Source organism: Emys orbicularis, chromosome 5, assembly GCF_028017835.1.
Source record: "Emys orbicularis isolate rEmyOrb1 chromosome 5, rEmyOrb1.hap1, whole genome shotgun sequence".
In the NCBI taxonomy this organism is placed as follows: domain Eukaryota; kingdom Metazoa; phylum Chordata; order Testudines; family Emydidae; genus Emys; species Emys orbicularis.
The window spans coordinates 33,352,002-33,629,828 of record NC_088687.1 but is presented as its reverse complement, the minus strand read 5'-3'; the positions used below and the strand labels follow the sequence as shown (position 1 = coordinate 33,629,828).

Sequence of the window (277,827 nt, the reverse complement as noted above, 5' to 3'; positions counted from 1 at the left end):
CTCCCCTGCCCACACCCCCTGCTGCCCCAGCTCTGGCTCCCACCTGCACCCCCCTGCTGCCCTAGCCCTGGGCTCTCCCCCCACCCGCATCTCCTGCCGCCCCAGCCCTGGCCCCCACCCGCACCCTGCTGCTGCCCCAGCCCTGGGCTCTCCCCCCACCCGCATCTCCTGCCACCCCAGCCCTGGGCTCTTCTCCCCCCCCTGCACCCACACTCCCTGCCGCCCCAGCTCTGGCCCCCACCTGCACTTCCTGCCGCCCCAGCCTGGGCTCTTCCCCCCCCTGCACCTCCTGCCGCCCCAGCCCTGGGCTCTCCCCCAAAGAAAGAATTGGGTGGACTAAATGGACAGTGCCCCTCTCTATCTGAAGCCTAGCAAGGGAGGTACGTGGATCCCACTAGAATTTAAAATGAAAAGTAAGGGAGGGGAGGCTCTACTAGACTGGGCAGCTTTAGATACAGTACCAGGCACGTAGGAGGATTTACACTTCTGAGCCATGGAAGCAGAAATTGACTTTTCTTTTCTAGATTTAGCTAATATTCAGAAAGGGAATCCAGCACCTGCCTTCCAGATTTGAACACCCTCAAAATTCAGGAGTGCTCAAGCTCAATTTGGGCAGCTGTTACTTCATTTCTCCCAAATCAAATATACTGATCCACTGTAACTTGCTGTAGAAAAAGTAGAATAAATTGAGCACGAAATGCTTCCCAGTGGTTATTAGGACTGGAATTGCTATTTTCAACAGCCATTGCTTTTTTTTTTAATGTTATTATTTTTTTTAAGTTTTAGTTTTATTTGTTTAAAAGGAAGACAGTGATATTGCATTGGCAAATTCCCCATAGAAACAAAGAATGGAACAAAAGAATAATAAAGGCACCTCAACTTTTCCTCATTTATGTAGGACAGTCTTATAATATGCATCCAGATAGCCTTCAATCACACAAGCTGAAAATTGTTCCACTTTACTGCAGTTCTGTAAGCATATGGGAACCAATCCTGTCTGTGTTCTGTGCACATCCAAAATTCCTGCTGAATGACTCGCCCTGGGAGCGAGTTACCAGTGACCCAGGGCTGGGGCGGCAGGAGGGTGCAGTGGGGGAGGAGAGGGGCAGCCAAATTTTTTTTTGCCTGGGGCAGCAAAAAACCTAGAGCCGGCCCTGGTGGTCACCAGCTTTAGAGTTTTGCCCTTTTGGCTTTGACAATCCTGTCATTACCATTCAGAAATTGCAAAGAAATTGCTGCAACAGATTCTGCTGCATCATCCCCTCCAGTCTGTGTCCACTCTCACTGATGCAGTTCTGTAGTGCTTCCTGATGGTCCTCCTGTAACCATCCACCTTGCCCCTCTCCCTGTGTTTTCTCTCGCATACCTTGTCCCCCTCTACATACATACAATACATAACATTTCTGTATGTGTATACTCAGGCAGAGTCTTTATTCAAAGGATGAAAAATAGGCAGTGCAGCTTACCTGGTTGCACAGCCTGTTAACTTGAGTTCTCAGCTCTGAAAAATCCCACAGTCCCCCTGGCTCCTTCAAGGGAAAATAGCTTCATTAATCTCACATAAACATCTGCAATAAAAGTGGCTAAAAAGCAATCAATCCGCCACTGGTCACTTACTTTTAAAGACCTATTTTCTCTACTGGAAGCTCCCCTCTGGCAAGATCAACAGTGGGAGGCAAGGTGACACTCATATGCCAAACACTTCATGGGTTTGGTTTCTTATTACTTTCTCAGTAGCTTTCTCAGTTCATTTGGGAGCTCTTTCAGTGTATGTGTCAAGGTAACTCAGCTTTGAATTGTTCATCATGAAAAAATCAAGAAGCAGACTCCTACTTCCACCCATTTTTGCCACTTTAATCCCAGATCTATCATATTCTTATCTCATGGTTTAGCTGTGGACATACAGTGTATATATATTAACAACTTTTAATGAATAGGTTCCAGTGCTCAAAGTCCTCGCAATCATGTGGTAGTTCTTATCACTATTTACATCTCAACTTTACTCTCCCACGGGTGTTCTAGTACACCTAACATTTTGCATGCCATCAGAGTGATAGCTGATAGAAAAAAGACCATATGTGCAACAATATCTACTTTTACATAGACCAGGGGCTAAAAGAGACATCTGAACTCTTTACTTTCTCTACTTATGGAGCTGGCAGACAAGAAAGTAATTCTTGGGGACGTCATCATTGTAGGTTCTGATTCTCCACCTTCTGCCTGTGTAGACATTTACACCTGTGTGAACTGAGGGCAAAGAAATTTCAAGCAGCAAGTGGAGGGAGTGGCTCTTCACATAGTGTATTGTTTCTCTGTTTCAAACAAGTAGGTCCATGGAGAGAAAAGCAAATGAAGCACCTTCGGGGATTGTTGTGACTACAATCCCATCTAAGGCCTGGTCCACACTGACCCCCCACTTCGAACTAAGGTACGCAAATTCAGCTACGTTAATAACGTAGCTGAATTTGAAGTACCTTAGTTCGAACTTACCGCGGGTCCAGACGCTGCAGGCAGGCTCCCCCCTCGATGCCGCGTACTCCTCTCGCTGAGCTGGAGTACCGGCGTCGACGGCAAGCACTTCCGGGATCGATCCCAGAAGATCGATCGCTTACATCCGGACCAGGAAGTAAGTATAGACGTACCCTAAGATTACACGGAGTGCAAGTAAGCCATGTGCAGAGGGCTAGTGCAAACCTATGCACCTCTAAGGATACATCTACACTTCGAGCTGGAGGTATGATTCCCAGCTTGGGGAGACATACCCATGCTAACTCTCATTGAGCAAGTGCATTAAAAGATAGTGCATAGCTGCTGTGGCGGAAGCTGCAGGACAGGCTAACCACCCCAAGGATGTACCCATTGGAGATCCTAGGCCTACTTGGGGTGGAGCCTGTCCTGCAGCTCACACCATGGCAGCTACACACTATTTTGCACTAGCTCAGTAGTTCTCAAACTTTTGTACAGGTGACCCCTTTCACATAGCAACCCCCTTTATAAATTAAAAATACTTTTAAATATATTTAACACCATTATAAATGCTGGATACAAAGCGGGGTTTGGGGTGGAGGCTGACAGCTCATGACCCCCCATGTAATAACTTTGCAACCCCCTGAGAGGTCCTGACCCCCAGTTTGAGAACCCCTGCACTAGCTCAATCAGAGATAGCATGAGTATGTCTTCTGAAGCTGGGAATCACACCTCCAGATCGAAGTGTAGTCGTACACTTAAACTCTATTTTTTAGTGCATATGCTTTGTGCTAACCCTGTGCACAAGGGTGAATTTCACCCTTACAGAACTGTATGTTGATATCCTGGCTTCACTGAAATTAGTGGCAAAAATTCCATTGATATTGAAGGGACCAAAATGGCCCTTAAACTCTATTTACATTTAAAGAATTAAAAACTGATTAGACAAATTCTGGTCTTAGGCCTTGTTTAACAGAAAAGTTTTTCTGTGTATGTTTTCTCATTATAACTTCACCGAAAGTGAATCCATACCATTTTGCATATGCTGGCTTATGCTACTTCCCTGATGAATCATTGTGTGTCCATGTAACTCTATGCTTTTATTAAATTACTTCACAGCAATCTGGCAGCTATCCAATGGTACAATTGTAACCTGCCCCGTTACACAATGTTCCACCATGATTTTTCTTGCAGCTCATTGTAGGACACTTGCCAGAACCTACAGGAATTCTTAGGGTTGGGGGTCAAATTATCAGGAAGAAATCCTGCGATTTTGTTATTCCATAATTAATATGGTTCTAGTGAGGTAGTACCATTTTCAAACTGCTGTCAGATAGCCTGGAGGAAACACTGCTCAGTGGCATGACTCTGACAATCATTGATACAAACAGGGTGCTCTAGAATGTATTGGCAGTCACACAGCCAGATGGCTTTGGATAAATTGAGACATCCACCAACAGAACTGCTGTGAGGTTCCTGAAAGAGGAGGAGGAGGAAATCAAGCAGTTACTTCTGCATGACATTTTCCTAGAGTGGTTTTACTCGGTGGAGTGCTGCTTCTGGGCTTGCCCAGCTAACACCAACTGGTGGTACAGGATAGTGCTGCAGAATTGAGATAGCCAACACAGGCAGCAAGAACTTCAGGATGTGGAAGGCTATTTGTATCATAGTGCCTGAGGCCTTGGCTACACTCAGGACTTCCCAGCGCTGCCGCGGCAGCGCTGTGAAGCACGAGTGTAGTCGCGCTGCCAGCGCTGCGAGAGCTCTCTCGCAGCGCTGTAAGTACTCCACCTCTCCGAGGGGAATAGCTTGCAGCGCTACGAGCGAGCGTGCAGCGCTGCAGGCTCTGATTACACTGGCGCTTTACAGCGCTGTACTCGCTGCCCTCGAGGGGGGCGTTTTCACACCCCTGAGCGCAGCAAGTTGCAGCGCTGTACAGCGCCAGTGTAGCCAAGGCCTGAGAGTCCCAGGATCAGACTAGGACTACGTGTGCTAGGCATTGTGCAAACACAGAACAAAAAGGCAGCCACTGCTCCAAAGGGTTTACAGTTTAAGTATCCGTGCAGAGCTCACCCTGAAGCTGCAATGGCAGAATACCAATATGAGAGTTCTTCTCATTGCAGAGGAGCATTTGGCTGTTGCTATATGGAAGTTTACCACCCCCAATTGTTACCAGTCTGTAGCTCACCAGTTTGGTGTGCACACCTATTAAGAGGGTGCTGCTGCCCTCGGTCTTACATCTTAGCAATGCTAAGGATGGATGGATTTGCCTGGTTGTGGCTACCGAATAGTATTGAGACTACTGATGGAACCCAAATGCCTATTATTTGCCATTCCACACTAGGCATTCGAGTTCAACAGAAAGGGGTATTTCACTATGGTGATCCTGGACAAATTAAGCCATTGTAACTGTATTAACATTAGTGGCGTCGTCCTGGTGTAATGTAACACAGTTTGTCCCTTAACCTTAATTAGATTAAAATAGTCCATGGTTTAGACAGTCCAATTTCAATAATAAAATTGAAAATGGTGGGCCTGCTTACTACAGCTTTCAACAGGTATAGATTTGTTGAAGTTAAAAAGTGGTAGTTAACCAAGCCCATTATTTTATATAAATGTACAAAAGTCCAAATACATTATTTTCAGTAGTTTAAAAAGAAATATCATGTAACAGCTGTGAGGAGCCACAAAAACAAATAACCGTTTGCTTACTTACTGGCTATCAGAGTCTTGATGGTGCTTTTGGTTCATTTATGGCTCTGGATCCAGATAAAGATTAGCACTGACCACACAACAATAACCTAATACTGTTGCTTGGGAACACAATGCCAATATTTTCCATGTTGAGATCAGCACCTGTTCTGTCTCTTAAATAGCACAATTTATAAATAACTCATATGAATACAAACATCAACTAGATTCCAATTTTCTAAGAATTACATAAAGACAAGGTGTGGGGGGATTAGGCAGATTTCACCTTAATTTAAAAAAAAACACGTGTAATTTGTTTAAACTTTAATATAATCCATTCACTAATTGGTTTTAAGGTTAGAATGGAACAGAAATAATTTCTAGAATTTGAGTTATTTCTTTAGTTATTTCTTTATGCATTGTGTTTAGCAGCTAAGATCAAGTAGTTCACAGAGAGTTATGGTAATGTTTTGTGTAAGTTTTATTGCAAGCCAGATAAAGTACTGTAGAATGAAGGAGAAGAAATAGTTTACAAGGGTGTCTAGTTAAAACCTGGTGTCTTGTTGTTACATACCCCAGGCCTCCATCCTCCAAAATGGGCTATCACACAGGACTTTTGTTTTTACCAAGCACTGGTTGTACCAGTTGTGATGAAGTCCTTTGGCTCATGGTTGGCTGAACCAGGACAATCTACAATGGTTTGTCTGCAGTGTGGGCAGGGAGTCACAATCCCTAACTTCAACCCATAGTGCAACGCCTTTAAGTTGAGAAATTACCTAAAAGCTCATATTTTCAATAACAGTGCTGGACAGCATGCACTTAGAATCATAGAATATCAGGGTTGGAAGGGACCTCAGGAGCTCATCTAGCCCAACCCCCTGCTCAAAGCAGGACCAATCCCCAGACAGATTTTTACCCCAGTTCCCTAAATGGCCCCCTCAAGGATTGAATTTACAACCCTGGGTTTAAGTAGGCCAATACTCAAACCACTGAGCTATTCCTCCCAGGACTTCATGAGTCCTAGAAAGCTGTCTTGTATGTGGGTACTTCAGAAGGGTTCCATCAAAAGTAATGCTGCTGTGTAGATCCTTAAGCCATTGTAAGGACAAATAATGCAGCAAATGGCATCATGCAATCAATGTCCCTGAAACAGCATCCTTGCTAATGGAAGATACTTTTACTCTGGAGAATGATTTTGGGAAGGGGGAGAATATATTTGCATATGGATAGGTTATTTAATGTTAAACTTGGTCGTAACCCTAGGTAGGTTGGGCAGAGCGTCCGATGAAGCCCAGGATGTAATAAAGTTTGTTCCTTAGTTTACTGCCACATCTACCTGCCTACATGGAAAATAGTATCTTCCCCAAAAATTCATTACTTAAAAATATAATAAAACCACATGAAAATGATGGAAGTCATGGGCCCTGACCATAAAGCATCAAATGAAAAGAATTGGCCACTGAGCTCCCCCACCTTAATCTATTGTTCACTGATGAGATCCTTAAGGCTCTGTAATTTATCACACTGCTATCACCACCACATATCTGCTTGCCTTCACACTTTCCTTATCAGTGCATCCAGAGCAGTTGTCACCTTTAAGACACTTGTATTACTTAACATACAGACAAGAGAGGTATTTAGGGCAATTCAAAATGTAAGGGAGATCTCTTATATGTATGCTCTTGGTATACACAAAGTCTTCACAGTAAACCTTTAACTGTTTTATTCTTCTATTAGGTGTTGGGGTGGGCATTTCATGCAGCACTAACAAACTGCTGCATTTAGCATGCTAATTCATTTAATAGTTTTGTAATCCTTTAGTTTCACCACTTGGAAGAAACTAGGAGCTTTAATTAAGAGGTAATGTCAATGGAATAAGAACAATTATCACAGGACAATGGACTCCTGCTGCTTCACAGCCTGAGGCATTTGAGGAAAAATAAATGTTGAAATGAGGCACAAGCACTGCGGCACTGCATCTTTTCTTTTTGCTGTTTCACTGCAGTCCTTCACAATGTCAGCTGCAGTGATAAAACTATAGGCATGGCTACAGTTTATAGTATGGTAGTAGTCACATTACTTATGGACTGTGGGGAGGTGCTCAGATACTACAGTGTTAAATGCAGTATAAGAACCTATGCAGACAGTATAAGATGGGTTCTACAACTCCATCTCTTTGTGAGGATGAGGCCTTAGGCCAGGGCATCAGTGCAGCTACATCCATTGCTTGCCACCAGTGGTGGAGTTGAGTCCCTAGGGTAGGCAAGTTCCTAATGCAGAAGATTTATCAGCTGCTGGTGTTTTTAACTCTGTTGATTAGACCCTCTCAGACAGGTTACATGTCAGTGTTAAAAAGGCCAGGCGCAACTGAAAATAACACTATAATCTCTTACGGGGGCTGACGCAATGGCCACTGAAGTCAGGGCAAGTGGGAGTCTGCCCATACGTATTGAAGCAGGTTTATATCATGGTTTTCATCCAGAGATCTCAAAGTCCAAAGACACCAGGAGGAAATAATTAGGAGTACAGTCCTTTGTGTATATCTTTCCCCTAGTTCCACTATCCCTTCTTCTCTCCCTTTGTGGCACTTATATTTTTCTTGGTCCTTCATCATGTTCCATGTTACTCTTGGCTGCATTAGGGCTTATGTAAATCAGGGATATCTGCAGTGGTGTAACAGTCACCCCTGTGCAATCCCCCACACATAGTCACAGGGTACCAGTGCGAAACATGCCAGTTTCCCTAATCTAGACAAGCCCTCAGGTCCATTCAGTGTCCCACCTCAGGCAACTTTTTCATTACCCATTTGACCCCCCGCCCTCCACACACCCACACACCCTGTTTCCTTTCTAGTTCTAGACCAGTGATTTTCAGGCTTTTTTCATTTGCGGACCCCTAAAATATTTCAAATGGAGGTGTCGACCCCATTGAAAAACTTAGACATATTCTGCGGATCACAGGTTGAAAACCACTGCACTGGAGAGTGTCTCCCCTCTAGTCCCTGGGAGGGAGAAGGGGTTGGGTGGGAGAGGGGGGAGGAATGGGGTCTCCTGTACTGAGCTGTCTGTTCACACTGACAATGGAGAAAGGAAAAGCCATGGAGTTAGAGCGTGACCAGTCCCTGGTGTATTAAGTTACTGCCCCATGGCACAGAGAATGGGAAAGCCTCCGGGGCAGCCATTGTAAACGGATTAACCTCAGTTGTGGTTTGCTCAGGGCCCCCTCCGGCTCCGAATGGATGGGAAACCAGAGCGAGCCGGCTGTGTGTGAGCCTGCCCTGCATAACAGTGTGCACCGGCTTCCCCACGTAACCGGGCAAATCGCTCAGCGGAGACAGACACAGCCCCAGGAGAGGGGGGAGGGGTCTGAGAGACTCTTTCCTGTCACTATCCAAACAGCGATTTTTAAATCCTATTCTGTCCCTGGGGCAAACATCTGTGTTCAGAAGGGGCCCATTGCCCACAAGCATCGGGGTCACCCCTTGTTGTTACCCCGCCGCAGCGCAGCGCAGCCCTTCCATTTGCCCGAGCTTGAGCTGCTGGCCTCTCAGGTAACAGGTGGCAGGTTCCCCAGTCAGGCTCCAAGGGCAGCAGAGGATGACTTCATAGGGGTGGGGCTCTGCGAGGCTGTAGTCGAGGTGGCAGGCAACCTGAGCCAGGGAACAAGTGAACTTGTGAAGTCAAAGACAGGTGAGCTGAGCTGATAGGCAGCTTTTACACTCACCTGGGAAACAAGCACTAAACTCAGCTCCCTAAGAATCGACATTCTCCCAAGGAAGAGGGTTGTCACTGCTGAAAATGGAAACCAAAGAAGCCCCTGGGAAAGAAGGCATGGGAGCCAAGAGGAAGAATTTGACCTTCTTGAAGCACAGACTGTACATGGTGGAGAGAAGGAAGACAGACACTGTTGTTGAGAACAGTGTTTCTGTGGACCAGGGTAACTCTGGCACTTTGAGGAGGAGCCAATCTGACAGGACAGAATACAGCCAGAAGTTACAAGGTAACGGAAAAAAAATTATTTATTATTTGTATTGCAGCCCTATCACAAACCAGGACCCCATTCAAAAAGCTTAAAATCTAAGTGACCATTCCCTCCCCCCCCCCCCCCACTATGGTAACCATTCCTGGCTGGTTTTATATTTATAAATAATGCCACTTGCACAGGATTCCAAATGGGATTCATATGATGCCCAGCTTTTTAAAGCCTATGTACAAAATATACATGGAACTAAAATCCTACTCTACATGTTAGCCATATTATCGACCAGTTCTTCAGTATTTTGAAAATATGTCTCCGCATGAGCTGATAGTATTTTGTGGAATGGGATATACAGTGTCAAACTAATAGAGGTGGGAAGGGATATTTTTGTTTAAGTTAAAGCTTGATTAAATTTAAAAGAAAAATGTGCCTGTTCATCTCTTATCTAGATTGAATGTGTCTGAATTTCAAGTATATCAAATTACATGCCTTTAATAGTTATATGAACTATGTCATCAGAATACCTTTTATGGCAATAATCTTGTATCAGGGGAATAAAACAATAATGTGTTTTAATAAAATATGTATGGTTTTGGTGCATTTAATAAAGGAACAGCATTCCCTCAAACGGAAAATATAATGTACATAGCTACTGAGCTGTTGAAATGCAGTTAACAGGTCTGGTGATGACATTCCCTTTCAGTGACTAAAATGCTACCTATTCAGATGTAGTAAGAAGCATGAAGAGCTTTAGGTTAATTTTTCCTCTCTGCAATACTGACTTTAAGGAGAAATTCACTATTAGTTAATTTGCTGGTGCATAGTGAAAAACAAATCATACTTTGGAATTTGAGTTACTTACAGCTTAATATTTTGAGAAAACAGTAATACTAATATAATTATATCAGTAAAGTGGGAAAAATCTTACTTCATTGTTCTGCCAAAAGAGAAAAGGAACTTAACTATTAGCATATACCAGAATACATGATAGGTGATCTTTATTGAAGGTGCTGCTCCTTCCTTTCACACATATTAGGCTTGAGTCTCTTCTCACTTATATTACTGTAAATCAGGAGTGAGGAAGTCACAGAAGTCTATGGAGTTACAGCAGTGCAAAACAAACAAAGTGAGAGAAGATTAGGGCTACTGGGTTTCAGAACTATAGTCCTCTTCTAGTGAATTCAACGAGAAGTCCTTTGGCACCTTAGAGACTAACAAATTTATTTGGGCATAAGCTTTTGTGGGCTATAACCCACTTCATCAGCCCATGAAAGCTTATCCCCAAGGTGCCACAAGGACTCCTGGTTGTTTTTGCTGATACAGACTAACACGGCTACCCCTCTGAAACCTTCTAGTGAATTGTCATTCTTGATAGCAAAATGAACTGTAACCAATTTGGAAAGGGCCGTGCAAATTTATACTTAGCGGATCTTTAGCAGAGATAATTTAGGGTTTATTTGTGGGGAAGGAAATCTGCAGGGCTGGTCAAACTTGTTAATAAAAATAAGATCTACAGAAGCACTGATCTGACGGTTAACAGTGTCTTATCAAACATTCTCTGAACTAGTGTTTTTTTGGGTGGGGTGCAGGCAGGGTTTAAGAAATTTTAGTTTAAGTAAAAAATGCTAACTTGATAGATCTGGCCACATTCTCTGAATGGATAGAGAAAGGGAGGCAACCCTGCCCTTTCTACAATGTGCCTCAATCCCGTTGAGAAGGCCTCACACATGAAAGGTCTTGTCTACAATGGTATTTAAGTTAAGCCTGTTTATATTAGGAAAATTTGTGAGAGTTTTGGCTGTGCAACACCAGTTGAACCCCCTAATGTAGGTGCACTGTACTGGTGGAAAATAGGGCTCTCTAAAAATACCACCTCCACGAGGGGCATAGCTACCAGTGCTGGGAGCATGTGCACTGTCTATACTGGTACATTACAGCACTGAAACTTGCAGCGCTCAGGGGGGTGTTTTTTCACACCCCTGAGCAAGAAAGTTGCAGCACTGTAAAGTGCCAGTGTAGACAAGCCCTTAGACTGACCTAGCTTTGTCACGATATACCCTGTAGTGTAGACACAGGCTATGTCGATGGAAGGAGTTTTTCCATTGCTGAACGAAAACCATCTCTGAGTGATGGTAGCTATGTCAATAGAAGCTGCACATTCACTGGGGCTTGGCTACACTTAAAAGTTATATCATCCTATGTCCTGAGTTTCATAGTCAGGTTGACCTACCCCCAGCACAGACATGGCTAGATTGACCCAAGAATTCTCTCCACTTCTCGAAGAGGTGGATTAACTACAATTGATGTAGAAACTCCTTCTGTCAATGTAGGAAGCGTCTACACCAGGGGTCAGGAACCTTTCAGAAGTGGTGTGCCTAGTCTTCATTTATTCACTCTGATTTAAGGTTTCGCATGCCAGTAATACATTTTAACGTTTTTAGAAGGTCTCTCTCTCTATAAGTCTATAATATATAACTAAACTATTGTTATATGTAAAGTAAATAAGGTTTTTTAAATGTTTAAGAAGCTTCATTTAAAATTAAATTAAAATGCAGAGCACCCCGGACCGGTGGCCAGGACCCGGGCAGTGTGAGTGCCACTGAAAATCAGCTCGTGTGCTGCCTTTGGCACGTGTGCCATAGGTTGCCTACCCCTGGTCTACACTAAGGTGCTGCAGCAGCTGCACCCTTGCTGTGCTTCTATATCATAGACAGCCTAGATGATGAGAGCAGCTATAATCCATGCTATAATTGTGCTGTTGTCGTCCCAGCCCTTTCACAGGCACTAGAATTTACTTTTAAAAGGTTGTTAGGCACACAGAAAAATGGGTGCAATTTGTATGAATAGAATTACAGACATGAAAAATCCACAATTCTTAAGGATCTAGAGCCTCCCCATGGATTTCCATTAGATTTTGCCATTTTCTACAGAATCTAAACTTTCATCTAAAAAGAGTTACTAGATCTCTGGTTGCAAAGATAACCAGGGGCATTCAGTTAGCTTTGTGAATCGAGATATTGAAACAACAGGATTACAAGAGGTGTGAACTTCCCATTGTAAAGGCTTTTCACTTTAAAACTTAATCACTTAATTAGCAACACAGCTATGGAAATGTTAACTAATGATTATACCAGAAACATCCAGTTAATGCACTTATCTAGTGTGAGTGGTCATTCAACAACTTGATGTTTCATTCCTTTAAAAAATTCCTTTTGAGAAAGGCTGTACATTTTGCATGTCAAAGCATCATTTAATTATTAAATTTCACAATGCATTACAAATGTCAGTCAAGTCTCTCAGTATCTTTTGTAAGGTAGCTAGGTACTATTAGCCCCATTTTACATATGGGTAAACCTAGGCACCTACTGATTGATGTCACAGAGCACCTCAGTCAGTGGCAGAACCAAAATAAAAAGGAAGTTGGTTGGAATTCAGGAGATCTGTGTTTGTTTCCTGGATCTGCCACAGACTCCTTGGCTAAGGCCTTGTCTACACTACGAGAGTACTTCGATTTTAGTTAATTCGACTATGTGGAATCGATATTACAAAGTCGAACGTGTGTGTCCACACTAAGGCCTTGTCTACACTACGAGAGTACTTCGATTTTAGTTAATTCGACTATGTGGAATCGATATTACAAAGTCGAACGTGTGTGTCCACACTAAGGCCTTGTCTACACTACGAGAGTACTTCGATTTTAGTTAATTCGACTATGTGGAATCGATATTACAAAGTCGAACGTGTGTGTCCACACTAAGGACAGTAATTCGACTTTGTGAGACTTGGTGAGTCCACACTAACGGGGCAAGCGTCGATATTGGAAGCGGTGCACTATGGGCAGCTATCCCACAGTTCCCGCAGTCCCCACTGCCCACTGGAATTCTGGGTCGAGCCCCAAATGCCTTCTGGGTAAAAAAATGTGTCGAGGGTGCTTTTGGGCGCCTGTCGTCATCCATCCGTCACTCCCGCCCTCCCTCCCTCCCTCCCTGAAAGCGCCGGCGGGAAATCAGTTCGCGCACTTTTCTGATTACTGACAGCGCGGACGCCACAGCAGTGCGAACATGGATCCCGCTGCGACCATCGCTGCAGTTGTGGCAGTTCTCAACGCCTCGCAGCTTCTCATCCACCTGTACCAGAGGCAGCTGCAGATAAATCATGAGAGGAGGCTACGGCACCACCGTGACGGCATGAAGTCGGACACTAGCTCCGACCTCTCAGAGAACATGAGACCCAGCGCCCAGGACATCTCGCTGTCACTGGGTCTTGTGGATACTGTTGACCGGCGATTCTGGGCCCGTGAAACAAGCACGGAATGGTGGGACCGCATAGTGCTGCAGGTCTGGGATGAATCCCAGTGGCTGCGCAACTTTCGCATGCGGAAGGGGACTTTCCTCGAACTGTGTGAGTTGCTGTCCCCTGCCCTGAAGCGAAAGGACACCCGGATGCGGTCAGCCCTGACTGTCCAGAAGCGAGTTGCCATAGCCCTCTGGAAGCTCGCAACGCCAGACAGCTACCGGTCCGTCGCTAACCACTTTGGTGTGGGCAAGTCTACCGTGGGGGTTGCTGTCATGCAAGTAGCCAAGGCAATCATCAAGCTACTGCTATCTAAGGTAGTGACCCTGGGAAACGTGGAGCTCATCATAGATGGCTTTGCCGAGATGGGATTCCCAAACTGCGGTGGGGCTATAGATGGGACTCACATCCCTATCCTGGGACCGGACCACCAGGCCAGCCAGTACATCAACCGAAAGGGATACTTTTCCATGGTGCTGCAAGCACTGGTGGACCATCGGGGACGTTTTACTAATATCAACGTTGGATGGCCTGGCAAGGTTCATGACGCTCGGGTTTTCAGGAACTCTGGTCTGTTTAGACGGCTGCAGGAAGGTCTTTACTTCCCGGACCACAAAGTAACTGTTGGGGATGTGGAGATACCTACAGTCATCCTCGGGGACCCTGCATACCCGCTAATGCCCTGGCTCATGAAGCCCTACACTGGCGCACTGGACTCAGGGAAAGAACTATTCAACTACCGGCTCAGCAAGTGCAGAATGGTGGTGGAGTGTGCTTTTGGCCGTCTCAAGGGGAGATGGAGAAGCCTACTCACTCGCTGTGATCTCAGCGAGACCAATATCCCCATTGTGATAGCTGCTTGCTGTGTGCTCCACAATTTGTGTGAGAGCAAGGGGGAGACCTTTATGGCGGGGTGGGAGCTTGAGGCAAATAGCCTGGCTTCTGATTACGCCCAGCCAGACAGCCGGGCGATTAGAAGATCCCAGCGGGACGCGCTGTGCATCAGGGAGGCTTTGAAAGCCAGGTTCCTGACTGAGCAGGGTCTCCAGTGACTGTTTACTTTGTGGACACAGATGCTGGACCTGCCCCCGTTTCTTTACCCAGTTACTGTTGACTATCCTTCCAAGTTACATACCCCCTTCCCCACCTTCCCAACAAATAAAATCTGTTCCGTTTTGTTAATGAACAAGGTTCTCTTTCTTACTGTTTTCGCGGGAATGTTTTAAACCGGGGACGCAGACTGTGGCGGGGGGCGGGTTTAGTGTTCTGATGCAAATGATGCTTCTAAACTCCGGGAATGACAGGCTCCGCAGTGCTGGATTGGTTGTTTCAACGCAGCCTGCCAGCAGTCCTGGGCGGGACTGCGTGTATGTGTCGGCCAAGTGACTTTCTGGCAGGGGGCGGAGGGTAACAGACCCCCTGCTGCGTGGCTCTGTGATCCAGGATAAGGACCGCGGCAGAAGATCTCTAACTGCCCTCCCCCGCAAAAAAGTCACAGATCAACCCCCTCGCACCCCAGAACATGAAAACCGCCTCCCAGACTGACCAGGGTAACTGGTGACTGCACTGTGTATGTGTCCTGATGCTGGACCTGCCCCCGCCTCTGTAGCCTGCTACAGGTGACTGTCCTGTCCAAGTAACAAACCCCTTCCCCCCCTTCAGACAGAATCCCCTCTAAAAGTCACTCTCGGAAACAGTACTTAACAGAAACAGATGTTTTATTATGAACCGCACATGAAAAGGGGGGGGGAGGAAACTTGGACGTGGGCTAGTGTGAGATGGGTAGGAAAGGACTTTTCAAACTTTGTGGAATGAGAGCCTTCCAGTGCTGCAGCAGTGTGCAGGGGCCGACTGAAAGTTTTAACGGCCCTTGCCGCCCCTCCTTCTTTGTACTTTTGGTGAGGGGGGTGTGGGACTTGGTGGCGGGGGAGGGCGGTTAGAGATAGACAGCAGCAGGGCTCTGTCCTCCTGCCTCCGGTCTTGCAGAACATCCACTAGGCGCCGGAGCGTCTCCGTTTGCTCCCTCATTAGTCCAAGCAGGGTTTGAGTAGCCTGCTGGTCCTCCTGGCGCCACCTCTCCTCCCGTTCCATGACTGCTCTGTGCATTTGTGACAAGTTCTCCCTCCACTGTGTCGTCTGGGCTGCCTGCTCTCGTGAGCAGTCCATAAAACATGTCTTCACGCGTCCTCCTCTTCCTTCTCCTAATCTGCGCTAGCCTCTGGGAGTGTGATGCCAGGCTGGGTTGGGAGACAGTCGCAGATGTGTCTGTGGGAATGGGAGAAAGGGAGTGAATTCCTGAGACAGATAAATGAAGTTGCTAACAAAGAACATAGTCTTTCTCTGTGAACAACACCATGCACTGGACCTTTCACATGCGCACTCAGGACAAGGTCGAATTTTCGGCCCTCGCCTTCAGTGCCTGGGGTCTTGCAGTTGCGATCAGAGAAGCATTGCAGGACACCTCTACTTCTGTTGCAGGAAAGCATGGTAAGCCGTAGACTTGTGGCAGCTTGAAAATGTAATAGTAGCACTGGGCTCCTTTCGCACTGAATGCAAGGCCACTCTCTGCTGGCAGCAATCAGGGAAGCATGAGCTCTGCCCCTGTCCCACCACCTCGCGGCTGTCCCCGGGAAAGCTCCCTGTATGCTGCCCCTCTGCCGCCTCCACCGCGTGGCTGCAAAGCAGTCCCAATACTAACATTCCCCTCCCTAATTTAAAGCAGGGCGTCATGTGTGATATTACTCTCATGAGGATCTCGGAGGCCGAGAGGGGAAGGATGCTTCGGGAGACCATGCAGAGGCCAGGGCCGTATGCTGCCATGCTGTGCCATGCCATGATCCCGGACTACCTAATGGACTCATGGCGTGGGAACGTGTGTTACCATGGTGGACCGAACAAGATCGCCCTGCCGCGGAACCTGATGCGCATGCTTGAGCGGTACCTCCAGGAGAGCTATGCCGAGCTATCCCAGGAGGACTCTCTGTCCATTCCCGGGCACATTGACCGTCTTTTCCTTTAAGTGCAGCATAAGGGACTACAGAGTGGAGCGTCCTGTGGTGGCCTAATCATGAATATCCGGACATTATTTGATTTTCTATACATAGTTAGGACTAAATAGTTGACTAAGCCAAATAAATCATGAACACCAAATTGCTAATATAGTTAATATTCCTGTTTTGTTATAAATAAAAGTTTCTATGTTTAAATGAGTGAATGAAAAGCCCATTCTTAACAATATAAATATTCCAGTTATGTTAAAATTAAATGTTTAGATGTTTAAAGCACTCACTGCTTGATCCTTCCCCTCATTCGGTGTCCGGAGTAAGGGCTGTGGACGGTTGGTAGGGGATCTCGGTAAGGGTGATGAAGAGCTCCTGGCTGTCGGGGAAATCAGCGGTGCAAGCGCTGTCGACTGCCTCGTCCTCCTCATCTCCTTCCTCATCTTCCCCGTCAGCTAACATTTCCGACGAGGAACCGGCCGTGGACAATATCCCATCCTCGGAGTCCACGGTCACTGGTGGGGTAGTGGTGGCGGCCGCACCTAGGATGGAATGCAGTGCCTCGTAGAAACGTGATGTGTGGGGCTGGGATCCAGAGCGTTGGTTTCCCTCTTTGGTTTTTTGGTAGCCTTGTCTCAGCTCCTTGATTTTCACGCGGCACTGCGTTGCATCCCGGCTGTATCCTCTCTCTGCCATGGCTTTAGAGATCTTCTCGTAGATCTTTGCATTCCTTCTTTTGGAGCGCAGCTCTGAAAGCACGGACTCATCGCCCCACACAGCGATGAGATCCAAGACTTCCCGATCAGTCCATGCTGGGGCCCTCTTTCTATTAGATTGCACGGCCATCTCTGCTGGAGAGCTCTGCATCGTTGCCAGTGCTGCTGAGCTCTCCACGCTGTCCAAACAGAAAATGAGATTCAAACTGCCCAGACAGGAAAAGGAATTCAAATTTTCCCGGGGCTTTTCCTGTGTGGCTGGTCAGAGCAGCCGAGCTCGAAGTGCTGTCCAGAGCGTCAACAGAGTGGTGCACTGTGGGATAGCTCCCGGAGCTATTACCGTCGATTTCCATCCAAAGAGCTCTATGTCGAACTAAATAGCTTCGTGGTGTGGACGGGTGCAGGGTTAATTCGATGTAACGGCGCTAAATTCGATATAAACTTCTAGTGTAGACCAGGCCTAAGTCATTTCTCTATACCACAGTTCTCCCCCTGGTAAAGTGGGGGCAATACGTTACTACTGCACATGGATTTCATGAAGATAATTCATTAATGCTTGTGATTTATTTAGAAACATTGATGGGGATCTTATATGTGCTTAGATGCGTCTTAGGACTTCTGACTCCCAGTCCCTTGAAAATAATGTCAGTTGCTTTTGACTGAATAATTGAGGAAATTAATACTGTCCTTAAAAATCATATAAAAAGTAATGGTAAGTTTGTCAGTTTTTAAAACAAATTGTTGGTCTCCTTACTAGTAAGATTTGGTCTTTCCTATAAAACTTGGACCAACAGCAGTGAAAGTCATTGTTATCTATGTAAACATGTATGTATTGCATCATAGCTGGGCTTGGACTACTCTAAGGCCTCCATCCTGCAAACACTTTTGTACTTGAGTAACTCAAGTTCAGTGAGTGTAGTTACTCACATGCATAAGTGTCTGCAGGATCAGGGCGTAAGCGAAGCCAGGTCTACACTTAAAAATTAGATTGACCTAGCTATGTTGCTCAAGGCTGTGAAAAATTTTGCACCCTGTACAACACAGTTAGGTTGACCTAACTCCCTGTATAGGTGCTGTTAGGTCAATAGAAAAATTCTTCCATTGACCTAGATACCCCCTTTAAGAAAGATGGATTACCTCCATCAGCTACAGTGCTATAGCTGTGCTGCAGTTGTGTAAAAATAGGAGGAACACACAAAATATTTGTAGAGATTACTTATGTTACGTTTGTTTCTTTTAAAACCTAGCTATATAAGAGCTTGGCATATTATTGTCTGAGGGATTATGGAAAAAATGGGTTTCCAGAAAGTATCTGATTTAGGGATTTGCAGTATTTTACTTTAAGGTAATAAATATTTTTGAAAAATCTTCATGTTGGAAGTCTATCTAGTATTAATACCCTTGCTTTTGACTTGTCACTTTAGTGGTGTACTGATCAGCTGTACTGTCAAATTGTTTGCAGTATTCTTGGAGGGTAGCAGCACTATCCTTTGATGTTATAAGAAGTCAGAGAACAGCTCCTCCCCCAGCCTTTTTCTGAACAGCATGCCTCTTCTTCCTGTCAGCTGACTGCTTCTCCAACCCCCTGCTTCTGCATCTCCTCATTGAAAACCCACATATTTCTCCCCTAATTTCCTTATATGCTTTGGACTATATTTAGATTTTAAATATACATAGAGCTAATTTCTTATTGCACTGCAAAATTTGTTGCTCTTTGGAGCAGCTGGTTTCTTGATTGAATTAAAGTCCAATTAGGAGTAAAAGTTTGCATAGCTTACACTAGTGCAGAAGATATGCCTATATAAATATACCCATTGTCTTGAGATCATATAAGGCAACAAGTCCACTTGTCCTTCCAGGTTCAAATTTCTATTCAGTGGGCGTAGGTCTGCTTTTACTTGCCCCAGTGTAAATCTGGAGCAACTCTGCTGAAGTCATTGGAGTTTCACTGATGTATCCTCTTTGGGGAACCATTTTTGTGTTCTATGTTTGTACAGCACCTAACAGAAAGGGGTCCATGACTGAGGCTCCAAAGGGCTACTGAAATAGACATACTCTAAGGGAGTGAAGACTAAGACCCAGTGTTTTTAAAGTGTATAGGAATTCCATCTCCATACACATGGTCAGCCCCACAAATAAACGTTTTATTAATCAAAACTGTTAGATCTTGGTTCAGAGACACCTGACAATCCTTGCAGACGATCCATGCCAAAGCTTGACATGTGCATATCATTGGATGTAGCCCTTCCTCAGGTCTTCTGTTACCAACATTAACCAAGTAGCATAAGACTGATATAAATACACCAGCCCATGACATATTGGAAAGGTTTATTTGCAGGTAATAGCACTAACAGTCAAGGCATTCTTCTGTTACACAGCAATAAGCTTTCTCTTCCAGCACATTCCCATGGGGATCTCTCTAGTCTCCTGTCAGCACACAAAGAATTAACAGTCTAATGTCAAGGAACTGAAGAAAGGAATTTCATATAATATGTGGATTTTTTCTATACCTGATGCAAAACAAATAATGACAGAGTTTGTAATTAGGTAATTCAACCATCTTTGGTCCTGATGTTCTGAGAAATCTCATTGCCCTGGCAACTCATGCAAACTCAAATATACTATAATATTCCTCTTCTTGTGTTCTAAATACTGTATTTTTTCTTCTTCTTACGCACTGCTTACTTTCATAGCTTCTTCAGGCTGGGTGAAATTCCCCTGACTGCAGAGTGTCAGCATAAGGTTTATGCACCACTTAAGTGCCACTTGAGCCCAGGGCCGGCTCCAGGCACCAGCTGAGCAAGCTGGTGCTTGGGGCGGCAGATTGTTGGAGGCAGCATTCTGCCCAATCCTAGGGCGGCACGGCCGCTTTTTTTTTTGGTTCTTGTTCCACTCGGGCCGCCCTGTAGGGGGCGGCAGCGCGGAGAACCAGAGCGCCCTGCAGGGCAGTCCTCTTCCTTCCCTCCCTGCCAACCGGAGCGGAGCCCTCGCGGCAGGCGGCGGCGCAGCGGGAGGGGCCGCATGGCAGTGCCCCTGCTGTAGCCCTGGCCGCCCCCTTCTCTCTCTCTCTCCGCAGGTTTTTTTTTTGCTTTGCCATTCTGGCCGCCCGTTTTTTTTTTTTTTTTTTTTTTTTGCTTGGGGCGGCCAAAAAGCCAGAGCCGGCCCTGCTTGAGCCCTCAAAAATAGGCCATGTACTGACCCTTTGCAGAGAGGGCAATTTCACCCTCTAGGACCACTAGTTTTGTTTTACCATATTATACTCACTGACATATATCCCATCATCAACTCAATTCTCCAACTCTCCTCCAATGAGAATATTGGGTATGTACACAGGAAGTAAAGACAGGGCCCTTGGAGCAAATCCAGCGTCCAACTGGAGTACCTCATCTGGGAACTTAGGAAGAATCCTACTCCCAGGGCTGCCCGCTCTATGAAGTAGAAGGACTGGAGGATGGTGGATCTTCTGGCTCTGGCTTCTCCCAAAACAGGCCCCAACACTTCCTGCAAGTTGCTGTACAGTGAGGGAGCTATTGCAGAGGAGGGATCTATTGTGTATTGCACACAAGGTATATAGCTCCACAAATCCTACCCAGACTCTCCTATTGCACCTGTGGAGGTAAGTGCAGGGATTTGCCTCTTCATGATTATCTTTGAGGGATGTTTTTAGACTGCATATTCGCAAAAGGAACAAGTAAAACACAGGTAGCTCCTTTGACAATGTCAATACTTGGAGAATGTTATGCTCATATAACCTGACATCTCTAAGGACAAAGGGACTGTATTGTACAACAATGGCACTGAGCCGAAGCAATACTTCTTCTTTCTCCTCCCCCAGCCCTCACCAGACTTATACCACTGTTGATGCAGATGCCAGATGGAAAATAAAGTCTGCCTATATTTGAAGTATGTGTTTGCTATAGCTGCATTCCTCAAGCTTTCCCTCTTTCCCTTCTGACCATAGAATGCTATTAATATCCTCAAAGGGCTCACAGATTCATAGATTCTAGGACTGGAAGGGACCTCGAGAGGTCATCGAGTCCAGTCCCCTGCCCTCATGGCAGGATCAAATACTGTCTAGACCATCCCGGATAGACATTTATCTAACCTCCTCTTAAATATCTCCAGAGATGAAGATTCCACAACCTCCCTAGGCAGTTTATTCCAGTGTTTAACCACCCTGACAGTTAGGAACTTTTTCCTAATGTCCAACCTAAACCTCCCTTGCTGCAGTTTAAGCCCATTGCTTCTTGTTCTATCCTTAGAGGCTAAGGTGAACAAGTTTTCTCCCTCCTCCTATGACACCCTTTTAGATACCTGAAAACTGCTATCATGTCCCCTCTCAGTCTTCTCTTTTCCAAACTAAACAAACCCAATTCTTTCACCCTTCCTTAATAGGTCATGTTCTCAAGACCTTTAATCATTCTTGTTGCTCTTCTCTGGACCCTCTCCAATTTCTCCACATCTTTCTTGAAATGTGGTGCCCAGAACTGGACACAATACTCCAGTTGAGGCCTAACCAGCGCAGAGTAGAGTAGAAGAATGACTTCTCGTGTCTTGCTCACAACACACCTGTTAATACATCCCAGAATCATGTTTGCTTTTTTTGCAACAGCATCACACTGTTGACTCATATTTAGCTTGTGGTCAACTATAATCCCTAGATCCCTTTCTGCCGTACTCCTTCCTAGACAGTCTCTTCCCATTCTGTATGTGTGAAACTGATTGTTCCTTCCTAAGTGGAGCACTTTGCATTTGTCTTTGTTAAACTTCATCCTGTTTACCTCAGACCATTTCTCCAATTTGTCCAGATCATTTTGAATTATGACCCTGTCCTCCAAAGCAGTTGCAATCCCTCCCAGTTTGGTATCATCTGCAAACTTAATAAGCGTACTTTCTATGCCAATATCTAAGTCGTTAATGAAGGTATTGAACAGACCCGGTCCCAAAACAGACCCCTGCGGAACCCCACTTGTTATGCCTTTCCAGCAGGATTGGGAACCATTAATAACAACTCTCTGAGTACGGTTATCCAGCCAGTTATGCACCCACCTTATAGTAGCCCCGTCTAAATTGTATTTGCCTAGTTTATCGATAAGAATATCATGCGAGACCGTAACAAATGCCTTACTAAAGTCTAGGTATACCACATTCACAGCTTCTCCCTTATCCACAAGGCTCATTATCCTATCAAAGAAAGCTATCAGATTGGTTTGACACGATTTGTTCTTTACAAATCCATGCTGGCTATTCCCTATCACCTTACCACCTTCCAAGTCTTTGCAGATGATTTCCTTAATTACTTGCTCCATTATCTTCCCTGGCACAGAAGTTAAACTAACTGGTCTGTAGTTTCCTGGGTTGTTTTTATTTCCCTTTTTATAGATGGGCACTATATTTGCCCTTTTCCAGTCTTCTGGAATCTCTCCCGTCTCCCATGATTTTCCAAAGATAATAGCTAGAGGCTCAGATACCTCCTCTATTAGCTCCTTGAGTATTCTAGGATGCATTTCATCAGGCCCTGGTGACTTGCAGGCATCTAACTTTTCTAAGTGATTTTTAACTTGTACTTTTTTTATTTTATCTGCTAAACCTACCCCCTTTCCCATTAGCATTCACTAGGTTAGGCATTCCTTCAGACTTCTCAGTGAAGACCGAAACAAAGAAGTCATTAAGCATCTCTGCCATTTCCAAGTTTCCTGTTACTGTTTCTCCCTCTTCACTGAGCAATGGGCCTACCCTGTCTGTGGTCTTCCTCTTGCTTCTAATGTATTGATAAAAAGTCTTCTTGTTTCCCTTTATTCCCGTAGCTAATTTGAGCTCATTTTGTGCCTTTGCCTTTCTAATCTTGCCCCTGCATTCCTGTGTTGTTTGCCTATATTCATCCTTTGTAATCTGTCCTAGTTTCCATTTTTTATATGACTCCTTTTTATTTTTTAGATCATGCAAGATCTCATGGTTAAGCCAAGGTGGTCTTTTGCCACATTTTCTATCTTTCCTAACCAGCGGAATAGCTTGCTTTTGGGCCCTTAATAGTGTCCCTTTGAAAAACTGCCAACTCTCCTCAATTGTTTTTCCCCTCAGTCTTGATTCCCATGGGACCTTACCTATCAGCTCTCTGAGCTTACCAAAATCCGCCTTCCTGAAATCCATTGTCTCTATTTTGCTGTACTCCCTTCTACCCTTCCTTAGAATTTCAAACTCTATGATTTCATGATCATTTCACCCAAGCTGCCTTCTACTTTCAAATTCTCAATGAGTTCCTCCCTATTTGTTAAAATCAAGTCTAGAACAGCTTCCCCCCAGTAGCTTTTTCAACCTTCTGAAATAAAAAGTTGTCTGCAATGCAGTCCAAGAATTTATTGGATAGTCTGTGCCCCGCTGTGTTATTTTCCCAACATATATTTGGATAGTTGAAGTCCCCCATCACTACCAAATCTTGGGCTTTGGATGATTTTGTTAGTTGTTTAAAAAAAACCTTATCCACCTCTTCCACCTGGTTAGGTGGCCTGTAGTAAACTCCTAGCATGACATCACCCTTGTTTTTTTACCCCTTTTAGCCTAACCCAGAGACTCTCAACACTTCGGTCTCCTATGTCCATCTCCACCTCAGTCCAAGTGTGTACATTTTTAATATATAAGGCAACACCTCCTCCCTTTTCCCCCTGTCTATCCTTCCTGAGCAAGCTGTACCCATCCACACCAACATTCCAATCATGTGTATTATCCCACCAAGTTTCAGTGATGCCAACAATATCATAGTTGTATTTATTTATTAGCACTTCCAGTTCTTCCTGCTTATTACCCATACTTCTCGCATTTGTATATAGGCATCTAAGATACTGGTTCGATCTTGCCTCCCAGTTTTGCCCTGACCCTCCTTTCTCTCTGCCATTATAGCCCACACTCCCTCTTGTTTCCGACCCATCTCCCAGGTCTCCATGTTCCCCACTTACCTGTGGGCTTTGCTCACCTGTCCCCGTCGAACCTAGTTTAAAGCCCTCCTCACTAGGTTAGGGTCTTTCCCCTCCTCGAAAGGTGAACGCCATCTCTGCCTAGCAGTCCTTCCTCGAATAGCATGCCGTGGTCAAGGAAGCCAAAGCCCTCCTGGCGACACCATCTTCGCAGCCAGGCATTCACTTCCATGATGCATTTATCTCTGCCCAGGCCCCTACCTTTAACAGGAAGAATCAAAGAGAATACCACCTGCGCTCCAAACTCCTTCACCCGTACTCCCAGAGCCCTGTAGTCACTCTTGATCCGCTCAGTGTCACACCTCGCAGTATCATTTGTGCCCACATGGATGAGTAGCATGGGGTAGTAGTCAGAGGGCTGGATAATCCTCGACAATGCCTCCGTAACATTTCAGATACGGGCCCCCGGCAGGCAGCATACCTCCCGAGATGAACTGTCAGGGCGACAGATGGGCGCCTCCGTCCCCCTCAGCAGAGAGTCTCCGACCACCACTACCCTAAGTTTCCTATTCGCAGTGGTGGCAGCAGACCTCCCAGCCTTAGGGGTACGAGGCTTCTCCTCCTTTATTGTAGGGGGTGATTCCTTCTCTCCTGTATCAAGAAGAGCATAACGGTTACCTATTACCACCGCGGGAGGGGTCGGAGCAGGGGTGAAGCACTGCCTGCTGCCAGAAGTAACCAGCTGCCAGTGTCCACCCTGAGCCATCTCCTCCTCCACCAGTGGTGTATCAGCAGTCCTGTGTACTGGGACAGCTACCTCAGTTGTCTCCACATGGACACTGTCCAGGAATTGCTCGTGGATTCGGATGCTCCTCAACCTAGCCACCTACTCCTGTAGCTCTCCCACCTGCTGCCTGAGAGATTCCACCAGCAGGCACCTTTCACATTGGATGGTCCCCCCAGCCTGGATATCAGTAAGTGGAAATTGCAAGTTACAGTCTCTGCAAAACCACACCAGGATCTGGGTAGAAGCATCCATGCTCAGGCGCTCTGTCTGGCTACAGGCGCAGGTGGAGGAGACAGAAGCAGTGCTGGCACAGGTGTTGCGGGTCTTCCTAACCATCGTAAGCCTCCCTCTGTCAAACTCCCTCTCAAACTCCCCTGTCTGCAGCCCCCTGTCCACTGAAAGGGTTGTTTAAGCAAGAAGTTTTGAATGTAGTTGGTTTATAGGTTTTAAGGGGAATAAAGGGAAAACAGAACTGGCAAGGGACCCTCGCTCCCTTCCCAACTCCCTGTTAGCAGCCCCTGGTCGCAAAAGCTCCCTGGTCACTTGTGCACTGCTTTATAAAGCCCTGGCCTGTATGAATGCCCCGCCCACTGATTAAGGCTCAGCCAATTACCAGAGGCTTCTAGCTTTCAGACCTTCCTTTGAAGCTCACAGCTTCCAACTGCCAGCCACAGCACACAGTCCTTCAAACAAACAAACAAACAGACTGACAAACACAAGCTCAGCACACAGCAAGTAACCCCCAAACACAAACACACACACACACACACACACTACAGAGAGTCACTTACCCCAAGGGTGCTGTATTGCTCCTCCTTCACCTGGAGAACTCCCTTGCAAAACTCCCTGTTAGCTCAAAAGCAATCAGCTGAACATAAAACCACAAGTTCTGCTATAATCATTGATTCAGTAGCTCCCTTTTGTATTGTATAGAGACAGGCACATCCAAAGTGAAAAAGTAAATATATTTAGCAAAAATGTAAAGTTATATTACAAAAATACAAAGAAAACAAGATTTACTGAAACTTCTCCTAGCTATTTCTTTGTGTTGAGGTTGAGTGTAGTTATTTCCTGGTACCTATATTATGTACCATATATTAAGACTAATAAGTGAGTACTGACAATACAAGGATTGAATTTGATCAAGCAATTTGAATGACAAACCAAAATAATAACTCAAGGGTTACATCTGGAAGCCCAAAATGGGATGCAATAGTTTTATTTTGTTCATTAAAAAAAAAAAATTGTTGTGTAAGATTAGAATGTTTCTCTTCAATAAGTCTGTTAGAAATGTGAATGTAAACAATGTCCTATTAATCCTGATAGCCAGACAGAGTGATACTAGCGAGATTTTCCATGTTGTCTGGTGCTTTATTCACAAGGTAGATAAATTATTTTCACATGCCACCTCAATGGAAATGTTGATTTTTGTGCAGAGATCACTACACATAGAACTTAAATGGATTCAATTCTGCAGTATTTTCAGTGGTTCACTCTGAAGTTTTAAATATAGTTACAAATCAAGATTTCTATAAAAAAAAATGAATGCACTATTGCATAGAAGGAGCAGACGGAAAGCTCTGGCCCTATGTTTTTAGCTGGGAAATGAGAAGTAATTGGAAGGAAGCCATGAAAAGGTACAAATGACCCCTTTGTTCTCCCTTTTACCGGTGTGGGCCAATTGCTAGGTATAGCAACAGCCTGTTCATTTATTCCACTTTGCAGCATCTATGATGAATGGGTATTATAAGTGGATGCAGCTCCACTGAAATCAGTAAAATTGCACCTGCTCACATCAGGGCTGAATTTGGCCTAAAAATCTGGATCAATTGGGCCTGGAGAGGAGAAACCTCCTTTGCCTAGTTTGCCATTTTGATGGCAGTGTTTCAACCTGAAGAAGAAAACATTCACCCCTCCTGATCACCCCTCTTCTATTTGCACATCAAGGCTGAGAAGCTCAATGGTGGAAATAATGATTGCCCAAGAGGAGAAAAAAAAACTTTAAGCAGAAAAGTGCCTAACTGAATAGGTCTACAAATTTATTCAGCCTCACCCTTTGTGTTTGCCTCAATTTTGATATTTTCAAAGAAATGCTCTGATAAAAAAAAAAACCATGGCCACACAGGCTTACTAGTAAGTGTGTCATATAATGAGGGTAAGATTAGCAAAACAACTGCCATTTTTGAAGATCCAGGGTCAGCACTCAGCATAATTATAGAAGATGATGATAACATGTCGGATCAATAACAATTTATGACCCGTGATAATGAACAACTCAGAATATTCCATCTTGCAAGCTTGTTGGTTCTCTCACAAACATTATCCCAAGTATCAGAGACATAGTTCTTCATTGTCTTATGCAGGCATTGCTGGATGTTTATGACTCTTCTCCTGCTAAACAGTTCATTCATAAACTACAGAATGTTAAATACTGGTTATCACCTTGCAAAAATAAAAGATACATCTTGTTATTGGCTCGTTAGACAATAAGGTGTACACAAGATGTTGACACAAATAGCATAAGAGTATGGGCCCAATAGAGGGCTCCAGTGTATTGCCACTCAGCTGTAAGTCTCTCTGCTGTCAAACTGTTATATGAGTATTGCACTGATACTCAGTAATGGTATGTCCATTTTTTTCTGGTTCTATACACCATCTTGTGGCTAGCAGTATCTTAAACACCCTCCAAAGTCTCTCTTCGTATTAAGTGTTTTTTCCTGTGAAAAAGAGGTAGATCTGTGCCTACAGATAAAATACACAACCTGTCTACACAGCTCACACAATATATCTGCCAGATTGGCAAACCAAATGCCTTACGAACCTCTGAAAGGAAGGAACCTCATTACAGACAAATTCTCTTTCTTCTCTACCTGTAACACATATATATGACTCATCAATATCAAAGGAACATTTCCAAATGTCTGGGATAAAAATAGGTATTTTAGGTTTATTATAAGGGAAAATAGTCATGAGTGGCCACATCCCCATATCTCCTGCCCTTTGGATCCTTTGTTACTGGATATCACAGCTGACCTCATTCTCCTAGAATTTCTCAGCAATGTCCAAAGGAACCTATTCAGATAGAATTACAGATTTCATCATCATCATGGACAGATGAATTCGTAGCACAACTTCCTGTATCCCTGAGCCAGAATCTTTTTTAACAGGGCAAAGGTTATTTCAGTGAGGCTCAGTTAAACGCAATCTTCATCTTACATAAGAAGTGACATTTTTCCTGCCCCAAAGAGTTAATCTAGGGCCAAGATTTTATTTCTAAAGGAGTCAAATGCGCAAATGCTAATAATTTTAAATGGGAGATATGTATCTAAGTCGTTCAGCTCTTTCAAAAGTCCCAGCCTAAATTTAAAATAGTAACCTGCCCCAGATGACCACAGCCTTATCCCATAACTGCCACTGGCAGTTATTTCTTCCACCAAAGCAACTGCTACTGGGTACTCAGAGACCGGTTATTTGGACTAAATGGACCACTAGCCTGATCCTGTATAGTAATTCCTATGTAGCTACTCTGCTGAATATACTTCTCCCCTCATTGCCCATGTGGCTGGGGGAGTCTTCAGTGGACACTAGCATTGTTTCTGACCCCATATTCTCCCCCTGCACTAACACAGAGCAAACCCTGGAAGGAGCTATGCACAGTATTCCCACAGTATCAGAGGGGTAGCCGTGTTAGTCTGGATCCACAAAAACAACGAGGAGTCCGGTGGCACCTTAAAGACTAACAGATTTATTTGGGCATACGTTTTCGTGGGTAAACCCCCCCACTTCTTCAGATGCATGGAGTGAAAATTACAGATACAGGCATAAATATATATAAGGTAACTCCCTTCTCTTCATGTGCCAGTATATATATTTATGCCTGTATCTGTAAATTTCACTCCATGCATCTGAAGAAGTGGGGGGTTTTACCCACGAAAGCTTATGCCCAAATAAATCTGTTAGTCTTTAAGGTGCCACAGGATTCCCACAGTGAAGCTCCCCATTCCAGGACAATGAAATGACATGAGTCTGCTGCTTGTTTAGCCTTCTTTGCTTCAGCCAACGAGGCAGGGTTTATCCTTGTCTGAGATACACCAAGCATCTGAAACCAAGCATCTTCGATGACTCTGAATAGACTAAACATGTATCAGTGACTCAAACCAGAGGCATGACAGTGGGAATAAAGGTTCTCACACTACAGTTCTCACAAGTGTTCTGTAATAAATTTTAACAGAAAAGATGGCCCCACAAGCTGGGTCCTTGTCACCCGTCACTTCACTGCAGGAGAAGGAAGAGCAGCTGACCAGGCGAATGATGGCCAAGAGAGTAAAAATCATTGCAGAACTGGTGCAGACAGAGAGAGACTACCTCAATGACCTGGAGCTGTGCATCAGGGAAGTGGTTCAGCCCTTGAGAAACAAGCAGGTAAGAAAGCGTTGGGTTTATTTGTTTTGTTTTTTAGAGGAAAGGCTGATTTGACACAGATCTGTATTTACCACTGCTCGGTCTACAATCAACAATAAACACAAATGTCTGCCAAGGGATATGCAGGAATGGCATGGTGCCAGGTACAATTCTAGGCATGACTTTTTTGAGGGGGTGGGGCTTGCGGCAGGGAGGGCAAGCAGGAATACTTTAAATGCTCAAGGCTTTCAGGGTGAAGTTCATTTCACCTGCATAAAGCTGGAATAAATGGGGCAGAAACAGGACTGCAGCTCAGACCTCCTCACCCTGAACCCCATGCCCATTATTCCAGGCTATGAACTAGAATAGCAGCCGCAACTCCTCCATGCTGCTTGAGCAGCCTGCTGTGTAATCACAGATTACACATCCCCTCCCCTGGCTTTCTCCCATCACCATGGAAGCTCCATTATACAAATTTCCCCAGTAAGGGGCTTGAATGTTATGGTCCTTCACACCGTGGTGAATTTCACCCTTGAAGACAGCTTTTATTCAAACAAACTCATCCTGGTTGCTTGAACAGCTGTTGTGGGAAAATGCTAGGCAAGGCAACCCAGTGAGTCCTGAGGTATTTGCATTTTAGATAGTGAAGCTACATGTAAGCAGGATGACAGGTTTCAGAGTAGCAGCCGTGTTAGTCTGTATCCGCAAAAAGAACAGGAGTACTTGTGGCACCTTAGAGACTAACAAATTTATTAGAGCATAAGCTTTCGTGGGCTACAACCCACTTCTTCGGATGCATATAGAGTGAAACATATATTGAGGAGATATATATACACACACATACAGAGAGCATGAACAGGTGGGAGTTGTCTTACCAACTCTGAGAGGCCAATTAAGTAAGAGAAAAAAAACTTTTGAAGTGATAATCAAGATAGCTCAGTACAGACAGTTTGATAAGAAGCAAGTGTGAAAATACTTACAAGGGGAGATAGATTCAATGTTTGTAATGGCTCAGCCATTCCCAGTCTTTATTTAATCCTGAGTTGATTGTGTCTAGTTTGCATATCAATTCCAGCTCAGCAGTCTCTCCTTGGAGTCTGTTTTTGAAGTTTTTCTGTTTTAAGATAGCCACCCGCAGGTCACGAAAGCTTATGCTCTAATAAATTTGTTAGTCTCTAAGATGTAAGCAGGATGGATCAGATTACAGCTTTCCTGCAGGTCTTGCAGTTCAGATTATACCCATTCTTCTCTTCCACAGAAACTTCAAACTTGCTTGGCTGCTATTCAGAGAGAGCACATTTTCCCCCAAAACCTTTGCAGTTTTGGGCAAACTGTGTGCTGGAGTACCAGCATTCCCTGCAGGCAGGAGCACTCATATGCTGGGTGTGCAACAGGTTCTGGCAGACAAATTTCACAGCCTACCAGGCCAGGCAGCTGGTATATGCTACTAGCACAGCTCAGAATCCACACTAGGTCATTAACCAATTATCTGAACTGTGTATATATGATTCCATATGAAACAGTTTGGCTGCTTAAGTTGGGCCAAACTATTTTTCAACTGCCTTGACTCCACCTCTCCTGGAATCCTACCTATTTTAGGCATGGCAAAGTACATTAGAGGGTTGTGATTTGTGAAACACTCTAACATGTTGCTCTAGAACAGCCTGATGTGGACCCTGCTGGTGTGCTCTATAAGGTAAGGTACTGCGCCAGTAGGGCCTGTAGCACACACATTAGAAGAGTGTGATTTGTAAAGTGCTCTTATGTGCTTTGCTGGCACCATGTAGACAAGCCCTTAGAGACCCTGGCACCTGCTGGTGTTACTGAGAGGACAACATGACTCCTTGTCTCTCTTCCTCTCCTCACTAGCTGCACTCATCAATTACAGTCTTGCCAATGTTGATGTGAGAGCTTTCTCCTCTGCAGCTCCTGGCATTTGGAACCACCTTATGTATCCATTTGCTGCTCTTCATACTGAAAACATTTTCTCCATTGTCTGCTACTTTTAGCAGTTAGGCACATATACCAATTTGGGCCTTTGTCATTATGTGCCCGTGTATTTCTGAATACCACATACACATTGCATTAGGTAAGATTTCAGAGATCCACTGTTAAAAGACAAAAGCTTATAAAAATAAGATCACAACCCTACATTTTTAATTTAATATAATCTGCATTTTTTTAAAGCAGGCTTTAAGAATGTCATATGCTTTTAAGATTATTTTTGGAGGTGAATAACCACATTTGAAAGCTTGTTTTTTATTTATTTGAGGGCAGACTGCTTCAACAGGGAAAAAATAGTGTCTAGAAAATTGAGCTATAGATGAATTTTTCACATTTCCTAATGGATCAAAAATGTTGTTAATCTCTATAATCAGAAATTAACTACACAAGCAATTAAAACATGATGTTGATTCTGTTACTGTAACATGCAATTTGATTCTCCTGGACTCCTTCTGTAAGCTGCTGTGTAAACACACAGTTCTATTACTAATGGATAGGCATGTTCAGAAGAACCAGCATATCTGCCAAAATCAACACTGCCTTTAGTTTTCTGCCTTTCCACATACTGGGTAACTCTAATTGTTCCATAACCTTAATCACTGTCCCTCTGTCCATGGAAGCAAGTTGCCAGTATGAAAAGTATATTTTCAATTTTTTTTTTTTCCTATTTCAAAATAAGCAGTGAGATAATTTTGCCCTATGTATTAAGATTTCCTGCTAGTGTAAGTTGAAGTCAATGAAGTTGTGCCAGTTTGCATCAGCAGAGGGTCTGGCCCACAGATTATGTTAATGACTAAACATAAATCTACATATGCAGTATTGTTGTAGCTATGTTGGTCCCAGGATATTAGAGACAAGGTGGGTGAGGTAATTTTTTATTGGACCAACTTCTGTTGGTGAGAGGGACACGCTTTCAGGTTAGGAAGAGCTCTTGGGCCAGAAGTTGGTCCAATAAAAAGTATTACCACACCCACCTTGTCTCTTTAATAACCATAAATATTCTAGCCAAAATACACTGCCTTGATTTTACTCCTATCACCTCACATAAAATGGCCTCTTCTAGTCCAGAAAGGCTATTTGCCTGATATTTGGCACCTATGTAAACAAACAACCAGGGCTCAGTTTATGTAGTCTTTATGGGTAACATGATAAAGGGATCAGATTCTCTCATAATTGTCACTTTCAGTTGTACTGTCTTTTTTTCTCTATGATGAAATAAGTAAACATTTAAGCCAGCTACAGCTCTTCCTTTAGCTAGCTAATAATATTTACTTCTCTCCAAGACACACATATTCCCTTTAGGAATTGTTCAGAATAAGTTTAAATACACTTGATAAAGTGCCCCTTGTTAACTGCTTTAGCCCAGCTGTATTAATTAAAACACTGCACATGTGTCCTTGAAACTGCAGCAAGGATGTTTACATAGGCTTTTGCAAAAGTGGCATGTCTTGGAGTTTTGAACACTTGAGAGGCTAAACAGGAAAAAACCTGTACTATTCAGTGTCCCTCCTTCTGCTTCTATCAGTTGTTGCTCAATATTTGTGTTCCATCAGATTGTTAGGTTTGACGTGGATGGCTTGTTTAGCAACATTGAATCAGTCCATCAAATATCAGCCAAACTGCTGTCATTGTTGGAAGAAGCCACAGAAGACGTGGACCCACCCATGCAAGTAATTGGTATGTTTACTGTCTTTTTGAGTCCTACAAAATGGTATGAAGGGATACTATAAGAACATTTGTCCATCCCATACCCCCACCAACCTTTGTTCTAAGCTAGTGTCACTCCCATTGGGAGCAGGCCCTTACTAAATCCCCATAATGATTCATAAAAATAAAAAATGTACAGCCTATCTAGTGATGTATTGCATTCATACAGTGTAGCCCTTACTCCATCCTTACTTGATTTCAGTGGGGGAGTAAAAACTGTAAAAGGGAGTCCTGACTAGGATGCCACAGGTACTAACTGCAGGGTCACCCCACCCCACCTTTGGCATTTCCTACTTAGATAATTAGGCAAACTTTCATATTGTACTGTGATAGTAAAGAATTTAAACAAATGATTAGAAAAATAAAAATATCAAAACATCGTTGTACTGATGTTTACTTACAATATATTATTCAGCCAAGAATTATTCGCATTTGAGCATGGCGAATAGACAAATGGTTCTCAAACTTTTTTTTTCGTGGACCACTTGAAAATTGCTGAGGGTCTCGGTGGACCACTTAATGATCTTTCCAAATGTTGTTTGTACCGTTAGCTAACTATTGTAAAGCTCTTTGGATAAAAGTGCTATATAAAAAAAACTTAATAATAATTAATGGGTTTTTTTGTTCTACAAATAAAAGCACACAACTCATTTTAATATCAGTAGTCTTACCTTTCTGATGCGATGGATGTGCCCTCTCTCCCCTGCCGCAGCAGCTCCTGAGCTGGGGCTAGGAAGGAGTGTGGGGGGGGTCGCTCCCTCTCTCCCCCACCGTGGCAGCCCCCTAGATGAGGTTGGGAAGGGGGGAGGGTGTCTCCCTCTCTCCCCCGCTGAGGCTGGGAAGGAGGGCCGTCTCTCCCCAGCAGCCACAGCCCTGGAGCTGGGGAAAGTCGCCTCTTTCTCTGGCCACCACAGCCCTGCATGCCCCAAATTCCCCCCACCCCCTCTTCTCACCCCATTGCCTCCCCACCTAACTCTATTCCCCCAAAGGCCATCACCTCACCTTACATGTGCATCTTCTCCAGGGTCCAGGCACCTAATTAGTGAAGCCACACCTGCATGGCTCCACTAATTAGGTGGGTGGCCCTTCATTCTCTTGTGTTCAGCCGCCCAGGTGCACACCTTAGAAGGAACTATCCACGGACCGCCTGAATGGAGCTCACGGACCACTGGTGGTCCACAGACCACAGTTTGAGAACCTCTGGAATAGAGTTCCAAACAGGGTGTGGCTCATGGTCAACAAGGGAAGGTAAAGCAGAACACAAGCTGTACATTTATGCCTGTAGTTTGCAGTTGTTTTAATCAGATGGACTGATTACATGCATCATGACAATCACCCATTCAAGAGTTCTTGTATGGTTTTAAGGATGTGATAAATCCACTCTTTAGGTTATTAGACGCTACAGGCCAATTATGGCGATGCAAGCCTCTGGAATCCTGGAGTATAGGAAGCACCTACTGTGCTCCCATAGTGGGAGAGAAAGGTGTTTTGCCTCCATAATCAGGGCTGCCTCCAGGTTTTTTCCCGCCCCAAGCAGCGAAGAGAGAAAACAAACAAACAAAAAAGCCGAGATCGGCGGCACTTTGGCAGCTGCTCTACAGTGCCGCTTCATTCTTCGGTGGCAATTTGGCAGCCGGTCCTTCCCTCCGAGAGGGACTGAGGGATCCACTGCCGAATTGCCGCCAAAGATCCGGACGTGCCGCCCCCTTCCATGGGCTGCCCCAAGCACCTGCTTCCTGCGCTGGTGCCGGGAGCCCGCCCTGTCCATAAGGCACAAAACCTCCAAGGGCACTAGGGTAAGTGTGCTCAGCTGTGGCACTTCTAAAAGTGTGGAGGCAGCACTCCCATCAGTGAAAACCTGCTAGTGCTTACTGGTGCATAGGAAGGACAATTCCACACCCTCACCCCCTCTTGGCCAATAAGTGCTTCCTAACGCATTATAGCAGACTCCTACTGCTTGCATTCCTAAGCACAACCAACCACATTATGGCTGTCTCCTGCATAGGTGCACTGCAAGGGACAGAGGGTTTCCTTGTGCTGTCTTCCCCTCACAGCCAGCCATGATTTACTCCTAAATATCTACGCAACAGTTTTATTGGATACAAAATCCAGTTTTGGATAATAAAAATTCTATAAAAATTTTATATACTTGAAGAGAGATTTCACTTTTAAGTCCAATTTATTTTCTACATCACTTACTCGCAGATCTGTGAGGGCTTACCATGAGGTTTACTCAGCATTGGACCCCTCTTTGTGGCAACATCTGAGGATTAGCACTAGTCAGGTCCGATGCCCCCTGCCAACAGTTGTTCACACCACATTCCTCCTCCCTCTCCAGGACTCATGGAGCTCCCTCTTCATGACTCAGCCCTCCAGCCAAGTCACTGTCTAGTCTGCCCCTTCCAGGGTATCAAAGGCCCACTGTATCAGCTGTCCATACGCTGTTTCAGACAGTCTTCTGCTCCAACGCTGGGTCCTATGCCACTTCCCTAGTGGCCGGTAGCCACTCTATGTCTAGCAACTCCTGTTTGCTTGCTCCAAAACCCTGTTACTATTTTCCTAGACTCTTTCCTACTTCCCTCTTTGACTACTTGCCAAACTCTGTAGCCTCAAACACACCTCCCTTCTCCAAGGGAGTGACTGCGGACTATTTCCTCTGCAGCACCCTTCTGCTTCTCATCCTGGTGGCTTTATACAAGTTCAGCCTGCCCCTGCCCCTGCCCCTGCCCAGCTGGGCTTCACAATCAATTAGTGCTTGTTTTTCAAGCCTAAATCTCCTTCCAGGTGCAGTTGACCAACCTATAAAAAATAGGAGTTAGCAGAAGAGAAAACCTTGATTAGTATTAGAACACAGAAAAAGAAGAAACATTTATTATTCTATAGTTTCAGCTTCCAAAATCTGTTAGTGCTTTCCAAGAGTCAAGAGAATGAAACCTGAGCAACAGAAATGGGAAAGAATTCTTAGCCAGACTGTTTAACCATCTTTGTATTTTGTCAACAGCTACTTAACTTCAATGACTAATAAACATTTTGGGGACAATACATTTTTGTTAAATATGCAACACCACTACCCAAGGTATACGATAATACATTATATAGGCTTTGAGACAGCCAGAAGGTTCTCCAATAAAACCAGAGAAGATCAAACTTGGCATTCCTTGGGTTTTGGATTAAGACAGAGGAGATCCTTCTTCTTCTGTCTCAGAACTGCCCCCAGAAGGCAGCACCAGCCCTTTTTACATTGCCTGCTGGGCCTGGCTCGTCTAGCTGCTGGAAGACCAATTCTCATTGGTTCTGCTAGCAGCTGACCCTGCGTGGTCTCTCTAGGCAGCTTCTGGAGGTCTAAACTGACTGCTGTTTTCTCCCAAAAGGTACCTCTTTTGGGTACGGTGTGTCAAGGTGGGAGTGCCTCCAGCAGGGAGGCATCAAATGCCTGGTACACCCCTTCAGACCAAGTTTAATTCAAATACCTTTTGCAGACCCAATTTAATGAAAGCTGTACATGAAGCTTAGCAAATGTGCTCACCTCCCATACTCAGAACTCAATCAAGTCATTACGCACAAAGAGTAGTCAAAGGACAGTTTGGGGTGTTTTGTTTGTTTGTTTTTTCCAAATTAGTCATAAGCCTGAGGCAACATGCTATAGAAAAGCCCCATGTGCTTGCAAGAGAACTGAGAAAAAACTATAATTTGCCACAGATTTTAACGCATATGATGCTTGGCCAAAGTAGTGATCTTAGTAAGTCTGTATCCTGTTTGCCAAGGCAAACAGCTAAATGTAATTTGATGAGACTGTGCTGTTTGATGGTATTTCAATAACTGTGCGTCATGGTGATTCACACACCTAATAAAAAATGTTGCATTCTATCAGGCAGTTGTTTCCTTCACAGCAAAGGGAGTCAGTGTTTCGAGTCCCTACTGTGTCTGGGAGAAAAGACAAACAATTTCATGAATTTATTAGGTTCTATTTAGCTATTTACATGGAAGTAGTATGGACATAAGAGCTATTTATGAAACTATATGTGGGTCTGGTTCAGATGGATGGCTAAACCATATTGTGTCAGTGACTAGAGTGGGCAGGATAGAGCTGGAAAAAAGTGAAAGAGTGATTCCTTCTTGTGCGCTTAGTTTCTGAAAAAGGGTGGTCATATCATTATAGAGGGTTAATTTAGCCTTTGGCATCCCAAAGGGATAACTTGTGAAGATAGCTTTGTTTGTGGGGTTCTAATATTCACTGTGTGGGATGTAAAAACAAGCCCTTGAAAAAACAATTGTCTTGAGGAAAAGGAACAAAAGAGGATCCCAAAAATAATTTCTGACTCTTTAACCCATTCTCCAGTGACTAGGGGCTAAAAAAATATATTTAATGTAGATATTTTCCAATGTACAATCTTTCTCTTGAATCCAATCAGTCAGTGTAACATTGGACTGCGCTGCTAATTCACCAGTCTGACACCAGAAATGAGATAGGTCCTGTCTATATTAGAGAAATTTGCACTGGTGTAATAATATCAATGTAGTTAGTTACACCAGGGTAAATCCCTAACATAGACACACTTACCCAAGAAAATTGCACCAGCATAAGCTCTACCTTATATCAGTGCAGTGTGCTCACTAGGGGTTTGGCCTGGCAAAACTACATCGAAGTTGCATATTTCTCTAATGTAGAAAGGACCATAATGTAGTTGGTTTCCATTTTAACGTCCCCTGGTTCTTGTATTAAGAGAAAAGGCAAATAGGAGCACCTCACTTTACCTTCTCTAATGCTATTCCTTGTTTTGTGTACCTCCATCATGTCCCCTCTTAGTCATCTCCTCTAAACTAACCAGTCCTAGTCCTTGTCTACACTTAAAACACTGCAGCGGAGCAGCTACACCAACCTACGCCAACGGAAGGGCTTCTCCTGTCAGTGTAGGTATTCCACCTCCCTCAGGAAGAATTGTCCCATCAGCCTAGCTTTGTCTACACTGGGAGTTAGGTTGGTTTAACTGTGTCGTTCAGGGGTTTAGTAGTTATATTTACTGAATTTCCTAGTGTAGACCAGGCCCTAGTTTTCTTAGGGCTTGTCTATACTTATCGGGGGATCGATGCTGCAGCGATCGATGCATCAGTGGTCGATTTAGCGGGTCTAATGAAGACCCACTAAGTCGACCGCAGATCACTCTCCCATCAACTCCTGTACTCCACTGGATCAAGAAGAGTAGGGGGAGTCGATGGGAGAGCATCTCCCGTCGACATCGCGTAGTGTGTAAGTAGAGCTAAGCTACGTCGATTTGAGTTACGCTATTCATGTAGCTTAGATCAAATTTCCCTTGTAGTGCAGACAAGGCCTTATTCTCTCTCCATGCCTATGTTTCTTCATGCCTCTAATTATTACTGGTATCTGTCTCTGGACCCTATTTTTTTCCTGTATCTTTTTTTAGACTGGGTGACTAGAACTAAACACAGTATTCCAAGTGAGGAGGTACCATTGATCTACATAATGACTTTATATTATTTTCTGTCACATTCCACACATCATAAAATATTGTTTTCACTTTTGAATATATTGAGCGCAGATTATACACACTTTCCAGTTCTCCTCCTCTTGTATATTTTTTTCTCTCCCCATTCTAGTGACTGGATGTCACAGGAATGTGAAGTTTTAGAAATTTCAGCAAGGTTTCAATTTACCATTTGACCCTTTCTGCCCCCTTCCCTTTGTTGTAGAAACAGGAAGCACCACTTAAAGCTGTGGGGAAAGGTTGTTTCCCTCATTCAAGCCTTTCTGGGGTTTCATCTCCAAGATCAATTTACCAGAGCATTCTAGAATGCAGTACAGGAGAGCAGTCAGCGTTAGATTCCCCAGATTACTCAGAAGACTGAGACTAGAAGTAATACCAGTCCCCAAAGACAGCACAATAGTTTGGACTATATAGAGTATAATGGAAGCTGCCATAATAATTTACCTATGTCTGTGTTGGTTGCTTCAGTTCATATGGTCTGGGATGGAGAAGAACTTTAGACTTAGGAAATACATCTATCTCTATAAAGATCTATCATTTGAGTCAAATCAGTACATAATCACAACATAAACTCCAGTTAATTAATTTGGCATAGTGGCACACTATACTACTACACAGATTTTGTGGAGCTCATTTATTTTGTGGGAGTGAGTAACATTTTTGGTCCTATTTGGGAATCTGCTGAGATGAACTGTGAGCCTGTAGTTGGCATTTGTGGTGCTGAAAACAAAACGGTTGCTCTTATCAGAGACTAATGCACTAAAGCAGGGGTCGGCAACGTTTGGCACGCGGCTCGCCAGGGTAAGCACCCTGGCGGGCCGGGCCAGTTTTATTTACCTGCTGACGCGGCAGGTTCGGCCGATCGCGGCCCCCACTGGCCGCGGTTCACCGTCCCGGGCCAATGGGGGTGGCGAGAAGCGGCGCGGGCGAGCGATGTGCTGGCCGCGGCTTCCCGTCGCCCCCATTGGCCCAGGACGGCGAACCGCGGCCAGTGGGGGCCGCGATCGGCCGAACCTGCCGCGTCAGCAGGTAAATAAAACTGGCCCAGCCCGCCAGGGTCCTTACCCTGGCGAGCCGCGTGCCGAACGTTGCCGACCCCTGCACTAAAGGTTGTGCTGAGCAGTCACAGCTCCTATTGAAATCAGTGGAAACTATGAATAGTCAGCATCTCAGGGCTTGTCTACACTACCGGCCAGATCGACAGGCAGTGATCGATCTAGCGGGGGTCGTTTTATCATGTCTAGTATAGACGCAATAAATTGACCACCGATCGCTCTAGTGTCGATTCCGGTACTCCACCTCAACAAGAAGCGCAAGGGGAATCAACAGGAGAGTGTCTCCCGTCAACACACCGCAGTGAAGACACCGCAGTAAGTAGATCTAAGTATGTCAACTTCAGCTACATTATTCACGTAGCTGAAGTTGCGTAACTTAGATCGATCCCCCCCATAGAATAAACCAGCCCAAATCAAAACTAAGGGAACAGGACCCAGCGAACGTTTGTATTGTTTTCCTTGCATTTTTGGATAATAATGGTCTATATACAGGGTTAATGGGAAAGTTAGTCTGCAATGAAAGTTGCTAGCTGTTGGTATTAGCATTTATCACAGAGGATACAGAACAGAGATGATGTAAGTACCTTTGCCTCCAGGATTCTGGTAGATTTCTTATTTGTTGTCCTACACTAAGTGAAATGAACTTGGTGGTCTTATCTCAGTCATTGTTGTTCCCCTATTCACACCTTAAAACCAACACACATTAGACAGCCCAGTTAACCTTCTCTGCTATGGAAAAAAAACAGAGCTGTTGTTACTGTGGAAACGGAATCACTTTTCACTTCAAGCCAGAGTGGTTCATACAATGTATTATGAGACGGAATGCAACGGTCAGGCTGAAAGGCAACACGTACACTGCACCTGACAGCTCTGTGCTTGACCTGTGAATGGTGCGATGGATCCCAATTAATGTATCATTCTGCTTTTAATTTTAGTCATTATTACTATAACTCCAACGGAACCTTCTTGTTTATAAAAGGAGAAGAATCTGACTGGTTGCCACACAGGTGTAATTTTTCTATAAATGCCCAATACAGTAGCTCACATTATAATTATTATTTATTATGTGCATTCTAAGGTACATCTTGCTGTTGATCCTGGCACCATTACTTAGGGTTAGAAGAACAAAAAATAAAACCACTCAGGAAAACAGATGTACCCAGCTTACTGTCTCTTACTAACAAGGAAACCAAGCTAGGAGGTTTAGGGTGGGGGTGCAGGCTGAGGGAGTTAGGCACACAAATCCAATTTATATTCAATAGGAGATGGAAGCACATTTGAAAATCCCAAATATAATCCTTAAAGGTAAAATGGTGTAGGGTGTGGAGCTGCGGGGAAGGGAATGTAAGCATGTTCCTTTATCCTTTTCCATTTTGGTTGCATATAAGCCTAAATGGTATATAATAATGACTCCAGTCCACAGTATTTCTTTGGTTCTCAGTGATGTGAAGAAAAACTCTATCCTGGGCCTCAACTGTTGTTGCTTCAGTATTCTACAGAACAAATGAAAAGAGAAAAACAAATAGACTAATGGGAGGCTGGAATCGTTATTCCCGTTATGACCCATTTAGGTTTATATGCAGCTGAAAAAGCATCAAAAAGAAAATTAGCATGCTTACGTTCCTTCCCCCTGACGCCCACACACACCACCATTCTTCCTTTAAGAGCTAAACCACCCAGTTTGGTTTCCTTGTAAACTGAGGGGGATTGGGTGCAGGAGTGGGGGAGGAAGAGAGCATTTCATAGCTTTCCCTGAGCGAATTTTTGTTTTTTCAAACTGTTATAATGGTGCCCAGCTATGACAAAGATGAGCAACTGAGAAAGGCATATAGTAAATAATGCACATACACACACAAGGTAGCTTCTAAGGAGAGTAAAGTGGAAACCAGCCTTTTTAGCTCATGACTAATGTTGTGGAAAACGCCTTCTGAGATGCTGTTGCCTGGCTTGACGTGCTTTGTTTTTCTCTTTAACAGGAGAAGTGTTCTTGGAGATTAAAGGCCCACTAGAAGACACATATAAAATCTATTGCTACCACCACGACGATGCGCACACCATGCTCGAATCCTATGAAAAGGATGAAGAACTGAAACAGCATTTAAAACACTGCGTACAGTCCTTAAAGTAAGATCTTTTCAAATGATGATTCCTTCCATAGTCAGCTGCCTGGCAGGAAACATTTTAAATGGATGTAGATGAAAGGTCCCCTGTAAATCCGGAGTTTTATGAGGCTTGCTGGGAGCTCTGGCTTATGCTGCTTTCATGAAAAGATGACAAGCCAGGGGCCATGATTAGATTTCTTTCTCTCTAGGATGGCCAAAAATAGCACAAGGAAGGTTTCTCTTCCCTTAGCTTCAGTGTCCAGACTGGCAAAGAAATGCAGTATCATAAAAGGTGTTGAGAGAACCTTGTCCAAGCCCCCCAAAGACCTGTCACACACGCCCCCCTATCTTCTGTAATTCCGTCAAATGTGTGTGCACAGAATAACGTCACTGGAATTAAAATGTCATGTGATTGTAGCTATTTGCTTTCTCAGACAACATACTCGTGCTTCTGTCTCCCTACAGCTTTCTCAGGCTACAGGGATTAGAAGTGACTGCACTATTAGATACCTTGTGTTGTGGGTGTTAGAATTCACAGTTAAGGCATGCTGTGACTGCCTGAATGGCAAGTGAATTTGCTCAGTTCCACAGCTTCAATTTCCAGTTCTTTAGAGAAGTTCTATTCAGAGTTGGCATGGAACAGGATAATGTGACTTAATCCTAAACCCAGCCATGTGAATCTGAGCACCTCAACCCCAACCCCCAAATTCTCTTTCCATCTCCATTTTGCCATCTAGTCCGATGGCCTATCTCTGATTGTGGCCATTGCAGGATGCTTCTGTGGGAGGAAACCACCATAATGCATCTAATTACTGGATTCCCCCATTCAGAGCTTTATTAAGCTTTTCATAGCTGGAAGTGGCTCTAAAGTACATCACTATGAAGCCTTTTTTTTCTACTCTGTTCTTTCCTGGTTAACCCTTAATCTTTTTTCAGGAACTAATGGGAAAAAATCACTGTGTGTATTGCATTGTGGTTTTTGCTCTCCCCCCCCCCACCCGTTGGTTTTGTTTACAGTGACTAAAGATGACAAGCAGAACATTTATATCCACTTCAGCAAGTGTTAGAAATGTTAGTAAAAAAAAAAGAGTTGAAAGTACTCAATTAAACTGTATAGCTGTATTCATCTAAATCTGTAACTATCCTGTAGAGAGTACGGCTCAAAAGGGGGAATTAACTAGAGTTCCTACTAAAGAAGGCATAGATTCCTTTCCTCCATGAGGCATAACACATTCAGGTGCCCACAACTGTTATTCTTGCAAAATTTCACTTCTTAAAAACAAAGACATTTTTGTTTGGGCAAAGTATTGCCAAATTTAAAAAAAATACTGAAACTGGATCCAAATGATTAAGGGGTGGAGCTGCTGCTTCTCAGCTGAGCTGTATCCTACAGTATTAAAATACTTCCATATTAGGACTGTCGTGAGGTTTGTGCTCTGCACACCTGTGCTGGCACACTGTATTTAATTATCCTGGTCCAGTCTCTTACACCGCATGCTGATTGCTGAGGAGTTCCAACATGCCAGAAATTCCATCCAAATTGTAGGTGATACCTTGGAGATATCAGCATTAGTAAATTCTGTAGAATCTTATAATCCAGTAGTGATATTGTGCATTAGCTTAGCCTATGGAATTCATTTTGTATACATTAAATGTTGCTGGTGATCACCTGCTTTACTTTTAGCCAGAAGCATCTTGGTTACCAAAGAGAGCTCTCCCAAAGCTATCACTGCAGGAACACTACAGCATTACTATATCAGCTTCCTGATGCTCAGTTAGTCAGCTGTAGTTGAGGGGGCTTTGTGCTGGGCAGCCAGATGGCAATGGGTGATGATTTTGGGAGGGAATATTGCTCGGCACTGGGCAACAGAGAAGTCAGGTATGAAGAGATGCTGAATTTCTGATTCTAATGTGTTGTTTCACTAAACATACCATCCTGTCCAATGGCCAAACTTCTTCTGTATGTTAAATCATACCTTTAATAAAATATCCCATGTTAATTTATCTATGTGTGTTTGTTTCCAAAACATTAGCACACATCCCTGCATATTTTTGGTGTATAAATTCATAGTATTTACACATCTGTTGATGGCTTTTGAGAGTTAATCTACAGAAAGAGTCTTTCAGGAAGTAAATATTTTCATTGGGAAAAAAAAAAGGAATCCCAATAAAAATACAAGGGAACTTATATTCAAAAAGACTGAAATACACCGTCCATCTTTCATTCTTTACAATTGTATTTCTATTTAAAGAGAATAGAGTGGACATATATATATAGCCCAAGAATTTACACTCTTTCTTTTATTGATTAGTGATTTTGTAGCTAGGACTTAAACATTAATTACTGCTAGCACAGTACCCTCAACTCCCTCATATAAACTATCTATGAGATGGTTGAGTTTTATCAACAAAGCCTGATTTATTAAAGTCCTTACACATTAAGGGCTGTGTTTTCAAGAAGATGTGGGGCCAAATTCACTGGTACCCACTGGCTGCTTTGTGAAGTACCTAGCTCAACTGGCCAGTTACGACTGCTTTGTGTCACTGAACACATTAGTGAATTTCACCCATAGTCTGTATATATTTTTTCTTAGGAGGAAGCTAACACTTGTTTTGTTTTTCTCCTTTTGCAGAAAGATATATGAGGAAGAGTAAGTATCATGCCAACTTTTTTGTTGTTTTTTAGAAAAAAAAAATCTAAATTATCTCCAGATGTTAAAAATGTTTAAAATTGCATGTATGGAAATGTTCAGAACAAGAGCATCATTTTAGTAAACCAGGTAATCCTGTGCAGCAACAGAAATTAGATTTCTCCTAGACATTCGTGATAAAGTCTTTGACTTTTAATTTTCCCTAATCTATCTGGTTTTCTAATTACTATTGCACCTGCTTTGCAGTATCTTTCAAAACTGGTTTATGAAGCTACTTAATCTGGTTCCCAGTCCTTCCAGCGCCCTTTATTTTATCGCCTCCCTTCAGAACAGGTGTATTTCTGTGATTCTAAAGCATGCTTCTCAAAAAACAACAACAGTGCTGTCCTTTGAAATCCTAGACTAGCACAGCAAGGTCCAAGTGATAGAGATTTGAGCTCTGGATTCAAAACCCCTCTAGACTCTTCTCAGAATAAAATTCTTTCCGAGCTAATGACTGTCTCTCCTGCCTTAAATAAGGCCATAAAGAAGGGTACATTCCTAGACTGTAGTTTTGGGAGACCCACAAGCCCAGGGCCATCAAAATGGAACAAATCTGAAGATATTTTGGGAGAGGAGTGAGAGAAGAAAGTGCTTGAACTGAAAAAAAAATTACAATCCTAGGCAAAAATATTAATTCTGATAGAGAAGAGGTAAGGTTATATTGCTCTCCTAAAATTGCTCTGCTAAATACCTTATGGGGGTGGGGAAGGAACACTTGAAAGCCAGGAAATTCTAAGTTAAGGCTACAGTCATGAAAAAAAAAAAAAAGCAAATAGTTGAAAGTGTGAGTGTTTGTGTTTATAGTGTGAACTGGCCATACTGACTTGCACTGCACTATCAGAAATTAACATGCACTTTTATCCCTCAAAGAATGTCCAGTAGAAACACTAAATTGTGAGTTTCTCACTGAGTTTAAATCGATCAAGGATTCATAAGCAGTTACCTCTTAGATGCCAAATTGTGCCTGGTCCTTGTGTGGTTGTGATTGTGACAGGTGCAAGGAGCCATTCTCCTGAGCGAGGACCAGACATAACCACAGTCCATGTACTCAGGAATGCTAAGGAATATTGTAGTCTGTGCACTGCAAATACCTTCTCCTGAGGTGTTGCAGTGTCATGCCACCCCTTCCTCAGGATTGTGGTTAAAAACCACCACTGAGCCCTTACCTTGTAGCAATTTGAAGGAGGTTCTGTGGCCTGCAATGTGCAAGAGGTCAGACTAGATGATCATGATGGTCCCTTCTGGCCTTAAAATCTGTGAGCCTATAAAAAGAATTGCTTCAATGGGATCCATTGCTTCTTCTTCCATTCCTGCTCTACACAACTGGTTTATCCTGATTTAGAAAGTACACTGGTGTTTACCCCAAGCATCTCTGAGGTCACTGGAACTGTGAGGCTACAGATTGCTTTTCACTGTAGTATAAACGGGGAAACATCGTCTTCAGTGTTAAAGCATGCTACACTTAGCCATCAGTTGGATGGGTTACTCCAGCTGGACAATCAAATATAACCGAATTCTGTGCTTATTTATACCTGTGCAACCTCATTGAGTTCACATAGGTGTAAGTGACAGCAGAATATGGGCCATAGTGATTTATTTGCCCTGTAGATTTTGTGAAACAGTGAATTTGCACACACAAAAATAATAATGTTTAAGTAACATTACAAGTTATGACAAACACACACAGCAATAACTTAATGTGACCCCAATTCCACCTTAACACGTTTTCTGCTAGTGTGTTCCACAATGGAATTATATATTTCATAAAGAGAGCATGCCAGACTTAACATTGAATAGTATATTTTTTCCTAGTTTGCCAGCATTACTATTTAGACGTACGTATCCATAGCCCCACCCATCTGTGGCTTTATTTTGTTGCATGCAGTGCAGAGGGGTGTGCAGTGGAACCTGATGCAGTTAAACCAGCTGTGTTTACATGACTGCAAAGCAACAGCAATGATTTGCAATGAGATTACTGCAGCTACTTATGGCACTAAACTACTTGCTAAATTCAGGATAAGACTGGGTGGCTGCAGTGGCATTACAAATGAATTATCAGCTTAATTTTCTGCACAAAAGATGTCACAAGTCGTTACACATCTGTTTAAATTGTGTGGCAATGCAGTGTTCTGATTGGCTGCAGTGTATTCTAAAGGGGTGTATTAGAAACAGGACTAATCTAGGGAGAGTGGTTATCGTAAAATAATCTTACTGAGTAGAATTAGATGAGTTGAACTTCGTGGCATTTTGTGCCGCAGGGAGTCATCATCTCACAACAAACCTACTATCTTTCAAACCATATTGCTAGACTGTGTCATGCAGATATGTGAACAGAGGGCTGTTTATCACTTGGGCGGCTGTCCAAAGTGCAACTGTATGGAGAGAAGACACTTGAAGATTTCGATTCATGAGGCAGCTTTTAAAAGATTTGCATTCATGGGGCTTTTCAGGGAAAACAATAACAATTTAAGATTATTTTTATTCCTGCTGCCAGAAGCGAAAAGAAGGGAAAACAGCTTTATATTTGATGCAGGATAGATGGGGAGGAGGAAGAGAAAAGAGAAATGATGAAAAGGTTTGGGGACATCAAGAGGCTTTAAAAAGCATTTACTGTTAAAACTCCGTTTTTCATGCAGGACTTTTTATACTGAGTGCCTGCGCGTGAGAGATGGCTTAAATATGCAGATGCCTCTTCTCCAAAGCATCCAAATCATGACTTAATTAGTCAACAGTGCTCCAGTATATTTCTATAAGTGGAAGCCAAAGTTCGTTCTTTCTTTCTTTCTTTCTTTCTTTCTTTCTTTCTTTCTTTCTTTCTTTCTTTCTTTTTCATCAGCTGGGTTTATGGCTGAACACAACAAAAGTTGACAGTTTGCAATATTCAGTGGATATTCCCTCTATGTTCCTTTTATTTTCCATTAACCCAGTCCCTCCCCATGCTCAGACATTCTGGCTCACCTCTCATTAAATCTCACATAGTTAATCTCAGAACTTTTTTCCTTCCAGAAATTCTTTCTTTAGGATGTAATGGAAGCACTGCTCTGTGTTTCTGTCATGAAAAGCTGCATTACAGTCAGGGCTCCTGTCTTCTTCACACTATTATCAATAGCTCCCTTCCTCCTTTAAAGTGCAGACCTACAAGAAGGTCCCCAGCAGTTTATACATGATTGCTACCAACATGGGGTTGTAGCAGAGTTTCCCAGTGTGTCCAGAAATTTCTTTCCTTCTCTTTCTCTCTGGAAACACTGTCACTGTCATGAGTGAAGAGGCAAACAGGCCCTTTTTACCCACGTGCTGCAGAGGAAGCAAATTACCCCAATACCTTTCCATAAAAGAACCTGCAGAAAGAGGTGGGAGCAGGGCTTTAGAATGTTTGCCACTTGGTGGGGATGGATTGTGTGGGAAAGGAGGGAGTCACAGCATGATAGGAGTGGGGTCAAGAGATCCAGATGGCTTGGATAAGCTTGGGGTAAACATCCAAACTGGAGAATCCAGACCAAATTTTGAATCCTTTTCAAATTCACCCATCGCTAGCTGTAATCCACCAATCAGCAACCAAGGCTACTAGTATCGACCCTGTCACTTCTGCAGCAGAAAGCATAACAAAGGACTGTGGTTACAGAGGCAAGCTCAGTGGTGTAAGGTACACAACAGTTAGTGGGTGTAAATAAGGAACTTTGAGCTGATGTCACTTTCACACTGAGGTGCCTAAATGAGGTGTAATACGCATACTTTAATACATTCTTTTTGTTAGTTATTTTTCCTACTGCATCCCTCTCTCCCAGGCTTGGTGTGTAAAGTGTACCATACAGACTCCTTTAGCCTCAGTGGGCCAAATTCAGAGGTCATGTAGAAATTATATGTTAGTAAGTAGATGTGAGTCTAAGAAAGTCTAAGCTGGTGTAACTTTCATACTGAGGGAGCCAGAAAAAGTTTTCAATTTACCCCAACTCAGACTCCCCACTAAATGTGTTTCCTAATTGTTCCATTTAAATGGGAATTGCACCTGTGTAACTGAATGCAAAACAAGGCCCCAGTTTTGACATCTTCAGTAATTAAAAACTCAACTGTAGATTTTAAAAGGTAATAACTTCACTGACTAGATAGGACTAATGCATTTTTTTCTTCAGGGGGTTGCCATTTTACATGACAGTTCTGTTTGTTTGTATAAATAATAGAGGAAAACCGAATTTAATGGACATGGGATCCCTGATGATCAAACCAATACAGCGTGTGATGAAATACCCTTTGTTACTGTGCGAGCTCTTGAATTCGACTCCTGCTTCCCACCCTGACCACAAGGCACTGCAAGATGCCTTTGCTGCTGTGAAAGACATTAATGTGAACATCAATGAACTTAAAAGAAGGAAAGACTTAGGTAGGGAACAGAGATGGTATATTCCTTTCTCCTATTAATTGTATTCATACATTGTAGCTTTTGGCTGGTGATTATGGGAGATGGTTTCAGCTCCAATTATGTTACCAAGGATATTGTTTTCTGGCTTTATCTGGGCTACAAAACCTGCTGGGTTTTGAGATACATAACTGGTGTATAGACTGCATTGTAGTCTCAAATTTAGAAACAAACATCCAGGTTGGATCACTAGGGATGTAAACTTCAAAAATGTGAAAATGAAGATAGTTCAGTATTGCATATAATACATTATACTAATGTCAGTGATGCTCCTGCAAACATTAATAATAATTAATAAATAATATTTTTTTTTTAAAGACCTGCCATCTTTAAGCCTTAACTTTACTACCTCTTTCCAGCATTTTCACACACGATTACAGCAAGGGATATCAAAGTCTCTTGTCTCAAATGGTCTTATATTAGAGTGCAGAGCTGTGTTAGAGCCCTATGAATACAGATTATTAGTGTTGTGAAATTCTCTGTCTGCAGTGTTGAAGTATAAGAAGAACGATGAAGAAGAATCTCTTAAAGAGAAGTTTTCCAGACTGAATATTCACTCCATTAGCAAGAAATCCAAGAGGGTTACTAGCCATCTGAAAATTCTGACGGGGGGAGAGCCTCAAGTACGTAGTCAGCCATTTGCAAATTTGCATTGAGGACTTCATAATGTTACTTGTTTTACGGTATTTATCATGTAATTTTCCGTGTGTCACATCAAAGATGAAAAGATATTATGACCCTAGATTGAAAGGAAAACCTTTCAATGTGTCCTCCATCTTTTCTTTTGGATCTAGCCTTTTCTACAAATCTCTGACCTGCAGCAAAGAGGTACTGGTCAGCAATTCTCAACAAAATGAATATGCAAGTCAACGCTCAATAGATGGGTTGGTAGAAGATATTATAGGTGCAGGATAGCTACAGAGGGCATTTTCTGTGCATTTTATTCAGCATCATTCAGATCCTAGTACACCAGGATCATCAAACAAGACTTATATGCTGATTAGTATGGGCAATGAGTTTTCCCCTACATGCATAAGAACCTTTGACTGTCAAAATGATTAGATGACTACACATTTTTTAAAATAAATCTGCTGCAGTGTGTTGAATGCAAAGAATTAAAACACTACTTTATTGTTCCATTGCCCTAATTAAATAATTATTGGTTTATTGGGAAAAAAATTTCAAAAGCACCTAAGCCATTTGGGAGGCTAAGTCCCATTGACTTTCACTGAGACTTAGGCTCCTAAGTGACTTAGGTGCCTTTGAAAATGTTATCCCAATAAATAATTTAATTAGGGCAATGAAAATATAAAGAAGTGTTTTAATTTTTCACTCAAGCCCCATTTTCAAAAGTATCTTAGGTGCTTCGGACATTGTGTCTCAATGAAAGTCAATGGGACTTAACCTCCTAAATGAGTGAGTTGCTTTTGAACATGTTACCCTGTATACTTTACTATGATTGCTTATCCAAGAACATTTGCCCTTTGAAAGGTTACCTGCAGCCTTGTGCTTTTTTTCTCTGTTTCTTTTTGAGGAGATGTTTCTCCCTCCCCACTCCCTGCACCTCCCCGTTCCCAATTTTTTTTTTTAACATTAGAAATTCAGATTTACTTCTGTTTTTCCTAGAAGGCTCCATGGCAGACTGGGGGATTAATAGGATTATGATATCTGAGATACAGTGGCATCTGACTGAGAGGGGAAATGATTTTTATTCAGTCTGTTAGAACTATTTACTATTTGTTTTTGTTAACACTTTTTGAATTCTAAAAACTTGAGAATCACTTTGGAAAAAAGATGCCTTTGTTAAAGATTCAGCATTCCCTCTCCTATAATTGGAAGCTGAGAAAGCTCATGACGCACATCTCTGAGTCTTTCAATGACTCTGACAGTGAAAGCAGTGAAGACTAGACTTGACATTACTCATATTTCTAAGGTAAAAAGCAAGCAGAAAGGAAAAATTAAAAATAAAAATAAAATTCAGGCTTTCTTTATATACCATAAAGAAGTAAAACAACCCCTTTAGAGATAATGGGACTGTAACATGTACAGGGCCGCACAGTGCTACAGAAATAATAGCAACAAAATTTCTGCACAGGCAGTAGTTGCCCACATCTGCATTAGGGAGCACTGGAGGAAGCACTGCTATGATGTGAAAAGACTTATGTTGTTACCTATCACTTCTTGCCCAAATTGTGTAAACATAAAAAAGGAGGGGTTCATTGATAAACATAGATGTGCCTACAATTAAATAACTTCATGCTACCTTAATGCTCTGCAAAACTCAAAATCTTTATCAGACACATTCCAGTATCCTTGTTTTTTCCTCTCTTTAGACCTGATAATTGTAGGTGGGTTTGGAAGAGTTACTTCAGTACAGTAATCCAGCTTCACAGAGAGGAATTCATGGGCTTTTCTTTAGATTTTTCTAGCAGACCTCTGGCCATTCCTTTCATTAGTTCACTGCTGCCCTAACCATCATGTAAACATCTATTTCAGGTAAAAGACCAGACCTTTAATAAGGAGGAAAAGCTATTTAGAAGTTTAGAAAAGACTGTGAAATTTTGCGTGAAGAATATTTCATTCTCCCTACAACATCTACAGGTGGGTATATCACACACCCACACCTCTATGAGCTATGCACACATAAAACATATATGTGAACAGTTTAACACACACTTTTCACAGTGTCATATAATACCAAATCCTAAATGGCCCTGTACATATGCATACAACCCAAAATGCAGCAGAAATGAACAAAGGTGAATTTCACATTTTCTGAGTAAGCCCTAATGGTGTGGAATAATCTGCTAAATTGAATGGAGATAACCCTGTTCCTTGAGAAATGTACAATAAAACTGGATAAAACACAGGATAATATATCATAGGATACAATCTTGCACTGGTAAGGGATGGACTAGATAACCAAAGAGATGAATATTATTGCAGGGTTTGCATGAACAAGTATACTGTATTACAGCAAATTATCAATCTATTTTAATTTTCCCACCGTATTCCTTTCTAGGATTCCATGCTTCTAGCTGCACAGAATATAACTGAACTACAAGGTATTTTACACCACAAAGATGATGAAGACAATGGCTGTTCAAAAATGCTGAATAACATTGGAAACCCCTGTGAAAGCTTTGTAAGTTCATGAAACATGCCAGTATCACACAGCTATCAGCATGTATGAGCTGTGGGTCATACATACAAATATGAAGGGAAAAGAGCAGAAATAAGCAGGTCTCCATTAAAAATACTGAGAAAAATATAACTTTTCACTTAAGTTTCTGTAGGAAATAAGATACGTTACAAAAATTCGTGTCAGTTTAAGTACAATGTAAGCTGGATCAGGCCTCTGCTTAAACTAGCAGTGTTGCCAACTCACACAATTTTATCATTAGTCTTATGATATCTGGTGTTTACTTAAAGCCCCAGGTCCTGGAATCATATGAATATGTGGGAATTGCAGCTTTTCTTTTCTTTTCTTTTCTATCCCTGGTGGTTGCAGAGAAAAAAGATTGAAAACATGAGCTCTAACGTTTAAAGGCAAATAAAAAAGAACCCAATATATATAATTTTTAAATCTCATGATTTTTGGGGTCTGATTTGTGATTTTTGAACTCCTGGGATTGGCAGTACAAGCTAAGCTTCAGGCTGGAGTACATCTTTCAAGGTAGGGAAAACTTCTGCCTGAACCAGGCTCTCAAGCTAAACTAACATTTTCAAGCAAGGGGCAAATTTTATATCTCCTTACTCTTACACCTCCTAAACTCCAGCCCATCAGTTTCCCTCCACCTAACTCAAAATGGAGTCCCTGTACTAACAGCAAATACTCTCAGTGACAGATCACTCAATCCCAACCAATGAAAGGACTACTAGTTATATTTTTTTACTAAAAGATAAGCTGTTCCATTCCAAAACCAAGCCACCAAAATGGGCTCTGTAACTGCAATTCTACTTCCTTTCTAATTCCACCATTTAAAATAATTGCATCATTTAAAAGTATATTTTAAAAAATAAATAAAATGAATATAGTGAAGAAAGGAACACAGGAATCGCCATTCTGGCTCATCACAATGGTCCACTGAGTGCAGTAGGTTTTGCAATAGTGGCGGGTATGAGATGTTTCTCCTTAGTGGACAATTATGCCATAACCTGTGCATAGGGGAAGTTTCTGCTTAACCTCTGTAGGTTAGAAGTTGGGCTCATGACCTGAAGCATGAACGTCTATATCCCTTCAAAAAAATTTTTATCCCATCTACTATAACTGTAAATCTTTACAATATCCATACAGATATATTTTCCTTCTTTTAATCCTAGTAGGAGTTTGGCAACAAGGATATCTAGAGCTATATGTTCCAGGGATTAATTATGCATTAGGTATGAGTTTGAAACTGCTGCCTTTCAGTTTAAATAGCCCTGTGCTTTTGTATTGTGAGAGTAGGTAAATAGAAGTGCCTGATTTACCTTCTTTATCCCATTCATTATTTTGTATACCTGAATCATGTTCCCTTTTATTCATCTCCTTTGAGAACTAAACAGTCCTAGCCTTTTCAATGTCTCCTTATATGGAAGTTTTTCTATGCCTGTAATAATTTTTGTTGCCTGAACCACTTCTATTACTGTTATATCTATTTTTGAGGTAGTCTGACCAGAACTGAATGCAGTAAACCAAGCAAGGGCATATCACTGATTTATACTCTGGAATTACAATATTTTCAATCCAATTCGTTATACATCCTAACATTTTGTTTGCACTTTTGACCACCATTTCACCAGGAGCACAGATTTTTATTGTGCTGTTTCATGTTTTTTTTCTTGAGTACTTATAGTTGAGAACCCAGCTATGGAGATGAATAATTTAAATTATTTCTTTCCATGTGCATTACCTTGCATTTGTCACTACTGAATCATCTCCCTAGCCCTCTTAGTTAGGGACAAATCAAGAATAGCCTCTCCTTTCCTGTGCTCCAGAACCAACAGTTCCAATAAACAACTGATTAAGGTGCTGAAAAATTGTTTACCTAAGTATTTGTCATAGGTGCCAGCTTTTCACATGAAAATGGAAAGCTTTCTCCACAGAACAATTATATATCAAAGGCAATACCAATGTGAAACTACCACTGTACATCAGTCCTCACCTTGAGGGACCACTCCTGGGGATGATGGACATACAGCCTTTTGCAGCAGTGGTTTTTGTTATGCAGGAGCCTTCTTTCTTGTTAGTGGACTGAGTCTAGCAATTAATTTCTCAAGACTATCCAGCAGCCTTTAGAATCTAGATGGTAATGAGTATCAGTCACTAGCAGTCTGTGTTGGATGTGAACCAATGACCTATAGGTGAAACAATCTTTAAGCCTGATATTAATCTCTTGAGCAATCCAGATACCCATAGGCATGGTTTTTTTTAAAAAAAAATATATTTTATTTAGCCACCAGTACTGTGAATTTGTGACTCACTTTCAGTAAACTAAAGGAAACCTTACAAGAAAGCATACCACATTTTAATCAACTCAAATCTTTCTATCTGTCTGTGTAGACATTTATACTGCATCATCAGGATATTAGACCTATCCTCAGGAAAGTGGTTGTTCCTTTATTTTATTCAGTGGGAAAGACTGCCATTTAATTGAGATTGCACTGCCTCATGCCTCGGATGGTCCTTCCCAGTTTAAAGGTCCCGGTCCCAGTGAAGCTTCACAATATTAATACTGTGGCTAGCACAGGGGACTGGAGGCAGGAATTCCTGCTTTCCGATCCCAGCTCTAACACTCATCCTTTGTGTGCCCATTTAACTTGTCTGTGCCTTAGTTTCCCCATGAGGATAATAATAAAGCCCTGTGCAGTTAGAATTGTTACTAGGCTGTCTGATAGGGGTGCTGTCGGGCTTAATTAGTTACTGTTGGAAAGCCATGTGAGTGCTACAAATGGGTGAATGCAGTATTATTATTTTTGCTTTGTTTTTAACTTTAGAACATAATTGTAAATGCTACAAATGGGAGAATGAAGTATTATTTGTTGGACTGATTTTTTGCTTTGTTTTCCCCTTCCCAGGTGGATCAATTGGAAAAGCTGGTTTTGACCCCACTCTCAGCTCTACAAACCTTGTTTCCAGGCCCCCAGAAACTTATCCAGAAGCGTTATGACAAGTTGCTGGATTACAATGGCTACCTTGAAAGGTCAGCAGGAGATGAACTGAATCTGGCAAAGAAGGACTATGAGGCTCTCAATGCACAGCTCGTGGAGGAACTTCAGGTGTTCAACAGGACAGCTAAGAAGATTGTGATGAACTGTCTGCATTGCTTCATCACTCTCCTCAGGGATATGATGTCCTCAGCATTTCAGTCATATTCGACCATTGTGGTGCCTGTTCCGGTGAGCAGACTGTCTGTGTGCACGTGTATGTATGATATTTGGCCAGAAGTACTTAAAAACCCACTGTCTGTTCTGGTGATCACAGCGGATATTTTTTTCACATTTCATGTCCTTCACCCTTGTCTGCTTTGAGCTTTTTTGTTGTTGCTGTTCCTCCAGTAGTAGCAATGGGAGGAGTCAGCAGTTGCTAGCATTTTAACCCCTGTATTATTTACCGCTGCCCTGAGCAATGTTAGATAACCCACTAGGAAGAATGCCAGCAGCCACTGGAATCCCTTCTACACATGTGCTCCCACCACTAATACTGGTGGAGCCGTGGCGTGTTAGCAATGGTAGGACAATGCTGTTGTCACAAAAGCCTACTGCAGACACCTCCTTCGGAGTAAGGAACAGCTTTCTGGTTTGGCTACAATATCAACACTTTAAATATTTTGAGGTGTATTTAGACAGCGCCTGCCTGAGCTGCATGGAAGTGTATTGGTTTGCATAACATTCTATTCACACACAGCATTAATCATAACTCTAAGATATGGATCCAACACTCCATCTAAATATAATGACTGAGTTAGGGTGAATATCAAACAATGCTAGAGTTTTGTTGTATTTTCCCCCCCAGAGGAAATAAGTCCTCTCCTTGACTCAGGATATGTCTTCACTACCGGCCGGATCGGCGGGCAGTGATCGATCCAGCAGGGATCGATTTATTGCCTCTAGTCTAGACACGATAAATCAATCCCCGAGCGCTCTCCCGTCGACTCTTGTACTCCAGCTCGGCGAGAGGCGCAGGCGGAGTTGACGGGGGAGCGGCAGCAGTCGACTCACCGCAGTGAAGACACCACGTTAAGTCAATCTAAGTACGTGGACTTCAGCTACGTTATTCACATAGCTGAAGTTGCGTAATTTAGATCGATCCCCCCCAGTGTAGACCAGGTCTAAGAGAGTCCGAAGGGTGTCCCCACAGTTCCAACCCCCCACACTCTGAAGAAGCCATGTTCTCCTGGCTGACATCTGGACAAGATTCCACACCACTCCTTAGTAAGCCATAGAGGTTACCTTTGGGTGCTGCACTGCACTCCCTCCAGGGGAGGATCAGGCTATTTCCCAGCCCCTGTCAAGTTAGAAGTGAGAATCCATGCAAGGGTTCAACACAGAGCTTTGCAGTTTAAGGGGAAAGTGAGGAATTTTCTACATGAGGAATTTTCACCAGTATAACTTGAATTAACTTTTACATTGATATAACAAACCAGTGCAAAACACAGTGTGGACACACTTATTTCATTAAAAGAGTGGCTTATTCCATTTAGCTTAAATCAATTAGAAAACAGATTTAATTAAACCAAAATAAGCCTTCCACACCAGGTTAAATACATCAGTATAAATTCACACTTTAAGCTATCCTTGAGCAACTTCCTCCTGTAGACAAGCCCTATATTATTAAAGAAGGCTTTATGTTTTTGGGAAAGCTGCTTATACCAGGCATTGTTTTTAGAGGGGATTTTCCCAGTGTCACTTTTAAGTTCTCCTGTTTACATCATGTTTAAAATTAGGGATGGGCCTGAGCCAAACTCACAGATCCAACACCACAGGGGCAAGTTAAACTGACATGACCAGTTTAAATCGTATCGAGTTAAATAGTCGGGAAGGAATTTTCCTCCAGGGTAGATTGGCAGAGGCCCTGGAGGTTTTTCGCCTTCCTCCACAGCATGGGGCAGGGGTCGCAAGCTGGAGGATTCTCTGCGACTTGAAGTCTTTAAATCACGATCTGGAGACTTCAACAGCTGAGTTAAGGGAAAGTGGGTGGGTCAGCTTTTGTGGCCTGCATCATGCGGGAGGTCAGACTAGATGACCATAATGGTCCCTTCTGACCTTAAAGTCTATGAGTCTATGAGTCTATGAGATACTGGTTTTTAAACTGATTGAAAGTAAACTGATAGCACTTCTGTGTATAGACAAGCCCTAAACAGCAATGATTTTAAGATCATGCCGTCTTTTATATCTGCCTGATGCCTAGCTCCTTGTGGGCACTACCAGAAACCATAATAATAACAACTCAGATTTCATGAGTCCTCGTGCTTGATCCACTAGATTAGAGCTACTGTTCCTTACCTCCCTATCCTATGTAATGTACATGATATCTAATCTTCCTATTTGCAGCTGTCTTCTTCAAGTATCTGTGAAGTACAAAATCAGGTGTTGGAAGGGTTTCACAATCTAAATTTTGTAAAAGAAAACAGCAGTGCAACATTTATTGAGAGAAAACTGAGCTTTGAAAAGAAGAAACCTGCTCCTACTCAGGTGAGTAACATGCCTCTGTCAGTGAAAATTTAACATGTGTCAAATGCATCATATTTTGATTCTCCTGGGGCCTAGGCATTGATTTGCCACACAGAGTTTAGGGCCAGAAGGGACCACCAGATGATCTAGTCTGACCTCCTAAATGGGGATCCAAGCTTGGTCCCTGGCTTTTGGGGCCTGAGCTTAAACCTCCATTCCTGGGATGAGAGTGCTACAGTGACCAGTAACTCGTTGGTGATTTTCTATTGTCTTTTCGTTACCTTTGCTTTTTGTCACGTAATCACCTTGAGACTTTTTCTGATCATCCCATAGCCCTTAGCTATGTATCAAACTATGAGCTAACCCTAAGGGTGTGATGGGTTCAGTCACAGAGATCCCCTTGTGAACTGTCACCGGATAATCTGGATTTACCTCTGAGCCCGTTTTCCCTGCCAGCTTGAGACTCCAGAACCTGAGCCAGACATGCTAGCCTGCTGCAACACGGACCCAGGTCTGGTCCACGCCCCCAAAGCTGAAGACTTTAACAAAAAACTGCTCAGCAGGTCACCTATTGACAGCACCCAGACACCCAGTTCCCAATGGGATCCAAACCCCAAATAAATCTGTTTTACTCTGTATAAAGCTTATACAGGGTAAACTCATAAACTGTCCGCCTCTCTGATAGAGAGATATGCACAGTGTTTGCTCCTCCAGGTATTAATCACTTACTCTGGGTTTACTAATAAACAAAAGTGATTTTATTAAGTACAAAAAGTACTTAAGTGGTTTCAAGTAATAACAGACAGAACAAAGTAAGTCACTAAGCAAAATAAAGCAAAAACATGCAAGTCTAAGCCTAATACATTAAGAATCTGTTTACAGGTAAAATCTCACCCTCAGAGATGTTCCAATAAGCTTCTTTCACAGACTAGACTCCTTCCTAATCTGGGCCCAATCCTTTCCCCGGTACAGTCCTTGTTAGTTCCAGCTCAGGTGGTAACTACGGGTTTTCTCATGACTGGCAGCCCCCTTTGTTCTGTTCCACCCCCTTTTATAGCTTTGGCACAAGGCGGGAATCTTTTGTCTCTCTGGGTCCCCACCCCTACTTCTAAATGGAAAAGCACCAGATTTAAGATGGATTCCAGTATCATGTGACATGGTCACAGGTCACTGTAAGACCTCATTCTTCATTACCCATGGGCTGACCCACATGTCCACAGGAAGGCTTGCAGGTAAATAAACCATCTACAACCAATTGTCCTAGTCAATGGGAGCCATCAAGATTCTAAACCACCATTAATGACCCACACTTTGCATAGTTACAATAGGACCTTAGAGTTATACTTTATATTTCTAGCGTCAGATACAAGAATGATACATGCATACAAATAGGATGAACACACTCAGTATATTATAAGCTTTGTAATGATACCTTACAAGAGACCTTTTGCATAAAGCATATTCCAGTTACATCATATTCACACTTATAAGCATATTTCCATAAAACATATGGAGTGCAACGCCACAAAGAGTATGTCTACACCACAATCACAGGCTCCAACTTCTCAATGTGCCAGGGGTGAATGCTCACGAAATTGGAGGTTGGGGTGCGGGATGGGCTGAGGGCTCCGGCTGGGGGTGCGGGCTCTGGGGTGGGGCCAGAAATGAGGAGTTCAGGGTGTGGGAGGAGGTTCTGGGCTGGGGCAGGGGGTTGGGGTGTGGGTGTGGGGGGTATGGGCTCTGGCTGGGGGTGCAGGCTCTGGGGTGCAGGAGGGTGGGACTAAGGGGTTCGGAGGGCAGGAGGGGGATCAGGGCTGGGGCAAGGGCTTGGGGCCCTGGAGCGCATCAGGGGTGCAGGTTCCGGGTGGCGCTTACCTCAAGCAGCTCCCAGAAGCAGCAGCATGTCCCCCCTCCAGCTCCTACGCATAGGGCAGCCAGAGGGCTCCACATGCTGCCCTGTCCGCAGGTGCCGCCCCTGCAGCTCCCATTGGCCATGATTGCCAGCCAATGGGAGCTGTGGGGGCAGTGCTTGGGGCGGGAGCAGTGTGCAGAGCCCCCTGTCTGCCCTATGCGTAGGAGCTGGAGGGGGGACATGCTGCTGCTTCTGGGAGCCGCGCGGAGCCATGGCACACGTGGAGCGGGGCAAGTCCAGGACCCCGCTCCCTGGCAGGAGCTCGAGGGCCAGATAAAAATGTCTGAGGGCCAGATGCAGCCCCTGGGCCATAGTTTGCCCACCTCTGCACTAGAGGATGTGGGGGGAGCTAATGGAGAGCTGCTGGTGGGTGCTCAGCACCCACCATTTTTTCACTCTGGGTGCTCCAGCCCCGGAGCACCCATGGAGTCAGCGCCTATGACCAAAATCTTAAATCGACCTATGTTAGGTCAACTTACAGCCATTGCAGTAGTTACTGTGGTGGCTGATGTCCACACTAGCCTTCTTCTTCGGTGGTGTGTGTCGTCAACGGGAGCGCTTCCACCAACTGAAGAGGGGCAACATGGAGGGCCAAAAGCCAGGGCTTTCAGCTCCATGCAGCTCCCTACTGGGAGCCCCGCTGTCCCTGGGGGCTTCTCGCACTCTCACTACCAGCTGGGAGTGGGGGGAGGGGAGCCATGTGGGGATTCTCCTCTCCGGCGGGGAGATCTACGCCCAGAGTACCGGGACCTCCGGGGGCAGCAGAGCTCCCAGTGGGGAGCCTGGGTGGCAGCCCAGCTTGGAGGGGAGACCTGGCAACAGCCCAGCTGGGGAGCTGGGAGCCGGCTTTCTTGTCAATTTCAGCTGAGACATGACAAGACAGCCAACAGCCAATGTAAGGAACGCAGTGTCTACACAGACACTGCGTCGCCCTAACTACACCGACGTTAGCCCTATGCCTCTTGTGGAGGTGGAGTTATTATGTTGGAGTAGTAGGGAGGAGCAAGGAGCAAGGCTCCTTACATCAGCAGGAGCAAGGCTGTAGTGTAGTGTCGACACTGACATAGTTAGGTCGACATAAAGCATTTATGCCCAGGCACTAACTCTGTAGTCTAGACCCAGCCTAAGACTGAGCATGCAAGTTATAGTTGTTTCACTTGTTAAATATTCTCACACATACATTAATCTTGCGATGTTTATTTTGTTGAAGTTTTGTGAGTGGGTTTGATGGTTTTATATAGCTAGAGCAGGAGCTGAAAAATCTACCATGGAATTCAGACATACCTAGCACACGGAGTAGTCTAGAAGTGTACAGAACTGCAGGAGCTCCACTTAATATAATAATAATTAATACGTTGCCTTTTATATAGCAATGTCATTTAATATAATATCACAGTCCAGGGCTCCTGACTTGGCTCCTGACTTGTAATGTGTTATATGACCTCAGTACATTATGCCAATTTTTGGGTTACTTCAAAATACTTTCAGTCATTTTACATGGGAATTGTAAGTGCACTGATACAGAGAGACAAGGTGAGTTAGGTGATACCTCTTTTTGGACCAACTTCAGTTGGTGAAAGATAAGCGTTTGAGCTTACACAGAGTTCTTCAGGTCTGTGATCGCTTTGTGAAAGTGTTCACCCACAGGTTTTTGTCTTTTAATAATTTTTCTGTATGAGTTCATTTGAGAGAACAGTGATTGTCTCATTTCACTATGCTCTTAAGTGAACTCACACAGAAAAATGATAAAAGACAAAAACAGTGGGCGAACACTTTTCACATAGTGATCACTCTGTATCTGACCTCTCTGTCTTCAGTCTCAAAGGAAACCCGCACAACACCTTTGAAAGATGAGCCTGGGAGCTTAAATTAATAAATCTGCTAGATACTAAAAATTATGGACAGAATAAAGACTTTGGATTTATGGTTTACAATCTCTAACCCACTTAACCCCCCACCCACCTTTTTTTTCTTTTCCTCCTATGACTTGGAGAGGTGTTAATGGGTCACTTCACCTTGAATGGTCCCTTGAAATATATGTTAACTATTTATACAATCTGTTCCACCTTGTATTTAGCTGTGACACTTTGAGTATATTTCCCAGACCGGAAGAACAGCTCTGTGTAAGCTCAAAGTTTGTCTCCTTCACCTACAGAAGTTGGTCCAATAAAAGAAATAAGGTGGGTACGGTACTATCTCTAAGGCCTGGTCCACACTACCCCCCCACTTCGGACTAAGGTACGCAAATTCAGCTACGTTAATAACGTAGCTGAATTCGAAGTACCTTAGTCCGAACTTACCGCGGGTCCAGACGCTGCAGGCAGGCTCCCCCGTCGATGCCGCGTACTCCTCTCGCTGAGCTGGAGTACCGGCGTCGACGGCGAGCACTTCCGGGATCGATTTATCGCGTCTAGACAAGACGCGATAAATCGATCCCAGAACATTGATTGCCTGCCGTCGGACCCGGAGGTAAGTGTAGACGTACCCTAATATTCTGGGACCAACACAGCTACAACAACACTGCATAAACCAAATACCTGACAGTTCACATCCAGTACATTTTTTTTTATCCTTCAGTGACTATAGTTTCAGCCATTAGTGCAACAGGTGACAACACACACCTACAGTGCACACAAAACTCACAGGTTTGAGGGCACAGTTTAGGAAATTATACTCCTAACTGACAATAGGCACGTAAGTGCATGCTCTGCCTGTTCAAATGTAGATTGCTGCAATCAGACTGGGTGTGCATTAGTTTTATTTGTACACAGCTGTTAATCCAGAAGTCTTAAAATACATTGCTCCCAATTAATGTTGTGTCTCTTTTTTTCCCGTTTTTAGCCTGACTCTCCACGTCAGACAGAGAGCCAGAGATCCAAGCTACTGTCTACATATAGCACAGAATCACTATATCAAGCTAAGCGCAAATGCAATGCCACACAGGAATTTGATATTGATTTATATGAAGGTGAGCTGGTGGCTGTTGTTGAGCAAAAGGATCCCTTTGGAAGTACAAGCAGGTGGCGTGTTGACACAGGAAGTAAGTCCTTTGCACAAACATCCCAATAACAGCTTTCCTTTTGGCTATTGATTTTCTTTTCAGTCTGGGCCCATCTGTTTACCTCTATCAGATCAACAGTTTGTAAAAAACAGGTGACTGAAACATATTTGAAATAATTTTTCTTTTCTTTTTAATCTGATATCTAGTTCATAAAGGGTATGTGTATTCCTCCTTCCTGAAGCCCTACAATCCAGCCAAGGTGCAGAAGGATGTAGCAGAAACCAGTTTCTGTGATGACGATTTCGATAATATCAGCCTTTTTGTCTCTTCACGGCCTACCAATGATAGCAGTGCAAGAAATCTAGGACATAAGAGGAGTGACAGCAGCTCATCTAATAATAGCCTATGTGAAAAACATACAATTAATGGGACAGAGACTGATCACGACATGGATGATCAACATGTAAGCATAATACATGCAGCATATCTATCTATATCTGTTTTTTCTATTCCAAATATAAAAGTTGTGCACTACTGCTTACAATTTAAAGGGGAAACCTTAGTTTATAAAAGGACTGTTCTAATCTATTAGGATGCCATAGGATTTCACACAACATTCTTACCCTCCAGGTCCTCTGATGTAATGTTCCTTGGGTTTTTAATGAACCACACAATGTGTGAAAAGGTAATCAATGCTTATGTGTTAAATTGTGGGATTTAGCCATAACCTTGAATTGAAAGAAGGGTGGAGCTGCAACACCCCATGCAGACCCAATGCCTCTAGCTGCTCCTGGACAGTAAAGCCACCTCCCCGCCCTTACAAAGAGAGCTGGGGTAATCCCTACTAAAGCAGCTAGCTCTGCTTTGTGCTGTTTTCATCTATTTTTACTAAGAAGATCATGACCATTCTTTTCTGATAAGGAACCCTATGCCTTTATCTAGAGCAGGTTGCTGCAATGTGTGCCTTATAGAACATCTGGTGGTTGAGAGAACTGAAGTGCTCAAGTTAACAGCTGCTAGATTTAAATGTGTGGGACCTACCCTAGCTCAGTCTTATTTATTTAGTCTGGTTCTCTTTCAGCAGTGACTTAAAGGGCTGAGTATGGTTTTTCTGGGGATCTACTATGTGCCCCCTTGTGGCCAGAGATGGCCTTGCAGGCATTTTGCTCCTGTTAGCCCTCCACTTGTGCACCCCTTACAAGAACTACACATAGTCTCTGTTGTGGCTCATAGCACCCCACATCTAGGGCTAGTTTAATAACAGAAAATGTGCAAGCAATCCTTAGAGTTCCCAAAATAAAGTCCATAACAATAACATAAAAATTCATACTCAGCCATGGTTCTTCTGCCATACCTATAGCTCTTCCTCTTTCCCAATCTGCACTACCCAAAGCCACCAGTCCCAGCCTTTCGGGCTGGAGCTCAGCCCTCTAACCCTGGCTTCCTTCTTTTTCACTGTCTCCTTTGTTGTTTTTGGTGCAGCAACCTCATTACCTGAGGCCATGGCCACCACTTTTTTCATTCATTATTGGCCACGTTATATATATATTTTAATCTATTCTCTCTCTCAAGTATCCCTAAGGAAACACAGCAAGGCCTTTTTTGCACTATTCCATTTCCCTGACATTCTCACTAGTCCCTTTAGGGAAAAAATCTTTGATTCCAAGCCGACTCCATTTTTCATAAAGAAACGTTCTTTCCATAGAATGTTGCCAACAGTGCCAGAGAACATGATCAACAGTTTCTTTGGTTTTGCACACTTTACACAGCCTGTCTTTATGTCTTTTTAATAAGTTTAACTTACCATTTAAGGCACAATGACCTGTTAACACTTTAAAAATTACTACTTCATTTTTTCCACCATGATTGTGGAGTATAGTATTATCTTTGATTTTTTAGCATACATCATAGAACTTTCATCCTTTTGTTTCCTTAATCCATAGTTCTTGCCACTCCTTTGCAACCTCCTTCATGACCACATTTTTGAATTCTTGTCTATTTAAGGTTATCTTAATATGTACCTCCTCATTTTTTAGAGCATGTTTTGCTGTTCTGTCAGCCATCTCATTTCTAGATATTCTACTATGTACTGGAATCCGTGCTATTGTCATGGGCAGTGGGTGGAGCCCCCCTTTGGGGAGCCTAGCCCCCGGCTCCGCCCCTTCTGCCCACGGCCAGAGCCCCAAGACCTCCTTCCCTCCTGCCCGGAGAAGCCCTGAGCTGGCCGCAGGGCAGCCTGGAGTGTCCCCCTCCCGTTGGCTGGAGGAGCCCTGGGTTGGCCGCAGCCCTAAGCCCCCCCCCCCCCCCCAGCTCTGAGCCCCGGGCTGGCCGAAGCCCCAGGCACCCCACTCCCCTGCCAAGAGGAGCCCTGGGCTGGCCAAAGCCGTGCCGTGCCTCCCCTCCCCTCCCCAGACCCAACCCACCCAGGGAAAAAGCGTCTGTTAGAAGATGCTTTTGATATGCCCCATGCAGGTTCCAGGGTGGCTGAGGAGGGGTATGGGCCTCCTCAGGCGGCCCGGAACCTGCATGGGGCATAATAAAACAAAAACTTTGCCGCCAAACCCCGCAACCGGGGGTCTGGCCTATTATACCCGCCGCCCATGGCTATTGTAATAGAGATATCTGCTTGCATTATTTCCGTAGTTAGGAACATTATTTCATTTATTATGGCATTTTGACTTTCTGAAGTTCCTGTTCTGATTGTCATTATGACTGACAAGGAATCAGATAAAATTACAGCTGCAGCCCATTGCACATCTCTTATCAATGCTCTGTACATCGTCAATACATTCTTATTGGTACCTCATTTGTTTCCAGCTACATTTTAAAGTAAGTTCATCCTACTTTACACTTTTGTATGATATTATCTATGTGACTGTTCCAAGTTAATTTATTATCAAATATTGCTCCAAGAAACATAAACTTTTGAACTACTGACTTTCTCACCATTCTTCCCTAATTTTCTTCCTCGTTAAAAGTATTCTCTTGGTTTTTGCAAGTGAGAATTTAAATCCCCAATTATTTCCCTACTTGGAAATTCTCTGGAGTGCTTCATTTGTCTTTTCCACGGCTACTCTAAGTCTTTTATGTTTAGTCCATATAGCACAGTCGTCTGTGAAAAAGCAAATACCTATTCCCATCTGCATACTTTCCGGGAGGTCATTTATCATAATGGAACACAAAGTAGGGCTGATAACTCTTCCTTGTGGAGTTCCACTTGTAAGCCTGTCCGTTTTTGATAAAGCTGTTCCCATTTTGACGTGTATAGTTCTATCACTTAAAAAGTCCCTTATCCACCACACATTTTCCCTTTTATTTCAATTTTGGCTACAATAGGAAGCCTTTCCTTCCCTCCATATCATGTAATCTGCTTTTCCGCTGTCCAGGCAGATTATCATAAAGTTCTTAGTCCTTATATTTTTTTGTACCTCCGTTTCTAGTCTCAACTGTGCATTTTCCTTTCCTGAAACCATGTTGAACCTCATTTTTCTCTGAGCATTTCACTATCTTATATTTATCATTTTCCCCCTTATTTTCCTCACACATGATGTGAGGGCAATAGGCCTATAAGCATCTGGTCTTGTATGTACCTTGCCTGGTTTACTAACTGGTCTCAGCAAAGCTTGTTTCTATTCTATTGGCAGCACTCCTTTTCCCATATATCATTATATTAACTGCAATAGAATCTTTAGACTCCCTTCTGACCTGTGTTGAAGCATTTCATTACTTACGGTATATTATCTTTACCTGGAGCTGTATTTTTCCTTTTCCTAATGGCTACAATAAGCTCCTGCATACTTAAATTTTTTATGCATCATCAAGTATATTCTCTCCAGCCATTTAATAGTTCACAGTTATCCTCAATAAACCTCTTTTTTTCATGAAACTCATTGCTTTGAATCAGATCAGTACTGACCTTTTGGAATTCTTTTGCTAAAATGTCTGCTTTTCCTAAATTGTAGATCTCAGTTTCATTGTTTACAATAAGAACAGCTATACATTTACTTTTACTTTGAATTCCAGTCATTCGGTGAGTTTGCTTATATTTCTGAAAGATTTGAATCTTTGTCAATTTCCCACAGAAATTTCTCCAACTTTCTTTTTTTATTGTTTTTTTGATAATCCTTTGTGCCACGACCGTACACCTTTTATAATTCATTAAGTCTTTACTATTAATTGTGTGTTTTGCTTGCTTGTATGCCTTATTTTTTTCCTTGATTGCTAATTTGCAATCCTCATTCCACCAGGGAACCGGATTTCTACACTGGGGGCAATTTGATGTTTTGTAGATGGCCAGATCAGCTGCTGCTGTAATTCTTTTTATTATATCATCACAGAATTCTCCTAGGTTGCTACTTGTATACTTACTGCAAAAATATTCATCGCATTTAATTTTGAAAAGGTCCCAGTCAACTTTTTGAAAATTCCAGCTAGGAACTCTTTTTGTGTGTTTGACATTTCCTCAACCTTGGTACTCAATATGCATAGGGAAGTGATAACTTCCTATTTTGTCTTCTTTATAAAATTCCCAGCTGCATTTACTAGCTATGTTATTTGTTGTAGTTCCTGGATCCAAAACAGAAACGGAGCTATTCACGGAATTAAATCTAGAAGGTGCTCCTGCATTCATTAGCAGCAGGTTATGTATATCAATAAATTGTTCTAAGCATAGTTTTCTTACTTTTCCATATTTCATTATGACTATTATAATCGCCACAAATTGTGAGTGGGTTTTTTACATTAATAACTAATTTTTCTAGTTCTAAAATAACTAATTTTTACATGGATTATAAACAAAAATCTATATATGTTTTTGTTCTGCATCGGAATCTCAGTAGCACTATATTAAAAACTTAGTTTCTGCACACCCTTTTGACATTGCTAAGTCTTTTATGAATATACAGATCCCTCACCCCTTCCTCTGGTAGCCACTTGATTCCTCTAAAGTATATCATATCCTGGTAGATTGAACACAAGTTTACTTATTAGCTATGTTTCTTGCACACATATCACATGAGCCTTTTTTCCCATTTCAAAGATGGCTTTCTTAAATTCCTCTCCATACATTATTAAACTATGAGGATTCCAGCTAAGGATCATTAAAACCTTTAATAAGCTGTATTATTTTCTTCATTTAAAATTGGGTGAATGCGGTCTATCAAGAGATTGTCTATTTTTAGATATTTTTCTGCTGCTTTTGCTATGATTTTAATCCTTTCATTTTTTCTCCACGTCTGCAAGGTGCAGTTAATTACTTCTTAATGAATGTTATAAACTTCCCTTTATCTACAAGCAATATATCATCATCTCTCATTCCTCTCATATTCTCCTCCCTGCCCAATATATTTTTCTTTTTCTATTTTCTGCAGTGGCTACCTTTTGGTAGCCTCAACATATGATACTTTTTGAATAATTTTAATTGTTTGTATTTCCCTAGCTCATTCTGATACTGTATATCCTTTATATGCAGCTCTGTGCAACTAGGTTCTGTTTCCTCCACCTCATTGTTCCCTTACAAATGGCTGGTGCATGCCCAAACCTCTAACCATCATAGCGTTTCACAAGGTGGGGGAGAGGAAATATAGAACAATAGATACCACAGTTGGATCCCAGCCAGGATCATCCCTCCATTAAGCATGCCAGGTGGTATAATGCCCATATCTGCGGGGTTGCTACGCAAGAGCCTTACCTGCTGCACCACCAAGTCAGATGAGGGAACTGCAGATAAGGCTACACCCACTGACTCAGCTGGGTCAGGTGACTGGCAGCAGACTTTTGCTTGGACACCACCAGGCATAAAGCTTCCTGCTCCTGTCCCACTCCCTGGCTGAGCAACTAGTTGCTGGGTTTGCTGCTGAACAGACTCCTGAGTCTAAGTTCCTGCTGCTGGTTCCTCACCCTAGTTCCAGTGAGTGACTGCAACTTGACCCTTAGTGTCACTTCTCACTCCAATTCTGGCTTAATCCTTGGCATGGCTATTGATTCTGACCCTAGCATTGACCATCTTGGCATGGCTTCTGACTCTAGCTTTGATCTATGGTGTGACTTCTGAATTGACCCTGATGCTGCCCCCTGGCTCTGACCATTCGGTCAGGCTGCCCTATTCTGACTGACAAAGTGTTATGTGTACAGCTGTAAGTGGCTGGTTTTCTCCCTCTCCCACTAAATAGTCATTTAACAAACAATACTTTCGTTGCCTATTGTCTTTTTTATATCATCCTCGGACAATCCTAGTGGCACTCCATACGTCACCCTCTTGCTTCAGTCAGGAATTTAGCCAGTTGATGAGTAACCTTCATTTTCCCTTAGGTTACATTTTAAAGAAGTTTTTCAGCTTGTCCTTATGTGTACATTTTATCAATAGATCTCCACTCTGCATTCTTTTAGCTTTTTGTACATCACCAACACTTTGTTTTATCCATTCTGCCATTTTCGTTGGGTTAACATCTCCTATTTTCACATCTTGTGTCATTGATTTGACAATTATGAAATGCTGACTTTTATCCTGTTTTTCATTTAATTACTTCTTTAAATCCTGATATATCGAGTCTTTCCCCCCCCTTTCCCCTGATCTAAGACCATTCCTCATCCCCCTACTACTTCTCCTTCATAGTCCAAGGCAACTTTCTCTCTCCCCACATCCTCCATTGTCAGTTTCAATGTTCAACCTCGTTACAACTGGGGGCCAGCCGAAGCAGCTGTAGCTCATCTTTGTTCTGAGGGAGAAGGTAGCCTATAGTCTGCCTCCTCACCAGAAAATTCCTCCTGATAGACTGAAAGAGAGGGGAGCCCTAACCCACACTACAGGGCTCCTGACACCAGGCCCTTAAAGGAACAGTGTCCTGGGATTTTCCTCCCATCCACCTCCTTATTCCCTGGGACCACTTCCCTTCTTCTGCTACCAGGCCATTTTCTGGGCCTTTGTTCATTCCAACTCCCTGGAATGGGGTCTTCTGGCCCCCTCTACTCTTAAAAGGCCAGAATACCCTGTTACAGGGGATTTCGTTGGGTCTTTTTGTCGAAATTATCAGTTTTATTTTGTATTAATTGCCTTTTTATATAAAATGTACCCCTTCTGAGTACATTTTATATATTAAGATAAAATTTAACTATATTATGTCCCATTAATTTATCAGTTCAGGTTTCATTTCTGCTGGTTGTTTCTTTTTTCAGACTTTCTATGCTGTTTATGCATTTCAAGCAAGAAGCCATCAGGAACTTAGTCTTCAGGAGTACCAGCGGGTTCGGATACTCCAGTTTTCTGACCTGAGCGGCAATAAAGAATGGTGGTTAGCAGAAGCCAAAGGACAGAAAGGATATGTACCTGCTAATTACCTTGGGAAGATGACATATGCATAGGAACAGAAAGGATTGTTGGGACTATTTTCTCTGAAATAGAGACTCATAGTCAGAATAATAATCTGTTATAATTTACAGCAAACAGAGTGAACGCACACGTGGTTTATAACCCAGCTATAATATCTGGAGAGGTACATAGGCTACACTGAGAACTCCTACATGCTAAAAACCATTACTTTGTCAAGACCTGAGGAAGAGGAAGTGTTTAACAAGATTCTCTCCTAGTAACATACTTCATAAGTCAGGAGTTAACACACAAATACAAAGCACAGCTAAACTTACACCTTTCTATGGGTGCCTCTCCAACATATTTAGCAAATAATATGTGAACCCAAGAGAATTAACCTTGGAAAAGGATAAATTGTGTCATCAGAATTGCCGTAAAGACTCTCTTGTTCAGAGTGAGATGACTATTCCATCCCAACTCCCTATTAATGCTCAGAACATTACTTTTGGGCTGTGAACATTTACAGGAAGTCCATCGAGCCATTTATTAATTATTAGAGATGAAAAAAGTTGTCTTTTAAGAACATTGTCCTTTTTGGTACTTGATCACTCAAAAAGAGCTGTTTTAAAACTTAAAACCTGGCAAGTACCTAACCTTCACTCAGAGAAGTGCATTTTGCCAGATTTGGAATAAAAAAAGTTGGTTGAGAAATAAGCAAGTTATCTTTTGACAATGACATATATAGCTTGCACAATGCATAATTTTTCATAACTTAAATCTGTACCATATAGATCTAGATATATGCCCCACTAATATGTTTATATTTGGAGACCTGCACATTGCCAAATCCTGATTTTTTGCAGTTATTAGACTTTAAAATAAAATCAAGTGGTGCCTTTATTTGAATGCCTTATTGCAGTAGTTTTCAATCTGAGGCCCCCAGACTATGTCTAAGGGGTCTGCAAAAGGTGACTATGAAAATAAAGTTTTAGATCCCAGAAAAGGCATTCCATTTTTCTGATCAATCAAAAGTATGTGAATACTCCCACCTACAGGTCAAAACCTGGAAGTATTGTCATTACCATAGAAGCCCACAGTTTAACGCCCTTTCTTACATTGCATCAAACGCCATGCTGAGCACATGCAACATTTATAGTTGAATTCTGTTCAGTCAGTTTTCAGTCTAAGACTTCTATGATAGGGTCCATGGACCACAGGTTGAATGTTTAGAGGGGTCCACACGTCCATTTGAAATTTTTTAGTGGACCACAAATAAAAACAGGTTGAAAACCACGGCTTTATTGCTTATGTGACCCCTTTGGGGGTGCAAGTCTAGTCATTGAGAGAACAATGCCTTGAGGAAGTGCATCTAGGTGCCCGGACTCATGGTGTGTCACGGTATCTCCTTCAGATGCTTCTATTACTCTTGGAGTATATGACCATTAGATTGGACAGTGGAAAAAAATTAAAAGTATTTGACTATGCAATAATTAGATTTTCTAGTGTTTGCAGGATTAGGGGCCAACCTTTGTTATCACTAAAATAGCTTTAAATACTCTATCATCAGTGAACACAGAAATACAAAATTATGAGGAAAGATGTGATCACTGCAGTACTGCTCTTATAGGTTCCTATCATTACACAGTGGAAAGACTCCTATGGACTACAGTAGTCATCAGAGAAGACCTGCAGCCCACCTCTGACCTGAAATGGTGACCTACTAACATATAAGCCCTTGTCAGGTATTTTCTGTCCTACAACATCATTGATGACTGACTGTGATAGTGACAATACAATAAAAATTGATTATCAGACTGAATGGTCAACAATACACATAGGCAACAGTCATAGGCAAAGCCACTGACTGCATGTTTCCTGCTCCCCTAGCCCAAATGTACCATTTAAAGATAAAATGAATGAAACCATTTAATAGGATTCAGAAAAAAAAGAGACTACCAGCAAAGGAAGGATGAGAGAGGGTAGATTTGCTCATGAAGTGCAAAGAGGTCTGTCAAAAGAAAAATCTAGCTTTAATTTTTCCAAGAAAGGGAGAGACACTTGTTGAACTCGCAGAAGAGGAGAGGTGTGGCAGGTCATGGAGGAACTTTAGCCCTCTGTACATTGTATGACAGAAAAGGCTTGAGAGTTCACTGGTATGGACATACAGATTTTGGTATTTGAACTTCTGTGATTGATCACAATCCAAATGATAAATAAATAACAATGTGGTTACACTGCCTTATTTGTGATGCACAGGATTGTACCTAGCTGTTGCAATTTCCATGAGTGGAATGTGCCCATCCCTTCAACAAATGTTACCATCTCATTCGATCTGTTCAGAATGCAGTTGATATTGTAAATAATATTGTCTTTATGTCAAGTAAAAATCAAAAAGCTTTGGGGTAGATTGTTATGTCAGCTTGGTGCTGCGCAGCCTTCATTATATTTAATGGGGACTATGGGCTCAAAGCCCTGCGCGTAGAGTTGAATATACTCCAATAACAAATTGCACTAATTTTGCACTACAAACAACAAAAAAGTTTTGTTATTGGAAAGATCCCCCACAAGAAGTTTTTCAGCATGTCTTATATTTCAGAATATCTTAATTAGAGAGGATCTGCTATCTGCAGTAGCTGAAAACTGTTTTAAAGTAGCTGAATTGTGTGTAATAGGCTTAATAAGCTCCTACAAGCACAGTGATGAAGCTTTGTATGCTAGGGACTGTAGTTAAATGAAAGAACTAGGGAGTAAGATATTAAAAAGGGACTAGTGATTTTGGATGCCTCAGTATTTGTGTGCCCAGCCTGACCCATCTTAAAGGTCTCTGATTTTGAGAAAGTGCTGAGTATGCACACTATGAATATCAGCCACTTTTCAAGTGTCTCAGATTGCATCCAAAATCACTACTCACTTTTGAAAATCTTGGCCTAAGTGTCTTGATTTCACAAGGAATGAAGGACTGCGCTCTAGTACAAAAGGATGAGCTTTTCAAAGGAATCTGAGGGAGTTGGACACCTAAGCCCTATTGAATTTCACTGGGATTTGGGAGCCAATTCCCTCAGGCCCTTTTGAAAACTCCAGCCTTAATTGCTGGTGCCCAGAATATATTTTGTATATTTTAGGATAAAAATAATCTATATATCTTGAATTATATCCGCTTTCTTCCATCAACCACAATCACTTTGGAGTCACAAAAAGTTTCATTGTAATGTACTCCGTATTGACTGATGGGATTGGCTTTGATCATTTCTGAAACCTTCTTCAGTTTTAACTATTATAAATGAATGAGAATATATTTATTTTGCCAACTTTTATCTGTTTTTAAAATAAATAAACTCAAGCCAAGAGCATTGCCAAGATGACGATGAGAAGCTGTCTGAATTAATGCCTTGCCTACACTGGAGGAATTTGGCAAAAATTCTAATGGGACCTGCTTAAAGCAGATCTAGTTGAGACAGTGCTTAAAACACTAGAGACCCATCTACATTAGGGTTCCCTACATTGCTAACATCAGTGGAGGCAAACTGGTTTTAGTAAAGGTGTGATGGGGGTGGGGGGGAAGAGGCGCAATTTTTTTCTAATGCAGACATGACTTCAGTGTTTGAAGGGCCTGCTCCTGTTAATCAATGACAAAACTCTCATTGACTTCAATGGAGTAAGGGTGGGCTCCAGTTTAGTAAACCAATAAGGCACCAATCTTGCAAACACTTAAGCATGTGCGCTTTACTTACTTGAAGTCTATGGGATTGTGCACTTGCTTAAGTGTTTGTAGGACTGGGCGCCAACTTTGTCACAGTGTTTCTTCTTCGATAGGATTTTTTTTTAAAGTGATGCCATTGTGCTCTGCACAGTAATTTCAAGCCCAGTAGTTTCCAGAGCCAAACAGTGACACAGGGACTCAAGTTTTATCTTTGGCAACCACCTACTGCACTATTTTCCTTTTTGTTTGCAGTCCCTGTCCTAGACAGGATATCATTCACTTTTTCTGTGAAAACAACTTTGAGAATTATTCCTTCCAATACTTGTTTTTAAATTAATACATTTCAGTGTGTTAGCATCTATGTCTAAACTTCAAGAACACTCCTGCTTTTACTTTATGAAAGCTCAGAAAAAATGCATATAATAGGCCCAGTCCTGCTGTGGGGTTGGGTTTCCTGTATGAGAAAGGGCTGCAGGAATGGACCCAATAATTGCAATAGAAAATATAGCTATGACAATGCTGAGTGAATCCAGATTTTTTTATTGTAAATTCCATTTACAGCAATATTGTTTGCACAGAAATTTTTAAATTCTCCTTTTAAATTATTGTAATAATAAAGATATATTTTTGCACTTTTGTGTTGTCTTCTTTTAAAAACAATACATTTCTGCCTGAAGCACAACAGAACATAGATCCAAGACCTATTTTCCGTTCTGTTATCAACTACAGACCATGCTGTGATCATGATGGTAGCAGAGCAGAGGAAATGAACAGTTGCTTCAAACACTGCACTTGTCTATATTTATCTATCTTATCAATCTATCAGTATTTATAAAGTGCCATTTAGGCACTGAACAAGCTTTAAAAATACATTGAGAAAACTGCTGTGGAGCAGTTAGTTCGGTTCTGTCCTTCCCTAGCTGTAATCTAGGCTACTGATTTGTGAACATTATTAGTTCTCTGTCTTACTCGTGGATCAATCATGAGTTGTAATAGTGAAAAACATGTTTCACTCCTGGCTCTCAGAGAACTTTGTGCCAGATTCTGATACGCTTACTCACAATGAATAGCACTTTGCACCATAAGATTCCCAATTATTTCCAGCAGAACCACTTATAAAGCAGCATTCAGCGAAAGCAAAGTGATCAGAACTTGGCCATTTCTGAAGAATAAGCCTCCCAACACCTCTCAGAGGTAGGAAAATAGTAGACCGCCTATTTACAAGATGGTTAAGCTAAGACCTTGGCCACACTACAAATACTTTGCCAGTATAGCTCTATTGGTATACTTGTACCAGCAGAGCTCCCTATTGCAGACACAGCTTACACAGACAGAAGGAGTTTTACCTGTCAATATAGTAACACCACCTCCCCAAATGACATTAACTATGCCAAAAGCAGCGCTCTTCTGTTGGCATGGCTACATCTACAGTGGGCATTTTGCCAGCATAGCTATGTTGGCTAGAGGGTGAGGTTTTTCCACATCCCGACCACACAGCTATGCTGAGAAACATTTGTAGTAGATCTGGCCAAAGGCAGAGAGATGCTGTTACTTCTAAATCACACAATAATGCAGTCAACCTAGAACAGGGATTGGCAACCTTTGGCACACGGCCTACAGGGTAAGCCCCCTGGCGGGCCGGGCCGGTTTGTTTACCTGCCGCGTCCGCGGGTTCGGCCGATTGCGGCTCCCACTGGCCGCGGTTCGCTGCTCCAGGCCAATGGGGGCAGCGGGAAGCAGCGTGGGCTGAGGGATGTGCTGAACCTGCTCTAATTTTTCAACATCCTTCTTGAAGTGTGGACCCCAGAACTGGACTCAGCATTTCAGGAGTGGTCACAATAGTGCCCAATAGAGAATACAACTTCCTTAAAGGTTTTTCATCAAACTTCCCAAAGTCAGTCACAGACACCAAATAAAGAGAGTTTTGTTCTCAAAGGAGAATTGTTAGAAAAGTTATGAACATGTATAAACAAATGTAACATCGTCTGCATCCTTAATTATAACTAAGGTTAAGATTTTGTCATAGTTATTTTTAGTAAAAGTCATGGACAGGTTGCAGGCAATAATAATAATAAAAAATGCATAGGAGCCGTGACTATCACTAAAAATAATGGGGAGAGGCAGGAAGGAAGAAATGACACCTGGAGCCCTATGGAGGGGACTGACAGCCCCAGCCCCACCGCCACAGGGGCTGAGGCAGAGGCACAGCCCCTGCTCCAGCTGCGGTTCGGGGGCTCCCAGCTCCGCCCCTGCCGTTGACAGCTGAAACCGAAGTCACGGAAATCCAGTAAAGTCATGGAATCCATGACCTCTGTGACTAAATCGTATCCTTAGTTATTACATCACCACTGGCAAATGCTACAATACATTGTCTATGCAAACTTTAAACAAATATGAACAAACGTTTCTTCAAACTTGAGAAAGGGGACATGTTTAGTCCGCTAGATCTGAAGCATACAGTATATTTACAGTCTGTTGTAGATGGAGAAAATACACAGATTTACATTGTTAAGCATATTATAGAAAAAAAAAAAGCCAATCTAGAAATTAGCTGCATGGATATTTATTAAATGAATTATGTTATACTTCACACATATCTTTGTTTTGAAGAAACACAGAAACAAGATTAACAGACAGCTCTATTACTTCTTCAGTTTCTTTTGGGCAGCCTTCTTCTTGACCATTTGTAACCTTTTCATAGCATTGAGCTGTGATTCCTGAGAAGTAGGGCCCTTTAGGGACAGTGACTGATTGCCAGAATCTGCACTTGATTTGCTGGTGCTGCTCCCACTGTTACCTGTTGTGCTACTGCTTCCATTCCCACTATTCACCTGGCTGCTGCTGCCTGGGGCCGTGCTGCTAGGACTAGGAAGACCAACTTTGCTGACATTGTCACTGCTCACTGAACGACTCAGACCTGTTTTCCCCAAGGTCAGAGGTGGAAGAGGTTTTAGTTGAACAGGGTTTGTGTTGTTGTTACTGGAAGCTATTTTTGACCCTAGTCCTGTTTTAGATGTTGTTAACCCTGACAAACCCACAGGTTTCTGGTTATTAGAGGAGGCTGCAGGTTTTCCGCTGGTACTCTGTGCTGTTGATCCCAGTTTGGTGGTTGATGGACCGGTGGAGGAGGTTTTGGCTGCAAAAGCCGCCCATCCAGTAAGGCCACTGGTTGCTGAAGAGGAAACACTGGTACTGGTTGAGTTCCCCGAAATTGCTGCTGTGGTCTAAAATCAATCAATCCTATATTAGTAATGTTTGAACACATAGCAGGAATGGTTATGATCAAACTTCAGTTTCATATTCTTTACACAAAAATAACCATTAGACAATATTCTGATATTTCATCCTGGATTATCTCAGTCAAAAGCAACACAGAGAAAGGAAAGGAGACAGGTGCAGAGCCTTTGTCTTCACTGAAAATGAAGTTAGTATTATCATTTCTTTCCTTTTTCTAACCAGCGAACAGGATACCATATGGCACAATGATCCTTCACTAAACTCTATAAAAAGGCAGTCTATCTGAAGTAATTAAAAAGATCAACACTTGTGAAGTATAAATGAGAAAGGCAGTCCACTAGATTGTGTGTGATTCTGTTATCTTCTTAAAAAGCAGCTCGGGGTAACAGATGGTCTATCACATAATCAGACCGCAGGCAATGAAAATAATGCAGATACCAGAGTCTCTTGATCATTTTATAAAAAACAGTATTTTCCCCCAGCCCTCCTGATTCCTGTCCGCCTGTACCTGCCATGCCCCCACCACATACACACTTAAACTATCCACAAAAGTTACTGGATTTGTTTCCATTTAGTGTTTCTGTTAATGCGCTACAATAAATAATACTCAGCACTTATTATAGTGCTCTTCATCTTCAAATACACCTCTACCCCGATATAACGCTGTCCTTGGGAGCCAAAAAATCTTACTGCGTTATAGGTGAAACCGCGTTGTATTGAACTTGCTTTGATTCCCCGGAGTGCGCAGCCCCGCCCCCCAGGAGCACTGCTTTACCGCATTATATCCGAATTCGTGTTATATCAGGTCGCGTTATATCGGGGTAGAGGTGTAGCTTTAAAACAGTAATTAATCTTCACAACACATCGTGAATAGTTAGCCTTTGTTTACATTTGAGGAAAACTGATACATGGATATTAAATAATTCACACAAAGTTATTCAGTGAGTCTGAGTTAAGGCTTAGGGGTTCTCCGCTCCAATCCTCTGCTCAAACCATATTTCCTCCCATCCCCCCCCCCCCCCCCCCCGTAGCACATCCATGAAGTTTCTAAATGCTGAGAATTATGACTGAAATTAGGCATTGATCTTGCAATTATTTATGCGAGTAACTTTTCAGATGTATAAAGTTATTCACATGAACACTTGTTTGCATCATAGGCATCATATTATCCATATGGGCTCCTGTCATAACTATAAGGGGAAGGGCAACAGCCCTCCTGTGTACAATACTATAAAATCCCTCCTGGCCAGAGACTCCAAAATCCTTTTACCTGTAAAGGGTTAAGAAGCTCAGGTAACCTGGCTGACACCTGACCCAAAGGACCAATAAGGGGACAAGATACTTTCAAATCTTGGTGGGGGGAAGGCTTTTGTTTGTGCTCTTTGTTTTGGTGGGAGTTCGCTCTTGGGACTAAAAGGGACCAGACATCAATCCAGGCTCTCCAAATCTTTCTGAACAAGTCTCTCCTATTTCAAACTTGTAAGTACAGCCAGGCAAGGCGTGTTAACTTTATCTTTGTTTTCTCAACTTGTGAATGTACCTTTTGCTAGGGTGTTTACCTCTGTTTGCTGTAACTTTGAACCTAAGGCTAGAGGGGGGTCCTGTGGGCTCTTTAAGTTTGATTACTCTGTAAAGTTATTTTCCATCCTGATTTTACAGAGATGATTTTTACCTTTTTCTTTAATTAAAAGCCTTCTTTTTAAGAACCTGATTGATTTTTCCTTGTTTTTAGATCCAAGGGGGTTGGATCTTGATCCACCAGGAGTTGGTGGGAGAAAGGAGGGGGGATGGTTAATTTCTCCTTGTTTTAAGATCCGAGGGGTTTGGATCTGTATTCACCAGGGAATTGGTGAAGAGTCTCTCAAGGCTACCCAGGGAAGGGAATTAGCACATTGGGAGTGGTGGCAGCGGACCAGATCTAAGCTGGTAGTTAAGCTTAGAAGTTTTCATGCAGGCCCCCACATCTGTACCCTAAAGTTCAGAGTGGGGAAGGAGCCTTGACAGCTCCCATACATGGAAAGCAGTTAAACATATGAATAACTTTATGCACGTGAATAGTTCTTCTGATTTCAGCATGCTTAGGCTTGGTCTACACCTAATACTTACATCAGCACAACTATGTTAGCCAGGGTGTGAAAAAACCAAGCCCCTACGGAAACAGTTATGCCAATAAAATCCCCCATGTTGACGCAGCTATTCTGACAGAAGAATGCTTCTGTCGACATCGCCAACATCATTCGGAGAGGTAGTATTCGTACACCAGCAGAAAAACTTCTTCTGTCATTGTATGCTGCAACTACACTCGCTATGCTGGCGTAGCCATCCGTAAGGTAGACATTGTGACACTGGCAGACCAGGTGCCAGCTCATGCCAAGGCCACTGGGTCTCAATGAATGCGACAAATGCCTAGCTGGAAACCAGTCTGGCTTGCCTGTGCGTTAGCATTGTTAAAATAGATATCAGAGTTACAAGAATGTGTTTAGACTTCATGAAATGCTTGTAGGATGCTGCATGTATTAATCTTAATTATAACATCTGTATCCCATGTTATAAGGTAATATTTAAGTGTTTGCTTTGGAACTATAAAAATGCTTGCTCAGACTGTAAACCCCACAGTCAACAGACAAGCATTACCAGGTGTGAAATACAAGAGGTGTCATCTCCTCCCCCCAAAAAGAAGGCCTATAGACACCAGTCAAACTATTGTGGAGCATCAATGAACAAAAGACTTTGTTGATTGCTTCCCCCAACACCCATGAAGTGGGTACCCATACAAGCCCTCATCCCACCACAGCTTGAATGCTGGGGGAAGGGAATAAAAATCCCTATTAAAGAGAAACTGTGATCACTATGCTGCTTGAAATTCAGAGAGGGCAAAATTTCTAAGCAAGAGCAAGAGATCCCCAAGCTGATTGGTTTGGATTAGCCTTAAAGGATATATAGAGCTTGCATATTATAACAGCTACTATTATGTTTTGGAACCTAAGACTGTATCTCATTCGTGTGTGTATGTTTACCTACTTTAACCTTGTAAATAACTCTCGTTTCTTTTTGTTAGTTAATACATCCTTAGTTTATTACAGGACTGACTGTTAGCAATGTCTTTGGTAAGAGATCTGAGGTGCAACTGACCTGGGGTAAGTGTCTGGTCCTTTGGGACTGGGAGTAACCTGAATATTGTTTCGACTTTTGGTGTAAAAGATCATCTAACACAAAGGCAGGCTTGCCTGGGTGGCAAGATAGATCAGACTGCCCAAGGGGACAGTCTGTGACTCTGTGGTAAGGCTGTTATAGAGTTTGTGGAGTTCCCATTTGTTACTTGGCTGGTGAAATCTATCTATAGAACATACAGCCAGTCTGAGGTTTTGTGCCCTGCTTCTTGACAGTCTGCCCTGAAGTTGGCACCCATGCTTGTGGGCCACTCCAGACAGCTTGACTGACACAGCCTTACAGTTTCACATGCACTTAAGTGCTTTGCTGGACTGGGGTCACAGTTTGTTAGGCTACTCAAGATATTTATTATACTGTTGCTGTGGCTTCTGGTTTATCTCCTTTTATCACCTCATGACAACCTTTAACACTGAAAAATAACCCAGAGAAGGAGAAACATGAGACAAGGTATAGAAGAGGAAGGGATCTCACAAATTAGATCTTACAGAAGCAACAGGGCTTCTTCAGTATCATAAGAGAAGTCTTGCAATTGCAAATGCATGCATGTTACTTAAGAAAGGATGTGAATTGCTGTCCTTTCTCTGAGCGTGAAGATTTCTTACTTTTATAGAAATGCCATTTAAAAAAACAAACCAGAACAATCTACTTTTTTTCCCTCCTTATAAAATAAAAAAGTCAAGAAACTGAAAATTCACTATGTTACAGCACTACCGAATACAGATAAGGGCCTGTATTTTCATTTGGGGTTTTGATCAAGTGAAAGAGCAAGGTGGGGTTCTGACAAAGGAAAAAAACAGCTGTACAAAATTTAAGCAAGAACATTTCATATATGCAATAAAATAAAAGCACTTAGAGAGAGAGTTTAATGTACAGCACCTTGACTTCTGTCCTCTTGAATGCTAGGAAAGTTGTTGGGGTATCCAGCTTGAGCTTAATTTCAGGTTTCTTTACCAATGGATCTTTCACAGTTGGTGCTACTGAAACTACTGCAGGAGCTGGTTTCTGAGGTGGTTTCTGAGTCTTTTGAGCCTGCATAAATAATAAATTAGTTATGTTTCTGTACTAACGACAAAGATTTAATCAGAGTGACAATAGAAAACATGAATATTATGAGATCTCAACATTAGCCATTAGAATACTATCTTAGATGAGACCTGGAAATTAAGCATTGAGAAAACAGGTCAGGTGGAAACCCAACTTAGATTTGTAGGGAGGTTTCCAGCTGACAGGTAGGTGGGATTGAGTCCCATACCATGGGAAGATTCCAGCAACTGACAGGCATGCTGGGTGGGACCATATATTTGAGTGGGCAAACAAAGGCGGGAGGAGGAGTCAGGAGTTAGGCCTGATGGAGGAGTGTACGGAACTGGTGGATGAAGGGACAGGGAAGGAAAATATTGGGAAAAGTTATGGTTAGAAACCAGCTTCTGGGAAGCAGATTGCAGGGCTCTTTTCAGAGAAAGCAGTAAGGTGGCAGCATTTTTGCTGAGGTAGCAAAAGGAAACTGTAGCCTGCAAAGGGAAAGCTGACGTATGGCAGTTGGACGGGGAGGTGAGTGAGACGCTCTGTACCTCGGGTGAACACACTATGCCCCCATGTTCATCTTTATAAAATAATTGTGTGGTATCCAATGCAAAATTTGTCATGTTGGGTGTCTTCGGAAGGCTCATGATGCACTGAACATGGTTGTTATAGTAATTGTTACAGTAATGTTTTAGTAAGGTTATAAATTATAATTTCATGTATATAGTTATGAGGCTGAAAACGTATCCTCATGGCTTAAAGCAAGCCTAGGCAAAAACTCTCCAAGAGCAGAGAGGCAGTTCACACCTCATCAGGGCATCTATGGGACAAGCCCAGCCCAGCCTCACAGGAACAAAGGATACTGGCCTAGGAAACAACAAAAGGATCTGTTAGACTCTCAAGTGAGTCCCCCCCCCTTCCTTTGGTCAGTTTGGAACTGCGATGAGGTAATGCTCACCTGACTCTGAAAGGAGGGAGGCAAAGCCAAGAGGGAAGAAAGAACATGATAAAAGGGAGAGACGTTTGCCATGCACTCTCTCTTCCACTTACATCTACAGACATCACCACCAAGCGACTGAAGCGCTGATCAAAGGGGAGAGCCTGGTTGAAGAGCAACCAGCCAGCCTGTGGTGAGAAGCATCTAAGTTTGTAAGGGCATTGAAAGTGTTAAGATCAGCGTAGAATGCGTTTTACTTTTATTTCATTTGACCAAATCTGACTTGTTATGCTTTGACTTATAATCACTTAAAATTTATCTTTGTAGTTAATAAATCTGTTTGTTTATTCTATCTGCAGCAGTGTGTTTGGTTTGAAGTGTGTCAGAAACTCCCCTTGGGATAATAAGTCTGGTATATATCAATTTCTTTGTTAAATTGATGAACTGATATAAACTTTCAGCATTCAGCGGGCATAACTGGACACTGCAAGACAGAGGTTCCTAGGGTAGTGTCTGGGACCAGAGATATTGGCTAGTGTCATTCGGTTGCACAATCCAAGGAGCAGCTTACATGCCAAAGGCCATGCGTGAACAGCCCAGGAGTGGGGGTTCTCACAGCAGAGCAGGGTAAGGCTGGCAACCAGAGTCAAGGATTGGAGTTACCTAGCAGACTACCAGTCCAGATAACACCAGAGGGGAACGTCACAGTGAGCGTGAAATATTTATATCGATGGATGAGTACTGCAGTGCAATTTACTGAGCACAAGTAAGAAGTCCTGAGTTCAGAGTACTGAAGATAATCAAAGTAGTAAAACGACTACTGAAATCAATTAATAACTTTCACTGGCTATAGCAAAAACATTTTAAATGAGATTTTCCTAATAGAAAGGTCATTTCAACAGGTAACATTTTGCCGGGTTATCACAAAGTAGCTTCAAAATTTAACAAAATTTCTTCTGTATAACGTCTCAGTTTTAAAAGGTCTCAAAATTCAAGATGAATGAGCTGATGATTTATGTTTTGTGCAAATAAAGATGTTTTCTTATTCCAGTGATAACTTACTTTTATGTTATTTTCAGCTTTTATAAATTGTTTCTAATACCAAAAGACACTTTTTACCTACAGATTTTGACTCGTTATGAAACTCAGAAGTCAACAGCCTGCTTACTAAAGAAATTAGTTAGACGCTATCAGATTTATTTCTTATTTTGGCTTGTGGATCTCTTCTGTGCTAACCCCAGATGCTTTTGTTTGCTTGTAACCTTTAAGCTGAATCCCCAAGAAAGCTATTTTGGGTGCTTGGTTTTTGGAATTGCTCTTTTAAAATCTAGTAAAAGCCTAAGTTCCAGATGTATTTTCTTTCTTTTTGTTTTTAATAAAATTTACCTTTTTTAAGAACAGGATTGGATTTTTAGTGTCCTAAGAGGTTTGTGCATGTTGTTCGATTAGCTGGTAGCCACAGCTAATTTCCTTTGCTTTCTTTCTCAGATGTTCCCCGGAGGGTGTGTGTGTGTGAAAGGGCTTGAGAGTACCCCACAGGGAGGAACTCCCAAGTGCTCCTTCCTGGGTTCAAAGGGAGTTTTTTGCATTTGGGTGGTGACAGCGTTTACCAAGGCCAGAGAGAAGCTGTAACCTTGGGAGTGTAATACAAGCCTGGAGTGGCAAGTATTAATTTTTAAAATCCTTGCAGGCCCCCACTTCCTGCACGTGGAGTGACAGAGTGGGGATTTTAACCCTTTACAGGTAAATCAAGCAGCGAACAGACACCAAGAGGGATTTTACAGCTAACTGGCTGACTGGGTGTCCATAAGGGAGCTCCCCCTGCCCTTCAGTTATCACAGAGCCCAAACGAATTGCTGTCTCCAAATACTACTCATGTTAGACAAAAAGCTGACTCTTACCATTCTCTTCATCTGCCTGGTACAGCGGGCACAATACCACACTAGGCGAGGATCATTGACTTCTTTGTCTGTCACCTGAGGTTTATGACAATCCTGGTGGTAGAGATTATGGCACTCCTGACACTCTACTAACTGATTTCCAGAAGTAACTGTCATTTGCCTGCAAAACAAACAATTGAGAACACGTTACTGATGAAAGCACTTTAAGGTTATCTAGTCATTGTAATCTTTGTAAGGCTTAATATAAAAAATTAGAAATATTCTTATGCTATGGATACACTTTCTATTCTTAGCAAAATGAAAAAGATCCCTTTTCTACTGTATGAGTTCTTCCTAACAACCATCTTTCAAACTTTTTGTTGCTTTGAAGTAGACTCTAAAGAAAAGCTCAGAATTTTAGATTATTATTATAAACACATCTACAAGTCACCTGTAAAGGAAAAAGTCATTTGGTTTGTTCCCTTATGATGTATAAAGCTCTGAAAAATGTTCCATTACTATTACTATTACTATACCATCTGAGTGCCTAGGGAACAATACTGTTGTAAGATGTTGAACTGTATTGCTCAACAAATAGAGTCTCAATGACAACCATTCTTATACTCCTGGGGGAATTCTGTGCCACTGTGCCCGTGCAGAATCCATGTGCCATTCAGAATTCCCCCTCCCCCCCACAGAAAATACATTCTGCCAGAAAGGAGTTGCAATTACTCGTTTTGACCACCAAGGGCTGCTGTGGCACCAGAACAGAGAGCAGCCACTCCCGGGCAGGAGCAGCCCCAGCTGCAGATAGGGAAGAGAAAGAGGCTGCCTTCCTCACAGCAAACTGCCCATGGGGCCGGGTCAGAATATGGGGGGATGGACAGCATGGGGCACGTGGGGCTGCTGGGGTGTGTGTCACAGACTGGTGTTCAGAAGGGATAGTGTGGGGGACAGACTGGGGCAGGGGCTGAGTGGGAGTGGGGGTGCAGGGACACATGTGGACAGGTGGCTGCAGGGACACATGGGGAGAGGGAAGTGGCTGAGTGGGGGTGCAAGGACACCTGGGGATGGGGGGGGGGGTGCAGGGACACACAGGGATGGGGGGGTATAGGGACATATGGGGATGGGGCAGATGTGCCTGACTGAATGAGAAGCTAGGGGTCAGCATGGCAGAGGCTCCCTAACAATCCTTCCCCCCACCCAAAATCTGTTCCATACTTCTCCCACCCACACTCAATAACCCTCCAAGTTTACACCCAGGCTCCTTCCCAGTAATTACTTCCCTCTTGCTCAGCTCCTCTGTTATCCTTGACTCCCCTCCTTCTGAGGGAGGTGGGAAATATGTTTCTGTACAGTAGTTTCAATGAATTATTACTCAGAGTTATGTATTAATATGCCTAGTAAGGAATCTATTTGTCAAAAAACATTTCCTGCATCTTTTTTGTTGTCTGTATTGTTACAGACATAGTTGCTGACAGGTATTTTAAAATAAATTACCAAAATAATTGAAACTGGTGTGATTATACTGTGCTATTTTGACAAATAAAATATGCAGTATTTTAAAATATTGTGTGTGAAATTTTAAATTTTTTGGCACGGAATTCCCCCAGGACTAATTCTTTCAGTTAAAGGAGTCAAAAAACCCAGGATGCAAGTAGTACACTATTCTGTGGAACTTTTAGTAACCATCCTTCGCTCCCCATCACAGACAGACATTAGAAACATAAGATAATGCCAACATCATGAAGAGATGGAACAGAAAGGATTAGCTATGCAGTTCTGCTTTGAAAGAAATATGTAAGCTGGTGATGAGGACTTAGTTTTGTGTGGGCCTCTGCTGAAAAAAATCACATTGTATAAGTGACAAATTAGTGACATACCCAAGACTGGAAGTATGTCTGTGAAATAGTCAAATCACATTTTCCTAATGATTTCGTCTTTCAGATGACAAATCAGGCTATTTAATTGCTAAGCTGCTTTTGCTCATCTCCCTGAGGAGCAGGTACCTAGGTAACCATGGAAACTCTATTTGTGGATGGGTGGGGAAAGGTAGTACCTTTTTTCTTTATATAACAAGGAAATGAAATCAGAAGATGTTGTCGATATAGCTGTAAGAACAATTTCTGAAAAATATCTATTTCTTTTTTAACTAGGCTATTTAAAAAACAAAGAAAGAAATGTTTCAGAAATTCTGGAGCACATTATTTATATTCAGGATATTTCAGAAGCCATTTGATTCTTGAAAAATAGATTGGGTCAGAACAAAGCATCTCTGTTTCAACTGCATGTGACAAGGGAACACACTAATCTCCATATTTTAAAACTATAAAGGACAATTTTGGATGGATTACAAAAAAATAAACTTTTCATGCCAAGAAAAGTCAAAGCCTGACTTACTTTAAGCTAGTCTTTAAATCAAGAGACAGCCTGAATGGGTTTGTATCTTTTAAAAATGGAGACAAAATTAATTTATTCATTACAGTTTAGAAGGCTATTCTTGAAAAGAGAATGCGGATTTTTCCTAAATGCTCTTTCTTTGACAGGATTTCAATGTCAACTGCAAGTCACACACAACATTTTCTTTTGTAATATTTTTGCTTTTGATTCTTTAAGGTTCCCATAACTAGTGACTTGTGTTTTTTCCTTAAACATCTGTAGGCGGAAGGGAGGGCCAGGCATTAGAGCCGGGGGAGGAAGGGGGGTAAACTTTTTGGCCCAAGGGCCACATTTGGGTATGGAAATTGTATGGCGGGCCATGAATGCTCACGAAATTGGGGGTTGGGGTGCAGGAGGGTGTGAGGGCTCCGGCTGGGTGTGTGGGCTCTGGGGTGGGGCTGTGGCTCCCGGGCCATAGTTTGCCCACCTCTGCGTTAGAGGGAGGGGATTTTGTACCACCCTCCCATACTGACATTTAAAAAAAAACAAACAAAAAAAAACAAAACAGAAAAGAAAAGAAAATGGGGGTCACTCTAGCACTGCTACTTGCACTCCTCTAATTTGCAAAGCTGCACTCAGATCTCACTCTACAATAGTGAGAAAAGTGAATAAGCAGTCTCACTGTTAGTGCATGTTTCAGGGAGTTAGAACACTTCCATTCTAATGCTGGCTCTGCAGTGACTTGATATGTGACATTGAGCAAGTCACTTCATCTCTCTGCATTTCAGATTCCCTATGTGTAAAATGGAAATAACACAGATAGCAGTACAGATAAACTGGCAAATGACTGTCTTTTTGTTCTGTGTTTGTACACTTCCTCACACAACAGGGTCCTTGCCAGGACTGGGGTTCCTCAGTGCTATTGCAATGCAAATAAGTTATAATAATAATAATATTTGGGCTCTCCTTTTCTTCTTAATGCAGTTTAGCTAAGTGTTTCACATTTGGATATGAAGTTTTCATTAGCAGTTAGCCAAATATTATGAAGTTTCACTTTCAAAACACTATACGTATTTGCTTTACTTTACAGAAGAATTCAACACCTTATTATTAAAATGTTGTGTTTAACATTGACACTTTTTTGTAGATTTTTAAAAGAGTCTAAACCATATTTGTTTACAGTATTCAGTATTTCTGCTCAGATTAAACAAAAAAGCACCAATATTGAAGCAGGAGTTAATACTGGAAATCCCAGCCCTAACAACTGAAGCCTCACTCAGTAAGCCTTAATTAAAAAAAAACAACAACTTTCTAATTCAAGGCTATAGCAGGACACAAGCATTAGTGTCCTTGAGTAGTACTGAGGAAGCAAGGACAGGTAAATAAAACATTTGACAGAGTAAGAACGCGTCTTACATAGTTGTAATAAATCTAATAAACAGCATCTTATCTGCTGTCTTAAAATGTGGTTGGGATGTTGTGCACAGGCCTGTATTCTAAGTTGCCCCAGGTAACAAAAGTTCAACTCTGACTATTAAATACAATTTTTATAAAGGTAAGCAAAAGTTGAAGATAGAAAGACTGGTCCAAACTGTATTGTTTCAGTTAGAAGAACTGGGATAAAGTTGTGACAAATATGGCAGCTTCCTACAATTTTCTTGAAAAATCTTATTGAATTCAGTTTAAGTATCTTTGGAGTCCATTGTACTAAATGTAAAGTTTAAGTGTTAAGTGGATTTCTTGGGAAATACCTAGAGGAAAGTTAATGTAAATTCCCCATTTCTAGTTATGCAAAAAACCTGATTTTTGAAGTTATGCCCTGAGCAGAGGGCCTCTGTCTGCCAATTCTGTGCCCAGAGACTGGTGACCAAAGGCCGAGGCTATGGCTACTCTACAGAGTTTGCAGCTGTGTCACTATAGCGCTGCTAGTGCAGTAGCCCTAAGCCAACAGGAGAGACCTCTCCTGCTGACATAGCGCTGTCCACACTGGTGCTTAGGTCAGTGTAACTTACATTGCTCAGAGGGGTGGCTTATTCACACCCCGAGTGACATAACTTATATCGACATAAGGTGTAGTGTGTACGTAGCCTGAGCTGTATAAAGAAACAGCTAAAATGGCCAGACTTTGTTCTGGTTCTGAATCTGAGACAATTATAGACTTGTAACTATGGTGAAACCCAGTTGTGGGTTTTGCAGGACTGACACCACTGCCTGAGGTTGGATTCGGGGGTGACTTCTAGTTAGCTCTTTAGCATGCACGGGGGTTCTTTTATTGTTGTAATGCTTTCACCTTAAGAACAATGTGCTTGCTTAGAAAGAGCTGTGTGGTTACTTGTAATCGCTGGCAATTACACTGGGCATAGCCTCCGCAGAGAGAGTTAAGTGCAGCTGGTGGCCTTTTAGGTAGTCTGGCTTGCTGAGGATATCACAGTGTAAATAAGGGAACTCCAGTTTCTGCCAAAGAGAGATTCATAGATTCTAGGACTGGAAGGGACCTCGAGAGGTCATCAAGTCCAATCCCCTGCCCTCCTGGCAGGACCACAGACCAGTGGTTCCCAAACTTTGACAACCTGTGAACCCTTTTCACTAAAATGTCAAGTCTCGTGAACCCCCTCCTAAAAATGAATATTTCCAGGGATTTAATTGAGAAACTTAACTGTAACAAGTCACCGGGACCAGATGGCATTCACCCAAGAGTTCTGAAAGAACTCAAATGTGAAATTGTGGAACTATTAACTAGGGTTTGTAACCTGTCCTTTAAATCGGCTTCTGTAACCAACGACTAATTTAATGCCAATATTTAAAAAGGGCTCTAGAGGTGATCCCGGCAATTACAGACCGGTAAGTCTAACGTCAGTACTGGGCAAATTAGTTGAAACAATAGTAAAGAATAAAATTGTCAGACACATAGAAGAACATAAATTGTTGGGCAAAAGTCAACATGGTTTCTGTAAAGGGAAATCATGCCTTACTAATCTATTAGAGTTCTTTGAAGAGGTCAACAAACATGTGTCTGTACTGTGTACAGATGTGGTCCCCTCACCTCAAAAAAGATCTACTGGCATTAGAAAAGGTTCAGAAAAGGGCAACTAAAATGATTAGGGGTTGGGAACGGGTCCCATATGAGGAGAGATTAAAGAGGCGAGGACTTTTCAGCTTGGAAAAGAGGAGACTAAGGGGGGGGATATGATTGTGGTATATAAAATCATGAGTGGTGTGGAGAAAGTGAATAAGGAAAAGTTATTTACTTGTTCCCATAATACAAGAACTAGGGGCCACCAAATGAAATTAATGGGCAGTCAACCTGTGGAACTCCTTACCTGAGGAAGTTGTGAAGGCTAGGACTATAACAGGGTTTAAAAGAGAACTGGATAAATTCATGGAGGCTAAGTCCATTAATGGCTATTAGCCAGGATGGGTAAGGAATGGTGTCCCTAGCCTCTGTTTGTCAGAGGGTGGAGATGGATGGCAGGAGAGAGATCACTTGATCATTTCTTGTTAGGTTCACTCCGTCTGGGGCACCTGGCATTGGCCATTGTCGGCAGACAGGATACTGGGCTGGATGGACCTTTGGTCTGACCCAGTATGGCCATTCTTATGTTCTTATGTATTACATTATGAAAACAGCAACACTCTTCCAAGATCTCACTTTTGTAGCTTGTATCACTTTGAATAAGCCTGTTATAAGACAAGGCTCCTATGTTTCATCAAGGAGTATCAGATGTGAAACAGCATGAAGGTATTTAAGAAGCCAATCCAAAGAGTTCCTCCTACACAAGCATTCGGGGCTTGAGCAGTCGAGACAAACAATGCACGTTACAACAAAACTTAAACTTCATAATAATTTTAAAAACAATCCTAGCTGCCTATTTAATTTTAAGAACAGCAAAAAATATCCACCTCCCTTTCCATTCCTTATAAGGAGTCTTGAAGTTTAAATCTCCTCAGTGTGATAGATATGCTTGCTTTGATCTGCTTAGCTCTTGGAAGTCCAGGGGCTCCAGGCTGCTGGCCCTGTGCTGCTTGGGGTCCCTAGGGACAGCTCTGTGTGCCATTAGGAATTTTTTCCCGGGAACCCCCTGTAAAATTACCCCAGTTTGGGAACCACTAGTCTAGACCATCCCTGATAGACATTTATCTAACCTACTCTTAAATATCTCCAGAGATGGAGATTCCACAACCCTCCCTAGACAATTTATTCCAGTGCTTAACCACCCTGACAGTTAGGAACTTTTTCCTAATGTCCAACCTAAACCTCCCTTGCTGCAGGGAGTTCCATCTTTTGCAACAGAGCTATAAACCCGTAACCAAAAAGGCTAGCTAAAAGCAATGCCTTAACAAGCCTGACAATGGTAAAAGTTTGCCAAGTCATGGAGTGGCTGAAAAAACATATGCTGGGCTTGTGCTTCTCCAGCAGCAAGACTGCAAGTGTAAATCAGCTCCACAGACAAAAGCTGCATTTTCTTTCTTGGCTGTTCTTTTACCTCTTCTTTTGTGCATGTTTTTTTGTCTTAAAAGAAACTGGATCTGACTTCAAGGACAACAGCAGCAGTAACATCTCAAGACCAGCTAAACTCAAAACCTTTTCCCCTCAAAAGGACAGTTAATACCATTGTTAATACCATCTAAAAAGTCTGTCAAATAGGGGTAAAAGACTCTATTCAGCTAAAAGGGAATAATGTAAATTGTTAAAATGAAAGCTTTACTTAATACTTTGCATTTCAAATGCTTTAACTGTTTTTCCTTCTTTTTCTGTGTCTTTAATAAAAGATTAAAAAGACTTTCTCCCATTTATAACAATCATCATAAAAGTCTGCAATAACTTGACACAAAAATTCAAACCACAATTAACTGTTTGAAGTTGTAACTGCAACAACTTATCCATTGTTGGACCCGAGATACTCCTTAATTAACACAGCAAGAGCCTGAAAAGTAACTGAATAAGTAAGTAAGTAAATAAATAAGATAAATTTTCTTATTCAACAACTTTGATCCGTGTCACAAAATACGTGCTTGCTACTTTTTCCTTCTACTAGCCCTGCAAAGCTTGTACGTCACCAACAGAATTGTCACTTAAGTTACAATTTCAAAGTCATTATTAGTAGTGAAGATGCATAAGTCAGACAAACCCATCTTCACTCATTAATTCCCAGATCAATTTTCAGGGCTGGCCATTCAAAAAAACAAAACAAAAACAAACCATTTTTACTTGTAAACCAATTGAAAATCATTTTGGAAACATGGAAAAACAAACATAGAATGTTATCAATGTCACTTTTAAAACACACTTCAGAATAGAGCCTAACTTGAAGCGCACTGCTCATAGGTAGTGATTAACTGTAAAGTTTGACTACCAATATTTAAAATGAATACTTGTTGTGCAATATTTATATACTGGCTACTTAAGATGTTCAATGATTCTCCCGCTCCACCCAAGATGTGCAGAAGTCTTATCATTAGCAAAACATTGTTATGGTAAATAATTCCTCCAAAGACTTGATATTTGTCTTACTGTGACTTAGAAATTTTTCTTCTTAAAGGCCTCACATTTCAGGAAAGCATCTGTATTCAGGAAGCCACTTAAACATATGATTAATTTGAGGTATGTGCTTAAGTCCCATTGAAGTGCTTTCTACAATCAGGTCTAAGATTATTTATAAAATAAAAAAAACTCTGGTCTAATTTGATATGGAGACACTGAGAGACGACAAATATAGAACTAATTTGTCATTTTCATAGAAGAACTCATTAGAAGGAGTGTGTGTGTCTGACAAAGCATGAGTCACTTACCGGCAAACAACGCAGGCTAAGCCCATTTCCATGGCAAAATCATCAGCACTGGTTTCATCAAAACTAGACAGATCAGGCATGGATAAATCCTTGCTAGTCTGGACTGTGATAGGGGACGAACGAGTCTCTTGCTTCTCTAGCCTGGGTTTCTTTGGAACATCAACTCCTTCACCAATTTCCACTTTCATCTATTAAACACCACACACAGAGATGGTGAAAATGTGAAAAGTTAGTGGTTAGTTGTTATCTAAACAACTAACTGGCATAATTAATTTACAAATACAAGTAGGTAAATTATGCGCTGTGGATCTGCACAATACATCTGGCATGCTTTCCTAGAGATAGAAATACATTCCCACCATAACATTTGTGAACTAAAAGCATAGAAAAGTCATCAGTTGCACAACTCACAATGATTTGTAAAAGATTCAGTGGTCTTATATATATATATATATATATATAAAACAGTTTAGCATATTTTTATTGATTCTTCTCCTCCCCAAAAAAAGTAGTATATAAAGACATTTGGGAAAAGTTATGATAAATCTTCTGTTGTACTGTCGGGTCTGTGCTAACTTATGATCCTATGGAGCGAGAGGTGACATGCTGCAGATGCAACTACAATGAGTCAGAATAGCCAAGTTCTGCATGAACAATTTGATTTTGGATGAATAATAATTTTAAATTCAAGCACAAAAGGAGCTCTTTTAGTCCACTATTATTTCACTATTAGAACCAAAATTGGGCTTACTTTATCAGCAGTCCTCTTCTCTGTTTCTTTTTTCACCTTTTCTGTTGTGATGGGCTTGCCATTATTGTTGCCTGAAGGCAGACTGGACGAAGCTTTAGGCTCCTGCTTACTGGAAATTGGCTTGGTAATAGACACTTTGGGTTGCTCTACTTCCTAAAAAAATGAAAAAAATGCTGATAAACATAACACATAAGACACTTGCTACTTTGCAACTGCTTAGGTCACAAATCTAGGTAAGCATCATATTTTCTATACACTCATTTAAAAAATGGCACAACATTGTATAACCAGTCGTATAACAAGTGTTTCCATTTTTTTTTAATCTTCTCAGAGGTAAATATTACTGGGATCTAGAACAACATTAACCAATCAAATCACATATGTGAATAAGTGTACCTTGGCCCTCTGGAGTGAATTCTACCCCACCTCCATCTCCTCTTACTATTCACCATTTCAGAGAGAAGTTTGTTTATTTTTCTGGATCCCTAAGTGCATCTTCCCTTTGGAACGTTAATATCAAAGGTAAAACTTTCATACTTCCAAAATTCACAGCCACAATGAGCAGATATTTTCAGATAGTTCTGATGACAAAATTCAATTTACGTAACCATATATAAATTGGCTTCTGGTGTCAGTGAACATCAATATCTCATTCCTTCTGGGAGGAAAATATTGATCTTTGCTTAATCTTGGTCAATATTTACCTCTTGGGTCAATAAATCTTGATATGCATCTCAACACAAGTCAATAACTGCTTATTTGTGTCAGTGATGGATAATAATCAGGTCAATTTTGAACATAAGTGATTAAATTAGTCCCAAAAGCCAAAGCAATATGTGTGAAAATCAGAGACTGAGCAAGGTGCCATGACTGAAATTTCAGTTCCTTTGGAAACAAGAAACCACAACTGGGCACTTAATACAGGTTATCCACTTGGCAGTGGAAAACAGTAGTTTATTGGTGAGGTCCCTTTAATATAATATTCTCCATCTTAAACAGTGTTTAGTAATTGTTCGCTTAATGCACTACTGGAAGAAGCTCAGACACTACAGTGATGAGCATGACATAAGAACCTATACAGAATAGAACATGACACACAATTTTTTTTCATTTGTCATGTGTGCTAGTTGTTTTGGTTCTGCAAATCATTTTGACTTTAAAACCTGCCCCTCAACTTTTTTTTTCTTCTTGCTGCATACAAATTAATCAACAGAATGTACAGAAAACTGATGTGGTTTTACCATTATCTGGCTACACCGCTTAAGATTTACACTCATCAACAATAATTAACCTGCATTTTTATGAGCTTTTAGTTCTAATTTTTGATTCAGGATGGATGAGCAACATGGTACAGAAGTAACAGACACACCACCACCAAAGCCAGGATAAAAGTATTCAGAAAGCACCATGTTACAAAGAGCCCCTCCCACCCTAACAGGGAACAGCTCTCTTCCAAGACCAGACACTGTGCCACTGAAGTCAATATGAATTTTTCCTCTAACTTCAATGGCACCAGAATCAAATGCATAAAGGTCAGTGATCAAGTAATAACATAGCTACTCCGCAAGTCTGTTTTCTCCCCCTTTCTGACTCTCATAGTTCTTCAGCTATAAAACTTGAAACAGGAATAGCTGGAGCTTTAATACTGCATATAAAAACGACCTACATGTTCTATTCATGCGAATACCTTTTGTGAAGGACGATAGCTTGAATCAATTCCTCTGGCCAAAGACTCATCAAGCAGAGCTTTTAGCTTTTCAGCAGAATCCTTACTCTTTGAATGCAGGAAGCCCAGGGCTTTCAAAAAGATGGGATCAAGTTCCAGGTTCACTGTAGCAGCCATAGTAGCTTCTTTGAAAGGAAATGAAAAAGAAGTCATTGAACTTTATTCATATGGAGTACAACTCAAATAACACAACAGCTAATAATCTCAAAGACAACTCTTTTCAGGTACAAGAAATGGACACATTATTTATCACATCAGTCTAGGCATAGATATGAATTTAAAAAACAAAACGGATAAACAAAGCCACAAAAGCCAACTACCTTCCACCTCCATTAGGAGACAATGAATTCGCTGCCTTCTAGAAAGACAGAGTAGCAGCATCTTATCCCACAGCTGAAGTAATGTCAGATTCTGAATTTGGCAGCCGCAAAGTCAGAAAATCAAATGTATTGTATTTATGAGAATGCAACCCGTATTTCAGAATATCGTTATTCAGAACATAAGCAAAATTCAAGTGCAATAAATTAAAAGTGAGTGACAGCTTCAAGAAAAGAAACTAATAGGTTGTAGATTTCCTCCTTATATAATAAAATACTAAACTTTCATTGCATGCACACTGCCTTTCATCTGGTTGCTCACTAACACCAACATATATTTGGAAAAACAATTTTCTTTGCGGACACAATTTCACTTTTTGAACTTTTCAGAACAATAGCTTCTCATTATAACACCTAGAACAGTTACTTCACAATTTTTGTTTTAAAAAAAAAAAGATAAAATCTAGTTGTCAATTGCTTAATTTTAACTGACAAAGCAAGGAAATTAAGTATCCAGGCTATTATTTGTCCAAGTCCCTTTGTGATTATTGATTACATTTGATGACAAGTAAAAATTATCTAGGGTTTGAGATGCCACAATATACAATGAGGTGAAGTGAGGGAAAGGGACAGAATTAATCTAAAAACATCTTTTCTTGATAGCAGCAATTTTTTTCCACATCTGAGTTTTCTCCGCTCAGTTAAGCTACATAACTAATTCTTTCTACCTAGATAAGCAAGGAGCTGTCAGTATCAGCAACATAAATTCCAGGAAAGGGCAATTACATAAGAGATCCTCCTTACAAAAGAAGAAATACTCCCAAATCAGCAATATATCTTTATTATTTCAGTTTAAGGAAAGCTACCGCAAATAAAGGCTTCCGGTCTCTTCTAAAAAGCGTGAGATGTAAGTATTCTTAATCCCTTTTATCATCATGCCACATTTATTGGGATTTCTTATTTCCAACCCTATAATTTAGAAAACTCTTTTAAAAGAGCGTTCATGCCACTCTCCTAAAAAGTACAGCTTGGACATGTACTCTGGTTCCAGCTTGCAGAGCCTTGCCTGACTGAATTCTTCTTGATGTTAAGCACAGTGAAAATAGTGAACTTTAACCTCTCTGGACAATCCACCAGCAGTGGCAAGCTGCTCCATCACTGCTTGCCTGGAAGTCTCCAGGAGTCTTTATCTCATGCTGGGCTTTCACAAGACACTAGAGAATCACTCTACCAAGATCATCAAGGAGTTCAGCATATAATAGACTTCATAAGGATTTTATCAATGGACCCAGCAGAGAGCTAAGAATTCTATTCAGAACCTTTTCTCTATTCCTTAATCGTTGCTTCTTGTCAAATCATATCTCAGTGGCCACAGAACTTCTACTAGTATCTCCGAAACACCAGTAACTCTGGTTTTGTACTGAGCAAGCAAAGACTACAGTGTAAGCCCATCTCAGGGCAACTCAGTTTCGCTTTGATGTATATAATAATGGAATTTAACGCACATGGAAAGTGGTTATCCTTCTCTCTCATACATCCACCTATGGTAACTGCTCAGGCCACTCTTGTGATCTGTGGGCTGTATTACCTGCTCTTTTTCTTTGTTCAGTATTTACGGTCTGCGTTTCAGTAGCATAGACTGTATCTCTAGGTCTCTGTTAAATCCCCAAAGATATGAAGTATGTGGGATAACAGAACCCTTATCACAGACATTGGAATAATGTACTGCTTGAGGAACTTGAAGTTCCTTTCTTGTGAGTTTTCCTGTTTACAAGGCTCCATATAACATATTGACATAATCAGAACAGATATTAGTAACCAGCCAAACTCAGGATGTGATTTCTTGAATTAAAAGAACTCTGAGAAAATGACTATAAGCAATGTTGAGTCCAACAGCACAAGGACAATTTTGTTTTCTAACAGGTAACAGTTCATAGATCTAATTCTAACTTCAGCTTTTAAGAACTCTACTGTCAAGGAATTGTTAAAAAAAAGAGCACTGTTTGTGTTCAATCCTTTGATCTGCATACCATGGCTTTCTATCTCTCTTCTGACCTCCAGGTTAATATCATCATAATGCTGCATACCAGTACTGTCACAGTTAAGAATTTGTCTGTCTCTACTATAATCTCTCATTTTCAGGGGGTTTATAAGGCTATTTAAAATATGCAGCAGGCTGAAACTTGGCACACAAGGGCTCAGCATGGAAATGAAATTTCAATTTAAAAAGATCTATTTTGTTGCTTTTTAAGATAAAGAAAGTGGGAAAATTTATTTAGCAGAGTGAGATGCTCATATGCTAACTTAAAAATGGACTTGATCTGCAAAAATAAGGTTGATGATCTGCTCTCCTTACATGCACAGGTCTCTTACTGGAACACAACAAAAAAGGAAGTTTTATACTGGCCCATTGTCTGTCTGATCCAGCATCTTGCCATTTACAGTGGCCAGTACTACAAACATTACAGTAATGAAAGGAAGGATGATCCAGTGGTTAGGTCACTAGACTGGGGCTTGGCAGACTGGGGTTCAATTTCCCCCCGTCACAGTCTGCCTTGAGCCAATCACTTAGTCACTCTGTGCCTCAGTTCCCTATCTGTACAATGGGGATAACAATATTTCCATACTGCACAGTTATGAGGAGGAATAAAGTCAGTGAAGCACTCAAATACTATGGTAATGGAGGTGATATAAGTAGTATCTTCGATAATATGCAAGAAACCCCATAATGGACAATTATGAAATAACCTCCCGCTTATGAAATAACCACCTTTCTTAACTGCTGTCAGTGGTTGGCTGAGTAAGGCCTGAGAGCTTATATTTCTAATTTAAAGAAAAAAAAATACAAAAAACCCTCCACCCCATATAGTGAAACCAAGGATATTCTCATTCATATATATGTCTAATACTCCTCTGAAGCCTATAAACCTCATGGCCTCAATGGTATCTTGTGGCAATGAGTACCACACTAATTATGTACTACCTGCAAAAAGTATTTGCTTTTATCATTTTAAATTTATTCATTTAAATTTCAGTTTAAAGGTCCTCTTGTTCTTATATTATTGAAAAGGATAAATAGAAGCACCAACTTGATTGTTCATATTCTATTCATTATTTTGTATATCCCTTTTATGTCTCTTCTTATTCACCTCCTCTCTCAACTAAATGAACCCAATCTTTTTCATGTCTCTTCATATGCAAGTCTCGCCACTCCACTAACTATTTGCATCACCTGTTTATGAACTCCTTTTTATGTCATATCTTTTTTGAGACAGGGTGCCAGAACTGAACACAATATTCCAAGAAAGGGCACACCACTGATTTATATGACAGTATTATAACAGTGCAGTATAATCAATCCTATTCTTTATAAAACCTAACATTGCTTACTATTTTGACTACTACTAATTATCAAGAAGAGCGTTTTCATTTACAATAACAACCTAGGTTGTCTTCAGAAATAGCTTAGAATCCAGAAATGTGAATTAATAGTTCAAGGTGAAACGTATTGGAAGGAAAATTTTGTAGTTGTCAATACTAAATTTCACTTGTCAACATGCTGACAATTCACCTGTGTTTTTTTGGTTCCACTATTCATCACAGTCTTCTCTGGTTTTGACTAATTAAATAATTTTATGTCTGCAAATTTTGCTTTCTCACTGCACCCCACCCCTTTTTCAGACCACCAATATATTAAATACCCACCCTAGCACACTGCATGTACCCACCACCCAATATAACATACTGCCTGGCTAAAAACTGACCTTTTATTCTTACTCTTTGTTTACAGTTTTAGATCTATGACAGAGCACGGCCTTTCACAGAAAGGCTTTTAGTCTCTCATTAGGGACCTAAAAAGCTTTTTGGAAGTCCAAATATATTATATTAACCAGTTCTCCTTTATCCATTATTTAGTAAATTACAGCAATATAATTTTTAGGGCTGTTGAATAATTGCAGTTAACTCAAAAAAATTAACTGTGATTAAAAAAATTAATCGTGATTAATCGCACTGTTAAACAATAGAATACCAATTGAAATTTATTAAATATTTTTGGATGTTTTTCTACATTTTCAAATATATTGATTTCTATTACAACACAGAATACAAACAGTATAGTGCTCACTTTATATTATTTTTTATTACAGATATTTGCACTGTAAAAATGATAAACAAAAGAAATAGTATTTTTCAATTCACCTTATACAAGTACTGTAGTGCAATCTCTTTATCATGAAAGTGTAACTTACAAATGTAGATTTTGTTGTTGTTACATAACTGCACTCAAAAACAAAACAATGTAAAACTTTAGATCATACAAGTACACTCAGTCCTACTTCTTTTTCAGCCAATTGCTAAGACAAATAAGTTTGTTTACATTTACAGGAGATAATACTGCCCTCGTCATGTTTACAATGTCACCTGACAGTGAGAACAGACGTTTGCATGGCACTTTTGTAGCTAGCGTTGCAAGGTATTTACGTGCCAGATAGGCTAAACATTCATATGCCTCTTCATGCTTCAGCCACCATTCCAGAGGACATCCTTCCATGACGATGATGCTTGTTAAAAATTTGTGACTGAACTCCTTGGAGTAGAATTGTGTCTCCTATTCTGTTTTAGCCACATTCTGTCATATATTTCATGTTATAGCAATCTTGGATGATGACCCAGCACATGTCCATTTTAAGAACACTGTCACAGAAGATTTGACAAAATGCAAAGAAGGTACCAATGTGAGATTTCTAAGGATAGATACAGCACTCGACCCAAGGTTTAAGAATCTGAAGTGCCTTCCAAAATCTGAGAGCGACGAGGTGTGGAGAATACTTTCAGTCTTAAAAGAGCAACTCTACAATGCGGAAACTACAGAACCCAAACCACCAAAAAAGAAAATCAACCTTCGGCTGGTGGCATCTGACTCTGATGGTGAAAATGACCAAAGCGTCGGTCTGCTCTGCTTTGGATCGTTATTGAGCAGAACCTATCATCAGCATGGACGCATGTATTCTGGAATGGTGGTTGAAGTATGAAGAGACATATGAATCTTTAGCGCACCTGGCACATAAATATCTTGTGATGCTGGCTACAACAGTGCCATGCGAACACCTGTTCTCACTTTCAGGTGACATTGTAAACACGACGTGGGAAGCATTACACTGGTCTACAATTTTTGAGAAGTCGTTTGTTTCAGAGATAAAATGTGCTATTTATTATGTATTTTGATGTGCTGAATTCAAATATGACAATTAAAACAACTGATTGGCTACTGTTTCTAAGATATTTAAGTTTTTACATTTTATGTCTAGGTATATTGTGTAGCTAGTAGAGTTTTAATCATAAATTGTAAACCTAGGTCTTTTCATGTGTTTATGGTTGCTTTACATGATAATATTTCACCTGTCCTGTTTATGTAACACTTTAAAAATCAGTAAAAGGGTTATATAAATAAAATTTATTATGAAACAAAAGGCAAAAAACTATTCTGTACATAGTTTAGTCCTATTCAGTGTCTACTCGGCGCTTCTTGGCTTGTCTCTTGTATTCATTAAATGGAGCATCTCTTGTCACTGTCCAGCAATAGTCTGCAAGCATTGATGGGCTCCATTTGCCCTGATAGCGTTTCTCCATTGTTGCAATGTCCTGGTGAAATCGCTCGCCGTGCTCGTTGCTCACTGCTCCGCAGTTCGGTGGAAAAAAAATCTAGATGAGAGTGCAAAAAATGTATCTTTAGTGACATGTTGCAACCAAGGCTTTTGTATGCCTTGAGGAGGTTTTCCACCAACAACCTGTAGTTGTCTGCCTTGCTGTTTCCAAGAAAATTTATTGCCACTAACTGGAAGGCTTTCCATGCCGTCTTTTCCTTGCCACGCAGTGCATGGTCAAATGCATCATCTCGAAGAAGTTCACGAATCTGAGGACCAACAAAGACACCTTCCTTTATCTTAGCTTCACTTAACCTTGGAAATTTTCCACAGAGGTACTTGAAAGCTGCTTGTGTTTTGTCAATAGCCTTGACAAAGTTCTTCATCAGACCCAGCTTGATGTGTAAGGGTGATAACAAAATCTTCCTTGATTCAACAAGTGGTGGATGCTGAACACTTTTCCTCCCAGGCTCCAATGACTGTCGGAGTGGCCAATCTTTCTTGATGTACTGGGAATCTCTTGCACGACTATCCCATTTGCAGAGAAAACAGCAGCACTTTGTGTATCCAGTCTGCAGACCAAGCAAGAGAGCAACAACCTTCAAATCGCCACAAAGCTGCCACTGATGTTGGTCATAGTTTATGCACCTCAAAAGTTGTTTCATGTTGTCATAGGTTTCCTTCCTATGGACTGCATGACCAACTGGAATTGATGGCAAAACATTGCCATTATGCAGTAAAACAGCTTTAAGACTCGTCTTCGATGAATCAATGAACAGTCTCCACTCATCTGGATCGTGAACGATGTTGAGGGCTGCCATCACACCATGGATGTTGTTGCAGGCTACAAGATCACCTTCCATGAAGAAGAATGGGACAAGATCCTTTTGACAGTCACGGAACATGGAAACCCTAACATCACCTGCCGGGAGATTCCACTGCTGTAGTCTGGAGCCCAACTGCTCTGCCTTACTCTTGGGTAGTTCCAAATCCCTGACAAGGTCATTCAGTTCACCTTGTGTTATGAGGTGTGGGAAATTTCTCTCCAAATCATTGGCACTGCAAAAGGCATAGATTTCCTTTTCCTGTTCAACCACTGGCGAAGATTTGTTGCACAAGTGTTGCAGCGTATGTGTGGGGCCCACCTCTTGTCCTGATCTCCAATTTTGCAGCCAAAATAAAGGTGATAGGCTTTCTTAACCATAGTGCTTATACTGCGCTTTTGTGATGCAAAAGTCACTTCACCACAAACAGAGCAGAAGTTATCTGCACTGTTCACACAAGTACAAGGCATCTCTGCTCACTTTGGCTAAACAGAAATGTGTCCCTTTGCAAAATCAAACACTGACAAATAAGAGAGCACGACACTGTATGATTTCTAGAGCTGATACAGGGCAATTTGTTCAGCAGAGTGATGTAAGCTTTCGCAATACCAGCTTCAGATTGCATCATTCATTGTTTTGCCTAAAAAGCAAGTACTGTCCAAACCCAGTCATAGATTTATTCATAGATCCAGTCAAAGATGTATTTTAGTCATTTCTGGTTTAAATTGAGATCCCTTCCCTTTATAACTCACTTATCCTCCGCCATTCCCAAGTCAAGGGTTGTATATACTGACCCAATAGCATATCTTGAAAACTAGAGCCAATCAACAATTTTAAGCATCATTTTCGTTCTCAGTGACCCAGAATTAGTAAAGTTTGACTACATTTATTTCAGAAGCATTTTGGCTGTAGAGCAGTGTTATCTCCTGCAAATTGCAACCAAACTTGTTTGTCTGAGCGATTGGTTGAAGTAGGACTGAGTGGACTTGCAGGCTCTAAAGTTTTACATAGTTTTATTTTTGAATGCAGTTATTTTTTGTCCCTAATTCTACATTTGTAAGTTCAACTTTCATTATAAAGAAATTGCACTACAGTACAGTAACTCCTCACTTAAAGTCGTCCCAGTTAACATTGTTTCATTGTTACGTTGCTGATCAACTAGAGAACATGCTCGTTTAAAGTTGCGCAATGCTCCCTTATAACATTGTTTGGCAGCCGCCTGCTTTGTCCACTGCTTGCAGGAAGAGCGGCCCGTTGCAGCCAGCTGGTGAGGGCTTGGAACCTGGATGGACCGGCAGCCCCCCTATCAGCTCCCCGTTCCCCTAAGTTCCCTGTGCGGCAGCCGCTCAGCAGGCTATCAACTGCCGGCAGTTCAGCTGTCCCTCCCCTCACTGCCATGTGCTGCTCCTGCCCTCTGCCTTGGAGCTGCTCCCTGGAGCCTCCATCTTGCTGTGCGGGGGATACGAGGGGGGAGAATAGGGGGGCTAATGTCAGGGTGTCCCCCTCCCCCTGCTCCCCACTTACACCATCTTCCATAGAGGCGGGGCGGACACACGACTGGGCTCAATGGAGGGAGCTTCCTGGCAGCAGCTGCCGTCTCAGCTTGTTGATCAACTTAAAAAGGCAGTGTACTTAAGAGTGGGGTCAGCATACTTAAAGGAGCAATGCACAACTCTCTCTCACACACAGGGTGTGTCTCTGTCTGCCATGCTGTCTCCCCTCCCTCCATTTGTGCTGCCTTATAGAGTGTGAGGCTACATTAACGAGTTAAACCTTGAGGGCTCAGCCAATTGCTAGTTCATCATTTAGCAGTAAGGCATTCGCTGGGAAATATCCCACCCTCTGACTTTACCACCTCAACCAAGCTTCACAATCATCATTGCTGTGTACCAGTATTAAATTGTTTGTTTAAAACTTATACTGGATGTGTGTGTGCGAGTATGTATATATATATAGTCTTTTGTCTGGTGAAAAAAATTTCCCTGGAACCTAAATCCCCCTATTTACATTAATTCTTATGGGGAAATTGGATTCGCTTAACATCGTTTCGCTTAACGTCGCATTTTTCAGGAACATAACTACATTGTTAAGTGAGGAGTTACTGTACTTGTATTAGGTGAATTGAAATAAACTATTTATTTTGTTTGTTACAGTGCAAATATTTGTAATAAAAATAAATACAAAGTGAGCACTGTATGCTTGGTATTCTGTGTTGTAATTGAAATCAATATATTGGAAAATGTAGAAAACATCCAAAAATATTTAAATAAATGGCATTCTATTATTGTTTAACAGTGCGATTAATCGCAATTAATTTTTTTAATCGTTTGACAGCCCTAATAATTTTCCTTTGCAGAATAAGTGCTGGTTTGTGTTTTATATTCAGTTTTCCTTGTACTGCAGTGCAGTTCATTGGTCTGTAATTACCAGGACCATCCCAGTGCCTTTTTATATGAAAGTTAAATTTGCTACTCTCCAGTCCTCACACAGAGGGAATTATGTTAATTAAACTGAATTTTTTGTTAGCAGCTCAGCCACGTAAGTTCCTTCGGAACTCTGATTTTCACCATTTGGTCCAGTGACTTCTTGTTCTTTATCCGTTTATTCCAGCACCTCCTCTTCTGAAACCAAAGAATACCTCCAGCTTTACTATATGAAAAGTAGGGGTCTAGAGCATGTATCTCCAAAGGTTCCTTTGTGATTAAGAGAGATGCAAAGAATCAGCTGAGCTTTTCCAAAATTGCTCCCTTCTCCCCCTATTTGCCCAGGAAACCCAACAATTCTCTTGGAGGCTACCTGCTTCTAACACAGTGGTTTCCAAACTTTAAAGGCCCGCAAACCCCTTTCACTAAATTGTGAAATCTCGTGAATATTTTCAGGGATTTAAGTTTAAATTTCCTCAGTGTGATGGATGCCCCAACTGCCCGGCCCCGCTCTCCCTGGGGCTCGGGGTGTCTGCCCTGCAACCGGGTCCCACCTGCTGTCTCCAATGCCCGGGGTCCTCTGTCCGCCATTAGTGAAATTTTTCTGGCGAACCCCCTGTAACGTTCTGCGAACCCCCGTTTGGGAACCACTGTTCTAACAATTACATATTTTCATCTTTGTATTAGGTCAGGCTGTATTGCTGTTCAGATTCAGTTTTAGCTCCTATTTTCAAATTTTCTTGCCCCTAGTTCACATGCCATTGTATTGGTCCATCTCTTTCACCAGTGGGCCCTGGAAAAGAAGGGGCATGGTTAAGGGGTTGAGGTGATCCCGCAGTGTCCATCTTGGGGAGATTTTTCTGGAGAGGAGGGTATGTAGACAGACAGCTGAAGGGGAACCTGGATTGAGGGCACACTTTGTTTCTGCATTCATATAACCATGACTTACTGATTGCTGCCTAAAAGCTGCCTCACTTAGGGGAAGTGGCCATAAAGATACTGGATACTGCCTGAGTGCATGTTATTGTTCGTTGATTTAGGTCACTGGTTAATTGTTTCATGGTTTATATCTCAATTGTTTATCCTCCCCACCCATTCCTAATCAACGCACCACCTTGTATAATAAACAATTTGCCTACTGAAGTTCACCAGGTTCTGGAAAGCCCTTAGATGTTGTCTTCATGGAGATTTTCAGGTGAGGATCAAGCTTTGGTTAAAACTGAACTCTGGGACCAATCACAAGGCCACAATTTTAACCTCAGTAATATACCACTTTGGATGTAAGGATTATTTATATTCATAGATTCCAAGGCCAGAAGGGACCATTGTGATTATCTAGCCTGACTTCCTGTATAGCACAGGCCATAGAACTTCCCCATAATTTCTAGAACATCTCTCTTAGAAAAACATTCAATCTTGATTTAAAAATTTCTAGCAATGAAGACTCCACCATGACCCTTGGTAAGTTGTTCCAATTGCTAAAAAATTACACCTTATTTCCAATTTGAATTTGTCTAGCTTTAATTTCTAGCCACTGGATCATGTCATACCTTTCTCTGCTACATTGAAGAGCCCATTATTAAGTATTTGTTCACCAAGTACTCAGACTGTTGCAGTCAAATCACCCCTTAATTCTCTGTTAAAATAAACAGATTGAGAGCTCCTTAAGTCTCTCATTATACAGCATGTTTTCTAATTCTTTATTCATTCTTGTGGTTCTTCTCTGAACCCTTTCCAATGTATCAGTATTGTTCTTGAACTGTGGACACCAGAATTGGACAGAATATACCAGCAGCAGTCATACCAGTGCCAAGTACAGCTTTATATTAGATTCCCTTTAAGAAGGGAGCAGTGATCTCAAGTCTACTAATTCCGTGTCTTGAGAATTTTTTAAATATACAAAATCAAAATATAAAGATAAAAAACTGATTATAGTCTTTCACCACTGCAAATTTTAAACCACAGGCTGACTATGCTACACATGAAGATAAATTATGCCCAAATTACATGTGGTCATTTCTTAACTGAATATTTGTTGATCTACCTGCTGTCTGTCTGGTTTTAGATTGTGAGCTCCTGGGGGCAGGGATTATGCCTTCTTCTCTATATGGAAAGCACTTATCACATGATGGGGTGCTACCACAAATAAAGAATAACTGTCCAGCACCAAATCTTTCAGTTTTATTCCAATGTTAACCATTTAACTAGTTTGCATTTAACTCAGGTGTGAATATATACAGGCTGTGTCTTCAAAGGAAAATGTGTTTTAATTTTGAAAGAGATTTAGTATTCAAGTGAAGTTCAAAAATCATACAACCAGAATTGGAAAAGACCTGACAGAAACAAGTCCCTGCTAGCTGTTTATAACAGCAGCACCCAGGAGCACAGCTAATGAGAACCTTCCATTATCAGTTACTATAGTGACCTAAACTCAGCACTGTCTACAAAAATCAAGTATGCGCATCTGTGTGGCAGGATAGGGAAATTATTCATTGTGTACAGCAAAAAACAAAACTGCACTGAAGATTAAAGCAAAATAAAGTGGCCATTCTTCTACGGGGAAACTTCAGCAGTACAAAGGGAAAGGGCCTCATCACTAGGTCGATAATAAACCATTGGTTTGTACAGTGGTAAGTTTCCTAAAAGACTGAAAACGTAATCGCGTAGTCAGGAAACCAGCAAGCCAAAGGAGGGGGAATTGCTCGGCCCAGTGATCAGCCCCCCTGCACTGCAATAACACGACGCTGCCCCCCTGGTCAGACAGCCTGAGCGCGACTCCCAGCCGGGCCCGGAGGGAAGCCTCGGCTCTGGACCGTGGCAGCTCGCCCAGCCCCGGCACCGGAGGGATTTCTCAGCACATCTGGGGTGTATCCGCGGGCTCCGTCCTTGCCCGGGCTGTGCAGCGCCGAGCTCGGCCCGGCCGCTCGCGGGTTAGGCCCAGCGCGACTGCCGGGCAGGCTGGGGAGCCCGCGGGACTCACGGGGACGGTATGGGGGGCGCAGCCTGTGGCCCGGCCCGGCCCGGCCCCGGACCTACCGCCACCTCACCCGGCTCCTCCCAGGAGCCTCCGCCCGCTCCTTACCCCTCGTCGCTGGCCCGGCTCCGTCCCGCTTGCCGGTCCCCGGCGCCCGGCTAGTGACGCAGCGCGGAGCCCAGGCGGGGGGAAGGACCGGCGGGAGGAGGGACCGCGGCGGCAGCGTGCGGAGGAAGAGGCGGGGCCAGGGAGGAAGCGGCTGAGCGGACTGAGGCGGGGGAACGGGGAATCTGCCGCGTGGGGCCGGGGCTGGGGTAAGCGGGGTTGGGGGCGTGTGAGGCCGCGGAGACGAGCCCTGGGCAGTGAGGGGCTGAGGAGGTTGTGTGAAGCCTCCCCGGGGCAGGTGCTGAGGATGTGGGGTGCACCCCTGGGGCACAGGGACCCCAGGGAGGGGCAGGTGCTGAGGATGTGGGGTGCACCCCTGGGGCACAGGGTCCCCAGGGAGGGGCAGGTGCTGAGGATGTGGGGTGCACCCCTGGGGCATAGGGTCCCCAGGGAGGGGCAGGTGCTGAGGATGTGGGGTGCACCCCTGGGACACAGGGACCCCAGGGAGGGGCAGGTGCTGAGGATGTGGGGTGCACCCCTGGGGCACAGGGACCCCAGGGAGGAGCAGGTGCTGAGGATGTGGGGGGCACCCCTGGGGCACAGGGACCCCAGGGAGGGGCAGGTGCTGAGGATGTGGGGTGCACCCCTGGGGCACAGGGACCCCAGGGAGGAGCAGGTGCTGAGGATGTGGGGGGCACCCCTGGGGCACAGGGACCCCAGGGAGGGGCAGGTGCTGAGGATGTGGGGTGCACCCCTGGGGCACAGGGACCCCAGGGAGGGGTAAGTGCCGTGGATATGGGGTGCACCCCTGGGGCACAGGGACCGTGGTTTGGGGCAGGTGCTGAGGATGTGAGGTGAAGCCTCCCCGGGACACAGGGAGGGGCAGGTGCTGAGGATGTGGGGGGCACCCCTGGGGCACAGGGACCCCAGGGAGGAGCAGATACTGAGGATGTGGGGTGAACCCCTGAGGCACAAGGTCCTTTGTGAGGGACAGGTATTGAGGACATGGGGTGAATTCTCTGTTACGTGGGGTGACCATAGTCATTCATCACAGAGGCTACCCCTCTGATACCCAGTATTTTTAGTCTCTCTACATATAAAAATATTTTCCGTTTATCTGGTCATTATTGTGAGCTGTTTCTGAACTAGGGTTCATTGAAAATTTTGCATGGAAACTGTTTTTGACCAAAAATTGTGTTTTCAATTAAGTGAAAATTTTTACAGAAAGCGTGTGCTTTCTTTGAATTTATTTTTTAAATATTTCATCAGAAAACTAGAAATGTTTAACTTTTCCCCAGAAAGTTAATTCTTTAAGTGTAACACTTTCACTTTTTTCAATCAGCTGTATTGTATACTCTATTTTTGTAACATTCTTTTTGAAATAAGGTGACCAGAACTAAACATGGTATTCCAAGTGAGGACATACCATCGATTTGTGTAGTGTAAATATTTAATGTATTTTTCTATCCATTCTTTGTACACTTAAAATCCTATTCCCTCAAGTACTTAAGGGACTGTTCATGTGAGTAAATTACTCCCACGCTCAAATTCTCTAGGATTGGGGGTCTCACATTATGTCAACTTTTTTGTTTGATTATGGGTTGTTGGTTTTTTGGTGTTATTTTTTGACTGCCATTGCACATGGTTTTGATGTAGAGAAGAGGATTTGTGCCTTAATTTCAGCAGTAATTCTTATACGAAGAGAGACTAAAAATAAGTTTGTCTTTAATTTTTCATGTGTCCCTTATTTTCCTGAAGTGTATGTGGTGACTAGGTAATTTTAGTTATATTAATGTGCCCATCCTAAATTCTATTGTTGTTGTTTTTATAGCAATTTTCATCTGAGATACTCAAAGAACTTCACAAATGATATAAAACCCTCTGAATTTTACCCTATTTATTGATGGAGAAACTGAGGCACAGAGGTTAGGTGACTTCCCCCTGGTCACACAGCAAATTAACGTAAATGGGAATATAAATTATATCTCCTGAGTCTGATGTCTTAAAACCACAGGTACTATTTTTGCTGTGCTACATATTTATTGGAATAACCATTACATTTGTAAATAACTAAATTTATGTGATACATGTTAAATGAAAAGAAACATTGTCAAATGTTGTCCAGAGTTATATTTTTTCCATAATAAAACAAACAAACAAAACCTTTTGCAGAAATTAAGAGCAATAGAAGTGTTTTCATTTTTTGTTTATATTTTCCTGGAAACATGTTTTTAAACAAATACACAGTCCTCTGTAGTGAAACCTAAATTTGTAGCACAGTGAAACAGACTTAGGTGATATTTAGCCCATGTTGGAGACATTTTAAAAAGTAAATAGCATAATTAGTTAAAGTAAATTGGACTTTTAACGTTTTTCGTTCTAACCAACTAAGCTTGTCTTAGTTCCATAGGTAAATAAATTTGTTTACAATATCTGCTCTTTAAGCTATGCAGTATAGCAGATGTTGTTAATTATTTGTATTGCAGCAGCAGCTAGAGGCCATAACTGAGACTGGGGCTCTGTTGTGCCTAGTACTAGTATAGAGTAAATGGCAATCCCTCTCCCAAAGATTTTACACTCTAAGGGTATGTCTATACTGCAATAAAAAGCCTGCAGCACTGGGTCTCAAAGCCTGGGTCAATTGGCTCGGGCTTGCAGGGGTTGGGCTATGGGGCTAAAAATTGCAGTGTAGATATTTGGGCCTGAGCTGGAGCCCAGGCACTATTGTGAGGATGATGGATCTCAGAGCCTGTGCTCCAGCCTGAGCTTCAACGTTATACTGCAACTGTTAGCACCACAGTCCGAGGGCATGGCTATACTTGCAGATGTAGAGCGCTTTGAGTTAAACCGGCCTTCGGAGAGTGCAGTAGGGAAAGCGCTGCAGTCTGTCCACACTGACAGCTGCAAGCGCACTGGCGTGGCCACATTTGCGGCACTTGCAGCGACATTGGGAGCGGTGTATTATGGACTGCTATCCCACAGAGGACCTTTTCCCATTCTGGCGCTGTGGCTTGTGGGAAGGGGGCGGGAGGTGCGGGGCATTCTGGGTTCTGTCCCAATGCCCCGTGATGCATCGGTTTGCATTCCAGCAATCCCTCTGCTTCCGTCCACATTTGGTGCCATCTTTCAATGTCTTTTGTGCTGCGCGCTCTGTCTTCCCTTTCGGTCTGCGGGAATGGAGCCCGAACTGCTGAGGAATATGCTGACGAATGTCGCCAGCGTATCACGTTTGGCAGTCGAGTTACTCCTTAAGATCCAAACTGACAGTGAGGACTCCGACGATGATATCAACTTGAGTAACGCATACGACACGAGATTGCTTGTGGCATTCACGAACATGCTCACCACTGTGGAACGCCGCTTTTGGGCTCAGGAAACAAGCACTGAGTGGTGGGATCACATTGTCATGCGAGTCTGGGATGACAAGCAGTGGCTGCAGAACTTTCGGATGAGAAAAGCCACTTTCATGGGACTGTGTGATGAGTTCGCCCCCACCCTGCAGTGCAAGGACACGAGATTGAGAGCTGCCCTGGCGGTGGAGAAGCAGGTAGCTATTGCAGTCTGGAAACTGGCAACTCCAGACAGCTACCGATTGGTCGCTAACCAGTTTGGAGTGGGAAAGTCTACTGTTGGAATCGTGTTGATGCAAGTTTGCAGGGCCATTAATCGCATCCTGCTCAGAAGAACCGTGACTCTGGGTAACGTGCATGACATTGTGGCTGGCTTTGCACAAATGAGTTTCCCTAACTGTGGAGGGGCGATAGATGGGATGCATATTCCAATTCTGGCATCAGCCCACCTAGCCTCCAAGTATGTTAATTGGAAGGGGTATTTCTCTATGGTTCTCCAGGTGCTTGTGGATCACCATGGACATTTCATTGACATTAACGCAGGCTGGTCCGGAAAGGTGCATGACACATGCATCTTTTGGAACACTGGCCTGTTCAGGAAGCTGCAAGCCGGGACTTTTTTCCCGGACCAGAAGATCACCATAGGGGAAGTCGAAATGCCCATTGTGATCTTTGGAGACCCAGTTTACCCTTTAATGCCGTGGCTCATGAAACCCTACACAGGGACCCTTGACAGCAGCAAGGAGCGGTTCAACAACAGGCTGAGCTGATGCAGAATGACTGTGGAGTGTGCTTTTGGCCATTTAAAGGGCCACTAGCGCTCTCTGTATGGGAAGCTGGACCTGGCCGATGACAGCATCCCTGCGATTATATCCGCGTGCTGTACCCTCCAGAGCATTTGTGAAGGGAAGGGTGAAAACTTCACTCAGGCACGGACCTCGGTGGTTCAACATCTGGAGGCTGAATTTGACCAGCCAGAGAGCAGGGCCATTAGAGGGGCCCAGCCCAGGGCTGCAAGGATTAGGGGTGTCTTGAGGGAGCAATTTGAGGATGAAAACCACCAGTAATGTCTGGTGCCCTGCACAGGAGTGAAGTACAGTGGTTCCAATGTTAGTAGGAATCTGTGTTTGCTACGCTGACTTGCAGTGCCAGTTGCTTTCCTGGGCTAAGGTATCTTTTACTTCATGCAATAATAAAGAATGTTTTCAAAGCCAAAAAATCCATTTATTGAAAAGAAAATTCATTTATTGAAAAGAAACAGAACTGCTTGGGAAACAGAAAGGGTAAGGGGGTGGGGTGGGGAACGGTACAATCACAGATTTGTGTATGTCCTGTTATCATACTCGCCTTTCCTGTCTGAAGTGCTGTGCAATGAGTGCTGCACTTCAGGATGGCTATACTGCATGGTGATGGGGGTTGAGTGCAGTGGGTAAGGGTCGTAGTTTTCAGGGCTGGGTGGTGAAACTACAGGTGTTGGAGGCAGCTGGTGGCGATAAGAAGCCGGATGTTGGGGAAAGTAGGTTGGAGGTGACATGGGGGCACCAGAGAAAGAGTTTTGGGACAAGAACTGTGGGGGGGCGGGCGCGGTAGTGCTCCACCTGCATGGCTACGAGCGCCTGGAGCAAGTCCGCTTGGTGCTCCATGCTGCTTATTAGCCGATCCGTGCTTTGCTGCCGGAGCACCGCGCTTTTGTGCCAGCGATCCGCATTCTGCTGGCGGATCCTCCTTTCACTCTTCCTCCACTCTTGCACTTTTAGATTCTCGTTAAGTGACTGCTGAATTATTTCATGCAGCATGTCTTCCTTGCTTCTACGTGGCCTCTTCCTGAGTCTTTGCAGTCTCTCGGCCGGTGATAACACGGACGGCTGAGATCTCACGGTTGCATCTGTAAAGGCAAAATGCAACACTTAACAGAGGCAGCATTGTTCACACCAGACAGAGCAATGATTCCCCTGTACTTAAGGAGGGCAAACACAGTCTACACAATAGCATAATTTGCCCATCGCAAAGCAAGCGCACATAACCCACGGGAGCCCCAAAATGCTGAGTAAGCACAGGGTCCAGGTGGAATGATTGTTTCATGGCTGTACTGTCCTCTGGGTTTCTGTGCCTTGGGGAGAGCCAACAGCTGCTTTAATGCACTCTAACTCACAAGTGTAGCCATGCCCTGAGTCTCACAAGCCCAACTCAGCTGACCTGGGCCAGTTGCAGCTGTGCCGCTGGTCTTTTATTGTAGTGTAGATGTATCTAAATAGACAAGGGAATGGAGAGAAGGGAGAAGATAATATACAAGCAGAGTGAACAATATAATGGTTTGAAAACATTGTGTTAATTCTGTGATTTTTTTTTTTAATGTTTTGTGTGTGCTTTTATAAGGAGGATTAGCTAAAGGACAAGAGAAAGGAATGGTGGTGGAAGGATATATAGGAGAGATAAGGAAGAAGGGGGACATGGAGTGCAGGTACATAAGGCTGATGTGAATAAACTGTGCAGGAGGAGTTTGATCAAGCAGCCAGTCTGCACAGGGAAGAGAAAGTTAAGCATATGTCTGATGATGTCACTGGTGCCCAAAGGCATGCTGCAGCTGCTTATAAGTTTTAACAGTACTGAGAGAATGATTTCAGCTGGATAATTAAAAGTTTGGCTGACTTGACAGTCAGGATGGCTACAGAGCCCTGTCTCAGTCCTACAGCTGGTTCTGTGAGGAAGGAGTCATTTGCAGGATTGGAGTTCACTTTTCCTTACCTGTGTAATTTAACACGCACTTTTGATTATTAAAACTGAAATAACTTAAAAATTAGGGTTGTCAAGTGATTAAAAAATTAATTATGATTAATCGTGCGATTAAAAATAGTATTCTATTTGAAATCTCTGGATATTTTCTACATTTTCAAATATATTGATTTCAATTACAAAACAGAATACAAAGTGTACAGTGCTCACTTTATATTTATTTTTGATTACAAGTATTTGCACTGTAAAAAAACAAAATAAATAGTATTTTTCAATTCACCTAATACAAGTACTGTAGTGCAATCTCTTTATCATGAAAGTTGAACTTACAAATGTAGAATTATGTTAAAAAACAACAACCCTGCGTTCAAAAATAAAACAATGTAAAATTTTAAAGCCTGCGTGAGTTAACTGCGATTAATCGACAGCCCTATTAAAAATCTAATTTACTTTTCACCATTAATGCTATTTATATTTTGCATTTCGCTTGTCTTGGATTGTGAGAATAGGCACTAATTAGGGCTGTCGATTAATTGCAGTAAACTCACGCAATTAACTAAAAAAAAATTAATGGCGATTAATCTCAGTTTTAATCGCACTGTTAAATGCTAGAATACCAATTGAAATGTATTAAATATTTTGGATGTTTTTCTACATTTTCATATATATTGTATTCTGTGTTGTAATTGAAATCAAAGTGTGTATTATTTTTTATTACAAATATTTGCACTGTAAAAAAACAAAAGAAATAGTATTTTTCAATTCACCTCATACAAGTACTGTAATGCAATCTTTGTCATGAAAGTGCAACTTACAAATGTAGATTTTTTTTGTTACATAACTTCACTCAAAAACAAAACGATGTAAAACTTCAGAGCCTACAAGTCCACTCAGTCCTACCTCCTGTTCAGCCAATTGCAAAGACAAACAAGTTTGTTTACATTTACAGGAGATAATGCTGCCCTCTTCTTATTTACAATGCCACAGAAAGTGAGAACAGGCACTTCTGTTTTGCATAGCACTTCTGTAGCCGGCATTGCAAGGTATTTACATGCCAGATATGCTAAAGATTCATATACCCCTTCATGCTTTGGCCACCATTCCAGAGGACATCCTTCCATGCTGATGAGGCTCGTTAAAAAAATAACACGTTAATTAAATTTGTGAACGAACTCCTTGGGGGAGAATTGTATGTCCCTTGCTCTGTTTTACCCACATTCTGCCATATATTTCATGTTATGGCAGTCTCTGATGATGACCCAGCACATGTTCATTTTAAGAACATTTTCACTGCAGATTTGACAAAATGCAAAGAAGATACCAACATGAGATTTCTAAAAATAGCTACAGCACTCGACCAAAGGTTTAAGAATCTGAAGTGCCTTCCAAAATCTGAGAGGGATGAGGTGTGGAGCATGCTTTCAGAAGTCTTAAAAGAGCAACACTCGGATGCGGAAACTACAGAACCCGAACCACCAAAAAAGAAAATCAACCTTCTGCTGGTGGCATCTGACTCAGATGATGAAAATGAACATGCATCAGTCCGCACTGCTTTGGATTGTTATCGAGCAGAACCTGTCGTCAGCATGGACGCATGTCCTCTGGAATGGCGGTTGAAGCATGAAGGGACGTGAATCTTTAGCACATCTGGCACGTAAATATCTTTCGCAGTCAGCTACAACAGTGCCACGAGAATGCCTGTTCTCACTTTCAGGTGACATTGTAAACAAGAGGCGGGCAGCGTTATCTCCTTCAAATGTAAACAAACTTGTTTGTCTGAGCGATTGACCCAACAAGAAGTAGGATTGAGTGGACTTGCAGGCTCTAAAATTTTACATTGCTTAATTTTTGAATGCAGTTTTTTTGTACATAATTCTACATTTGTAAGTTCCACTTTCATGATAAAGAGATTGCACTACACTATGTAGAAAACATCCATAAATATTTAAATAAATGGTATTCTATTATTGTTTAACAGTGTGATTAATCGCGATTAATTTTTTTAATCACTTGACAGCCCTAGCACTGATTAGTTTCACTTTCTTTCTAGTTAGTGTTTACACTTGGTTCTCATGCACTACTAAGAACACTCAAAATGGGTAGCAAACGCTATAGAGATTTATTCAAAATAATTTTTTCACTGTTTTCTTAAAGACAAGTTCATGGACATATTTTTCATGGTCTCATTTTTTTCAGAAGAGCCCTGAATTTGGCACAACTTGAACTGACTATCTGTTAAAACCTTTTTTATGTTTAATTATTCATTAATGAATGTGATACGCTGGACTACAAAACCCACTAGTCCCATCCATATGTCACCTATTGACACTTAATAAAAATACTTTGCTTCTTTACTGAAACAAGAGCCAAGTATAACTTTATATAATGTTTTTTGAACAGTAATTACAGGCATGTGTGAGAGCCCATCGTGTCCAGAACACTTTAATAATGACTCTGCCATCTCTGTCTTACACACTTTCAAACTTCTTGTGCTAGAGGAAATGTAATGACCAAACCAAGCTGGAAGAAAAAGGTGATCAGCAAAAAATTCCTTCCTCCTCTTAGTTCTCTTCACATTACTACATTCTGATTTTCAAAAGGATGACAACTATTTGAAAGTGTATATCTAATCCCCATAATTATTTCCTGTCCAATTTTGCTTAAATTTATTATTGCTCAACTCTGCTAAGAGACAGAAAAAGGAAATTTAAAGCTGGAAGAAGAAGAGGAAAATGCCAGTGAATGAGCATCTGATTTAGATCACCTTGAGCATGTGGTTTTAATGACATGAGGCAAGGGGTTAGTGCTTCCAGCAGGAGGAGCCAGTGAAACTCACTATGGCCTAGTGTAACCTTGGAAAATTAACTGTTGCTGCAGTGAGTATCAGCAGTATCTGTACATGGTTGAACAGCAAGTATAGACCAGGATAAACAACAGAAACAATGATTTTATTTTCTGAAATGATGCTGAACATGGTTTGTACTGGTCTACATGTGTACTTTTACTGTGTTCAACTGAAGCCGTTGTCAGCAATATGGTAACTTTTCTGGTGTAGGCTTATGTGAACTACTACATTTTTAACCATATTTAATGTGCCCTTGTATAGTTTTCATATACAGTTGTCATTTTTTAAAAATAAGATGAAGGCAGTATCATTAACTATAGAAACTGCAGTTTTAAAGGGAGAGAGAAAAAGCTCCTATTTGAGAGAACAGTTAACTGGGAATAAAAAGCAGGTGCTTTTGAACATAGCAGGTGGGTTTGCATTGATCGCCACCGTCTGTCTGAGGCTGAATAAGAAATTTCCTAGATAAATGTTTGAGGTAATGAATTATCTGTTTCATGACGAAAAGGTTTTTGATGGCTAGGAGAGTGAGAGCAAGAGAAACTTGCTGGATTAATCTAAGCCTTCAGACTTCAAAGATGAATGGAAAATATAACTGAGAGACCAAGCTGAGCATATAATTGTGCAGTTGGTACAGTTGACTGTGGAAGTTAGAGGTCAGAAAATATACTGCCCAATTCTTTGCAAACTGGTTTGTGTAAGCAAGGGAGGAAGGTTTTCCTAGCACTCCTTCTGAAACTGGAATTGTGATAGATTACCTGCTCATAGAAGTTGGAGGTTTGTTAAAGATGACCTTCAAAGGATTTTTTCAACAATTGGCTTTTTGCCTTTTTTGCTTCTTTTATGATATATAAAGAAGGCCTGAAAAGTTTGTTGTTTTGAAGGTTTTTTCCCCTAATTTTTTGTTTTGTTATAAATATCAGGAATGTCTAATGTGCTCTTCTCTGGTTATGCTGGAGGACCCTCTGGGAGGTCTCAGGGATGTTTATTGAGACTTCTGACACCTTAATTGAAAGGGTAAGGAGGTTGAATCTTTAACAGTGCTCACTTTATTTGGGATTTTAGTAACTGAAATTACATAGCTGTAAACATTAAAAACAAAAAGTTTTAAACACTGACTAAAAATCTCTTCCCCTCTCAATTGCTCAGATTTCTCTTGGCTCTTGTGATGTCACCATTTCGGTAGTTTTCCAGTCATCACAGAGTCTTCCAGCCTTGCCATGACCTGAACGTTTTATATGAAAAACAAGAAGAATTAAATTAAATTAACTTAAATTAAACAAACCCCAAGCCCCACTTTCAGACCACCTTTACATATCATAAAGAAACAGAAAGGGCATGAGCACAAATTTCTCTCTTCTTCCCCATTTACTTTATCTTTAAATCTTGTGTGGAGGTTTCTGATGCTCTGTCACTAGAGGCTCTATATAAAAAGCCAAGAAAAAGCCAGAAACAACCCAAACTCTCTGTGGTGACCTATTATATCTCTTTAGAAGTTTATTCTTTTTCTCTAACAAATTGTTTTGATTTAACCTTGTTTGAACTATATTCTGAAAATTAATTCTATATTAAGATATTAAGGACTGGAGTAATTTTTATGGAACAGTATTTTTTCTCTACTGGAAAGACATAGTCTAAAGCATAGATATGAAACGGACAGTGATAATGTACCTAAAAAGGTATGAGGTTTTTTTCCCTCTGTCAAACACTCTGGAGAATTTAAGATTTAATTTAAAAACATTTTCTTAGCCACTCTGGTTGCAAAAATAACTTTCCTAATATGAACCAATATAGTGTTGTCTTCTCTGCAGACAAAGAACTCTGAAACTTTCCAAAAAAGCTCTGAGAAATGTTGTGCAACTGTTCAACTCAAGATAATGTTCTCTCAGAAGCCTAACGATGACACATTAATATCAACATTGTTAATTAGTTCACTGCTGATTATTTTAAGGGAAACATCCAATTATTATGTTTTGTTCATTCCCAACAACATTCAGTAGAAATAGACTAAGAGATGGCTGCCCTCACCCCAGGAGTGTTTTTTAAAGTCTCCTATTGTAAGCAGTGAAGCCCTGTAATAGGTTAGTCCTTCCTCTCCCTGACTCTCAGAACCTGAGTCTACACTCAGTCTGAGCTTCTGTCTGCAGCCAGCAATTGCTTATCATCATCTTTTCTCAGTGCAGTCTCTGATAGCTGTTTCCTACACAGTGTAGTACACTGAGAATCTACAAGAGAGCAGCTGGGGAAAGAGCAATAAGCAAAGGAGGCTCTGTTAAGGAGATTGTAGTGGGAGAGAAGAGGATACATTGTAATAAATCTCCTTTTGATGCAGGCCCAGGGAAGTGGGGAGAAAAAGATCTGGATGATAAAAGATGGTAAGGTGAGGTGTGAAATTCAAAGGGTGGGGGAATTATTATTATATTATTAACTGCTGGCAGGGTATTTAGCACTATATGCATGATAATATTGCAATTCTAACAGTGTTTACATCCTACAAGACAGGCCCAAGTAAGATAAGCGTGAACCAGAAGAGGTGTTCATTGTTGAATATAACTGTTTTTTTGTGTAGTTTGGGGGAGGGGGTGCAGACTAGAGGCCAGCATGGTTAAAATGGCGTAAATGTGTAGAGTTACTTCGCACTGGTATAACTACATTCAGACTCTGACCATAAGAGTTCAAGCTGCTTCAAAACAATTCAAGAAACCTGACATTTTTGGGGGGTTCATTGTGGACAGAGAACAGAATGTAATTTGTTTCACTCCATAGAATGAGTTTTATACTGCTGATCTATCTTAACTATCTCATAAGCTGAATTCAAGAAAACAAAGGAGAGAGACCACTTAGGCTGTGCTTTCATTAGCAATTTTTTAAAAATTGCCCCATCATTATCACTTTTGCAGCTTCACCTTTGTTGCAATAGTGGGAATGCTAGTTATAGACTGGCTGCTTGTGTGTTAACCACTGTGTCATTGAATCTTGTTCAGGGAAGGTCTAAACCAGGGGTCTCAAACATGCAGCCTGCGGAGTTATTTCCTGCGGCCCGCCATAGGCGCCAACTCCGCCAGCAGTCAAGCTGCCCTCCCCCCCGACCACATAAGGAATAGTTACAGGTGTTTATATTTTATTAAAACCCCGCTTCTTACTACAGTTTTAAAAAAGTTAATACATTGACTTTTAATAGCATACTATATTACTCTTCATTTTTTTCATTTTTGACTATACTTTTGTATCATTGTATGAAAAGGTTTCAGTGATGCGGCCCTCAGGCCAATGTACTAGTCCTCATGTGGCCCTCGTGGTGATTTGAGTTTGAGATCCCAGGTCTAAACCAGATAGCAATTAAAATACTGGTGGCCGATCTGTACTAGAGTCTTTATGAACTGAGGGTTTTTTTGTGTGTGTGGTTACACGGATATGGCTGTACCAGTGGAGAAACCTAGTGCAGGTATTCCATACTGGTATAAAAGTGATTTGAACCAGTGCAGCTTCCTGGGGATAACTACACCAGTACAAACCCTCCCCAGCATAGACATGGCCTTCTGTTGTCACCATTAATACCATCAGTGGTGCTGCAACAGTGGAATTTAAGAAAGGTGGTAGATTCCAAAAACAAAAAAAGAGAAATGAAGAATTAAGATTTATAGGGTGAAATCATGGAACCAGTGGAGTCAATGAGGGTTTTGTCATTAACTTCTTTAGGGCCAGGATTTCACTCATATACTCCAGAAGGGACTATTGCGATAATTGAGTTTGACTTCTTGTAAGTTTAAAGATGGTGTATATTTCACCATGGCTGTCAAAGCATCTTTGAAATTTGAACTTGAACTCTGGCATTGAAAACGAAATCTGCCACTAGGCCACCAAGTCAAGATGGACAGAGGAGGAGAGAAGCAGCTGGATGATGGAAGTAGTGGTTTCCTAAATGAGTCCAATGCTATTGTTTTCCTCCCCTGAGTGAAGCTCATCATGACATTTTTGGGAGGTCCACTATTGACAGAGAACAGTATATTGTCCTAAATGGACTCTATTTAGGAATGTAATTTGTTCAACTCCATAGAATGAGTTTTAATTCCTCTGATCTAAATTAACTATCTCAGAAGCTGAAAAGAGAGTGGTTTCTCCCAAAATCACTATAAACCTCAAGTACTTCTAATCTGAGGGAGAAAGTGATTTTGGTGTGGAAAAGACCCTAAGCTGCAAACATGCATGTGAGTTAATTACAAGCCTTAAATATTTGTAAAATTAGTCCCTTAGTTACCTGCTCCAGAGCTCACACCTGTGTTACAATATTATAAAGCAGCAGCACTCCTAAAATAATTTATTTTTCATCAGTTCATAATTTACACGTAGTTTACTTTGGATTGAAACTGCCTAAATGCAATGATTAATGATCATCAACAAAGTTGTTTCAGCCATTTTTTTGTGTACATAAGTCCTAAAATTCCAATGGCTGCCCCTGTTGAAAGCTGTTAATCGTAATATTAACTAATGCCTATGCTTTCAGTTTTTTGTTTTGTTTTTTTCCAGGGGAAGGGAATTAACTTCTCAAACAACTGTCACATGAAGGTGTAAACATTGTTAAATGTAAATGTACTCTTTGAAGACTTACATAAAGGCATTTTATATGAATGGCACATATCCTAAATATGTATGACACTCAAAGGTGTCTTGCTGCACTGGATAATTATGGCTTTAAAAAAATTAGTTGGGATAGCTAGTGGAAAATCCACGGTTTATGTTTTTAAGATCTTTCTTTTACGAGACTTGTAGAGACTTCAAATGATCATTTACCAACAAAAAACCCAACCCAGTTTCTATTGCTACTTGATTGTGGAAACAGCTTTCCTTATGTTTCAGAAAACTCTGTGCAAGCAATAGCAGCAGCATGGGTGAGCATTACGTCTTCATTGAGTAGCTGTTTTCAAAACCTTGTTAGAAATCAACTAAGGATATGCTTCCACTGCAGAGTTAACTTGGTTGATTGGCGACCGGGTATGAGCAGCCATACTGCACAGCGATACTCTTTACAGTGTCCTCCCTAGTGCTGCACTAAGTGTGTGATCAATCACTTTAAAAAAATACCATAATATAACCATCGCAGTAATTTGGATCTTTACTTTAGTCTCAAAGGTGGACTAGAAATTTTTTCATACATAAGTCCTAGAACAACAGTTTTGGCCCAGTTATAGTGATGTTATTAAATAGATATTTTTTTTTTAAAGAATAATATTGGTCCAGAGTCATTTGCTTTCTATACAAAACATTCATAATGGCATCTTTTTGTACTGTTAAGATACCCTTTCTCCGTTGGTGTTATTTGCTTCTACGATTGCTTCAAAAGGCTGCCATCTAGTGTCTAAAGATTGCAATATGAATTGCAATTTATAAGGCAGTAGATGGGAATTTTATTAGGTGGTGGTGCAGAACAATTATTACATCATAATTCTTAAACTGCCTGGGAATAGTGTAAGATTGATAGAGGAAACTGTGACTCTTGAATGAAGTATTAAGGAAATTGAATTTTTTTTTTTCATATGATGACAAGAGTATTAATGTGAGCCATGAGTATTATTTTAATTAAGTCAAACTTCTCTTTAAATGAATTGTGTGTGCTTGAGATGCACACATATAGGATTCTTGAAGTGCATTCAGCTTGTCTGTTTTTTGCTTGCTCATGCCTTCATTGAATGACCTTACAGAAGTTGGATTTCATTTGTAGTATAGAAACTAATGCTGTCTTCTGGTTACATGAATATGTTGTATTGGCCTTATAGTGATCTCAGAAACACAAATCTGTGCCTCATAAAATCAGCTGCTATAGTCATGCACACATGAGCAGTACCAGATTTTTTAAAAATGCATGATAATACTAGGCGAGATCTGACTACTATATATTTATTGACTTTTAGAGCGCTTGTTCCCATAATCGCTAAGTGCTTGCTTACACATTTTTAAGAATACCAAATAGTAAATTGCATAAAACCATTCAAAGGCTCAAGTTTGATTGAGTTAAATCAGTTTGATCAAAGTGATTTAAATTACCGTTTTAATAGGGATTTAAATCAGTGGGCAGGACACCTTGATTTAAATAATTAATGGTAAGGTTGTTTTGCATTTGTACTTTGTAGTTATTTTCCTAAAGAAACATTGATTCTCATTGATTGGTAATCATTAAGGCATATTGATTTGCAACTAGACATAGCCTTTACACTAAATTTGGTACTTCTTTTTGCTAACAAGGATGGTACAGATTGATGGTACAGATGGTACAGATTTTTAAAATATTGAATGAATTAAAGTACACCTCTACTCTGATATAACGTGACCCGATATAATGCGGTAAAGCAGTGCTCTGGGGGAGGGGCGGGGCGGGGCTGCGCACTCCAGCGGATCAAAGCAAGTTCGATATAACGCGGTTTCACCTATAACAATTTTTTTGGCTCCCAAGGACAGCGTTATATCGGGGTAAAGGTGTACTTGTTTTTGGCCACCATGCCCTTCACATTTTTAGAACTAGATTAATCCTCTCTCATATTATTTTTATTCATAGATTGGAAGAAGAAAACAAACTTAGGCCGTAATAGGTTGTTGTAATTTAAGTATAGGTTGTTGTAATTTACAGTTTAATTATAAATAGGTTATTTTGAAAAAGAAAAATGTATGTAATTAAAAATCCATTTTTTATTGTTGTTTTTTTAATTATTGAATTTTTCTGCACTGGGCTTTAAGAAAACCAATGTCCTTTTGTCAGGAATAAACCAAAATGGACCAAGGTTTAATACAAATAAAAATATTTTAATATAATTATATCAAGATCACATGTATGGAGGAAGTAGACTTTGTAATTATAAATTACAGCAAGTTATTTAGTTTTCTAATTTATACTGCTTCGGGGCAGTCTGGATTAAAGGCCTGATGCTGGAGCTCACAAGGATCATCCCCTGACGAAACACAGTCTGCTCTGGATGATGCTGAGCAATAGGTAGCTAGATGTCCACTCGGGCAACGAAGTCAGTTTGCCCCAGTTCCTCATCACCGGACTGCCATAAGGCTCAGTATTTGCGCTGACGGTTTTCAATGTTTACATGAGCGACATGCCTCCAACGAAGTCGTGCACATTTGCATATGCGGATGACCTTCCCTGGCAACTCAAGCTGCCACCGTCAGTGACATCAAGTCCACCTTGAACAGGGACCTAAACACCATAGAGGAATATTTCTGGAAATGGCGGCTCAAGCCAAATCCTCACAAAACAGCAGTCACTGCATTCCATCTTGATAACAGGAATGCTAAGCACACCCTGAAAGTGACCTTCTGCGGCAACAGTGTGTGACATGACCTCACTCCGACCAATCTCAGAGTGAAGCTGGACCACACGCTAACCTCCCACGACCATCTGAAGAATGTAGCCACCAAGACGAAGACAAGGGTCAACCTGGTCCAGAAACCGGCAAGCACAAGCTGGGGAGCATAAGCATCAGTGTTACAGACATCAGCGATGGCTCTTGTGTACTCTGTAGCCAAAGCCTATGCACCGGTACGGACCAGAAGTAACCATACTTGACTTATTGATGTCCAACTAAACACTGCAGTGCGGTGCATCACTGGAACCCTCAACTCGACCCCAACACCTTGGCTGCCAGCGCTGTCGCACATTGTGCCCCCATACATTTGCCATGATGCCACAACCCTTCAGAAATTTCAGAGGATCATGGAAAATGAACATTTTCCCATCCACCAGGACCTTAACAATGTCCTTCACCTCTGCTTGAAGTCACACAAGCTTTTTTTGGACCCACGCATTTAATCATCAACAATGCAACTTCAACCCTGATGAAGCTTACAAAGCTGAATGGAATTCACAAGAAGTCACAAAAAAACACCGCATGAAAGACCCCATGCAGAAGATCTCTGGCTTCAATCTCCCACAAAGGTTATGGGCAGCCTTAAACCGTATCCACACAAACCATGGCAGATGCGGATACTTGCTGCAATAATGGAAAATTAAAGACTCTCCAATGTGTGACTGTAGTCACCCAGAACAGACCCTGGAACTCAATGCCCAATTCACAAATACGAAGGAGGCATCGCCAGCAGTACACTCTGCTACTCCAGATGCAATTATCTAGCTTAACTATCTAAACGTAAAATTATAGTTGCTCTACATTTACCTCAGCCATACGAAGAAGAAGGGGCAGAAGAAATTTGGAAAGGATAGGAGACAATTGGGAAGTCAAAAGAATCTAAACCAGCAGTTCTCAAACTGTGGGGTGGGCCTTCCAAGAGACGTGTGGGAATGTGTCAAGAGAGGCACAAGCTGTGTGTTTTGTTTTGTTTTGTTTTTTAAGTGCTCTGGCTGTCAGCTTCAGGTGGCTGGGGCTTGTGCAGAAGGACCATGCACACTCAGGAGGCGGGGATAAAGGGGACAGCTGGAACCCCACCACCTTGGCTCAGGCTCTCCTCCCCCCTTCCCCCTAATCCCTCACTTGGAGGCAGCGGGGCTCTGTCTGTCAGCCCCTGGGGTGGCAGGAGCAGTACAGAAGTAAGGGTAGCAATGGGGCGCTAAGTCTGCTGTGAAAAGTTATATTGACGAATATCACTTTCCACATTGCTACCATTACTTCTGTGTTGCTTCTGGTGTGGCGCTGCCTTCAGAGCTTGGTGGTGATGTATGTACTTGGGGAGGAGGCGTAAACAAGTACAGACACAAAGAAGGGTCAAATAAGTTTGAGAACCACGTCTAGACCCATTTCTGACAGTTCAGTCATGATCAGTTTGTTTTCTTTCATGACAGATAACTGCTAATATATTCCCTCAAGCTTTTGGTGGTGAGCATCTATTAGCAGAGAATAGATGAGTTTAAATGCAGAATGGGTGGCTTAATACTGTGCCTTTTCCACACTTAGGCCTTGATAGTGCAAATACATACACATGAGTAGACCTGTGTGAATACAGCTAGAGGATTGGGGCCTTAGTCATTGAGTGTGAGTGGGGCTCATTTATGAGGTGTTAAATATATATAAATACACATCTGGATTCACTCATATCTCAGAGGGGACTGCAGTACACTTCTTGTTATTTCAACTGGCAAATATTTAAAAGAACGCTTGTCTCAAGTTAAAATCACCTGTCTCAAACAGGTGCAACGGTCATTATTTCAAGTCTTTAAAAACAAAAACAAAAAAACGTAAATGCTATATTCTTTATAAATATTATTGTTCTGACTTCTATTTCAGGTACTTCAGCTCTGAAGGAAAATGAAAGGCGGGGTTACTGAAGAACATCTGTACCTGGCGTACTCCCATCAATTTGAAGATTGCATCTTTCCTCTCCACACATCAATATCCTTGTTTTTGCTGTCCTACTGTGACTGCAAATTATTCAAAGTTTTCTTAGTGCCTGCTAGTGACAGTACAGATGACCAGTTATTTGGCAAAGCACAGCCTGGTGACCTAGAGGTCCACTTCATCTCAAGGTGTCAACTCCCTTTGGTTGTCCAGAGTTGCTGTTTGCCTGCTATAGTTGAAGAAAATGGCAAATTCTGTCGAGCTGGTCTTTCTGTTGTGTTGAGGCACATAATACAGAAAACATATGAGGTAGATCCATCAAAGAAGTTGGTTTTGGAACTTTTGGGGTTTAAAAAGACGTGCCTAAAAGCCTGTGCTGAAGTGAGTGCATCTTTTTCTGTTACATATTTAAATATAGTTAACACTAAAAATTGGGTTTTAATGTGGATGTCTGCTGGAATATCCAGTTAAGATATTTTATCATACGGTTTCCTATTGTTGGTACAATGGTGGCTGTATTGATTCTGGTGAATGGTAATGATTTAAAAAAAAAAACCACCCTAAATATTTAACAGACTATAAGTAGCCTTAAGATTAAAAATATAGGCCAGATCCTCAGGTGGTATAATGTAGTGTAGTTTCATAGAAATCAATGGAGCTATTCCATTTTAGACCCATTGAAAATCTGCTGCTATCTGTTTTAAAAGAAATTCAGTTTACTTTTTATCTGCCATGCTCAGATTTTAGGATTGTGTGAGAGAGCTGGTGTTATTACTCACCCCTAAATCAAATCAGTGAATTTGTATTCTTTATCACAGGTGTACAGGATGACATCAGTTCTTCTAAGATAAATACAGAATCCTGAACTAAGGGCTTGGAAGGTGTGTAAAAGAGAAGACAATATTTAAATCTAGTTACATAGTAGTGTAGGTCCAGAACCAAGCTTATGGGCTACATGTGCTAGGAAAGGCTTGATAATTTACAACTCGAGTCAGTCTAGTTCTAACATTTAAAAAGTTAAATGTAACAACAAAACCCCTTTGTTTTGTACCATAGAAAGTGAAAGGTGCTGCTGTGCAAAAAAATCCAATAAACGAAAATCCAGTGGTAATGTAGGTAGGGGGCAGAACATGTTCAATGAAGAGCCTACTCCATACATCCCAGAAAGGGAGGTCAAGTACTCTAAGCTGTGAAACTCTTTAATGCCATTTAGAAATTCCATGTACTCGTTTACTTTTTCAATATGAATGTTACTTGTCTACACCATCTTATTTAAAAGCTCTGCTTATTTGTTCACAACTTTAAAAAATAATACCTTCTTAAACTGTTCCTACATATATTCTGTCATAAGGTAACCTTTAGTTCTGGTCTGTCCAGTGACCTGAGCTCATTCAAGTTTAATTGTATAATAACCCTTCGCCATGGCCATATTTACTCTGGACCAAATTCTGTGACATTAATTTGTTCTATCACCATGAAATATCCTTCATTCCTATTCCCCAAAACAACAAATACAACTATTGCTTATGAAAATACTCATTGATGTAAAATTTATTGTTGCTTATTTTCAACCCTGATTATTTTTGAAGATGGGTTTTTCATTATTGTACACTCTCCAGGTGCCCTGGCTCCACGCTCTGCCTTTGGCTCCCATAATGTTGTCCAGATGGTCCAGCACAGATCCTCCTTTTAGTTTTTAGTGGTCTTCAGCAGCTTATCAGGGCCGTGGCTGCTCTGCTATTCTCCAGCTTCCTTGGTCAAGCCTATGCTTCTGTCTCCTCTACTCCCCGGCTACACGCTGGACCAGCCTCCTGCTTGCTGCCTAGGTCCAGGATTCATTGCAGGGAGCATACACTAATCTAATTAATTTCTTCTTGTGAGGAAAACTGCAGGGCAATAGACAGCTGCAGGCAGTTCCCAGTAGCACAGTTTGACAAAAAGTAAACAAAATGTTGGGTTTCTGGCTGCAGCAAAATATTGAATTCCATAGCATCTTGGGAAAATGCCAGATTATGCAGCCACGTAATTGTGGAGTCTTAGCGTTCTGCTTTAGATGGATGGGACAATTCATGTTCAAACTATTATTTCAGATTTTCGGCAGATCCAGAGATAGATGACACTACATTGGTTTACACTTGGTGCACATTTTAGAGGTTTTCTCTACAACCATAAAGACTGGAAACGATATTTCTTTTTAATGAGAATGCAATTCTGCAATAAATTTCATGGCTGTGGAATATGCAGGGCCTTGCCCTGAGAAAGATAAAATACTTCAAGCACATAATCTATTAGGTTCCGATCTCCTGTATACCTTGAACATCCAAAACTCTCTTTGAAGCCAGTAGGTATCAATGAGGCTGTATAAACTGAAGTCAGTACCCATTTTGGGTTTGCAAGGAATGAAGGATCAGATCTTAAATTTATAATCCCAAACCTGGGGATAAAATTATTGAAAATGCCTAAGTCCCATTTACAGAATAGATTTAGGTACTTAGGGTCTTAAATTTCATCAATGGGACGTAGGTTTTTCTAAGTTAGTTAGGTGCTTTTGAAATTTTTCCCCTGGATCTCAATTTTGTTAAACCTTTCCATGGGTAAGCCCCTTCATTCCATTCATTACTACATTTTATCCTCCTTTTACATTGGTATAATTCCTTTGAAATGCCATTATAATTGTGTAAAACTAGAGTAATATAATGGTAAATCAGGCCCGCTAGATGATGCTAAAATATGGTGAGTGGAGGTAGTTAGGGGAGTTGTATCTTTTAAGACTATCCATGTATATAGTTAATAATTTAGGATCTTAGACGTTTTTTGTATTTAACAATAATTTCTGTTAACCTTTAATTTTAATACATTTTAAATTACATACACTCCTAAAATTTGGTATTTTAAGGAATTATGAAATTTAAGCAGTAACCCAAGAGACCAAACAAAAAATAGTTGCCTTGTAGAAAGGGTCCTTAACTAATGATCAAACTAAATTGTACTGGCAAGATTGGGCTACTGTAAACCATTCTAAGAAGTGGAGTTGTCCGCTGGACATAGTACTTGGTGCAGATTTGACTAATAATAAACTTGTACTTCCTAATTATTACTGTTGCTAGTTCAAGAGTATGTACTCTTATCAGTGTTTATATATAAACAAAGGATGTGGAGAGCTTTTTGTTCTGTCATTTGAAGTGTTAAGGGACTTTTTTTTCCCACTTGTAGTACAGATAAGAATTGGATTTCACTGATATAAGATTATTTAGAGATATTTTGGGGGGGAAAAACCAAGGACACAGGTAAAGATCAAATTTTGGCTTGATATATGGTGCGATTCCTAAAAAGGGGCAGCATTTAAGTGTGTAGTTTGCAGATTAATACAAATACATTGGGGCAACAATTTCCATGAAAGTCCATAGCATCCCAGTGAAAAGAGTTTATAATCTGAGATTATGCAACTAATTTTGTGTGTGTGTAGAGAGATGTTGCAATGGTGAAAGAGTGATAGGAGTGAATTAAGAGACTCTGCTAAAGAAGAGTATTTGATGCCATAAATTCTGGATTATTGTACCAGTGAATAAATCAAACAAGAGGAGATGTTTGAGTTTAAAGACAGTTGTAAAAAACTTAAGTAGAAATAATGGAGGAAAGTGGGGAAAGAATTAGAAAAATTGGAATTTTGTTAAGATATCATTACAGTTGGACTCGTATTTCTTAAATTTCTGCCATCACAAGCAGAAAAGCATTCCCAACATTGTGTAAAACATTTCTGAAATCGATTTTCTGTAAAATAAATGGCATTTGTGGGATTCATTGATGGTGCGATATTCCGTTTTTACTGGCACTCATTTGAGATGACCAATGTAATTTAGTCATGGCTTCACCTCTTCTGGATAATACAGCCATCCCAAATTGATGCCGATAAAAGACATTTATACCACACCAGACCACCATTAATTCTTTTTATATATAAAATTTAGTTTCCAGACTTATAATGGAAATTAGTCTATTAAGGGTTTAATGTAAACTAACAAAAGCAAGGAAATTCAGAGAGCTTAAACTTCATGCTGTTCACCTAAAACAATGTAGCATGCATATATATATATATATATATATATATATAAAAAACTTGAATTTCTGACATTGCAAGTACACATGGGAAGGGGTGTGTGTGCGTGGCATGTTAAGGATGGAGTTTCAGCCTTTACATGGAAGCTCTTTACAGGATTTAAATCATGCCCTTAATTTTGAATGTCTGTATTATAATCCAAACAGTTCTAATGAGACTGTGCTTGTTTATGTTTATATGACAGGTTAGTCAGTGGACCAGACTTTGTGAGATCAGCATCCCTCAGGCCGTTGAGAGCTTATTGAATGCATCTCCCGATCAGTGTCAGGCCATTCCACCTGAGGTTTTGCTTCTTGAGAAGAAGCTAGGAGAACCTGTCAGAGTGCACAATGATGACAAAATCCGAAGGCAGAAACTTCAACAGCAAAAGGCAGGTGATAAGACTGCAGCGCCTGCCCTCGCTAAGAGAGCAACAAAAAATCTTAGCCCAGAAGAAGGAACAATAGCGGAAATCAAAGACCAAGAAGAACCTGCAAGTTTGGAACTGAAAGTAGCTTTCTCAAAATTAGTTGTGCAGGAAATACCTGCTACAACCAACAGGGAGCCCTCTCACATCAGGAAAACAAAAACCTCTGATCTCCCACCTCTGGAGCATGTTTTTGCTGAGGGGCTTTATTTCACTCTGGCAGATGTAGTGCTTTTGCCATGCATCCATCAATTCTTGGTAAGAAAACAGCTTCTGTAGTTAATAAATAATGTCCATATCTGTTAGAGTCTGAAAAGTTACACAACTACTTGATATAAGACACAGTCAAGCAAAGTATTTACTATGTAACCCTACACGGCACAAAATAGTTTCCCTTAATTGTTTTGTATGTGTATCACAGGGAATGAAGAGTTTTCGATATCAATACTAAAATGTAAAATATATGAGAGACAGCTGTTGGTAAGGGGCCAGATGAATCCTATATATTTACTATTAGAATGTGCTGAAATATACTTCTGGTGCACAGGATGTTCAAAAAAGTGTTTCTTTTAATACTTATTTCAAGCACTTCCATTTGCCATTTATTTTTGTGCTGTGTGTCTCTTCACAATTGTCTGGGTCTGCTAAAGCATGTCACGTCTGCCATTTGAAACTCGGTTTCACTTGGTGTCTGGCTCCTTTAAGGGGAGATGGGGCCAGCCACACTTATGCCATAATTAATTAGCTGTTTCCCAGACTGAGAGGGTGGGACTAAGGAGGTTTAGGTGATACTTAATGGACACCAGGCCATGTAAGAGGGCTAAGAAAGCTCAACTTGGGAGGAACCACAGAGAGCGGGCAGGCTTCTTCGGAAGGTTCTGAGTGAGGGTCTGCAGTAGACTGAGGGGACTTCAGGGAAGGAGCCTGGGACTCAGGAGTCTATCCCAGAGCCTCACAGAGAGGCTGAGATGGTGCTAGAAACTCCAGGGAAGAAGTCTGAGAGTTAGGGCTCTATCCTAGAGCCAGAGTCTTTAAAGATAACCTGGAAACTGAGCCCGGGACAGGCTAGAAAGGAGCCCAGGTGGGGAAAAAGTACGTTCGTTTGTTGGGACTTAATTTGGACTTCCTACCTCAAAAGAGAATTGAGGTCAGAATGACCCAGCTGAAGGACTGAGCCACATGACCTGCCAGGAGAGAGAGAAAATCCTTGGGAGGAGGAAACTGAGGCAGGGAGTTCCTGCAGAGTCATGGGGCCAGAGATGCTCCATGACACTCAGGTAAAAAGCTGTGACATCCCAGACAGTAGCCTCTTCCATACCTGAAGCAGCATACCGAGGAGAGGGGGAAGCAACAGGCTGGGAATCAGTTGTGATCCAATCAGAGGGGTGTGGCAGGTGAGAGCACTACGTGGAAGATAAAAGGAGTCTAATCTGGGGATCAGGAGAGAGGAAGCTATGTTTATGTGGGAGGCGGGAATCCATCACTGTGTAGCCTGTTGATTCCAGAAGACTTCTGTCAAGAAGCAATTCCTAAATATTTTTTTAAATGTATGTAGATTCCCAAACTAAAAACTTGTTAAACTGGATTTATGTCTGTAAATACCAAATACTTAAAGAATAAAAAACCCTTAAGAGAATACTATACTTTTCTCAGTTACTAATGGTAACTCATAAATTCAAAATTAAAGTTACTCATAAAATCAACCACCATCACTCCATGTGCTCAAATAATCTTAATTTTGCCCCTCACGCTGAGGATACCTCCAAATCAGGAGATACTCCTATTTTCAACAAAACACATCTTTATCTCATCCATTACACCAAACAGTTACCATAAATCTAACTAGATTATTTTATGCTTGTTGATAACTGATTCTACACTGCTGTAACATTTAAACCTAATTTCATCTTTACATTGCTACAGTAAACAATTCCTGTCTTTAAAACCAGACACAATTGACAGAAGGAGACGTGTGTGTATCTTTACTGACAGTAATCAGATTCAGAACAGTCTTATGAGACAATTCCCCAGAAATAGTTAGAATTTCAAAGTGTTTTAGTAGGGTTTGTCTTGCCTAGGAAAAGTGGTCAAGTTTAGGTCTGGCTTAACTAAAATGTGCTAGTTAAACCTGACCTTAAACTCAATCTTTTTCCTACTATAAATGGAAGGTAATACTTTGTAGTTTTAATCAGCTGATTGAGTTGTAGCCTAAGCAGTGTGAATATTTACTAAAGTTGAATGCATCCACTTTATGATAATGGAATCTGTATGCTCTCATTAAGTCCAAAGTATAAATGGGGGGAGAATTATAAAATGAATTATTTAACAAGATGAGAAGCCAAAATCAAGATGTCTTAGGCAGCTTTTTAATGGACATTCTTTTAATGAAAGTGCATTATAATGTGGGTAAAACAAAAGTAAGTAGGAGTGAGATAGTCATAGCTGTAATTTTCCTGCATGCTAATTCTAGCAACAGCATATTGGTGGGGCAAGGCAAAATTTGATTTTGATACAGTTTTGTTGTTTCTCTTGTTTATATGAATGTTACCCTGAATTGAAACATTTTTCAGCTGAAACATGAATCTTTATGAGATCTTTTCAGGATGTGGGTAGACATGTCTAAAAGAAAACGAATGTCTCTTAGAAAAGTGAGAGGGTTTTTTATGGAGAAAGTGAAAGGAAAGGAATGCAGAGGCGACAATGGCATTTTAGTGATATAGCACCTTGTCTTTCCTTTCACACAGCAAAACTTAAGTGTTATTCAAGTATCATCCAATGGCAAACTTCCTCAGAAGTTAGTATTAAAGTTTGACCTCTAGTAGTCTCTAATTTCTTGATTTCCTTGGAGCTAAATTTTCAGATTTTTTTTGTCTTTAAATATTTCCTTTTATAATACCTGATTCATTTTGACTTCTGACAGCCAGATTGTTTGTTCTCCTTTAAAAAAAATGTATACCTAATTTTTCTTTTTTACTATTCTATCATTATTGGGCACTTCCTGGTACATTTCCTGTGAGGCGGAGGAAATATTCCTTTGGCTCTGTTGTGGCGATGCCACTGATTTATTACCTGTCCAAGGTTGGTTTTGCAACAAGTACACTACTGTAGCACTTGTTGCTAAGATGTCCATATATAGGAGGTCCTGAGACAATCATTTTGAGGGGTTAAAACTAAGAGATTGTCTATGCTGGGATTTCTTTGCTTCAGTTTAGCTTTACCATTGAAACCAAGATAAACCATACCTCTGCAAGTCACTTTTTACACTAGTGCAGCACATCCACACTATGGGTTTGTATTGGTGCAGCTATGTTGGTGTAATTATCTGGTGCCAAAACAATCCCATGTAGACAAGATGCAAAGAGGCTTCAGGGTTAACAGCCCATTGAGTTGAATGGAAGCAGCTCTATTATAGACAAATCGTGCCAGCTCCACTGATTGCAGAGATCCCTCTTTCACTGTACATAGTTGAGTAGGGTGGCATGATGGCACAGGGCAGGAGGGCACAGAAAAACATGGGCAGAGTTAAGGAAGTGGACATCTTTGTGCCCAGGGGGGGCACCTTGGATAGTGAGATGTTAGCAGTGTCTTGGGTGCAAGAGGTGAGTGTAGTCCACCACTATTGATCCGTCATATGCCCTCTGTGATTTGGCAGTTGTAGTAGTTGCTCTTCATCAGGAAAATATATTAGGTAATACGCTGACTCTAGACATAAATTTATTCTCTATTTCTTGCACAAAAGGTCTTATATCTTCATTTATTTTTACTCTTTGAGTAATTCTAGCACAGCACTTCCCTGTATTTCATTTTCAGGGAATGCACTCTAATGACAGAGGTGAGGAAATGAGAGAATTGTAGCAGCCCCACACATATAAAATGCACTTGAAAGAACATAGCAATGATATCTGTTTCATTGGTGATGTTCAGTATTTATACTTCAGGAAAGTTTGATATCTGAACTGGTCAATGAATGCCTGTCAGAGTCTGTTGCCAAAAGGAGAGCTGTGTGAGTTTAGGCTTTGTATTTTGCTAATTTTTCTGCTGGTGGTTGAAAACAAAAGCAGTTCTGGGAGAACATACTGTCAATCAGGTTCATAGAAGTAATCTCCAAAATCAAGAAAAGCACTTACTCACATTGGTATGTGCAGTAAAACCTGCTATATAGCTCTTCTTGGTAAAAACATAATCTCCAGATGACTGTGTGCATTGTCACAAGAATTTTCCACCCAAGAGTAGCAGTAACGTTGTTCCTTTGAGTTGTGAAGAAGTTATTTTACAGTAGACTCCAGATTAGAAATACATCAGTGTTTTTTTGTTTTTTGTTTTTGTTTTGCAACCATAGTTAATTGAGGATTATCAATTACCTTTATAAGGATTGTTTCAACCAATAAAAGCTACAAAGCAAAATGTTTTCTTAATATTTTAACAACGATCAGACCTTCCAGCCTCATTCATTTTTCCAAGACTTTTCTAAATAAGCCTAGCATAATTTTTTATGATTGTTTGACTTATTGATGCCATGCCTGGGAAGGATTCTGGATCAGATGCTCTGTGGATTTCAGTAATCCAGTAAAACCTGTCTGAAGAATTACAATATGTATTGCTGGAAGTTATATGTTTATTTGCTGCTTCTGTATGGCCTTGGAGCCTTAACCTTGTGCAGCTTGTGAGTCCTGTGTGAACAGTTGCATTTAATTAAAGGTGCGGCCAGAATTCTTGGCAAAAATAACAAAACAAAACAAAAAACCTCCTCAAACAACCAACCCTAACATAGATATAGTACACCTGCCATAGCAAAACCACCGTTCTCTGAGATGGGCATCTTGTTGCTGCTCCATTTTATATATTGTGCATTTATGTTGCCTTTTTTTAGATCGCACCAAAGATAATGATCTAAAACTGTGTTTTCAGGTGCTTATGATTTAAATAAAAAACTAACTCTGGGGTGGAACATGGTGAGGCTACCTCACTTACCTTCAAAGCGAATGATCACTCAGATGGTTATGCTGTGTCTCCTACTGCTATATCACCCATATTTGATAACTTATAACACAGTTTTGCCCAGCCCTCTATTGTATTGAATCCAGTTGTTACACTATTGTGGACAGAAACAGCAGAGTTCAACATCCATCTTAAAATGCATCTGACCACTTACACTAATAGGGTGACCCAGACCACATTTAGACTATACCTTTTTCAATCATTGATTTTGTAGTTGCTAGTTCTTTACACTTCATCATTATTTTTACCTTTAAATAAAGAGCTTCAGTGGTACATGTTTAAAAAGTACAACATGGCAAATATTAACAAGTCATAACTAATTACCAATATAAACATAATGAGGCTAAAGACTTGTTTTTAATATACTTGTTCCATTTATACTGTTTTCTCAAGTTTAGCCTTATTTAGCAGTTATTCTTTCCATTAATTGTAGCTGTTAAATTTAATAAAAGAAGAATAAAAGTACACCTCTACCCCGATATAACGCGACCCGATATAATACGAATTTGGATATAATGCAGTAAAGCAGTGCTCCGGGGGGGGGGGGAGGGCGGCTGCGCACTCCGGCGGATCAAAGCAAGTTCGATATAACGCGGCTTCACCTATAACGCGGTAAAAATTTTTGGCTCCCGAGGACAGAGTTATATCGGGGTAGAGGTGTATTGTTTTTGATCTGGGAGAGAAACACACATAATTCAACTCTTATTGTCAAGTAGAAAAGCACATGTTGGAATTGCTTTCTAAAGACAATTTCCTCAGCGAAGTAAATCTTTTCCTACACATGTTCTAAATATGTGGACATATTTTAATATTTAATTAAATATCCTGATACTTTTTAGTCTTGTCTTTGCACTCTAGTTATTACTAATTACTTATGATTAATTTGTAAGAACAGTACAAAAAACATAGATAAACTGTATGTTTTTTTGAGCATTTGGTAAGTGTCCTTTACCAATTCCTGCATCCAAAACACACACACACGCTCTATTTCTTGCATGTTATTTCTTTGCTGCTTTTGTTTACAATCATAATTTACGGTCTTCTGTTTTGTAGCATAATCATTTCCATGGCAACAATGCATAGTATCTCACAGGCCAATGACCTCCTAATGTGGCTAATCTAATTTACAAGAAGGGCTATAATGGTAAGACATCTTGTAGAGAGAAAGACCTGGAAAAATAGATTCTTTTAAATATATAAAAACACTGTCAGAGAGGCATTTCCATTGTTACATTTCCATTTTTTTCAACATCTACCAAGTTGTTGATCTAACTCAAATAGCTTGAGAAAAGTTTGTCTACCATTCAACTTCATTTTCTTTAGAACTATTAAATGATTGTACCCTAAAGTTTTACAGAATGAAAGTCATAGCTCAAGGTTTTGTTTTCCTGAACTTTAAAAAAAAAATTTTAAATCGAGGAATATTTTCTGAAGGAAAGCTATTTTACATCTCACTGCTTTAAAAAAAAGCCCAAACATTCTGACATCTCTGTAGATAATGTTGTTTTGGTTAAGCTTATTTTTTTTTAAATATTCTTTGTCTTCTCTGCTATAGTCTCCTTTTTCTCATTGCTGCAGCTGCAAGAAGACAGAAAGTTTGGCAGTAATAGAGCAGACTGGTGGCAGATCCAGAGGAGAAGAGGGTAGAATTGGAGGTGCTGCAGTGGTGGAGTAGAGTAGCAGGATCAAGGGGGAGCAGTTATGGCAGCTCAGTGAGTCATTACTTTTTCCTGGTGGCTGATATTTTGTTCTCTAGAACTTCAATTTTTATGGAGGGGGAGGAAAAAAATCTAGTCCCTTTGTCTGCTCAGGGAAGTAGCAGAAAACAATGAGATGTGGAAGGAAGAAAACTGAGGGGTAAATAAAGTATAAAGACTAGGAGAAAGTGGAAAGGGGGCACAATGTGTCAGTGTGGAGAGAACCAAGGATGGCAGGAGGCAAGAGAAGGATGCGTGACACCAACAAACTGATATAATTGATCTCTCTGCAAAATGGCCAAAATCTCGAAGATTATTGCTTGTACAAAGCATAGATGTTCTGAAATTCACTTTCTGTCTTAATGATGTAGGAATTAATATTAGGGTTGTCAAGCGATTAAAAAAAGTAATCGCACAATTAAAAAATGTAATTGCGCGATTAAACAATAGAATACCATTTATTTAAATATTTTTTGATGTTTTTTACATTTTCAAATATATTTGTTTCAATTATAACACAATACAGTGTACAGTGATCACTTTATATTTATTTATTACAAATATTTGCACTGTAAAAAACAAAAGAAATAGTATTTTTCAATTAACCTAATACAAGTACTGTAGTGCAATCTCTTTATCATGAAAGTTGAACTTACAAATCTAGAATTATGTACAAAAAAAACTGCATTCAAAAATAAAACAATGTAAAACTTTAGAGATCACAAGTCCACTCAGTCCTATTTCTTGTTCAGCCAATTGCTCAGACAAACAAGTTTGTTTACATTTGCACCAGATAATGCTGCCCACTTCTTGTTCACAATGTCACCTGAAAGTGAGAACAGGTGTTCTCATGGCACTGTTGTAACCGGAGTCGCAAGATATTTACATGCCAGATGTGCTAAAGATTCATATGTCCCTCCGTTCTGGCGGATATGCGTCCATGCTGATGACTGGTTCTGCTCCATAACCATCCAAAGCAATGATTTTCTTTTTTGGTGGTTCGGGTTCTGTAGTTTCCGTATATGAGTGTTGCTCTTTTAAGACTTCTGAAAGCATGCTCCACACCTCATTCTTCTAAGATTTTGGAAGGCACTTCAGATTCTTAAATCTTGGGTCGAGTGCTATAGCTATCTTTAGAAATCTCATGTTGGTACCTTTTTTGCGTTTTGTCAAATCTGCAGCGAAAGTGTTCTTAAAATGAACATGTGCTGAGTCATCATCCTAGACTACTATAACATGAAATATATGGCAGAATGTGGGTAAAATAGAGCTGCAGACATACAATTTTCCCCTCAGGAGTTCAGTCACAAATTTAATTAACGCATTATTTTTTTAATGAGCGTCATCAGCATGGAAGCATGTCCTCTGGAATGGTGGCCAAAGCATGAAGGGGCATACAAATGTTTAGCATATCTGGTATGTAAATACTTTGCAATGCCGGCTACAAAAGTCCCATGCGAACGCCTGTTCTCACTTTCTAGTGACATTGTAAATAAGAAGTGAGCAGCATTATCTCCTGTTAATGTAAACAAACTTGTTTGTCTTAGTGATTGGCTGAACGAGAAGTAGGACTGAGTGGACTTGTAGACTCTGAAGTTTTGCATTGTTCTGTTTTAGAGTGCAGTTATGTAACCAAAAAAAAATCTACATTTGTAAGTTGCACTTTCATGATAAAGAGATTGCACTACAGTACTTGTATGAGGTGAATTGAAAAGTACTGTTTCTTTTATCATTTTTACAGTGCAAATATTTGTAATAAAAATAATATAAAGTGATCAGTGTACACTTTGTATTCTGTGTTGTAATTTAAATCAATATATTTGAAAATGTAGAAAAACATCCAAAAATATTAAAGTTTCAATTGATATTCTATTGTTTAACAATGCGATTAAAACTGTGATTAATCGCGATTAATTTTTTTGAGTTAATCGTGTGAGTTAACTGCGATTAATGAACAGTCTTACATAATATTACTTATTTGCATTTCGGTCCCACCAACTGACCTTTGCAAAATCCTAGATCCATTGCTGCCCCATCATTTTAAAATCAATTTAAAATGAACAGATTGTTTCAGTACAGATTATTTGATGATGGTGCAAAATAAAAATTACAAACTAGGATTTAAAAATCCAGATACAGCCAGTTCCAAACACGACAAGGTCTTTTGTCTGATTTTGGCATTAAACCCTTCCTCATTATTTACACTCATAGTAAATTCTCCCAAGAGTTTATTCACTGTGACCTTATCCTATGTAATGTATCCTATGCATTTAATTCCCATTGGTACTATCTGAATCATATGTGTAAGGAGTAGGCTGACCAGATAGCAACTGTGAAAAAACAGGACAGGGGTGGGGTGTAATAGGTGCCTATATAAGAAAAAGTCCCCATAAACGGGACTGTCCCTATAAAAACGGGACATCTGGTCACCCTAGTAAGGAGAGATGTACGCTAATTGGTTCTCATTTTAGGCCATCTATAACCACTGAAAACTAAGACTGAAATAAATTGCCCTATTTCAATTTAAATACTTGCACACCACAACTCCAAGTCAGCAGGAGAGAATGCAAGATTTCCTTTCTACCACACTTAGAAATGGCTCTGTCAAGTAAGCCTTCAGAGTTGAAATATTGTCTGTAAAATGGCTAGCACACATTTTGAGTGCTATATAAATAACAAAACACAACTATATCTATTTTAACTATGTATCTTAGGTATTTTGAAGCCCGTTTTCCTTTCAAGATCAGTTAAAATATGAACCAGAATTAATTATGGTGAACCACACTCAACTTTGTTTCCTCTTCCTTTCTTCTGCTTTTTGGAATAACTAAGTGACTACTTGGTCCAAACAGGTATCATAAGGATTTTGGTTGACCATTCATACTTTACTTTTCACTATTTAATCCTGGATTCTTCTTCTGCACCCTTTTAAAGCAGAAACATCATTACAAACCAAAGTTATAACTGTTATAGTAGGAAGACTCCCAGGGGCCAGACTCATAATTATGATCCAGTATTTGGGCAACACAAAGGTGTTACAGAATCTGTCTGCAAATAGACAGCGAAAAATTCCAGTTTGGGGGGGAAGGGAGGTTTCCAGGTGGTGTGAAGTCAGCTTCTGCCCCATCCATCTGTCCACCAGCATCCATAACATGTTGGGGGAAAGGGAGGAGCAGAGCTTTGCTCTATAGTACAGCTTTTTTCTTCTGTGGATTGAATGCAAAAAATTGCAGTACTAAGTAAGGTTTTTGCTTTATTGTCTAGGTTTTCATCAAGAAGCACAACAAAAAGCTATTAGATTTGCCTCTGATATCCAGTTGGTACCACAGAGTTCAGGAAGTGCCTGGAGTAAAGAGTGCTGCTGCCAAGTGCAATATGCTGTTTCTCCAATTTCCAGATTTGCTGTCTTTCCCAGATGAGCAGCTGAGAGACTTCTCTACAATTCCTGATGACTTAGAGGAAGAACATGAAGACTATCAGTTTATAGGCGGTCCAAGGCCAACCATGACAAAGTTAATGGTAATTCAGCATTTTCATTTATTATTTTCAATAATAATAATAATTAATCATATTATTATAGTTCTGCCTGAATTTAGGATAGTACAGATCTCTAAATAGTAACTAATTAGAAGTGCTTGGAAAACACCTTTGGAAGCCTTCATCAGCTCATTAAGGGCTACCTGTATATTCTGAGTTCTCTCTGAGAACTATTGAGCTATAATTTTTTATTTATATATATTTTTGTTATTTAACTTCTGAATAAAAAATGATAAAGTTTATGACCGGAGGAAACCAGATGTTAAAATTATTAAAGTACACAATGGTATTGGCATATATATATATATATATTATGAAACAAAAAAAAATTAGGCTGTTATAGAACCAAAAATAAAATGCTGCTTTGGTATTTCGTTTTAATATTGTGTCTTCTATGATTTTTTCAGTTGTTTGTTCAGAGCTATGAGTACCTGGAGACCCAAAGAAAATGTAAAAATATCCATTCATTTCTGCATAAAAGATATAGGAAGATGAAAGCCAAAGAAAATATAACTGTATGGTATGGAACAGCAGTAGTCCAACCATGTAGCTAAGGGATCTTAGAGCCTGATCCTGCGCCATTAAAGTCAATGGGAACTTTGCTACTGACTTCAGTGGGCATAGGCTTAAACCATAAGGCCTGTTTGAATCTGTCTTTGAGAGATCAGTTTTTTTTCTTACCCACAGGAAAGCGGTATTGAAGCAAAGTTTTCTCCTCATCCCTGCCCTAGGTGGACCCTAGATTGGAACAGTCTACCAGCAGCAGTCAGTCCTGGAGAAGGTAGGGTCTTTCTTTTTGTATTTTCTTCAAGCTATTCCTATAAAAATATATTTCTTCTAATAAAACTACGTAATGATTTTGGTAGGAACAATGGAAGTGTACAGTACTTTCCTTGAATGTATGTTGTTGTTTTTCCTTTATGTCCAATGTTACATTTTCCACTGCAACTTCGTGATGGCATACTAATCAGTATTGTGAGTATTGTTATGAATTATACACTCCCCCTGAAGCATCAGCAGATTCTAGTCACTTGCAAAAAAAAAATCTTACATTAACTAGACTTGGAAACTTTACACCATTTTTGTCTTGTGTAGGTTTACGATTTCCTCTTCCACTCCTCCAGCACATTAGGTTGTGTTCTCTGACTTCATAGAAGAGTTGGTAGGTTTTGTTGCATGTGTACAGTTCCGTGCACCACTGGGCCCTTTAATTCTTATTCGCCTCTAAATTCCTGTGAGCTCAAATACCTGCATAGTGAATTCTCCTGGGACTCTGAATGTTTTTGTCTTGTCCATGCCTCAGCAGTATTTCAGAAAATGATCTCTTCTCAGAGCCTTGACAAATGTGTTTGGAACCTCTTGAGGCGTCTAGTTACTCAGACTACAAATGTGTTTTCTTCAAGGATTCAGACTTTTTTTCCTTCACAGGAGATAGCTCCTCAGCCTGCCAGCCATGTTGTTTCACAAAAATCATTGCTGTCTATTTTCCTTTTCCTCCTGTGCGCTGTGGCTAAGACAAATTTTCCTCAGATAGATAAGTAATTCTTCACGATTGTTTTACTGTCACTGCTTTAAAAATAAGAAAGTAAAAAGTAAACTGCCAAACTTCCACTGGAGGGGGAGTGGACAGAAGTGTAATTCAGCCTCTCTTAAAGCATTAATCCTAATATTTCCTGGTCCACAAAACGCCCCTGAACTTCTGAGTTTTATCTTGAATTTTAGAAACCTTAATTGCCACATAAAATGGAATAATTTCCAATTGCTTTAAATGCAAGCTATGGACTGGATACAGGGATAGATTGAAAAGATTTATGTTCTCTGATGTCCCTGTGATGTAATCCCAGAGGAAGTTCCCCAGACTCTCAACAGCAGGAAGAATCTGTCAGTTTAAAGTGTTCTGTGTGGTCTCAAGAACTTGCTGTACATCTTCATTAAATGTATAGTTGTGGTGGCTTTCTAGTTAAGTTGGCAAGGCTTCAGTTTTGGGCAAGGCCAGAGAAAACTAGGCAGTGCCAACAGAAAATGCCCACCAAATCTTTAAAAAAAAAAATCAAAAAAATCTAGGTCTTGCTTTCAACCACAAAAAAATGAGCTGCTAGTGTTGGACTAGTGTTTGCTAGAAGGAAAGACTTGTGCTTTTTGGCAACTGGGTCTTTGAATTCAGAACAGGAACATAATTGTCATCCTATCCTTTCTGAGATGTATGATATCATGTCTCCAACTGATACATTATTTTATGTACCTATTTTTTTTTAATCTAGATTGCTTAACCCAGTGGCCAGAAGGATACAATGTGTTTGCAGGAGTGCACTAAAACAGTTTGTAATGTTAGAAGTCATGGTGACATTTTGCAGAACATCTCATATACTATCCACTGTCTTCCAAATGGTTACAAACTTATCATAAACTATTCATAAAGCTGTTGGAATTGCAAGGAATTTTTGTGGGAATCTAGTTCACTTACAGGCTTGCAAGTGATGTCATGGACTTGTTCTATATCAACTGATACAGGTAGCAGGTTCTGTCTGTTCATGTCGGTTAGTAACCTCTGGAATTTTTGTATTCACACCACTACCCTGTTGGCAATGGTTGTTCTTGAGATTCCAGTTTACAGGCTGGTTTCCTGAGCAGACATTTCCAGAACATCTGGATTCTGAATGGGAATTGCATTAGGGTGTCATAAAACAGATGTTGGGACATGCCTATTCCAGATTTACAACTGCAAAATGAAGAAATACATATCCAGATAACAGGGAGTTCTCAGGGAAGGTACTCTAAAAATGATGGCCTAAGGGCATATTAGAATCTTAATGCCAGTGTACTGCTTCTGTTTTTATGTGAGCTTTTCTAAACAGACTGTTGGGATCATGATGATAATTTTGGCCTTTTCCTGACCTTTTACCTTGCTACATAGGTGCTGGAACTCTGGGTGCTGGGAGTGCTGCTGCACCCCTGCCTCGCTAGGACCTTGGCAGTCTGCTGTCCATGGATTCTGTGTAGGCAGAGAGCACTTAAAAACTGGTCACTGGTCCTGAAGTACTTTTGTCCTTTTCATGGGCTGTTTGACTGCTGAGAAGTACAACTTGTATAATAGAGTTTCTCTTAAGTCCTACATATACTGCCAACCTCCATGAAGCTAGTGAAAAGTAACATCTCTCTGCAAAAGTGGGAAAGGTTCGCTTTCTTTTCTGAAAAGCACAAACATCATCTTAGAAACTGGTTGAATGGCCAGCACACTGAAATAACAAAGTCAATCCACTTAAGACCCATAAGGGCGTATACACACACATTTCCTCTTTACATAGAAATAAGATCTCTTGCCATGTAATATTATTTTGTGGTGCCCTTCAGTTCAGAAATTGATGGCACCTGTGTTTGATGTAGGTGCGGTCCTCAAAGTCCTGACAGCCCTTAGCTGCTCCATGAATAGATTTATGGTTTATAATTTAATGTATCTGTCTTCCTAAGACTGACTTTCTGTTTCTGGTTTCCTCCTGAGAAATTCTCTTACTGGAAAGTTACGCAACTGCTTGCATTATTGTTGCCCAGTTTCTTTTAATATTTGAAGGAAAAATAACCTTTTAGATAGGATCTGTCAGCATTACACAATGCTGTTTCAGACTTCTTGTCAGTGGTGGCTAGAGCTCTTGTGTTAAAATAATTTTCTAGTTTGGCTGATAAATTGCATAAAGGTGACAGGTAAAAGTTATATTAAAAGATTCTAACATTTGTGAAAGTCAAATTGATTTTTTTGTTTGCTTCCTGTCTTTGAATATTGGGCTGGCAGTTTCCATTCACACTGTATCTAGGTGGCTGATTCCTTCTTTTGGATAGGAAAATGTCTGAAGAGATGATTCATAAGGGACATTATTTTTTGGAAGTTTCTCTTGTGCTGGATCCAGTTCTCTGGGGGGGAAAAAAAGTCATAATTCACAGGGTATCCTGCCCATCCAGCTAAATCAGGGGTGGGCAAACTTTTTGGCCCAAGGGCCACATCTGAGTATGGAAATTGTATGGCGGGCCATGAATGCTCACAAAATTGGGGGTTGGGGAGCGGGGTGTGTGTGTGAGGGCTCCGGCTGGGGATGAGGGGTTGCGGGTGCTCCGGGCTGGGACCGAGGTGTTCGGCGGGAGGGAGGGGGTTGGGGGTGCAGGCTCCAGGTGGCGCTTACCTCAAGCAGCTCCCAGAAGCAGCGGCATGTCCCCCCTCCGGCTTCTACAAAGAGGCGCGGCCAAGTGGCTCTGCACGCCGCCCTGTCTGTAGGCGCCGTCCGTGCAGCTCCCATGGGCCATGGTTCCCGGCCAATGGGAGCTGTGGGGGTAGCGTGCAGAGCCCCTTGGCTGCACCTATACGTAGGAGCTGGAGGGGGGAGGATATGCCACTGTTTCTGGGAGCTGTGCGGAGCGGGGCAAGCCCCAGACCCCACTCCTGGCTGGAGCGCCGGAGCGGGGCAAGCCCCGGACCCCACTCCCTGCCGGGAGCTTGAGGGCCAGATTTAAAATGTCTGGAGGGCCAGATAGCTAAATGGAGGAAGAGTGGGTTTTTTTGTTTGTTTTTTTTGGAAGCGGATACCTTTTCCTGCTGGCATGCTTGCTGAAATAGTCACAATAATGGCATCTGCACAATGGTTATGAGTGTATTATTCAATCCTAGTTTGCAAAAAAAAAAAAAAAAAAACCCCAACATTTCTAGTTTTGTATCATCTTTGGAAATATTATTTAGGGAAGGCATAGCTAGCTCACCAAGTGTGCCAGCAGTGGGAGGTTTCTGCCTCCCTTCCCTCCCAAAACAACTCTACCCTCTTTAGCAAGTTTGGTGAGGGACCCCATGGATTATGATTTCTGTACAGAACAGTGGAGCCATACTGATGAAAAAAATAGATAGGTTAGAGAACTAGTGTTGCCTTTCAATTAGATTTAGCTACCTGTTCAGCTCTGCTGTTCTGACTGTGACTACATTGTATGTCATCTGCTTTTTTACTGACGGAGACTGATTGGGGCTATATAAATTCTCAGTATTTTATTATTAGACCCTACTTGACATGGTAGGAAAACAAAGTGACTGGATGTGACAAGGTTTTAAATCTGGGTTTGAATAATGCATTTCTATTGTATAAAATGGCTTTCAAACAGATTACTCCTGTAATTTGGTAAATAAAGTTCCTTTTATTAATGTTCATATAAATTAAGAAACGGGAGCAAATATTTCAATTCAGATACACTTTGTTTTTATCCACAGTTAATTTAATTTGCTGCCAAATAGTATTTTCATTTAATAGTATGAAAAATATACTTGGTACTAGCTTTAAACTATCTTAAATGAAACATTAATACTTTGTATTCTGTTGTGAACGTATTGAAGTTCATAAAATACATTTTTCACTACAGAAGTTTAATTGGACCACCTTGCTGTCATAGTTACTTATTACAGGAAAGAGCATTTGATGATGGCAATACTAGCACATTTTATTTAGGTTGAAATGAATTTCATTCAGTGTTTTCTGAATGGGATTATTTACTTTAGCAAAACTAAAGATTGTAGTATTGTGATTTGAATTTCACTCACATTATATATCCAATTGTTAAATAATATTTCTAAAATAAAATTACCGGTAGGTTAATATGTATTAAGCCTTTATCACTCTTAATTGGAATGCAATTTCCAAAAGTGGTACTTTATTAAGAACAAAGTAAAGTAATATTTTAAATTTTGGATCTACTCCTTTTTATTCCTGACGTTATGTGGATTAACTTCACAAAAGCAATTGTAGCAACCTGGCGACATTTATGAATCTTTGACCTCTGCCTTCCTCAATGACAGATTATCACAATATTTGTTCATATTTCATGTACTGTATATCTAACCTTGCTAAGTATTTCCAACTTCATGTAAATAAGGTACTCATCAGATGTATTAGTATGGCACTTGCAGGTGATGTTCATAGTAACACTTTTAGACTTTTATAAGTCTGCCATAAAGATAAAATTTAGCATACAACTTTGTCTGTTGTAAAGTTTTTGTGAATGTTACTATGTATTCCCTGACCTATCATTTATTTAATATTCAGCTTTTCTCCAGTCCACTAATTAAAATGAGGGAGCAACAGTGGAAAAATACTAATAAAATATAACGTTTCCTTTTTCTTTATATGCCATTATAAGCTATTTCTGTTCTCCATTTTTGGAACCTAAAAGCATTGGCCAACATTTTAAAAAATGGGGAGGTTAAGTTGGGTTCTTAAATCCATATTTAGGCTCCTAAGTATGTTTGGTCTGAATTTTGAAAAGTGGAAGCTGACCCCTTGTTTACCATTTCATATTATTTCTTTGTATTAAATATTTATATTACTGTGGTGTCCAGAAACCCCATCGAAGACCAGATACCCTGCTGTGGTAAGTGCTGTACAAAAATAAAAGTAGACATGGTCCATACATTGCACAATTTATAATTTAAATGCTTTTTTGCTCTTCATCCAAACTGTGCCCTTCTTCTGTCTTATTGGTGAGGCAGAGGAAGAAGAGAAGTTAATTAGAGAAATGTGAGCAAACGGACAAGATGAATTAGGCATTCAGGAACCATTGTGCCTGGTTGTGACTCCAGGATCTTTGATGTCAACTGGCAGAAGGGATAGGGGTACAGTGATCCCATGGGTTCACCAGAGCAGTCATGTAAGTTCTCAACTGAAAACCTGTGTCACACTGGTCATAATCATTGAGAGATGTATATATGGAATAAAAGTGAGGAGTAATGTAAGTATACTAAAAACTATGTTTTATAGGTCTGTAGTTACACTAGCTATGAGTGATCTGCTTTTTATCTTGAGACAAACTTCTCCAGACAGGAGATGGGAGATGCTTATATCCATGGTGGACCAGTATGTATTGTATGTCCTACAATAGCAGTCTGTTAGCATTCTAAATCACATGCTAATGAAGAGCTGGAAGGGAATTCAGAAAGAACTTATCAGTAAGAAGTAAACAGTGGGGGGACCTCTATTTTGAGGTGAACATCAGAGGTCTATTCTGGTATGTTTGAGAGTGCAGAGAGATACTCTAGCATCCTTCACCTAGGAAGTAAACTAACAGTGGGTGTTCTTCATGAAAAAGGAATCTCAGCCAAGTTTGGTTGAAAACACTGGAAAGAACTTTGGGGTGAGATAAGCTTCTTTAGACAGGAGCAAAACTTGTTATATTTAAGCTCAAGAATATGTGTTTATGACTTTGTTTTATACGTAACCATTTGTTCCTATCTCTCACTGATATTTATTTGAATCTCTATTCTGTCTTAAATACATTTCCTTTTGTTTTGTAATTGAACGCAAGTGCTGTGTGTGTGATACAGGAACAGTGGTCCAAGGTAAAACTGGTTAAATGTGGCACACTGTTCCTTTGGGTACAAAGGATGTGGGTATCCAGTGATCAGAGGACATTTTGAAGGGACTCGGGGGCTGGGGTGCTTCTGTTGTCAATCTGCAAGGCAAAGACAGGGCTGGAGTAGCCTAGAGGAGAGTGCTTGAATGGCTGACTGTGCTAACAACCAGGTGGCACATGCAAGACTCCCCCTCAGGTGGTAAAGTGACTCAAACCTCTGGGTGCCCTAAGAAGCATCACACTGGGCATTATAGCCCAGTAATTCTGAACAGATTAGAAGGCTAGGATGGTTGGAGGAGAGGAAGTAAGAGGATATAAGAGTTGTAGGGAGCAAAGAGAAGGTGGGAAAACAAGGTGGAGTGAGCACATAAAGATGGAGGTGGTAAAGATGAGAATAGATGATGTATTGCAAAATACATCAGCAAATCATGTAATATATAGAGGAGTAGCAGCAGTGGGAGCACTGTGTTATAAAATAAAACAATACTTAGCTCAATAAGAATGTGAGGTCAGTATTGAGCAAGCTTAAAGTGTCATGTGACAGTGCGTGAAAAATGTCTTCTGACAGGGTGGTGTCTGAAAAGTTAATTTTTGTGAAATGACTGTAGTGTGTGATGATGGTATTCTCTGGAAGATTTAAGATGAGGTAGGAGACTATATTTGAACAGGCTTCCCACCCAGATGGAAGAACTAGTGAACGGCCTTTGTGATTTATAGTCTCTGGTAGGCAGCAGTGCAGGGTTCTCTACCCTCTTAGAATTGTAATTGGTCTTGAGCTGGATCCCTAAGCCTTAATTTGAGTTGTTGTCTGTGCTCCTGGCTCTATTTATTTGTAGAAGTGTTTTTACCTTGAATTTAATTTTTTTATGCCAGACCTTGTCAGTCTCCAAGAGCCAGGGACACAGAGCCACCCTGGAACTAGTATTGGTGATTCCTTTAGATTCACCTGAAGCATGTTGGTAGTATGGGGAGCTTTCACAACAACTGCCCTTGTTCTACAAAGAGATAGGTGATTTGAGTCTCCAAGGCTATCACCTTTCCTAAGCACAAAATTCACTTTGAAAAGAAGAAGGAGAAGGGGAGGGTAAGGAGAGAGAGAGGCTATAATTATTTTTAGAGGGAAAGCTTATTTTTTCAAAACAAACATTTTTCACTTCTCTTTGTTTTTTTAATTCAGTTGTGAAATTCAAAACCAGGCAGTAACTAACTCACAGTCTGCTTGCTTGGGACATGCTTTGCTTGGGTGTAGGACTACAAGCTGTATGTAACATAGAGAAACTGCAGTTAGTAAATTTGTTAATTTGACTTACTGAGAGTCCTACACAGGGTTTGCTTATCTTATATTATCTGTATGTGGCATTGGGTTATTTGTAAGTCATGCTCTGGCCATTAGCATTTAAAGATGTAATAAAGTTTGTTTTTTTTCTGACAAAAGGGAAAATTAATTACAGATATTTGGCTAGCACATGGTCATTCTTGATGTGTATTTTTCAAGGCGCTAGAATGGCATCCATCAGGAATAATAATCTCTACCAAATAAAAGGGCATTTAGTTTTGGAGGGCAAAAAATGCATTTTGAAAGTCAGGCAAACATTGATCTTGGAGGCAGATTTCTCATTCTTTTAAAATACGGTATTGCAAAGCAATTTTTCTTCTCCTCTGAGGTCAGTTCTCAAGGACTGAACTTATTGACCACCTTTAGTGTTTTGTAAATACAGAGCATCATATCAGTTATTTTTCCCCATACACACATGCACATATCCTCACCCTAAGTGCTGATTCCATAGGGAAACTTTATATTCCAACATTTTAGATAAAGTATGTGGAGGTCTCTTATATTAGGAGGTATCTTGAAAATAAAGTAAAATGTTCAGGTGAGGAATGTAATAGGTTTATGTGAGGGCATATGAATATTTGGTTTACTCTTTGTTTAGAGGTAGCCAGTAAAAAAAATAAAATAAATATTAGTAGTCAGATTTCTTTTTTCTAAGATTGTGTTTTAAAAAATTGAATGTAATGCATGTTAAAATTGTCAGATTGACAACTCTGGAGAATGAAGGGCTCTGTTTAACCACAGAACAGATGCAGCAGAAGCAGCAGCCATTCCAGCTTCCCAACACTGCTCTGCCAATGTGCTTCAGGCTGGACCTAGATTAGATAACCCTCTCTGTAGTTCAGTCTCTGGGATATTTTCTGCTGGCATAACTCCATTAGTTATGTCATCAGAGAATTTGGCTTCTATGCAGCCTTTGGTGTTTGCAGAGACTGCCAACAGGGCAAGTAATTGTGGTTTTTATGATTTCTATACTTGTCTACTAGGAAGTGGTCTGATCGAATCAACTGATTGGGTACCGACCACCAAAAACCATCAGATGGCAACAACTTCTTGACCTGGGCTGCATCAGAAATACTAACTTATTTCATTTCTTGAGTGATTTTGTCCCCCTTATGTTCATAGATTCATGAATTTTAAGACTAAAAGGGCCATTGCAATCATCTAGCCCAACCCCCTGCCTAATATGGGCCATAAAATGTTAGTGAGTAATGCTTGTGTCATGGAGTCACCGGTCGATGCTCTGGAACTACTGCATATGAAGCCAGTCAGGACTCTGGGGGAGCCTCCTCTCTCTGAGCATACTGTCGCCAGGGCAAGAAGCTTACAGAGCTTCGACCTTCCTGGGTCTGACCTCGGAGCATTCAGCATCCCCTTCTCACACCGTGTGCTTCCCACAGTGAGTCAGCCTGGGCGGGGCTCCTGGGGAATCCAGAGGGCCCTGCACCCAACTCCACAGTCAGATGTCAGCCAGCCAGTAAAACAGAAGGTTTATTAGTCAACAGGAACACAGTGTAGAACAGAAATTGTTAGCACAGAAATCAGTGACTTTCAGCCAAGTCCATCTTGGGGAGTCCTGGGCCAGAAGCCTTGGACTCCCCCTCTTCCAGTCCCCACAAGCAGATTGCCAGCTTCCAGCGACCCGATCTCAGACACCCCCGTTGCTCCTCCTCCTTGTCTTTGTCTCGCTTCCCGGGCAAAGAGTCACCTGGTCGTCATCTAGTTGCATCCCCCTTCTGGGTCTCAGGTTACGAAGGGGACTTGTCATAGCATATGTGCAGGCATTCCTGTCAGCGTCAGCCGCTTCTGACATGCCTGGCTCCCCAGGCTTTAAGCGCTGCTGCACCTGCAATGATGCCATCCCTCTTTCGGATGGCCATTCAAAATGTATTAAATGTTTGGGGGAGTCCCACATCCCCCCAAAATGTGCCCACTGCAGCAAGCTTAAATCCAGGGCACGTAAGGACAGGGAGCAGCGATTAAAACTGCTCCTCCTTCAGAAATCCTTAGGGTCAGCTTCAGACCTGGGCGCTGACTCAGCTACACGCCGCAGCACCCCCACCTCAAAGAAAGACCCTCTCTCACCCGCAAAGAGAACTTCGTGGGAGAAGACTTCCCCGGGCAGGTCTACAGCCTCCTTCTCAGCGCTTCCCTGGCTGAGCACTTTTGACATGCTGGGCTCCTCCAGCGCCGCGTGAAACCCGCCTGTGGCTGCGGCGGTAGCACAAAGTTCCGGTGCTGAGGCTTCAGGCTTCCAGTTGCCTGCCTCTCTCATGGCATCATTCGGCCATGTCAGCGGTGCCGACACATATTGACATGCCTGACCCCCCCGCAGGCTATTCTTGCTCTCCTGGCACCAGCACCCGCTGAGCTGGCTGGCAGTGAAACAATGCTTTCTGCACAGCAGATTCCTCTTGCACAGCCCTCACCTCACATAGGAGCTCCTGCACCACAATTTACACAGTCAAGGGACCTGCTGGTGTCACCTATCCTGCAGTCACCCATGCTTAATGCCTACTTCTCTCCAAATGCTCAGTCAGGGTCCAGACACCTTTCTCCAGTGATGAGGAAGCAGGACTGCAGGGGGAATTTTGACCATATCAAATATCCCATCCTCAGACCCCAATCAACAGAGATCGTAGAAAAATTACCTCGTCATACTCTCAGGACCCTGCCCCATGGTATGTAACCCCTTGGATGGCACCACCCATGCCCTTCACACCGCAGTGGCAATATTGGGATCCATGAGCACCTTATCCTCGAGATCACACTTGCTATGCCACCACAGCCACACCTGCCCGCCACTGCCAGCTGACGAACCTGCCACTGACGTAAAGCACCAGGCAGCACTGTCACAACTGTAGGATCAGTCATGACCTGCCTCCAACCCAGTGGACCCAGTTGTTACCCCAGATGAAGCCTTATTTCCTCCTCCCCCGACATCTTTGGATGACTTCTCAAAATTTCAAGACCTTTTCAGAAGAGTTGCCAGTGAGTTAAGAATTAACTTGGAGGAGGTTCCTGAACAGCAGCATGAGTTAATGGACATCCTGAAGCCCTCTTCTTCTTCTAGGATTGCATTACCGATCAACGCAGCCCTTTTGGAACCTGCTAAGGCCATCTGGCAGACTCCCACTGCAAGCCTACCTACCTGTAAGTGAGCGGACCGCAAGTACTTCATCCCTTCCAAGGGCTCTGAATTCCTTTTCACTCATCCAGCACCAAACTCGCTGGTAGTAGATGCAGTCAACCTAAAGACCAAACACCAGTTTCCCCACTCCACCCCATCCGGCAAGGACGGTAAGCGATTAGATCTGCTCGGACGTAAAGGATATGCATCTTCCACCTTACAATTTCGCATTGCTAATTATACTACTGTTCTGGCAAAATGTGACCACAAAAACTACAACAAATTCATGGACTTTATTGATGACGTTCTGGAAGAAAAGAAACAATTTATGGCTCTAGTTTCTGAGGGGCAAATCATCTCACGTACCGTTCTTCAAGCGGCCCTTGATGCAGCCAATACTGCAGCAAGATCCACTGCCACAGCACTGGTCATGCTCTGAGGTTCATGGCTCTCCTCCTCTTTCCTTTCCTCGAGAGGTCCAGAGTACCATTGAAGATCTTCCCTTCGGCGGCGGCAAACTCTTTGCCTCCACGACCAACGATGTACTTCATTTAATGAAGAACTCAAGGGCAACTCTCCGATCCCTAGGAATTCAAACCCCTATGACCAGAAGGAGACAATATTGATATCAACCTTACCAGCATCCACACTACCCCACATATACCCAGCAATTGCATAGATCACATGAGCAACAGCAATGCCAGAGACCTAGATACCAGCGTCGCTGTCCAGATTCCTCGGCAGCGTCTCAACCCCCTCCAACAAATAAGCAGATTTGAAGACTTGGTCGAGGGTATAGAAAACAATGTTCCCATTTCAGCACTTACACCGCATGTCCCTGTTTTTGGACACTACCTACGACCATTCTCCCATCAGTGGCAGAACATTACACCAACACTTGTTGGTTATAGAGGTCGTCACAACTGGCTATTCCATCCCTTTCCGATCCTTGCCTCCTACCCACCATCCCTCCCCGCCCCTCTTCAGGGACCCCTCTCATGAGCAACTGCTCCTCCAAGAAGTACAACATTTCCTTCTATTGGGAGCAGTGGAAGTTGTGCCCGAACAACACAGAGGGAAGAGTTTCTATTCCCATTATTTCTTAACAGGAAAGAAAACCGGGGGATGGTGACCAATCCTCGACCTCAGGCAGCTCAACAAATTTATCAAAAAGCAAAAGTTCAAAATGGTTACCCTCACCACTATAATCCCAGCACTGGAGCAGAGCGATTGGTTTTCAGCCCTCGACCTACAGGATGCCTACTTTCATGTGACTATATATCTGGCCCACAGACGTTTCCTTCGTTTTACCCTCGGCTCGACACATTTTCAGTACAGGGTGCTACTCTTTGGCCTATCCACCGCTCCCCGTGTTTTTTCCAAGCTCCTAGCTGTAGTCACTGCCTACCTCAGGAAACAAGGGGTCATAATATTTCCTTACCTCGATGATTGTCTCCTCAAAGCCTCAAACGCTCAACGAAACGCTTCGATGCACGCAGCTCACCGTCGCTTGCTTCCTATCCCTTGGCTTACAAATAAACAAAAACAAATCCACATTATCTCCTACCCAGCACCTGGAGTTCGTAGGAGCACGCCTCGATTCCCGGACGGGAATAGCATCTTTCCCGCCCGACCGCTTCAACACCATAAAACTCCTGGCCACAAAACTTCACAACAGTCCTCATGTCACTGCTTGAGACTGTCTACAACTATTAGGTCACATGGCCTCGTGCACTCGTGGTCAAAAAAAGGCTTGAGGTGCTTGGTTGGCACCTCAAGCGTGGCCAACCAAGCTTGAGGTGCTTCCAAGCTTGGTTGGCCACGGTTTACAGACCGAATGTACACGCTCTAAATAAGCCTTTATCGATACCTTTCAGAGTCCTATGCTGGACAGTTCCCTCCAACCTCTGCTCAGGAGTCCCCTTTTTCCAGGATGCTCCATCCCTCATAATGACTACCGATGTATCTCTCACGGGGGGGGGGGGGGTGTGCACAGATGTCCCACCACACAGCCCAGGGGCTACGGTCTTCAACCGAAACCTCCCTACACATAAACATCCTAAAACTTCGAGCTATACGCAATGCCTGCTGTCACTTCCTCCCATTGATCCGAAACCAACATGTACAGATAATGATCGCCTGCATGTTCTATGTAAACAGGCAGGGAGGAGCTTGCTCTCACTCGCTTTGCACAGAAGCTATGAAGCTCTGGAATTGGTGCCTTGCGAACAACATCCGGATATCAGCCGCCTATCTTCCCAGGGCTATGAATACCACAGCGGACGAATTAAGCAGACGCTTTCCCTGGGATCACAAATGGGAGATAAACGACACGATCATCTGCAACATATTCCGCATTTGGGGCTACCCAACCATAGACCTTTTCGCAACTGCAAAAAACACGACATGTCCCAAATTTTGTTCTAGAGCGGGACTGGGCAAACATTCCCTGGGAGATGCGTTCATGATCTCATGGGACCAGAACTTACTATATGCATTTCCCCCGATACCGGTTCTCCACAGAGTTCTGACAAAGATACGAACAGATCGTGCCATGGTAATTCTGATTGCCCCATCGTGGCCCAGACAACCGTGGTTTCCGTTCCTCACCAGAATGTCAATTCGCCCACCAATTTCATTGCCCCTCACTCCGAACCTCCTATCGCAGCAGCATGGCCAATTTCTTCACCCAACCTGTCCATGCTTCACCTCAAAGCTTGGTTCCTACATGGTTCTCCCAAAACGAACTAGCAGGCTCTGAGGAGATTCAGAGAGTGCACCTACATAGCAGAACACAATCTACTCGCATTACCTAACTCCGAAAGTGGAAGCGATTCACACAATGGTACTCAACTAAACAGCTTCCTCCTATTTCGGCACCTCTTCCACTCATACTTGACTACCTGTTAGACCTTAAGCAATCTGGCCTTTCTTTCAGCTCCATCAAAGTCCACTTAGCTGCTATTACAGCTTTTCATGACAAGATCGACGATACCTCTGTTTATGCTCATCCAATCACCAAGCATTTTCTCAAAGGACTCCAATCCCTATACCCGGACATTAAACCTCCTACCCCTCCGTGGGACCTTCACTTAGTATTATCTTGCTTAACTTAACAACCATTCGAGCCCCTAGCTACTTGCTCCCTTTTACACCTCTCTATGAAAACAGCATTCTTAGTGGCAATCACCTCCGCCAGACGGGCAGGAGAAATAATAGCTCTCATGGCGGACCCACCGTATGCGCTATTTTTTAAGGACAAGGTTACCCTCTGACTACACCCCAAATTTCTTCCAAAGGTGTATTCGTTATTCCACATCAATGAGCCAATACACCTACCAACCTTCTTTCCTAAATCACATGCAAACTCTTTTGAATCCACAATGCATACGTTAGTTGTACGCAGGGCTTTGTCCTTCTATTTGATTAGAACCAAGCCCTTTAGGAACTCTTCTAGACTTTTTGTCTCCATTGCGGAGCGCTCCAAAGGGACATCTGTTTCTACCCAGAGACTTTCAAACTGGATTTCTGAGTGCATCCGACTGTGCTATCAGATAAAGAAAGTTACGCCTCCAGCCAGCATCAGAACTCACTCCACTAGATCTGTGGCTATCTCAGTGGCTTTTCTACGCAATGTTCCTCTGGCTGACATCTGTAAAGCGGCCAATTGGACTTCTGAACACACATTTGTGAAGCATTATGCCCTTACTCAAGGCCCTCTCTCTGATGCACAATTAGGCAGAGCTGCCCCTGGGGAAGATCACAGTCGACTCCGCCATCCCCAGGACAGACAGCCGACTGCGACCTGACATTGTCGTGATTGACACAGAAAAGAAGAAGGTCCTAATGTTAGACGTCACGGTGCCATTTGAAAACAGGTCACCGGCCTTCCACGAGGCCCGAGCATGGAAGGGTGTCGAAGTACACCCTGATGGCTGACACCCTGAGAGCCCAGGGCTATGAGGTCCAGATACACGCCCTGATCATGGGAGCCCTGGGCGTGTGGGACCCCCACAACGAGCCGGTGCTGAGAGCGTGCAGAGTCGGTCGACGCTATGCCTGGCTCATGAGACAGCTCATGGTGTCCGACACCATCAGGTGGTCCAGAGATATCTACACGGAACACATCATGGGACACTGCCAGTACCAGCTCAAGTAACCAAGACCGCTGACTAGGGAAATAACCCACTTCGTTCCCTGACGAACCAAGGAACATACCCCACTCATGTACTTATTTGCTACACTGATACTGACTTGGACTCTTAATACAGTCCATGGGTGGCGTACCCGAGCCCACTTACCACTGACGCTTTAAAAACTTCCGCACCCCAATCTGGGTCTATGCTGGTTATATGATATGTATGTATCTCGTGATCCTTGTAATCGATACCTGTAATCCCTCATAACTAGAGCTTGACCCCAGATGTACAGTACCTTCCCTCTTAACTTGTGTATATTTAATTTTAAACATTAACTTTATTAAAAATTTTAAACCTACTGCATTCCTACCAAATCTGAAGTCCCTACCTCCTTGAGATGCACTGCTTTTCAGTCAGCTGGAGTTGAGCACTCACAGGGACACCTCTCAAAGGAGAAGAGGAGGTTACTCTGTGCAATAACTGACGTTCTTCGAGATGAGTGTCCCTGTGGGTGCTCCACTACCCACCCTCTACTTCGGAGTTGGGGTAGCCTCCATTGTAGAGAAGGAACTGAGGAGACCGGTCGCGCATGTGTACTATTAAGGTACACTCAGAGCGGCGGGAGGGGGGGCAGGCTCTGCGCATTCGTGACAGCTACGAGTACTGCTGTAAAAATCTCTGAGCGAAGGTGCAGGGACGCACCAACACCTGGTGTGGAGCACCCACAGGGTGCTCCTCTTCTGCTTGCAGATTGCTGTACTAACCCTGAGAGTGTTAGAGGGTTGGCTGAAAAAAAACAAAAACAATAATTATTTTTCTGGGCTGTTAAATATAGGTGACTTTTGGATACCTACTGAAGTTGTTTTGTAAGTGTTCACAAAATTGAGTAGCAGCAAACATGTTGTATGTTCACAGTCTCACTGAATTCTCAATAATATTCTGAAGATTTGTGGCATATAGTAATGACAAGACTTCCAAGTTCCTTTTGTGATATATAATAAGAGTTCATGATACGTCACACAGTAACACCATTTTACTTAGTGTCACAGATTAAACTGTTTTATTTTGGCATTATCTTTAGCACAAGTTAGACATGGGAGAGGCTTTCAGGGCACATAATACATGAAGGTATTGATCTTTTATTAAAATTCCTGACAGTCAAGAGAAATATAGCAGGATTGCAGGAGCAGAGTCTAAAATGTGGTGTTTTGCTTTAAAAATCAAGTCTAACAGTGCCCCTAAAATAAGATCCAGGAAGTAATTTATTCTATAAAAAAAGAGTTAAAAGAAACACTTGAAAGTTCTCTATTTCCCTTCCAAGCCTGTCAGAACTTTTGAAGGGCTTTGAAGGTTTACTTTTATAGTTTTACTAGCCTTTCTCCATCTCAGGCATCCTAAAAGCAGGAACTCCATCCTTCTTTTTTAGCTGATTTTTCCATATCAGACAGTTCTTTGCCTGCAAACCACATGGGTAACAATCCAAGTGAAGCTTAAATGAATGAAGAACTGCTTCTCATTAAACTCTCCCTACTGCTGCAGTTCAGTTCCATACTTATTTTAAAAGTCTGAACAACATTTACAGTTGCATTGTATTTTTCCAGTCTGAAGTCTGGAAAACTCAGAGTCTATCACCTTAGAAAAGTTGCATCCATCATGACAGAAATTCTTAATAAGCCCTTTCTGTAACCATACCTCGCAGATATCCATCATTTCAGATCCCCAGGTTACCTGTGGGGAATTCGTTGTCCCCTTATTTTATTACTGAAAATTATTTACATCTGAAATAACTCTATCACCTCAGTTTCATTACACTGGTCTACAATTTTTGAGAAGTCGTCTGCTTCAGAGATAAAATATGCTATTTATTATGTATTTTGATGTGCTGAATTCAAATATGACAATTAAAACAACTGATTGGCTACTGTTTCTAAGATATTTAAGTTTTTACATTTTATGTCTATGTATATTGTGTAGATAGAGTTTTAATCATAAATTGTAAACCTAGGTCTTTTCATGTGTTTATGGTTGCTTTACATGATAATATTTCACCTGTCCTGTTTATGTAACACTTTAAAAATCAGCAAAAGGGTTATATAAATAAAATTTATTATGAAACAAAAGGCAAAAAACTATTCTGTACATAGTTTAGTCCTATTCAGTGTCTACTCGGCGCTTCTTGGCTTGTCTCTTGTATTCATTAAATGGAGCATCTCTTGTCACTGTCCAGCAATAGTCTGCAAGCATTGATGGGCTCCATTTGCCCTGATAGCGTTTCTCCATTGTTGCAATGTCCTGGTGAAATCGCTCGCCGTGCTCGTCGCTCACTGCTCCGCAGTTCGGTGGAAAAAATCTAGATGAGAGTGCAAAAAATGTATCTTTAGTGACATGTTGCAACCAAGGCTTTTGTATGCCTTGAGGAGGTTTTCCACCAACAACCTGTAGTTGTCTGCCTTGTTGTTTCCGAGAAAATTTATTGCCACTAACTGGAAGGCTTTCCTTGCTGTCTTTTTCTTGCCACGCAGTGCATGGTCAAATGCATCATCTCGAAGAAGTTCACGAATCTGAGGACCAACAAAGACACCTTCCTTTATCTTAGCTTCACTTAACCTTGGAAATTTTCCACGGAGGTACTTGAAAGCTGCTTGTGTTTTGTCAATGGCCTTGACAAAGTTCTTCATCAGACCCAGCTTGATGTGTAAGGGTGGTAACAAAATCTTCCTTGATTCAACAAGTGGTGGATGCTGAACACTTTTCCTCCCAGGCTCCAATGACTGTTGGAGTGGCCAATCTTTCTTGATGTAGTGGGAATCTCTTGCACGACTATCCCATTCGCAGAGAAAACAGCAGTACTTTATGTATCCAGTCTGCAGACCAAGCAAGAGAGCAACAACCTTCAAATCGCCACAAAGCTGCCACTGATGTTGGTCATAATTTATGCACCTCAAAAGTTGTTTCATGTTGTCATAGGTTTCCTTCCTATGGACTGCATGACCAACTGGAATAGATGGCAAACCATTGCCATTATGCAGTAAAACAGCTTTAAGACTCGTCTTCGATGAATCAATGAACAGTCTCCACTCATCTGGATCGTGAACGATGTTGAGGGCTGCCATCACACCATGGATGTTGTTGCAGGCTACAAGATCACCTTCCATGAAGAAGAATGGGACAAGATCCTTTTGACGGTCACGGAACATGGAAACCCTAACATCACCTGCCAGGAGATTCCACTGCTGTAGTCTGGAGCCCAACAGCTCTGCCTTACTCTTGGGTAGTTCCAAATCCCTGACAAGGTCATTCAGTTCACCTTGTGTTATGAGGTGTGGTTCAGAGGAGGAGGATGGGAGAAAATGTTGGTCCTGTGACATTGATGGTTCAGGATCAGAAGTTTCATCCTCTTCCTCGTCTGACTCAAGTGAGAATGATTCTGGTGCATCAGGAACTGGCAGTCCTTCTCCGTGGGGTACTGGGCGTATAGCTGATGGAATGTTTGGATAATTCACAGTCCACTTTTTCTTCTTTGACACACCTTTCCCAACTGGAGGCACCATGCAGAAGTAACAACTGCTGGTATGATCAGTTGGCTCTCTCCAAATCATTGGCACTGCAAAAGGCATAGATTTCCTTTTCCTGTTCAACCACTGGCGAAGATTTGTTGCACAAGTGTTGCAGCGTATGTGTGGGGCCCACCTCTTGTCCTGATCTCCAATTTTGCAGCCAAAATAAAGGTGATAGGCTTTCTTAACCATAGTGGTTATACTGTGCTTTTGTGATGCAAAAGTCACTTCACCACAAACAGAGCAGAAGTTATCTGCACTGTTCACACAAGTACGAGGCATCTCTGCTCACTTTGGCTAAACAGAAATGTGTCCCTTTGCAAAATCAAACACTGACAAATAAGAGAGCACGACACTGTATGATTTCTAGAGCTGATATAGGGCAATTTGTTCAGCAGAGTGATGTAAGCTTCGTTATGATTGCATCATCCATGACTTCTAGGAATAACGTGATGCAATTCATATCATGTATGACGCAATACCAGCTTCAGATTGCATCATTCATTGTTTTGCCTAAAAAGCAAGTACGGTCTAAACCCAGTCATAGATTTATTCATAGATCCAGTCAAAGATGTATTTTAGTCATTTCTGGTTAAAATTGAGATCCCTTCCCTTTATAACTCACTTATCCTCCGCCATTCCCAAGTCAAGGGTCGTATATACTGACCCAGTAGCATATCTTGAAAACTAGAACCAATCAACAATTTTAAGCATCATTTTCCTTCTCAGTAAAGACGCAGAATCAATAAAGTTTGACTACAGTTATTTCAAAAGCATTTTGGCTGTAGAGCAGTGTTATTATTTTATTTACTCTTAAGGAATGAGTCCCACAGAATTTTAGTTTTGTGCATGATTTTTTTTTTTTTTAGTCCTTCATTTTGGCACTTTGTTACATCTGGCCTTTGGCAGGGTGAGAGTTCGTTTGTAACTGAGTGCTTGTCTACATGGTGCTGGCAAAGCAGGGGTGTGATTAGTAAAGCGCACTAATGCGCTGTGCTCTACGTGCCCTGTTTAGACGCTGTTGGTGTGCTCTAAAAGGTACCTAGTTCAGATAAATTTAGTCTTAACAATTCTGATGTTAAAGCAAACTAGGTCCCTTTTAGAGGACGCCAGCAGCACACAGCATGTTAGTATGCTTTACAAATTGGACCTTTGTGGCATGCTTTGCTGTGCTGTGTAGACAAGCCCTATCTGATACCTCCTCCTAATTTCACAGATACATACAATATTAACTTTCCTCTAAGCAGTTTAAAGTTATGAATTGCTCATACACCTATGAGTTGTATGCAGCTAGTCTCTTCTAAAATATTCTATTACTACTGCTCTTCGATCCTATCCTCACCCATCCAACTCCTGTTCGTTTTGCCTAACCTGTTTTATCCTTGTCTTTTAGTCTTCAACCTTCTGTAATACAGGGACTGTTGTTTATATTATATTTATGAAGTGCCTAGTACAATGAGACTTCAACCTGTCTGGGACCTCTTGGTGACGCTGCAATATAAAGTAACTCCTCACTTAACGTCCTCCCGCTTAACGTTGTTTCGAAGTTACGTCGCTGCTCCATTAGGGAACATACTCGTTTAAAGTTGTGCAATGCTCCCTTAGAACGTCGTTTGGCTGACTTTACAAGGGAGCATTGCACAAGTTCCTCTTCTCTGCCTCCTCCCCCTCCCTCTGTTTGGCGGCTGCTTCTCTTCAGCCGCTGGCTGTGCAGCAGCCCCTGCTCCTCCTGAGTCCTCTGGCCCGTGCTTGCAGGGCTGCATTCCGAAAGGAACTTTAGAGCTGCAGGCCAGGGCCCCGGGGCCCCCTTAGCCTAGGGCCCTGCAGCCCCTAAAGCCCCTCCATTCCGGGTGGCCCTGCCTGCTGGGGGGGTGGGTGGGGGAGCTCCCAGAATCGCGGCCATGGGGGCGGTGCCGCGCTGTGCAGAGCCACCTGCACACCCCCTGCACCAAACAGGAACTGCCCCAGGTAAGTATTCTGCACCTCCTGCCTGCCCCAGCCCTGAGCTTCCTCCCGCACCCCCACCCTGTGCGCCCTCCTGCACCCTAACTCCCTCCTGACCCCGCACCCCACCCTGAGCTCCCTCCCGCACTTTAACTCCCTTCCAGACCCTGAGCCCCAGGAGGAAAATGGAGAAAAAAAGAATGAAAAATGGGGGGGGGAGAGAGAAGAGAGAATGCTCCCCCCAGGGGGCCCCCCAAAAATGAAGCTGAGCACAGGGCCCCGCTAACTCTAAATCCGCCACTAGTGGGAGGGGGAGGAGCGGGGAAGCGCCGTGTCTCTGCTGCTCCCCCTCCCTCTCAGAAAGTCCTAAGTGCTGCCAAACAGCTGTTTGGCGGCAGGGAAGTGCTGGGAGGAAGGGGGAGGAGGGGGGACACGCCGTGCTCCAGGGAGGAGATGGAGTGGGAGTGGGAAGAGGCGGGCCTGGAGTGGAGCGGGGACGGGAAGAGGCAGGCCTGGAGCATCCCCCGGCAAAGTCATCACTTGTTCTTCTGGGAGGAAGTTGCTGCTGTGCAAGGTGCTTCCTAGCATCCTTGCCTGCCTCATTGTCTGCAGCGGCCTGTGCCTGTGTGGGGTAAGCCAGGGGCACCTCCCCAGTACTGTACAATATATAATGCCTTTTGTCTGCCCCCCCAAAATTTCCTTGGAACCTAGCCCCCCGCATTTACATTAAATCTTATGGGAAAATTGGATTCATTTAACATTGTTTCACTTAAAGTTGCATTTTTCAGGAACATAACTACAATGTTAAGTGAGGAGTTACTGTAAATAATTTATAATAGTAGTTAATTTTGTCTGTTACTAGATATATAGATGGCATCCCTCCATCTCAAAGGACAATGGTGTAAGCACCAAAGCAGTTCAGTTACTAAGTGTCATGCTGCAGTGTTATGAGTGGCTAAAAAGTCCAATTCTTGAGTGGCAGTCCTTGCCACAGATGTGCAGGCATCAGGTGCAGAGCCAGATGATGAAACAGGCACACTACAAGTGCTTGAGGCATTCTGCTCCTTCCTCTTTTCTCTCTTAACTTTTCTCTCTCTCAGCTACCCCTTTTCTGCCTCTGAGTCCCTCCATTGTAGCCTGTTGCTAGCTCTCTCTTCCCAGCTTGCAGTGTCAATGTTGAAAGTTTTCAATTCCTCTTGCAAACATCCTTGATCCTAAGGCTGGATCACCCAGTGGCCTTGGAGCATCCACAAGCTCTGCAGATAGGAGGTCCTATGGAATGCATTCATCCAAACCATGGCCAAGCCAACCAATACATCTGTTTAAGAATACCGAATAAGCTTTTCAAGTACTGCAGTATCAGGAACTTGGGTTTCCCACTTGCTACTTAAAGTATGACAAAGACAGCAGGGATGGAAGGTGGTTAGCCTTCTCTCATGCCTGCTGTAGATGGTCCAGGTCTCGCCACCATACTGCAGCAAGCTCGGGATGCACATCTGGTAAAGCCATATATTGGTGTTCAATGTCAGTTTCCTGTTAGCTCTTATGTTCTTGCTCAGTTGACGAAATGTAGTAGCCGCCTTTCTGATGCAAGAGTTAACCTGGAAACAGGTTTTTCAGTATAGTTGATCCTAAATAGCAGAACTTGTGCACAATTTCTAGTGTAGTGCCAGCTATTAAAACTTCTGGTGCAGTCAATATACTTTGTGCCATAGCCGTTGTCTTTTTTAAACTGATGATTAGTCCAAATTCATCACAAGCTATCGCAAAGCTATTGCAAAGTTTCTGGAGCTCCTCTTCATTATGTGCACTGAGCACTGGATCATGGGTGAAAATAAATTCTCTTGTCAACAGATGTTTAACATTGATTTTTGCTCTTAGATTAAATAGATTTCCATCTGTTCCTGTATGGAGATATGTACCCTCACTGCTAGATGAGAAAGCATGGTGAATGAGCCGAGGGAAAAATATATTGAAGAGCATTGGTGCCAAAACACATCCTTGTTTGACACTGCTGCAGATTTCAAAGCTGTTAGATTGAGTACCATCATACTGGACTGTAGCCTTCATGCCATCATGAAAGTCTTGAACCAAACTACGGAGGATTGGGGGGCAGCCAATTCTCTAGCAATTGAAAAAGGTCCTTTTGCTGACCTAGTCAGAAGTGTTTGGAATATCTATGAAGGTCATAGAGAGAAAATGTGCCGATGTACTGGATGTACATGTTCATCAAGAATTTGGTTTGTTGAGAATGACCTATGCCATGCCAGTAATAATGAGGAGAGAGGTCCTTTTGTTGTTGCAGTCACTCCCATTTCCTTTATTTTTATCTAATTTTATGATGGCATCCTTCATGTCTTGTGGTACACCTCCTTCCGTTCAGCAGGCAATCAAGATGTTATGCAGTTATGTAAGCACAACGTGTCCTCCTTGTTTCAGCTGGAATTCCATCTTTTCCTGTGGCCTTTCCTCCTGCTAGGAAGGTGATTGCCTTTTCAAGCTCATTTATAGGTGGTTCTAGATCAAGCACTTAGATAGTTTGGAGCCTGGGGATCACAGTTGAAGCCTCTTCAGAAACAGTGGTTTCATGTGAATAAAGTTTGTGATAGTGTTCCTCCCAGTGCTGCATCTGTTTGCTTCTGGAAATGATAACTCCATTAAGAGATTTAAGTAGAGGAGTGTTTTTGGCTAAAGGACCTATTGCTTTGTTGATTCCATCACATAACTTCTAGATTTCCATGCTCAAAGGATGCTTGTATCAAACAAGGATGATTGAGCACATTGCCTTACTGTTCATTGCAATATGTTCTTGGCCACTCTGAAATTAACACTTCTCTGGAGAGGGGTTCATGTGGTGGTGGAGGTATACCGTAGAGTGTTTGGCTTCAGTGACTGGGAGCATTTCTTCAGAGTGTGCTGCAAACCAGTCTTTATCTTGTTGATGTTAACGTGTGGACAGCATCTTTGTTTAATACAATGGGATTTCTGCAGTGAAAGCCTTATTTTTCAGGATAGAAGCCCATGGTCTGTGTCACAGTTTGCACTCTGAAAACTGCAACTTTGGAGAACAGTCTGGGGTGTTTTCTATGGGTGATCATTAAATCCAGTTGGTGCCAGTGTCCAGATATGTGGTGTCTTGTCATTGGGACCTTCCAGCAATGACTGCCTTGGAAGTAGGTGTCGGTAATGCATATTCCTTAGTAGGTGCAGAGCTTCAGTAGTTTTTTCCCATTGCCATTCATTTTTCCCACTCAGTGGTGGCCAATGCATAGTGGCCACATCTTGTGAACTGAGCTGACTCTAGCATTGAAGAATCCCAATAGATAGAGTCGCGTGGCCGATGGTAGCTTAGTGATGATGTTATTGAGTTATGATAGAACAAGTGCTTCCCTTCAGAAATGGAGGGAAATGTTGGCGTATATATACTGATGATATTGGCAAAGCCACCTGTGGTACATGTTGTTAGTGATATGATAGTGATGTGGTAAAGGGAGATTCAACTTTGAATGCTAATGAATTTTTGACCGCAAAACCCATGCCATGTTCACAGCAGCTTTGTTTTTTTCCGTGCCAGAAAAAGATGTAATGCATCTCATGTAGAGAAACCTGTGTCAGCTAGTCTGGTTTCACAGAGTGGCCATGTCGATGTCAAACTTCTCCAGCTCTCTGTTGATGATGGCAGACTTTTTAGGGTCATTGACCTCCTCTAAGTTATTTGAGTGCACATTGTCCTTGCATTCCCACAAGCAAAGTTTGAAGAGGGCAACCATCGTACCCGAATCTTTTGTGTGTATGTGTAGGCAATGAATATAAGGAGGCAAATGCTTGTCTAAGGATCAAAGCCCCACTCTTAACATTGCTGACTGGACCCAAAGGCTTGAAGATCAAGACCTTTGGAAGCCAGGACAACTGCAGGAGATGCCAGATGACAGAACTGAGTTACCAACCACCTAATGTTTTCTTCACAGCAGATTGGGTTCAGGGTTTTTTCTAGCCTTTGTTGAACCAAGAGCCAGCTGGAAGGCAGCAGCACAAGATGGAGATTACTCCTTTATTTTCATTCCAGTGGTCTTTCCAGTTGAGTCACTGGGGACACGACTCACACTAGGTTGTACTGGGCTACATGGTACCAGGCATTACATGCCAACCTGATCAGCCCAGAGTCTGTTATTTAAAGGTATGGTGACTAGTGATCTATTAATCATGTTGTTTCACTGGAAATAATCCTTGTTACAAAAGAAAGTAAGTGGATCTACATTACTGGGGATTAAAATTAGTGGTCAAATGAAGATTTGATGCAAATTAAATGGTTCTTATCTACCATTGAAAATATTCATAGTCTCAGTATAATATACAAGTTACAAACATATTGTGTTGAAAACCAAGCTAGAAAGAGTAATAACAAGTTCTAGTGGCCATATTTTGAAGATTTATATGTGTAGACTTAGTGGCAAATTCATTGGTGGTATTTGATCCTAACTGTGAGGTGGGAGGAGGTGGAACAGTGCTGTGATGAGGTTGAATGGTTCACAGTTTGTACATAGGATGACCAGTAATGCTGTGACACATCTGAAAAGAGTTGCGTCTGTTTTAATGGAATGCTTTAGGGAGTAATTTTAAATTCATAGAGGAATGTTGAGGATCAATTCGTCATGTGAATTATGCCATAATGCAGGATTAAATTCTTGATGATCTGAAGTTTGCTAATCCCCACAAGTGAGCATTTACAATTCAAAAGTTGTTTTCACAACTGTGTGAAAAATCATGTTTCCCAGAGGTTTCTTATATATAAGTAATAAGTATATTCCTTCTGGCCTTTGTGCGGTGTTATGCTTGTACAGTGGAGTCGCATCATAGGTGCATTTAACTTACGTGATTTTAACTATACGCGCTTGGCAAAACAAAAAAAAGAGAAAAATAACAATTTAAATACTGTACCTGTAGTGAGGTGATTCCGCCCGCCATTCCACTCAATGAGCATTTGACTATACGCGATTTTCGCCTTATGCGCTGACTTCAGAACCTAACCCCTGCGTAAGATGCGACTCCCCTGTACTGCATATATCTAAGGAATTGGAGTTAATCACTGCCCTTTTTCTGTAAAAGGGAATTCTGATTGGGGAAAATGCCGTACAATAACAGATTTACAAGTGAAAACAATTTCTAGCACTCATCTTTGGAACATATATATGTACATATATATGTACAAAGTAATAAATGCTTGATGCAATCATATTTCATTATTTAATAATTCTGAATACAGTATATTGTGCTTTTTACTCACTATTAGTGCTATTTGGCAAATATACATGCCTAGATGTGAGCACCAGAAAATGCTATTCTTTGTCATACAGAGACAACTACAACACAATAAAATGATTAGCTCTTGGCATAGTGATTGTGAGTTAGTTTTCCTGTCAGAATGAGGATTCTTAAAATTTATATCCCAAGCACAATAGTTATGAAAAAAAAACAAAAAAAAAAAAACCCACGAACTTCCTTCACAATAAATTGTTGATTTTTTTTTTTAGGGGGAGTGGGGATGGTAATAATTGCATTTTCATTTGTAAAAATTTTTTTTAAAATGTTTTCTCACTTTGAAACTTCAGGGTAGATTTTAGAAGCATGTAAAGGACTTAGGAGTCCAAATGCTATTGACTTTGAAGGGGACTTGTGCTCCTAAATTCCTTAGGTGCTTTTGAAAATTTCTCCTTGAATGTTCTCTTTTATCCTGTATCTTTTAGGACACATCTGCCACTGAATAGATGTGTCTGGTTTTCATATTAAAAACAAAGCAAAATAATTGGAAAATATTGTGCAATCAAAAATGCGAATGATGATAAAATAGTAGATCTTGTTTTTCTAAGGGGATAGTAACATCATCACTTGCTTGGAGATACGGCTGGGGAAAGATTGTTGGAGAACTTGGAATGAAGATTTAGGATTATTTTAATGCAATAGGTTTTGTTTATTACAATTCGTTATATATAGAAGATAATTTAGTCTTAAAGTACTGTATTGTAATAACAGTACAGAAATATTTTGTTCTATATGTTTAAAGTGTTAACTTCAGTCCTTAGTAAAATCTGGAACATATTGAAAAGAAATCTGTAAAAATCTAGGGCCTGATTTTCAAAAGCCCTGAGCACTGACAGCTTCGTTTCAATGGGCAGTACTGAGCTTCAGCACCCCTTAAGATTACTCCTGCTATAGGTCATAGGAATTATGAGCAATAAGCAGTATGGGTTTTTAAGAACAAATCATGCTAGACAATCTAATTAAATTATAAATAGTGGACAGAAGGAATGCAGTACGGTGGATGTAATGTATAACATATGCACTTATACAGTAATAGTAACTAGACTTCAGTGAAGTGTGTGATATAATGTCTCATGAAAACTTCCTCACAAAATACATTCAGATGGGCTTGGATATTAAATAATGTCATGTGGGCTGAAAAATGGCTGAAGAATTCTATATAATGGATAATGATAAATGGTAATGGCTTGATTTGAGGAGTTTGGCCAATGTATGACAGACTCAAGACTGAGTTAAGTCAGTTCTTGTTTAAAATTTTTATTAGTGGTGCAGAAGAGGGGTTAACCAACATCTTAATGAAATTCACAGATGCAGACAAACAGTAGTGATGCAAGCACAAGCAAGAAAAGAAAAATCCAGAGCTTTAGAGAAGTTGGAAATATGGACCGTAAATAACAAAATGAGATTTCAGCTTGGGAAAAATGCAGTAGGAACATCTAGAAAAGAATACAGGCCCCCTGTCTTTTTTGTTCTGTTTGTACAGTGCCTAAAACAATGGAATCCTGGCCGTGGGGCCCCTTGGTTTTACTGTAATACAAATAATAATCCAAAATCCAGATAATCAGTGGAAAGGAGATAGGTGGATAGCAATGGTGTCATGCCAAAAAGAGATTAAGGGGTGGTAGTGGATAGTTTGTAATATGAGGTAGCAGTAAAAAGGCTAGTGCTATGGTATCAGTGCTTTTCTGTGTGATGCTGGTAGAAGAGTACCTAGTGAACAGGACATCTGAATGCTGTGTTGAGTTTTGGGCATGTCAGTCTCAAAGATATTCAACATTTTTGTTGCTGTTCTCTGAATTGCCTCCAGTTGGTTAAAGATCTGGAGAGGTTTACTTATGATGAAAGATTAAAAGAGCTAAAAATGAATAGCCTGACTAAACAAAGACATGGGGAATATGATATTCTCCCAAGGAAATCCAGTCATTTGAGACATTTTAAAGTCATAGAGAGCACATATTTTAGGAAATAATCCTGCATAGGTAGGGGTAATTTCATAGCTTTTTCTATGTGAAATTTTATATGGATATGTAATTTTATAATTATATATATACACGTCATGTTATTCTTTCTTTGAATGCTCCAAAAAAGTGGGGTGGGGACTATCCAAAAAGTACTTGATATATCATATATACTAAACTTTATTCAGCAGTAGTTTCTGGGCTGTATCGTGGACATATCTATGCATATGAATAATTTTACTCATATGAGTCATCCCATTGAATAAAATGGAATTTTACTCATGTACCTAAGTGTTTACAATATAAGGTCTTAAGTTTGTTCAATTATTACTTCAATTTAAGTAGCGTTTTCGATGGTTTAGAATGAATATGTTTGTGTTGTAAAGAACCCTTTCATATTTATATTATTATTTTATATTTCATATTTTCAGTAAAAATAACTTACTTCCATGTTTGTTGCCTATCTCACATTTCTGTTAAAACTAAAAGAGTAAAAAATGCTTGTTTCTAAAATTATAGAAAATACACTTTTTGGTTGCTTTGAATTTAGGCTCCAATCCTGTTCACACATAACTTTACTGACATGTGCAGTGAATGTTTGTGATGCTTCCCAGGGGTACCCAGGGTTATGAGTCTTCTCACTACCACCTGTTCTTAGAGTGAGGGGGCCTTCTCTGTACCTACAAGGGTCAGCTCCCAGACTCTCCCAGCCAAAGGCAACACAAGAACTCCCCTCTCAGCCCATGCGGGCTTCACTATCCCTCATGCTGACTAGTCATAGGCATACTCCACCCCTGAGTCCTCCAAGTGTCCCCCTGTGGTGTCCAGCTCCTTATCCACTGGACACTCACAAAATTACCAGGCCTGCTGTTCCCAAAGGAACAGTACACTGCAGTTTTAGTTATATCGTAGAACATAGCTCCATTTAACATATGTTTATGGAGAAAACAAGTGTAAGTTTACTTAACAAAGTCAGAGATTCATTTGATAGCAAAGACAATAACTGGTTATATATAAAACAAAATAATAATTGCATTGCAGTGTCTAAACTTAAGTAACGAAATGCCCGCTTGTCTAATAAGGTACTCTTTAACCCAAATGCTTTTCATAGTGTTTTTTCAACCAGGATGGTTGAAACCCTTCTTTCATGAAGTTAAGCTCACTGGCAGATTTTCTCCGCAGATAAAGGATGTCAGGGTGTCTTTCTGCACTCCCAGATATACCAGACAAGGCCTCTGATCTTCACCTGAAAACAGGGTGTCCCTCTTCTCCTGTTAATTTTCTTTTGAAGTTCCCCGCAAGCTGCTAATTATAGGGTTACCATACGTCCGGATTTTCCCGGACATGTCTGGCTTTTTGGTCCTCAAATCCCCGTCCGGGGGGAATTGCCAAAAAGCCGAACATGTCCGGGAAAATACTCTCAGCTTTGTTTTGCCGGCATCCCTGCCCCAGCCCCCTGCTTACCTTAGAGCGGCTCCGGCAGGCTGCGAGCTGCAGGCGGATTCCCCCGCGGCGGCAGCGGCGGCTGCTGCTGCTCCCCCCAGACACCTCAGCTCTGTGCAGCTGAAGAGCGGAGCTGCCCGAGCGCTACCGGCTTCACGGTTTGCTGGGCAGCCCCCAGACCTCCAGACCCTGTGCCTCTGGCCGGGCGCTTCCCCTCCCGGGCTCCGGCTGCGCTGGGGAAGTGCCCGGCCGGGGTCGCAGGGTCTGGAGGTCTGGGGGCTGCCCGGCAAACCGTGAAGCCGGTAGCACTCGGGCAGCTGTTTCGCGTGGCTGGGAGGGAGGAGGGGGAATGCGGGGCGCTCAGGGGAGGGGGTGGAGTTGGGACGGGGACTTTGGGGAAGGGGCGGAGTTGGGACAGGGAAGGGGCGGAGTTGGGGGCGGGGCCAGGTGCGGGGAAGGGGCGGGGCCAGGGCCCTGTGGAGTGTCCTCTTTTTTTAATGTTCAAATATGGTAACCCTACTAATTAGCATTTAAATCAGTATGCTAATAGACTTCTGTTGTAAGACACACAATACACAACTGTCAGCTAGGGAGGGTAAGTGTCTCCTGCCTCCGTTTGGAGAAATGTCTCAAGGCACACTACCTGTGTGTGACTTGCCTTTAACTACAAGGCCTTAAGAACATAATTTCCCTATATATAGATATCTCCTTACATATTATCCACACACACATTTCACAAACTTTCAGCAGAAACCTTACATGCCACCCTTTGGTGACCTATAACGTAAATTCCAGGCCCTGGGAATCCCTGTATCCCGTATACCCCTATGGCAGTGACACTCAATTAGATCTACCGTGGGCCAATTTGAGAATTTTATGACAAGAGGTGGGTCATTTGCACAGAAGGCTGACCCTCCCCCCCCCCCCAAAAAAAAGTTCAGCTGCCAATAAATAAAGACCTTGATTGCAACATAAGTATTAGTGTTTTGATCTTTTAACAAATTTTATAAAACAACATTATTATTTGTTTGTGGCAATCTCTAATGGGAGAAGTGACATTGATGATCTCTGACAAGCTTTGTGAAGAGTGGTTTGTCGGAGGTCAAGGCAAGGTGCATGCACAGGTGAAGATGCTTATCTGTCAGGCGATTGTGGTGTTGGTTTTTTATAATATTCTTGGTAGAAAACCCAGATTCGCAGAGGTACTTTGAGCCGAACATTGTTAATAGATAGAAGGCTAGATTCTAAGTATTCTGAAACTGGTCAGCATATTGAGTCCAGAAATCACAAAGTCACACTTCTCTGAATTTTGCTCGCAAGACATCTGAGCTCTGATGCCTTATAGTTTCTAATTGAAAGGCACCCTCATCAATTGAATCAAGAATGTTCTTTGCTTCAGAAGGGCAAGGTCCATCAGCGGAGACAACAAACTGATCACGAACAAATAAAAGCAAATCCTTTGGAATTTTAAAATTCTCAAATTGCATTTTAAAGTTTTTGGTCAGAGTGTTTAGGAATCTTGCATCGGTTTCATCGAAGTATCATCTGTGGGATGATGCAACAACGCACAGTGTGGGAAAGTGCAACATCTTTCTGATTGAGTCTGTCTGAAAGATTTCAAGATTCCTCTGAAAGGGGCACACTTTTTCAAGCAGATCCCCAAGACTGCTTGCATGACCTTGAAGCTGCAAGTTGAGGGAATTCAAGTGACCAGTAATATCTCACAGAAAAGCTACGTGTGATATAGAGGGGACATCATTCCTAAAAATTCCAGGAACTCGCAAGCCTTGTTGGTCTTGTGGTTTGTAAGAAATTCTATTTCTTTTTGAACTGCACAAAATATCTCTAACATGTGCCCCCTACTTAACCAGTGAGTGTTGTGCTGCAACAGGTCACTGTATTTGGCTGAAATGTCTTGTAAAAGAGTTCTAAAAAGACAATGTTGCAAGCTAGAAGTTGAGCATATATAGTTCACTAATCTCATCACAATACCTGTTGTTTTTTTCAAGTCTCCAGACAATTCACCACACAGGACAGTCTGGTGAATGATGTGGTGAAATGTATTTAATGAAGGGTGTATCGCTGCCATATGTAAAGCAAAGCCCTTCTCTTTCCCTGTCATGGAGGGACCTCTGTCTTTAACAAGCAAGTTTACTTTCTGCAGATCTAAACCATTTTTTTTTCAAAAAAGCCTTTTACCTTTTTAAAAATGACCTCTCCTGTGGTGTAGATTTCTAATGGTATTAAGTGCAAAAATTCTTCCTTGAAAATGTCACCATCATAAAATCTAACAAACGGCGATAGTGGGAAGTGTCACTTAAATAGCTTGATTCGTCCCCTGCAAGAGGCATGTATTTGGCATTTTTTAAATCGGAAAGTGGTGTCGACAAACAATCCTCGTAAATTACCTCCAGTATTCGCACTGCCGTGGAAACAGACAGGGGAACTTACTTCACATGGTTCACAATGTCATCTTTGTTTTTATCTCCGGCATAAAGCTCCTCCAGCATTTCCAGTGTGCACTCCTTTACAAGGAAAGGCGCTTTCTTTTTAGCTAGCCCCAAATTATCCAAAGAGAAGCAGCTGTTGCTTTTTCCTGAACAGTCGCTGATGTTGGGAGAATGACATTTGAAGTGTGATCCGAAGACTACTTCAGATTTTCAATTTTGTAACGTCTTGCAATGCTGCCAGTTACTGTGCTTGATTCAAAATGGTACCTCACATTGACAACCTTATAGATGAATACAGTGGTTTGGCATATTAAACACAAAGGTTTTTCTTTTTATTATGACACCCCATTTAAAAGAAAATCCATTTTTCATTTTGGGTTAAAAACTTGTTTTTCACTGTCTACTTTGCAACGTTTACTCACATGCACATTCATTTTTTGCTTCATGTCCATCACTAATGAAAAAATGGACGGTGTCCACATCTGGGCCCTGGGCAAACTTATATTTTGGCGCCTTTTCTTTGAGTTCAGCCCCAGACGGCAGGGCTTAAGTTGTCAGCCCTGGGTGGTGGGCATAGGCATAGTTTGACTTCTGTATTCGTAGGGGCAGGGCCCAGTGGGGCTCGGGCCAGCCCCGTGCAGCAGGGCCCAGGGAGGGAGCACAACCTCCACCCCCTAATTCAGCTCAGCAGGCCACCCAGCCAGTTTGGATTGAGGGAGGCACAACCAAAAATTATAATTCAAGGTGGGGGGGGGCACTCAGCTAAAAAAGTTTGAAAACCACTCAGGGTGTAGCAAGGGGGTCGGGGCTAGGGGCTGTGTGCAAAGAGGGGGTAGCTCAGGGAGCAGACAGGGGTAGCTAGGGGCTGTGTGGTGGGAGGGTGTAGCTCACGGTGCAGGGATGGGGTAGCTAAGGGTTGTGTGCAGGCAGGGATGTACCTAGGGGGCATGGAGGGATATTCATGGGGTGGGGGTTGAGCAGCAACATCAGGCGCTCTAGCCATCCAGGTTAGTTTGTCCACGTGGGCTGTGCTGTGAGGCGTGAGGAGCTGCCTTGTTTTTTTAAGGTGAGCTGGTGGGCCATGCAGGAAGCCACATTTGGCCTGTGAGTCACCTATTGAGTATCACTACCCTGTGCTCTCTGCCAGTTGGCATCAGGAGGTCCTTGGGTCAGTGTTAGGCATGTCCTTAAATGTTTGCAGGACTAGGTTTTAGTCGGTGGACTTGTTAAATATTAAGAATCTGCTCTAAAATCCTTTGGTATTTCTTAAACAATATTCTTATTATCATTCATTGCAGAACTGAAATTACATCATGAGATTTTAGACTGAGTTGCAATGTGTAGACATGATTAGAACAATTGAAATAAAGTTTTGGTATGATCTTCACTGGGAGGGCTCATCCATCAGAGATAGCCAGGATATATATATATATATATATATATATATATATATATATATATATATATATATATATATATATATATATATATTTTTTTATAAACTACAGCCCAGTCTTTGCACTGGTTCATAAACTTCTTATCTTCAACATCCTCCTCATAAATATATGATAAATGTTAAACAAATAGTCTGCTATTTATCTCCAGCCTTTGATTCACTTAATTTATTCAGTGTTTTTGTACACAGTGTATTGTATTTCTAGATTAGTTGCTAAGAATGATATTTTTCACATTTTTGGTGGCTGCCTTTCTTACTGAATGATGACTTTCTTTATTTAATCCCTGATGATGTGGTGATGCTTTTATTAGCTGCTGCTGGCATTTCTGAGGACTCTGAATTATTCAAGCTTTCTCATTATTGGAGTTTCATTTCTTCAGTTCCTGTTGTGCAAGTGACACATTTCCTTTTCTGTAGAAGCACTTTTTCAGGTCTTCTCCCAGGATAATAACTAGTCCTGGTTGTTTGTCAGTAAAGTACATACACCTGGATTTTGCATACAGGAAAAAAAAAAGCCCTATATTAGTATAAGGTTAAGTTAGTGAGATTTTAGTCACAACAGTGAGGAAATTCAGAGTTAAGGTTCTCACGGGAACCTGATCTCTCACCTTAAATACATGCATTGCAATTCCACCTGTTAGGGCAACATGACATACTATACAGCAAATATAATATGGAAAATATAATAAAGAAATATCTTTTTTTCTTTAATTTTAGATATAATTTAATAGATTTGATATTAGATATTTGACATGTATATTGTGGGATTGAGTAATGAAATATCTTAAAACTTTCTTCCTCACCTCCTTTGGATGGTACTATTATGATTCCAGCATGCCTGGTGCCTTTTGTTGTCCTTCTCTGTCCCCTAGTCAAGTTTATATGTTTCATACTCTAAATTGCATTGTTCCTTGCACATTTCTAAGGCGCTATGTCCCAAAATGTGACTATTTGAATGAATACTTATTCGAATTAATGTACTCATATAGTTATTGTAAGGTCTCTTTTAAGCCAAATATCTAGAGGAAGGTGGTTTTCTGGCTAGCCTAGCTCTGCTTTTGTAATGCAGAGAGAACCTGACTCAGTTGATGCAGAGGATAGCGATCAGGGAAAGACTCATTCTAATGGAGTCTAATGGTTGGGGATGCCAAGACCAGGGAAAATGACAAATCTGTTCTGTAAAGAGGCCTTCTGCTAAGTATGGTTGAAATATAATGACAGCCTGGCAGGTGAGATGGAGCCAGAAAACAGTGAGACCAACTCCATTAACATGGTGCTACCTTGGTACAGCCGAAAGGCAGCATGCAGAGATAGTGCTGTGGCATGGTGTGTAAGCTTGTAGGAAAATGGTGGTGAAACATACCTTTTGGGGTCTTTTTACCCAGAGCAGAAACCCTACTCTTAAGGAGACAGTGCACTGCTAATGGAAAGCTTTGATTGTTCTCAGCGGGGCTCTTCCTGCAATGCTGTAATTTCATCGTGTTGGCTCCATATGCCGCCCAGCTGGAATAGTGTATTAAGAACTACAAAGACGCAGTCCTGTTCCTGTCTTACTTCCTCCGTAAGGTCCTCATACAAAATCAGCAACTGTCTTCCCTTTTCAGAACTGCACTTCCATCAAATGCAGCAAAAAGTGAAAAGCTCATAATTAGAAAAGATCTGAACTTCACTGGCAAAGTATGTACAAAGCCCAATGAAGGCATCAGTTGTTAGGCTTGCTCCCTAACCAAGTGTATACACACATGCATACAATACATCCTCTATCACTTCTTATTCATTCACTTACACCCAGTGTATCCCCTTCTCCAGCTTTCCTCTAACTGGCTCACAGGGACCTAATGCCTGCCCACTATGGATTTAGCCTTTGCGTGGGATCAGCTGTTTCTTCCGAGTCAGACAGGAGCATGCGATCGTGGCAGAATGGGCAAATGGTCTGGGAAGTGATTACTGTCTGTAGTGATTATGTAGTTAGGCCTTGCTAGTTTCTACCTTGTACCAGGCTACCTGACCTAGACTTAGATCAGCCATCAAGACATTTTCCAGTAGTAGGTATGAGCATTCTTCTGAAAGTTTGATAATCATGTAACAGCCTTTCCAGCTTACAGGAAACTGATTTTTATCCAAATATCCTGTATAGTTCAAGATTCCTTTAATCACATCTTTGTTAACTGGGATATATTTATCATCTTCTGGATTTTTAAACTGTGGAATAAAATTTTAACATACAGTTTGATTCTTTAGGAATGGGGTGTCCTCTTTTGGGGGCATGAACTCCCTTAAAGCCTTCTGCACATTGTGGCTGTTACCCTGGCCCCATTGAAGTCAATGAGAGTGTTGCCACTTCAGGATCAGGATTTGACCTTAGATATTTTACTTAAGCGCCTTTGTAACTAGCATTGAGGTATTCAGATACTGGTGATTAAGACCATATAAGTACCTGAATATTATTGTTGCTGATAAAAATCTGTTATGTTTAATGTCTATCTTTATTTTGTCGCAAAAGATTTGGAATATACTATTTATTATCTGATTAAAAATGTTGAAGTGTTAAGAACGTTAATTTCCTTTACATTCTGCTGTGATGTAGTAATGACCTGAGTATTCTGGATGCTGTGTAATTTAATTCAAAATGTTGCACTAGCACTGTTCGTTTTAAATGAGTTACTCTGCCCACTTCATGGCTGTTTTCCATTAGTGCTGTGATATTTACTGCTATAAAGAGCCTTCCTGTTTTTCTGAGGATTCATTCATCAGATTTTCAAATCCAGTTTTACTGATGTTTTGGAGTTAACTACTGTATAATTTAACCCAAAATTATTCTGACTTTCCTTTCTTCTAGGCATAATATTCTGTCACCCAGTGACACTTTCTGGCTGTGGTCATTTCATGAGGACCCATCATTTACAGGCTGGTATTGCAACATTTAATTACCAGCACAAAAAGTCCTTAAATCAAGATTTTTTTCTTTGACTCTTTGCAGTTTTTTCCTGGCTTGTTTAAACTTTATTTTTTCCATATGATGTGGTAGACTCAAGAATATTCATGTAATCCTTTCATTTATCAGTGCAACAGCTATCCGAGGGGTAGTCATTCTCTGTATTTCTGCTATAGTGCCTGAAGCAGTCCTTTTTTTAGAAAAGGCATCAAGACATTAGGCTTCCTGATCCCTGTTGCTATAGTGTCCAGCTGTGCACAATATATTCTTAAATAGAAGTGAGAGAAAAATATGAATTGCTCCAAGTTGAATGACAAATTAAGGGTGTTTTTTTTTTTTTTTTTTTTAAAGTTTCCATGAGCCAGGGGGAATGTAACTTTTGTAGTTTATATATCTTCACAAGCCACTAGAGGGCAGCAAGATCTATTTGGATGACAAGCTGTTAGTACAGAGATAAATGGAAAACAACATCCGCGCAGACGAAGAACTCCCCAAAGGACATGCCACATTTTAAAGGGTCTAGCTCAGTGGCTCAAACTTTTTTACTGGTGACCCCTTTCACATAGCAAGCCTCTGAGTGCGACCCCCCTTATAAATTAAAAACACTTTTCAATATATTTAACACCATTATAAATGCTGGAGGCAAAGCGGATTTTCGGGTGGAGGTTGACAGCTCGCGACCCCCCATGTAATAACCTCGCGACCCCCTGAGGGGTCCTGACCCCCAGTTTGAGAAATTCAGGGCCTAATCCTGCTGCCATTGAGGTCAATGGTGTAACTCTAGTTTACTTCACTGAGAGCATGATCAGGCTCTCATATACGTAGAGCCCTGCAAATCTGCGGATATCCACTTTATATCCGCGGACCCTGTTTGTGGATCGGATGCGGATACAAATTTTGTATCTGTGCAGGGCTCTACAAATAGTGCTGGAGTTTGAGAATTTTGATCATAGTTCAGAGAACTTGTAATTTGTGTGACTGGGGTATGCTGTGATAATCTTTTACCTACCATATTAACATGTTTCACTATCTATCATCTGTTCAACAGGATTGCACCATGTCAGGCTATCAAATAATTATTGATGTGAATTTATTCTTAACCTGAGAAAAAATGTGGATTTTTTCTATTGTTTGTTTTAGTGAACTATAAAAAAATTTTATAGCAAAAACATTATGAAACACTACAATTGATTGATAAGTACAGTATGTATATAACATTGGGATAGTTTTATGAATAAATATTAGCTTAATAAGTAGCTGATAGTACTTTTTCTGTGGGTTTTCAGGTTCCCCAATTCAGAATAAAAGAAACTGGATAATCCAAAGCAATTTTTGAACTGTCAGAACATTTTTTATTTAACAGTGAACCCTTTTTTTTTGCTGGGGTCTTTGTTGGATTATTGAAGTTCTATTTGACTCCTTTACTTTATTTAGTACTTTAAACACCTGAAAAAGGAAGTTATTTGTAAAGCTATTGTTTACTTTTATCACATGTAGTTGTCCTGACTCTTTACTAGAGACATATATAATCACAGTAATTAAAAAGATTGATATTCTTTAAAGATTAGCCTGTTTCTCTGAGAGAGGTGGGAAGATTTGATTCAAAAGACTTCATGTTGCAACTTAATTCTCTGTATTTGGAAAGCATTCCTAGCTGGCATGAGTTTATATCTGTTGAAAAGTCCTAGTTACCATTAAGTTTTGTGCAATATCAATAGATTTGTGTGGACTGTTTATTAAGATTTGGTCAGGAGTTTATGAATCATATATTGCATTTTACTGAAGTAAAACAAATCTCATAGTACAAGGCCTTTTGTATATAAAATATACTTCATACTTTGATGCTGATGCTAGAAGTGTAGGTGTAATAGATGCTGTAAATGCAAGCATTGTACAAATGGCTGCACATACATTTTTCCCCATTTACCTTGGTCTTTGTTAAAAATTCAGAGACAGATTTTGTTTCAAACTCTGAATCATTTATGACAAAGTCTGAGATCAGGAAGAGCTCTTCTGCTTGTTAAAGTTACTTATTATTTCCATCTGCAGTTGCAGTATTTTTAGATTTCCACATTAAGAAGCACGAATGCATTGCTTGAACTGGATACAATCCCACATTAGACAGGTCAGGAGTTTTGTCTTGGCTGTTCCTGAAAGTGAGGTTTTAAACTGTGTGTGTATGTAGAATTCTAATCAGTAGTTTTGGAGAAGGCAATGTTGCTGTAAGAACATATCAAATTTATATAAGTATTTTATTATGAGCAATTCATAATATGTTCCAAATAGTCTTTGTTACTCAAAAGCTTTTAATTATGCTAAGTAAAGGCCAGACTACTGTGTGTTCAGTATTTTTTAGTGAAGGTGGTATTAATTATTTCCTACTTAGAACACTCTTGACCAGATGCTCTGGAATAGCTTCTGAAAAGTAAATTTTTGGCTCATGTCAAATTTCTGGCATCTTCCCATAGCACTATCAGAAGGAGTTCACATCCTTTTTTGATTTTTAAAGTATTCAACAGCAAAGACAAACAAATAGGAAATTGAGCTAGTCCCATATGTGAACACCTTGAATCATGGAGAAATAGGAAAATAGTAACAGTATTAAAAACAGTTATATTATAATCTAAAGCAGTAGGACATGGGTTTTTTTTTTTTAATCCCATTGATGCAGGAGGAGATGACATGAAGCCTGTACTTCAGCTTATGATAGTAATTTGCTTTAAGCCTTTAATACATCTAGGACTGGAAAGTTGGGCTCTGCACTGGTGTTTGAAGTCACTTGGTCAACATTAATTCACTAACCCCACGAACACCAAAGGTAGAAAGTCATTTAGATGTTTTAGAAAATCCTACCCCTAAACTCTTTCCTGTGTTTTTGGACCTTATGGGACATTGATTATTTTATTTATATATTTATTTATTTTGACTCTGATACCTCTTGGCCATTCAAACTTAGATCTTTTGAGCTTTTTGGTCTGTTCTGACAGTCTCCATAAAGAATGCTGAAAGAGGCCCAGGCTTATTCTGGAGCAAGGGGAATATGATGAATTGGACAAAACTCTAATCTCGCTTCTCAACTGCTTTCCATGCTCTTGCAAGCCTTCTTTTCCAAACAAGTATAGGTTGAAAAAAACTCAAGCTTCCCAGCAGGATACTACACTCATTGCTAATATAGACCTTGATTGTAATCTTTTGGTCTATATAACAGAAGCCTGGCTCAGGTTGTGTAAATGGATCTGAAATACATAATTAGCTTTCCAGACTCCTCTTGAGAAGTTTGGCTTCACCCTACCTCTAACTGTACGCTAATCAACATAAGGTACTGGGTGCAATCCTGACCCCCCAGTGAAATCAGTGGGTTGTTTTGGGATGGACTTCAGGGGGGCAAGTTGTCACCCAGTGTCCAAAACAGATCCATATTCCGCAACCCAGCTCCTAGTGGGAGTGGGGATCTGGTTATCTGAAGCTAGTCAAGACTTTTAAGGGAGGAACACTGTGCTATTAACGAAGAAGTGATGGTCCTCATAGAGCAGCTTGGAGGATCTTGTTGTGCAATGGGGAAGAAGGGGAACTTTATGAATAAAATAATTACTTATACAGACAGTATTTCTCAAGTATTGTCGTGTGCATGTTGTTTTTTGATTTTGATAGAAATGGTCATTCTGATACTCCAAAATATTTCAGTCGTAGTATGTACTGAGACTACCCTAGGACTATGTTCCTAAGTAAGAGTACTTCAAAGGTCCTGTTGGAATATGACTCTCAGAATATGCAGTTACTGCTTAGGGTGGTAGGTAAAAACAGTTGTCTACATATGGGACTTTGTGAGGTCAAATGCAACTTCACTGTGTTTAAAACTAAGCAGATGTTTTCTATTCAGGCACTTCAACTTCTGTTATGGTTGCTTGTCAAGAAAGTTATGAAGAAAAAATCTTTACTACGCAAATTAGAAAATCATAGGACAAATTACTTTAATATCAATGGTAAATCTCTCCATAACAGGTTGAATATTTGTAATAGCAGCTTTATATATAATATTGGTCAGAAATATGTGCTTTCATTCTTTTAAATGTGAATATATAGATATAGATGTGTGTAGAGAGAGAGATAAATTAGTAAAAGGTTAAGGTAGTCATGACAAGATACTGGTTTCTTTAGCAATAACTTGGAAAAAGTCCAATAATTCCCTAGATATATTTATGACTGAATTGTATCTAGAACATATCTGAATGTAGACAAAGACCATCCAATGAAAAGTTTAAAGTCTGCGGCAACAGATGATGACATGGGTTTGATATGTAGCAGAGTTTCATGGCTCATTACCTGGCAGATAACAAAAACAAAGATTTTACTGTAAATCTGTCAATCCTTGTTGGCAAGAGATTCTTTTAAATAGGAAATGACAGCACTGGAGAATGAATGCTTTTGGTTTTTCTGTCATTAATTGATCCACAGTATTTATCAAACTGTGCAAGTATAAGGGAATAACTTTTTTCAGTAGGCAGGGTTTCTCTTTGTGAAGACTGAATATTACTGAGAATACTTGTTTGATCAAAAAAGATGTGGCAGAGAGAAAACTGGAGGAGTTTTTTTCCTTATTTACATGAGAACAAAATTTGGGATTTGGAAATGTTAATGCGCCCTATTTTGCAGTCTTAACAAATATTAAGAACTCCAGAGATTTGATTATATGGACTACTAGTCTTTGAATGTTTTATTTTCTTATGGAATAGGTCAATGTTTATAAAGACAAAATATGCTAAGAAAAGAAACGTATATACTATATAACTTATATACTAAGAAAAGAAACTAGGCCCAAAGCAACAAACTCCAAAAATACATAGTTATCTATGAGAGAGAAAAACCAAGGACAATTTCAAACCAAAATATATGTTTCCCCCTTTAAAATTTGTAATTGAGAATCTACAAAATTCTGCCTGTTAAAGAATAACCTTTGCAAGTTAAAGTTATGAAGTCTAGTAACCTGCAAAAATCTCCGATATCCATCTTTTCAAACATTCGTACTCATATTTTCAATAAACTATAATGTATTGTATAAAAGACATGTACAAGCAAATGAATCACAAGGTTTGTCTCATCTTTTCTGCTTCTAGTGTCAAAGAAGCACCAGAAGTGAGTGGGCCCAGATATGGGGAGGAGAAACTGTTGTTCTGTGACAGTGTGCCCAGGGCCGGCTCTAGGCACCAGCCTGGCAAGCAGGTGCTTGGGGCGGCCACTCCAGAGAGGGGTGGCACGTCCAGCTATTCGGCGGACGGTCCCTCACTCCCGCTCGGAGTGAAGGACCTCCCGCCGAATTGCCGCCACAGATCGTGATTGCGGCTTTTTTTTTTTTTTTTTTGGCTGCTTGGGGCGGCCAAAACCCTGGAGCCAGCCCTGAGTGTGCCACCTGCTCCTTGAAAGCCGTTGGGCATTGTACAGAGTACTGTATATACTCGTTTATAAGCTGAATTTTTTTAGTAAAAAAAGGAAGGACCAGAGAAGGGGGTCGGCTTATGAACATGCTGCGCCTGCGCCGCCCAGTCTGGCCCGCCGGAGCAGGCTGTGGCCGCGCTGCCCAGCCTGCTGGAGCAGCTCCAGCCAGGCCAGAGACATCCTCCCTGGCCCTCCCCAGATAAGGTGGGAAGGGATGGGATGGGGAGAGTGTGGGGGTCCCGGGCTAGGGGTGAGGTCATGTGGGGGGTGGTCACAGGGGTCACCCCCCTGACCCCCAGCTTCCCCCCCCCCAAAAGAAATTTTTCCCCACCAGTTGCTGTCCCAGCCCATCAGTGTAAGCAGCTGGCGTGCCAGGACACTTTGTTTATTTAGGTTTACCTCCGTGCCTGCGGATGCTTGAGGTAAACAAACCATCTCGGCCCACCATTCTGATGGCCTGGGAGCCAAAGTTTGCTGACCTCTGAATTATAGGGTCGGCTGATGAACGGGTCATAAAATTTTTCCATTTTTACTTATCCATCTTGTCGGGAGGGGAGTCAGCTTATAAACGAACTGGCTTATGATCGAGTATATACGGTAAGCTTGTTTTGACCCTGTAACCATTCTCTTGGTTAACCAACTTTGCTGAGCGAAGTCCACGTTGTCCAAATGGTATTGATTGGAAAGTGGCAAGTAGGGCCTATGTGGATGCAGAGTTCCTGCAGGAGTTCTGCTGCCATGGGGAACTGAAAATCCACGTAGTGGCCCTTGGTTTTGGCATGTCTCTGGATAGTCACAGGTTTGGAGTCTGAATGCTCCATCAAACCATTCAATGGAAAGGTACCATTATACTTTGTCACCTCTACCAATAGGACAATTTGGAGGAACTTCTGAGGGGAAAACAATGAGAGTTCTGCCCCATGAGAATTTTTCCTACAGAGGGAACAAGCTAGCTGTTGAATTACATAACTTTCGTTTTCCCAAATCAGTATAAGGCGCTTACAATTTCTCCTCACTTTTCAAGGGTCATCACTAAGCCCTCTCCCCTTCGATTGCTTTGTTCAAGTTTTATGAATAGCTGTATTTAACACCTCCATTTAATTTGATGTGCATGATCATTAATTCATTTTGTTCAACACAAGTAGCTCTATACACTTCTTTAATAATTACTTAGCGCAACCTGTGTAACCTTACCTCTAACTAAGTAGTTTCTTTGCAGAAGATAATTCAGACCATCACCAAAATATTTCGTTGTTGCATTTTAATTTGAGGAATTGGACCAGATTTTGATCTCAATTACACTGGTTGGAATCTACAGTGATTCCAATCAACTCTCTGGAAGTACTCCTTATTTACACCATGGTTATTTAAGTTAGAATCTGGCTCATTAGGTCTAGTGATTTGAGCTGACCTGAAGGTGGTGCTCTAATGTAATTTTATAATTTAAAAAAAATACAAAATAAACCGATAGGTACTCTATATCCAAAGTTCATCTGAAGTAATGTACTCTGGATTCATTGTTTATAGGTTATTCTGTGCCCTCACAAATCTCTTGGACAAAGAACATTATTACATTTGTACGAGGATGAACTGGAGACTGCAGCAGAAAATGAATGAAATCATGTCCCCACCTCAGTTAGTGGCAAAATTCCCATTGACTTCAGTGGAACTAGGATTTCAAACAGTATTTCTATTTTCTTGTCCAGGAGAAGTAACTTTAAGTAAACTTGACAAACCAACTCATTCTTTCAGCCAAATGTAATATAAAACATCGTACTTAATGGTGTTTTTTAAATCAACATGGAATGAGATCCGGAGCATTTTGAGGTTAAATCTTGAAATTGATGGTTCACATTGTTTTGATTTTTATTCATGAAGATGTAGTCAAATTGTAGCATTAGAACAGAAATGATCATTTCTTTACAATACCAGGAAGAAAACTCTCTATCAGTACACATCTAAGGCTTGGTCTACACTTACCCCCCAAGTCGAAGTAAGGTACGCAAATTCAGCTACGTGAATAACGTAGCTGAATTCGACATACCTTACTTCGAACTTACCGCGGTTCAGACGCGGTCCACACGCGGCAGGCAGGCTCCCCGTCGACTCCGCGGTACTCCTCTCGTCTAGCTGGAGTACCGCAGTTGACGGCGAGCACTTCCTGGTTCGATTTATCGCGTCCACACCAGACGCGATAAATCGAACCCGGAACTTCGATCCCCAGCCGCCGAACTAGCGCGGCAGTGTAGACATACCCTAAGACTGTATCGATATTTTTTTTTGGTCTTTTTCAGAGGAAGGGTGCAGTACCCTTTGTGTTCCTCCAGGTAGTCACAGAACAGGGCTCAGCAATTTTCTTTCTCTGAGTACATTCTCAAGTCATCATTAAATCTTTCATTGGAAGTTCTTAAAATACATATCTTATGCTTATAACTGTACGGAGTGCCGATACAAAGTGATTTACCAAGCTTCAAAAAGAATTTTAACGTTCTAAGTTTAAACAAACAAAAAGATGTAGAAGCAACAATGTTAAAAAGCAAAAAAGTGTTGATTATATTAATGCACCTATTTATGTTCCACAGAACTGATAATAGGATCCGTAGATTTCTCTGCTGTATCATCATGTGTGAATTATAGCTTTGTTGAGTTCATAATAAGCCTTGCCTTTATTGTTGCCTTTATATACCTGGTACATCACTTTGAAGCATCAGTGTTTCAAAGATACACTGCTGTGCTTCTCTGTGGTCTCTTCCTTGCACCTATGGAGTCTTCAGAGCAATGTTCTGTAGATTCACTTGTAGGTCCATAAGCCATTTCAAGGCCTCCTCTTTGACATTGTGGATATCATCCATTTCACCTTTGAAACCATATTTGGGGCACTGCATTATGATGTGTTTGATGGTTTGGATGTTCTCACCACAGTTGCACAAAAGGGAGTCTTTAATTTTCCACTTGTGTATCAAGTAGCCGCATCTTCTATGGTTTGTTCAGATGCAGTTCAGTGTGGTCCAAAGTCTGCATGGCAGGTGGAAGCCAGGAGGATGGTTTGTTGGGTCAGTGATAATGTGCTTTTTGGAACAGTGGATGAGATCCAGACACTTGGCCATTCCCTGGCTGGATCCGGAGTTGAGAGATGATTACATGTGGTCCATAATGGTTTTTGTGATTTCAGGCATTGTTGGGGTATGTTGTCCATAACCCGCCAGATGGGAAGTTCCAGGTAGTCTTCAGAGCATTTAACTTCTCGTGCTCTGGCTATATCTCGACAGATAGCTGGAGGGTTTGATGTTTGCTAATACAGAAAGGCACTGTAGAGGCATTGATTTGTAAAGTTCTCATGATGATTCACATTGTCTGATTTGGCTGCCTATCCACAAGTTGGGCATGATAGCTTCGTGCACAGTACTCTGCAACTGAGTACACCAGGGTCAAGGCCAATGTTTGTAGTGCTTGGGCAGTTGATCCCAGCCTGTTCCCATTAACTTTTGGATAATATTGATGTGAATCTTTGTTTTGGAGGCTACTTTCTTGAGGTGGCCATGAAAGGTGAGTGTGTGGTCAAGAATGACACCAAGATATGTTGGCTTTGGGTCATAACACTCAGTTTCACCACAGAACTCAACAATCAGAGTGTTGTGTGAGATTCTGTTGTCAAGGGGGAAAGTAAAGACTACTGGTTTGCTCTTATGCAGTAGAACACAGCAGCAAAAATAGGGATAAAGGGACTTTATTAAGAATTACTGCCTTATTCATGGGTATTCTGGGCATAATCTTGCTGTCTCTTCAGTCCTTGGATACTTGCTTATTCCCAGGTTTATAATCCTTTCAAACTTTAAAACTAGTGTACTGGTCTAGAGAGTTCTAAGGTGAGGGATTTATCATTATTACTTGTATTACAGTGGAAATGGGATCTACATGTTTTAATTCTCCTTCTATCTATCTTAAATACTTTATGTGGCCCCTGTCACCATAGTATCTGAATGTCTCATAATCTTTAATGTATTCATCCTCAAAATGCCCCTGAGAGATAGTGAAGTGCTATTATCCCCATTTTTCAGATGGAGAATTGAGGCATAGAGAGGCTAAATGTCTTGCCCAAAGTCACACAATCTGTGGCTATCAGGGAATTGAAGCTGGGTCTCCCATATTCTAGCTAGTGTGTTAGAACATGGGAGACCCTAACCCCTGAGCAATCCTTCCTTTCCTTGAATGAGACTAAACTTTATATCAGGTCACATTTATATTAATCAAGGTTCACTAACTATATTGTAATCTTGTTGGAGGCCTATTGTTTTTCTGATTAGTGTACAGATTTCCTGAGGTAGCTGGTTTCTGTAGGCCTGGTCTACACTATGAGTTTAGGTTGAATTTAGCAGCGTTAAATCGAATTAACCCTGCACCCATCCACACAACGAAGCCATTTACTTCGAAATAAAGGGCTCTTAAAATCGATTTCTGTACTCCTCCCTGACGAGGGGAGTAGCGCCGAAATCGACATTGCCATTTCGAATTAGGGTTAGTGTGGCCGCAATTTGACGGTATTGGCCTCCGGGAGCTATCCCACAGTGCACCATTGTGACCGCTCTGTACAGCAATCTGAACTCGGATGCACTGGCCAGGTAGACAGGAAAAGCCCCGCGAACTTTTGAATTTCATTTCCTGTTTGCCCAGCGTGGAGAGCACAGGTGATCACGCAGAGCTCATCAGCACAGGTAACCATGCAGTCCGAGAATCGAAAAAGAGCACCAGCGTGGACCGTACAGGAGATATTGGATCTGATCGCTATATGGGGAGAGGATTCCGTGCTAGCAGAACTACGTTCCAAAAGACGAAATGCCAAAACATTTGAAAAAATCTCCAAGGGCATGATGGAGAGAGGCCACAATAGGGACTAATATCAGTGCCGTGTGAAAGTTAAGGAGCTCAGACAAGCCTATCAAAAAACAAAGGAGGCAAACGGTCGCTCCGGGTCAGAGCCGCAGACATGCCGCTTCTATGCTGAGCTGCATGCAGTTCTAGGGGGTCCGCCACCACTACCCCACCTCTGACCGTGGATTCCGAGGAGGGGCTAATCTCAGCCATGCCTGAGGATTCTGCGGACGGGGAAGATGAGGAGGAGGAGGAGGAGGACGACGAGCTTGTGGAGAGCACACAGCACTCCATTCTCCCCAACAGCCAGGATCTTTTTCTCAGCCTGACTGAAGTACCCTCCCAACCCTCCCAAGGCGTTATCCCAGACAATGAGACCATGGAAGGGACCTCTGGTGAGTGTACCTTTGTAAATATAAAACATGGTTTAAAAGCAAGCGTTTTTTAATGATTAATTTGCCCTGAGGACTTGGGATGCATTCGCGACCAGTACAGCTACTGGAAAAGTCTGTTAACGTGTCTGGGGATGGAGCGGAAATCCTCCAGGGACATCTCCATGAAGCTCTCTGGGAGGTACTCCAAAAGCCTTTGCAGAAGGTTTCTGGGCAGTGCAGCCTTATTCCATCCTCCATGATAGGACACTTGACCACGCCATGCTAGTAGCAAGTAATCTGGTGGCATTGCATGACAAAGCCTGGCAGCGTATGGTCCCGGTGTTTGCTGGCATTCAAGCAACATCCGTTCTTTATCTCGCTGTGTTATCCTCAGGAGAGTGATATCGGTCATGGTAACCTAGTTGAAATACGGGAATTTAATTAAGTGGACAGAGTTGGCTGTTCCTACTGGGCTGTTTGCCTGTGGCTGAAAAGAAATCCTTCCCTGCAGTTAGCCAAGCGGGGAGAGAGGGGGGAGGAGGGGGGAGATCATTGGCGCTGAGCTTTTTGCATTTGGCTATCAGGGATCTTCCCTGGGAGGGGTAAAGCGATCAGCCCAGAGAATTGGATGGGGGGGGGAGGTTAGTTTGGTTTCTGCAGGGATCTTCCCTGATACCAGCAGCCACACGGTGGGGGGAGGGATGTTGATGTTGGTGAAACGTCCCTTGTGATCCACCAGTGCTTGCAGCACCATTGAAAAGTACCCCTTGCGGTTTATGTACTGGCTGCCCTGGTGCTCCAGTGCCAAGATAGGGATATGGGTTCCATCTATCGCCCCACCACATTTAGGGAATCCCATTGCAGCAAAGCCATCCACTATGACCTGCACATTTCCCAGAGTCACTACCTTTCGTAGCAGCAGCTCAGTGATTGCTTTGGCTACTTGGATCACAGCAGCCCCCACAGTAGATTTGCCCACTCCAAATTGATTCCCGACTGACCGGTAGCTGTCTGGCGTTGCAAGCTTCCACAGGGCTATCGCCACTAGCTTCTCAACTGTGAGGGCTGCTCTCATCTTCTTATTCTGGCGCTTCAGGGCAGGGGAAAGCAAGTCACAAAGTTCCATGAAAGTGCCCTTATGCATGCGAAAGTTTCGCAGCCACTGGGAATCCTCCCACACCTGCAACACTATGCAGTCCCACCAGTCTGTGCTTGTTTCCCGGGCCCAGAATTGGCATTCCACGGCTATAATCTGCCCCATTAACAGTATGATCTCCAAAGCGCTGGGGCCCGCGGTTTGATAGAATTCTGTGTCCATATCCTCATCACTCTCGTCGTCGCGCTGCCGTAGCCGATGACTCCTCGCCTGGTTTTGCAGGTTCTGGTTCAGCGTAAACTGCATGATAACGCGCGAGGTGTTTACAATGTTCATGACTGCTGTCTTGAGCTGAGCGGGCTCCATGCTTGCCGTGGTATGGTGTCTGTACTGTTCACCCAGGAAAAAAGGCGTGAAACAGTTTTGTCTGCTGTTGCTTTCCCGGAGGGAGGGGGAGGATGTACCCAGAACCACCCGCGACAATGTTTTTGGCCCCATCAGGCACTGGGATCTCAACCCAGAATTCCAATGGGCGGAGGAGACAGCGGGAACTATGGGATAGCTATGGGATAGCTACCCACAGTGCAACGCTCCGGAAGTCGACGCTAGCCTCGATACATGGACGCATACCGCCGAATTAATGTGCTTAGTGTAGCCGCATAACTCGACTTTATACAATCGGTTGCCAAAAATCGAATTCTGTAAATTTGGAGTAATCCCATAGTGTAGACATCCCGAAGTTTAAAGAGAATCTTGAGAATCTCCCTATTTTTTATTTTTCTAACCTTTAAAGTTTAGAAGGAAAAAATTTGAAAACATTAATTTAGGATTATCACGGTTGTGTTGTTTCCCTGAGTCTGCAGACTGCCTGAAACAATAGCTCTGAGAGATGTGAACTGTCCTATTCGTTTCATTGGCTGGTTTAATCTGAAACCTAAAGATGACCATTTAAATCCTAATGTTATTAATCAATCTGCCTCAGATTACCTCAGAGTACAGTACCAGAGAATCCAGGAATCCTGACAAAATATGGGCCCTGCTTGCCAAGTAGTACATAGGATCTTGGTTACATTTTAGACAACCTTCATGACAGGTTGCTATTCCCCAGGCCTATTTTGCTAAAATCTAGCAATTTGTTTTTGATCAACATGGTACTGTGTTGTCTAGTAGAAACAAAATAGAAATTCTATCTAGGAAATCCTGCTGGATACGACAACATCTGTGACATGTTTAAAGTCAGTTGGCTTGGATGTGTGTGATGAAACAGTAGTGTCTTCTTTCCAGTAAGAAACAATGCTTTTGTTAGGGACTATATGGGAATTGAATCAAACTTCTTGTAGAATGTTGTTGGTTTTTTTTTTTTTTAATTTTGTCTGAACAATCACTGAGTTAATTCAGCTTTTGCAGGTTTTATGGCTTTGGCATTCTTTTCACTCTCATTTTTTTTATTTTCAAAGAAGTTGAAATTTCTGTTTGAGGTGGCGTGAAAGGTGTAGCAATTTTGGAGGGACCCCTTTCTATAGTACAAACATAAAGGGCTTTTAGAACCAAGTATCTTGATAAAGGTTTAATTGAAATTGTTGTCTTTTGAATTGCTTCTGAATTGATTCTTGTAGTCTATTTGGCCTCTTATTTGAGCCAGAAAATAGCTGTACTGCTTGTGTGTGTATCTGACTGTGTGTGTGCGTGGGAGAGAATCCTGGAAGTGTTATCTATCTTTGGAGATTTCCAGTAGCAAACTGGAAGTAGCAGAAACAGTGAAATTTTGAATAAAGTTGCCATAGCAGCTTGGGTGCAAAAGATCGTAAAATGATAGAGTTCAGGATTATAAGGATGATAGGAGGGAAAACAGCAGAATAAAGACAATACATTTCAAGAAGGCAGACTTTAACAAACTCAGAGAATTTGTAGGTAAGATCCCTTGGAAAGCAAGTCTAGAGAGGGGGAGGGGGAGTTCAGGAGGGTTAGCAGTTTTTTAAAGAGACATTATTAAGGGCACAAAAGCAGACTATCCCAACGTGTAGGAAAGATAGAAAGTATGGCAAGAGACCACCTTGGCTTAACCAGGAAATATTCAGTGACTTGAAATTCAAAAATAACCCATACAATTTTTATGTATATATAAAAATGCCAAGGCTCAAAATGAGATTAAACTAGCTAGGGACATAAAGGGTCACAAGAAAACATTTTACAAATATATTTGAAACTAGAGGAAGATCAAAGAGGAAGATCAATGAGGAGAGAGACACAATAACAGAAAATGCAGCAATGGCCAAAGTGTTAAATGCCTTTTTTCCCCATTTTTCACCAAAAAAGTTAGCAGTGATTGGATGACTAACATGAATATCAAGGTAAATGTGGCAGGAAGTGAGGAAGAGAACTAGTTAAGAATTACTTAGATAAATTAGATGTCTTCAAATTGGCAGGGCCTGATGAAATACATCCCAGAATACTTAAGGAATTGGCTGAATAGATCTCTGAGCCATTAGCGATTATTTTTGGTGATGTGTAAAGGAGGGAAGAGATCCCATAGGACTGGAAAAAAGCAAGTATAGTACCTATCTATAAAAAAGGGAAATAAGGACACTCCCCAGGGAATTGTAGACCAGTCGTCAGTACTGGAAAGATAATGGAGCAAATCATCAAATAGTCAATGTATAAGCACCTAGAAGAAAATAAAGGGATAAGTAACAATCAACATGGGTTTGTCAAGAACAAATCATGTCAGACCAGTCCTTCTCTGACAGGGTAATAAGCCTTGTGCATAGGGGGGAAGTAGTAGATGTGATATATCTCGACTTTGGTAAGGCTTTTGATACTGTCTCACATGTCCCTCTCATAAACAAACTAGAGAAATATGGCTTAGACAGACCTATGACAGGGTGGGTACATGACTGGTTGATAACTATACTCTGAGAATGTTTTTCTAATGGTTCACAATCAAGTTGGAAGGGCATATCGAGTAGGGTCCCACTGGGATCTGTCCTGATGTGATTCTCTTCAATATCCTCATAAATTATTTGAATAATGGCATAGAGAGTACACTTATGAAGTTTGCGGAAGGGGTTGCAAGCTTTTGGGAGGACAGGATTAGAATTCAAAATGATCTTGACAAACTGGAGAAATGGTCTGAAATAAATAGGATGAAATTCATCAAGGACAAATGCAGAGTACTACACTTAGGAAGGGATAATCAATTGCAGAAATACAAAATGGGAAATGACTGCCTATGAAGGAGTACAGCAGAAAAGGGTCTGGGAATTATAGTGGATCTACAATGTAATACTGTTGCAAAAAAAGCAAACATCATTCTGGGTCGTATAAGCAGGAATGTTGTAAGCAAGCCACAAGAAGTAATTCTTCCGCTCGACTCAGCACTGATAAGGCCTCAACTGGAATATTGTGTCCAGTTCTGGGCACCACACTTCAGGAAAGATATGAACAAACTGGAGAATCCAGAGGAGAGCAACAAAAATGTTTAAAAGTATAGAAAACATAACCTATGAGGAAAGATTGAAAAACTGGTCTTGCTTAGTCTGGAGAAGAGAAGACTAAAGGTGGGGGAGGGGGTCATAACAGTTTTCAAGTATTTAAAAGGTTGTTATAAAGGGGAGGGGGTGAGAATTTTTTTCTCCTTATCCATTGAGGACAGGACAAGAAGTAACAGGTTTAAATTGCAGCAAGGGAGGTTTAGGTTAGACATTAGGAAAAATGTTTTAACTGTAAGGATAGTTAAACACTGGAACAAATTAGCTAGGGAGGTTTTGTAATCTCCATGATTGGAAATATTTAAGAACAGGTTAGACAACCACCTGTCAGGGGTGGTCTAGTTAATACTTAGTGCTGCCTCAATGCAGTGGACTGGACTCAATGATCTTTTAAGGTCCTTCCAGTCCTGCATTTCTATGATTTTGTGATATGTCAAATGTTGGGAAGAGCTGAAGCAAACCTAAGGCTTCCATACATTTATCATATAACTGCTCAGGATGGAAGTCTAAATTTCCTAACAACAAGTCATACTCCTGTTGTCCGAGTCTCTCTAAATCTTAGTGGGGAGAGGTCTTCTTTTTTTCAAATGACTCATCCAGAGTTCTTCTGTAAAACAGGTTCTTTCTACAGTATGTGTGCTTAATGTTGTGAAAATGTAAGAGACAGAATTTTTATCCCAGTATGCAGAACTTCTTAGTGCTTTTTGAAGCATGGCACCTCTTTTTCACTTCTGTTTTTGAAATTAGGAGAGACAATGTTTAGTTTTGATTCATCGATCTGCCCAAATCACATAAGTACAGTTATTAATTAAGGGCCTGATCCAAAGCCCATTGAAATCAAAGGATGCTGCAACAAATCTTTCTGTTGACTTTAGTAGATTATGGGTCTAGCATTTAAAGATTGCTTTGGGACCTATATGTGAAACATTTGCTGATAGCCTTGATTTATGAGTTGTTACTTGGGAAATAGTTAAATTTTGAAGCCATGAATAAGTTAGTACTACGTAAATAACCAAATGTGTGCTTTCTCAATAGAGCGAGAGATGGCTCAACAAAGCATCAACAAGCTCAACAAAATAGAGATAGCAAAGACCTTTTATGTAGTTTGCTGTCCTGCCCATTGCAGAACTGTTACCCTTCATGATTTGTTTGATTTAAGGGTGTTTTTCAGACTTAAGTGGTGACCAACCTTTTGCAGTGCACGTACCATGAGCTGGTTTAGGATGCTATGGTGGGACTTTAGCTCCCTGCACAGTGCTTACTGGCCCAATGCTTGGCCCCAGTCAATGCTGTTAGATCAGTGGTGGGCAACTGCCAGCGCTGCTTCCCACAGCTCCCATTGGCTGGGAACGGTGAACCGCGGCTACTGTCTTGTGGCCCGCCAGCAGATTACCCTGACAGGCCGCCTGTGGGCTGCAGGTTGCCCACCACCGTGTTAGATCCTCAGTCTGATTTATTTAGTGTTCATAAAATGATCTGTCTAACTTAAGTATTCATGTGACACCCATTATTATAGCATATGAGCACCTCTCAGTCTTTAATGTATTTATCCTTGCAATAGGGAAATACTATTATCTCCATTTTACAGATGCAATACTTTAAATATCGTGATGCACTGAGAAATTATAGTAACAGGTAATTTTTTATGTGCCTAAATGAAGATCATGATGAAAAAAGCAATTCAGTCATTTTCATTTTTAATGTACAATTACAGCAATTGTGTATGCAAACTGTCCACTCGCACATGCAAATAGTCTGTTCCCTGAATGGCCATTTATGTTTGAAAATATTAGTTTGCACATCTGCTTATGGAAATTAGTATGCAATTAACCACAATCACTTTTGAAAATCAAGCCCTTTACTATGTAGATAGTGTTACTATGGTAATAGAAAAACATAGTGATAAAAAGATAGAAGTAGAAATTGAGTTTTTAGGGGGCTAGTTACAGGGCTTTATTTAGTCCTGTGACTTCTTAGAGTTTAGCTTTTCCAAAACATATAAGCCAATATAGCTGGAGATTCAACCATTAGTCTGAGGTTACCATTGACCTGAAGTTACATTTATTCACCTTTATTTTATTTTTACAGTGTGTTGTTGGAAAAGAGGAAGGAGAATAAGAATGAGCTTAATGGAAAGACCTGAATGTGATGTAATGCTGTATATAGGTCATATGATGGATGTAGTCAGATCTTAATTTCTTTCATTATATCCTCCTGTTTCATTCATGCTTCCTTTTTTTGAAAGACTAGAAATGATTTATTGATTAAAAAATTAGACACACTCAGAAGACCTCACTGTAATAAACTTGAGCTGACATGGAGCAATTTTTAGCCAGTGTTATATGATACTGAAAAACAGCTGTCCAAGACATACAACTTTACAACTTATCTGCAATACATGTCTGGCATTCCTCCTTGTATACTTGTGCTGGACACTTTTTGACGCAGTTGTGATCCCTGTTGATCTATATTGGAATATAGGTTTGCAGTGATTTACTTTGGATGAAGTTACTTACACCTTGTAGAGATGATATATCAAATCTTCAAGACAATCAGGCTTTTTTTAGATCTTAGAGTTCAAGTGCTTTGTAAACAAAATAATTGAGGTTGTATTATTTCCATATTCTACCTCCAAAATCTTCTTTGTTGTTTAATAGTTAGCAGATTTGTTTGCTTTCCACCATCTGTGCCTTAATGATGCTTATAAACGGTGGTGTAAATATTTTACCAGAGATAGGACATGCATACAGTGGGCAGTGTATATTGATGCAGACACTGAAGCAACGAGGCACACAAGCCAGAGTATGGTTAAATACAGACTCCACAACTTTAGTAAACTATTAACCAGTGAGGAACTAGTCAGCAGGGTCATTCCAGTGCAGAATTCAGCTGGGCTCAAGTGGCCCCCCATTCTACAAACTTAAGGATGGGTATGAAGGCAATGCCACTTCTACACCACCTGGCCTGCCCAGGGACCCCAGTGGATGCCAGAGTCCCAACCTGTCCCACTCATCCATGCCACAGGTAGGAGAGATGAGGGGAACCCCACCCGGAAAGGGAATGGTGTGTGTGTCTCCATCACTCATGGGTCTACCAGTTACACACTCCAGTTAGCGGGTGAGCATTGTTGATTGTAGAGTATATGGTAGAGAACATTGTGTACTGTATACTCTCGCCCAGGGCACAGTATCAGGGTTGTTTAAAAAAATACCTCAAAAAAACAAAGTTTGTAGCTATTTGTGTTGTGGAACTAGCCTTCACAATATAAAATGATCAGTAGAGTTAACACAGTGATTTGTCCTAAAACTCATTGGTTGTTCACACTTCACTTCACCACATGTGGCCAGTCTTTGAGTCCCAAGAATTGGTCCTTCTAAAATGTCTTCATTAATTTTTCATCATTGGGGCTGGTGAGCAGATTTTATGCCTCAGTTTGTAATCTTTCCTGACTCTCTTGCAAGGTTACGTTAACCTCTAGGAAGAGAGTTCATGAATATATACATTTTTGTCTTTCTCATAAATGCAGTTTCCTTGGAGTTTATTATTTTAATACAGACCTAACCATTGCTTGGTCTATAGTACGCTGAACATTTTGATGGTGCATCAAAACATTCTGGTTTCTACAGCATCATATTTTTACTTGCCAATATTAGTTTATTTGAATATGTTTAAAGGGATACTTCTAGCTTGGAAACTCATATATTATAAGAAAACAAAATTCATTAGTAACACTGAAAAGTTATTAAAGTGAAACAATTTTTACAGTGTATTTCACTTGTCAATATTTATGCCTTTTATTAACTTTTTGCATTTTTCTCAGCTTGAACAATGAAAATGAATGAGGACAGTTTCACTTTAGTACTGTAGTGCTTCAAACACTTTGGGGAAATATTTCTTTAAGAACAGAGTATATTTAAAAATTAAAAAAAAATGCATAGAAACATTTATTTTGTTCTTAGTTTTTATAAAATTGTTCTTTTATAAAATTGTTGTTTTGGGCTTAATGCCTCAAGTTTTGCAAACATGCATGTGCTTAGGTTTATACACATGAATAGTGCTGTTGAGTTCATGTGTAAAAATTAAGCAGGTGAGTGCTAGTAGAATCAGGGCCTTAGTTTATTAGTGTCCATTTAAATGTATCTATCTAAAAGAATCACTGTGTAATATATTTAAAAAACTGGTGAGATAAATTTAAGGCCTACTTTTTATTTAATACAGAATGTCTGTTTTGTGCCTAAAATATGCCACATACCGAAGTGCTCCAAAATATATTAATTTCCTATTGGATTTCATCTTTCTATGTATCTAAGAGGAACAGAACATAGTGTTCATTTAACTTCTGTCAGCTATGTTATTTCTGGTCTCTTAAATTTAGCAGTGATATTTGTTACTGATGAGAAGATTACTGTGTTTTTAAAATTAACTAAAAACAGCTTTAGGGTGAAATTAAGTATCACAAAAGGCTACTTAGTCCTGTCATAACACATCTAGCTGATGCTGCATGAATAAAATTAAAAGCATATTTTGTGAATTTTTTACTGATGCTTATGATAATGAAATGCATATTTAACTTCTGTCACTCCAGCAATTTTTGTGTGTGTGCAAGAGTTGCTAAAATGGAATGTGTCAACCTCCAAGCGAATAAATATGATGAAATAAATAATAAACTCTTACAATAATGAGTCCTGTTTGTAGCAAAGCTTGTTGTTTTCAAGTAATTTAAGACAATTTGTTTAACTTTGAAAAAGAGTGTATATAGGCCATATCTTCTGCTGGTATAAATCAGTATAGCTCCACTGATCGCAGTGAAACTATATCAGTTTACTCCAGCTCAGACGCTGGCCTTGGGAGCGTTTTTATGTATGAATGCAAACACTCTATAGACTTTTGTTGTTGTTTAAAAGTAAACAATAGTCCAAGATTCCTCCAGGGGCGATTACTTTGCAGAAAACCAACCAAACAAAAACCAACCAACCAAACAAAAACCTACTCTCCTCTCTGCTTTTTTGCAGACTTTTATTATATCTGGAAAACTTTATAATCAGAATTCCTACAGTCAGACTTGTATCTGTTTTTTCAGCATCTTTCGTATGCAGTTTTTTTTCTTTATTTAAAATGTTTTTAGGATTATAATATAGTAACGGATTTTTTTTTATTTTGAAGAACTGTATTTTTGAAGCTATAACAACATTCTCAGATTATAACTAGGTAGCTGAATAATTAGCCATATTTCAAAAACAAAGGACCAGATCATTGGCCCCTGTTCCAGAGGCCATAAAGACGGCTAAACCAGCTTTTGAGTATTTCCTCCCAGCACTTCATTGCAGTCTCTGGCCCCAATTTTGCAACTTCTTGCATGCAGCCAGACCCCCATTAACTTCAGTGGACTCCAACTGGGCATAGTGTTCTCCCACTCACAAGCTGCAGGACTGGGACCTCTGTTAGCTGCAGAAGAAAAACTGTATTCTACTTTGCCTCATCTGTCATCGGTCAGCTAAATTCTGATTCCAGAAGCTTTATGCTTGGTGATTATCACAGTTAAAAATTTCTCAGGTATCGTGGAATCACATTAAAAATAAGCATTACACATGTCTACACACCTCAAGTATTGGAAATTGCAATAGAGAATCACCATGTTAAGAGTCCTTTCCCCTGCCATTGGGAAAACAAATCAGCAGTTGCATTTACATTGGGCAGGTCAGAGAAAGAACACCCAACATTGTACTCCCCACTTGCAAGACCATCCTTACCTTCTTGCAAGTAGAGACAGAGTAGGCAAACATCTCATTTGACAAACCCCAATCAAACAACACCAATTGCTGTGCCAACTGTTATAAAACAAAAGCTCAGAGACAGAGCAGATAATGAGGATATGTAATCAGATTCAAAGGAATCGGTATCATTTAAGAGCTTTGGGCCAGCTTTTGGCAAATATAGTTGATTATAGAAAAATGTAACATAATTAGGTGGGGAGCAAGGATCTGCGTTGTAATGTCTTAAACAGAACGACTGTATAGCACCTTGATAAGAAAGAGGATTATGGAGTTGTGAAAATAATTGAAAGCTTTCCTCTAGTCATGTTAAAAGATAGCTCTGCTAGCAGATAGGTAGAATCAGAAACAAGATGTGATACTTTTATTGTATAAAGTACTCTGTAGATTCCAGTGTTCCACAGGCAAAGTTTTAGGGTCCATCTAAAACCTACTGAAGTCAATAGGAGTCTTTCCATTGTCTTCCGTGAGCATGGGATCATGCCCTTATTGTCTTGTTTATTCTGAATACAAAACAGAAGACCTTGAAGTGACAGAATATTTTCTGTCTAATAAAAAAAGTAGATAACTCTCCTTTTGTAAATAGATCAGAAAGTTTTGGGGACATAATATTAAAAATTAGGAAAGTAGGAGGAAGTAGAGAATTAAGACAAAACTACTTTGCTCTGTAATAGGAATATGTTAAAGTGGGTATTAAAGGCAATTGAAGCAAAGAGTATAGGGGCATTTTTTCAAAGGAGCTCCACACACAACAGCTCCCATTTAAAAAAAGTATCCAGATTTTCAGAAGTTCTGAGCACCTATCAGACCCACATGATGAGCACTCTTGAAAATCTGGTCATTTCATTTAGATGCCTAAATGGAAGTTGATCTCTTGAAATATGGTCCCAATTGGAAGTGCTGGACACTTTTGAAAATCTAGTCCAACAGTACAAAAATGTTCAGGAGATGTTGGCCTGTATCATGTCATCAGTCTTTAAGTAGAACTTTTCTTTGAAGCCAGTTGTGAGTTCTGTTTACAAGCTGGAGTCATAATATTGCCCCAGATTTCATCCTCACAGAGATTTAGATGGATGGTGAGTTAAAATTTAGTGGGCTAGACAGCTGACGCCCATTCCTAATAAATGTTATTTTTAACTTACATGTATTAGTTTTGCATGATATATCTAATAAATTCTCAGTCTGTAATTACATTTCAGATACTTCATCTCTGAACTAATTTGTTGAATTGTGTTTTGCAAAAACATTTCAAACAAATGTATTTTCAATTTTGTTGTTTGTCATGGATGGTTTTGCTGTCACAATACTTCCTTTAAAACAGTATTTACAAATTAAAATATTGTATCTTAAACATTTAACCAGTGAAGATTATTTTATTTATACTGTGGTTTGCTTTATATTTACTAGAAATAATTTATAGACTCAGAGAAAATAAAAGCCCCTAATATATTTAGTTAAAAAATCAAAAAAATAATAACTGCCATTTCAGAAATCTAAACTTGTAAATATTTTTTCCCTAGAAAGATAGCATGTAGGTTTAGGACTAAATAGCCAACTGAATACACATTATCAGTATTTATGTCACCTCATATCTAAAAATGAAACAAAGCAAGATAGTTGATTTAAAATAAAATGAGACTACTTGAATGCTAGGCTTCATACTATATAGGAACAACTGTTGAATCATTTTAATCAGTTAGGTATGGTAATATGCTTTAATGACAAATACTAAGGCCTCAATCTTGAAAACACATGTTCATGTGAGTACTCTCATTGAATTGAACTGGATATTATATGAAGTTACTCATGTGCATGCAGGATTGTTTTTAGGACAGACTCCTGTAAATCTGTGTTATGGAACTAATTAACTATATGTTAATAGTATAACTTTAATCATAATAATAACAGGAGTACTTATGAATGTCTGAAGATTAATATTCTTATAGACAACAGAACAGCCAAGGAAGCTAACACTATTTATATAATACAGGTTTTGTTTTTAAAATAATGAATCTGATGTTTATGTATGGTCAAATCACTTGTTAAATTCTTACAAGACCCTTAATCTGTGTTTTTAAATTGCATCCAACTATACCAGTGTTGTATACCAAACTATCACGGACAACTATATAAAGCAGTGGTTCTCAAACTTATTTGATCATGCCCCCCTTCTTTGTGTCTGTAGTTGCTTATGCCCCACCCGCTCCACAAGTACATATACTGCCGCCCAGCTCTGAAGGCAGAGTGGAGTGCAGCGGCTGCTGGCTGGGTGCCCAGCTCTAAAGGCAATACCGAACCAGCAGCAGCGCAGAAGTAAGGGTGGCAATGGGGCGCTATTTAGCACTATGTACTTGTGGAGGGGGTGGGGCATAAGCAACTAACTATTTAACGCCCCATTGCCATCCTTACTTCTGCGCTGCTGCTGCCACTCTGGGGCTGACAGCTGGAGCTCTGGTGCTGCTGCTGCCGCCGCCTCCCAGGGAGAGATTGAAGGATGGGGGGATGGAGAGCCTGAGCCTGGGCTGCCTCCTGGAGAGCGAAAGAGGGGGGATATTTCTATCATTTACAGTTTCTCTTTCTTTGCCATTTCTTTTCCATATTTGTGATCACCTGTATATTTTGTTTGCTAGTTTTTCATGTATTTACAGTACACTGATAACTCTGAAGAAAAGTAAAATATTAATATCCTTGTGGCATTTTCTCTTTCTTTAATGAAGATGATTTTGCATTTTTTTAAACATTTCTTCTGCTTTAGTATTATGTTTTGTATGTCACCAGTAGCTAAGAGAAACGTTCAGCATATTCTAGTTCATATTCTACTCCAAATTCCCACTGATGTCATCATAGATTAGTAGTAAAATATGGACCTCAAATTTAAAATATGCTTACGTTACATTAACTTTTAAACTAATTATATGCAAAAGGCCCCTCTAACCCTGACTGTTACTGCTGCATTTACAGAAATTATTTACAGGTCATATTTAAATTGATAATTTATTTTCCTGAAATTGATTAGTTGCAGCATGTGAATGTAATTTCAGTATAAAAGCAAGAAGACTGTTGTAGTAATAATTTGTTACCCGCAATAGATTTATATCCATGCCATCTGGAAATCAGGATTTGGAATACAATTCATACCCAGACTTGTAACTCCCAGACAAAGCTTTGTGAAATTGTTTTCCCTTCTTCTTCCTGTAATAAATTGACACAATTTTTAAACAGTTAAAAAAAAAAAAAGAGAATATAGTATGTGCAGCATATAAATCCAGTGAGATCTCTTCTCACTGTGATAGCAGTTGAATGCTCAAGCTCTTTGTAAAATACTGAACTGTGAATTTATCTAGTACTATGAAATCCCCTTTATATTTACTATTTTCTACAAATTGAGAGCCTTTTTACTACAAATCTCCCCTTACTTTTAAAAAAAGATTACCTCAGAAGTGAAAATTTATTCCATACTGTCACTCCCATTGGCAGACATGCAAATAAGGGGAAAATTCATTGTTATTTTTAAGGTGTGACCATTGCAAAATACTGTGAAGTGTTTTGCAAGGGAACTTGGGAGAAATGCAGAATTTTTATGATCCCGTGATTAATTTTTTTTAATCTAATTTCATGAATCTTTAGATTTAATGAAATGTTATGTATGAACTGTAGTTGATATGTATATGTGGATAGGTTGGGAAGAGAAAAAATAAAACATTAAATATTTCTTTGGGGGACCTGGTTACCAGGCAAGCATTATATTTCCCCCAACAAACATTTGCAGAGCCTCTGTGCATGTGGGTCATAATGGGTGAAATTGACCTTTGAGCAGAGGGCCAGTGTATGACCTATGCACCTTATAAATAGAATTTATTTTAGGAAAGTTTTGCTATTGTGACAATTTTTATTGCTTGATTAAACCACGGAATCAGCTTGAAAATGCTCACCTAATCCACTAACTGAATTCCAGTTGACTACACAAGATGATGAATTTTTATACTTGCCTGTTATAACAATGAAAATAAATTAGGGATAAATATGACCTTTCCAAAACAAGCATTATACTAACCTACCAGTTCTCTTGGCCAACACCCCACTGAAGCAAAATCATGAGAGATCAGATGGGCTTTACAACATCCCTTGAAGCTCAGGAGACTTGATCACTGTTGAATCAAAGGGAGAAGTGATTTCTAGAATTGAAGACATCGAGACTATTTTACCACCTGCCCCCAGATTTTTCTGTCTAGAGACTGTTAGACTTCACTACTATGTGGTATGTGTGGAAGGCAAGATGGCCTCCTGGCCAAATACCATTTAAACAAATACCTTCTCTTAGAGTTGAATATCACTTGATGTTTTTAGTTCAGTGCACATCCTGTTCCTACAAATTGTGTTCATTCGGTGGAGTTCCGGAGTCGACGGTAGTGCGTTCGGGGATTGATTTATCACATCTAGACAAGACACGATAAATCGATCCCCGATAGATTGATCGCTACCCGCCGATCCGGCGGGTAGTCTGGACGTACCCTTATTGGTATAACTGGACACTTACTAGTGTAAACAGGGTTTTATACCACACTATGTGTTGCGTCAGTGGTATTCACTAGCAAACTGATTTATATCTGGATCCTGAGGCTAGTTTGCCTATGATGTAAATATCATAGTAATTGGTTTTATTCTTGGAGTCTTTTCTCCCTCTTCCCAAAGCTAAAATGATTCAGTAGCATATTAAAAGAATGGATAAGGGATATTGAGAGGTCTGCTATACGTTAGATACAATAACTGAGGGAGAACTATATATACTGTCCTCATAACTGTTGTTGGAAGTTCATACTAGTGCCTCTACTCCAGGGGTTCTCAAACTGGGGGTCAAAACCCCTGAGGGGGTCGCAAGATTATTAAATGGGGGGTCGCAAGCTGTCAACCTCCACCCCAACCCCACTTTGCCTCCAGAATTTATAATGGTGTTAAATATATAAAAACATGTTTTTAATTTATAAGGGGGGGGGGGGTCACACTCAGAGGCTTTCTATGTGATACATAGATACAAAAGTTCAAGAACCACTGCACTCTCTTTAGTTATAAATAGGTTTATGGACCTACAAGCATATTTTATTTACAGCTAATTTTTTCTCTGTGCCTAAATTCCAGATCTGATGAGATGTACAGTTGAAGTACAGGTGTTGCGTGTCTTCCTGTGCATTCTGGGTTGGTAAGAGAATCTTTAACAGAAAAGAGATGATAGCATGCTCCCCAAGAACAAAACTTTAGCTTTGTGTACATTTGCTTAATCCGATTGTGTATATATTAAGGTTAAAGTTCTTCCCATCAAATATACCAAACAAAAGTCCCTATGACAAATAGCCTTTATGTGTCTAAACTTACTTTTGTCTTTGATTCCTTATTAGGCCTATTCTGTTATGATGATACACATTCCATTTTGGTTGAAATGTGGATATTTTGTGCTATTTATAGTCTGATCTTCCTTGTAGAAACATTCCTTGATCTCCCTCGACTAGCATTTGTGTCCTGCTGGTTATTGTTTTGGCCAATATTGTGGGGTCCATATTTAGACTAATTATAATTTATTTTTATTGAGATATTTGTTTCTAACTTCACATCATAAATACAAAAACAATATAAATAAGTTTCTGGGGGAAACTACAGATGCTAAACATATTACTAACAATCCATAAACTTAAAAGTAAAAATTAAACAAGGTTCTCTGCAAAAGGAATATCTTTCACTTTTCATTTAAATGGAGTTTTATACATTAATTTTGAAAAACTTCTTGATTTATAAATAATTATAATAGGCACTACCACAAGATGGAATCAAATAATTAGCTGAACAGATATGTAAAATCTAATTTATTAATGAATATATCTTAATATTTATTCAATTTATAGAATACCAGGTATGTATAAGAATAAGTGGTCATTAGCTCAATGAATCTTTTAATTAGAAATTACATTTTAAATGATAAATGATAGATGGAGAGAATATAAGCCACTCATTCACCAGTGTTAAAAATCACATGGAATTTATGAGGTAGTGGTATGTAGCCACAAATCTTTTATTTAATCTATAATTTTGTGTGTGCTCATTTCATTTTGACTGGTGGACCATGTCTTCTCACTGTCCATAGAAAGGATGTAGTTTTCTTTTCCAGAAGGTGGATATTTTGTAAAGTTGGAACTATGTTCTGAAAGTTAGACCAAGTCTGCTTAGATATATCACTTTGTTAGTGTTTATTTCTGATTTTTTTCTCAGAATTTATTTCTGAAGTTAAATGGGCGCGCATACCATTAGGACCCCATTTGCTATCAGGAATCTAGCTATTGGAAAAGTTAGAAAGCTGATGTATGGTAATGAGAAAATCATTTCTGCTGAAAAGGAGTTTGTTGTTAATTTCTGCTGGCTTCTAAACAATTCCAGAAGTGCTTACAAAAATCCAACAGATAATCTATGAATGACTGAATATATGCCATTTATTCATTATATATCAATCTGTAGTTCCCCACTAAAGACTGTGGTCCAATGTCTCCCTGTCAACAGGGCCGCCCAGAGGATTCAGGGGGCATGGGGCAAAGCAATTTTGGGGGCCCCTTCCATAAAAAAAAATTGCAATATCATAGAATACTATATTCTTGTGGGGGCCCCTTTGGGGCCCAGGGTCTGGGGCAAATTGCCCCACTTGCCCCCTCCCCCCCCCCGGGCAGCCCTGCCTGTCAAAGTATTTCTAAGGCAGCTGTCACCATACTATTTTAATGCCACACAACAATTAAAATACATTAGAGAGAGTTGGGTGTAAACTCTGTTGTCCTTCCTCCCTTCTCTGATGGAGAGAACCCAGTGCTAGAAGGGAGAGTGTAAGGACGTTCAATCTTATTCCTCCCTCCACATATCTGTTCATACCAAGTCTCCAAAATTTTGCTGGAGATGCAAGCATTTGGCTTTTTGTCTCTAGGTCTTGAGCATCGAACTTTGAATCTGAAGCATTTTGAGCACTCTACTGCTGGTCCCATAAGGCAGCCCTTGTTGTGAAGGGAACTGATCTTTTCCCTGGGCTGCCATCTTTGCCAGGGGCTCTTATTTCTCCTCAGAGAGTGGGGGACCTGGCTGCAAGAGGTAAGGTCAGGGATGTGGGGATTGGGAAGTGGGTAGCTGGCATGGTAACCTCAGATGCTCCTCGCCCAAGCATCTGTGATAGATGAGTGTAATTCTGTGTGTCTATATTAATATACAAATCCTTTCTGTTTTGTGATCATTACTTTGATTGTAAAACTGCACTGTGCTTCACTTTGACATTGACGTCTTGAAACACCCAAGAGGTGTCAGGAGAAATTCTTGCATCTAGCACAGGGCTAACAATGGAGAGCAATCAAGAGTTGTCAGCCTGGATGGTCTTCCATTCAGATGGAAGTACCCTAGTTCAAGGAGTTGGCAGCAGCCCAGAGGAATCAGTTTTCCCAGTCTGATACTGCAGGTGGGCTGGAACTAACCAGCAAATCACCAGATGAGGACCTTGAAGCCACTCAGGAGGGAACTGGAACTTTATAAAATGGCAAATTCTGATCTGAGCAGTTTCTCTTGCTGGCCATCCTTGGGGAGACCAGAGCCAGAAGAGAAGACTGGGTAGGATGGGGTGCTCAAAAGAATTGTGGACCCCTTGGAAGGCACTAAGATCCAAAGGAGTCTCAGGAAGGGTGAGGAAGCTGAGGGCACAGTCTTGCACATAAGTATTCATTTTTCTGTAGATCTGAATAACTTTTGTGTTTTGTCTATGAGGAAAAAGGATGTAGTTTAGAAGTGCCTTTGTAAAATCTGTGTCCCTCTTGCTTTAACTGTCACAAAGTTTCTGAAGGGTGAAACAGTAATCAAGAGTACGTATGGGGGAAGGAGCTCTGGAGAGGATGAGAGAGAGCTATTAGGGAGCTTTGGAGGGTCTGCAGTGGTCTTGAGGCTTAGGACAACTGGGCTGCGTGGGCCCCATTCCTAAGAAGGGATCGCAACATTGGAGTGTGTATGCCAGGAGTGCGTTTGAAAGGCCAGATATATAGCCAGTGTATGGATGCTGCTCACACTGTACATTTAAAAGGATGTGGAATCCAAGGTTTGGTCTAATACAGCAGGCTCCTGTCCCTCCGCAAGAGGAAATCAGCTGTGGCTACAGCTGCTGTGGTATCCTCCCCACCCCAGTACAGCTCTTCAGGCCTCCATGTCCCTACATCCAGTGGTTCCTCAACTCCTCAGATCAGTGCAATGAGTAAGCATGTGGGTGCCTGGGTGCAGTAAATTACATTGCTGGAGGGATGAGAGAGCCAAAGAGGGAAAGGTGGCTTGAGAAGTGTCCGGTCTGTTGTCATTTTTGGCATTGTTTGGTAAGTGAGGGCCAAACCTCTTTGTTAAGTTACTTGATTTAATTATCTCTTGTTAAGATAGGCAACGGATTCCAACAAAGCAAGATATTGTGCACATGGTCCATAAATATATACTTCATATCAGACATATTAGAAGAGTCAAACAGCTGGTAAAACAAAAGGTTCTCACAAAACAAAGTTACAACATAACAAGATGAAGGAGTGGGCCTTCATAAAACCAGTCAGGGAAATCAACTATTCCTCTTGGGATGTTTCTTCTTATCATTCCATCTTCTCCTACTTCCATCCATGCTCCCTGTTGTTGATTGGTCCTGAGAGAAGCTGGTCCCCCTCAAAAAGGTAAGTTTACATTTAGACCCTGTCATAACTATAAAAGGAAGGGTAACAGCTCTCTGTGTACAGTACTAAAATCCCTCCTGGTCAGAGACTCCAAAATCCTTTTACCTGTAAAGGGTTAAGAAGCTCGGGTAACCTGGCTGACACCTGACCCAGAGGACCAGTGAGGGGACAAGATACTTTCAAATCTTGGGGGGGGAAAGGCTTTTGTGTGTGTCCTTTGTTTAAGGGGTTGTTCGCTCTTGGGACTGAGAGGGACCAGACATCAATCCAGGTTCTCCCCATCTTTCTAAACAAGTCTCTCTTATTTCAAAATTGTAAGTAAAAGCCAGGCAAGGCGTCTTAGATTTACTTTGTTTTCTCAACTTGTAAATGTACCTTTTACCAGAGTGCTTATCTTGTTTGCGATACTTTGAACCTAAGACAGAGGGGATTCCTCTGAGCTCTTTAAGTTTGATTACCCTGTAAAGTTATTTTCCATACTGATTTTGCAGAGATGATTTTTACCTTTTGCTTTAATTAAAAGCCTTCTTTTTAAGAACCTGATTGATTTCTCCTTGTTTTAAGATCCAAAGGGGGTTTGGATCTGTATTCACCAGGAGTTGGTGAAAGGAAAGAGGGGGGAAGGGTCAATTTCTCCTTGTTTTAAAATCCAAAAGGGATTTGGATCTGTATTCACCAGGGAATTGGTGAAGGTCTCTCAAGGCTTCCCAGGGAGGGAATTCTTAAGATGGTGGCAGCGGACCAGAGCTAAGCTGGTAAATAAGCTTAGAAGTTTTCATGCAGGCCCCTACATTTGTACCCTAAAGTTCAAAGTAGGGATACAGCCTTGACATGGTGGCACAGCGGTGGGATCGTTTTAAACCCAAAAGCCAGTAAGATTTTTTTTTCCTTCTAGCTGCTTGGAGAGCAGAGCTGAAGGTAGATGCATATCTTATCTCTCCTTGCCTGAAGGCAGAGGTGTTAAGTTTTTTTAACAAGGTCCTTTGTTAAGAGAAGGGTTCAAATAATGAGCAAACAACTGGTAAAGATAATTTACAAGCTGAATTGTGTTTTTTTTCTTTTTTACATCCTCGGAAGTAGCTAGTTAGAAAGTCTCTGTTAACTCAGCAGCACTCAGCAGGAGCCTGAGCTAAATACATCCCAGTTTCAGTCAACTGCAGAGGGGTGTGACCCAGCACAAGAAAACCAGGAAAATGACTACCAGTGAAGCAGCTAGCAAACTAGAACTGGCCAGACTAGAAGCAGAAGAAAATGAGAAAAAACATCAGAGACTACTTCAAATTAAAAAACTTGAACAGGAGGCCCATGAAAGAGAAGAGAAAGCCAAACAGGAGGCCCATGAAAGAGAAGAAAAAGCCAAACAGGAGGCCCATGAAAGAGAAGAAAAAGCCAAACAGGAGGCCCATGAAAGAGAGATGGAGCTGAAAGAAAAAGAGATGGAACTGGAAGCAGCAAGGACTAGGCAGGGTGCATCAGACCATCCTAACAACTCCTCTCCAGGTACCACTTCCCATCCCAGGAAATTCCCCACCTACAAGGCAGGCGATGATACTGAGGCCTTCTTAGAAAATTTTGAAAGGGCCTGCCTTGGATACGACATCCCTCCAACCCAGTACATGGTAGAGCTGAGGCCGCAGCTCAGTGGACCCTTAGCAGAGGTGGCGGCTGAAATGCCTAAGGAACACATAAACAGTTATGAACTTTTTAAAAACAAGGCCAGACTCAGAATGGGGCTAACACCCGAGCATGCCCGTCGGCGGTTCAGAGCCCTAAGGTGGAAACCTGATGTGTCATTTACCCGACATGCCTACCACATTGGGAAAAATTGGGATGCCTGGATATCAGGAGCAAATGTTAAATCTACGGAAGAGTTGCCCTTCCTATTGCAAATGGAGCAGTTTTTAGAGGGTGTTCCTGAGGAAATAGAAAGGTACATCCTAGATGGGAAGCCCAAAACTGTAACCGAGGCGGGGGAGATTGGAGCCAAATGGGTGGAGGTGACAGAAAAGAAAAAAGCTAGTAGCAGTTGGAGCGAATATCAGAAGGGGCAAGCCGAAACAAAACCTTATCACCGGGGACAACCCAAGGCCCCACCCACATCCCAAGGGAAACCCCAGACGCCTTCTCACCCCACCACACCAGTCTCCAGCAACCAACATCGCCCCGGTGATACCTTAGCAGGGCGATGTTTTAAATGTAATGAACTGGGGCATATAAAGGCTCACTGCCCCAAGAACCCCAACCGATTACAGTTCATTACACCCCAATCACACCAAAGAAACCCAGACCCAGATGCCTCTCTCATACCCTCGGAGCGAAGGGAAACCTTGAGAGTGAGCGGAAAGAAGGTTATCGCTTGGAGGGACACTGGGGCACAAGTGTCAACTATTCACCAATCCCTAGTGGACCCCAAACTCATCAACCCTGAGGCTACAGTGACAATTCAACCCTTCGTGTCACAGTCTGTAACCTTGCCTACAGCCCAGTTGCATGTCCAGTACAAGGGCTGGTCAGGAATGTGGACTTTTGCAGTCTATGACAATTATCCCATTCCCATGCTACTGGGGGAAGACTTGGCTAACCATGTGAAGCTAGCCAAGAGGGTGGGAATAGTCACCCGCAGCCAGGCTAAGCAAGCTTTCACCCCCATCCCTGTTCCTGAGCCGTCCACCAGGACCCCGTCTGTGTTACCGGAGACCCAAACACAGGTGGTGGAACCGGATCCCCTGCCAACGACTGCAACAGCCGTAGTGAATCCAATCCCAGAGACCCAGCCAAAGCCAGTCCCAGAACCGGAACTGGCAACGCAACCAGCACCAGAACCATTGCCAGCACTGAGTCCAGCGCTTGCAACCCCGTCTACAACTCCAATGCCAGAGGGCACCAGCGAGCCTAAACTGGTGGAAGCAGCAGATAACCCTACCCAAGAGGCTCAGCCAGAGCCTGAAATACCACATAGTGCACCAGCGGACAGCGGTTCACAGTCAATGGAAAAAGCCCCAGCACCTGCATCGCTTCCAGAGGGACCAAGCCCCAGTCCACAGTCCAAGGAGGAACTGATGTCTCCAGCATCAAGGGAACAGTTCCAGGCCGAGCAGGAAGCAGATGACAGCCTTCAAAAAGCTTGGGCGGCGGCACGGAGCACCCCACCGCCTCTCACCTCTTCTAACCGATCCCGGTTTGTTGTAGAAAAAGGACTTTTATACAAGGAGACTCTTTCTGGTGGGCACCAGGAAGACTGGCATCCTCAAAGACAGTTGGTAGTTCCCACTAAGTATCGGGTAAAGCTCTTGAGCTTAGCCCATGATCATCCCAGTGGCCATTCTGGGGTGAACAGAACCAAAGACCGGTTGGGGAAGTCCTTCCACTGGGAGGGAATGGGCAAGGACGTTGCTAATTATGTCCGGTCTTGTGAGGTGTGCCAACGAGTGGGAAAGCCCCAGGATCAGGTTAAAGCCCCTCTCCAGCCACTACCCATAATTGAGGTCCCATTTCAGCGAGTAGCTGTGGATATTCTGGGTCCTTTCCCAAAGAAGACACCCAGAGGAAAGCAGTACGTACTGACTTTCATGGATTTTGCTACCCGATGGCCGGAAGCTGTACCCTTAAGCAACACCAAGGCTAAAAGTGTGTGCCAGGCATTAGCAGACATTTTTGCCAGGGTAGGGTGGCCCTCCGACATACTTACAGATTCGGGAACTAATTTCCTGGCAGGGAACATGAAAAACCTGTGGAAAGCTCATGGGGTGAATCACTTGGTTGCCACCCCTCATCACCATCAAACCAATGGTCTGGTGGAGAGGTTTAATGGAACTTTGGGGGCCATGATACGTAAATTCGTAAATGAACACTCCAATGATTGGGACCTAGTGTTGCAGCAGTTGCTTTTTGCCTACAGGGCTGTACCACATCCCAGTTTAGGGTTTTCACCATTTGAACTTGTGTATGGCCGCGAGGTTAAGGGGCCATTACAGTTGGTGAAGCAGCAATGGGAGGGGTTTACGCCTTCTCCAGGAACTAACATTCTAGACTTTGTAAGCAACCTACAAAACACCCTCCGACACTCTTTAGCCCTTGCTAAAGAAAACCTAAAGGATGCTCAGGAAGAGCAAAAGGCCTGGTATGATAAACATTCCAGAGAACGGTCCTTCAAAGTAGGAGACCAAGTCATGGTCTTAAAGGCGCTCCAGGCCCATAAAATGGAAGCGTCGTGGGAAGGACCATTCACGGTCCAGGAGCGCCTAGGAGCTGTTAACTATCTCATAGCCTCCCCCACCTCCAACATAAAGCCTAAGGTATACCATGTTAATTCTCTTAAGCCCTTTTATTCTAGAGAATTAAACGTTTGCCAGTTTACAGCCCAGGAAACTGATGACGCGGAGTGGCCTGCAGGTGTCTACTATGAAGGAAAAAGGAATGGTGGCGTGGAAGAGGTGAACCTCTCCACGACCCTGGGACGTCTGCAGCGACAGCAGATAAAGGAGCTGTGCACAAGCTTTGCACCGATTTTCTCAGCCACTCCAGGACGGACCGAACGGGCATACCACTCCATTGACACAGGTAATGCTCACCCAATTAGAACCCCACCCTACCGGGAGTCACCTCATGCCCAAGCGGCTATACAAAGGGAGATCCAGGACATGCTACAGATGGGTATAATCCGCCCCTCTACCAGTGCATGGGCATCTCCAGTGGTTCTAGTTCCCAAACCAGATGGGGAAATACGCTTTTGCGTGGACTACCGTAAGCTAAATGCTGTAACTCGTCCTGACAACTATCCAATGCCACGCACAGATGAGCTATTGGAAAAATTGGGACATGCCCAATTCATCTCTACTTTAGACTTAACCAAAGGGTACTGGCAAGTACCACTAGATGAACCCGCTAAGGAAAGGTCAGCCTTCGTCACCCAGGCAGGGGTGTATGAATTCAATGTACTCCCTTTCGGGTTGCGAAATGCACCCGCCACCTTCCAAAGACTTGTAGATGGTCTCCTAGCAGGATTGGGAGAATCTGCAGTTGCCTACCTCGATGATGTGGCCATTTTTTCTGATTCATGGACAGAACACCTGGAGCACCTGAAAAAAGTCTTCGAGCGCATCCGGCAGGCAGGACTAACTGTTAAGGCTAAAAAGTGTCAAATAGGCCAAAACAGAGTGACGTACCTGGGACACCAGGTGGGTCAAGGAACTATAAATCCCCTACAGGCCAAAGTGGATGCTATCCAAAAGTGGCCGGTTCCAAAGTCAAAGAAACAGGTCCAATCCTTCTTAGGCTTGGCCGGATATTATAGGCGATTTGTACCACACTACAGCCAAATCGCCGCCCCGCTGACAGACCTAACCAGAAAGAAACAGCCAAATGCAGTTCAGTGGACTGATAAGTGTCAAAAGGCCTTTAACCAGCTTAAGGCAACACTCATGTCTGACCCTGTGCTAAGGGCCCCAGACTTTGACGAACCGTTCCTAGTAACCACAGATGCGTCCGAGCGAGGCGTGGGAGCAGTTTTAATGCAGGAAGGACCGGATCAAGAATTCCATCCTGTCGTGTTTCTCAGCAAGAAACTGTCTGAGAGGGAAAGCCACTGGTCAATCAGCGAAAAGGAATGCTACGCCATTGTGTACGCGCTGGAAAAGCTACGCCCATATGTTTGGGGACGGCGGTTCCAACTACAAACAGACCATGCTGCGCTACAGTGGCTTCATACCGCCAAGGGAAATAACAAAAAACTTCTTCGGTGGAGTTTAGCTCTCCAAGATTTTGATTTTGAAATACAACACATTTCGGGAGCTTCTAACAAAGTGGCTGATGCACTCTCCCGGGAAAGTTTCCCAGAGTTAACTGGTTAACAATTGTTCTTGTAATGAAACATATTGTTAGTTTTTATATAATCAGTAGTATGTCTAAAGGTACATGTGTCTTGTTAACTCTGTTTTCTCCTAGAGCTCCAGGAAGAAATCACAGCCAGTGTGGAACCAAACGTCCAACACTATCTGTGATTTGGGGGGCGTGTCATAACTATAAAAGGAAGGGTAACAGCTCTCTGTGTACAGTACTAAAATCCCTCCTGGTCAGAGACTCCAAAATCCTTTTACCTGTAAAGGGTTAAGAAGCTCGGGTAACCTGGCTGACACCTGACCCAGAGGACCAGTGAGGGGACAAGATACTTTCAAATCTTGGGGGGGGAAAGGCTTTTGTGTGTGTCCTTTGTTTAAGGGGTTGTTCGCTCTTGGGACTGAGAGGGACCAGACATCAATCCAGGTTCTCCCCATCTTTCTAAACAAGTCTCTCTTATTTCAAAATTGTAAGTAAAAGTCAGGCAAGGCGTCTTAGATTTACTTTGTTTTCTCAACTTGTAAATGTACCTTTTACCAGAGTGCTTATCTTGTTTGCGATACTTTGAACCTAAGACAGAGGGGATTCCTCTGAGCTCTTTAAGTTTGATTACCCTGTAAAGTTATTTTCCATACTGATTTTGCAGAGATGATTTTTACCTTTTGCTTTAATTAAAAGCCTTCTTTTTAAGAACCTGATTGATTTCTCCTTGTTTTAAGATCCAAAGGGGGTTTGGATCTGTATTCACCAGGAGTTGGTGAAAGGAAAGAGGGGGGAAGGGTCAATTTCTCCTTGTTTTAAAATCCAAAAGAGGTTTGGATCTGTATTCACCAGGGAATTGGTGAAGGTCTCTCAGGGCTTCCCAGGGAGGGAATTCTTAAGATGGTGGCAGCGGACCAGAGCTAAGCTGGTAAATAAGCTTAGAAGTTTTCATGCAGGCCCCTACATTTGTACCCTAAAGTTCAAAGTAGGGATACAGCCTTGACAGACCCAACCATGGTCAGGATCAGGTTTAGTCTGATGATCTGTGGTAAGGTGTTCCATAGCTAAGCTCCTGCCCCTTGAAAATAGCCTGCCCTATTGACCAAAGAGTCCTGTCATAAATCAGTTTAGTTGCATCATCCCTGTGGACCATAGTTGTCTTTGTGGGATAATAGACTTTGAGATAGCCTTGTGCTTTATGGACCTTTCAGGTGCAGACCAGGCCTTTAAATTCAATCTGGAAGTGATAGGCAGTAAGTGGAGTTTGTGGAGCACTAATGCAATATGTTCACAATGCAGTTTTGTTAAGTATATTGCATTAGCGGCAATTTATGGAAATTAGCTGCATTTAGCCACGGGTAGAACCTGTGCAGTTAGGCACATCATTAACTAGCATGAAAACGGACACATGTAAAGAATTGCTACATTGTTCATCAGCCTGCTTTTATTCAGAAAAGCTTGCTATATGAGGACCAAACTGTCCAAGTCTCTCTCTCGTCCTCCTTCCTTCAGTTTTTAAATGTGAAGTTAAGAGGATTTGAGTACTGTATAGAACTGGGCTGGTGCCCACATTCGCAGCAGAGTACACAGTTTTTATTTCCCTCTAGACCCTCATCTCTATTTCAAAGGCCGATAAAGGGATTTATGGATTTCTTGACACTTTGTTTTCACAAATTGTTTAAAAGTAATGCAAAGGCCCACCCTGAAAAAAGCTGTGCAATGCAAGAGGGCTAGAATCTTTTTGAAGTTGGATTAGCTGTTAGCTAGGCAGGGAGTACCTTTTAAATTATAATTGTATAAACTCAGAGTCTTGGAAAATTGGGCTGATTTTTGTCTTTATTTTGGATTTTACAGGATTAGCTAAACTGTGGAAATTTATGTGAGCATGAGTTATATTCTTCTGAAAATCTGTTAAATTTATATTAATAAGGATAACTCTTCTTTGCTTTTATTTAAAAAAAATACATGTTTGTGTTTGGGAACTACACAGACAGTTAGCTTCTTTGAAAGTATTTTAATCCGTATTAATCCTGTGTAACAACAGTTCAGAAATACCACTGTTATCTTTATGCACCATTCAGAAATGATATACAGGAAGTTTCTCCCTATTTAATTGGCTCTTTAAGAAAATTTCAGTATAAGCATAAAGAATAGCTGATGGTGATTTTTTTTTAAATGAATCAGGGATAGCATAATCTGCATAATCTATGTTATGTATATGAGATATTTTCCCCCTGTCCGGAGTACACATAATTTAAAAAAATAAAACAAAGCTACTATTTGAAAATTTTACATTTTTTTTTTAAAGTATGCTTTTCCGAAAAAGGAATGGCATAAAATAGTTAGTGTTCACACATTGGTTGGTTCTTGGTTAATCAGTAAAATCACCTCTTGCTTCCTTTGTGTGAAAGAATTGTCTTGTTTCACAGCCTTTCCTTTGAAGTATGTACAATGAGACAATGGGTATTAGCCAGGAGACACTGGACTGCATCAATTAACACATAGTACACAGAACTGTAGTTTAACCATTTATTACTTTTTTGTTTTGTAACGTATTTAAACAGAACAAGGAAATATTTGTTTTAAGTTTCTTGCGCTAGTTTCTTGTCAAATAGATTCTAATCATTTGTGGTTTTTTAATTATTTGTGTGCTTTATCAGGTTCTGGGTGTGGTGTATCAGGTGTGCAGGTGTAATATGTGCAAAGTGAAGACAATGAAAAAGCTAATGGGGGCAGGGGAAAGCTGGAAAATGAACCCCCAAAATGTCTTGATTCTATTTATATGGATAATTACTGTACATATGGCAAATATAAATGCAGCAGAGATGTTTGCAGATTATCTTTCTGAATAAATGTTAATGTATTAAAGCCTCTGAGCATTCTTACAGGGAAGCTGTGTACCAGGGTAGTCTGGCAAACCCCTTGGATCAAAAGAGTCAAGACAGAGAGATATTAAGTATATGTCCAGCATTCAGTGCCTGAATTTAATAACTTAATTATACCCAAATGACACTCTGCCATCTCACTTGGTATTGGCCCTTACACATTCATCATCTCTTTCATAATGTGAAGGAGAGTCAGAAAACACAGACCTAAGTAAGGGTGAGGAAAAGAAAAGTACTAATCAAAAACACACTTTTTTTCAGTCTGTGATGCATACTTTTTGTGATACAAGCTGACTTATTTCAGGATACAATCCCAGAGGTGGTTCAAGCTTTAATACTGAAGGCCTGCTTTTACAGTAGGAGCAGGTGGCACAACAGAAAACAGATTCTGCTGTTAGAAGTCAGAGGATCAGAAAGCACTTGTCAACTTTAAACAGAAAGCACTTGTTTAAAACCACTTAGAAAACATTCCTAGCTTTTATTAGGTATTTACAGTATTTCGCTGTGTTTAATATTTACAAGAATACTTTTAACCTGCAGTTCTGTTTTTAGCTTTGATTTTTTTTTCTTTCAAACTGGACAAAAAAAATATAAAAAGCTACAAGTAGCCAATCAGTTATTGCATGTTAAATGAAAATTGTATGGTGGAAGCACTTCATCACTGAAAGTTTCACATGAACTTTTAAACAATGTTTTGCCTCTTTTAACTAATCAAAACTATATAAATAACAGAGGCACTATTTTATAGATCACTATTTTATAGATCAACCTAACAGTTTCCATAAATCTCATATTTACACAGAATCAGGCTAAACAAGCATTGATAATTGCAGTGGTGCACTGAATGAGATGGCAGACTAGTTTGGATTCTCCACAGAATATGAAGACAAGGAGCATTTGGTTTAAGTCATGCAACATATGTAACTGAAGTGTCTCATTCTGAAGTCTGTGTATAAATAAACAGCCATATTGTATACCGTATATACTCGTTCAGAAGCCGAATGTTTTTAGTAAAAAAGGGAAGCACCAGAGACGGGGGTCGGCTTATGAACGGGTATAGAGAGGGAGAGGTGGGACACAGCCCCTCCCTCCAACAGAGGGAGCAAGGAGAGGCAACACAGCCAGCGGAGCCAGAAGGGAAGAGGCGGGGCCACAGTCTCTCCGCTTCTGGCCACGCTGCTCTTCCCCCAGCCTCCGAAGCAGCTGTAGCTCTGGGGCTGGCAGGCTGCAGCCCTGTCACTCGGCCCCGCCCCCCAAAGCAGGCTGTGGCCATGCCGCCCGGCCCACCGGAGCACGCTGCGGCCGTGCCGCCCGGCCCAGCCCGCTGGAACCTGCTGCGGCTGCGCTGCCCAGTCTGGCCCGCCGGAGCAGGCTGCGCCACACTGCCCAGCCTGCCGGAGCAGCTCCAGCCAGGCCAGAGACATCCTCCTCTGGCCCTCCCCAGATAAGGTGGTAAGTGATGGGATGGGGAGAGTGTGGGGGTCCCGGGCTAGGGGTGGGGTCATGTGGGGGTGGTCACAGGGGTTACGCCCCTGATCCCCAGCTTTCCCCCCCCCCCCAAAAAAAATTTCCCCACCAGTTGCTGTCCCGGCCCATCAGGGTAAGCAGCTGGCGCGCCGGGACACTTTGTTTACTTAGGTTTACCTCCATGCCTGCCACTATCACTCCTGCAATTGCCACCATTGGTGCAAGTGAAGTGATAGTAGCAACCGTGTGAAATTTTAAGCAAAAATTTTCTAGTGTGGAAAAGCCATTTCATCTAAAGACTCAGAGTATGATTATTTTTCAAACTATCGCCAGATGCAATCTAAATAATAATAAATATATAGGTCTCCATTGGGTGAAAAGCTAGTGCATTAAAATACCCAAGTAAGTCATTTCATAAAATCTGTATTTAAAAATAACGTTTAAAGTGTTGGAATATAAGTAAGCTAACATAAAGCTACAGTGTTGCAGTAAAGTGCATTGGTTAATGTTTTGCTTTACACTGTAATAAAATTCACCTCAATGCAGAGGGCCAGCATGATGCCTGTGCCTCATTTAAGTCCCATTTAGTGGGACTAAAGTGGTATATAGGCTTTGTGCTCTCTCTTCACAGGAGTGATTTTCACCTATGAGTACGAACAAGTCTTACAGTGTATGCTCTATACTACTGTTTTTAATTTTCTCCCTAACAGCAACATGTTTCATAAAACAAGTAAATTAAATTGGTTGAAGAGCTATGTAGATTTGCTCAGTACTGTTTTCATTCTTATTTAATAAACTAATGCAGATCAATGTTGCTTACTTTTTTAAGCTAAGAGTCTTAGTTTATTTTAACTTGAATGGAAACATTTTGGCAATCCTTTACTGTAATACTTTCCCTTAGTAGTATTTCCAAAAAGTAGGGTTTTTTTTTAATTGCTCTTAATGTTACGAGTTATAGCGTTTTTTTGTTTTTGTTTTTTTGTAAGGGGTAAATCATGTTCTGATAGTTTATAAGGTTTCTCTCTTAAAAAAGTAAACTTCTTTACTTGACTGGAGCCTAAGCTGCTTAAAAGCTAATACCAAAATCAAACAACATGCCCTTTTCAAAGTCTAATAAAATGGGTCATAAAGGGATTATAAGGTTGGAACTAGCATAAGGTGTAACTCAGAAAGTTTAATTTAGTGTAACTTCTCTGTCTGAAAGGTCGTGCATTACAGGACTGATAATTTTTAACACTTACACTGTAAGCCCATATAAACATTGACTGAATAAAAAGAGGGAGGGATATGTTCTTGAATACAGTTTGAGACTGGAAGCCAGGGTCACTTGGTCTCATTCTGATCTTATTTACACTGATGTAAATCAAAAGTAACTCCATTGTTGTCAATGGTGTTAGATTGGTGAAAAGTTGTTGTGAGATCAGAATTAAGCTCTCTGAGATCTGAATTCCAGCTGTGATACCGATTCGCTGAGCAAGCCATTTAAACTCTCTGTTTCACCTCTGTAATATATATATATATATATAGTTGAAGATGTCTGACTATGTTGCCCTCTGGTGGCTGCAGCTCACAGAGCTCTGAAGAAGAGAAGGTAGGAGAGATGAAGATGCAGAGAGGAGAATCGAGAGAAGGAAGGAGAAAGAGAAGAAATGAAGAGGGGGCAGTGGTAGAAGAGGATGAAGAGGGAGTCATTATTGTATGATTATATGAAATTTTCAGCTTTCATGTTAAAAAACAGTCAATTCCTAGTCCTCAGGGTTGTGGAAAAAAGCTTGAAAGTATGAACCTCAATGGATCAGAAAGCAGACAAAAAGATCCCAATAGTTGTTATAAAATCTGAGGAGTTTTAAACCAATCTCATGATTTCCAGTGTGCCCTGACTTACAATTTTTGAAACTTTGGGGTTGACAATATTGTACATGTAATGTCACAGTCCCACTAACCTGTGACTTTTTCACAGGTACATGCTAGTGGGGATAATACTCACTGACTTTTCTCAGTATGTTATGATTCTTCATAATCCAGTGAAGAACAGAGTGAAAAATAGAGGATAAAAACTGCTGCAGTGAGAGCAAAATCTAAAATGAATGTTAGCAGCATGTTTTGTTTAGTTTGTTTCTTGACAGATGTTAAACAGATGCCTTTTGGGAAGCATGAAGATGTCAATTTGAGAAAAACAATTTTACAAGCAGGAATTAGCTACATTTAATTTTGTGGAAGCTTAGCATAAGTCTTCATGTGTCTTTAATGGCTCTCAGTGGTACTTGTTTCTTTATAGATTGATTTTGTTTGTTTTTTGTCCAAATAAGTTCTTCTAATACAGTTAAACTATAAAAAAAAAATCTGCCCAAGTTCCTGTTTTAGTTGTTTAAGGGCACTTTAATAGCTGCTTGGGCTTTTGAGGAAATAATGAAAAAGGTATACATGAAGCAAGGTTATTTTTTTATGCCTGAAATGATAAACAATTTTACAAAGTTTAGCTTAACAGAGACCGGGTTAGGAGCAAAAGGAATGGCATGTAAGTTTAAAAATTAGAAAAACATTCTCATGTTGTTCAGCTCTTGACCTTTTTATTATTGACCCACATATTCAAAAATCATGATTTGTAGTTTGTTTTTCCCCTTGATTGTCTAAAAATATTCCTTAGTTTTACCATAAAAATAATAATAAACAGATATTATAACAGTACATGCTTTAATGTTTTTCCTTTAGCCTAACTTTTTGACAGTACATGTTAAATGTTTTCCAGCAAGATGTGTTAAGTCCTCTGTTTTATTCCTTGTTTGTGATATTGAAACAGATTTAAACGTGTGCAGACTAAGGCCCTGATCTAACAAACACTTGTGCACAAATCACTTTATGTACATTAATAGTTCTGTAGAAGTCAATGGGAATATTTAAGTGTGTAAAAGTTACTCAGGTGTTTGCAGAATCAGGGCCCACACATTCTGTGTACCTACTAGGCAAGCATCTACCTTTATGTCTAATGAGACTGCCAGCAACAAGTGCTGGCCTTTCAGTTGATGTTGTATAGAACACTGGGTTTGTATAGAACACTGGGTTTTTTCCCCTGAGTATCTATTTCACTTGTGTGAAAGGCTTAGACACACAATGACCATTGAAGGTGTCCAGTGAGCAAAAACTAAAAGAAGCCAAAGAAGTTCGATTGTCAAGCCAGTCTAAAGGAGATTCACATGTTACTGTCTTCTCTCCATTTAGTGGGGGACTTTTAGGAGCATTTAAAGCTGGAGAAAAGTGTGTGTGTGTATGTGTGAGAGAGAGAGATCAAGAAGTTTCAGAAGAAGTAGGCATTGACTTTTGCTTTGTTACTGACAGATAAGAACTTGTCTACGTGTTGGGATAATGTGCTCTATGAGGGTGTAATTTCTAAAGCACACTTACGTGTTGCATGTTAATTGGTCCATGTAGACACTGCTGGTGCACTTTACTGTAGTGCTATTTGAAACAGTACGTTATTAAAGCGCACTAGGGAACTTGTAGTGCACACCAACAGGGCCTACACGGGTCAATTAATGCATGTTAGTGCACTTTAGAAATGACATCCCCAGAGAGCGCATTACCCCACGGTATAGACAAGCCCTCTGTCTTTGCAGGACTTCAAAGCTTTTTAGTTCCAGACTACATTATAAACTGCTATTCAGAAAAAGCGTTCTTCAGAGCTTTGTGGATCATTCTGTCAGTGACTGGGTACTTCAATCCACCAATTAAGAAAAAGTATTTCCTAGAAGGCAGGTTGATATTTTTATTCATAACATAATTTTCTGTCTGCATGAAAAAGGCATACTGTAGCACAGAGTTCATTTTATAAAATGGCAAGATATTGGTAGATATTTTGGAAGATCGGGTTTATTTTATGTTTCTGGATGTAAATAAAATTCTCTCTCTTTTATACAAAAATGACTTCTCTTTTCTGTATAATGTTTTTGCTCTGAGAGTACATGACAAGAGGCGGAAGAGTAATAAAAGTGAAGTCTCTCAGTGAATATTACTATTTTTATTTATTCACTTATTTTCCACTTTGACCATCATTGTAATAAAACAATCCAAACAATGTTTTATGGCACCACTGAGCCGTTGAAACTCCAATGTTGAAAAATTAAAGATTTAACTTGTTTAAACAGTTAGGGTGGCAAGCATTAGCCAAACTCTGCTCCTGTTAAAATCAATGGGAGTTTTACCATTGATTTGAAAGCAAGTTGCTAGCCAATGCTGAGCACTTCTTTAAAAACCATTGCCTTAGTCCACCGATACCTTCTGCTTCAGTATATGTAGTGTAAGAGAAGCTGAATCAGAAAATTCCCTGAAAGGGGCTAGCAACAAGGAATAGCAAGGGGAAAAGCAAATACCAAAGATTCCTGGTATGTTTTATTGTAATACAAATGCTCTTTTTCACGAGGAAGTTTTGCCAGAGAAGTATTTGTTTTGGGGCTCTATAAAAAGCTATTTTTTTGTGTGGGTAATCCTGATATTTTCCTCTCCAAAAATGCACGTGTGCTTTTTTTTTTTAATATCCTGCATTCAGTGTCACCCATGAACATGTTTAATAAATTACTACATTAATGCAAAAAAGCTCTGTAGGATTATAATTGCTTCCATTTAACATCCTATGAGGAATATTCTGAAAATTCATCTGTTCCACAAGTTAATTTTATTAGATTGTTAAAGGAAAACCCACACTGCAATCAGTAAAGCCTTTTTGGTAATTTGTGTCTGGCTTTGGCTTTATCAGTGTGAACTCTTGTAGTTCCAAAATTACATTATATTCCTGTCCTGTTCTGGGATATTCTTACTACTGCCAAGCCCAGCAGAATGTATAAGTTTTTCTGATCCTTGACATTTAGTCCAGTTATAAGCTTTTCCTCTTGCATTTTTCCAGTGTATTTTGTATCTTTATAGGCCTCTAAAATGACATTAAAAATGTCAAACTGAATTGTTTTTAGCACTGATGTGTGTCAGACATGATTCGGAAATGCACAGTTTTCAAATGTAGATTTTCTTTCCTTCCTATGGTATTATTCCTTTAGCAACCAAGCGGTAGATGTTTCTCAAGGTCAAGAGACAGGTATATTGCTGGCTAGTAACATCACTCCATACATCAGTGTAATCTCTGATCATATAATCACCCATATGTCCCATTCCAAACTCTCCATTTGATTCCCTCAATATAGGGCAATCTGTGAACCTTTTGATCACTGTGATGAGCAGTTACTCATGTGAGGAAGAGAGTTGTTACAAATTTCAAAATATGTAATCTGATACTAATAAGGGACATGCTTGCAGAGCTCTCCTTTTTAATACATCACCAACATGGACAGCCAGGGATGAATCATAAACTCATAGAAATGAAGGACTAGAAGGGACATTTAGAGGTCATCAAGTCCAGCCCCCTGTACTGAGCAGGACCAAGTAAACCTGGACTATCCCTGTATTTGTTCAGCCTGTTCTTAAAAACCTGAAGGGATGAACTACCCTTCTAGTTACAAAGTTTTTCCTAATATCTAATCTAAATCTCCCTTGCTGCAGATAAATCCCATTACTTCTTGTCCTACCTTGATCCTTGTCCTCTTTGATCTCCCTCAGACATCTCAAGACTGAGTTTTTTTTAACCTTTCCTCATAGGTTAGGTTTTCTAAACCTGTTAACATTTTTCTTGCTCTCCTCTGGAATCTCCAATTTGTCCACATCTTTCCTTTTCTGTGGCGCCCAGAATTGGATACAGAATTCCAGGTGAGGCCTCACCAGTGCTGAGTAGGGCAGGAAAATGACCTCCCATGTTTTATAATACGACACCCCTATTAATACACCCCAGAATATTAGACTTTTTTGCAACTGCATCACATTGTTGACTCATACTCAATTTGTGATCCATTATAACCCCAAGATCCTTTACAGCAGTACTACTGCCTAGTCAGTTATTCCTCTTTTTCTAGGTGTGCATTTGATTTTTCCTTCTTAAGTGAAGTGCTTTGCACTTGTTATTGAATTTCATCTTGTAGAATTCAGGCCAATTCTCCAATTTTGTCAGGATTGTTTTGAATTCTAATCCCGTGTCCAAAGTGCTTGCAACCCCTCCCAGCTCTTCACTCCATTATCCAAGTCATTAATGAAAATATAAAATAGTACCAAACCCAGCACTGACCCCTGAGGAACCCGACTAGATATGTCCTCCCAGTTTGACAATGAACCATTGATAGCTACGCTTTGAGTACGGTCTTTCAATCAGTTGTGCACCCACCTTATAGTAATTTCATCTAGATCACATTTCCCTAGTTTGCTTATGAGAATATTGTGTGTGACTGTATCAAAAGCCTTACTAAAATCAAGATATATCTCATAAAGCTATGCCACAGTAATATAATTACACATAAGAAAAGCAACATACTGCCAAAATCATTAAGGACAACACTGTGCCTTTTAGGCACAGCCCTGCATTGGGGGTCAGTACAGAGCTGCACTGCCCCAGAGGGTAAATGGCAGGTTGAGGTGATTTGTCTGCCTCTGATGGACTCTCACCCACTCTGTGGATCCAGAAATGGCTTAGCCCTCAGGCTCATAAAATATTTCTGAAGGACAGATTTTTTGCTTTTGGAATGGACCAGGTTGTTGTACCAAGTGGTAGATACTTAAATTAAAATCCAGGCAGTGGATGCTGCCAACCTTTTGACATGGGTATTCACCTTCTTCCTCCATCTCTGGGGAAATGTGCACAGACAGATGTATAACTCACGCAATTGTTGCACACTCTGCTGTATAATCACCGTAGTCAGCATTTTTTTCAGGAACAAAGTGTAAATCAGAGGTTCTCAAACTGGGGGCCGGGACGCCTCAGGAGGTTGCGAGGTTATTACATGGGGGGTCATGAGCTGTTTTTAATTTATAAGGAGGGTTGCACTCAGAGGCTTGCTATGTGAAAGGGGTCAGCAGTACAAAAGTTTGAGAACTACCGGTGTAAATGTTTCTAATGAAGTGCAGCTTAATATACTTTTTTGTCTCCTTTCTTTGGTATGGTTATAAAAAAGTATTTTTGTTTAAATAGGAAAACAAATTAATAGATGCCCTTCACACTACTTCTGCAAATTTTTGCACCCTGGATATGGAGTTCATGGCAGTCAAAGGAAGAATATGTGCATGAGTAATACATACTTAGCACCAAGCCTACTCAAAAAATCATAGCAAGAACATTTTTCTTGCTGCATTTAGCTAATTGATAGATGGACATTCTTTAATTGTTGAAGTTAGCTGAACACTCTGTTAAAATGGTATTCCTTCTGAGCAGGAAGCATATTTATTTACAGCTAAATGGCAGCAGGGCTGTCAGTTTTCATCAGCTACCTGGCAGAATTGTCTAATGAATGATGCTTTGTTTAATAATTGCATGGAAATTACTGTAAGGGGTATTGAATTGTGGATGTGGCTTGAAATGACAAATGATGTGTTTGTAGAAACTACTGACAGGCATGGGTAGCCATCACTTCAACTGTTGTGAGGTAAAATCTTCAAGGTGAAAAAGACATGGATATGTGTTAGAGAATAATTAGGTGTACAGTATTACCAGTATCAAGTGTCAAAAAATCATGAGCTGGGCTTCAAAAAATCATGCAATTTATAAAATATGTAAATTTGGGGTTCTTTTTATTTACTTTCTGGTTTCTGAGACTTTAGGATACACTGGAGTCATGTTTTCAAGCTTTTCTCCATTACCAAGAGGACAACAAACTTACTTAAAAAAAAAAAGAAAAGAAAACTGAGATATCCATGTAATCACATGAGTCCAGAAGCTGGAGCTTTAAGAAAACTATTGTGAGACTTGAGGTAAAATTGTGAGAATTGGCAACACTGCACGTATAGTATGTCATTCAGTGGAAATTATTTCAGAATTAAAATTAAACAGGGTTAAGCTCTCAAACATATAGTTATTGAAATTTACCTACTCAAGAAAACAAAAGTGATATTGAACCAAAGTATATATGGACAAATCTGAAAATATTTTTTGGGCACTGAGTGACTTTTTACAAGGCCTCTAATGTTGCAAAAAGGTGATGTCAAATTGTAAGTTTTCCAGCATGCTAAAATGTACTAATTCTCTGGGCCAAACCAAGAGGCCCTTTAATGCTGTGAAGGCTTTTATATTCCTCATCACAGGATGTGGATTAATAACAATGTTCAGCTCATGAATCCAAAAGAATTATTTTTGTTGTGACCACAAATGAAAAATAAAAATAGAACCTGCTGGGCATGTATGGCAGGCTGTCAGCAGAGTTTTACAAAAGAGAAAAATGTTTTACTTTGGTGTTGAAATGTACTGAGAGAAAAGGTCACATTCTTCAAGAAGGTTTTACCTTGTTAGGAGTAAACTTCAAAGAAAAAAGTGTCAGGAGACTGTCTTATTGGGCTCTAAGAAAAATATATATTGCTTGCTTCTAGATTCTAAGAAGACTAAGAGAGAATAGATGAATAGGAGTATTTAGGCATGCATGATTTAGTTCAATTAATTGTCTGTTGTACTCAGGGAAAGACTGGTGTTTCACTTGGCAACCATCTTAACATTCTATACAGGTTAAACCATAGTTTTCTGGAGTTTTGTAGCAAGGACAAAATAGGAAAAAAGACCTGTTGTGTCTGGAGTTTGGTTTCCAATCCTAAAAGGAAAGTTGTGTGTGTTATTCATGACCATTTTTAGAAAGTGTAGTTGAGTCTTTCTTTGTTACATAACAAAATAAGAACAGCCATATTGGGTCAGACCAATGGTCCATCTATCCTTTCTTCTGACAATGGTTAATTCTAGGTGCTTCAAAGGGAATGAACAGAACAGAACAGGGCAATTATCAAGTGATCCATCCCCTGTCGTTTAGTCTCAGCATCTGGCTGCCAGGGAAATGGGAAAAATATTCTTTAATATATTTTTGGAGGTTGTGTTTTTACCTTTTGATTTCATATCAAGAAATACCAAATGTTAGAATATGTCATTGAGGTATGTAATGTTACATAGGAATGATTTTAAAAAGCACAATAATATGTTCCTAACACAAAAGTGTAATTTATGTTTTCTTAACTTTCTCTATGCACAATTAAATTGTGTGAGGTGATTTATTGTTTTAGGCTAAAAAAAAAAAAATGAAAAAAATGTAATCAAATGCCCAGATTATTGGATGAAATGCTATGCCTGGCACTAGTTCTCGTGTTACAAATGGGGACTACCACTTTTGATCAGAATGTGCAGAATTTCTTTGCATTTTTCTGACTTTGGAGCAGAAGTGCTTGTTTTTTTTTAAAAATCTCTTCCTTAACTTTGAAAGTAAGGCCCATGCTCTGCAGGAAATCAAGGACAGTGCCTGAATGACAACAAAAATGGTATAATGTTTATATTTAAGTTTCTGAGAAGCCAGACTGGGAAAAAGAAAATTACCCAAGGAGGGTAAGTTTCATGCCAGGGGACTTCTTGGGGACCTTTCATCAAAAGCAGCACTGTCTTAGATTGATTGTTTTGGAAAACCAAGAAAATTGGTTCTAGCCAAGCCAGGAATGGATTGTAAGCTATTTTCTTTCATTAGTATGTTATGGAGTTTCAGGCATCAGTACCAGACCAAAAAGAGAAATAAACATTCAACTTTTTGAAATTAGTCACAGTTCTCAAAATACTACTTTCTCTATTTCAGTAAGTAATTTTGAACTCTTACTTTCCTTTCTAGGCAGCTTCAAGTTATTTATAAACTCTGAAAGAATTACTGAAAGAATACTTTTAATGCAGAATATTTTTATTTAGCATAGATGAATACTGTACACATCTCAATATTATTGCTTATTGTACCATCTTCTTCAGCTTTTTTCTGTTTTCTTTGCATAGATGGCATAGAATGTGCTACTGTAAGAAGTCGATCTTTTATATTTTAGTTGAAAAATAAGAACTAGATTGTGATACTCTTTTACCACAAGTAGATCCATTGACTTTACTTACCATGAGCAAAGATATCACAATCTGCCCATAAAGTTGGATTATTTAATTAAAAAGACATTGCCCCAATTTGGTAGGGGAAAGAGGAGCTGCTCCTGCAGATGTGGTGATCAGGAAGCTAACATTTTCTTTTGAAACATGGTAGAAGTCATTATTTGGTACTTTGCTCTTGTAGTAAGTTATCCTTAAAACTCTATTCCCTTAATTCTGAGCAGAAGCTTATTTTTTGTAAACTAGACAAGCAAGGAATATTGCAGAAAAATAAAGACAGATCTGTTCAGTGGTTCAAGTCCAAACAAAGCCTGCAGTTCGTAAGCAATATCTAGCACACACAACCATAACACAAAGCTCAAAGAAGGCCCTGTATTTATATATCTGAGAATGTGGAACAAAGTAATCACACGTAATGTGCATGAAAATTTAATGAGAAGAAAAAAGAAGGAAAAGTTGTCTAGGTACATTTTCTTCTTACCTCAAAGATTAGCTTATGAATGGCATTTTGTAGAAATGTCTACAGCTCTGAATATTTTCTGAGCAAAGAAAAGGGATGTTATGGACTTTTTCTTCATCTGAACAAATAACAAGGTCCCTCAACAGTTCATTAGTTTCACTGATACAAAGAGCATGTTTGGAATATATAAATGTTAGCCAAACAAATTAATTCCATCTCAAGAAGCTATTTCATGGCCTTTATCAAGTACGGTTGAAAGCAGCGAGGTTTTAGTTTTCTTTTGTATGGAGTTAGGACATTCCAGTTGTTCTACAGACAGCTACAAGTAACATCTTATTCTACAAATAGAGTCATTTAAATACATGGGGACTACTTGTAGTGTAAGGTGGTACTCAACATGATTGAGTATCACAATCTAAGACAAGGTGCTTAAAGACCACACGTGATTTTATCCTGTAAAATCTCTGATCTGAGTCAAAGTTCAGTTTCTGAGCCTGAGTCACTGGGTGAAAATACACTTTAAGGTAGAGTTGGAGGGTTTGATTACTATATAACAACAATTTGCTTCAGTTTTTAATTGTTGGTGTGCAAAGCCATCTGGGTGCCTTAACAGGAACAACATGAATACATAGTTCCATAATGTGCTAAAGAAATACGTTGAACAATTTAAAAATATTTAGGCTGAGATTTTCAAATCTGCCAAATGTGATTTGTTGTCTAAATTGTCTAGACAGCTTGAAAATCTCATCATTAATTGTTAGGATTTCCAGTACGGTTTTCTTATAACTATTTAGAAAGTTAGAAATATTGTGGAATAGTTATTAAAAATTAGTCAGCATCAATTTATTTCCTTTGTTGTCATCCTCAGGAAAGATGTCCAGTGATCGTGCTCTGAGGAAACAGCAGCAATTGAATAATCTGGTGTCCATGGTAACAAAATTATCTAAACCCGGAGATGTGATTGTGGATTTTTGCAGTGGCGGGGTAATGTATGTTCTCTGTATAAAATGCAACTTTATTGGGTTTTTTTTATCTTTTACAATTCCAGTAGGACATGACTACAAATCAGAGTTTCATGGCAGATGGTCCTTTCAGGGGAGTCATGGACCAGCCTACCTCTGACAGGCTCCTGTAAGGGAGAACAAGCCAGTTCAGACTCACCTGCAAATAATTAAATCGCTAGACAGCTGTCTAGCAGCTAATTAGTTAATGAGTCTGATAAAAAGTTACCGGGGCCCTGTTAAGGTGGATGCTAGAGGCTGGAAGCTCCTGAGGACAGGAGCTCCCATGAGAGCTCAGTAGGCAAGTTCACCAGAGTAAGGAGCCTGGAAAGTGTGCTCCTAGAGAGAGGAGCCTGGCTGCTCAAATACCTGTAGAAAGCAGCTTCAGGTGAGTGCTGCAAGGAATAAAGGTAGAGACTGAACTGAACCCAGCCCCAGGAAGGAAGGCTAAGGTCTCTGACTTCAGGATTGTGAAGAGCTTTGAGTGACAGCCTGAGGCTGGGGCGGAGAGAAGGAAGAGACTTTATTTTGGGGGTATATTTAGACTCAGTGTAGACCCCAGTGGGGACTTTGAACTGAGTTGAGTTATTTAAAGAGTACAGAAGAAGGTTAACTATTAACTGAGGAAGGGTGCCTGCATAGCCACCCTGAGAGCTTGAGGTGGCGGCTCTTGAGGCTGCCACATGACACAGGGCAAAGGTACAGACTTTGGAATCTGAACTGCTTTTACAAAGACACTGTCACTCTTGAAGGGGGTCATTGTGAAGGGGGTCAGCTGCATGGGGTTTGAAAAGTGACTCATGTTTTTTTGGTTTTCACAGGGCCATGTAGGAATTGTTCTTGCTCACATGTTGCCATCATGCCAGGTAAAGTCTCAATAAAAATATATGGACAATGCAATTTTCCAGACTTCGATAATTCACAACTTAAAAAAAAAAAAGCCACTAGATGGAAACCAGAAAGACTGCTTTAACAGTGATGATTTAGAGACTTTATTTAGGTTTCAGAGTAGCAGCCGTGTTAGTCTGTATCAGCAAAAAGAACAGGAGTACTTTTGGCACCTTAGAGACTAACAAATTTATTTGAGCATAAGCTTTCGTGGGCTACAGCCCACGTCATCAGATGCATAGAATGGACTTTATTTATACAATAATGTGAGGCTCTGAATTTGTGCATATATCAATATTTGTTGTACTATAGAATTGTGCGGTGTGTGTCACCCATGAAAAAGATAGTTTAGAAGAAGCAGCTATCAAAAGATGCTAGTAACAGTGCCAAGTCCTCAGGGCCTGATCATCTCATTGGTGATTTAAGTACAAGCTTAACTTGTAGCAGCACATGGATAATTGTATCCCTGTACAGCAAAGTACTTACGTACATGTTTTAAGTTCTCTGCTGAATTGAAGTGTTGAATTGAAGGCTCCCTGGAAGAGCCACTGCCCCACTTTTCTGACCAATCCTAGTCTGACTCCCCAACTTTCATACACTCATGACAGCAAAAAAAGGTAAGCACTGCCTTCCCCTTTGAAGGCAGCTCTGTCCTAAGTCTTGAGAGGATGTTTCCTTCATTGTGCAGGAAGTGAACCTGAAAGGGTTGGTTCACTTCCAGCCACTTGAAGCGTGAATAGCAGGGTTCTGATAACAAATAACATTGGGAACTAAAACCTGTAACTGCTCACCAGCCCCATTTCCTCAAACGTGTGTGGAGATTAGATGCAGCCTATACTTAGGGCCCTTTGTTTTTGGTTTTTATTTTATTTAATTTTTCCCGGGAATTTATCTGTGTTTATTACTACAACAACAAAAACAGGTGAAAATCGGTGTAAAAAACTATTAATTTTTTTCTGGGCAAATAGGGTCTATTTTGGTGGATGGAAGGATAGGGGGAAAGTATTCAATAGATTAACGCTTTGAAGAACGGAATTCAATGTGATTTGCTGCAGAACTAAAACAGAATTCAAAACACAATGCCATCTCTGAGTTTAAGAAAACAATATATCTCTAATCCCCAAATAAAACTTTTCATTTGAATAAACAATTTACTGTTGTAGACTTAGAACTATTAGCCTATAAATATTTACATGTAATAAGTGGGCCATACCATTTGTAGCACATACACCCAACTTCATCCTTTTCTCCTGTTTTTGTTTTTTTAAAACTTTTGAATACTTCCTTGTGTTCTGAAACATATTCTGATACAGATCTTTGTTTTCTTCCTGTTTTAGTGTGTTAAATCTTTAAACAGTTATCTGCTAAAAGCTTGAAAAGTGTACATGATGGGCGTGAGATTCGTCAGTACGTTCAGATGCGCACGCACTTCAGAGCTTGTGTGCGTGCCTGTTTGTTTATTGTGTGTATTCTCTAGACTAATACCTATAGCCCTACTTCAACAGGCAGCTTTGAATTTGGGGGGGGATCTCATCACCAGTCTCAAGAAATTAAGTAAAGATTTTACACCAGAATTTTGGGGTACTGTATAGCAAGTATCATTTTATTTTGATTTTAGAGCAATACTGCTGACTTATTTTCCTTTATGTGAAATCCAGGTGGTGCTGATAGAAAATAAGGAGTTGTCATTGGTACGTGCTAAAGACAGAAGTGATGAATTAGGATTACACAATATTTGGTTCGTTCAAGCAAACCTGGACTATTTTAAAGGAACTTTTAATATTGGGGTAAGTGATTGATTTTTCAACTTTAGAGTCTACTGATTATTAAGAAAAAATGTTTCCTTCTGTAGGTGATTAAGTATACTTACAAAAAGTCCTGTGGCACCTTAAAGACTAACAGATGTTAGTCTGTCAGACGCATTTGTCTGACGAAGTGGGTATTCACCCACGAAAGCTTATGCTCCAATACATCTGTTAGTCTTTAAGGTACCACAGGACTCTTTGTTGCTTTTTACAGATCCAGACTAACACAGCTACCCCTCTGATACTATACTTATAAACAATTCCAATACTTGGGAATATGAAGCCAGGCATTTCTGATGCTATACAAACTTTTGTTCTATCAGCAGGAAATCAGCTTTGAATGTATTACAGTTAGGAGATAAGGTAATATTATCCCCTTATTCTTAGTTGTTTGTTGAGTGATCACACTATTCTCTGCAATGTGCAAAACACAGATGAGGAAGATATTCTTGTTCCAAAGGGTTTGGTGTCTAAGAAGATAACTAAAGTATATTAGCATTGTGTGATTATATGGTGGAGATGTATTATGATGTAGCAGGGTGAGTATTTTTGTTTGTTTTTTAATTAATCATAGCACTTCAAGCTTAGAGTGACTCGTTAAAGAACAGTACTTTGAGGAAGGATTTGAAGATGGAAAAGCAATATTCACTGCACCAGGACTCAAGGTGGTGTGAAAGGTGCAGCATGGAAGATGGTGTAAAGAAGTCCATCTTTATATGTAGTGATGTGAACTTTAGAAATATTTTCAATAGAGAGAATTCAGAGAAGGATACTAAGGGGTAGTCAAGTGTAAGGTGTTTGCAGAGTAAAGGGAGCAGAGGAGTGGGAATAATAAGGCAAGATCAGAGTGGAGATATGAAAGGCCTCAAAGGTCAAGATCTTTAAAGAACTTAAATTTGATGCAAAGTTGAGAAGGAACAAGTGGATATGTATCAGAGTGAGTGAGAGGGGGAAAGGTTGCATTTAAAGGCCCAGACTTTATACCCAGGCTGGAGTACTTCTAGTTTTCAGTGTTCTGACTGCCATACAAGTCACCCATCTTGCAGGCCTGTCCTGGCTGCAGCTTAGGCTGCTTACATAACTGCAGGTTTGTGGTTCATATGGCTCAGTGGTGCATCCTCCAGTGCTTTGCAGTGTGTTTTTGTTTTGTTTTTCTTTAATCTTGTAATTCAAGGAGCAAGTATGAAGGGTTGATTATTTAGGCCCATTCATTTCCAGTTATACAGCTGAACTATTTGTGCTATGGTAAATCACAGAAATCTCACACTGGGAGCCCTAGGTGTTTTTCCAAAAGCCAGAATCTTCTTTATAATTTACTTCTATCCAGAACTTGTACACAAAACACGCAACTGTAGTTCATCCTTTAAATTAATCACTAGTTTTTGCATTCAATGTAATCTTTGTTCAGTTTTTCTGTTATTGAGATTGAGGCTAAATTAAATGTTCCTATGAGAGTTGTACTTTATAGGAGTATGTGTTATACTTCTGAGTTTTGTGGCTAGAGGAATTTTACAAGGTATGTCAGAAGATCTTCAGCTGAAAATTATTCCAGTCCTGATCTTTGTTCATGTTTCAGTGACTTGATTATGTAAGTTATTTACTAAGAAAACCTGGAGCATTGCTTTTTTATTGGGTCCAATGTCACTTTAAAAGTTTTAGCCTGGGCTCTAAGGCTGCAGTACAAGATGATGTGCTACTCTTCGCTTCTCCGGATGAAGTCATTTCTCCTAGATAGTCTGCTTCACTTCAGACTCAAACTGGCTAATTTTGCCTTTGTGGAACAGAAGTGTAGTGCAAATATTTCACATTACGTACATTTGCACTCTTATTTCATAGGTAATAATCATGTTCCATTGACAAAATTGTTATAATTTGCAAATGATAACTATTAACATGACGTAACAGCCAAGCAATATCGTTACACAGAAATAAAACAATATAGAAATAATTGACAACTGATATGGTTCTTGAAAGGTTCTAGAAAGACTTTCTCAAATGTAATAATTCTATGTGCCCTGAATATGGTTGATTAGGAAGGAAGTATTTTAAGTTTCTCGTGGCATATTATTTGGAATACTGTTTGTATAGTTCATAAAATGGCATAGCAGCAGCACAGACTACTTGACAGTGTTTGCATATAGAACATTTTAAACCAATCCATCCCAACTCAAATGTTCTTTAAGCATTGTGTAACTTTGTTGTGCTCAATGAAATATTCCTGATTGAGACAGTCATTGGTCATGACTTTGAGGATAAACATGGAAGTAGGCAGTTCAGTTTGTTATTATGGACATCCAGATGAATATCAAAGTAAAGATTGTTTTTGTTATCACTGCAGAAAATAACCTGTCATGGTTCATTTTGTTGCTGTATATTATGTACTTGGAAAATAATGAAGAGGCAAAAAATGACATTTTGTATAAACCTGAGAAAGAAGTCTTGACCTGTCTGGATTTTTATTAGTAGGGAATATGTGTAACTGTTTTGAGCTACCTTCAGATAAAGTTGTGCTGTTCTATTTGGCTGCTAGCTTATTGTTAACTTCACATTTTCAAATGTAAGTTAAGAAGAACTTGTCTGCCAAATAATTCCTCTTATTCGTCAGATCAAATTGCAATATTTTAAATGCATGGAGTAATGAAAAACAGGATTCCAAAACAGAGTATTCTAATATATGATCTAATTCACGCTACTAAGCACAGCAAAAGTCTGTAAGTAGGAATTGCTAAGCTGAATTGCTTGGAGTCCTCATTTAAATATCAATATTCAGAATACCCCTTAAGCTCTTAGCTATTTTTAATGATGTTTGTTATTTTATAGCACTGATACTGTCAGAGCTGACCTAAGCAAAACAATTGAAAAGTTTGGCTTGGTTTTTCTGGTGCATTAGATTCTCTTTTAATCTGGCAAAGATACAGAAAAGAATGAAAGATTAAAGAGAAATATGGTCTCCTGAAAAGTCCTCCTTTTCCTGCCACTTGTCTGCAGATGATAAACCATGCTGAGGTGTCCCGACGTTCAGGACATGTAATGCACAGCAGTATTCTCACAGCATGTAGACATGCACTATCGCTACATCACTGTGTTGCTTCGGTGTTTGGGGAAGGGTCTCCATCATTATACTGTAATGTATACATTAAGGACTAAATGAATTAGTTGTCCAGATTAATATGAAGTCCAATAGAATAGGACATCATGACAAAACTCCATATTGGATGTTGTTAATGACGACCAGTTTTCAACTGTGTGGATTCTGCTGAGCTGAAAGGAGAAGTCAGTTGGCTTATAGGTTATGCAGGATCAATAAAATAATTCTCTATAGATATTAGTTAGCAGCAATTAATTGTTTCTTTTATATGTATCAGATCTGTGTTTTAGCACTACACTGAAAGAAGAGCTCCTGCCCCGCACAAGGAAACTGGGAGAGGACAGGAATTAGTCAGTGTTGAACCTGGTAGCTGTGATTTTTAAAAATCTTCTCTTGTTTTTAAATTATTTTTGTTCAGTTTTTTTATATACAATGATGAACGGTCTGTTTGATACAGCCATAACACCTTTTCCTACACTAACAAGCATATTTCTGATCCTTCTGTGTGCAGCTGTATTAACTACTACAGGTACTGATTGATTGCTTTGTTCACTGAGCTTACATAAAGCAATTTGCAGACAACAGTAGCACATTATCTGTTTTATTTTGTTTTTACACAAATTTGGGATTTAAGTTATTTTACCTTCTGATTTCTGTAGTCAAAAATCTTATTGTGAACCTTTAAATGTGAGTTTAAACCTTGTTTCAAAACTGCTATGCTAAAGACTAATTAAAACACATTTATATAAGCACACACAAATGCATATCTGTGTGCAGAATATTCAATTAAAGGGAGAACATGCTGTAATTTCTCCAGTGCTCAGAGACCATAGAGAAAATTAACAACCATTAAAATGGGCACCTATTGTGCTCAAGTATTTGAGCATATATGGTACTTTTCTCCTCTACATGTGAATGGCTTGTATCAATTGATATCCCTAGCCTTAATGTTCTTTTGATGTAGTCTATTGTGGGTGGATATTTTTCCATAGTACCTAGGTTTATGTTTTATAGTGACGGGGAGGAGTATTATTTAATACCGGTCTTGGTAATACACTGACTGGAATCCTGTATAATTATTTCATGTAATCCCATAACAAGATCTACCATTTATGTGGATACTGTATATGATTAACTTGCCTTTGTCAAAATGGTAAAGTCAATGTAATCAGTCAGTAGTAGCTACCTATGTCCCTGTAACATATTTGTTTAGGGCCAGATTGTTTCTGGCCCCTGTATGGCTACATAATAGGGAATGGCACATGGGACTCTTCCCTGTACACGAACCAGGTGCTTCCTTCATAGGGGCCAACCCCAATAGCAATCTCTGAGTTCCAGTGAGTGAGGGAAATGCTCCCTGGTGCGCTATTCACTCCAAAGAGCATGGAGAGGATATAGGGTTATGACTGGTCATGGAGGGGAATGCACACTGGGGTGGTGCAGTGGGTGTGCGCCTCCTGAATTCTGGGAAGCTCCAGGACAACTAGGGCACTGTGGTTCCACGCTGCCTCAATGCCAAGTTGTGCATTAGTGGCACAATCTGGCCTTTAATTTTTAAAATTTAGTCTGGTAACACAAAGATTGTGACAGACTGACAAATTTTATATGGATATGATTATTTGTGGTGAGAGAGTGCCCAGAGGCCCCAACCAAGATCAGAGCCCTTATTGTGACAAGCACTGTACAAACACATAGTGAGTCACAGTTCCTTCCCAAGGGCTCTTACAGTCTAAGTAGACAAGACAGACAAAGTGGGAAGGTTAAACACAAAGTGTTGAGCACCCAGCATTTGAAAATCAAACCTTGGTAAGGTTTCTCAAGTGGTACACCTGGGATCACTAGTCACCTTTGAAAATCTTGGCCATGACCTGTAATTTTTTTTCTCAGACCTCTGCAATACCAGGATGCAATATCAATATTAAACATTGTGTGATATAATGAAAATTTGATTTCCTTACTTTCGTCATAGCTTTAGCTATCTTTTTATGGAGCCCTAACTAGGCATTTTAGTGCCTGGAGCAAGCAAGCATATTTGCGCCCCCCACCATTTTTTCCTCATTTTTCCACCCAGAGATGATGTGGTCACATGCCCCCCCCCAGTTTTTTTGGTTGGACCCCCCCAACCCAGACAGGTTGGGTGGCCCACTGAGGTGAGTCAGGAGTTGGAGGTGGTGCTCCCTCCCTGAGCCCCGTTGCTGCAGGGCCGGCCCAAGTCAAGCCCTGCCAGACAGGGGCTTTATGTGTCGCCTCTGTTTCTGCCCCATTTTTCCACCCTCAGCAGCTTTGTGCGGCTGCCCCATTCATCCTGCCCTGGTTACGGCCCTGTCTTTTTGTATCCTTTTGTACGGTTTCCACTCTTGTTATTGTTTCCATGTATCTACAGATTTCAGTGCAATGAAGCAAATCACAGAGCCTACGTTTTTTTTAGGGAGAATGGAAAAGAGTGAAGATTTCCTTTTCTCTACAGCAGCTGTGGCTAGATTTTGAGCACTGCTGAGAACCTATTAGTCATCTGGAACTCAAATCTCTCAAGCTCAAGGCCATAAATTGTTCCTGAATTTCTGTGCATAAATCTAGTCTTCTTTACCAACTAATCTATCCATAGAATGTGTGTTCAGGTTTTTATAACATGCTCACGTAGTACAGAAAGTTTTGAAATATCACTGTGGTATGTCACCAGTCTCTCTCATCAGTTTTAGATGGTTGAAATGTTTCATCTTGCATATTATAAGCAGTGTCCCTCAAGGAGGAATGGAATTTAATCCACTTGAGCCCAATATCCAAAAGGTCACATATTGGAAAACTGATCTAAGATCAAGGCTTCAGCACCTGAGAATCGAATTTAATTATTCACAGATCAATGTATGTCAAGAAATACTAACAAGTCAATACAGTCACAGAAAACATCTTAACTACTAATTATAAATCACAACCAAACCCTCAGCTCACCACTCAGACCGCATACTAGTTTTTACTATTTGTCTGTTAAAGATCTGCTGACCTCCTATGAAACACTTTATAGAAGCAGTTCTGTCTTATTTCTTTTTTTGTTTTGTTTCGTCCCAGCACTTAAAGGAATTTTAATAAATGACTAAAAATGGTGGCTGATTAGCATTTTTTTCCATCGCTAGGAGAATCTGAGAAATTTGTTATGTTCTGGATTGTTTTGCTTTCTTTATTTTCTGTTAAGAAAATGTAAATGAGAACATGATCTTTGTGCCTTAAGGGTTCATTTGTTCCTTTTGCTTGTTCTCCACATGAAATCACAGTTTGTGACGTAATTTCCATCTTAGCCAATCGTGTAGTCAAACAGAATTGTAGTAATATGTTAGGAATAAGCAGGAGGAACAGATTAATATTTAAGGCAGAAAGCCTGCTTTTATGCACAAGTTCCTATAGAGAAAAATATATAAACAGAATGTTGATATAAGGAAAATTTATTTCTGTAAATTCCCATTTTTTTAAAAGCTACAGTTTTGTCCCTTATGATTAAGGCTAAGTTTTTGTCATGGATATTTTTAGTAAAAGTCAGACAGGTCACGAGCAATAATGAAAAATTCACGGAAGCCCGTGACCTGTCCTTGACTCTTACTAAAAATACCCATGACAGCCTGTTCTTCCCGGTGTGCCTAGCCCACTCTTTGGGCTTAGGGGTGGATAAATGACCCCACCTCCTCCTTCCCCTTTTGTGTCAAAGGAGCTGACCTGCTTTCCACAGTGAGTGTAGTTATAACTAGCATTTGCAGAGATGTGAGGGGTGGAGCCTCCTTGTGTATTTCACATGCGCACACACTCAGAATCTGGCCTGTCATGATTAAATGACATGCTAAATGTTTTTTCCTGGTGTACAAATGCATCTCGAAAGAAAGAAAGAAAATTTCAATGGAATGACAAAATCTTTGCCTGCTTATAGTCTCTGACAAACAAATACCTGTTTACCAAATACCTCAGCTAAAAAGGTGCTGTGTCATAAACCTAAATTTGATTAAATATATTTTTCCTCTTTCTTGGCTTTACAGAAACCAAATAGTCAAAAGTGTGTTAAGATTTTCTTTCAATGCGAGATGATACATAATATGACCTATATGTGTGTTCCTGATTATTGTATTTCACACATTGTTTTTATTATAAAATCTAGCTTTAAAATATTTCTGTACATTTCTAAGGATTTCTTACTTGGACTGAAATTCTTCACTAACCAGAATGAGAGTTTATGTTTTAAAATGTATTTTATGTGTATCTTCAGTTGAGTTGGTATGGTATGTACCTACTGTAAAATGTGATTGGCAAGTAACTTGAGTTCAGCATCTATAGCTTCTCCACCAACATGAATGGTTCATGAAGTTCCTTTGGCATTAAAATGAGCAAAAGAAATGTCTGAGAGAGCCATGAGGCACACAAGCTGAGTGGTTGGGAATAGGCTCTTGCCTCCCCAGGTAGCTTGCACTGCAGTGTGTGGGGAATTTTCTTTAGCTCTTTAGATGTTCAGGTAATTCAGTCAGCCAGAAAACTGCTAAGAAATAGACTTGTAAGTGAACAGAACAATGCTGTTAAGGTTTCCTTTTTTTATATATTTTAGGTGGCTCTGCATGCTTGTGGCGTGGCAACAGATATGGTGATTGAGCACTGCATCAAGGCTCATGCAGCCTTTGTCATCTGCCCTTGCTGTTATGGTTTCATTCAGAACACAGTGAAATTTACATTTCCACGAAGGTGAAGAATCTAGTTGTACAAGGGACTGGAAATGTAAAGTTAAATTTGCACTATAAAGCGGGGGGGGTGGGAATCAAAAGTATGTTAATTGACAAATAATGTCACCCAAAGAATCTTAACTCTGCCCCATAAAGTTGCTGTGTCAACACTGAAAAACTATATGTTGACTTTAACTATCCAGGAGAAACAGGTTCACCTCATCAGTGACCACAAAAATACCTACAGCCTTCTTTCCAGAAATACGTACTCCACTGAGAAAGGGGATACTTACTAATTCCTGGATCAGTGCTAAGACAGCTATTCAACACAGTTCATAAAGATTTTATATGCCACCAATTATATATGTGTTGTTAGATACAGTGCTAGTGAATCAACATGTACTGTACTAACCTCCAAATCCAAAATAATGAATTTATGGAAATTTCATGAAAACAGTAATGGGTAATGAGATGTGTGTGTGGTAGGAGAGAGTATCACATTCAGTCCTAGACACATAATATGTATGCAGTCAGTTACAATGGGACTGATTGACAAATATGTTACTGCAGTTAACCACCAGTGAAACCCCATTGATTTTGGTGGATTTACACTGGCATAAAACTAAAGTAATAACTGGTCAATCAAGCCCTCTACTCTTAGGTTAATCTTTTGATATTTCTACCACAAACTGTACTTATTGTCTTCTCCAGATTTAAGATGTCCATGATCATAACCCTTAGGCTTTGGCCTTTTTAACGCCCTTGGTCCAAAAATAACACATCTTAGGAAGTAGGTATATGGGAATGAAGGCTAGAGTGTTTCAGGACAGAGTTAAGATTGAGTAGCTTTAATAGTGTATTTTCATACTTTCAGACTGGTTTATGGTTTTAAGTAGACTCTTACCTTTTGAATTTCCAAGGTTATAAAATTTGGGTTTTATTAGAAAATACAACACTCTTTGGGTCTATATTGTCTGACATAAATAAATCTTTCTATCTTAAAAGGGATTCATCAACCTAAAAATAATATATTTTTGTTTGAAAATATTTTTCTTACTACTTTTACAAGAAACATCTAAGATTGCTGTAACTGAACGCGATTAAAGAATAACTATTTGTTTTTTCAGTTTGATTACTTTGTGCATTTGACAGCACTTTATGTTCCCCCAGTTTTGTTCTATATCCTGTATAGTATGTTTCCTCTTTTGTTTGTCTCCATCTTTCACATAGCAAGAAGGAAGAAAAAATATAAAAAAAACCAGGATAATACAACTGTAAAGTTGCAAAAATGGGCAGAGGGATTTAGGGGCAGATATAATATTAGAAACTACTTTCAACTTATTTTTTAAAGGTCGACTAGATGCTATCATTTAACTTCAAGTTAATTACAATTTTAGGCTGGAAATTAATTAAGGTTTGTGAAGATGTTTGAGAACTTTTGCTCAAAGGTACTGTAGAAATGCAAAGTGTTATGTTTTTTATTAACATTTACAATTTTAAAGGCTCTAAAGCACATAAGAGACTATCTAGCTCTCAGTGCAGCAGTTCAGCCTTGGGACTACAATTTAATTTTCTTAAAGTTGGTAATATTAGAAAACATTCCACAATAACTGGGCATAAAGTATTTAATTCAATTCTAGTGACAAATAATGCAGTTTTATGGTATGGCAGACACAAAAGGCATGTGTGTATATACCGTAGGGCAGCGGTTCTCAAACTTCATTGCACTGCAACCCACTTCTGACAACAAAAATTACTGCGTGACCCCAGGAGGGGGTACCGAAGCCTGAGCCCACCCAAGCAGAGGGGGGTCAAAGCCCGAGCCCCACCGTGCTGGGCTTCATCTTTGGCCCCAGGTGGTGAGGCTTGGGCTTCGGCTCCGGGCCCCAGCAAGTCTAACACCAGCCTTGGTGACCCCATTAAAACGGAGTCGTGACCCACTTTGGAGTCCCGACCCACAGTTTGAGAACCGCTGCTGTAAGGGATATACGTGGCTACGATATAGAGTATTTATATAAAATATGGACAAAGCCAGTTTTATAAAAATGTGTAGTATTTATAATGGTTAAAGAAAAAACTTCAATAAATAGTACAATAAAACATAAAATTACATATGATGTGCCTTTTCTACTCAAGTGAACTAAAGCTGTCATATTTTCTGCTTCTGAATACAGCTTCACAGCCTCCAGATAAAAATATTTTGTTTAAAATTCAATCAAGTGTTTAAAAATTACTTCTGTTTTCAATCTTGGTTATTTCCAATGTTGATTTAATCAATCTCCTTTTCTGTTTCAGTCATCGGTTCAAGGAAGTTTTATCCTATAAGGTATGTAAAGGTATTTCTGTGGTTAGATTTTCTTTTTGTGCCCTTTTCTGCATTTCCCCTGTGGTTTGTAGTGGAATGAATTTATCTTTTAATTATGAGGATGAACACACAATGTAATAATGATGTTTAGTAATTCAGATCTACTCACATTCCTTCCACTTTTTAAAAAAGGCTTATTTTCAGTAAAATAAAATCAGATGATTTCTCCATAAAAGAACTTTATCCCTTAGTAAAGATAAGTAAAACACCCCTAAGATTTATGTTTTGACATGTTTCATTTAAAATTTTCTGAATACCACTCATTTTATAGACTTTGTGTAAGTATTGATTGTTCTTAGGTATATAGACCTAACTAAATGTATATTTATTTATTTACTAAATGTATGTTTTGTATACTGCTTGCTTCTAGAGAACTCATTTTCCAATAGCTCTTATCTGAAAAATATTTAAAGAACTAGCTTTCTTTCTGTACAGCAACCTATTAAAGGCAATACAATCTATTGTAAGCTTCAGATTTTTCTCTATTTAATGATAGTGCTTCTCCTTAATTTGCACCTTGAGCATTGGATAGGCACTTTTATAAATAGGAATAAATCATAAATACAATTCTTTACTAAGATTGTTTTAGCAATTATTTTAATTAAAATGGCTTTCTAAAGTACTTAATATACATTTAATATGTCATATTTGATTTAAGATGAGTTTAAAATGTCATTGATCAACAAACCTTTGAATAGTTGTATTACTCTCTTTCTCTAATCATTCTTCTGGGTGTAGTGTTAACTAAAATTTTTTATTTCAGAATAAGAGGACTTTTTGTTCAATAGTGAATTCTCATTCATGGACGAATGGATTTTACCATTTCTTTTGCCTAAATTTGCTTCCTTATATGTAATTCTTGAGCCAGTTCTCACCTCTTCTATAATCAGAGGTGATATGGGGGGTCACGCAGGGTAACATGCCCCCTCAGATTTCTGCCAGGGCTTATGTGCCCTTCCCTGAATCCTGCTGCATACCACCAGAACCTTTAAATTCTGCCCCCTCTTGCCTCCTCCCCCCCGCCAGGGCCGGCTCCAGGCACCAGCTTCTCAAGCAGGTGCTTGGGGCGGCCGCTCCGGAGAGGGGCGGCAGGTCCAGGTATTCGGTGGCAATTCGGCGGACGGTCCCTCACTCCGCCTGGGAGTGAAGGACCTCCCGCCGAATTGCCGCCGCAGATCGCGATCGCAGCTTTTTTTAGATCACGATCGCGGCTTTTTTTTTTTTTTTTTTTTTTTGGGTTGGGGCGGCCAAAACCCTGGAGCCGGCCCTGCCCCCCGCGCAATATAGAATCATAGAACATCAGGGTTGGAAGGGACCTCAGGAGGTCATCTAGTCCAACCCCCTGCTCAAAGCAGGACCAATCTCCAGACAGATTTTTGCCCCAAAACCCTAATTGGCCCTCTCAAGGCTTGAACTCAACCCTGGGTTTAGCAGGCCAATGCTCAAACCACTCGCCTCTGTTGGTAATGATCCTGTATTTGGAGGACCTACCTTGGAAATGCTCACCAGCATTTTTCCTTTGTCTTCTCAGATCTCCCTGTGGACATCTTAGGTTTCTTGATGTTACACAGTAACTTAACTGCAAAAAGTCCCTGAACCTTGAGAAACCTCCTCGAACTTGAACTTGAACAGTAGGAAGAAAAAACCACGTTCCTTTCAGTCCCTAGCAATAAATAAATAATTAATAAATAATCTTAATATCTGTGTCAATGTCACTTTTAAAGTACTTTTACGAACTCCTTGTCAATGTTGTAAAAGTTTTTTGGGACAGATTTACAAATAAGTTAAGTCTGAGGACTGTTAGGTTGTCACATGCATTGTAGTTGTAGCCGTGTCGTCCCCAGCATATTAGAAAGATGAAGTGGATGAGGTAATATCTGTTATTGGACCAACTTCTGTTGGTGTGAGAGGCAAGCTTTCGAGCCACACAGAGCTCTTCTTCAGGTCTGGGAAAGGTATTCCGAGTGTCACAGCTAAATGTTAACTACTTATGCTAAACAATCTGTTCCACCTTGCATTTAGTCATCCTTAAAGGAAACCTGTACAACATTTTCAAAAGACGAGCCTGAGAAATTAAATTCATGACTCTGCAAGACACTAAAAATCATGGACTGAACAGACACACTGCATTAGTGTGTAGCTCATTGCAACACCCCACTAACCCCCTCCTTTTGTCCTATGACTGCAGAGGTGTTAACAGGCCACTCTACCTTAAATGGAGGCCCCCACTTCTGGAGCCCCTGTGGGGGGCTGGTATCGCCAGTCCCCTTTCCCACCCATGCAGGAGGCACAAGCCCCTCCATCCAGCTCCTCTCACTGTCAGCTGTGGAAGGCAAAGTCCTTGAGATCATCATCCTGGTCTGCTTCCACCACTGCCTCTATGCTTGGAGGCCTGGTGGTTAAGGGGGAGGCACACCTCTGGATACAGCCCCTTTCCTCCAATGCCCGTGGTATGAGGGGCCTGAACCCCTGCACCCTAGAACAGTTCCCAGCTCAGAGACCTCTGGAGGCGCTGTGGGAGGCTGGCACAACATTACTCACTGAAATTTGGCCTGGTCACTCTGCCATCATGACAGAAGGGCAGCCAGGACAAATTTCAGTGGCATTATGACCCCATGCGCCAGATCGCAATGCCAAGCCTGTGGAGCAGCAGCAGCTCCAGCATGACCTTGAAGACTTCAACTGTGGCTGCTGGTGTGTGGGAACGGTGCTAGTGCTTGCCCTGGTGGTGCCACATCGCAACATCATTCTCTAAAATTTCACCTGGTTGCCCCCTGTCATAACAGATGGGTGGCCGGGCCAAATTTCAGTGAGTGTCATTGCAAAAACAGTTGCAGTGAGTGCTGGAAATGCTGGTTTCTGCAACAATATCATGGCCTTAATTATAATTAACTTTGGTTATACAGATAGCTATAAGCATTTTTATATATCATATTAATATATTGGTTAAAATTATTGGCTAGTGACTAAAGTTTAAATGTGGTGGGCAGACATTGCCTGTGTCCTTTAGTTCCCATCTTAAATTCATTTTTCTTATCTTCCTTTGAGAGATCCAAGGAGACATCAAGAAGAATGACAATTCCCATATAATGATAAATCTGATTTTTTTAAAACCAATTTACTTTGTTTGTACATAACAAGACTTATAATAGACCAACAGGGATATAGCCTCTCTATGTCCATGGAATCCATTCACTGTTGGTCACCTTGGTCTATCTGCTATCATTTTACTTTTCTGATGGGAACATTTTGCCTTGATTCATTAGAGTTTAAAGTTGCAAAACTAGGGCTATGATGGTTGTAGGCTTGCACCAAAAGACACTCAGAGGCCACATTTTTTATCTTTCCCTGAGGGATGGTTGGAAGGTAGGAACCAAACTATTTCACATATTTAGCTTTGACAATTTATCAGAATTTGCTCTCTCCAGAGAGCAAGTTAACTACACGAAAAGCTGGATAGTTTTAATTATGATGTTCGTTGTCCTGATAATGACTGCACCATATCTACCATCAGGAAATGTGACAGGTTGCTATTTTTTTGAAAGGGAAATTATATAGTCGTTACCTGGACGATAGTTAAACTTTCAGGTTGTCTTCACAGAAAAGTGAGATGTTTGTGTATTCACAAGCCAGTCCTCATTTTTCGAGTTAGTTGAGTGATAATGCTTACCTCAGAGTTCAGATCTGGTTTGACAGGCTGCAGAACTGGCGGGGGCAGTGGGCTCTCTGGGTTGGGTGGGGTAACCAGATGAAGGCAGGGAGCTCTGTGTATGCTCATTCTTTATATGAGAAAACTGAGCTGAGCCTGTTTCTTTAGAGACTTTTAAGTTTGAGTGTGGCCCCATACCCTACCTAGGCTATGTTACAGCCTGAGATATAGTAGCTACCCTTTATTCATTCACTGAAATGACAACTGCTTAGCTTCCCAGCTCAGAGTTGTTTTTACTTGCTGCTGCTTTCTCTTACTTAGAGCCTCCTCCAGTACCTCTCCCATTAGCTCCGACTGCCCCTCCTGTACCAAAGCCAGGTGCTTTTGGAAGCCTCTGCCTGGTGGCTTAATTTGGGGTTTTTCTCTTAGCAGCTCTTCCTGCCCTGACCAACTGCTCCAGCTTCTTCAAGCTTCCCAAACAGCTGTTCCAGCAGCCCTAATAGCTGGTAAAACGTTAGAAGTCAGGCAGATACATCAGAGCTTGCAGTCCCTTCACCCAATGCAGGGACTGAGCCTTTAAAAATCATCTCTTTATATTAGGAGTAATGGTCTCAAGTTGCAGTGGGGGAGGTCTAGGTTGGCTATTAGGAAACACTATTTCACTAGGAGGGTGGTGAAGCACTGGAATGGGTTACCTAGGGAGGTGGTGGAATCTCCTTTCTTAGAGGTTTTTAGGGTCAGGCTTGACAAAGCACTGGCTGGGATGATTTAGTTGGGGATTGGTCCTGCTTTGAGCAGGGGGTTGGACTAGATGACCTCCTGAGGTTCCTTTCCAACCCTGATATTCTATGATTCTATGAATAACCAAGAATGGAAGGATAACCTAGTGTGATTTAAGAAAATAGTGCTCATTTTCAGAGCTCTAACTTTGGTTCTCTGTTACGTTCCATAGAAAAGTTTCTCATGTCCGTATTGCCATCTGACATTACAGAGGGCTCTATAAAGCTGGACAGTTCTGAAATAGTTCTTGCCAGAGGTGGTGCTAGCCCTTTGGGGACCCTAAGCAGGAATATTTTGCCCCTCCCAACACATAATAAAAAGTGAATAGGGGGCTCCGTTCTGCTGCTTGGGGCCTTAAGCAGTTGCTTAGTCTGCTAATGCCTAACACCAGCTCTGGTTGTCGTTGCTAGGTCTTAGCACTTGAAATTTCAGCTGTCCCACTTAGTATAGTTTTTAGGAGCATTCTTTTCAGTTGTCATTGCATCACAATCTTTCCTCCTCCCACTGCAAGAATGGTTAACTTATCTACCCCTGCTTCATTTGTCTTGCTAGCCAAAGGCTAAAAATGGAAGTCAGAGTCAGTTCTTGATATCTTATAAGGAGGTTTCTACTTTTGTTTAAATTTATTTTGTGCTATAGAGTTAAGAGAGTTTCCCCACGTCAAGGTGTGGAACACTGGACTCCAATTTCAAATTGACTCTATACTGATTTGGGTGGGATTTGAGCAATGGAACGTTGCCCTGTCCCCAACAAGGGTGATGGTGATTCTTTCCTGCTTTGGAATCATTACTGATAGGAGAGCAGGATGTTTGAGTGCCCCCGCACTCCAGTTTGAATGCTACCCACAAATGGGGAGAGGAGGTCCAAGACTGACCCTGTGGCAGCAGGATGGCTTGGTTGCTGATTGGTGCATACGGGAAGGGCTTAAGTAGCCTGAAGTATGCCACCCAAGAACACTGCCCTGTTGTAGGGGCTGTGTCCAATTCCCCTGCTGAATGGAAATAGAGAAGTCTGATCCAGAGACAAACTCACTGCCCCCAAAATGTAGGGAAGTAGAAGTATGGGTGTGGTTATCCAAACTTATTGGTACACACTTTCAAAGGCTGAAGTGGAGCTGAAATAAGTACAACAAGTATAAATTAATTTTCATAGAAAAATATTCTATACACATAGTTTTCTGGTACCTTTGAATGTTTAAATAGGTTTTTTATGTTGAAATTAAATAATTGTTTTAAGGAGTAATGAAATAACACCATATTTCTGTACTTTTTATTCTAGGAGCACATGATTCTTTGCAGATTTGCAGATCAGACCGCTGTTCAGCTTCCACCCGAACGCAGACTAATAGGTATGCATTTCCACAGATCAGCTGTTGTGTAGAATATGCGCACTATATTTTGTGATGGGCTGAGCTTATGATATATGGGAAGCACTGGTACATTTATCAATAGGGAATTAAATTGCTGTTTTCTCAGCGCACTTATAGCAGTGAGTGTTTCTATTGCTGCATCTTTTTTCACTGTGGTAGTGAAGCATTTTTCCTGGTTGAAGTTTTTTAAATATGAGCTAGAGTATAATTTGACATTTTATTGATCATTATGTCTCTGCACCAGCTCCTTCCCCGTCCATACCCTGAAAAGGGGGAAGACTTCCTGAAGTTCACTAGAGACCTCTCTAAAGCCAATCTAGCTCCCGTGAAAAGTATTTAGATACTCTGGCAATGGGTGGCAGTATGAAACCCCTAGATATATTAAAGATGATATAGTAGTTGGTGATAAATCATTTAAAAAATTCGCTGACAAACATCCAGGGCCAGATGGGAACTATCCAATAATTGTGCAGAAAGTAGCAAAGATAGGAATATCTTTAGCAGAGATATTGAAAACTTCTTTGAAATCGAAGGACTTAAGTGACTAGAAAGGAAGTTGCTGTAACTCCTGTATGAAGGGAATTATCAAGGAAAGATACAGGAAGGACAGACCTATATACTCAACTTCACTAGTAAGAACAAGCTAGATACATTAGTCAGAGTCAGTTTTTAAAGACTAAATAAGGATAATTAAATCTAGCAGCATTCTGAGAATGAAGCTATTTGGTTAGTGTACTGGCTTCCAACTCCTGGGAAAAAAAACAGTAATATATCTGTGGTAATGTGCAGTTCAGCTTTTAGCTATTTGATGTATTAAATAATAAATCATGTTTTTCTGTTTTACATTTTTATATTGTCATGGTATATAATAGCAAAAACTACCTGCAAGTTGGGCATTTCCATGCAATTAATGACCAGCTGGGCTAACATCTCTCACTTCCTTCAGCGACTCATTAAGTGCTGGAAAATGCCCTCCCCTGTTGGCTGTTATGGCTCAAGTCAGACATGTAGTAATTAAAAAAGAGGGGCTGATCCAAAGTAAATGGGAAGGCTATTATTTTTTCAAGGAAAGGCTTTTACTAGATCCCAGATGCAAACATCCCCAAAATATAGACATTCGCTGGATGATATCTGAACCTAGATCCACATAAATAAATAAATAAATAAATAAAAAATAAAAAATTTATTTTTTATTTTTTTATTTATTTATTTATGTGGATCTAGGTTCAGATATCATCCAGCGAATGTCTATATTTTGGGGATGTTTGCATCTGGGATCTTACAGCTCAAGTCCATCTCTAGTTCTTGTGTAGGATAGTGACAAATGACAGATGTTCAAGAGCGGATAAAGAATTAGCTTAGCTGTGGCAGATGGATGTATCATTCCCCTGCAATATTTAATTTTCTAAAGGGAAAAGGGAGACTACAAACTAGTTTCAAATAAAAAAACCAACAACAATTCAAGCCAAGATAGGGCAGACGCTGTTGGGGAGTGAAGGTGGATATTCTTGGCTCAAAAACACTTATGAAATACATCAAAGGCAGTAAGAGCAACTAATCTAAATACATTTTTAAAAGCTGCACTTGTGGTATTCAAGGTATTTCCTATAGTTCAGACTACTAAAGGAAATACTGCAGATTCTGAGATGATTTCCAATTTTACTTAAAAATAGATATGATTATTTTGCTATTCCACTGTATTTAGACAGAAAAAAAATTGCCAGGGTTACAGCTGACAATTATACTCCACCCACTGAGAAGGGTGTCTCCTCTTTTGCTTGTGAGATAGCCATGGGAGATGGGAAGGAAACTGCCAGTTCAAAAGAGAGGGAAGGGACATCAAATGAGCTTCTGTCAGCCTTTTGATACAAAATGTCAGGTGTTTTTGAATTATTTCAACTTTTTGTATGTTCTCTGTCTCATAGAAATTGTACACTTTTCCTCAGAAACTTGTTTCCCCAAGGAGAAAAAAAACACCTCATTGGTATTTCTATTTTAAAACTAACATTATTTTTCTATTCTATTCAATTAGACATTAGACTATTCTGTTCTACTGAAAAATCTTTATGGGGGTGTGGTTGCTGTGGATTAAGTTTTGTTTTCAAATGACTAAACTAAAGGTCAGACCACATTTGTGTTAGATTCATGTTCTTTTGACAGGTCAAGATCAGGTATTGAAAAGCTACATCAAATGAACTTCAGATTTTCTTTTTAAAGAAGAATTTTAAATGATTGAAAGCATGGGAACAATTTTGGAGGGGTGTGTGTGTGTGTCTTTTTTTCTATATTTGTAGATAGTGAGAAAGTGGCTTATTCTGCTTTTTTCCCCAGTCTTTTAAGGTTGAGAAAAAATGATATATGTAGCACTGCTTACTGTGGGTCACACAACTTCTGTAAAATAGTACGGGTTTATTGGCTTGTCATACTGCCCACGTGCCACCAGATAAACACCTCAAACTTAAAGGCCCGGTCACAACAGTTCAGCCTGTTTATCTATCAGTGGTAGTTATATAGTACTAATTACTGTTGGGTATCTGTGACTAAAAAACTGCTGATTTAACTCAAACAGTTACCCAGAAAAACATAATTCCCTGTTAAATAATGAAGACCTCTGTACCCTCTCCATCAGGGCATAATCACTTCCTTTCCCACTCTTCTCTATGGTGCAAACTGGGCATTTTGGTGCCCACTGTGCCCAATAATAGCATCCATGCCCAAGCAGTGATGTCACCAGCATCAATCCAGCCTACCTAGTATTCCCTCTCTGATCCCAGTACTGGCTCATATATCTAAGACAAATCCCAGTGAGACCAGCAGGGGAACAGGGCCCACGTTGTGACACATGTTCCAACCCAGTCTCCCAGGTGAACAATAAGTAACAATGACATCACTATAATCACATGGTGTGTGCATGTGCACAAAGGTTTGTCAGTCTGCCACGGAAGGAAATTTTCTTCCTATCCCCAAATACAGGGATCAGTGCTACAGTGCAACTAAACACAGACCAAGCTTGGCAGACTTTACTATCCTAGAATTGGGTTTGTTTTAGTTTGAAAAAGAGAAGACTGAGAGGGGACATGATAGCAGTTTTCAGGTATCTAAAAGGGTGTCATAAGGAGGAGGGAGAAAACTTGTTTGCCTTAGTCTCTAAGGCCTGGTCTACACTAGGAGTTATGTCGAATTTAGCAGCGTTAAATCGAATTAACCCTGCACCCGTCCACACAACGAAGCTATTTAGTTCGACATAGAGGTCTCTTTAAATCGATTTCTGTACTCCTCCCCGACGAGGGGAGTAGCGCTAAATTCGACATGGCCATGTCGAATTTGGGTAGGTGTGGATGGAATTCGACGCTAATAGCTCCGGGAGCTATCCCACAGTGCACCACTCTGTTGACACTCTGGACAGCAGTCCGAGCTCGGATGCTCTGACCAGCCACACAGGAAATGCCCCGGGAAAATTTGAATTCCTTTTCCTGTCTGGCCAGTTTGAATCTCACTTCCTGTTTGGACATCGTGGCGAGCTCAGCAGCACTGGCAACGATGCAGAGCTCTCCAGCAGAGGTGACCATGCAATCGCAGAATAGAAAGAGGGCCCCAGCATGGACTGATCGGGAAGTCTTGGATCTGATCGCTGTGTGGGGCGATGAGTCCGTGCTTTCGGAGCTGCGATCGAAAAAACGGAATGCGAAGATCTACGAGAAGATCTCCAAAGCCATGACGGAGAGAGGATACAGCCGGGATGCAACGCAGTGCCGCATGAAAATCAAGGACCTGAGACAAGGCTACCAGAAGACCAAAGCGGCAAACGGACGCTCCGGATCCCAGCCCCAGACATGCCGTTTCTACGAGGCACTACATTGCATTCTAGGTGCGGCCGCCACCACTACCCCACCACTGACCGTGGACTCTGACGATGGGGTATTGTCGACGGCCGCTTCCTCGGAGATGTTCGCGGATGGTGAAGATGAGGAAGGAGATGAGGAGGACGAGGCAGTCGACAGCGCTTACAACGCTGATTTCCCCGACAGCCAGGATCTCTTCATCACCCTCACGGAGATCCCCTACCAACCCTCCCAAGGCGTTAACCGTGACCCTGAATCAGGGGAAGGATCAGTCGGTAAGTGTTTTAAACATTTATTTTGAACAGAACAGGAATGGAATATTAACAATGGGTTTTTCATGATTACTTTGCCCTAGGCGCTTAACTTTTTAGTCCTTGCCAGTGCAACAACTGCAAAAGTATCTCAAAATGTCCGGTTTTTCATGATCAGTTTGCCCTAGGCGCTCTACTTTTTAGTCCTTGCCAGTGCAGCTACTGGAAAATTAGGTCAATATGTCCGGGGATAGAGCTGAAATCCTCCTGGGACATCTCCACGAAGCTCTCCTGGAGGTAATTTGAAAGCCTTTGCATCAGGTTCCTGGGGAGAGCGGCCTTATTGCGTCCTCCATGGTAGGAAACTTTTCCACGCCAGGCTAGCAGCAAGTACTCTGGGATCAGTGCCTCGCACAGCATGGCCGCATACGGCCCTGGTTTTTGCTGGCATTCACGCAGCATGCGGTCTTTCTCAGTGTCCGAAATCCTCATCAGAGTGATATCACTCATGGTGACCTGCTTTAAATTAGGGGAATGTTGGTATTGGGACTGATTGCCTGTTCCTTTACATAACTGTAACCGGCGGTTTACAGCCACACGGTGGAGGCGGGACAGGGGCAGCATACAGGGATCTTTCCCGGGGACAGCTGCGAGGGGGGTGGGACAGGGGCAGAGTTCATGCTGGCCGGATTGCCGGCAGCAGGAACTGACCAACGCTAGGAGCATTGCTTCAAACGTGAAAGGAGGGCACTGCTATAAATTAAGCTTTCAGCAGCCAAAAGTCTACGGCTTACCATGTCCGCCTGCTACCCGAATTCCGCTGTCCTGCCCCGCTTGTGTGATCTGTACTCCAAGACCCCAGGCACTGAATGGGAAGGCCGAAAATTCGACCTTGTCCTGAGTGCGCATGTGATAGGTGCTGTGCATGGTCTTGTTCACAGAGAAAGACTATGTTCATTGTTCACAAAAATGTATCTTTGTGAGGAATTCACTCCCTTTTTCCCATCCCACAGCTGCGAGTGTCTCCCGACCTACCCTGGCATCCCCCTCCCAGAGGCTGGCGCAGATTAGGCGCCGAAAGAGAAGGACACGGGACGAGATGTTCTCCGAACTTATGGGCTGCTCCCGAGCCAAGGCGGCACAGCAGACCCAGTGGAGGGAGAACATGTCACAATACCAGCAATCACACAGCGAATGGGAGGACAGGTGGCGGCAGGAAGACCAGCAGGCGACTCAAACGCTGCTTGGACTAATGAGGGAGCAAACGGACACGCTCCAGCACCTTGTAGATGTTCTGCAGGACCGGAGGCAGGAGGACAGAGCCCCGCTGCAGTCTATCTCTAACCGCCCACCCCTGCCACAAAGTCCCATCCCCCCCTCACCCAAAGTCCCAAGAAGGAGGGGCGGCAGGGGCCGTGAAAACAGTCACTCCACCCCTGCAGACTGCTCAAGTACCAGACGGCTCTCATTCCCAAAGTTTTGATAAGTCCTTTCCTTCACTCCAAAAGCACCTCACCCAAGCCCCCGTCCCAGTGGCATCCCCTAACTGTCTAGTTGTTAATAAAAAACACGTTTCTGTTAATTACTGTTTCCATCATGTTCTTTTAGAGGACAGTGTGTTTGAAGGGGGGAAAGGGGGTTGGTAATTGGAGAGGACAGTCATCTTTACCAGGGTACAGACACGGGGGCAGGTTCAGCAGCAGGTCACACACACATTGCAGTCACTAGGCACCCTGGTCAGTCTGGGAGGTGGTTTTCATGTTCTGTGTGGGGGGGCTATGTGAGTTTGTGGCGGGGGAGGGCGGTTACAGATCTTATGCAGTGGTCCTTAGCCTGGATGACAGAGCCACGCAGCAGGGGATCTGTAACCATCTTCCCCCGCCACAAAGTCACATAGCCCCCACACACAGAGTCCCGAAAAGGAGGGGTGGCAGGCTCCATTGAAACAACCAGTCCACCACTGCGGACCGCTCTAGGAGCAGGAGCCTGTCATTCCTCGAGTTTAGAAGCGTCCTTTCCATCACTACACCCGCTCCCCACCACAGTCTGCGTCCCAGTTTCAACCCTTTACCATGAAACCCTTAATAAAGAAAACGGTATAAATGAACAAAGTTCCATTCATTTTATTTTTAAAGGTGTGTTGGAAGGGGGGAAACGGGGTGAAGCGGGTATGTAACTGGAGAGGCTAGTCAACATTAACTGGGTAAAGAAACGGGGGCAGGTTCAGCTTCTCTTTAAACAAACTTAATAGTCACAGGTTACCCTGCTCACTCAGGAACCTAGCTTTCAAAGCCTCCCGGATGCACAGCGTGTCCCGCTGGGCTCTTCTAATCGCCCGGCTGTCTGGCTGGGCGTAATCAGCAGCCAGGCGATGTGCCTCAACCTCCCACCCCGCCATAAACGTCTCCCCCTTGCTCTCACAGAGATTGTGGAGCACACAGCAAGCTGCAATGACAATGGGGATATTGGTTTCGCTGAGATCAGAGCGAGTCAGTAAGCTTCTCCATCTCCCGTTGAGACGTCCAAGAGCACACTCCACCACCATTCTGCACTTGCTCAGCCGGTAGTTGAAGAGTTCTTTTTCAGTGTCCAGGGCGCCTGTATAGGGCTTCATGAGCCAGGACATTAGCGGGTAGGCTGGGTCCCCGAGGATCACTATAGGCATCTCCACATCCCCAACAGTTATTTTGTGGTCCGGGAAGTAAATACCTTCCTGCAGCCGTCTAAACAGACCAGAGTTCCTGAAAACACGAGCGTCATGAACCTTGCCCGGCCATCCGACGTTGATGTTTGTAAAACGTCCCCTATGGTCCACCAGTGCTTGCAGCACCATTGAAAAGTAGCCCTTTCTGTTAATGTACTGGCTGGCCTGGTGGTCCGGTCCCAGGATAGGGATGTGAGTTCCATCTATAGCCCCACCGCAGTTTGGGAATCCCATCGCGGCGAAGCCATCTATGATGACCTGCACGTTTTCCAGGGTCACTACCTTTGACAGCAGTAGCTCAACGATTGCGTTGGCTACTTGCATCACAACAACCCCCACGGTGGATTTGCCCATGCCAAAGTGGTTCGCGACTGACCGGTAGCTGTCTGGCGTTGCAAGCTTCCAGAGGGCTATGGCCACTCGCTTCTGGACAGTCAGGGCTGCTCGCATCCGGGTGTCCTTGCGCTTCAGGGCAGGGGACAGCAACTCACAAAGTTCAAGGAAAGTTCCCTTACGCATGCGAAAGTTTCGCAGCCACTGTGATTCATCCCAGACCTGCAGCACTATGCGGTCCCACCAGTCCATGCTTGTTTCCCGGGCCCAGAATCGCCGTTCCACAGCATCAACATGACCCATTGCCACCATGATATCCACGGCGCGGGGTCCCGTGCTTTGCGAGAGGTCTGTGCCACTCTCAGACTTAATGTCCTCACCGCGCTGCCGTAGCCTCCTCGCCCGATTTCTCAGCATCTGCCTCTGAAAAAGGTGGATGATAAGGTGCGAGGTGTTGACAACGGCCATAACTGCAGTGATGGTCGCAGCGGGCTCCATGCTCGCAGTGCTGTGGCGTCTGCGCTGTCACTCACCAGAAAAGTGCGCGAACTGATTGCCTGCCGGCGCTTTCAGAGAGGGAGGGCGGGAGTGACAGTTGAATGACAGTTACCCAAAACCACCCTCAACACATTTTTTCCCCCAGCAGGCATTGGGGGCTCGACCCAGAATTCCAATGGGCAGCGGGGACTGCGGGAACTGGGATAGCTGCCCACAGTGCACCGCTTCCAATGTCGACGCTTGCCCCGTTAGTGTGGACTCACAAAGTCGAATTACTGTTCTTAGTGTGGATACACACGTTCGACTTTGTAATATCGGTTCCACTAATTCGATTTAAGTAAAATCGAACTACTCTCGTAGTGTAGACATACCCTAAGGATAGAACAAGAAGCAATGGGCTTAAACTGCAGCAAGGGAGGTTTAGGTTGGACATTAGGAAAAAGTTCCTAACTGTCAGGGTGGTTAAACACTGGAATAAATTGCCTAGGGAGGTTGTGGAATCTCCATCTCTGGAGATATTTAAGAGTAGGTTAGATAAATGTCTATCAGGGATGGTCTAGACAGTATTTGGTCCTGCCATGAGGGCAGGGGACTGGACTTGATGACCTCTTAAGGTCACTTCCAGTCCTAGAATCTATGAATCTATGAATAAGATTTATAATCCATTTGCCAAAATGGGGGTGGTAGGGGAAGATCTATATCAGGGAAGCAAATATGCCTGCCGGACTGTCACATCCCTGAACTATTCCCATCCACCCTACCCCATTAATCACTCCCAACCAATCTGTGTCTCTACTGTGTTCAAAGCCACCACTCAGAATTAGCTGTGTTCATCAGCTGAGGGGTCCAAATTCCACCAACTGCGGAACCATCTTACTAGAGGTGAAGCATTATGTTTTCTGTGTAACTCAGCAATCTGCATTTTAATTATGCAGAAGAAAATGCTTGTTACCATCCATTTGTTATGGAAAAATAGTAAGTAGATTGAACTCAGTACAGTTTAATATTTAAAGAGAAATGTTTAAATATGATATGCAGCTCTGCATCTGTGTGCCAGCTTTTGTGAAATGTACTGTAGTGACTCTCCGATCCCAAATGCATTAAATTGTATTATTTTATCAGGCCATAGATAAGAGCATAGGAGTATGAAAAGGAGAGACTATAGTAGCTTTTGCATCTTGTTCAAGACTTTATAATTATGAATCTTTAATACATCTCAAGATACTGATGAAACTTTCTTGTAAGGGTTGTGAAAATGCTGAAAGTTCCACCTTTTCTGTGAATTATCAGTTCAGATAGTTTGGACATAGATAGGAACCAAATGTATTGAATAATATTCACCTGAAATCTGTAAAGAAAACATATACCTTTGGCTTTACTTTACTATCCTACAAAATTCTAAACCAAGAACAATTCAGACTTTTCCTCTACAGTTGCTCAGATTTATTCCCAAATATGTTTCTAAAATGAAGTTTTTGTTTCGATTTCTAGAAGTAATTAGACTGTATGTAACTGATGAGGACAGAGACGTGCATAGAATTAAGCGGCAGTCTGCAATTTGTATTAAACTGTAACACAAGGGAGGGGGTGCTACCTGCTCACTATTCATACTCTCCAAAACCGGGCATTTAATTGGTTCCAATACAAGGGTTACAGGGCTCTTTACCATATAATCCATAATTGGCATTAGGTAGGCTCATAATGCAGGCTAGGCGCTCCTCAGCCTACCCCCCCCCCAGTACTCTGCTCTCTCGCAGTGCTAGCACCTTCCCCCCTGTGAGAGGGACAGGGGTTGCAGCAGGGTGAGGACCTCGACCCACAAAGGCTCACTTTATCACATGAGCCCAAGGTTGGGAAACATTCATTTTATTCTCTTAACTGCATTGGAAACTGGCTGCAAGTTGCAATGAATAAACAACTCCAGCCCAGTACCTCAGTTAGAAATTGACTGTGTTCCTACTCAACCCCCTGTGGCTTGAAGGTGCTTCAAGGAAGGCAAAAAACTCCCTGGTGCCCTTCCAATTGCCTCATGGCAGAAAAAATTCCATCCTGACCCCCTAAACAGGCGATTGGCTAGAGCTGCAGCATCTGTCAGGCCAGGTTCCCATTCCTACTTCAGGTGGGTAGAGTGGGCTACTGTAATGGACTTGAAAGAGGCTCCATATGACCCCTGGTTTGGGCTAAATCCTGGGAGCTGGGGAGTGCTGGCCAATCAGCACCCCTCTCCCCCAGCAGGTCAGTGGGTTCCAGAGACTTTCATGGGGAGGAGTTACCTACTGTCCCTTGGCGAGTGTCTCCCTCCCTTCTGCTGGGACTGTCCCCCCTTTCATCATTGGCCCCACCAAGTTCCCCCACCCATCTTGCTGGTGAGCACTTATTTTCATGTTGCCACAAATCAGTCACCCTGGATAAACTTTGTTCAGTATTTTATTTTTGTATTTTCTGTGGAAATGGGCTAATAGTTCTGTTAAACACTTTAAGATTTCCAGATTTTAGACAAGACATGAAGGAGATTAGGAAAATGGCTATGGCTTATGAGAAGTGGGGACCAGTTCCCCTCTGCCCCACCCTTCCCCACCTGAGGAGCTGGTGCCAATCTTTCCCTAGTACCAGGAGCTGTCTTTACCTGCCACGTACACATGATGTATCCCACACCCCGTAATTTTGGGTAATAGAAAAGAACACATTGTGTTTCTCCGTCCATAAAGAAGGATAATAATCCAACCTCTTTGTCATGTGAGGTTTGTGAGGCACACACGTAAAATAATGGTTGCCATAGAAATATTAATTATTTAATTAAGTAAATAAAAATATAGGTGAAATGGGGGAAAGCAGATTTAGAGATGTGGATTAGGTTGCATCTAGATTCTAAGTTATTTACTGCTATGTAAATAACTTTTCTGACATCACTAATAATTGAACAATGTTCATTAATGTTATTAATGATCTGGATGATGGGATAGATTGCACCCTCAGCAAGTTCACGGATGACTAAGCTGGTGGGAGCGGTAGATACGCTGGAGGGTAGGGATAGGGTCCAGAGTGACCTAGACAAATTGGAGGATTGGGCCCAAAGAAATTTGATGAGGTTCAACAAGGACAAGTGCAGAGTCCTGCAATTAGGATGGAAGAATCCCATGCACCGCTACAGGCTGGGGACCAACTGACTAAGCAGCAGCTCTGCAGAAAAGGACCTGGGGATTACAGTGGATAAGAAGCTGGATCTGAGTCAGCAGTGTACCCTTGTTGCCAAGAAGGCTAATGGCATATTGAGCTGCATTAGTAGGAGCATTGCCAGCAGATCGAGGGAAGTGATTATTCCCCTCTATTCAGCACTGGTGAGGCCACATCTGGAGTATTGCATCCAGTTTTGGGCCCCCCACTATAGAAAGGATGTGGACAAATTGGAGAGAGTCCAGTGGAGGGCAACGAAAATGATCAGGGAGCTGCGGCACATGACTTACGAGAAGAGGCTGAGGAAACTGGGCTTGTTTAGTCTGCAGAAGAGAAGAGTGAGGGGGGATTTGATAGCAGCCTTCAACTACCTAAAGGGGGATTCCAAAGAGCATGGATCTCGGCTGTTCTCAATGGTGGTAGATGACAGAACAAGGAGCAATGGTCTCAAGTTTCAGTGGGGGAGGGCTCGGTTGGATATTAGGAAACACTATTTCACTAGGAGGATGGTGAAGCACTGGAATGAGTTACATTGGGAGGTGGTGGAATCTCCATCCTTAGAGGTTTTTAAGGCCCAGCTTGACAAAGCCCTGGCTGGGATGATTTAGTTGGGATTGGTCCTGCTTTGAGCAGGGGGTTGGACTAGGTGACCTCCTGAGGTTTCTTGCAACCCTAATCTTCTATGATTCTGATGCCAAAGGGAACATTTCTTTGTAGATCATATATTTCTACTAAAAATTAAGGAAGTCTTTTAATGTTTCTGTTTTTGTTCTGGTATTCTAGGAAAACACTGTATGGGGCTGGTGGATCTGGATCGGGCATGGGCTGCAGAAGGATGCAACTACTCTGTCCAAGTGATGTCCATGGAGCCAGAAAGTTGCTCTCCAAAGAACAACATGGTAGTGGGTGTCCCTATTTAGGTTAAGAGATTTATATTTGATTTTAATTTAGGCATCAATTATGAACAATGCCAGGGGTTCAAACTGCTGGGAAGCAGACATCAAACATCCTGAACCCATGGTCTTCAGAAAAGGAAGTAGCAGGAAAAGGGTTGGAAAGTTGGCTGCCTACAGAGCATCACAAATCCTACTTGTAATATGTTATTAAATGACTGCTGGCTTTCATAATGAGAATCCTCTGAAGCATTCACCTGCCTACAGAGTAATATCCACCAGGAATGAAATGTTTTCTTTGTCCTGAATTGAAATGTGTTGTTTCCATTTTGAGCATTTAATGGTTTTAATAAAATTAAAGGAAATTTTGAAATAAAAAGTAATTTTGAATCAAAAGATCAAAATGTTTCATTTAAAAAATGTCAAAACAAAACATTTAGATATTTTAGATTTTTTTAAAACAAAATAATGTTGGCAAAATTGACACGAATTCACAAAATGTGTTTGTCGCTGAATCTGCATTATTCACCAAAAAAAGATGACACCTATATGCCTGATACCTCACCGCTAACCTTGGCAAGGATTGCTATTCATCTTAGATTGAGAAACTCATTGCCAGTGCTGGCTGATGTCTGTGCCATTCCTAAAACAAGTAATGGTTATATTTGGAAATGCTGAATTTTTATCTGTCATCTTCACTTATTTTTACTAAATTTAAAATTTGTACACAGTTGCATTATGGGAACCCTGTGAAAATATCAACCATATATATGTTACAGTAAAAGGAAAATGAACCTCTTGTGTAGTAGCATCTTTATATCCTAATTTAAATTAGTAGCATAATTCACTAACACAAATCAAAATAGAATATAATGATTTTGTTTGACGGGTCTACTGATTTGGTGCATTTATGAATTTTGCAATTTGTTTAAAATATAACTAAGGTTTGGTCAATGTGGATGTCACCTTAGCTCTTCAGTGAGTGTTGCACATGAATCTACAAAATACTTGCAGAGATGGGGGAAAGAAAAGCCATCCTCTGAAATTTTTTCTATCTTATGGTTACATCTCCAAAGGGTCTAGGTGTCCTTTTGTGTGAATGGCAATGGAAGCCTACATGCTGCTTCATTTAGAGATGCAGGCCTACACAAGCAGATGTAACTTCGTACCTGCATCTTGAATTTTTGACTACACTATGATGCTTTTACACTAACTTCTTGACAGGTCAGGGAAGGAAGTGTGATCTTATTCTTGTATCATTCTAGTAACAGCAAAGAAACTGCACATTGTGGGCTGAGAATCTAGCCCAAATACACCTCTGCCTCGATATAATGCTGTCCTCGGGAGCCAAAAAATCTTACCGCGTTATAGGTGAAACCGCATTATATCGAACTTGCTTTGATCCGCCGGAGTGCGCAGCCCCGCCCCCCCGGAGCGCTGCTTTACCGCATTATATCCAAATTCGTGTTATATCGGGTCGCGTTATATCGGGGTAGAGGTGTATATAACAGCATCTGATGTCTCCTGTAATTTCTCAAGCATATCCAAAGATAAGTTAGTTTTAGAGGCAGCAGTAACTTGTTCCAAGTCTGGATACCATCTCAGTTAAATTGACTTCTACTTAATCCAGGCATAAAGTGTGGAGAGAGGAAATTTTTTATTCGCTGCATGTTGCACCTAAGAAAGACTCGCCAGGGTAAGTCACATGGTGCAAGCTCCATTTTGTCTACTCTAGAGTCTTGCATCAGAGAGACATCTATCTAAGCAAGCCCTATGCTGTTAGTTTTAAGCCTGGTAATTGCTAAGAAGTGGATTTAAGGGGTAGGCTTTGCTGGTCACATTAGTCTAGTATCCTACTGTAACAGATGGTTTTCTATGAACTTACATTTATAAGTTGATATCATACTTATAAAATCTCTAGAGTTTCTATTTGAATAACGTGTCATTTTGTCTTGGATCCACCAATAAGGAAGAAGGGGCTGGGGCTGGGAGCTAACATTGAGCTAACATCTGCAGACATCTGCCCACGAGATGCCCATTGAATAAAAGGGAAAAAAAACCAGTAATCCTAGGAAGCAGGGAAGATAATTCTGGGAAAACATCAAGGTAGTCATCTGTGTGTGGATGTCTTTATTTCTGCCCTTTTTCTTTCTGTGTTTCTGTTATGTGAGTTAGCTGCTTTCTAAATCTCTCAATACATTTTAGCATTGCTGTATTTATGTGAAACTAATAATACACAAATGCATACATCCTGGGTGCGGGCAGTATGCCTCCTTATTCTTAATTTAATCTTATTGAAATGCATGATGATGACATTGATATTGTTCCGTTAAACTGATCTACTAGTTAATTATGAAAGACATATTTGTTGTCAAATTATTTGTTAGTATTTTCTACAGTGATGCATGTAAAACATTTTGTTCGTGGGGCTGCAAAAATTCTAGATTGGGATTTTTTCCAGGCACGTGAATACTTGACTTCCAGTTAGTTGTCTGATGGACCTTTAGAACATGCTTTTAAAAGTAATCTTATGGAATCAATAGCAGAAATGGCACTTTGGATACCAGACTTCAAAGGATTAATATGATATTGTAATATAATGATATAACTGTGACAAACAGCAGGTTCTGCCAAGAGGCACAGTTATTCTCATTGTAAAAAAAAATAATCTTGTTTCTTATACATACTATCTGCTTTAACTGTTTTTCAGCTAAGATTTTTTCTTTGGGATTAGTGAACATGCTCTGCCCATGATTTCCGTTCTTCATTTATTAGAACCATATTGAAATAGAAATATGTCGTTCCTTGAAAGGTTATTGGATATCTACGGTGACAGTCCATCAGTTTTACAAATGTTCCTAAATCTTTTCTGTAAGCACAGATAATAGTAAAGTTTGAAAGTTCCATATGTGATTTCTACAGCAACTATGTTTTTGCCCATGAACCTGTGATGATTGTGTATGGTTCCATGTTTGCTGGTGTGTGACCCAATCTGAATTCCTCTAGATCAGTGGTTCTCAACCTATTTATCATTGTGAGCTGCAGGTTGAGAACCACAGCGCTCCCCTCTTCCCTTACCCCAAATTTCCCCCGACAGACCCCTATGCCCAGCACCTCCTGCCCACAGACCCCTCCACAGAGTGGGGCCAGGAGCAGATCCCGACCCCGCGGGGCCAGCCGGCAGCCCTGGACTCTTGCCATGTGGAGCCAGCTGGCAGACCCAGACCCGGGCGGCCGGGAACCTGGACCCCGCTGCACGGCCCAGCCGCCTTTAGCACACAGCTGGGCCACAGCTATGTGCTAATTGGGCTGCATGTGGCCCATGAGCCACGGGTTGAGAACCGCTGCTCTAGATTATCCCAAAATTACTTTGAAAAGAATGAAGGCTCCTAATAACATGTTTTACCTATTTACAGGGCTAGCTTTAAAGTGGTATTTATACAGTACATTAACAAAAAGGAGGCACACAAAAACATTCCACATACAAAAACTTTCACTTAAACAATCAGTGGCTTTCATGGGTTAAATTCAGTAGCCTCTAGCAAGTTCCAAAATTATACCAAAACATTAAACGATGTTTTAGGTTTCCTAAATGAATAACTGGTTAAAGTTATACGCAGAAGGTGAAGCTCAGAACTTTTTTCATTTGACTTTTAATTATGTCTCTCTTATTGACCAGATGCATGACTCCATAGTTAAGGGTGTAAAAAGATGCCCCTTCCCACAATCCCTGGTTCGGATTGAAAATGTTTGAAAATTCTCCTGGTTAATCTCAGGCTTGAGGAAACATATTTTGGGTAAATTAAAATAAATCACTCAAACCATTTTTCAGTGGAAAAGTAACAGGCTTCTGACTTTTGTAATATGTGTCAAATGGTTTATTTGCTAACTTGTAATTTAAAACAAGCATGGGCTCAAGAATTTAAATTTGTTACATACTTTCTTACTTCCTTAGAACTAGTGGTTGAGATGAGATCATTTGGAGCAAAACTGAACGGTTTGAGGTTTTTCTGTTAACTGACTAAACAGTCAGTGATTCCAGAGATTAAATTCTTCATCGACTCTTTGGCCATCACCCATTAGTTTGTTTCATCTACTTTTTGCACATTGTTACAAGCCCTGATTGTGAACCTCTCCAGGGCAAGGACTGTCTTTTTTACTAGTTTGTACAGCACCTACTTCAATGTGGCCTGATGCTTGCTATGGGGTCCTTAGGTGCTACTAATACAAATAATGAATACCAATAATATTAATTAGTGGTCATTCCAGTAACTAACCTAATAAAAATAAGTTTCTAGCCGTTGTTCAATATTCTTCAGAAAGGTAAGCCAGGCACCAGAGTTGAAAGTTTACCAAAACTCAGTCTTGTTTATCAATCACAGGCCCTGAGCCATTAACCTCCAATACTCCTACCATACATTCCCGCTTCCAATAGATGGCATCTTCTATCCTTCCCCTGTCCAGTACGCTCCCCATATGGCTTTAGCAGCTTCCCTGCCAATATCACAGGGATAAACTGTCAGTGTCATTCCTCTCTCTGGTTTTAAGAGTTAGAACAGTACTATTCAGTATACACAATGGGTGAAATCCTGGCTGCATTGAAGTCAATGGCAAAACTCCCATTGACTTTAATGGGACCATAATTCAACCCTTTGACTTTAAACAAACGAGATGTTAAATTAACAAAGGGTTACAAAGAACACAGAATTTCCAATAAGGAGCTAAAAGGGTGTGTAAATTGTTGCAAAGTGTCTTGACTAAACGGCATCACCCAGAAACCCTCTCCCCTTAAACAAATAGGTTGCCAAGACTAACAGTAAAACAGCAGAGGAAAATGGCTCTGGAATGCAGCGAAACTGGAAAAAAAGGTATGAACCCAGAACAAGCTCTCAGCACTGTCACAGATGGGTGAATCTGGTAAAAAGTATGAGATACCAGAATGGAGCAGACACCCAAGCAACATGGGTCATAGCTCACACAAGCACCAAGGCTAATGTGTAACATAATGACAACATGGAGAACACAGCCAGCAACTGTGTACAGAGTGTGGCCAAAGCAAATAAGACACAGGCACACAGTGGAAAGTCAATAATGTATTAACAACGGGAAAGCATTTCACGGATTGATCATAAAATAATCTAGGGTCATATCATAAAATAAGCTAGGGTCATACATATATTAGATTGTATTGCAACTCTGTTTAATCAGATCTTCCATAGAAATCTCATAAAATAACCATCATATCTACCAATTCAAGAACACACATGCACAGTGTACAGAGCCCAACTTCAGCTCACTTTTTCTGTGGTGATGTCTGGGATTGTAAAATACTCCAAGACAAGACAGTGTCATTTGTTTGTCATGTTGATCAGCTATGTATGCACACTTCCTCTGCCAGCTCTAGTTCATAATGGTTATCTGGCAACAAGTGGTCTGAGAGCACAGAAATAATTTAATGCTGCCCCTGTCGCTGCTGGTTATGCCTACTGTTGTGTTTATCACACCCTCTTTTCAGTGCATTTGTCCTCTCAGAGCATGGTTAGCTCCTCATTACCACCTTGGTTGATGCGCCAAGGTTACCAGTTTTGGTGCCAGTTATCCTCTTCTGATACTAAAAACGCCTTCTTTGTCCACTTTCAGTTACACAGTGTAATTGGACAATCTAGCCCTATCAGGCTTTTTGTTTGGGCACTAAAACAATTGAGATAATCAGGCAGTGATACATGTAGCTATGAAACTGAGATAAACTGATGACAAACTAAAGTCTCATAGACATAAAAGCCTTAGGATACAGTGAATAAAAAAAAGGCATTTCCGCTTCCTAGCTATGTATATCACACTTGCTGTAACTTAAGTCTAATTTCAGAAAAGCTCTTTGACTGTCTGTCTGTTTACTGTAATGCGTCAACATATCTAGTTCATGTTAAAATTCCCACCAAACTACATAGGTTGTAATTTCATCTGCTAAATGGTGGTGTCTTTTTTAATAGTGATGATGGTAGGTTTTTTTCTTTTCTTCTCACAATACTTGTTTTCTAACCCAAATCTCATGCCATGAATATATTTTTTAATTGTTAACAGTTTTTCTAAGTATTAAAAGCCTGCTTTAGTTTAGGATTACACATCAATGTACTTCTAGGGCACTGTATTTTATTTTAGCAAGTCGTTGTTACTTAGCAATCAAAATTTGTAACACTTTTAAAAGTATTTGGTTGTTGCTATTTGTGTATATTCTTTTCAGACTATAATTAGGATTTTACTAGGAGGCCTATAGAAGACACATTTTAGAAAGAAAAGAGGATGTTATTCTCGTCATGTTGTTCTCGTCAGTGTCTCATAGCCTATCATGAACTGATACCAATCTTACGCTGGGTCATGTACAGGAAGTCACAATCCATAATGATGATATACTCCAAATTCCAAGTTATATCAGTAAAGCTGAAATGGAAACATCTCATAATAGACATCCTTAGGCTAATAAAAATTAACACAGAAACACTACATTACAGTATGTGAAAGACTCAAGAAACAACTAGGACAAAACATGCAAATAGGAACGTGTAAAATATATGTCGCAGAAAATTGCAAAAGCATTACATGAACTCTCCAGGGGTAACTTGAGAGAAGTGATGGGACAGTAAATCCATCCCCAATGGCAGTACTGTGATCCACTATGTGGAAAACCCAATCCAGGCTTACGTTCCCCACAGGGAGCACACTCAGTCCCTTGGAGGAAGGAATTAGAGAATATGTCACACAATAGCGACTCTTCTGTACACTGAAAGAGAGGCATTGATGGGTTCTAAAGCTTCCCCAGGCCTTGGGTGAACATGTTATGGCTAAGAAATGAGGTCTTAATGTGAAATGTGTTTAAGCAAGGAGGAAATGGATGGATTTTCATGGTTAAGTAATAAATGTGGAGGAGTCTGGTATTAAAATGCCATATTTATGGATTATGAAGAAAGCCAGAAAGCAACTGCTTTTCCATTGAAGAACATCTTACAAATGTACTGCATGACCTTTATGCCTCCAGACAGCTGAGATCACATGAGGTGAGGTGCTTCTTGTGTATGGATTGGAGGTGGGAGGGAGGGAAGTTGTTTGAGAGGAACACTCTCTAGCAAAGCTCAGCTTTACTGATTTTCAGTGTGTATTTAAAAACATAGCCTTTTCTTCTGGCATTTGCTGGACTATGGATCAGTAGTGGGTTATTTATGGCTGTTGGATTTGGAACAGTGAGAAGGACTGCTTATGCAGTTTTATAACTAGATTTATTTAAGACCTGGTTGTATTCAGTCTGTGATGCATGCAGATGCAATGGCACATTAAAGGTTATTAAATAAAATTATGTATATGCATTTTAACAGCTTATATCCAATGGATCTTCTTATAGATTTACAAAGAAAATATCCCCAAAAGATGTTCTGTGGTAACATCACCAACATAGTGCATACTGTGGCATCATATGGAGTGAACTCATGAGCCTGAGGACCTAAAAAGAAAAAAAAGGTAAAGTATAAAAGAATTGTATATAGTAAACACATGTTTTTTAATAAAATGCAGAATTAGTCTGTGGAACTCACTGCCACAAGATATCACTGGGGCTGAATTCTTGGCAGGATTTTTAAGAAGGAATAGTCTTTTTCAAGGATATAGAACATCCACTGTTACAATAGACAGGCTAACAGAATTATGAGGGATATAAGACTTCATGCTTCATGCTCATACTGGAAGTGGTTGGCTATTTCACAACAGTCTATTACAAAGATTGAGGGATATATCTATGAAACGGGGCACCAGTGCTGGCCACTGTTGGAGTTACTGGACTAGATGGATCATTGTCTGATCCATTGTGGCAATTCCTGTGCTCCGTTCTTTGTAAATGCCCCTCTAATTGGAGCCTACAGTAACGGATCTTTTTTTTTTTTTTTTTAATTGTGCTTCTTCCTGTTGATGTACTGTAATTTTTGAACAGCTAACATTTTTTTCCATGTACCTCAGCATAAATTGTAGATTCTATTTATGGATGGATATTCGCTTTCATACTCCAATTGTTATAGTTCATGAACTATAATATATGTCATTATAGTAGGATGGAAGCTATGATAGTGTAGCAGACTGGCAATAATTCTGGAATTTAAATTTTTTTTTTAAAAGATTCATTCAACAAAAACTGCTCTAAAAGAACATTATGGGTCTTCAGCTAGTGGCCAATAGTTATAATAGCTGCACGCAACTGTGCACATTATTTTTAGCATGCTCCCAGCTAATATGTACAAATTCCTATAATATGTGTACACATGTTGTGATGTCCAGCTGCCTGTGTGTATATGCAAATACCCATTTTAGGTCTGTGCATATTGTGTTGTGAATTTTCCTACTCTGCAGCAAAAGAGCATCCCTCCAACGGGGCACTTTTGGCAATTTTTTAAAAGTACATGTATAAATAAAGAGAGTTGCCAATTACTCCAATATCAAAAAAAACAACCCAGCAAATAATAATTAACCTCTCTACAAAATCCCAACCAGACTCTCATCCCTGCATTGCCCAGTCCTATTCAATACCCATGTCCTTATGGGCGAGGCAAAAAAGATGTTCCTTGTAGCAGGCTAACAAATTCAAGCTGTTGTAGACTAAGGGTAGAAACAAGTTCCAAAGGCTCAGTAACCTAATGAATAATTCCTTCTCTTTTATGCCACTAGATTTCCAATTTAGGCTCCTCTACTAAACTCCATACTGCAACAGTATGTCGGAGAGAGAGGCAGTCTGTTAGATAAGTAGGTCTCAGGCCATACAGGACTTTGTAGATCAAAACCAACATCTTAAAATCAACCCAGAAACCAATAGGCTGATTGTGGAGCACAGATTTAATATATTCACAAAAAGAAATGGCTTAATAAGTGGCTTCAAATTCTGAATTGTGTGCATGCAGCCACAGGGGACTGCACAGAATTCTGTATGTTGTGAGCACTGAACAAATAATAGTTCAGAGGCTGGATATGGTCTCACACATGCCATAATTGCCTGAATATATTACACATTCTTCTCATGTATGATCTTATGAGGAACTATTGGTTGGCAGTTAAAGCAAGAGACTAAGTGTTGACTAGAGCTGGGCATGAAACAGTTTTCCCATCCCATGAATATTTTTGAGTATTTGGAAATTTCCCCCCATTTTTGCTTCTGGATGAAACAGACTTTTGGAAGTTTTTTTGGTGAAACACGAGAGTGAGTGAAACTCCCATCCCACAACAGTTTATAGCCTAGTAGTTATGGCACTCACCTGGGATGAGTGACTTGGGTTCAAGTCCCTGCTCCAAATCAGGCAGAGCAGGTACCGAACTTGGGTTTCTCACAGCCTCTAATTACCAGGCTATTGGTTGGTGTGTCTCTGTCTTGTTCTGACCAGAAATTCCATCCTAGAGGCGAGCAACCTCTCAATGAAACCTCTGTCGAATCTGGTATGTTCCTGTGAAGTTTCACTTTCAACAAATTGACATTTTCTGATGGACAAACATCTAGTAAAGTTCACAATCAGTTCTATTCAAGACTCCTAGATTCTGTTTCTGTCTCTCTCTGCCACTGACTTCCTCTGTTTCTGAGAATTTTTTTAGCTTTTTTGTGCCTTAGTTAATTCATACTTCATAAAGGTGTTGTGAAACGTAAGTGCTTGCAATATGCTTGTGATCCTCAACTAAAAGCGCTATGTAAATACTGCTGTAAGTATTATTGTAATTATTATTATTGACAGTTAACCTATAGTGATCTCACAGAAAATAGAAGATATTGATTCTGATCTCCATGAAGTCATCTGTAGACTTCATTGAGTGTTGGGTTAGGCCCTAAAACCACAAGATTATGCTCTGCTCATGTAACAGTGTCCCAGGATCTCAATCATATCCCTAAACATTGACCATGAACTGGCTTACAGATTGAGCCATATTTTAGTGTCTGTTCCAATGCTCTGTATCTCTCGACAATGCAGCACTCTTGCCTTTGGGGCCTGCAGTGCAAACAGTGGTCTGAGTCCCAACATAACTCTTGAATATACAGTCATTTTGGTGCAGAGGAGTCTACAGGCTACCATTAGAGCAACAGTGACATCAGATGAGCAGACTTTATAATGGTCTACAGCTCTGTTGTTGCCAGTAAGGGATTACAGAGTATTCAGTATCTATATCTGAATATAAAAAGTTAAACAACATTTTTTTTAAAAGGCACATTTTCCCTGAATATGGCCCTCTGGTTGCTGACATTGAATTTTGTCATTAAGTAATCTGAACAGAAGCTTCTCTTTACCTTGGGTGGGGGAAAGCTTGCAAATAGATTTTCTGGCTGTTTTGATATACACAGCCTTTACATATAGGGATGATAGGATTTCAGGATAAATTACCTGGGGTATTGGATGCAAATCAAGACTTCCTATTTTTTGCATTTGGGTATTGAGCTAATTCTTTGACTGTTACATACAGAGATTTGGTTTAAATGTTCAGGCACAGAACACCACCACTACAGTTTTCATGAAATATGAAATATCTGTTATAAAAATGGGCAATGGAAGAGCCAGTGCAATGCAGAAAAGAGCAGTACCAAAGCTAAGAACATAAGAATGGCCATAGTAGGTCGACCAATGGTCCATCTAGCCCAGTATTCGGTCTTCCAACAGTGGCCAATGCCAGGTGCTTCAGAGAGAATGAACACAACCGGGTAATTATTGAGCGATCCATCCCTTGTCATGCAGTCCTAGTTTCTGGCAGTCAGAGGTTTAGAGACGACCATAACAAGGGGTTGTGTCCCTGACCATCTTGGCTCATAGCCATTGGTGAACCTGTCCTCCATGAACTTATCTAATTCTTTTTTTAAACCCATTTATACTTTTGTCCTTCACAACATCCCTTGGCAAAGAGTTGACTGTGTGTTGTGTGAAGAAGTACTTTCTTAGTTTTAAACCTGCTGCCTATTAATTTCATTGAGTGACCCAGAGGAAATAATACTTCCCTATTCATGTTCCTCACCCCATTCATGATTTTATAGATTTCTATCATATCCTCCCCTTAGTTGTCTCCTTTCTAAGCTGAACAGTCAGTCTTTTTTTTCCTCTCCCTCCATATGGAAGCTGTTCCCTACCTCTAATCATTTTTTGCTCTTCTCTGTACTTTTTCCAATTCTAATACATCTTTTTTGAGATGAGGTGACCAGAACTGCCCACCGCATGGGTGTACCATGGATTTATATATGATATTTTCTGTCTTTCTATCTATCCTTCCTACTGGTTCCCAGCATTCTGTTAGCTTTTTTTTTTTTTTGCCTGCTGCTGCCCATTGAGTGGATGTTTTCAGAGAACTATCCAAGATGACTCCAAGATCTCTTTCTTGAGTGTGTAACAGCTAATTTTAAACCTCATCATTTTGTATGTATAATTGGGATTATATTTTCCAATGTGCATTACTGTGCATTTATCCATATTGAATTTCATCTGCCATTTCGTTGCCCAGTCACCCAATTTTGTGACCAATGACCAGTTTTTGTGAGCTATTTAATAACTTCCTTTAAAGCTATTTTAAAATCTATTTAGTTGTCCTCATTAATACCTAATTTCTGAGTGGCCAACCCCTCCAAAATTCATAGCTTTTGTGAAGTAATGTAACTTTTCTGTAAACATTGTCTACTTTTCATGTGAGTGCAGGTAATTCCTTTCATTGTAGAAAAGTGGGAAATGCTCCTTTGTTTTAGTGATCTTCCAGATTGTAAAATTTATTCTCTGTGCCCTCAGGCTCAATCCATCCAGAAAAGGTGGTTTTTACTCTCCCTAAGGATGACTGACAAGCAAGATTAGGTAGCTGTTGTAACAAATGGATAAAACCAAGAAAATCAAAGCTGAACTTGACCCCCATGAAGCTGAATGAAAGTAAATAGCAATAAGCAGCAAATAGGATAAATTAGTGGCCTGAACCCTGAGGCCCCTTCCCCCCCACACCTCTCCTGCCCCTGCTTTGTGCTGCTGTTATAGTGCAAAAGGGAGTGGAAAGCAACTGGATCCCCTCAGTGGATGCTGCAAAATGTCTGAAAACCCACCTGCTTCCTGGAGCTTTTCAGGAATTCAATAGAACACTGTGGGTATGTCTACTCTGCAGTTAGACACCTGTGGCTGGACCATGCCTACTGACTCAGGCTCACAGGGCTCAAGCTAAGGGACTGTTTAATTGTGATGCAGAGGTTCAGGCTTGGGCTGCAGCCTGAGCTCTGGTAACCACCCACCTCACAGGGTCCTAGAGCCCGGGCTGCAGCCCGAGCCTGAACATCAACACAATTAAACAGCACTATCGCCCAAGTCCTGCAAGCCTGAGTCAGCTGGCACGGGCTAGCCATGGGATTGCTCATGTGAGTAAAGTTAGGTACATGCTAAATGTTTGCAGTATTGGGGCGCAAGATCATAATTTTTTGGGGGGGGGGCAAAAATCCAATTATTAGCATAGTTTTCCTCTTTTACAACACAAGGTGCACCTCTGATGCTATATAAATAGTTTTTCGCTGATCTTTAGCCTTATTCCTAATTTTCTTCTTTAAAAATCTATTTGTATTATCCCTATAATTTCACTGTTAGCCTTTTTAGAAGCAGAAACTGGGAATTTCACAAGTCTGTCATTCTAGCCTCCTGAGGAGCAGACAACATCTTCTAGCTAAACTCTAAGAGAACATAAGAACGGCCATACTGGGTCAGACCAAAGATCCATCTAGCCCAGTATCCTGTCTTCCGACAGTGGCCAATGCCAGGTGCCCCAGAGGGAATGAACAGGTAACCATCAAGTGATCCATCCCCTGTTGCTCATTCCAGATTCTGGCAAACAGAGGCTAGGGACGCCACTGATCGACCTATCTTCCGTTAATTTATCTGGTTCTTTTTTTAATCCTGTTACGGTCTTGGCCTTCACAACATCCTCTGGCAAAGAGTTCCACAGGTTGATGTGCGTTGTGTGAAGAAATACTGCCTTTTGTTTGTTTTAAACCTGATGCCTATTAATTTCATTTGGTGCCCCCTAGTTCTTGTGTTATGAGAAGGAGTAAATAACACTTCCTTCTTTACTTTCTCCACAGTAAAATGACACCTCATTGTTTGGACTGTTTCCCAGTGCCTTCAGGAGCTGACATCTTTGTAAAGTTAAAGGTCCTTTTTTCCAATTTGCACTATCTTCCCTATTCAGATTTCTGCAACATATTTTGTGAGCTGTCTGGACAGTGGTTCTCAAACTTTTTCATATTGCAGAATACTTTCTAAGGTAGAGGGAGATCTTTTCATGGGCACTTTTCCCCTTCCATCGTCCCATCCTAATGCCATACCCTCCTTTTCTATAGCTATCCTGTATGGTTACATTCAAAAGTATTCGTATTAAAGAGAAAAGAAACTCAATTAAATGTGACAAGTGGCAGCGGCTTGGCTATTTCTCCCTATTATGTGTCAGTGCTCTCTAGCTCCTCTCCCTTTGTGTAGTATTTTATATTAGTTAATTCCAAACCTCCTCATGCTACCTGGTATCCCTACTGCTCTATCCAGGACACTACAATCTGAACTTCTCTTTTATCTGCACCTCTCCAATTTTGGTGCCATCCGCACACTACCTTTTTTGGTTTTTAAAATATTCCATGGAATTGTTCCATCTTTTCTCACAGCCCTTCCCTTTCTGCTCTTCTCACTCCCCACCTTACCACCAGCACCAACACCTTGTTGTCTACTCCTAGGCATCTCCTCATCCCTCCCCAGAATTCCACATTGTTGGTGAAAGACATCCTCTGTTGCTCTACCTCAGAGCCCCAATTCAGCCAAGGCACTTAATACGTGCAGGAGCGCCGCCAGCTTTTTTGCCGCTCTAGGCAGCAGAAGGTCCCGCCCCCGAAATGCCGCCCCTGACAGAGGCAGCGGAAGGTCCCACCCCCGAAATGCTGCCCCCACGGAGGCGGCGGAAGGTCCCGCCCCCGAAATGCTGACAACGACTGGGGCGGCTAAAGATCCGGCCGCCGCGGTTGCCGCCCCCAAAATGTTAGTGCCCTAGGCGACCGCCTAGGTCGCCTAATGGGTTGCGCCGGCCCTGAATACGTGCCTAACTTTAAGCATGTTACTACTGAATCAGTCCCCAACTTTTCCATCTCCTCTCAAATCTCATTTTAAAGCATATCTTTCACCCTAGCCTACACCTCTTACTTTTCTCTCTTTCTGTTTTTTAATTATGTGTGATATTTACAATAATTCTATAAAAAATTTTGGAGGCACAGTTTTCATAAAAAAAGCAGAATATAAAATAAAATTGTATCACACTATATTGTTTTAATAGACTAAAAGAGAATTGGCAGGGAGTGGTAGCTTCATATCCAAAGCTGCAGATAACCTACAACAGCATCATTTCCGTTTGTGCTGAGCACTTAAACCCACCTTAAATCTATGCCAGCCTACTGTCTCTCTTAATATATTCTAGAGACATAGATTATATGAACATTTTAAAGTTCCTTAAATCCTTGCTAATGAAAACAGCAAACAAAATCTTGAGGTGCACGGTATTATGTAAAACTCACAAACGGTTGTGCTATTACTGACATGCTTTTCAACTTTAATCCAAAAGCAAACTGATCAAATAACTTTATATGAAATATATTGGAATATACTTGTCTAAAATATCCTTGCTTTATGCCCTAAAATCATACATTCAGCTCGTCAGTTGGTGTAAATTTGACTTCAATGGAGCTATTCTAATTTATAACATCTGAGCATCTGGCCCATTACATTTACCCCAGGATCCTGCCAGACTGTCACAATTAAAGGAATTAGGATCAAAGTACTATCAGACAACAGCTAAAATACCTACTGGATTGCCTATCTCAAACATCTTTTTTTCCCATAGGTTAGGCATTTTATTGCACCCATCTTGGTCATATATAGGTGCCATACATACATTTTTTTTAAAACACGATAAATTCTATCTGAAAGAACTCTATGGCATGAATGCAAATGGAAGTTATCAGCTGCCCAAACTATATAATTGAATTCAGTATCCTTTAAAGAACTTCCCAAAAATTAAAACAGATCTAAACAAAGGAATTGGTCATTAATCCCATAAATATCTGGAAACTCACAAACAGGAAAATGAACACCAACATTGCTCTTTCTTGCCTGCTAAGCATCTTTAACATCCCAGAGTTTAACTTGGGTTTTCTACACAATACCAAAGCTATATAGAAACAGGCAATTTAATATAATTAGACCAACTTTTTTGGAATGCTCGCCTAAACTCACTTGACTCGGTAGCTCCAGAGGAAACTGTCAAGAACAGGGGCCTGATTTTCTACTTTTGTGGCACTGACTTTACACTCGTGTATCTCCACTGGGGCCAATGGAGTTATATCACTTTAAAGTGAATGAAACAGAATAGAAAATAAGGTTCCAAAGTTTTACAAATATCTTCAGGTGCAGCATTATCTCTTTGCCAGAACTCATAGCAGCCCATGTCCAGCCTGAAAACACCCCAAAAGAATCAGATTAAAGACTGGAACTAAGTCCTAGGTCACACAAAAATATGACGTTCTGTAGGTGTCTCTCTAGGTGTTTTAACCAAGTTTGTTGCTAGAAAGATACTAATGCCATTTCCATGACCAATTTAAACAAGGCATAAACGTATTAGAAAATAATTTAGAAGGACCATACTATAGCTTATGCTATCATATAGCATGGTTCTGTAAATCATTTTACATTTGTCTATGCCTGCAATTAGTCAAGTATTTCTTGCTGCAAAGAATTTATATCTATTTAATGGATGATAAAGATTGGATTCACTGGGTGCTTTTGTCCAGAGAACAGATATAATGCCTCTCTGGCTGTTTTGGTCAGTTTTGCTTTCTAAGATTCTTGAGAAGCTCAAGGAGCTCTGACTTGTGAGCTGGACTCATGCCTCTAATGGCTTATTAAAGTCAAACAGTGTGGGATGGCTGGTATTAGGTCCATTTTTGGCTGAGATAACATTTGGGCAGCCTGCCATCTCCCTTCAAATGAGTTGCTATTAGGACCATGCTCAAGAACTTGTCTTCATGTTGGAGATCTCACCAATTATTGTCCCCTTATTGTTTTAGTTAAGGTTACTGAGAAGGAGTTGTGGTGCTGCAAGTTTGGCTTCTTCTGAGGTTCTCGTGGTTTCTTGATCCCTAACAGTCTGCCAGGTAGCTTGGGTACGATAAAAAGACTTGCTATTGCTGTTGGGCTTTTTAAAAAATAAAAAAAATAAAAATCTTCTAGTGATGGGTAGTCGATAGTGATCGGGTATCCATGATGGGTTTTTTAAGGATCTATCAGTAGCTTTTCATATAGTTGAACGTGGGGTTTTTCTTTACTCATCTATGGCCCCTTACTGGGATTATGTATTACCAGGCAAGAGAGTGCAGTGTTGATGTTCAGGGATTTGGTATGTACGCCTCTGTTCTCACTTTACTGATAAATCACTGGGGGGGGGGGTGGAGGGGGCACAGTGTTGGATAATTACTCATTAGCCTTGATGGCTCCCTTGTATCAGGGTTCCAGTCTGTCACCCACTGGGGGGTGATAGTGAAATGGTTTGGGCTGCAGTGCCATCACTCCATGGATGATGCATAGCTTGGCATTTTTTAATTTAATTTTATTAAAATTAAAATAAAAGAAGTATCTGGTATAGATGCAATGTGTAAAACGAGGCATTGAGACCTATATGAGGAATTTCAATAACCGATAACCTGAAGGCTTATAAGAGCCATACAAGCCTCATTACATTATGGGAACAACAGGACTCCACGATTATGTAGAAAACCTTGTTACAGAAGCATGACTAAACCATGCTCCTTAAGATACTTAGCTCTACATTGATTTCATTGAACCCAGATGTTGTGGTGTGTCTGCTTTCCCAGTGCTTGGCTCAGCTAGGGACTTGGATGAGAGCAAGCTGGCTGAAACTCAGTCTGGAGAAGACAGAGATATTGGTGATGGGTTGTGGGAAGCACTGTGTTCAATGGTGTCTACCCTCATTATTCAGAGGGCTTGCCTGTCCTTTGTTCAAAAGGTTCACAATGCAGAGAGTTCTCTGGATCCCTTCTTCTCAAATAGCATCAGTGGATAATCATGTTTTTCTAGACTTCAGTGACGGGCACCAGGAAGAGCTCAGATAGATCCTGTTGTAGAGGACTTGCAAATCCCTTTTTGGGATCATCATTTTGGTCCCACATACAAAACACCTTTGGGACAAAGTTGATAAGAATCCAGTTAGAAAATTTTGTAAAAGAAACACACAATAAGGTAGCTGTGGAATGAAACTGTGTCTCTTTCTGTAGGCCCCATTTCTTAATTGAAAGCTATAATTTATTTAAATAGGGAGAGAAAACGCTCAGTATTGTAATGGAATCCAGGAGACTGCTGCAGAATTACCTCTAATGACAGAGTAGTCTTTAAAGAAACTTTAATTAAATATAAAAGTCTACTTTTAAAGAGTCTATTGCAAGTAGTTTCGGATGAAATAATTGTGGCACTGTCAACTTTTTATACGTTTATTTCTTATAACAGAGAAAATTTCTAAGTAGAGATGGTAACTTTTAATTTGGTGCTATCATGTCTGATAGTCATGTGGGTGGGGTAATAGTTACGTATATTAATTTTATATATAGTAACTATTAGTTTAGTTGTGAAGCAAAATTGTGGAACTAAAACTAAAAGGCACATGGAAATAGCGGGACAGTTATACAGACAACTTGGACTTTTATTCTTTGCCTCTGCTCAACTTCATAGGGATCCATGTATGCTACAAGTATTATAGTAAGAACAATTGAGAAAATGTTCACATCGTTGCCTAGAAATGAATATGAAATACATTTTACACATATGCCTGAGTGTGATTCGGTGTTTGGGGTACTCTGGCAACTGTGGTCATTTTGTGTCAACTGGATAGGGTTCAAGTGCATATGGGGAGGAAGGATGGATTTGTGATTAAAGTATGGAGTTGGAAGGTATGAGATGTAGGTTGTGTTCCCAGCTCTGTGGCAAACTTCTTATGTGATCTTGGGAGCAAGTCACTTAATCTCTCTGTGCCTCAATTTCTCTTTATATACACTAGGGGGAGAATAATAGTAGTACCTTAAAAACAACAAGTAGTCTGGTGGCACCTTAAAGACTAACAGATTTATTTGGGCATAAGCTTTCGTGGGTAAAAAACCTCACCTCTTCCGCCCAAATAAATCTGTTAGTTTTTAAGGTGCCACCGGACTCCATGTTGTTTTTGTGGATACAGACTAACACGGCTACCCCCGATACAGTAGTACCTTAATCACCTGGGTATTAGGCTTAATTCATTAATGTTTGTAAATCACTTTAAGGAAGCTGGATAGAAGTTACTGGAAGAGGCTGATTCAGCACATCCCACCAGCAGGATTTCTCTGGATCCCAAGGCTAAATTCCTCCTGGAGCAGTGTCCATGGCTGGTGCTGTGCGGTGTAATTGGCAGCTCCCAGTACCAGTGGAGGTAAATTTGACCCCCATTTTCTACTGTCACAGATAATTAATATAATTATGTATCTGTCCAACCACTTGAATTTTTACTTGTTAATACTACAATAAACACACCCAGCCTATTTACAGGAAATCTTCCATAAATTACCTTTTCCCCTGTGAATGGCTAGGTCCATAAAGGGATCTCTTAGAAAACAGTATTTGTGACCTCATATTAACTTGTATTTAAGAATAATTTTATCCAAGTACTTTTACTGCACCCATCATAGTAATATTGAGGGATCATGGGTCCAATCCTGCTCCCACTGAAGTAAATGAGAGTTTTGCTATTAACTTCAATGGGAACAAGTCCCATATGCACAAATGAAAAATGGTACAAATTCCATCTGAAAGGACCCATAGTCTCCATTGTTTACATAGGTCTCTTAATTGACTCAACTTCTAATAACAACTACATGCATTACTCATAATAACATCAATTGTTTAACACTGCACTGTATTATTAGGGTCAACTACTGTACTTAACTGTATACACAGAATACATACTTGTGTAATCTGTATAACTATACTGTGCCAAACATCAGTCTGTGTACTTACAAGTGTATGCTTTCTACCAACGTCAATAAACTGGTGTCTGCAGGAGTCATTAAAAAGAAATTGTTCATTAATAAATTTTTGCTAGGTAATGGGAAAGACTGAAATGTACCATAACCAGCACTTGGCACGGTGGAATGTGTTTGATAATTAATATTTTAAAATTACAGTTTGCATTTTAAAAACTATTACTAGTGACCTCAGTTGTACACACCTTTGCCATCTCTCTGGCCTGGATAAAAGCCCTGCATTATACCCGGATGCAAAGCCCTTAGAAAATTCCAGCTGGTACAGCAATACTGGCTACTGCGAGCACATCAAACCTGTCCTCTGCTCTCTACACTGGTTTCCCTTAGACTACTGAGTCAAAATTCAAGATCATTCATTATTTTCAAGGAGCTCAGTGTCTTGAGCTCAGGATAGCAACTCAACTAAAATTCTGGGCTGAGGCTTGTGGTTGAAAACTGTGCCCCTCTGGCACCATGGAACTACCACAAGGGCAGAAACATGAATAACCCTCTGGAAATCAATGGAACTTCTCCCACGAGTAAAATAAACAAGGCTTGGGCTGCTGTACAGTTTATT

The 277,827-nt window shown here is 41.1% G+C and overlaps 3 protein-coding genes across 3 annotated transcripts; 2 read left to right on the top strand and 1 right to left on the bottom strand.

The window, feature by feature from the left end:
- Positions 1 to 8,954: 8,954 nt before the first annotated feature.
- ARHGEF38 (Rho guanine nucleotide exchange factor 38) lies at positions 8,955 to 69,645 on the top strand. Its single transcript, XM_065405625.1, has 14 exons — positions 8,955 to 9,156; positions 29,073 to 29,263; positions 32,800 to 32,923; positions 41,489 to 41,636; positions 44,248 to 44,265; positions 48,486 to 48,685; positions 49,211 to 49,344; positions 51,218 to 51,322; positions 51,744 to 51,866; positions 54,779 to 55,099; positions 57,254 to 57,394; positions 62,127 to 62,325; positions 62,493 to 62,749; positions 69,460 to 69,645. Exons 1-14 carry the CDS (start codon positions 8,955 to 8,957, stop codon positions 69,643 to 69,645), a joined length of 2,349 nt encoding a protein of 782 aa, XP_065261697.1.
- Positions 69,646 to 75,840: 6,195 nt separating this feature from the next.
- On the bottom strand, positions 75,841 to 106,543 carry INTS12 (integrator complex subunit 12). Its single transcript, XM_065405229.1, has 7 exons — positions 106,478 to 106,543; positions 94,148 to 94,311; positions 92,461 to 92,613; positions 91,710 to 91,897; positions 83,562 to 83,721; positions 80,577 to 80,729; positions 75,841 to 76,516 (listed from the first exon to the last, which is right to left on the bottom strand). The coding sequence occupies exons 2-7, from the start codon at positions 94,301 to 94,303 to the stop codon at positions 75,935 to 75,937; spliced, it is 1,392 nt and encodes a 463-aa protein (XP_065261301.1). The 5' UTR covers positions 94,304 to 94,311; positions 106,478 to 106,543; the 3' UTR covers positions 75,841 to 75,934.
- An 18,116-nt stretch (positions 106,544 to 124,659) lies between these two features.
- Positions 124,660 to 258,169, top strand: GSTCD (glutathione S-transferase C-terminal domain containing). The gene is made up of 11 exons (XM_065405313.1): positions 124,660 to 125,070; positions 128,991 to 129,470; positions 139,172 to 139,426; positions 140,132 to 140,225; positions 227,680 to 227,795; positions 228,634 to 228,678; positions 230,359 to 230,487; positions 238,173 to 238,306; positions 240,580 to 240,610; positions 246,357 to 246,426; positions 258,033 to 258,169. The coding sequence occupies exons 1-11, from the start codon at positions 124,660 to 124,662 to the stop codon at positions 258,167 to 258,169; spliced, it is 1,902 nt and encodes a 633-aa protein (XP_065261385.1).
- Positions 258,170 to 277,827: the final 19,658 nt, after the last annotated feature.

Excerpts from the sequence above, each read along its gene's own strand:
- ARHGEF38 (XM_065405625.1), top strand. The coding sequence starts at position 8,955 with ATGGAAACCAAAGAAGCCCCTGGGAAAGAAGGCATGGGAGCCAAGAGG. Across the intron at positions 48,686-49,210 it reads TAAAAGAAGGAAAGACTTAG|TGTTGAAGTATAAGAAGAAC; the intron begins GTAGGGAACAGA and ends CTCTGTCTGCAG. Across the intron at positions 62,750-69,459 it reads ACGACATGGATGATCAACAT|ACTTTCTATGCTGTTTATGC; the intron begins GTAAGCATAATA and ends TTCTTTTTTCAG.
- INTS12 (XM_065405229.1), bottom strand. The coding sequence starts at position 94,303 with ATGGCTGCTACAGTGAACCTGGAACTTGATCCCATCTTTTTGAAAGCC. Across the intron at positions 92,614-94,147 it reads GCTATCGTCCTTCACAAAAG|GAAGTAGAGCAACCCAAAGT; the intron begins GTATTCGCATGA and ends TCATTTTTTTAG. Across the intron at positions 83,722-91,709 it reads TTAGCCTGCGTTGTTTGCCG|GCAAATGACAGTTACTTCTG; the intron begins GTAAGTGACTCA and ends TTTGTTTTGCAG.
- GSTCD (XM_065405313.1), top strand. The coding sequence starts at position 124,660 with ATGAAAGGCGGGGTTACTGAAGAACATCTGTACCTGGCGTACTCCCAT. Across the intron at positions 238,307-240,579 it reads AAATTTACATTTCCACGAAG|TCATCGGTTCAAGGAAGTTT; the intron begins GTGAAGAATCTA and ends TTTCTGTTTCAG. Across the intron at positions 246,427-258,032 it reads ACCCGAACGCAGACTAATAG|GAAAACACTGTATGGGGCTG; the intron begins GTATGCATTTCC and ends CTGGTATTCTAG.